Source organism: Rhynchophorus ferrugineus, unplaced genomic scaffold, assembly GCF_030347505.1.
Source record: "Rhynchophorus ferrugineus isolate W39M unplaced genomic scaffold, kcgeb_rfMv2 rfM9, whole genome shotgun sequence".
In the NCBI taxonomy this organism is placed as follows: domain Eukaryota; kingdom Metazoa; phylum Arthropoda; class Insecta; order Coleoptera; family Curculionidae; genus Rhynchophorus; species Rhynchophorus ferrugineus.
The window spans coordinates 40,204,168-40,492,525 of NW_027472588.1; the positions used below are offsets into that span (position 1 = coordinate 40,204,168).

At 32.5% G+C, this 288,358-nt stretch overlaps 11 protein-coding genes and 1 long non-coding RNA gene across 30 annotated transcripts; 5 read left to right on the forward strand and 7 right to left on the reverse strand.

The window, feature by feature from the left end:
- Positions 1-57,168: 57,168 nt before the first annotated feature.
- Positions 57,169-59,508, forward strand: mei-W68 (meiotic W68). The gene is made up of 9 exons (XM_076413130.1): positions 57,169-57,218; positions 57,286-57,532; positions 57,594-57,733; positions 57,892-58,036; positions 58,239-58,376; positions 58,481-58,671; positions 58,724-58,872; positions 58,929-59,066; positions 59,124-59,508. Exons 2-9 carry the CDS (start codon positions 57,294-57,296, stop codon positions 59,397-59,399), a joined length of 1,416 nt encoding a protein of 471 aa, XP_076269245.1. The 5' UTR covers positions 57,169-57,218; positions 57,286-57,293; the 3' UTR covers positions 59,400-59,508.
- Positions 59,509-59,883: 375 nt separating this feature from the next.
- LOC143202983 (uncharacterized) lies at positions 59,884-61,869 on the forward strand. Its single transcript, XR_013007265.1, has 4 exons — positions 59,884-60,118; positions 60,173-60,629; positions 60,693-61,572; positions 61,650-61,869. It is a non-coding gene; the product is annotated as an uncharacterized LOC143202983 (long non-coding RNA).
- Positions 61,870-61,988: 119 nt separating this feature from the next.
- LOC143202982 (uncharacterized) lies at positions 61,989-62,877 on the reverse strand. Its single transcript, XM_076415030.1, has 2 exons — positions 62,793-62,877; positions 61,989-62,725 (listed from the first exon to the last, which is right to left on the reverse strand). The coding sequence occupies exons 1-2, from the start codon at positions 62,802-62,804 to the stop codon at positions 62,033-62,035; spliced, it is 705 nt and encodes a 234-aa protein (XP_076271145.1). The 5' UTR covers positions 62,805-62,877; the 3' UTR covers positions 61,989-62,032.
- An 8,358-nt stretch (positions 62,878-71,235) lies between these two features.
- LOC143202984 (inactive dipeptidyl peptidase 10) lies at positions 71,236-165,914 on the reverse strand. Of its 2 annotated transcripts, none has more exons than XM_076415031.1 (18): positions 165,749-165,914; positions 163,168-163,249; positions 127,345-127,515; positions 125,811-125,951; positions 124,163-124,237; positions 116,367-116,419; positions 104,769-104,983; positions 84,051-84,244; positions 83,886-83,986; positions 81,592-81,721; positions 79,722-79,951; positions 76,351-76,525; positions 74,565-74,750; positions 73,933-74,033; positions 73,703-73,862; positions 73,442-73,643; positions 73,173-73,378; positions 71,236-71,768 (listed from the first exon to the last, which is right to left on the reverse strand). In XM_076415031.1, the coding sequence occupies exons 1-18, from the start codon at positions 165,772-165,774 to the stop codon at positions 71,637-71,639; spliced, it is 2,580 nt and encodes an 859-aa protein (XP_076271146.1). In that variant the 5' UTR covers positions 165,775-165,914; the 3' UTR covers positions 71,236-71,636. The 2 variants fall into 2 exon arrangements, with proteins under 2 accessions (XP_076271146.1, XP_076271147.1); XM_076415032.1 differs by having other exon boundaries at positions 163,183-163,249; positions 165,749-165,889.
- LOC143202985 (uncharacterized) lies at positions 100,948-103,476 on the forward strand. Its single transcript, XM_076415033.1, has 3 exons — positions 100,948-101,203; positions 101,261-101,428; positions 101,531-103,476. Exons 1-3 carry the CDS (start codon positions 101,014-101,016, stop codon positions 103,471-103,473), a joined length of 2,301 nt encoding a protein of 766 aa, XP_076271148.1. The 5' UTR covers positions 100,948-101,013; the 3' UTR covers positions 103,474-103,476.
- Positions 165,853-213,308, reverse strand: LOC143203182 (uncharacterized). Its single transcript, XM_076415316.1, has 3 exons — positions 213,252-213,308; positions 209,523-209,948; positions 165,853-165,991 (listed from the first exon to the last, which is right to left on the reverse strand). The coding sequence occupies exons 1-2, from the start codon at positions 213,306-213,308 to the stop codon at positions 209,589-209,591; spliced, it is 417 nt and encodes a 138-aa protein (XP_076271431.1). The 3' UTR covers positions 165,853-165,991; positions 209,523-209,588.
- Positions 213,309-219,602: 6,294 nt separating this feature from the next.
- On the reverse strand, positions 219,603-236,111 carry LOC143202986 (venom dipeptidyl peptidase 4). Its single transcript, XM_076415034.1, has 15 exons — positions 235,463-236,111; positions 234,550-234,706; positions 228,219-228,310; positions 227,535-227,609; positions 227,430-227,482; positions 227,175-227,371; positions 226,651-226,820; positions 226,371-226,595; positions 224,286-224,506; positions 224,011-224,227; positions 223,779-223,957; positions 221,993-222,187; positions 221,772-221,932; positions 220,681-220,892; positions 219,603-219,815 (listed from the first exon to the last, which is right to left on the reverse strand). Exons 1-15 carry the CDS (start codon positions 235,478-235,480, stop codon positions 219,696-219,698), a joined length of 2,292 nt encoding a protein of 763 aa, XP_076271149.1. The 5' UTR covers positions 235,481-236,111; the 3' UTR covers positions 219,603-219,695.
- A 542-nt stretch (positions 236,112-236,653) lies between these two features.
- LOC143202988 (uncharacterized) lies at positions 236,654-237,994 on the reverse strand. Its single transcript, XM_076415037.1, has one exon. The coding sequence runs from the start codon at positions 237,880-237,882 to the stop codon at positions 236,665-236,667; it is 1,218 nt and encodes a 405-aa protein (XP_076271152.1). The 5' UTR covers positions 237,883-237,994; the 3' UTR covers positions 236,654-236,664.
- An 85-nt stretch (positions 237,995-238,079) lies between these two features.
- On the forward strand, positions 238,080-241,066 carry LOC143202987 (uncharacterized). The gene is made up of 7 exons (XM_076415035.1): positions 238,080-238,287; positions 238,342-238,533; positions 238,588-238,794; positions 239,351-239,573; positions 239,631-239,804; positions 239,947-240,150; positions 240,632-241,066. Exons 1-7 carry the CDS (start codon positions 238,177-238,179, stop codon positions 240,994-240,996), a joined length of 1,476 nt encoding a protein of 491 aa, XP_076271150.1. The 5' UTR covers positions 238,080-238,176; the 3' UTR covers positions 240,997-241,066.
- A 2,657-nt stretch (positions 241,067-243,723) lies between these two features.
- On the reverse strand, positions 243,724-246,533 carry LOC143202992 (uncharacterized). The gene has a single exon (XM_076415058.1). The coding sequence runs from the start codon at positions 246,323-246,325 to the stop codon at positions 244,076-244,078; it is 2,250 nt and encodes a 749-aa protein (XP_076271173.1). The 5' UTR covers positions 246,326-246,533; the 3' UTR covers positions 243,724-244,075.
- A 197-nt stretch (positions 246,534-246,730) lies between these two features.
- Positions 246,731-263,620, forward strand: Atg17 (Autophagy-related 17). Of its 18 annotated transcripts, none has more exons than XM_076415039.1 (22): positions 247,324-247,553; positions 247,692-247,848; positions 248,260-248,380; positions 248,451-248,662; positions 248,722-248,877; positions 248,951-249,077; positions 249,159-249,375; positions 249,427-249,609; positions 249,665-249,837; positions 249,892-250,078; positions 250,134-250,451; positions 252,419-252,709; positions 254,468-255,025; positions 257,228-257,551; positions 257,627-257,835; positions 257,893-258,386; positions 258,441-258,607; positions 258,665-258,796; positions 260,366-260,482; positions 261,418-261,749; positions 262,486-262,602; positions 262,778-263,620. In XM_076415039.1, the coding sequence occupies exons 3-21, from the start codon at positions 248,310-248,312 to the stop codon at positions 262,586-262,588; spliced, it is 4,371 nt and encodes a 1,456-aa protein (XP_076271154.1). In that variant the 5' UTR covers positions 247,324-247,553; positions 247,692-247,848; positions 248,260-248,309; the 3' UTR covers positions 262,589-262,602; positions 262,778-263,620. The 18 variants fall into 18 exon arrangements, with proteins under 18 accessions (XP_076271157.1, XP_076271165.1, XP_076271169.1 ...); XM_076415041.1 differs by having other exon boundaries at positions 247,692-247,721; XM_076415040.1 differs by having other exon boundaries at positions 247,332-247,553; positions 247,661-247,721.
- A 322-nt stretch (positions 263,621-263,942) lies between these two features.
- On the reverse strand, positions 263,943-286,187 carry LOC143202991 (integrin beta-PS). The gene is made up of 12 exons (XM_076415057.1): positions 285,777-286,187; positions 283,494-283,704; positions 283,266-283,434; positions 273,564-273,758; positions 271,565-271,701; positions 270,472-270,680; positions 268,599-268,764; positions 268,287-268,553; positions 266,826-266,984; positions 265,156-265,333; positions 264,833-265,098; positions 263,943-264,268 (listed from the first exon to the last, which is right to left on the reverse strand). The coding sequence occupies exons 1-12, from the start codon at positions 285,903-285,905 to the stop codon at positions 263,997-263,999; spliced, it is 2,358 nt and encodes a 785-aa protein (XP_076271172.1). The 5' UTR covers positions 285,906-286,187; the 3' UTR covers positions 263,943-263,996.
- Between the last annotated feature and the right edge of the window lie 2,171 nt (positions 286,188-288,358).

Here is a 288,358-nt window from a genome sequence, read left to right on the forward strand (position 1 = left end):
GAACGTAAATTGCCCGCCGCTGCGAGATTGTTACTGTTCCAGCGAATAAAAATGGCCCAAGAAAAGTACTGATTAAGGACTGACGGTGAGTGAGAGTTGGACGCCAGTTTTTTCGTGTCTTCATGGGCGTGACTCTTAGTTTTCGTAGATATCTCTCTTTAATCAAAGACTAAGAAAACAAAATAGCAACTATATCATGTAAGCCTTGGACGCTCATGTTCCAACAACAGAAGAAACCGTACTTGGAGCATTTTTCGACGACACACTCATTATAGAAAAAGTACATATGGCGACAAGATCCATAAATGGGTTAGAGATACTTCTGTGTTGCGGAAAAAAGACATTCTATTATATCTATTGGAAGATACCCTATTATTCAAGCCAGAATCAGCGAAATACCTGAACATCCATCTCGATGGTAGGTTAAACTGATTGGTCGGTACCAGCTCGACCTAAGATCAAAAATATTGGTTTATAAGTCAGTTATAAAGCTTATTTCGACTCATAGCAAAAATTGGGTTGCCCTGAAACATCACATTTACTAGTAATCCAACATTGTTAAGCTAAAGTTCTTCGATAAATTACACAAGTTTACAAATTCGGGTCAACTTCTGGACCCCAGCAGGTGAGAACGATATTTGATGCCCTGAATTCAGATCTTCAGTCTACGTATCGAGATTATTTATGGTATTTGAGTTCGCCCGTGGTGGCAGCACGTGCAGGACAAATCTATGTAAGAGGTCAATTGGTGAAAATGTATACTTTTCATTTTCAGCGCAGGAATTATGAAGAGAACAGAAATATCATGTATATGATTGTTACTCGCTCGTTGAATGTCGTCTGTATAAATTAGTGTTGGGAAGTATCAACAGAAAACGACTATCGACTGTTTAGTAATTGACTACATTTTATTATTGACTGTTTCAGTCGCTATATCTGGTTCGACTGATTTTGCTACTTTTGACTAGTGACTGTTTTCAGTCGATATTTTCGGTCCGACTGATTTTGTTATTTATTACTGATTTCAGTCGTGTATTTTTAGTTACTACTTTTGGTTATAGCATTTACTTTATTTAAAAAAGCTCTAGTAGCTATTGTGCGATCATTTTAAAGTATGTCATGGATTAGTTTTTTTATGATTAGGTTTTGTTTAAGTTCTATTGTATTGTATATATTTATTATAGTATAATATTTAAAAATAGCAATTAACATACTAAAATACGATAAAACAATTATGGGGTAATATTCTATTCCATAAAAAAATCCATTCCTTTTTACAGATCCACAGAACATTCAAATATAAAAGTAATTCTACTTCGTTTAAAATGAACTTATTAATAACAAGTTAATAGTATTCAATAATTACTTCTCTCCTTTTCTATTTTAAAGTTAGTACGTGAAAAAAAATGTACATCTCCGTCTTGCTTATACTACTGTTGTGAAATATAAGCACATATAAAATTAACTGGTCCAAGCAATTATCTCCGGCCTTTCCTCTCTCACAATTTGTACAGGAAAGGGCTCGTCTGACATCAGGAATTGAAAAAAGAACAGTCGAACCGTGCATTTAGAAAATAGTAATTACTATTTCCAGTCCCTTGTTTTGTGACTATCGGCTGTTTCGACTGTTTTCAGTGTTTTATTATCTGGCCAATCTGTAAAGAAAACAGAACATGTTATAATGAAAAGTAATTACGTAAAGTATCATATTCGTACAAAATGATAGATCTTCATTATAGTTACTAGACGAAAAAAAAAGAGCACCTAACTACCAAACTACTAGGAATTACTTTGAACGTGTTAAAATGTGTTAACATTATAGTTTCTTTTTATGTATATTGGTTCAACCATCCTTGTTAATATACTATCATATTCTTAACAATATTAGGCCTATAAATTAGTTATAAAGAATTTTTTTAATTTTATTCAAAGTACTGTCCATAGATAATTGCTACATTTTCCCATCCTTCAGGTAATTTATGGATTTCATCTCGAAATAATTATTTATCTTTTGAGGTTATCGTCGAAGAAACCCCCATTATTTTCAGGACAGAGACCGGTCTCAGACAGTGTCACGACTAATATTTTCGGGCAAGTAGTAATCAGAAGGAGCAAGGTCTGGAGAATACGGCGGGTGAAGTAGCACTTCCTATTTTAATATATCCAAGTAAGTTTTTACCGGTTTTGCAATATGTGGTTGAGCGTTGTCATGCTCAAGAAGAACATTGTTGTGTGTTTTCGCGTATTCTGGCTCTTTCTGAGGCATGAATTGATGTCAGTATTGATCTCCGTTGACGGTATCATCGAGTAATGTCATGAGACATCATTTTAAGTTTAAATTGAATTTTAAAGTAACGTAACGAGTGTGAGCATAATCTACGCCACTGTGGTATATGGCATATTCATTATTACTCCCACTATAATAAAGTTTTAACTATTTCTATCTGTTACACGGCCGAAAAAAATATTTCCCATTATCCAGTCCTCTCGGTACCGCACCAATCTATGATTACGCTCAAGCTCTTGACCGGTTATAAGTTTAAATTTAATCAACCATTGTTCCGTACCAAAAAAAATCTCGGTTTAATAGAAATTTCGTCCGGAGATGTTGAGACCATTACCTATAATCGATAGCTCGCTTCCAATACCGTCATGAATGTTCCAGTCGGCGTTATCTTGGAAAAGCCATCTGAATGTCCGCACTTGACGTAGAGATGATCGGCCTGTAGAAACCTGTGACCTATAGTTTTACCATTAATTATTTATATATTATTATGATACTTTAACGGTAGGTAAATAGATTTTGTTTTCATTTATTTATTACATTTTTAGGGTATTTTATCTGGCTCGGTGAATGGAGATAAAACGAAATGAAACAGTTATTGTTACGTGATATGATCGTTATTTATTGATAAAATATAGAGATAACAACAAATAAAAGGGACCGGCGCTGGATTTACCTGTATACGAGGCTTGGGCAGTCGATGGTGACACGTCTAAACTGAACTAAGGTCAGATACTAAATGATCGGAAAGTACCCTTCGATCCTACGAAAAAATACGGTTGAAGCAAAAACTTGGCTTGATGCCGAGTTTTTGGACACTGCCTCAAAAAAACCAACTATCCAGGATTGGTATATTAAGTTTAGACCTGGTGAAATGACCACCGAAGACGGTGAACGCAGTGGACGCCCAAAAGAGATTGTTACCGACGAAAACATTTAAAAAATCCACAAAATGATTTTGAATGACCGTAAATTGAAATTGAATAAAATAGCAGACACTCTAAAGATATCAACTGAACGTATGCATCATATCATTCACGACTATTTGGGTATGAGAAAGCTCTGTGCAAAGTGGGTGCCGCGCGAGCCTACTTTTGACCAAAAACAATGACGTGTTGGTGATTCGGAGCGGTGTCCGCAGATGATCAAGCGTAATAAACCGAAGTGTTTGCGTCGATATTTGACAATGGATGAAACATGGCTCCATCATTTCACTCCGAAGTCCAATCGAGAGTCATACGAGTATACTGCACGCGATGAATCCGCCCCAAAGCATGCGAAAACACAACAGTCGGCTGGCGAGGTTATGGCATCTGTATTTTGGTATGCGTATGAAATAATTTTTATTGACTACCTTGGAAAGGGAAGGACCATTAACAGCGACTATTACATTGCGTTATTGGAACGTTTGAAGGGCGAAATCGCCGAAAAACGCCCGCATTTGGACAAAAAGAAAGTCCTGCTTCACCAAGACAATGCACCGTGTCACAAGCCATTGAAAATGATGGCGAAAATCGATGAATTGGGCTTCAAATAGCTTCCTCATCCGCCGTATTCTCAGATCTCAAAAGTATGCTCGCTGGAAAGAAATTTTAAAACGCATTAGAAATACATATTAATAAATTGTATTAGAACTTGTCAGCATTTTCGAATATATTATTTAGATTTAACTCTTTTTCATAATTATTATTTTTTACTATTATGTTAGTCGTAAGTAACTTTGTGGAAAAATTAACTAATATATTTTACGTACTATACCTTCACGTATATCTGATGATGGTCTATTTATATCATGGACTTGATCTTGAAGGACGATTGGTTGGAGTTCGTCTACGTTGTCAATTAAATTATTAACTCCTACAAGTGGTATAGGTACAGATAGTATCATAAAGGATATAATAACTCTAAAGAAAAAAATAAAAACTGGTACTGCAATATATAACTACATACTAGTTTGCATATCTCGTTAGAACACGTGTTTCCATAAATAGTTAATTAATTAGAGTAATTTTTTCATTCATACATATATATATATATATATATATATATATATATATATATATATATATATATATATATATATATATACCTATATAGATATATACCTATATAGATTTGATACACAATACGATTTTCCACAGTTATATTCAATTAATTATGTGGATAGATTATTTATGAAAGGATGTCTTACATTCCTCAAAAAGCTACATGTCCCTAACTCTCTTATGTATAGTTTCCAGACAGACAATTTTTTTTAGAGCCAATATCAAGATGGTCAAGATTCGTCATTCACTTTGTATGTAGACGGGTTTTCATGGGTGAATCTAACGTATTATTCTTCAAAATTGCATTCTTCTGAAAATTCTTTTTTAAAAGGATACGAGAGTCGATTGAATGTATGTCTTATTCGTAACAAATGAAGGTTTGAAAAGGAGTTACCTGGACCATGAGTCATCTACTCTATAGGAGTTAATGGTAGGAGAGAAGTTACAAGAGGCAATATCTAGAGAATAGAGTGTTGCATTGCTACCTGGTAAAACGATAAAACTTAATAGGTTTAACAATGGTTATTCGTTCAAAAATGAGTTACTAATATATATATATATATATATATATATATATATATATATATATATATATATATATATATATATATATATATATATTATGTGTAGATAAAATAAAGAGTTTTTGTATTTCTTAAGGGCTTTTCCTGTTCTTTGTGTTATGGATTTGGATTTTATTTATGTCTGTCATACTTTTATGCTGTTTTGTACTTTTTGAAATTGTTATATAGATAATTCTTTCTGAGTTAGTATTAAGATGTAAATATATAACTTCCTATATAACAGTCATATAACTTAACTGCTTATGTCTCATATAATTTATATCATTTATTTGTCTAGTTAATGTTATTGATACTTCTAGATATAGAAAAAAACATTATTTAGATGTTATTTGTTTTTCTTTAGCAATAACCAAAACTATTAATAATACTACATGAGTATCCTAACGAAAAAAGCACATTCACGGTCTTGACAGGACGGCACGTGTCCACTCCGATAACCCATCGCGACTTAATGTGATTTTAGTGAGTTTTAAAAGGGCGGGTCATCCCTTAAAATTAATTCTTGGTCAGCACGCGATGCCGTCTCACAGTCGTAAACTTACCTGTCGAGTGTGAGAATATCTGGCCAGGTTTTTTTGTAGAGGGTGAATCCGTGAGAAAGCCAAAACCTAATTACATCTGTTAATTAGTTATCGTGAGGTAACAGTTGATGATTAATCGAAAGTACGCGTAATAAAGGGTCGATTTATTAGGGTAGTTGTAATAAAAGCATTTCATATTCATGAATTTTTAAAATAAATATTAAACTAAAAATTAAAAAAGGAGAAACTAAAAATGTCTTATTTTTAATATGTGAATTGATAAAATTTATTTTACATAATATTTAAGTAACAATAATTAAAGCATTGTTTTTTGAACTAATTGTTTTATAGCCTTATATTTTATATAAACATATTTAGACACTGTATTCAATAATTTCCTATATCTCTTCTAGAACTAGTATGCTTATTTGATATCCATCTAGTTTAGTCACTCCTTCTCCTAATTTATATTTGTGATTGTTGACCAAGAGGCGAGAGTGTAAAATCCGACAAGGAAAATTATGTGACACCAGTAACCAGGCTGGGTAAGACCGGATGTCTTCTGGGATGATTCTAAGTTGATCACTCGCCAGTCGGTCATTTAATGCCGACAACCATGGTTCGGAGCCCCCGTTAAGGAATAGGTCCAGTCCAGATAAACCCTAGTTGGTAAAAAGAAGGCTTTAAAATATAACAAACTACTTATATTCATATAAACATATTATTAGCTATTAAGAAAGTTGGAATAAACTACTTGACTCAAGGATAAATGCAATAATTGTTGTAGTAATCGAAGTATATCAAGTTCCGTTACAAAAATTCTCGTAAACGTTTTTTATTTGTTTAATTTTCACGATATAATACGTTTTAAAGGCTTATATTAATTAAATTCTCAATTATATATTAATTACGTTTCATTAATGTAATTATTATGAAGCCTCCAATTCGTAACTAAACAGTCATTGTTAACTATAGTATTTAAATTATTAATGTTTGTCCTGTTATATTGTAATATTTAATGATAACTGTTGTGGCAATTTTGGTGAACATTTTGAATTTAGAAGTCGAAGATTTAAATTCGAGTACATTAATTTTAGATAAGTTTTTTGAATCAATTCGTTTTTATATCCATCTCAAATCTCACTTCATATCATTTTAGAGTAAAACAAGGCAATAAACATACCGAGTTACATGCAATATATTCAGGAGTTCCGCAAGGTAGTGTACTGGGTCCAGTACTATATCCTCTGTACACAGTCAATCTAGCCTCTCTTGAACATCCAGCCATAGCAGCAATTAACCTACAGACACACATAAATCAAATACAAATGTGGCTGATACAACATGGCGTATAAAAGCCAACAAAATCAAATACACTCATATAACTTTTATGCTCCGTAGAACACATATCCACCATTCTATATCAATAATTGTCAAAGAACCTAGATCGACGCCCAACTTGGAAGAAACACGTACTCGCCAAACGGAAATCACGTGGACTTAAACTCTACCAAATGTATTGGCTTATCGAGCGCAAATCCAAGTTATCATTAGATAACAAGGTATTGCTGTACGAGTCTATACTCAAGCCTATTTGGTCACATAGAATCCAACTATGGAGAACCCATAGCAACTCTAATATATCCATTATAAAACGGTTCTACAATAAAATGTTGCATACCATTGTCGATCCTGCGGACTATGTTTCAAATGAAGTGATACAACGCGATATTCCTCTAGAACCAATAAGGAGTGTAATTCAACGTGTTTGTGTGAAGTACCTCGAAAGAGTGTCAGTGCATCTCAATGTTCCCGATAATCAGCTAAATATGCGACGTGATAGTGAAGTGCGTACACTAAAACTAGGCAGATTGTGGAACTACTAAGACTAATAAAAAAATACATCTCATTAAAAAAATCATATGTGTAAATAAATAAAGGATAGAGATTATTATTCTAGAAACATTAGTTGATAAAAAGTCGTTCTCCTAGGTACTATATTAAAATATTATATGATATAAAACCAACAACTATTAAATGCTTATTGTACGAGTATGTTTTTATATTGTTTAAATTACAAGTGGAATCTAACAGCCTTTGTGTTAGAGCCTGATAAATTTCCGTCTGATATCAGATTAAAAAAGTGAATTTATGAACTTGTATTTGTCGTTCATACATAAAACAGTTAAAACGACAACAGAAATTGTATCAAAAACCTGCTCGCAATCACATACTATCGCATCCGATACATTTTATATGAAGAAACGCGTTTTGTCTCCAAACGTTTTTTACTGAGAACATGTATTTTGTGCAAAAAATATTACATGAGCTTAAGTGGAATGTGTTTCAAAATTAATGTTTCATGTTCTCAACATCTCGATACTAGAGTCTAATTCTGGAGAATCCTAGCATGCCCACAAGGATTTTAATATGCAAAGTTGCCAGTTATTTTGAATTATACGTACAGTTGAGGAATATAATATAAATAGATCAAATTATGTTGAGTTTACAACTTAACCTAATAACAAATTAACATTTTGTTTTGTTGTGATTCAAATCACAGTATAAGTAGTAGTTCCGTATTTTAGGACTCAAGTCAAAAAAATTGGTACATAAAACACGTAATATAAAGAGCATTTTATAAACGTCTTTCATTCTAAAATAATTTGGAAAGGGAAAAAGAGACCAAATTAAATTAATAAAACAAATTTATAGTTCAGTGAAATTATTCGTATATTTGAGAAGAATGAAATATAATGTTGAATGAACCTAAAATATTCCTTGAAGCTCAAGTTCAAATTCATTTTATTCTACAATTTCTGCAAAAAAAAAACTAACCCATTTTATTAATTTTTATTAATAAATAATAGTTAATTAATATATAATAAGTCCATTCTTTTCGGAGCCAATTAGAACGGTCCACAAAATTTAACTTAATTTATAATTTTTGATAAAACATACCATATCTTTTGACACATTTTCATTATGTTTCTAACTGACACGTAATATTAGTTAACCCTAATAATACAGATTCCATACAGTTATGAAGATGGATTTTAGGGTTTTAATATTTGTTTACTTTCAAATTTAAATGCTCTAGATCGATGATTCCTATTTTCGTCTAAGCTTTATCACCAACAAAAAGTATAGTACAAGTATTACCTCCACAAATCTATTAATTTTTTAAATTAATGTCTCTATTAAATTTACGGGTGTAACTTTTCCTTCTACTTGCACCAGACTTCTCAATAATAATATCTGGTAATGGTTTATATTTTCGATTAAATTCCTACTTTTCTTCGTAGGAATCTTTTAAAAAATTCATCACGTTAATTAAATTAAAGATTATCATATAGAGATAAGGGCGCTGGAGTAAATGCAGCGAAATCTCCACTTACATATCGGCCTTGTCTTAGACCGTTTGGACGGACATGGATGTAGCGGAGTGCCGCGCGGGTCTTTGAAGGAGCTCGCAGGGCACGATGGTGTGGTCCAGATAAATAATAACGATATTGTGTGTCGGTATCCTACCAGCGGTAGGTTATTCCACTGCAGCACGCTACTTCCGTGGCTAGCATTTCCATTGCAGTTTGGTTATCATTTATTACAAGAATTGGCGAAAGTTAAGTGAGATTTGCTTTTTGGTACACAATAGAAAATATTTTAATATTTTAGTGAGATGACATAACAGGTCAATTGAAAAGTCCCCGGCCAACCATAGGAAAACACATTTATTTGACAAAATTAGTTTTTATTATTCAACATAATTCCCTTCAAGGGTGATACACTGATTATAGCGATCCTCCAACTTTTCGATACCATTTTTGTAGTACGATTTGAATAGGATTCAGTTTCGGCGATCAACTTTTCGTTTAACGAACATTTCTTCTCAGCGAGTATTATCTGAGAACAGGAAATAGTCGCTGGGAGCCAGATCTGGAGAATACGGTGGATGAGGAAGCAATTCGAAGCCCAAGTCATGGATTTCGTCCTTGAAACGGCACAATAACGCTATGTAATAGTGACTGTTGATGGTCCTTCCTTTTCCAACGCAGTCAATGAAAATTATTCCATGCGCATCCCAAAATACAGACGCCATTACTTTGCCAGCCGACTGTTGCGTTTTCGTACGCTTTAGAACGAGTTCATCATATGCAGTCCACTTGGATGACTGTCGATTGGACTTCGGAGTGAAATGATGGAGCCATGTTTCATCCATTGTCACATATCGATGCAAAAACTCGGGTTTATTACGCTTGATTATCTTCAAACACTGCTCCGAATCATCAACTCGTCGTTGTTTTTGATCAAAAGTGAGCTCGCGTGGCATCCACCTTGCACAGAGCTTTCTCGCACCTAAATATTCGTTAATCATATGATGTACACGTACAGTTGATGTCTTTAGAGTATTTCATTCAATTTCAATTTACGGTCATTCAAAATCATTTTGTGGATTTTTTAAATGTTTTCGTCGATAACAACCTCTTTGGGCGTTCACCGTTTTCGGTGCTCATTTCACCATGTCTAAACTTAACATAACCAATCCTTGATGGTTGATTTTCCTGGGGCAGTGTCCGAAAACACGGCATCAAGCGAAGTTTTTGCTAGAACTGTATGTTTTCACTTCAAAAAGCAATATTTTATCAACACGCGAAATTTCTTTTTATCCATTTTTTCGCAATAACAGTAGTTGCTTCACTCAAAATGATATCATTCAAAAACTAATGACTCGACAGCTGTCAAATTTATACGCGCATCTTTTGAAGGTTAGGGTTAACTAAAAAAGCATATGGATTTAATTCTAGTAGCGCTATCTATGTGTCGGGCCGATTCAATTGACCTGTTATCGTCCTTGTTTTAGACCGTTAGGATGGACACGGGAGTAGTGGAGTGCCGCTAGGTTGCTTGAAGCAGCTCCCAGGGCACGATGGTGTGGTCCAGATAAATAATAGCGATAGCGTGAGTCGGTAACCTATCAAAGCTAGGTTATTTATAGGTGCACGTTACAAGAATTGGTGAATGCTAAGTGGGATTTGTTTTTTGGTAAGTAATAGGAAATATTTTACTATTTTAGTGAGATGACATGATTATTTTTTGGGAGCTTCTTAGGCTTTTTTTCTCTGCAGCACTGTTCATGGACAAAACTTTGCATAAAATACATTGTACCGATTGTTCGCAATGAAGCTCCAAATGTATTAAAAAAAGTTCTTCAAAGCTATTATATAGGCCGAATATAAGTCACTTAAATATAATTTTTGTCTGATGTAAACCAACGTTTATTAACTTTATAAACTGGTACAGGATGATGGATCGGCGGCAGCAGGTTTTCCTGCCCGTTCATCCGACCGTCCAATCCGTCCTCAACTTATGGCACACGTCAAAAGCCACGTCATTGCCGAACAAAAGGAATAATTTACCGAAACTCCAACATATGATAAACTTACTGAAACCGTTAATTATCTGACTGCTGTACCGAAGCGGGCCCTCTCTCCGCAACAGAATTCACCCCACCGATTCCTGCTAGTCCACTGCAACGAGTTCCGATGTCGGCCAGACAATGGGACACCGGAACATGTGTCCTGCAACGAATTTATTCGATGCGGCGTCGGGAATGGGCCCCGGTAGGCGGCAGGGCGAGGCCGGCCGGTCACAGTCTCGCCGACTAATAATAGACCTTATCGGAGAGGAGCCGTGTGTCGGAACGCGTGTACATTTCTGCAGCTGACGCGGGGACCGAAAGCGCGGCGCGCCGACTCCAGAGGATGTTCCCCCTTTTCTCGTTATCGCGGTCTTCTTTGCCGGTCGTGTTTTGATCGCGTATTAGCGTCAGGGGTGGATGCCGATGGGTCACCCTGCGATACTGACGCTCAAACAAGGGGGACCGATGAACGATAATGTAAAACTGTACTTAATACATCTATAATGATGTGTTTCGGTTAATTTTTGTTGGAAATGATTACGTTCGTGATATACAGCAGACGCTCGTTCATGTGAACTAATTAGAAACTCAGGAATCATTAATACATCTTGATGACGTCAACACGTCGCAATGCTACCGCATCAACTCTTGAGTTTTAGTTCAGTTTAGCTTTGACATTCAACAAAATTCTAATCTAAATGATATAATGAAACAAAAATATTATAAATTATAATTGATTTTATCGTTACAGTACATCTAAAACATATATCATTATCACATGCCATTTTAGGTTTAGTTACTGTTTGTTAAATATGTGGGAATGTATATTGGTCGACGTTTAACATGGAAAAAACATATAATGACAAAACGCAAACAGCTTGGGCTTGAACTGAACCAAATATATCGGCGAATGGGGCGAAAATCTACATTATCCTTAGATAACAAGGTTTTGCAGTATAAGTCATTACTTAGGCCCATTTGGACCTATGGTATTGACTGTGGGGTACTACTAGCAAATCAAACATAGCTATCCTTCAGAGGTTCCAGAATAAAATGTTACGTAATTACGTCCCCAACAAACTAATTCAGCGCGATATCTTCTTAGAACCCATAATGAGTGTGATTCGAAGTTAAATATTTGTGATGACAGTGAAGTGCGTAGGCTCAAATGCAAACTACCATACGAAGTGATTAATAGACACACATAGAGTGAGATATAATAATATCTAGAATAAGTTAGAATACTATTCCATCCCAATGCACTCGCCAAACAGTTAAATGTACGCGATGACAGTGCGTAGTCTCAAACGCAAACTACCATACGAACTGATTAATAGACACATAGAGTCAGATCTAATGATCTCTTGAATAAGCTAGAATAGTTTTTAGAATAAGTTAGGATATACTTTACAATATATTAGAATAGTATCTAGAATAAGATTTAGATTATAAGTTTGTACAGCAGATCACTTACTGAACGAATCTTCCACATGTCAGTATAGTTATATTGTATAAGGGAAATCATATTACCCACGGACAGATTGTTCAAGTTTTAAGAGGTTAATAAAAAATCCTTCGGTTCGGTGCTGTGTTTTCTTGGCAAAGAATTCTGATAGATCTGATTTTCCTTTAGTATATTTTTATTTATTTAAAAAAAGGTTGGTATTCGTTCTCTCCTCGTACTCTATTCTGAACAATAACATACATCTTTGAACATAGGTCTTCAAAACTCCATCATCTTATACTCAGCTTCAGTTATTTTCAGCCTCATCGTTCTGTCTGGGTATTGTCAGTATTGAATCATAATCATACATTCACTTACTGTCACATTCTGAGCCAATATTTAAGTCAACAGCTAAGCTGTTAATTTCCAATCTAACGCTAGTTCACATTTCCACCATTTGTCAATTACTTCTTGTGTGTCTGAATGTGACAATCCTTTCTACATATCGAAACAGTTTTTGCCTGTATATTTATCTCGACCTGCATGTCTATTGTAATAACTCTTTGCCACATCTCATAACAACTCAATTTGATTGAATATGCAGTGATAGGGAGGAAGACGTAATATTCTGTGGCCCTATTAATCAGCCGTATGATCTACTGTGAATATTTTTTCAGATATATTTCTAAAATTTCTCTTCATGGGTTATCTTTATACTATTAAAATCCTATGGTTCCTAACAGTGTTTCAAGTGATAACTTATATCCCTCAAAGAGCCATATATTCCTTAGTTTTCTATGAATACTTTCGAAATTAACAATTTCCTGTGAATAACTCTTTAATATAACTTCTCACAGTTTTATTACATTTCATATATATAATTTTGAAAAGAGCTAACAAGAATCTTCTCGGTTAATCTAAAATTATATGGGGTTTCCTTGATTTGAGATATTTTATTTATAACGTCCACACTAACATTCAGTGCAGCTACAATACAATAAAATATTTCCAATAAAACCCCAACAGCTTAATATTTAACAGTATCAATACAGGTAATTACCTCTACATAATATTTTACTGGTAAGAACGAGTCTGCATCACCTCAGTCCTAGTCGAACTAGAATTATAGACATAATCTGTTTCTGATTGACTATTTATTTGACCTCTGCATTTTCAAGTGGAGCTAATAATCTCTTATCACTAATGTTTTGAAGATTTTGACAGATATTTGACAACCGAACGACTATGACAACTTGATACTGTTACATGTTTAAACTTATCAGACAGCGTTGTATCTCTTTTTAACTTTTAACAATACATTATACATATTGATGACGTGAGTTTACTGATTCTTTGCGTAAACTATATGTCGTTTTCATAGCTTTGAGCCCGATGATAGAATAAGCATTAGCAAGACCAGACAGACGATTTTTTATTTTATTATATAATTATAACATTGTTACTAGTCGTTTCCGACTAACCTACAAATTGTCCTTATGATAACTTAAATCTAGGTATATAACTAGGAGGACCCATCGGCCCTATCTCAGTCTCTGGTGAAATAATGTTTATACATGCCACTGCTGCACCTCTTTTGACTCTGTGTCCTGCTCTGGTGGTGTCCAATAGTTGTAATATTTCAATATTCGTGTGAGAATGGAGTCTATCCTCATGCCCCCTTGCAATTCTCTTGATTTCTTGACTGACTGTGGGTATCTGAAGGTCTCGATGTAGGTAGTCAGTCCTATAGTATTTGGGTTCGCCCACACACGTTTATTTTTATTTTTCAAACTTGTGTCTAATTATTTATATTGTCATTTGCCTGTTGTAATTTTCCTGTGGCTTCTTCACTATTATGTCCGACAGCTATAATCGCAGCAAATGTAGCCATCGTAATATTCTCCATTTCTGATATATCACAAGGGTAGAGTAGATAAAGCATTGGCCCCAGTACACTTCCTTGTGGTACACCTGCTTTAACTTCTCTTATTGTGGACAGACAATTAGTAAACAAATTCCATTCAATTCATAATTCCTTTCACTATTACGAATAGAACTTATATTCTTTCATTTTAAATTTTCTATATTATTCATTTAAATAATCAAACTTATCTTTGTACGTTAATTTACTCATAGAATTCGGTAATACACAGACAGTTTTATTGAGAAATGAGAGAAAGAGAACCGGTAAATTCCTTTAATGTAAAAACTGTTTCGAAAACCGAACCCGAGAAAAAGTAGACGCTGTTAATTACGAACCGTCTAGTAATTTTTATCGAAAGAAATTAAAGCAATGAAACGAGAGACCACGTGTGCAACGCTATTTGTCGAGGGTAAAATAAATTAGAAACCCCTCGGTATGAGTCATTCAATTAAGCATATTAAGCCTTGACAGTCCGAGGCTTTACACTCTGATTGGTTGATAATAGCTTCGGAGCTAGGCGTTTCTTTTCGAGGAAGAAAAATACACGGAATTTAATTGTATTTTTACTACGCGTCATAGATCTCTTATGATAGGTCAATTTATTCTAATTGTAACGCATTGATTAAGACCGGCTGTCAAATATCAGAATATATAAAGTTACATATATATATATATATATATATATATATATATATATATATATATATATATTCTTCAATAAGTTTAACAAGTCAGGTAATTATTATTCACTAGTGGCCGTAATTCTATCACAATTTATAAAGTTAGTCATGTTTCTTTCACAATAGATTAAAGAGAATAACTTAAAAAGTATATGTTAATATTACTAAAACTTGTTTTGGCAATATTTTCAATATAATATCAGAAATATATTTGCATACATGCAAACTATCTCAAGAACTAACAGTGTCAAATATAAGTATAGTCTATTCAAAGTTTTTTCAGTAATGCATCATGGATATTTGTGACGTTAAAATATTGCAATGTTGCCGAATTAACTCAGTTTTAGTTCAGTTTGGCTTTGACATAAAAAAAATTCTAATCTAAATAAAATAATTCAACAAAAATATTATGAAATGTAATTTATTATAACATTATAGTAAATCTAATACATATATTATCGAAGGAGTTAAAACTACCATTAAGACACAGCTATAACAGTTTGTAGGTTAGATTTGTTTTATTTATATTTTTCCCTTTCCATCCCTTTTCCCCACCATCCATTAGGTAGTGTTTCTAGTCGCGTTTTTTTATGTAGTGGTATCCCCCTGGAGGCCGAATCCACCTAATTAAAAATTGTATATCTGAGAAACGTATTTTATTTTCCTTCGAGAGCATATTTACTTTTTTCGTTCAGTTCTTGCTTCATGCAATGGTGTGTTTACTTGTCAAGTCATTTTGATATCACTGTATATTTTATTTCTTCTTCTACTATCTGTGTACACCATTCTTCATAAAATTAATCACTGAATTCTGTCTAATGCATATACCATATCTACAATACAGTTAGTATTTATTCTCTTTTCATATGCTCTAACCTAATGCTCATGTTTCATTTTGAACAATTACATTCATATCTGTGCACACAAATCTTTCACGCCCTACAATACCATTTTCTACAGTTATATTCAATTAATTATGTGCATACCTTTAGTTGTTTCCACTCTCATCACTCTGTCTCAGGAATTTCTAGCATTGCACAGCAGTATCACATATCTTGAAAGATTCCTTCAGTCACTTTCACTTTCCCATTCATTGTCCAATTCAATTACTAAACTGTTAATTTCTGAACGTCTAATAATGTCTCTGAACCATTTTCACAATTCCACCATTTATCAATGACTTCCTCTGTATGTCTAATCAAATCCATTCAAACCCAAGGTGTTATGATTGACAATGCTTGCAAGATTTTGCTTTAAAATACGAAAGAAGATTACTAAATCATACTAACGTGGAAGCAATACAATTGCCAGACAGAGCGCAGGATGTCAGGAGATTGAAGCGAACCAAACCATACGAACTTATATAAAATGTATACCTTTAGTGTAAACTATAGACTAAGTAATTATAATTTTATAATTAACGAATACATTTGATGTATTTTCTCGCACTAGTCTTGCTTGTGAATGAATCTAAGTACAAATGAAATGTAGTAAACAATTAATTTATAATTAGGATTTTACTAAGCATAGCTAATAAAGAAAAAAAATTGGGACAAGATCTTGATGACATGACTTCACAGTTATTTTGAATAGAGTGTTATTTTGAAACTAGATATCATTGAGTCCAGTTAATGCGATTGTTCAAACAATTGATGTCGGACATTATGAAATAGGAGCAAACAAATTAGCATATTTGCAATGCGGGTCTTTATACTGTATATATTTCCAGTGATTCTATGAAAGCAAGAAAGAATTCCGGATTCCATATTATGTTATCGAGCCGAACAAGAAGAAAACAACCTACAAACTATTATTATTATAATCAAGGAATAACACTAGCGCGTCAGTCATACGGGCAGGGAAAATTTACGCTCAATTTCACTCAAAAATCATAAATATTCAAGGCATCAACCCCACGCGTCGTCCCAACCATATTGCACAATTTAATTTAACAGTTATCCGTGTCGACGCCGCTATCTAGATGAGAGTATAATTGGCGTCGGCAATTAGAGCGGCCCGCGCATTCGTCATCGGCATTTGTTTTTTTTTTCACCGTCGCTTATCGCATAGTTTTATCTCAAGTAGACGCGTTTTAGATCGTCACTAGATTGCGCCAGTTGTTTGGTGGCGATGCGATAATGTTATGCCGACGACACAAGCGAACAGGGGTTTTCCTTATTATCTGTTATAGCTGGGTGGTTAATTCGACTCTAGTTTATAGTCCGGTGGACTTAGGATACATTAAAACTCATCGCGGTCCGGTAGATTGGACACACCGCGCCGGCGCGCGCGTCCCTTGTGTTAGAAGTATTTGAAAGTAATTGTATTCAAGAATTGTATTCAAAATCTTTGATATTTTGAATACATTAAAAATCATCGTGGTCCGAGGATTCAGCTAATTTCGAAACCATTCGTTTATTCGTCGGCGCGATCTACTCACCACAAGCCGAAAGGCTAAAAGTCGATGATGTCATATTTACAGCTAGGCTATTTCCTTTAAGATTAAGATTCCTTAAGATTTTCTGACATTAACTTTTATATTTTATTGTGAAACAAAAAAATAGTAACACAGTAGATACGTTTTTTTAGTATTTAGTACAATATATAGTTCTTGCCTTTAGATATGGCAACACTGCATGGTATTGCAAGCCAAACGTTCCTTAAAAGAAATGGCGATCTACCGTATTGCTTTGATTAAACGTTGGGCATTTATTTATTTAACTATTAAAGCGCTTGATATGGCTTTTTATAAAGTTATATTTTGACGTTTCTTTTTACTCAAAAAGAAGGCCTTTTACTTGAACGTTTTAGCATTTTAATGGGATTACAAAGGTGGAAAGCCAAAGGTAAGTTTAGTTTCAGATGTTACAAAGTGGATAAATTAATTAAATGACTTAAATTTTGTAATGCAAATATACTAATATGTCAAATTTGTAATAAGACATACTTAGTAGCAAGAGAAAGTAACAGACATATGCATTTCACCATGAGCTTGCTGCACAACGAAAGCCTATCACAAAAAGGTTCATCTGTCTTCTCGGTGTCCTCAACTTAATGATTTTAGTGTCCATACATACTGAACTTCGGCAGCATATTTGTCGGATCCATAATATAGATGTTAAACAATCTAATCTTTATTTCAAGAATTTTAGAATTGTTAGTAGTACCCCACAGTTCAATACCATGGGTCTAAATGGGCCTAAGTATTGACTTAAATTTTGTAGTGCAAATATACTAATATGTCAAATTTGTAATAAGACATACTTAGTAGCAAGAGAATGTAACAGACATATGTATGTCAACATGAGATTGCTGCACAACTAAAGCCTATGACAAAAAGGATCATCTGTCTTCTCGGTGTCCTCAACTTAATGATTTTAATGTCCATACATACTGAATTTCGGCAGCATATTTGTCGGATCCATAATATAGATGTTTAACAATCTAATCTTTATTTCAAGAATTTTAGAATTGCTAGTAGTACCCCACAGTTCAATACCATGGGTCTAAATGGGCCTAAGTATTGACTTATATAGTAAAACTTCACATTCTTAAAATATAAATTAGATTGTTTAACACCTATATTATAGATATCCTAGATATCATGTTATAGATATCCTCCAGACATTCCAGAATTATGTGTTGCGAGTCATCGTCGATGCTCCATATTACGTTTCAAACAAACTGATTCAGCGCGATATCCCCATAGAACCCATAACGAGTGTGATTCGGAGTGTTAGTGCCAAATACTCTGAAATACTATTAGTGCATCCCAATGCACTCGCCAAACAGTTAAATGTACGCGATGACAGTGCGTAGTCTCAAACTCAAACTACCATACGAACTGATTAATAGACACATAGAGTCAGATCTAATGATCTCTTGAATAAGCTAGAATAGTTTTTAGAATAAGTTAGGATATACTTTACAATATATTAGAATAGTATCTAGAATAAGAGTTAGATTATAAGTTGTACAGTAGATCACTTACTGAAGTGATCTTCTACATGTCAGGATGGTTGTATGATATAACTGAAATCATATAATAATACTGATTGCCCGATGGGTAGATTGTTGAGGCTTTATGAGATTAATAAAAAAAAGAGAATGTGTAAGATAATTTTCTTTTCGGTGAATCCAAGAATATATTGTTTTTTTTTGTGAAATTTTAGTTATTGTGTCCACAGTGACATTCAGTGCAGCTGCAACACAATAAACATATTTCCAATAAAAACCCCAGCAGCTTAATATTTAACAGTATCAATACTTACCTCTCTAAAGTATTTTACTGGTAAGAACGGGGACCCTTACCTCCTTTCTGTTCGAAGTTATTCATTAGAGACGTAATCGACGACTGACTATTTGGCCTCGGCATTTTCAACCAGAGTAATCACAAATATTAAGCATAGATTTACTATTAACTTTACCTCTTATGTTTCATATCACGGATATTTTGAAGATTTTTCCAGACATTTGACATCAACGTATCGTTTCTGATCGAATTTAAGATACCTTGACCGGACTATTAGAGACTGATGATGAGTGTCGATCTGTGTGTGTGTGTGTGTGTGCGACTAGAATTTTTTATTATTTTGAAGCGAATTAAATTATAAGTTCCTGCGGTCATGTGGAACATTGCCACGGTAGATGACAGGGGTGCAGTATGTCATGAATATATTGAGTGATGAAATTTGTTTCTTTATTTGATTTCATGTCCAATTCCTCCATCATTTTATATTCCAGCTGGTAGTAATAATGTACCCGCAATAGTTTAATTGATTTTTTTAATCGTTTCACCATGTTTAAACGTAACAAACCGGCATGTTTGCGCCGATATGTGACAATGGATCTTTAGGATAAATTTGAATCGGTAAATGGAGGTAGGTCAAAATGAAAGAGTGCTTGTTTACACATTGTGACCGTTATTTATTGAAGTTATATAAAAAATGGAAAATAATAGCTAGAAAAAGGGGTGCCAGTGGTGTGGCCCGAAGACGAGGCTTGAGCAGCCGATGGTGGCACGTCTGAACTGGTCACTGGTAAGTGACTGAATGAATGAATGAAGGAATGTACCCTGGAACGATCTAATGAATGTGTCCAACATCTAGGATTATACTTCTGGGTATTTTGTATACCGTTATTCAACGATGTAAAATTCGACATGCCTCAAGATCATTACAGATCTAAATTTCTACATCGATATCTGAGTAGATAGCAACTAGAGACAGGCCTATTTTGAGGCAAAAGATTAATCAATCTACAAAAAAGATGGTGGAATGATTGTGTGACTCTTGATGGAGATTATGTCGATGAATAAAGCCAATTTTGAACCAAAAACAACGAATTTTCTTTGTTGCACCCAGGACTGTTCAGTACTAATTACAAAGGCAACACAGGATTATTTTCTTGAAACCAAAACTTACAATTTGTCGGCTCGATTTGCTGCCCTGTGATGAAATTCCGTTCGTCTCCAAGCCCTGACTCATTCGGCAAACACTGGAACTAAGCAAAGTGTTTTTTTGACGACTTTTTTTTCGCTGCTTTCTTCACGGTTCGGAATTACAATTCATGAACGTTTCAAAGCAGCTTGATCATGCGATCAAGTGGTTCCAATTCTGGAGGCCGCAAATCAACCCCCTGAAAACCCAGGTCATCATTTTCCATAATAAACGTTACACAGTGCGCGTTTCGTAACTTGAAATCGAATAATTCTATGACTGGATAACGTCACATACCTAGGTCTTCAGTTCGACCGATGGTTTGGTTAACATTCCCAAGTACAGAAAGCAATCAGGAAAGGTTCAGGGATATCAAACCTGCTATCTTCTCTGATCTGACCTTCTAGCAAACTTCCCATCTCCATCAAATGCTTATTTTACAAGAGGTTAATTTGGTCCGTTTTTCTCTACGGATCTAATGTATTCTTCAAGTTTGTTACACCAACCGGATGAAACGGGTTCAGGTTTTCCAAAATAAGCTCCTCAGGAGAATCTTAAACGCTCCATGTTTTGTGAGAAATAATCAAATTCATAGGGCAACCGACACTTCAGAAATCAAGCAACAACACAACAACTCAACTCAAGTTCTTCTGAAAACGCGCTTGTTCGCGAGCTGGTCGACATGCGGGGAGCTTAGTACCGCGTCACCTCTAACCTCCCTCCGCCACTGCAGTCATAACTTTTGCGTCCATACGACAGTATCCAGTCGTGTGTTAACTCAAGTTCGCGAATCAATAGAATCGCCGGTCTCAATTTTTCTCAATTCTTATCGTCCTTAAATAGGCCGAACAGGGTTTTCTTTTCGCTTCAGCTCCCGCAATTGCCACTTGTGCCTGTTTTGCAATTACTCGCGCCACCTAAAATAATAAACTTGTCCGGGACACCAGGTGTCGTGCCAGGTATCCCGCCACGAAAACGATCTTTTAAATTCCTTAGATGTTTACGAATTCCCAGTGGCACGAACTGATTTTATTCGCCTTATTTATTTTGAGGTCCTCTTTTTTCCTGTTCGGATTCTTGCATCTTACGCAGCATATGCTAAGTGGTCTTTTGTATTCAACAGAGAAAATACACACGTCGCAGAAATAAAAGAGCATGAACATCGATATCGTGTTATACTCTAATTCTTCTGTTGTTATACAATAAGAAATAATGTTTTGCTTGTTATCTATGAATTCGATGAGAAAACTACGATTTTATGGTTTGAAATGATAATGAAAAGAAATCGATTGTGTTTAAAATTGATATTTCATTAAATATGCAGCGTTTTGTTCGATTGAACTTGTTATTTTGAACGTATCTATTACCAAAAGGATGAACCAACATTAAGAAAGAGCATTCAACAATCGCTAAATATTGGTCAAGCTTTTGATATATTTTGGCATGAGGGTTTAAGGATAAGATTAAGGAAAATTCAAATTATATAGTCTATTCAAAGTTGTTTTAGTAATACGTCATGCATATTTATGACTTCGAAACATTGCAATGTTGCCGCATCAACTCCGAGTTTTAGTTCAGTTTGGCTTTGACATACAACAAAATTCTAATCTAAATAAAATAATTGAACAAAAATGTTATCAAATATAATTTATTTTAACATTATAATATATCTGAAAACTACAGTTAATTATACAGCCCCAATAATTTATAGGTATGAGTTAAAACCTCTTAACACTATTGCATTAAATAATTTTGCATACGTCTGACAAACGGACGGCCATCGAATCTTGACCATCTTGATATTCGCTTTATTCGAGACATGCAGCTTTTTGAAGGACGTAAGACATCCTTTTATACACTCTTACAGGGCATAGGATTTAAATGGTGTAAAGATAACTATATATATAAATCAACAAGTAGTCCCTGTATCAAGACGTGGATATTCAGGCCTATCAGTGTATATTACATATTTACTTTACCATCAAGCCTTTAAAACTTTGTGGGCTTATGAGATTCAACTTTGAAATTGTACCAGCCAAAACAACAGAAATATTACACAAGATTCCAAAGTTACATTCTGCGAGGTATGGTTGATGCTCCATGGTACATTCCTAATGACAATCTGTATAAGGACATAAAGGTAAAAGTTGTCGATTACCTTATCAAGGTTTATGACTAAAGACATGAATAAAGGCTCCATCACCACATCAATGTTGAGATTCTCTAGCTGCTAGAAAATGATGGTTTAGTCAGAAAATTAAAGACACACTGAAGTTATTAAAAACAGTGGCATAGATGTTATATCCAAAGTGTCCATCGTAGAAGTACTTTGAAATTTAAAAACCGTAACAAAATGAGATAAAAACAAATAGCTTATTAATGCTAATTTACTAGATTGCTATAATAAATAATAATAATAAAAATTTAGAGTACTCTCATCAGAAAGCCCTTGTATAATTGTTGTGTTTACTGTTCTCCTCCCAGTTATTCCATATTTTCTCTCCCTATACACCTTGCATGAACTTCCTCCAATATTTCAAAACCAGAATTAGCAAAATCGGTTCAGTCGTTCTCGAGTTTAAGCGAGACTAACGAGCAAAAGTTCATTTTTACATATAAAAATATGTCATAAAGTACTTTTTTGTTGAACTATGCTTATAAATATCTATAAATATGTTCTTTGATCTCTTGAAACTGCTATTGAGGTGTATCTGATCCAAATTATATTAGCGTAGCAGGGTCTGACTTGTTCAAACAGTGGGAGGCATGCACGTAAAGCGTCGAAAGTAGAAAATAGAAGAAATCCTCTCGGGCGACACAAATATGAGAACGGGCCAGATGCCAGAGCGTGACAACGGCTTCAGCAACCTTTGATTCCTTTATTTTCGACAGGCCCTTTGCGCGAGTTTTAAGTTCGCAACTGTCCTTTGATCCCCGTGTGTTTGCACTTTTCTTGTGTATCTTAAGGAAGGCTCTGCCGCGTTTTTCTCCTGGAACTCCCCGTTTTGCTCTCAAATATCCAGGTTGATGTTCAGCTACATTTTCGTTTATTGACAGCTAACAGCGTTAACGACATTTATTTTGATCAGTTCCTTGTTTGTTTTTGTGTTGTTCCGTTTACAACGCCGCACAACATTTTAATGATCAAAATTGCTTGGAGGAAACTCACATACTGTTCTGTATAACACCGAAGACAATTAACACAATATTAAGTCCATGAATTAGTGTTGAAGAATTTTTTAAATTTCGAAGCTATATTATTGTCAAAACCCTTAATAGTCTGTTCGAAACAGCACTATTTTCTATTTTGTTAACTCTATTTTGTAGACATATTTGATGTTGACATTCCTAATATTATATGATTTTTAAAACATGTTAAAAAGTATCGAAATTTTTAAGAAACCGTTAAAATTAAGTACCAAAAATTTATATCGATACTATTTCTGTATTATAAAAAATATTGATACAAAAAAGTGTCATGCAGAATCATGTTTTGATCTGTCTTTTGATCATTCACCAATAATAGTAAAACTTTATCCAAAAATTACCCTCAGAGATAAACCCCCTTCTCTGTGCAATAATAGAACTAACTCGCCTTTATTTAGAGAAAACTTAGACGGAAACATCTTCCTAAACACTTACCACTACGAACTGAAATGGATATAGAAATAGCAGCAGTAAACATAACAAAAAATATACTCTGAATAATATCATTCTTCTGAAATTCTTTCTTCTTTCTTCTATATCTGAAATATCATCTGAATACGACCGATCTGCCCACCACAAAAATAACTACTGTGGCAACATACGCAGACGATACAGCAATCTTAGCATCCCATGAAGATCCAGTCACAGCATCAATATACCTACAAACCCACCTGGAGCAAATACAATTATGGTTGAAGACATGGCATATTAAAGTCAATAAAACAAAATCCACCCATGTAACGTTTACCCTGAGTAGAAGGACATGTCCACCAATGAATATCAAACATCGTCAACTTCCCCAAGCAGAGCATGTTAAATATCTTGGTATGCACTTAGATCGACGAATAACCTGGAAGGAAGAAGCACATACTCTCTAAACGGAAACAACTTGGACTTAAATTATATCAAATGTATTGGCTCATCGGGCGCAAATCCAAGTTATCATTAGATAACAAGGTATTGCTGTATGAGTCTATACTCAAGCCCATTTGGTCATATGGAATCCAACTATGGGGTAACACTAGCAAATCTAACATATCCGTCATTCAACGGTTCCAAAATAAAGTGTTGCGTGCCATTGTTGATGCTCCGTACTCTATTTCAAATAAAGTGATACTCTTGAACCTATAACGAGTGTAATTCAACGTGTTTGTGTGAAGTACTTCGAAAAAGTGTCAGTGCATCCCAACATACTCGCTAACCAGCTAAATATGCGACGTGATAGTGAAGTGCGTAGAGTAAACCGTTTAACACCACCTGATCTGACTACTGGACATACATAGACTTTAGAATAATCTCTAGAATAGGACTAATTAGTTAAGACAATATTTTATACAGAAGATCGTTTAATGAAGTGAATTTCTACATGCTATGTAGATATAATATAGACATAAGAAATACTTACAAACTTACAATACTATATATATAGATATATATATATATATATATATATATATATATATATATATATATAACAAGACAAAAATCGTTCAGATCAAATCCAGATAACATCGTTAAAAACAAACAAAAAAGTCACCACTATATATCAAAGCAGTGAAATTGTCCTAAAAATCTCCATTGTATTATACTTTTAAGCTCAAAGAAATCTCATGTCAATACATACAATACACCTTATTCATTAATTGACTACTTGCAACACAACAAGAAATATTTTCTGTTCTTGTTATCGTTAAATTTTGGCATGCTGATACCTATTCGGTGTCGTTGAAAATGATGTGAAATAAATTTGGTAACTAACATTTCCACTATAAATAAAATAGACGCTGTTTATATTTTAGAACATTTAAAAATGTAATCTTATATTCTGCACCTACCCTTGTTCTTCCATATATTAAAACCACTGTATGTTTAATCACAATAATACAACAATTTAATTATTATTCCTCTAACACAAAATCTAAATATCTTAGATTTTCTTGTTGTTTTCACTTGATCCACGGCATATATCGACTTGAAAATACTGTACCGCCATCTATCTCTTGTTTTCTATGCAGGACATATATTTGTTAAGTAATACCTCTTATTATATTGTATTTTAAACATTTTGTACGACTAGTGGCTTTGTAAAAGTAACATCCATGCATGATTTTTATAACAATACACACTAAGAAAACAAAAGAGTACGTTAGAAACCGCACACTGGGCCTACATAACGGCTCATAAACAAAACACTCCCCATGTTTTATGGAAAGAGGAAGCCCTTCGCATCCATCCATAAACCTTCCCAGACCAGTCGAAAATTTGCATTGATCATCAATAATCAGTGATTATTTGTTTGGTTAAGCGACGCTGCCTCGGCGACAAAAGCCGCAAAACTGCCACACGCCAAACGTCAATAATCTGCCAAATTACAAGATGGATTGGATTTAGATGGACCGCCGGTAAATGAAAGTCTATTCATCGAGCAGGCGAGACTGACCAGCCTACTCCGTTTCTATCGCCTCTAACAAGCGTCTTTTGTTATGGTCGCTGTTGGGGGTTCGATGGACAAGGGAATGTTTTCATAGATAGCCATCAACGTGTATATTTGATGGTTTTCCATATTTATTATAAATGAATATCGATGCTTCGGATGGCGTGGAATTAAACGCGGTCTATAGTGATAGTCACTATTTCTACAAGGTTTAGTGGTAAGTAGATTAGCTACATATGGTTATGTTTACTATTTAGTAGTGTTGGGAACTATCGACTGAAATCGATTATCGATTCTTTAGTAATTGTCTACTTTCTACTATCGACTGTTTCGGTCGTGTTCTTTTGGTTTCTATATTTGATTTTTAACGTTCTGGCTCTGTCGTCCTAGCCAAAACCTTGACAAAAATGTACCCAATTTATGCTTCCATAGATTTATATAATAAATATTTATATGTATGTAGTATTACGATTTTTTTGGTAGTTTTTGTAGATTATAGTTATAATACATTATGTAAAAATAACAATTAACATATTAAAATAGGATAAAACATTTGTTGGGTATTTCCATTTGATAGAAAAATTTCATTCCTTTTTAGAGATCCACAGAATATTCAAATATACGCTAAAAGTTATTAATTACATGTTAATAGTATTCAGTAATTATTTTTTCCTTTGCTTTTTTAAAGTTAGTACTTGAAGGAATTTGTACATCTCCGTCTTACTTACGCTAAAGTTGAAAAATATATGCACATATAAAATTATCTGGTCCAAGCAATTATCTCCGTCCTTTCCTCTCTCACAATTTATACAGGAAAGGGTTCGTACATCTTCGTCTGACATCACGAATTGAAAAAAAACAGTCGAACCGTGCATTTGACTGAAAATAGTAATACTTTGGATGTATATTCGTTTAAAAATCAGGCGATGTTTTCCTTCTCATTTTATTCTAGCTAAAAAGAGATACAATAATATTTGATATGTTTGAACATGTATCCGAGTAACCTTACAAAGTTCGCCTGGTTGTCAAGCGTCTGCAAAATTCTTAATAATTACAGGTTATAAACCGGCCAACCTTTTTTTGGCGATTTGCTTGTGTTGATAAATTTCAATCTGCTGCTTGTTATTAGGTACTCTGATGCATTAGATCTACTATAATGTTAGTAATAGATGTATTTTCTTCTTGTTAATAGTAATAATGTTGAAACTAAATGAACTAAAACTCAAAATGGATGCGGCAACATTGCGAGGTTTTGGCGTACCTGATTTTGAATGATGTGAGTTCACTGTTTTATCGCAAGGATTATATATTAATCCCAGTCAGAATATATGTTATATATATATATATATATATATATATATATATATATATATATATATATATATATGTTACTAGTGCAACATACATTGAAAAATTAAACTAAATTTAAAAACGTTTCGTTAGTTACTACAGTCAATATAATTAACTAACTAATTAATTGGAGAAACTGAGAATAATAAATTATGAGTATAAACAAAATAAAGAACTCAAAATTGATAAATAATCAAACTTAGATTTTTAACACAAATAAACGTTTTAAAATAAAATATGTACATAATTAATCGTTGTAATAACTAAATAAATTTAGTGATTATCTGATCACGTTTTCACTTGCCTATTAATTTGTTGGATGAATTTGATGAAATTCTGAATTCTGAAAACAAAACACAGTACAACATTCATTGAAAAATGTAACGATGTAATGATGAATGTAAAATTACGATAGTCAATATAATTAACATAATTATGACAACATAGGTGTACTAAATATTTTAATATGAATATTATAATTCAAGTGTATTGAATAACTTCTTCAATTAATGAAAATATATTATTAATGTTAGATCAAATTCTCATAATTATAAAATATCAATACGTTAACGTAAATTACGTAACCAGGCTGGGTAAGATCGGATGTCTTCTGGGATGAACTTCTTCAATTAATGAGAATATAATATTAAATTTAGGTCAATTTCCCATAAATAAAATATATCAATACGTTTAAAACAATATAGCAATAAAAAGTATAACAAAAATTACAAGATTATTTTTAAAACTATGCTAACTTCAAAGCAGCAAATTTAATAAGTATATATAGATATATTTGAAGTAATATTCATAGTTAAAAATGATTTATTACAAACATTAAAAGAAGATCAGCTTTTAAACAGATATCCTTATCAAGAGAATAACTAAAATACCAATGGACAAAAAACATATTATGTTGTATAATCATTTTGAAATGTGTAAAATTAAAAAAAAAACATTTTAATTTCGATCAAAATCAATTGACGGTCGTCGTCCTACTGCGAAAATCGCGGATTAGAATTCTACTGGGGCATGGTTGTAAATGTATGTCTGTAATTATTTAACATTTGTGACTGTCCATAGGCAAGAGTGTAAATTCCGACAGGGAAAATGACTCCAGTCACGCCAGTAACCAGGCTGGGTAAGACCGGATGTCTTCTGGGATGAACTTCAAGTTGGTCACTCGCCAGTCGGTAAGATTAATGCCGATGACCGCGGTTTGGAGCCCACGTTAAACTGTAGGTCCAATTCAGATAAACATTAGTTGGTAAAAAGGAGATACATTTAAAATAAAAATAAAAAATATGACATTTAATATTTTAACTTTTTTTTATTGGATTTTACTTCGTAAGAGATTCTATTGTGGTTCAGAATTTTAAAATCAAATGCTATTAGTTTTGATTTAATACAATGTCGTAAATTCTGACTCTTATACTGCGAATTAATGTTTGTACTTCTACATATCGTTTAATTTAACTATCATTTTTATTAATTCCATCACAATGAAGATTTTCTCACCATCATTGTCATTTTTTACATACCCATATCCATTAGCGATGGCCACTTTAATAAATTCTAATTGGACAGTGTGACGAGCACGGCGGACCGACGCATATACCGGACAACGGTTCCTTGGATCGCTCACGGGAAACAAAAGAGGAACGGTCACGTGTCGTTTTAATTCGTGCCATTTAAATGTTATGCTAATCAGCCCTTTTAAAGTCCAAAACAAACCGTTCCGAAGGGATGACTTGAATGGGGTTGGCTCCCTGATAAGTTAATAACCCTTGAGTGTTTAATGTTGTTTTTATTATTTCTTTTTTATCGGCTTAACTGTATGTAATCGTTCGAAATAATACGAATGAATGGTAAAATGTCACAAGCTTGCAGATCTGATAATTTTTTCTGTTTAAATAGGTATGTATTGTGAAAAATTTGTACCGTATATCAAGAATATAAAACGATTTTAAAGGTATTAAATCGTATCACTGATAGGCTTCACTTTTCACTATGGGTAATTTCATTAGTAGTGATTATTTCTGGAGAATCATAATTTGTAATCGGTAAAATACAGTAGTTTCCTCCTGATTTCGAGACGTTACTATTTACAAGGAATCGAGATGTAGCATTCAACGAACTATGGGTGTTATTTTGGATTTGATCCTATTACTAGTATGAACTCTGTTTTGTAAGGTTACGAATTTTATTGCTTACATTTTATTTGATCTTGTACTGTTCATATTTTGATTATAAATAGTAGGCAGTATACTGTACCAAGTTCATCATGTTTTAGGCATGCGAAAGTAAAAATACAGATAAATATGACTCGATGGCCTTTATTTGACCATATCTCACCAAAAGCACAGCCCGTTTATCATATTGTCAATAGCTTAGTCGGTCAGGGTTTTATAAGAACACCAAGGGGTTAAAGATGAGGGTTAAGTACACTTATGATTGCAACCAAACTATTTCCAAATTCCACATGATGTCCAATGGATGCTAGATTGGATTACACCTCAGCTAATTCAAGGAATGACAATTTGAAAAAGCTAGATTTAATGACTCATAAAGATTTATATCATATCAAAAAAAGCAAACCAATTCTATTCCACACCAAACTAATTGAACATAAAAATACAGCATGTATGTTGTTATATAAGCCACACTTTTAGTTTTTGGATACCTACCGTACTTTAGAGGAAGAATATTTTATGTTAATCATAATAAACGAAGGAAAAAAATTAAATTTTAAAAGATTATAGTCACGAATGTTTATATGTATATTCTATACTTAGAACTAGCCTTGGGAATTATCGACTGAAAACAGTCGAAACAGTCGATAGTCGCAAATAATAGTAAAATAGTAATAATAACTATTTTCAGTCAAATCGACGATCGAAGGGTTCGACTGCCTTTTTTTCAATTCGTGATGTCAGACGAAGATGTACGAAGCCTTTTCTGTATAAATTGCGAAAGGGAAAGGACGGAGATAATTACTTGGGGCAGTTAATTTTATATGTGCTTATATTTGAATGTTCTGTGGATCTGTAAAAAGCAATGAATTTTTTCTCTGGAGTGGAATTAATCCTCACAAATGTTTTATCGTATATTAATGTGTTAATTGCTATTTTTAAATAATGCACTATAATAAATATAGATAATGTAATAGAACTTAAAAAAAAACCTATAAATTAAAGATGTAAAATAACCATAAATACTACATAAAAATTAAACATATACCTAATTATAGAAAAAAAAAACGGATCCATGACATAATTTAAAATGATCGAACAAACTTCTAGAGCTCTTTTAAATAAAATAAATGCTTTATTTATTATTGAACGGATATATATTTGAACAAAAATCGAAAGAGTAACCAAAATGTTACCTATTATTGCCATGAAAACAGTAAAAAATACTATTTATTATTCATTATTTTACTATTGATTTTTCACAATTTTAATCTTTTTACCCAATCCAAAAGCTCAATCATAGGCTTTCCATATTATATTTTTTATATTATAGGAAACTAAAAATATATAAAAACATTTTAACTTGTATCTCAACAGAAATATTAGGTTAACGTGTGAATTCAACAGAATTTATTCTATTGTTATATTCTTGCATATAACTATAATTTGCAAAAACTGGCAACGTTGCGAATTTAAACCCTGGTGCGCATGCTATGATTCTCCAGAATTGAACCATTGGTATTTTATCGAAATGTGAAAATGTTTTACAATGCTTAGAAAATTTCAAGAAAGCGACGACTGAAGATTTGTTTGTTTTAATGTTGTTTGTTTGTTTTATGGTGGTTTCGACATTTTAAAAGTGATGATTTTCAATAGTAATATCAAATTAATGATTATGTATAATTTGCAGCTGTTAGAATGATTTTACTTCAGCAACATTTATGTAAAATACAACAAAGCCTCTTCATTCCCCCAAAAAAAATCAAAAAGTCCCTTTCTGCAAAGAAAAAAAGCTGCAATACCAAATGTTCAATTGCGGTAATAAAACAGGTAAATAGGCGGGCCACAAGCTACTTCAGACTAACAAAAAAACACACAAAACTAAAACCGTAAACCTCTTTTCACGCCCCTTATCGGATACGGTGGCCTCTCCCCCGCCCCCTCGACTGATAGGAAAAAAATCGCGCAACGCCTTCTCAACAAACGTCAAATAAATCATCCTTTAGTCACAACGCAGCCAAATCGGAGTCGGATAAACGCGCGTAATTCTTCATAATACACCCCACTTATTAGAGAACAATGTTACCCGCCACCCCTCAAACGTAAAAAAATAAAAAAATACCAGTGTCATTTAAATAGACGAATACAGGACCGCATGAAGGAATTTTTCAAATTACCTATTCGCGAACATTTCCGTTTATTTTTATTAGAAGCAATAATCTTAATAATCGTTTTTATTTCATTTATTCTGCTTTTTTTAATGTTTTAAAGTCTCCTTTTTACCAACGAGGGTTTCTTTGGACTTGACTTAGAGTTTAACGTGGGCTCCGAACCACGGTCCTCGGCATTAAGCCTAGTGACCAACTTAGAAATCATCCCAGAAAACATCTGATCTTACCCAGCCTGGTCACTGGCGTGACTTGGATCACGAACATAAATTGACGAACATGCCCCAGCAGGACTATCGCTACAGTAGGTGGACTGTCCTAGGTCGCATTTACCACTACACCAACCAAGATGCCTTTTTTATTTTATTGAAATTTGATTAAAATTAACGGTGGGAACATATAAACCTACGTAAGCACAAATTGGGTACATTTTTGTCAAGGTTAAGGTTAGGACGACAGAGCCAGAACGTTAAAAATCAGTCGAGTGAAATTAGGAGAACCAAAAATAGTAACAAAAACTACATGACTGAATCAGTCGATAATAAATAGTAACAAAATCAGTCGGACCAAAACTAGCGACTGCAAACAGTCGACTGAAACAGTCACTGGTAAAAAGTAATAAAATCAGTCGAGCCAAAAATAGCGACTGAAACAGTCGATAGTAAAAAGTAGTCAATTACTAATCAGTCGATAGTACAACACTAATTAAAATATTTACTTCTGAGACATTAGCAATTGATTAAAGTGGCTATTCTAGTCCATAAATTTGAAAAAATCCATTTTCTTTTCACATTTTCAAAGCTTAACACTCTAAGAACGTATCTCTAGTTCTACAGAATCGATTCATTTAAAACATTTGGGAAATATCAAATAAATTGAAAAATCATGTCTAGTATTACCGAACCATCTATCAATTTCAATTTCTCAATTTTGTGCATTTTGATCGACGCTTGACCTTGTAAAAACATATAGTGACAAAACGCAAACAACTTATGCTTAAACTAAACCAGATGGTCAATACTTAGTCAATACAATACAGTATAGGTCAATACTTAGGCCTATTTGGACCTACCGTATTGAACTGTAGGGTATCACTAGTATATCTAATATAAATATCCTCCAGAGGTTCCAGTACTGGAAGGCGAAGTACTCTGAAAAACTATTAGTGCATCCCAATGTACTCGCCAAACAGTTAAAAGTGCGCGATGACAGTGAAGTGCATAGGCTCAAACGCAAACTACCATACGAACTGATTAATAAACACATAGAGTGAGATTTAATAATCTATAGAATAAATTAGAATAGTCTGTAGAATAAGTTGGGATAGACTTTAAAATAAGTTAGAATAGTATCTAGAATAAGATTTAGATTATAAGTTGTACAGCAGATCAGTTACTGAAATGATCTTCTATATGTCAGTGGATTTATATTGTATAACGGAAATCATATAATAATACTTATTGCCAAATAAATTCGAAGTAGGCCGGTTCAGTAGAATTAAGATGTTAAGTCAAGTCAACCGTCTTGAAAAACACAACTATATCAGTTAATAAAAACAGCTACATTTTTGAAAATAACTGAATTCACAGGTTCTCCCATTCTTCTCAAAACAAAGGGGTTAAAATTTTCGCTAGGCCGATTAATATACGAAAATTCAACCATTTTGTTCTATAAATGACTATTAAAAATAAAAAATGATCGGAATACATTCAAGGATCTAATAAAACATAAGAAAACTTAAAAATACCTACTACGTTCCTGTACTACCACCCTCTTATTAGTTTTTTTCCGCCCCAACGACAATCGACTATCTGGAGAAGCGTGTGAACGTTGCGGATTATCGAGTGGGCCCTGAATGCCAGAAGGGCGGACGGGCGATATATTTATAACAGTTGACAATTAAAATATGGTAATGGACGTCCACCGCCACCATGATTTTTTTACTCTGATTGAAGAACGGTTTATTAGTCGATTAGGGTCCATTCAGAGAAACTGGACCGTCGTAGGGGTAGATCGTGTGAAACTTTAAAATGTCAATTAGGTAATTGATATGAAAGTTTTCCGGTCACTACCGTATCACGCTTTCACCGCTGTAAAAAGCATTAGTAAGTTAATTTTAACAGTAAGCAGACTTTTTTTAAAGGGTATTTACTACATTGTTTGTTTTTTTATTTAATAACCTTTAAAAGGGTCGTCTTCTAGATTGAAAATTGTACCTGCGCTAAATTATAGAAATAGTGAAAATGATAATGATACCTAAATCAGGAAAATAAATAATCCGAAAAAATTTTCGAAAATTTGTCTTCAAGCTCATTTGTCATGGTTAAAATTGATCATTTGTTGTCGGTAGCGAACAGTATTAACTATTTCATCAGGTTTCAACAGTTATAACGTAATACACCACGACACTTAGGTCCCACCAAACACAGAGTATTGTCTTGCGACAAAACGATTTGGAATTGTAGTCGATCTTCGACCGACTTCGCCAGGTGATTTTCTTTTATTATTTAATTAATACATTGTTACTAGTCGTTTCCATCTAACCTACAATTTGTCTTTATGCTAACTTAAATCTAGGTATATAACTAGGAGGACCCATCAGCCCTAATTCAGTCTCTGGTGAAATGATGTTTATACATGTCACTGCTGAATTTTTTAATATATGCACCTCACTACACAACACTACACAAGATCAGATGGTTTGATTCTTTTGAGTCTGTGTCCTGCTCTGGTGGTATCCAAAAGTTGCAATATTTCAATATTTGTATGAGAATGGAGTCTTCCCTCATGCCCCCTTGCAATTCTCTTGATTTCTTGACTGACTGTGAGTATTTGAATGTCTGGATGTAGGTAATCAGTCCTATAGTATTTGGGTGCAATCACAATACCTCTCAGGACATTGTTCTGAAAAATTTGTATTTTATTTATGTTACTCTTTGCAGAGCATCCTCATAATTGAACTCCGTATGTCCATATTGGTTTCAATATTTGCTTATATAATAGCATTTTATTATGTACTGATAATTGTGATTTTCTTCCAATTAGCCAGTACATTTTCCTATATTTCAATTCCAGTTCTTTTCTCTTCTTCTTTATATGTTCGTTCCAGCGAAGTTTTGCATCGAGATTCATTCTGAGATATTTAGCGTTGTTGCTATATGGAATGATAGTGTTATTTAATGTTATTGGTGCTTGTACGGTCTGTTTATAGGTGAACTGCATATGTACAGATATACTTTCATTAATTCTTATTTTCCAAGCTTGTGTCCAATTATTTATATTGTCACTTGCCTGTTGTAATTTTCGTGAGGCTTCTTCACTATTGTCTCCCACTTCGTCCACTTTTCCACTCCACATCCACTTTTCACCACCTGTTACTATTCGGTGCAGAAATAACTTCCCATCATACCTTCGAAACAGCATTTTACCTACGATTATCTGGTTTTCCATTTGTCTGTCATTCAATTGATGTGGCATACATTTTCCCATCTTTTGGATTTTCTCCATTGCTCGTTATTGGCCACTAATCGTTTCTTGGGCCACATTTAACACTTCTGCCAATTGTTTTTGAGTTTGGAGGATTTGGCCTCATTTGAAGACAAAGAAAGTGCTGCTTCACCAAGACAATGTACCATGTCACAAGTCAGTGAAAATGAAGGTAAAAATCCATGAATTGGGCTTCGAATTGCTTTCTCATCCACCGTATTCTCTAGATCTGGCACCCAGCGACTATTTCCTGTTCTCAGATCTGGATGGGAAGAAATTTTCGTCGAATGAACAAGTGATCGACGAAACCGAGGTCTATTTTCAAGCAAAGGACAAATCGTACTACAAAAATGGTATCGAAAAGTTGGAAGGTCGCTATAATCAGTTTATTACCATTGAAGGGATTTATGTTGAATAAAAAAAACTAATTTTGACAAAAAAAATTGTTTTACTATGGTAGGCCGGGGGCTTAATTGACGTGTTATGGCTACTTAAAGTAATGGTAAATAATTATTTGAAATACAGGTTTTATATATTAACTTTAACACTGTTCTTTTGTTAGCGTACAATAATGATTTATTAATAATTTCGTAGCTGTACTTACTATTTGCTTCGAATGAAAGATACATACGAGCAACAAGCCTTAAGCTTTGATTCTATTCTTGTAACAATTACGTACAATGAATTTAAATTATCAGCAATTTTTTTAAATCATGTAAAAAGTCTAAACTTAAGGAACATTAAAATTAAGCATAGACGTTTTTGGATCTCAATGACTGATCTGAAATTGTAATACTATAAATTGGTATATCAAAAACAAGATGTTAATTTTCATCAGTACCAAACCTCCACCATCATGTTATTCCATCGAATTCAAAACATCAACGACATTGTCCTTGTGCAGCTGAATGCGTAGCACTCCACTCCATTGAAAATTACCATTCGAAATCAACAAACATTTGTCTTTGTTTGTTGACTTTCAGATGAAGAGGCTCGGGCTATGTATACAGCTGCCCTTAATCCTTTCCCGTCGGTCACACCTAGACGTCATTGTCGAATATAATATTTCGATTTTAGCCCTTAACTTTAACCAGCGGCTATTATATCGGGGTTAACCCTTTGCCCGTACATCCCCGTGCCCGATAATGTTGTAAACCGTTTACAGATTTCGGTAAACCAATGATATAGTGTAGCGGGTTTTATCTGGATATAATTCACAGATTGGTCAATCAAATAAACAAGAAAAAAATTGCTCGACTGTATCCCTCGATATACGTCAAGCAACAAAGCGCGGCACACTACACTACAAATTAAATTAAAAAATCGTCTGTAAATAAAATAAAAAATTATTGAAAAATGAAATAATAAAAATAATTTCTACATAGCTTTCTATTTTTTATAAAAACACCATATTGAAATAAATTTACATATTTGTACAATTAACAATAACTCCAAGAACCATATAAATAAGCATTACCATAAAAAGACCAAAATAGTTTAGATCAAACAGCCAATATAGTGAAAATCTAACAAAAAGCCACCACTATATATGAAAGTAGTAAAATGTTCTTAAAAATCTCCAAATATTATCCTTATATTATGACTACTGAATCATTATATTTACAAAACAATAATTTATTTACCTATACTCTTATATAATATAATATGTAATAATGTAATTGTATTTTCATTGTCATTAGAAAATCAGAGTGTCTTTGATAGTTTTATAATTTATTTATTTGATCCAGGTCTACTTTTCTTAGCAAATTTAATTATTTAAAAGTATCACTGTACACTGTTCCTATATCTTAGCAAAATGCTATTTAATTTATTCTTCTCTGATTCTCTGAATTTCACATTCTTTGACTTTTACTTTAAACAAATTATAGCTACACCTTAGCTGTGAAATAAAATTTAAATCATTACTAAAATATATTATGTGTAAAATAAATGTCTAATTATTACTAGTTACTACAGTTTCTTCTACTATTCTTGATAGACAGACCTCGTTAATGACTTGACTATTTCCAACACAACAAGAATCATTTTCTTCTCTGTTCTTGTTATAGTTAAATTTTGGCATATGTTGATACCTATTCCAGGTCGTTGAAAATGATGTCACTATAAACAAAATTGATGCTGTTTAGATTTTATAACTTTTAAAACAGCTGACGTACCTACCTCTAACTCCATTACTGTGGCAACAATATATACTGACGATATGACGATTTTGGCATATCAGAAGGATCCAATATCAGCTACAAGAAACCTCCAACATTATCTCAACAAAATTCATTTTTGGTTGAAATCTACTCACGTGATGTTCACTCTATGCAGAAGAACTTCTCTTCCGGTAAATCTTAGTAATCATGAACTCTCGCAAGCAGATAATATGTATAGAAATAAGCATAAACAACTTGAGCTTAAACTGAGCCAGATGTATTGGCTCATTGGGCGTGAAACTAAATTACCTTTGGATAATAAGCAACATTGTAAATTATATGGACTGAAAATAATTACTATTTCAGTAACAAAGCACACTTTGACTCTTTTTCCATTCAACGATAAGAAACGAAGAGGTACGAATTCCTTCCCGTACTAATTTTAAGAAAGGAAAGGATGGAGACAATTGTGTGATCCTCTATGCTGTACAGATCAGTTAATTTTAAATAGGTAACTGGCAGTGTGAAAAAAGGAATAGAATAATGATCCCAAATATGTTTAATCGTATTTTGATATTCGGAACGTAACAATAACATAACATATTTAAAGTAATTGGTTTATTTCTATTTAATTTCAACATGAGTATAGTATTTCTTTTCAACTATGGGTAAGACGGAGATGTACATATTTCTTTTCGAACTTTCATTGAGAAATAACACTTTCATTTTGAGCGATCTAAAATTATTTTTATATCTTATATATTTGATTTAAATGACCACTCAACACTTATACTATATAATACCATCACGCCCTTTTTAAATACATTAATAATTTTACATATCGTTAATAAAGAACATTATTATTCGTGGAAACTTGAATGAAAGAAGTTTTAGCATTCTGTAGGCTTTCAACAACATAATCCACCCATAAAATTGACAACAATACCTGGGCTAGGAATGATAAAGATAAAGCGGAAGTTTTCTATTAATATTTAGAGACAGTATTTAATCCATACGCGTTTGACAAATTTACTGTTAAGGAAGTAAAACAAACAATACATAAAGATATCAATTCTCTAAAAAAGCTCCTGGTTTTGACCTAATAACCGGAAGAATCTTAAATTAAAACTATTCCGACGCTAAGAATCTATTCTGTGAAGACTTACAGCGGTTTTGAAAGGATGTAATGGTTTAATGCATTGTAAATGAATCAATATTGTGTACATATGAGGTGTTCATATTATTTTCTCCATGTCCCATATTTTATATAGTAGTAAAGAAAGAAACCATCTCAGTAAAGTTCATTTGAAAAGTCAGTTGTTGATCGAAGCATAAATAAAATAAATAGAACCGACAATAGCACAAATTGTATTGGAATAACCCGCTCCACTAACACAAAGGCGAGCAACCCCGAATTTGGGGAGGAAAATTATAATCGCTATATTATTTTGTCGTTTTGTACGTCGATGCTATTTTGACTGGCTTACGGGGGCGGTTTCCGATCCGTACGTTGTTCATCAAATTATACAATAGTTCGATTATTATGCAAGGGTGCATCAATATGGGAAAGGCTCGAGTATCTGATAACTATTAAATATAGTGAAAAACGTTCGCAAGCTCAATCGGGACCGCATTGTGGACCGAGAAACAGCTGGAGACTGTATTAATGATAAAGGTTTGATCGTTTGTTGATGTAGAACGCGATCTTACCAAATTCGGGGAGCTTTGGTTCTATCGTTATTATTGTAGTTATAACTATGACTTGCAATTATAGGTTTTTGGGTTCGATGCAAATTCTACATATAGTTCTATTTTATTACGCATTTCACGTCGAAAGAACGATGTATCTCTTGAGGTTATCTACGAATTCCACGACCCATTTTCTGGTATCTTCATAAGTAGTGATGCGCCGCTCGGACACGTCACGACTCATATGTCGTAACAAGTAATAAACACAAGAAGCCAGCAAAAGAAAGGTTTTCAACATGTGGTCGAATGTTCTCATACTGAAGAATAACATAATTGGGTCTTTACTCGTCTGCCGATCGTTTTTCATGCAATTATTGGCTCAAACGTATCAATTGTAGATGCTAGCGATCCTCATCCTTTTGGCCCTCACAGCTCGTCATTTTCCTGTATAACATGGCGATGAATATACCAAATTACATGCAATGGTAGTGTATTGGGTCCAGTACTATATCTTTTGCACACAGTCAATTTACCTACAACAAAAACAACCAACAATAGCATCAATTAACCTACTAACACACCTAAATCAAATACAAACGTGGCTGAAAACATGGCGTATTAACTCCAAAGATACAATATCCACTCATATAACTTTTACTCTCTGTAGAAGAACATGTTCGCTAGTCTATATCAATAATTATCAACTCCCGCAAGCAGAGGATGCTAAAGATATTTTGGTACACACCTACATCAACGCCTAACTTGGAAGGAAGCTTCTTTTTTTGTTCTGGCCTAAAAACCAGGCGACCAGACGCATACCTGGCCGCGGAGACTTGCCCTGGAGTGACAAGTTGGACCGGGTTATGTGGGACTGTCTCTGGGCTTACCAATATACTAAACCGAAACCGCCTCACAGTTGACCCTTGGGGATCGCTACTCCTACTGCATTAACTTTGGGGATATGGCACCCGCCGATTGGACCGCCATTATTGGGCACGAGGACCTGGCGATTCTATTGTTCGCGAAACTGAATGAACACACAACTGGATACTGTTGTATGGGGGCAATAGTTATGACTGTAGCGACGGATGAGGTCGTTTCAGCCTGGAAAAGGGGGGGAGATTGGCGGTGACGCTGTGCTAAGCTCCCAGCATGTCGACCAGCTCGCGAACAAGCGCGTTTTCAGAAGAACTTGAGCTGAGTTGTTGTTTGTAGAATGATTGAGACATAAAGTGCTTGATTTCTGGAGTGTCAGTTTCCCTATGAATTTGATTATTTCTGACAAACCATGGAGCGTTTAATATTCTCCTGAGGAGCATATTTTGGAAAACTTGAAGCCGTTTGACCTGGTTGGGTGTAAGAAACTTGAAGTAGACATTAGATCCGTAGAGGAGTACGGACCGACTTAACATCTTGTAAAATAAGCATTTGATGGAGATGGGAAGTCTGCTAGAAGGGCAGATCAGAGAAGATAGCAGGTTTGCTATCACCGAAACTTTTTGGATTGCTTTCTGGATTTGGGAATGCCAACCGAACACGATCGAAGTGAAGACCTAGGTACGTGACGTTATCGGGCCATGGAATTATTGCGGTGTCGATCTTAAGTTGCGAACTTGGAAGAAGCACATACTCGCCAAACGGAGACAACTTTGACTTAAACTCTACCAAATGTATTAGCTTATCGGGCGAAAATCCAAGTTATCATTAGATAACAAAATACTACTGTATAAATCTATACTCAAGTCTATTTGGTCATATGGAATCGAACTATGGGGAACCGTTAGCAAGTCTAATATATCATCATACAATGGTTCCTAAATAAAATACTGCGTGTCATTGTCGATGCTCGGTACTATGTTCTAAATGAAGTGATACAACGCGATATTCCTCTAGAACCAACAACGAGTGTAACATAATTCAACGTGTTTGTGTGGCGTACTTCGAAAGAATATCATTGAATCCCAATGTACTCGCTAATATTGTAAAAGTAAATTTGTATATCTATATATTTATGTAAAAGTAATTAAAAAGTAAAAAAGTAAAAGAAAAATTGGTCCAGGGTGCTCTTTATCTTCGGTGTTAAAATAACAATTTTTAGAACGTCGATACCAGTATTCACAGATTGAAATTAATAGCGTATGGTTGTCATAACCTTGACACTACATTTGATGACTTTTAACCGCCTTTTTTAATAATAAAGTTATATATAAATTTAAAAAATCAACGGTACAAAGGAATTTTGTACTGTTTTGTAAATATCAAGTGTATACTAGATACTACTAAACACTTGGTTCTAGTATATCAATTATGAAATGATAAAGAGATTTAAATACAAAAAATATTGGTTTAACAATTTTATTTGGAGAAAGCAGAGGCGACTTATTGAACGGTGATACAAGACGACACTGACAATTTACATGGATGTAGTCGTTGTCCCGTCTATATATGTATAGCTTATAGCTCTATTAAAATTATTTTTGAATATTACATGCACCTATGTCCACCAATTTGTCTTTGAAGATCTTCGGAACTGAACTCTTTCGAATAAAAAAGGAATTTTGAAGGCCGGCCCACAATTGACGGAGAAATCGGCGAACATACATTAAAAAATATCCTAAATATAATATAATAAACCTCCTCCTTTTTCGAAATGAAAAAATCAGTATTTTACAAAATTTATATGGATATTTTCAAGAAAAAATAATAATATTTATATATTGATCCAAAAAATATCCATATTGTCCAATTGTTTTGAAAAATAGCAATATTTTTAATAGTAAATACCAAAATTATATCTAATTAAAAGGTTTTTTAATAATTTTTAAGAAATATATTTGATTTCTTCTTAAATATTGATATAATTTTAATATATATCGATATTTTTTCGACATCCCTAGTATAAACAGTGTCATGTCAAAGTTCTGAACCATAACCGCATGATCTTGCACTGTTCAATATTATGGAACCTAATCATAACGAGAGTGTGAAATAAAAATATCTTAGTCACGCTCCTGCTTGCGGATAATAATTTTGCAGGTCTATTTTTGTAAACGCTCAGGACCGTGATTCACCACAACAATTACCGAACATGTATATAATCAGAATCCCATCAGTCCATGAAATTGGGTAATATCTCGCATGTAAGCAGGTTGCTCAAAAGGTTTCACTCTGTATAAAACTAAGAAATTGTTTATGAAATTGATATTGAAAATGAACCGACTTTAAATAAATAACTAATAATAAATAGAACTCACTAAAAAGTAAAAAATAATCAAACTTAGATTTCTAACACAAAAAATAACGTTTTAAAATAAAATATATACATAATAGTGGTTGTAATAACTAAATAAAAATAAACAAAAACCGTATTTTATCTATCTACGACACCTATTTTATATTCACCACATACATACAATTTGGCTTAATACATACTTAAACATATAGTCAATTCAAAATAGCAGTGACACGAGTGTCAATATTTCTCTGTCTAAAATTGTAAATTCATTTTACAGTCAGACAATGTTATCCTTGTCATGTTATTCTATTTAAAAAGAGATAGAATGCTGTTAGAGAAGTTCGAACATGTAACGGAATGAACCTGCAAAAGTTGTCCGTTTGCCAAACGTCCGAAAATTGTTCAAAATATTATTATTACGGTTTGAAATCGGCGCGGTTTTCATTGAAAATATTTTTTTGCGCCTTGCAGCTGCACTGTATAGTTAGTACGGACCATAGCAAAAATAGAAATTTCACGGTATAGACGACCTTGGGGAAATGTTTTGTTTAGTTCAGTCAACGGTAGCGCTGCGATCGCAAATTGTGATTGGCTAGTTTAAATTCCCGGTGCCGCCACTAACATGGCACGTGATTGGTCGATAAAATTGTGTGAAGTCAGCATTTTCTATTGGCGTCCATTTTTTAAGTTTGTTGTTTGAAGGTTTTGGTTTTTGTGTTTTTGATTAGATCAAGAAATCTTCATTTTACGTTGTGCATGTTTTCTGTTTTACATTAATTATTAGGGAGTAATAATATAAAAATTGATGACAATGCGTCAGTGTAGTAAAAGATGTAGTATACCGGGGTAAAAATCTACTACGGAAATTTGACATCGTTTCCCAAAGAATGATCTCGCTCCTCTCCAAAAATGGGTTGATCAAGTAAATAGTAGTAAGTTATCTGGATAAACCAAAATGCAAATATATCAACGTCATGGTGTCTGTCACGGACATTTTAGTGAAAAATTTAGAATTAACCTTCCTTCACGAACAGGTATTGTATATCCAACATTGTTTTTATCAGGTACATATAAAATTATCTATTTACTACATGTCTGTATATATATTGTTTGTTTACAAAAAATGTTAGTAGTAATAAAATTCAATTAATCTACCTAAAGAAGTCTTACAAGAAGGTAATAATTGAGATAACTGGATAATTAGTAGTAATAAATACTATTTTTAACTGTAAACTATCCCTAAAATATTTGTAATACTTAAACTTTTTAGAACAATCGCTGTTCAATAATTTTGTAGTAGAGCTATTGTATATTTAAATTTGACCCCTTGTTAAGAAAATATGTATTACGGTGCCATCAATTAAAAATTTAATTGCTACTTTTAGGGGATTTGTTACCTTAAAGAAATCTATTTTGTCTAAATTTACAAATAACTACATTTCTTTAACAAATCCTAGCCAAGATTGTTTAAAGAATTTTGTTGGATCTATTAGAGGTCATGGAGGTAGAAACAGCATCCTTCACCGAGTATGTTGGAGAAATCTTTAAAAGAGCTCATCATTACTTCAATTTTTTCACATTATTTTCCCGGAGAAAATTGTGAAGAAGATGAACATGTTAGATAACTTATATTCTTTTTTAACGGGAGATCTAGTACCACTTGAGGTTGTTAAATCACCAGTTGAGTCTATATTTTCAGTTCCAGAAAACTTTGCTCTGAGAAGAACAAGAGTCTAATATTATATTTTAGTCTTATTTCAGGCTATTCAACACAACTTCTGAAAAAGAGACAACATACAATATTTGTCTACATTCTATATTAAGTAGTTCTACAGATTAAATACTCTAAAATATAAATATCTTTAAAAAACAAATACATTCTTAGTGCTTCAACTGTCCAATCCATAATATTTTCAAGACCAAATTTTAAAAGTTATTATGAGGTGTGATTGTATTTTTGGTTTAATGAAGTTAATGCAATATCAACAGGGAAGGATTTAAAATTTACTTTCAATATATCAAGATAAGTTAGAACTCTAATAGATCCCATATAAAATAATGGCACTAAACAAATATGGGACGGCGTTATAGAATAATTATAGATATTTTAATTTTGCCTAGAATAGAGTTCATAATTGTTTTTTTTTTGCTTTTTGTTTATATATATTTATATTATTTACACTTATGTATATTTATATAGGGTTTTATTTTCATTTAAGTACTATTGGCCAATAAATGTGACGTCACAAAGTAATCAGGCGAAATGGCAGACCAATCAAAGTCCTTTTTAAGCAAAGTTTTCGTTACAGGTTTCTACATAACTATTTTAAACTAACCAATCAAATTCACGTTGTCAGCGCCGCCAATGATTGAACTAAGCAAAACTTTGCCCCACTACTTACCATTGGAGTTGTACACCCCTGGTACGGACACAGTCACGAATATATCTCAAGAAATAAAAAACAATATAACCTTAAATTCGCCAAAAAGAAACCGTGTTTATGCGAAACAGTTGACGAATCAAGATCGGCTTGGTGTTTCAGAGATCAAATATACGAAATGTATAAAACAGTAAGTAGTTTTTTCAATCGAAACATAATTTTATACAATTATTTCAGAGAAAATTGTTATTCTGGAAAGTATCCATAAAAATTCAAAAGATATACAGTACGTATATCGTCAAAAATGTCAAACTTTACGATGGAACCGTCAGTTGGACTCACATGACAACAGTGTTGCCAATTCCCCGAAATATAAATAGTGACCCTCGTAATAATTAGTAAAAAGAATAGGAAACATCCGCTCCGAGTTTGAAACAAAATCTACGTTTTTACAGACTGAATTCGGCAGTACACCCGACGTCATCTATGACGTACGTTGTCCATTTTATTGAAGTTAAATTAGAGAAAAATTAGCCCCAGGAAAAGCAGAAAAACGCAGGTGGTCGCAGCCCTTATTTTAGCGTGAATAAATTGCAAAACTCCACGCTGATTGCATCGCAAAAAGGGTCGACATCAAATCCTAACGCATCAAATGAGACGATGAAAGAAAACAACCCAATTCATCGGTATTAAATGATAAAACGTGCGCCCATCAAAAAGATATAATAAAGAGACACCCGATATTCCGCAGACCGACTGGCTGGATGACAGACAAGGCCCTTTTTGTGTCAAGAACAAGAATAAAACAACAAGAGCGTAGGGCCCTCTATTGACCGAATGTGTGGTGCACTCGTTGAACGGTGAATGTGGCTTCGTTTATTTTTGTTTTTTTTTTGTTTCTTCGGCCACTAGACGGATCCGATTTTGTGGAGTACCAAGGCTGATGTTCGTCATCATTTATTTGTTTGTCGACAGTGTGATATATTATCCCAAGACGACAGTGAAAGACCTCGCCATCCATGCCTATACACGTTTTTATTGGCTAGGACTGCACATGCGTACTTGCTCCTGACAGTTTTCACACTAATTTTTACATTGTTATGGAACAAAATATATGTTAAATAATATAGAAACAGAACTTATTTAAAGATTATTGTAAACACATCTTCTGAAATTGGACAAAAATATTATTATTGAAAAATTGAAATCTGGTGTAACAACTGATTAATAAATATCATTAATAAAGATCATTCATCCTATTTAATAAAAAAGCACAAGATCAATTCAGTTAGAAGTCCTAATAAAAGAATCGCTGTTGATTTAAAAATAAAAGAATGGAATGCAAATGGAAAAAAATTGCATTCTTTTATTGACGAGAAGAAAATATTAATATTAGTAATGTAACATACAATCTAAATATTTTTTGACCGACTTCTATAGTTCTCTATGCAGGATAGGGCGCATTCGCCAAATCCGGAGATATTTGTTAAGTAACGTATCCTCAGTAATATCATCTGAAAATTCTCCAATCCTTACGCGCACCAGCGTAACAAACCACATGACATGTAACAATAAATAATGGGAATCGAGTATAAAACCTCATATTGTTTTGATAGGGACGTCATAAAGCCGAAAAAAATACCGAACTGACAAAAATCCAGGTGATACGATGATTCTGAACAATGATACGATGATATCTATCACGGACCTCTTGTTGCGGTAGCATCATTAACGGTGAAACCATCAAAAACGGCATATATCACTGTCAGATGGTCGATAATCATCTTTTTTCTTCCCTGGTGAATCTGTCTGGGTGTCAGTCAACTGAAACACTCACATCTCTATTATATCGGTACATTTTTAGAGTCGGACTCGTAATAATGATCGGTGGCTGACAAAAAAGGTCCCCAGAGAAAAATTTGAATATTATATCGATCAGTTCGGTGTAATTATATAACCATTAATTATTTAACAAGTAGATTTATACAGATTTTCATGTTAGTTTTGTCGGGATTATTTTTCGTGTGGAAAGGTCTTGTAATTTTGGAATCTTAAAAATATATTGAATGAAAAATTTTATTTACTGTTCGTTGGAATTATCTCGTAGCGTACTTTTAATAAAAATAATGTATTTAATTCTTAACCGAAATCGTTAAATTTTAACCAACATAACTATATTCGTGGATCTATATGGACTCTCCAGATAATAAACTACATAATTTTTATTATAATTCATTTATTACAAATCTACAATTGGTCTTTATAATAAATTAAAACTATAAATATCTAGAAGAACTCATCGGACGTATGTTCTGGTGTTACCCCAGATTTGTGTTACTTCAATATTGTCGTAAGAATAGAGTCTCTAATCATGTTTCCTTGTGAATTCTTCATTTCTTGGTGGTCTTGGTGTAATCAGACCTGTAGTATCTAGATGCACCTACAGGACTTCCCAGGTCGTTACCTACAATACTCCGTATGTCCATAGAGGTCTCAAAACATGCTTGTATAAACAACTATTTCAATATCAATTAACCAATTAATTTTCCTATATTTCAACTCAGTTCTTTCCTTTCCTTTTTTACATATTCCCTCCAGCGAAGTCTTGCATCAAGACTCATTCCGAGATACTTAGCGTTGTTGTTATATGAAATGACAGTACTATTTGTTGTTATTGGTGCTTGTGCGGTAGAATTACACTCGAAGTGCACATGCACAGATTTACATTAGTCAGTTTTTATTTTCTAACCGACTTCGAGAAAGGACGAGGTACTATGTTCGACAGTATATATTTCTTTAATATATATTCGCCGATTTCTCCGTCAATTATGAACCGATTTTCAAAATTATTTTTTATTAAAAAAGTGTAGTTCCGAGAGGGTCCCACTGGATCCAAGTCAAGGTCTGATGGGGGGATGGGAGGGGAAATCGTGGGAAATGTTCACACAATAGTTTATGTAAAATAATCAGATATTTGGGTGTTTGTGTTTGAGACTTTCAGTGCAAAATCCATTCAGTTTACTTTTTAATCACTAACTATAGCATGTAAGACCTCGTAGAAATATTGTAGACAACTGCTTCTATGGTGTAATGGTTAAGACGTTCAGCTCCCAAACCGAGGGCTCTTGTTCAATTCCTGGCGGAGACAGCGCCTTTTTATTGTTCTAATTTAGTCCGAACATTTGTAAAATCACCTAGACTATCACCTGAAGCGCTCCTTATTTTCAATCGTTGTTGCTTTATTCCTGTTTTTCCTCATACGTGCTTCACCTTTACTTGGCCTACCCATTAAATAAAGTAACCGTGTAATTTTTTGTATAAATATCTAACACTAAAAAGAAAAAAATAAAATATTTTTAACAAAATAAAGGAACCGACTTCAAAAAATAAATAAGGAACTCATTAGATATTAAAAAATAATGAAACTTGGATTTTTAACACAAAAAAGTCGTTTTAAAATAAAATATGTACATAATAATCGTTGTAATAACTAAATAAAAATAAACAAAAAACTTATATCACCTATCCACTACACATATTTTATATACTACTATATACAAACAATTTAGCTTAATACCTACCTAAACGTATTTATCTATTTACAATATTATTTTAACTACTACCAACTTGAAGTATATATATATATATATATATATATATATATATATATATATATCCTTTTAGTCTCCTTTTACCAACTACACAAACACTACCAACTACCAACTACCAACCAACAATCACAAACATAAATTTACGACCAAGCTCCACCAGGATTCGAACCCGCGACTCTATCGCAACAGTAGGAGGACCGTCCCATGGCCTTTACCACTGCGCCACGAAGCCGGCTAAATAAATAGGTTTAAATAGGTATTAAGCTAATTTATGTGTATATAGTAGAATATACGTGTAGTAAAAAAGTTTCTATTTATTTTTATTTAGTTGTTAAAACGATTATACATATTTTATTTTAAAATGTTTGATTATTTTTTAATTTTTGATGTGTTTCTTATTTATTTCTTGAAGTCGGTTCGATTTTTTTGTTAAAAATATTTTATGTGTTTTAATATATTTGTATAAAAATAAAAATTATTGTATGTTCCACGTTCACCAATACGCTCCCTTAACCCAGGTAAAGTGACGAAGAATCGTACAATAAAACCCCATAAATTATCCACATCACATTAACTTTTGAATAAGGGTAAAAACGTTTCTATACAAATAAAATACATCTAAAGACTAAAAATTAGGGGACTTTTTACTATCCACAGCATTTTTCTATGTATTATCTACATGAAAGAAGAGTCCACATGTTTAACATGCAATATTCAGTTGCTCTTTTTTATTTTTTATATAATTTTTTTTAGAAGCATTTGCTGCGAATTTCAGCCTTTACTCAAGGAAATTATTTTCTTATTACTTTCCATTAGATGAGTTTAGTACAACCTTGATCCATTACAGTTTTTCAGTTTTATTTGCACCAATACATAAACAAAACTACCAGATCAAGGTCAGGAAAACACTTTCCAGTCCAAAAACTTCCTCCAGGTTCTTCACGGCCTCCAGGTTCAAGGTTACTATTCAAGAACATTTGCAGAAGCAGCTCGATCATGCGGTAAAGTCGTTCAAATTCTGGAGGTTGCAAATCAACCCCCTGAAAGCCCGTAATAACGTCACGTATCTATGTTTCCACTTCGTTCAACAGTTCGGTTGGCATTCCCAAATCCAGAAAGGTTCGGGAATAGCAAACCTGCTAGCTTCTCTGATCAGCCCTTCTAGCAGGCTTACCATCTCCCTCAAAAGCTTATTTTACAAGATGTTAATTTGGTCCGTAGTTCTCTATGGATCTAATGTCTAGTAGACTCTTAAATGCTCCATACTTTGTCAGAAATAACCACCATTGAATTCAAATTCATAAAGGAACTGACACTCCAGAAATCAAACACGTCATATCTCAATCATTCCACAAACAACAACTCAGCTCAAGTTCTTCTAAAAACGCGCTTGTTCGCGAGGTGGTCGACATGCTGGGAGCTTAGCTCATCCGATGAAAGGACCTTATCCGTCGCTGCAGTCATAACTTTTACAAGCACAACTAGAATGCAATAAATACATCAGTATGTATATTCCAAATTAAAAAAAGGTCAAACTAGTGTGTATATATTAACCTGAATTTTTTTTTACTTTGAATGCTGACGATAGAGCGGTTTTATCATCACATGAGGATCCAATATCAGCCACAAGAAACCTCTAACTTCATCTTAAGAAAGCCTAATTGTGGCTGAAAACGTGGCGTATCAAAGCAAATGAGACAAAATCTACCCGCGTGACATTCACCCTTTGTAGGAGAACTTGTCCCTCAGCAAAAATAAATAAGTATAATCTTCCGCGAGCAAACAACGCTAAATATATGGAAATACATTTTGATCGACGTTTGACATATAGTGACAAAACGCAAACATAGATTTCCTCCAGAGTTTCCAGAATATAGTGTTGCGAGTCATCGTCGATGTCCCATATTACGTTTCCACCAAACTTATTCAGCCCGATATTCCCTTAGAACCCATAACGAGTGCGATTCGAAGTATTAGTCCAAAGTACTCTGAAAGTACTCTGACAAATATAGTGCATAAGCTCAATAGCAAACTACCATATGAACTGATTAATAGACACATAGAGTGAGATTTAATATTCTCTAGAATAAGCAAGATTAGTATCTAGAATAAGATTTAGATTATAAGTTGTACAGCAGATCACTACTTACTTCTTCTACATGTGAAGATGGTTATATTATATAATGGAAATCATATAACAATACTTATTGTTCACGAGCAGATTGTTGAAGTTCCAAGTCAATTCCCATGGTCTTTACCACTGCGCCACCAAGCCGGCTAAATAAAAGGGTTTAAATAGGTATTAAGCTAAATTATGTGTATATAGTAGAATATACGTGTAGTAGAAAGGTTTTTATTTATTTTTATTTAGTTGTTAAAACAATTATACATGTTTTATTTTAAAATGTTTGATTATTTTTTAATTTTTGATGTGATCTTTATTTATTTCTTGAGGTCGGTTCGATTTTTTTGTTAAAAATATTTTATGTGTTTGAATATATTTGTATAAAAATAAAAATTATTGTATGTTCCACGTTCACCAATACGCTCCCTTAACTCAGGTAAAGTGACGAAGAATCGTACAATAAAACCCCATAAATTACCATACTAACCAAAATTACCAAAACTACCATATGAACTGATTAATAACTAAAATAAATAAAAAAATTACTATTTGTTAACATATTAACTTTGACTATTGTAAGCACCCATCCTATTCTTCCTTAATTATAATGTGAATATGTAAGAATGTCAATATTGTATTTTGGATGGTGGGACATGATTGTAATGAAAATCTCGACGTACTACATGTTACTCAATCTGTGTACATAAAAGCGAATCTTCTCTGTATATGATACCTTAAAATGTAATCGATACAAGAGATATCATATACTACTATATACACACAATTTAGCTTAATACCTACCTAAACCTATTGATCTATTTACAATATTATTTTAACTACTACCAACTTATCACCCTGAAGTCGGTGTCGACCCCAAACTACACAAAAATATTCATAATATATATATATATATATATATATATATATATATATATATATATATATATATATATATATATATTATAAAGTCTCCTTTTACCAACTATGGGTTTATCTGGGCTAGACCTAAAGTTTAATGTGGGCTCTTGCCTAGAAAATTCACAAATTTTAAACAATCACAAGGTATTAAGCTAAATTATGTGTATATAGTAGAATATACGTGTAGTAGAAAGGTTTTTATTTATTTTTATTTAGTTTTTAAAACAATTATACATGTTTTATTTTAAAATGTTTGATTATTTTTTAATTTTTGATGTGATCTTTATTATTTCTTGAGGTCGGTTCGATTTTTTTGTTAAAAATATTTTATGTGTTTGAATATATTTGTATAAAAATAGAAATTATTGTATGTTCCACGTTCACCAATACGCTCCCTTAACTCAGGTAAAGCGACGAAGAATCCTACAATAAAACCCCATAAATTACCATACTAACCAAAATTACTAAAACTACCATATGAACTGATTAATAGACATATAGAGTGAGATTTAATATTCTCTAGAATAAGCAAGATTAGTATCTAGAACAATATTTAGATTATAAGTAATACAGCAGATCACTTACTTACTTCTTCTACATGTGAGGATAGTTATATTATATAATGGAAATCATGTAATAATACTTATTGTTCACGAGCAGATTGTTGAAGTTCCAAGAGATTAATAAACTAAAATAAATAAAAAAATTAATATTTGTTAACATATTAACTTTGACTCTCGTAAGCACACATCCTATTCTTCCTTAATTACAATGTGAATATGTAAGAATGTCAATATTGTATTTTGGATGGTGGGACATTATTGTAATGAAAAACTGAACGTACTACATGTTACTCAATTTGTGTACATAAAAGTGAATCTTCTCTGTATATGATACCTTAAAATGTAATCGATACAAGAGATATCGTCTATACATGTTTTGTGCATTAAACCAAATTCTTCTATCTGTGCGATGCGACGAAAGCTGGGGACTACAAGCGTTTTCTTTGGTATTTGTGGTATGCCGAGCAGAATTTTTAAAACAAGAAATAACAATTTATGAGCGCAACTTGCCAACCACTAATAAAATCGATTGGTTGTAAATAGTTTCGATAATGCTAAAAGGGCTCGATTTTTACGTATTATATAGTTGCTCTCTAGTTAATAAAGATTATTTGGAGGTACAGTGGAAGATGTTAGAAAGGAAGCAAGTAAATGTTCCGTTCAATAAAGCAGTGAATTCATCTGTATTAATGACGTCAAAATGTTGCAATATCGCCGAATTATCTCGGATTCTAGTTCATTTTGGATATCTAATGGATATATTTTCGAAAGAGTTAAAACTACAGTTAAGTAGACAGTTATAATAGTTTGTAGGTTAGGGTTGTGTTTGATTATATTTACATTGAGCTCTTCTCCATACCACCTATGAGTTAGGGTTAAAGGCGCGTTTGTAGTTGTATCCCTTAGATTACAATTGTCTAGCCAAGTAATATATTTTACTTCCATTAGAGAGCATATTTACCTTTTACGCTCAGTTCTCTCGTCCTTCAGTACTTGTACAGTGTTTCCTCGTAAAGACATTTTGATATCACTCCATTTCTCCTTCGTTGGTTCTGTTAATACCTCTATACATATTCCTTGATAAAACTAGATTCAATCACTGCATTCTGCTTAATGCATTTACCATATCTACAAAAGAGTTACTATTCTTTCTCTCCTGACATATTTTAACCAAATGCTCACGTATAAAGAACACTCTACAATAACAATTCCTACATTTATCATATATTAATAATATACTCACCTTTATTTGCTTCCACTCTCATCACCCTGTCTTAGGAATTGCAACATTGAATCATATTCAGAAAGTTTCACTCAATCACTTGTCAATTTCTTCCTCAAAGTGATCAAGTTCATCCAAACAGAAGGTGTTATTAAGCATTCCTGTTTCCAACATGAAGTACAATGTATCAGCAATGATTTATTAACAAATATTATGATTAATACAACCTAATCATTTGATATTCCAACTTTTACCTTTTTCCATGAACTTTTCTTGTCATAACAATATTTCTATCAAGCTATCATCTTGCCATGAGTGACCATTTGATTATATTGGTCTTATTCTGAAAATTCTATGTCTAATCTAAATACATGAATCGAAATAATAAGTCTTCCTTCATAATTTTCAGTTTCCTTTGAAATAATTGTATTAAATTATGTTTTTATTGCAGAACTACTCACTGTTTTTATATATTTCATAAATTTAATCTCTGATAGAGCTAACATGAAGCTGATCTTGATCATATTTCTCTATTTCCAGATATTTCAGTGACCGTGACATTACTAATATTCAGTGAAGCTGCAATACGCTAAAAAATATTATCAATAAAGATCGCAGGAAATTAATATTTAGCAGTAAATATGCATACCTCTCTAACGAATTTTAGTGGCAAGAAGGGGCTTCCATTATCTCGTTCAATATGATCTGTCTAGATTCAGAATTTTCAGTTTGTAAAAACTTTTGTTTCTGTAAAAACTTTATTTGATCTTTACATTTTTTGTTCGTTATGACTGAAAAACTATATCGGCTAAATGGTGACCGCGATTCGCTATACAACTTTCGGCTTTTTTGGGGCATTTTTCATGACTTCCTGCAACATCTGAGGCTGAATTTCTTCAATTTCGTGACGAATATTGTCTTTAAGATGTTGAATCGTTTGGGGCTTATTCACATAAAATTTTGATACCTTAAAAACCTTATAAGAAAAAGTCTGGTGCTGTTAAATCCGGAGATCTGGCTGGCCATGCTAAATCGTCAATTCGCGAAATTAGTCTTCGTGGAACAACGTCATTGAATAATTGAATTGTTGTTGAATGAATACCACATCATACTGTTGTTTTTATAGGATGCAATGATGTGCCAAAAAATAAGGACCAAGGATGTTTCCAGTATGAATATCACATGATAGAGTTGTTTCTCGTGGATTCGATGACGTTTCATTAATTAATGGAGAATTCTGTGTTCCCCAAAACCGACCGTTCTGTTTATTGACGTAGCCACCGAGAAGAAAATGGACTTCATCACTCATCAATTTAGACGAAAAATCTTCAATTTCACCAGACAGTCTTAGGATTGCATTACTGTACTCAACTCGTTGATCAGGATCTCTCGGTAGCAATTTTTGGACAAACTGAATGTCGTACAGGAACATTTTCAAATCAGTTTTCAAAATTCGCCTTTTTTAGTTTAACTGCGCGCAGAAATGTGTAACTGGGAAGCGTAATCGCATACCGGAGCCACATTTTCGACGCTACGAGACCTCCGTTGTCGTCCAGAACGAGGTCTGTCTGCTATCGTACGGTACAGTCGAAAATTCGCATACGCATGTTTCAATAAATATTATCACTATTTCTGCTAGTTTTTGTGGCATATATTCATCCATAATAAAATTCGGACGCCTGCATAACCCAATGGTTAAAGCGAAACTGAGCTAAACGTCACATAACCAAGATAACGCGCAATCAAAACGGTAGCGGAACTTTTGCCCCGCCTGATAATGATTCGTTGCAAGAACGCTTTCTCCGCCCAATATGTCACAACAGATTAAAGGCAACAGATTAGGTAATAAACTAAATTACGTATTCATTGCTTCCGTTATTAGCTTCAACACGACGATGGGTATTCCATCAATAGCCATCAAACGAACGTTATAGACCGACATCCGCCGAACCCAGTAACGTTAGTCCGTTGTTTTTTTTCGCCGCTCGACGTCTCCGTTTGCGCGCGATGTCCATCGCGGCACCGAAAGCAGTCGCCTCGCCGGACGGGCGTCCGTCCAGGTGGCGCGTCGCTTGCCTCCTCGGAGACCCCGGTTATTTACCTGTTGAGACACGCTTAGGCCCGAAGACCAGCACGAGCTGTCTGCGGTGCAATACCACCGACTACCTGCATGGCTTGCGTACGAACACAATTGTTTCTGTTGTGTATAAGCGTGCCCCCGGACTGGAATTAAAATAAACGGACCAAATAAAGTTAATATCGATTATATAGCCCATCCAATAAAACGGCCAATGCACATCATCAACACCGTCGAACGTATTGCCTAAGGGTGTAGGCCACCGGAAAAAATATCGATATGTCGATATATCGGAGAAAAAACATATATCGATGTTTTTTGCAATATATATATTGGAATTTTTAATAAACCCTTATACTTAAGTACCAAATATACTAAACCTTTATAATTAAAAACCGAAATTTAAAAAAAAACGATCAAATAAAGTTATAATTGATTATATAAACTATCCAATTAAACGGGCAGTGCACGTCATCAACACCGTCGAACGTATTGCCTAAGGGTGTAGGCCACCGGGAAAAATATCGATATGTCGATATATCGGAGAAAAAAACATATATCGATGTTAATAAACCCTTATAATTAAGTACCAAATGTACTAAACATTTATAATTAAAAACCGAAATTAAAAAAAAACGATCAAATAAAGTTAAAATTGATTATATAAAATGTCCAATTAAACGGCCAATGGCACATCATCAACACCGTCGAACGTATTGCCTAATGGTGTCGGCCACTGAGAAAAATATCGATATTTTAAAAAATTTCGATATATCGTTTTCTATATTTTTAAATAAAATATATCGATATATCGGAAAAAAATATCGATAATTTTTTGCAAAATATATATATATTGGTATCTTTAATAAATCCTTACAATTAAGTACCAAAATATATTAAACCTGTCAAATTAAGTAACAAAATATACTGTTTATTAAAAATAATTAAGTGGTTTTTTTATAACGTTTAAGAAATATGTTTAAGAAAAGTATCGGGTTACAAAATTATTGATATGTAAATATATCAGTCAAAAAAATATCGGCCAAAAATTTCGTTATTTTTTAACTATAAATCGATATTTTTCACCATCCCTAAGTTAATGTGTAAGTGCGGATAAACCCTCGTTGGTAAAGAGGAGACTTCAAGATATTTAAATAAATGCTAAAAAATATCATATGCTATAATAATGATAATAATAATTAGAAGTCTTTATTAGCCACGTTTCTGTTCTTTGTAAAATTCTCACACATTTTATTTATTTTTAAAAGCATCCTATCCTTCCCCGTCTCCTTTAATAACAGATGATTGTTCTTAATGCTATATCTGTCGGTAATACACTTCCTCCAGACTGCCAATGATATTCTTTCCGCTCCTAATATACATAAAACGTCCTAATTAAGCCTTATAGACTCTCAATAAGATTGATTATATATCCTGTCAGGTGCTTTCCGATATGTGTTGTTCATTTCATGCCGTGTTGGTTGCCCCAATTATGCACGTTTCAGTTTCAATAATTGTAGCCCATATTGCTTTCCGTTAGAGTCACGAGTAAACGTTATATTCTTATAATCGATATAATCAAAAACTCGATTTTCTATAATCAATCTACAGTTCGATTATTTTCGTTATATGTAACCAACAATACATAAAATATAAAATGAATACATTTTAAATAAATTTCATCCTGGAAGAGAAGGCCTATATTAAAATATTTCCATCGTTATAACTGGAATACACTTCTTATAATTTAATAGATGCCAGATATATATTTCATAATATAACAACCTTAGGTTATACTCTTTGCGTTCACAAATATTATTCTTGTTTATAGCCCCCGTTTTATTATTATTCTATATATTATATCCATGACACAAATAACATATACACTATAAAAAAAATAGATAATAAAATACCAATTTTGAAACCTCGTGGGCATTTTCAATTTTCTCAGGAAATTCGCCCCGAATGATCAGATGTGTACCCATCATAATATGGGCTATGAATAAGTAAATTTCGATAAGCAACCTGAAAAATCAAGTAACCAAGAATAGCCGTCAGATAGGTGACGTATAATGTATAAACAAATATTTTAAACATGTGGTAACTAATTGGTTAGCTGTTTTTTGTAGTTCATAAGATGGATAGGAAGGGTTTACGTAATACCATAGACAAATATTTTCAAATTAATAAAAAATCTTTCAAAAAAACTGAATCCGGCGAAAATAGTTTTATGGCAAAGAAAAATGCTTCTTTAAAAAAGTATTTCCAGTTAAACACACTGCCACTGCATAACCCTGTCGCACAAAATAATCTGGAAGATCTTACTTTGTGGCGGGAAAATTTATTCCTGTATTTTTTGCAGCACAATTTATATAGGTAAGAAATTTTAGTACTAATTTTCATATGTTTATATTATTCTAAGCGATTAATCCGACAGTATATTTTGCAGTCCCAAAACAGATGACATTAAAAAAATGCAGCAATTTATGAATATGTACTTTAATAAAAAACAAATTAATGACAAAAAGGATAAACTAACTGAATCTGGCAATAACGAAAAGCTGTCATTTAAAAGTGGTATTGTATAATTACTTTTTTATTATATGACGTCAAAATAATTTTTTACTAAATTTAATAAAATTACCTTCATATTCCATAAAATGACATAATTAGTGGAACCTTAATTTTATTTATAATTAATCTTGTTCAAATAGTTATAGCTAATAATTTCGTAGAACACGATTCTCTAATAATTATTGACAAAAAAACTACTATCAGCTCTATTAACGATATATTAACAGAGGTTGTAAGCGACTATAAGTTGGGAAAATCTCCAAGGTTTAAGGTCCCAAAATATAAAATTTCGTTCATAAACGGCAGGTAAGTGTAAATTTTGAACTAATATTACTTTCCCTTTTCATTATAGTGTAAAATCCTCATGTACTTTTTAAAACATAACTTAACATAATGTTTACAATTTCACATATTTATATTATATTTATTGTTTTTAGTTAACTTTAATTAATTCCTTTTTGTCTTAGTTGACATGTACTTAAATTTAAAATTGCATTTTTTGTTTTAGATGGCAGGTTGAAGACGGATATAATTATAAACAAGTTGTATTTAGTGCAAAAAAGAGTCAAATAAAGTTTAATTGTATGTTGTACCTGTTACACTATATTAAATGTTTACTCGAACGTAATATACTGTCAACCAAAAGGTATGCATTTTGAACATATATTAATAATCTAATGACCAAATCTGTTTATATGATGTATTCATGTATCATATCGTAAATACTTAACTTCTGTTTATTATTTTTAGAGAATGTTTTTATAATGTAAAGTCGTCTTTAATCAAAAAGGGTCAAAATTTCACTGACGGGATTTTGAATGAAATTGGTTTAATGCTAAGTGTTGGACTATGGGATCTAAATATTAAAGCACAAACAGGTTCAGTGTATGGTGATTTAATGCTGATTTTGCCCGAAGAAAAAAAACAATGGTGTGGTTTTGGTAAGTGATTTTATTTTTCAAATTTTTTTCTATACCTACCTTTTAAATATAGATAATGATATACCATACAATGCCATGGAGATATTAAACATTAAATCCCCAGCCTCGTTTATATTAGTAGTGGAAAAGGAAGCTATATTCAACAATATAATTCAGGAGAACTTTCAAAAAAATATATCGAAACCATTCATTGTTATTACGGTAGGTGTTAAATTGCCTTGTTATTTAGAGAGTACCACTATCATTAAATGCTACAGGGTAAAGGTTATCCAGACAGAAGTACCCAACTATTTATTAAAAGATTATGGATCGATTTAAAAATACCAGTTCTAATATTAGTGGATGCTGACCCCAATGGTATTGAGATCATGATGAATTACCGCTTTGGATCACAGGTAAGATGTCTAAGTTATTGCTTTGTTGTTCACATATTTATTTAACGCGTTTAATAGGCTAGTGCTTACCTTTCTGATTATTTGGCTGTACCAAAGGCTAAATGGTTGGGAATTCGACCTTCTGAAATTAGTAAATATTCCAATAATAGAGAGAGCCTAAGTGATTATGATAAGAAAAAAATAAAAGATATGTTGAAACTAGACTGTATGAAAACAGAAGAAAATATCAAAAATGAATTGGAGATTCTTTTGGAAAACGACATTAAATGTGAAATAGAAAGCTTACTTAATGTGTCTTTGGTTTCGTTAATTGAAAACAATTCCATATTTTGATTGTATTAATTGTAAAATGAATATTTACTGCTTTCGAGCAGTATTATTTCTTTTTATCTAATTATTTTATGGTAGTTTACTGTAGTTTTAAAATAAAATTTCATATGAGTGGCATTGTTTATTTAATTTTACTTACAAAACTCATCAAATGGTCACGGTTTACTTATTGTGTATATTGAGCAGTAGACTTTCACGTAATACCGATTTTCAGACATTATTTTTATTATGAGAAGTAAATATCTTTCAGACTTCTTTTTCTGTTATTCCTAATTCTTGTTATATGAGAAATCAAATTGTTGACTATTTGGCGAATGAGAATATCGTAATAAAATACAGATCACTCTCATCAAGATAGCAGTATATATATAATCGTTTTAATACCTGGAAATATTTTCCTTGTCATTTTATTCAAATTAAAAAGAGATACAATGTTATCTGATACGTTCTAACATGTATGCAAATAAACCTACAAGACTCGGTTGTCAAATGTCTGCAAAACTATTCAAAACATTAATGATAATAAGAGGTTATAAACCGGCAAACGTTTTCGTCCTTCCTATATTTTGACAAATTTTAAATCACTGTTTAATATTTTTTACCACTCTGGTTGAAAATGCCGAAGCCAAATAAATCTTCAGTTAGAAAGAAATTACGTGTCAATAATTTCGAACAGGGACGAGGTAATTGGGGCTCGTTCTTACCAGTAAAATGCGTTAGAGGCAAGTATTGATACTATTAAATATTAAGCTGCTGAGGTTTTTATTGTGTTATAGCTGCATTGAATATTGGTATGGGAACTATAACTGAAATCTCTCATATTAAAGAAAAACAATATGATTTTGAATCATGAGAACGAAGTATCTACATACTTTGATGTTCTATTCAAGATAAAATTTATGAAATGTATCAAATAGGATAGAGTTTTTTTAATATAAACATAATCTAATAATAGAATTATCTCAGGGATAACCGTTAATAGAAAACTTAGGGATATGTGGCTCTCTCAATGTGCTCTTCGATGTGAATCATCACTTTAAGTACTGTTGGGAAACATAGGGTTTCAGTAGTATAAAATAACCCACAAGGAGCTTCAATACAACTCCCAGGCATTGCCTTTAAAAAATACAATTATTTGTAATCAATTTGTATAAAGACAAAATGGAGCATTTGGTCGTCCTTGGCAAGGCACTAATAAAAAGGGTATAAAGACAACAAGAGTTAATGGAAAAGGTAAAAGTTAGAATAACATTTGATTAGGTTTTGTAAATTATATTTTCTAATAATTTGTTGCAGATATATTGTTAGTCATGCTAGAAACAGAAAGCCCAAGAGAATGAATGTTAACTTTTACATATACGGCAAATGCATTAGAGAGGATGCGGTGATTAAATATAATTTTATCAACAAAAATGTTTACAGGTCACTAAGGAGAAATACAATGATGTCAGAATGATTTGACAAAAAACACAGCAACGAAGGAACCAAGAACTAAATTTTTATTTTTTATTTTTTTTTTATTACTCCTCGTGAATCCACAATCTGCCCTATTGGCAATAAGTATTTCTTATGTCTGTATTATATATACATGGTATGTAGAAAATCACTTCATTAAACAATCTTCTGTATAAAATATTATCTTAATTAATTAGTCTTATCCTAAAGCTTATTCGTTTTAGTCTACGCACTTCACTATCACGTCGCATATTTAGCTGATTAGCGAGTACATTGGGATGCACTGACACTCCTTCGAAGTACTTCACACAAACACGTTGAATTACACTCGTTATAGGTTCTAGAGGAATATCGCGTTGTATCACTTTATTTGAAATATGGTACGGTATCAACAATGGCACGCGACACCTTATTTTAGAACAGTTGAAGGATAGATATATTAGATTTGCTAGCGGTACCCCATAGTTTGATTCCATATGCCCAAATGGGCTTGAGTATAGACTCATACAGCAATACCTTATTATCTAATGATAACTTGGATTTGCGCCCGATGAGCCAATACATTTGATATACTTTTAGTCCAACTTGTTTCCGTTTAGAGAGTATGTGCTTCTTCCAGGTTAGGCGTCGATCTAAGTGAATACCAAGATATTTAACATGCTCTGCTTGGAGGAGTTGACGATGATTGATATTCATTGATGGACATGTTCTTCTACGCAAGGTAAACGTTACATGCGTGGATTTTGTTTTATTGACCTTAATGCGCCATGTCTTCAACCATAATTGTATTTGCTCCAGGTGGGTTTGTAGGTTTATTGATGCTGTGACTGGATCTTCATTGGATGCTAAGGAACTAAATATAAAAAGGTAATTATATTCTTTAATCTAAATAAAGTACATTACTTAGATGTACAATTATTAATTAAGCTTCCAGGGTATTCCATAGGTAGTTTAGAAAATATTTAAATGTAAATATAATAAAATAACTCCAACCTAGAAACTATTGCGGCTGTTTAACTTTATTTATATTTGAATGTTGTTAGATATCGAAGCTAAAATAAACTAAAATATCAGTGTTTAATGCGACAATTGATATGATCTAGGTGTACTTGCAGTTTGGATAGACGTAGGCAAAACTATAAAACAAATTTTATTCAAAGTAATAAAGCCTACAAAACATTTCAATCGAAACCATCATCAGGGGTGACACCGTACAGCTTGCACATATTCTCGATGGGTTGTTTCGACTCCAAACTGTACAGGGGATCGTATCTTTCCTCTTTGGGCAGAATACTTTCCAGGAATAACCTGTCGGTTTCATTCAGGTCGGCTTTAGACAGGTCGTGAAACGCGTACTCGCTGCCGTCCGTGTCTTCGTCTAAGTACTCGGGTGCTATGTCAAGAACGGCCAGTTTCTGTCTGTCACATCTAATCAGATTGGAGCTGCTTTTAATAGCGGTGGCTGTGGCAAATTTTTTTTTCGCGGGGATAGTCACCAACGAGGTAGTGTTTTTTTGTGGTCGTTCAACGAAGTTAGTCGACTTGTAAATTAGTTTTAAAGAAGTAGTATTCTGGATGGTCTTAGGATGAACGGTGGCGTAGAGGATACTTTGGGAACTCTTGGTTAAATCAATCGTGGGTACGTCGCTATTGGAGTAGGTCTTCACGTATATGACGGAATTGTCGGATGGCGCGTTGGCCACGTCCATACCACTAGCCTCGTACTCATCCAAGTATCGCGTGGATATATGTTTGGTGTATCTGGCCCTCTTAATTTTTTTAGATTTATGGGGGACGGACGCGTCTTTCTCGTACTTCCTCTTTTGACCTTTGTGCGGTTTCTTGTAAGTTCTGGTAGTCATTTTTTTGGACGCCTATTTAAAATGAGAGCGCAAGACATGGTTTACGAATCATATTACAGCATTCGATTAATATACTTACCATTTTATTCATTCTTAGCGCGTTTAACTATCGACTGACACAATGATTTGTAATAAATAATAATGGTTTTCCTTTCATTATGACGGATTTGACATTTGTTATTTTTTAAAATTATTTATATGCAATAAGTCTACCTAGATGTTTGATTTGGTGAATGCGCCTTACCATGTTATAAATACCACTCTATTTATTTTTGCATTTTGGTTTATATGTATATGTATTGGTACATAGATATATCATGAAGTATAGTATAGTTGCCTGAATATAGAAAATAATGTAGAACCAGATTGGAATAGGTTTCTATGTATAAAGAAACAAAATTATATTTTCTTTATTGCTTCGGTCTCTAATGTTCTTTATTTCACAAAAAAATAGATATATATTTCTTGAGACTCTTTCGGACATCTTTAATTTCATATATATATTCGGATTTTGAATGCTTAATAATTTAATAGATGAATAATAGTAAAGTTATTATGATTCGGTTCGGATTGATTTTGTTTAAGAAGGTTTTTCTCCAGGGACCTCTGGATTATTCAGCTTTTTATTTTGTGATTATTTATATCTTTATTTTTACCAGATGGTTTTGTGCTAATGGAATGTGTCATTCGATTTCTTTTATCGTGTACTCATGTGAGAAAAATGATATGGTGAATGCTCAATTGAACATTGTTATAAATATTGCTCCAATTTGTTGGTATTTTTGTCTTATAGGTATTTGTATATAAGTAATAAATTTTAATGGGTTAACTAACGTTTTTGACTGAAAGTAAAGTATAATGCAGAAGCAGATTGGAATAGATTTTTGTTTATAAAGAATAAAATTACATATGTATTGGTATATTGATATATCATGAAGTATAGTATAGTTGCCTGAATATAGAAAATAATGTAGAACCAGATTGGAATAGGTTTCTATGTATAAAGAAACAAAATTATATTTTCTTTATTGCTTCGGTCTCTAATGTTCTTTATTTCACAAAAAAAATAGATATATATTTCTTGAGACTCTTTCGGACATCTTTAATTTCATATATATATATTCGAATTTTGAATGCTTAATAATTTAATAGATGAATAATAGTAAAGTTATTATGATTCGGTTCGGATTGATTTTGTTTAAGAAGGTTTTTCTCCAGGGACCTCTGGATTATTCAGCTTTTTATTTTGTGATTATTTATATCTTTATTTTTACCAGATGGTTTTGTGCCAATGGAATGTGTCATTCGATTTCTTTTATCGTTTACTCATGTGAGAAAAATGATTTGGTGAATGCTCAATTGAACAATGTTATAAATATTGCTCCAATTTGTTGGTATTTTTGTCTTATAGGTATTTGTATATAAGTAATAAATTTTAATGGGTTAACTAACGTTTTTGACTGAAAGTAAAGTATAATGCAGAAGCAGATTGGAATAGATTTTTGTTTATAAAGAATAAAATTATATTTTCCTTATTGCTACCCCTTCCAATATTCTTTATTTTATTAAAAATCAGATAGGTATTTCTTGAAACCTTTTCGGGCATCTTATTATCCAATTTTACTTATGTATACCGACTTTGAAATAATCTGAGACACACTACTGCGAAATAAAATACATGACGATTTGGTGAAGGCAATATACAGTATTATTACAATATAGTTATGATTTATGTTGTTAAAGAAGGCCCTTTCCAACGGATCTCTGAAGTTTTATTAGCCATTATACAGCGATCGTGAATATTTATGTATTTTACTTTTACATTTTACTAATGAGCATCACTTTAGTTAAAACAAGACAGGAATGAAGGCTGATGCGTCGGAACATGTAACCAACTCAGTTTATAAAATTCAATTTGTTTTTTACTGGTCGACATCGTTGATATATATAAATATAACAAAGCAATTTTAACCTGCAAGCTGTTGTGGCTGTTTAATTAACTATGGGTTAAGTTCTTCAATAAATATGCATTAGATGTAGCATAATCACTACATAGTATAAAACAAAGTCGCCTTTTCTGTCCCTATATCCCCATGTGCGCTTAAATCTTTAAAAATACGCAACGGATTTTGATGCGGTTTTTTTCAATAGATAGAGTGATTCAAGAGGAAGGTTTATATGTATAATACATGCATAATATACTAAGGCAACATTGCTAATTTTAGAGGTTTCTAACGTGATGTCGTAAATTAACCTATTTTTTTAGGCTTATTTAGCAATTAGCAAAAACGCTGCCTAACCCTACGAGTTAGATCAAATTAATGTACTACAGTATTGTACACCATAAAAAGGTCTACAAAAAAGTCCGCGATGGTATATGTTTATCTTTTAGGGATAACCCACATTAACCAATTTTATTGTTTACTTTTTACGTGAGAAAATGGCTTATTTACGAAGCTATTTTAAGCAATACGGCATTAATCCTTATCGAATTAAGTACCTTAAATACAGTGTGCAATTAATATAGATCAATATGGTTCCTTACAGCATGTAAATTAAACAAATATTTTCGGAGATATTACAAATTTAAAATTTGCGTTTAAAAATGTGTAATGTAATAAAAATTGTATGAATTTAGATATTCCAAAGATAGCAGGAAATCTTCATAGTAAGTATAGGGGAAGAGGAATTGTTTTACTCCAAATTTAATGCGTGCAGGCCAAGGGCAGTAATGAATGAACCAAAAATACTGAATCGATTTTAATCATGTTTTCATTGAGTGACATAGGTATATATATTTTATGCCCGTACAAAGTCGAAGCGGGCCGCTATGTTTTTATATACAACGTTCATATTTTTTCTGTAGTGTATTTAATTTAGTATCAGCATTGCACCCGTGCGAAGCCGGGGCGGGTCGCTAGTATAAAATAATAGAGCAAGAGTCCAAATCTCAACAATCATAGCACGCACACAAGGATTTCAATTTGCAGCGTTGCCAGTTGTCGCAAATTATACGTAAAATTGAATAATCTAATATACATGGACTAAATTATCTTGAAATCTTGAAAAAATACAATATGAAGGACATTTTATAAATATCTTTCATTTAAAATTAATTTTGGAATGAAAAAAAGAGGAAGTAAATACGATATATAATTATTTATCAATAAATGAACATTATATTATCTCCCTAGTTCAAATTTAATTAACTTTACGGTTTATTATTGTATGTTTATATATTATGTCCATTTTATTTAACCATTTATAAACAATGAATTTTAAAAGGAAAATGTTAAAATAAAACAATATGCAAGGTAACAAATATTATATATTTATCAATCTATAAAATGAGAAGAATTCACTTATCGTTAAAATTTTTCTATTTATCTAACACATCTTGCACAGCATCAAAAATACCTTCATTGGTTCCTCTTCAAATCTGTTCGATATACAAAAGTAATATGAAACCCTTCTCTAAATTCATTCAGAGCAAGCCAGGGATGCAATTCAAACCCATTTGCATTAAGTCCGTCTGTAGAATTTATACATTTACAATTATGATTATATTCTTATAACATTTCATGTTGTCCTTGATACATTATGATTAAAATAAAACATTGTTCCTTCAAAATGGGGTAGGTATTCAGATACTGAGATTGTTGTTTATATAGCAACACACATCCAGTATCTTTGATCTCATTTTCCCATGCTTCAGCACTTGTAGCGTCACTTTTATGTCTTGTACCTGTGGAATTCAATTCAAAATATAATGAATTTGGTATAGGATTGAATCTAATTTTCACCATAGATACTCACCTGAGTGGAATGTCTTCGTATGTCTGTTCAGATTAAAATTGTTATAAAACCTTTTCCGGCAATCACAGTTGGAAACAGTTCCTCAAAGGGGAAAAAAAGAAACCTTTCGGGTACTGAGTTTCGATCCCACAAATAAAAGTTCACAGATTCCATATTATTAACGATGTAAACTTCATTCGTTTATTTTATATTTAATAGATATTACAAAAACGAAAACACTTAACAGTTCATATCTAACATAGCTGAAGTCTTATATATTAGATCTTTAATATTAGTTGGTGTTCCATACTTTATTATTACTTAACATTGATGATATACAACAGTTATATTTTTTGTTTATTAGGCATTTATATGTTTTTTTCCTTTGATGATGGAGTGAAAATATCTAAAAATACAATACAACCAAAGCTGTTTCATCAGTTTACGTAATGTATGGTAATTTGAATTCACTTAAAACGAACATTAAATAAATCAGCTAAATACAGAGTACAGTTCTTATTTTATTTGTTTCTTTTTAAATATAATTTTATTTTCTATTATATTATATTGCAGCTCTACGCATTCAAAGTAATACAAACTTATGTTGGTACTCGTCAGAAGTTTGCTATACTCTGTATAAAGTTGAATAACGTGAAAATGAACAAATTTCAATCATATCGTTTCGTTACAGAAAAAAAAACACGTTTTAAAATCGAGGAAGACTTGTTCTTACAAAAAGACAATATCGAAAAAACATACTTAATTTAACAACATCTAAGATTCTCTTCTCTTAACACTAAGAATCAGTTAATAGATACGTATAATATGTAAAAAAAGCCTTGCTTATTTATCAAACTATTTCTTTAACACTTAATTAGATTGTCTGGTTTGCTTCATTTTTTTTTTAAATATAGCGTAGCATCTATGAAAAAATGTCTACCAAATAGGTAAGTCGTAATCTTCGTCAGTGTTGTTCATCAACACTGCGACATTTTACGAAATTATCATATTTTCGAAAGGCCAACAGAACGTTAAAAAAAAACATCGTTTGCTGTATATTTTTTTTCCTAGATTCACAACCATTTTATTGATTATTTTCATTTTTTAACAAAAGCTCAACGTAACATTGTCATAAAGCTCTTTCGCGATGCTCTTAACGACCTTACCCTCACACACAGGTCATGGCCGAGATAAGGTCCTTAATATGTCACGAAAACAAGGCCTTGAACTTCTTTTTTTTTATTTTAATTGACGTGACTCTGTACTAATACTATTTAACAAAGATTAGAGAATTGTAACAATTATATAATTTGTATATTACAAAAAATGCATCGGAAACGTCAAGCTCTCTTCGATCTATGACCTATATATTTCTTTACACTAGGAATTTAACAAATGTTCAACACTAATAGCTTGGCGTTACCCATGACGCTTGTTCGGAAGAACTGTATTTGTATCGGATAGATTTAATGTCATTTTTCGTTGATATAAGAACTAAATTATTTACAACAATTAGTATAATATCGAACATAATTAATGCCAAGGATTCTGTTGCTCAAAAATAGAATTTTTTTCACTTATGTTACCTAACAGTGCTTTTAAAAATTACTTCATCCAGGGAAGTTCATCGATGAATCTACAAGTCCTAGTAGGTGAATACAAGTCGAGATAATAACGCAATGAATTGATTGTTTATTTTGATATAGTTTGGTAAATTTTAAAATGGAAATATACAAAGGAATTTGCAGACAACGGACAGACCCAGGTATTATTAAACAGAGATAAATGTAAGACATCAGCAGCTGAAACCCTCAAAAGAATCAAGGATGTAACAGTGTTGGACAGGATATAAAGGAATTAGTGGAAGAATAGAACATAGAACGGGGACAACTGAGCACATGTACAGGTAGGGAGGACGCAAGACAGATAAAGATGGAGAGGAGAAGTAGCAGAGACGATCTAACCCTGGGACAGATATATCAGATATATACTTCAGAAGAGAGGAAAAACCAACCGAAGCAAGAAGACTGAGTAGAGACCAGAAATACATAAACAATCTGATGCAACTTAAAAGGGATTACTAGAAGACTGTTTCAGTACTATTTATATTGTTGATATTAATTTGTTGGTGGTAATTTGCAAAAACACTATAAAAAACATCATCAGCGTATAAAAGCCTGGATGTCCCGCAATATTACGTAACACAGTGACAAAAATAAACGAGTATTCTAAAAATTTTACATATTATATAGTTAAATATAAAGGTTTGAAATATATTTACCCTGTATAATACTTTTAAGGCGTTTTAAATGGTATATACAATTGTTTTTAGTTTAGGTTCCGTTCGTTTAGTGTTCAACTATGACATTAAAAGTACCATTGTTTTTAAATTATGACAAAAGTTATCTCAGGCATTATCATTTATCTCGTTTTGTGTCTTCAAAGATGGGTATTGAATCATCGGGCTGCTGTTTAACATTACACAATAATAATAATGCCTCGCGTAAACCTTTGAAATGTCTGGAATCGTTCCTTATACTTATATTTATATGTATATACAAATTAGAATATCTACCAATTTAACAATCAAACACAAAATAGATTAATTTTTAATTTCTTTCAAGCAGTTCTAGAGAAAATCGTGTTCCTCTCTAAATATTCCTTTTTGGTGAATGCGCCCCGTACCGTGTCTTCCTTAGTCTGGCTCTTGAACATTATTCAACATTCACTTACACATATGCGCACTTTGTTCGATGCCAATTCCCGTTCCAGTCTAACAGAACTTTCATATTTTATCTATTCCTAGTGTGAGTACTCAGTGCTCAAATGATATCACATTTTATAAATAAGAAACTATAGTTAATGTTTGATTTCGGATTCATTTTGATTAATCGTTTATATTGATTTGTGCTTTTATTTCAACTGACGCTGATGCCGAGAGAAACCAGCAATGTAACTTCTATATTTTCAAAAGAACATTGCTATTTATTATCTATTTTTACATAACAATGAAGCGCCTTCATCAGTTTTATGATAATATACAGAATGGCAGAAATCAAATTTTAAGTTCAATTAGAGATTCTCTACTCATATGACATTAGAATAATTTGTACCATGCTGTTATATTTTTGATCTTTTATCTGAGATTTTTATATCTGAGTTAAAAAAATTCCGTAGCAGTTCTCTGAACATATGCTACTGAAATAAACTAAATTGCAAAATGTTCTTACTATTTTGAATAATCTAATAAAGTTAGAATGATGGTACTACCAAATCTGTGTAGCAATGATAAGAATTAAATTAGTAACATGTAAGAAAGTTTATATAGTAGTTCTCTGGTCATATAATATTGAAGTAAACTAAATTGCAAAATTCTCTTATATTTTTGAATAACCTAAGACATTTAGAATGATGGTACTGCCATATCTGAGTAACAGTTTCAAAAATTCAATTAGTGCTATATCGTAAAGTATGTATAGCAGTTCTCGGATGATATGATATTGAAATAAACTAAATTGCAAAATGCCTTTATAATTTTGAATAACCTTATACATTTAGAATGATGGTACTGCCATATCTGAGTAACAGTTTCAAAAATTCAATTAGTGCTATATCGTAAAGTATGTATAGCAGTTCTCGGATGATATGATATTGAAATAAACTAAATTGCAAAATGCCCTTATAATTTTGAATAACCTAATACATTTAGAATGATGGTACTGCCATATCTGAGTAACAGTTTCAAAAATTCAATTAGTGCTATATCGTGAAGTATGTATAGCAGTTCTCGGATGATATGGTATTGAAATAAGCTAAATTGCAAAATGCCCTTATAATTTTGAATAACCTAATACATTTAGAATAATGGTACTGCCATATCTGAGTAACAGTTTCAAAAATTCAATTAGTGCTATATCGTAAAGTATGTATAGCAGTTCTCGGATGATATGATATTGAAATAAACTAAATTGCAAAATGCCCTTATAATTTTGAATAACCTAATACATTTAGAATGATGGTACTGCCATATCTGAGTAACAGTTTCAAAAATTTAATTAGTGCTATATCGTAAAGTATGTATAGCAGTTCTCGGATGATATGATATTGAAATAAACTAAATTGCAAAATGCCCTTATAATTTTGAATAACCTTATACATTTAGGATGATGGCACTGCCATATCTTAGTTGCAGTTTTAAAAATCCAATTAGTGCTATATCGTAAACTTTATGTAGTAGTACTCTGATCATATGATATTGAAATAAATTAAATTGCAAAATGCTCTTATAATATTGAATAACCTAATACATTTAGAGTGATGGTACTGCTATAAGAGTTATTATTTAAAAAAATCAATTGGTGCTATATTTTAAAGCTTGTTTGGTGAAATAAACTAATTTAATCAGAGTGTTGTAGAATCATATTTGACATGAAATTTTAAAAATAGAATTGGGTACAGCATTTCTCCGCCCTGGTGTTTTTTAAACGTTTTATATTAGGAGTACTGGTAGCTGGTTGGTATAATAACTTTTCAAGAACAACAAGAAATTAATGTTTTGATACACTTATTAAAATATTCTAAATCATATCATATCTGGTAATTTTGTGGTTATTTATATGAATATTTGAAAGAAAATACTTTTAGTGGATATATGTCAACGGAGAATGGCGGTAGTACCACAAAGTGTGATTTTTTCAACGGGGGATGTAAATAGTACTACATCATGCTTGACATTTTTGCGGCTTTTGTAATATTGTGATATGTCTAGATACTACAAAATCATATCATCAATAAATTGGATATGGACATAACGTGGACTGTCGTAAAAACAATAACATCATTTAGCACTGAGCCAGAAAAATAAAACAGTAACAACAATTAGCACCCAGATATACCAGGAAAGTATCATCCTCTTAAACTCCCTGTTCGCGCTGTCGGTTTCCCCAAGGCCATCGCGTAATTCTTAGATGCCGTCCCTCAAGTCCCGGCTTCCTTCTCTAGATTTCGATCTGGCGACTAGTACAGTCTATTTCTACGTATTAGGCTATGTGCTATCCTCACTATTGTTGAACAGTCTTCTGAAAGCTGTCACATGACTGTGGTAAGGTAGGAGGTGGTGAAGCAAATTTCAGGTATCCTCAGGTTCAGCCACTTCACGCTCGTCTGTATCGAGTTTAAGGCACTCTTCGAAGAAATTTTGCATGGAGATGTAGACGTGCTCAAGGACGCCGGTAAGGTCGTGACCTTCGTCTGGGTAACTCTAAAACACGAAGTATTCGATTAGAAACTGTTTCTTTTTAAATATTTGATATACGACCTAAGTGAGTCTAGAAATTTAAAGAAAAACTATTTCTGTTCTTATTTTCAAAGCATAGTTAATAGGTCAATTGAAAAGTCCCCGGTCGGACACATAGATGGCGCTACTAGAATTAAATACATATGTTTTTTTAATTAGCCCTAAAAGATGAGTGTATAAATTTGTCAGCTGTCGGATTATTATCTTGTGAATTATAGCATTTTGAGTGAAGCAACTTTTGATATTGTGAAAAAAATGATAAAAAGGAATTTCGCGTTGTTTGTGTTGATAAAATATTGCTTTTTGAAGGGAAAAATACAGTTGAAGCAAAAACTTGGCTTGATCCCGAGTTTCCGGATACTGCTCCAGGAAAATCAAGCATCAAGGATTGGTATGTTAAGTTTAGACGTGGTGAAATGCGCACTGAAGACGGTGAACTCAGTGGACGCAAAAGAGGTTGTTACCGACGAAAACATAAAAAAAAATCCACAAAATAATTTTGAATGACCGTAAATTGAAATTGAATGAAATAGCAGACACTCTAAAGATATCAACTGAACGTGTACATCATATCGTTCACGAATATTTGGGTATAAGAAAACTCTGTGTAAAATGGATGCCGCGCGAGCTCACTTTTGACCAAAAACAACGACGAGTTGATGATTCGGAGCAGTGTTTGAACATGATCAAGCGTAATAAACCCGAGTTTTTGGGTCGATATGTGACAATGGATAACATTTGGTTCCATCATTTCACTCCGAAGTCCAATCGACAGTCATCCGAGTAGATTGCACACGATGAACCCGCTCCAAAGCGTGGGAAAAGACAACGGTCTGCTGTCAAGATTATGGCGTCTGTATTTTGAGATGCGCATGGAATAATTTTCACTGACTACCTTGAAAAAAAAAGAATCATCAACAGCGGCTATTACATAGCGTTATTGGACCGTTTCAAGGACGAAATTGCCGAAAAACGGCCGGATGTGAAGAGAAAGAAAGTGCTGCTTCACCAAGACAGTGGATCGTGTCACAAGTTAGTGTAAACGATGGTAAAAATCCATGAATTCGGCTTCGAATTACTTCCTCATCCACCGTATTCTCCAGATCTGGCCCCCAGCGACTATTTCATGTTCTCAGATCTCAAAGAAATGCTCGCTGGGAAGAAATTTTTGTCGAATGAAGAGGTGATCGCCGAAACTGAGGCGTATTTTGAAGCAAAAGACCAATCGTGCTACAAAAATTGTATCGAAAAGTTAGGGGTCGCTATAATCAGTGTATGACGCGATTGTTTAGGTCTGTACCCACCATCAGAAATATCTATTGCCCAGTAGGTAGATTATTGAATTATTAAGGGTAGTAAAAAATTTACCTGATATCGAAATATAATTCCTGCTTGTGATAAGGCTCTGGACAATAATACACTGTGTTGATAAGGTGCAGTCAAGTCAGCCAACCCATGCAGCAGAAAGAACGACTTCTTGGGTATGTTCTTGGCTCTCTGGGTTGCGTCCGCCTCTACATAACCTTTATAATTTTCGGTGGGCAAACCCAAGATCTTTTCCGTGAATGCCGAATCTGTAATCATCAAGAGTTTTATAACGTTATCTGTTTAAATTATAATATAGCCATCAAACTTACTGTAATATAACCAATCGGTAATTGGGTTCACAGCAATTCCACATTTGAATACTTTCTGTTGGTTTCCCATACCCAGCACCATGGACGTGACGTAGCCTCCGTAACCCCATCCCCATATACCTATTCTGGTCTTATCCAGGTACTTGTGGTATTTGTGATCTTTGTTTAGGAGATATTCTATGACCGACAACTGATCTTGGACCTAAACATGTTTGAGAAACCGGCAAAGTTGACGTAGATAAGTTGTATCTTTATTTTTACCTCTACACCTCCAAGTTGATGGTACAGAGCTCGGTTCGTCTGTCCCCTGGAACCCCGGACGTCCAACTTAACGTAAACTACATCACAATGACTGGACATGAATGTAGCCCAGTCAACACGAAATTCTTCGGTAACCGCTTTGCTCCCAGGTCTCCCGTTGCTAGATTTCGACAGAGAAATACACATGATTGCTGGTAAAATTTTATTTTGATATCTGAATGTAAACTTACACTTCCACAACGACCGGATAAGCCGCATCTCTTAACTCCTCCCTCCAAGAAGGTGGTAACAACAGTTGAACCTGGGCCTGACTACCCTGAGGAAGCGGTACCTGAATACAATTTAATATTTATTTTAATATTGTAAATTCCTCAGATCACACATAACTTGTTTTTCGCCACATTTTCATTAAAATTCGACAACCACATTACCTACCCGATTTACCTCCTATTTTTAACTATTCCCTAAACTTAAGAAACCATTGTAACAACGTTATTTTAGATCCATCCAAGAGTGTTCATCAATGTTGAGGTTCTCCAGCTCCAATATAATTATACTTTAGTCAGAAAATTTTTGAGTAAAACCGTTTGATGTAGTTCAATGAAGTTAGTAGTAAACCTCAGTACACATTAAAAACAGTAACATAGAAATTAAGTCCAAATTGTCTATCATAGAATAACTACTTTGTAATTTTAAAACCATAGCAATGAGAATGAAAACAAATATATTATTAGTAGATAATAATAAAAAAATAAATAAATAAGTTCAATCTTTATACCGTAACAACATTTTAACATTAATTCAAGAAATTTAATACCAATTATTATTTATTTGATTACTATATAGACGAAGAAACGTTTACCTCAAATGACTTTTTCCTTGGCATGGCAAGGTCCTGTAGCACGTGACCATGGGTCACTCTGGTGTCGTACAATATCTTCAGTAACTTATGACTAGTTGAATTATGTAACCCAGCTAATGGAAGACCTGGCCCTTCACATTGAAGAACGTAGTATAGGGCAACAGCTGCCCCTTCTTGTGGATTAATCTATCAATGACAGACGTAAGCACATTTTCATTAATAAAGCAAACGATTTTTTTTCGACAAATAATTTATAATCTATTCAAAGTTTTTTCGTACATACGTCATCAAGATGTTTAATGTATTGCCCGCTGCAATTTATAAATTCGTTTCAGAATCAGACAATATTTTCTTTCTCATTTTATTCTAGTTAAAAATTGACACAATGCTATCTGATTAGTTCGAACACGTAAACTAATGAGTCTGTCAAAGTCGTCCAGTTCTCAGACGTACGCAAAATTCTTGAAGGCAATAGTGACAATAGTTTATAACCCTATATCTGTAAACTATTGTAGCTGTATAATTAACTCTAGTTTTTAGATGTGATATGAGATGTGTTTTTAGATTTGTGTTTATTAGGTATTTAGATTAGAATGTTGTTGTATATCAAAGCCAGACAGAACTAAAACTCAAGAGTTGATGCGGCAACACTGTGACGTGTTGACGTTACAAATTTAGATGATATATGTACAAAATAATTTTGATTAGACTATATATTATTTTTATAAATATAGATATTTATATTGTTGTAGTGTTTCTATTTTAAAATGTTAATGTTAAGTTTAGTCTTCAGTTGAAATTTGTACTTAATGATTGAAGTACATGTTTAACGTGTAAGAAGATACATTTCCTCAATTGTATTATATTCTTCCAGTAAAAAATGGTTATTGTCAACTGACAATCAAGCAACAAACGAAGAATAATATTGTGATGAAGGATTTAAACTCATAAACTCACTCAAACTGTTTTTTTTAACTTTCTAATGAGCAGCGGCTATTTCTGGAGAATTCTAAACAGTATTTTAGCACATGTTTATTTTCTCTTTTTCCTTTTAAAATAAAATATGTTTATAAATAATTAAATAATTGAGATATAATATATAATCTTAAAATAACAGACAGTAAGCTTAGTTAAATTTGAACTTGAGTTTTTAGGTTAATTTTTGAATTTCAGAATATATATTATACTCGACAAGTATATGAAATTATTCATATACTTGAAGAGTATACAAGAACTATAACTTTGGTTTGCTATTGTAGTGTTTATATATTGTTTTATTTTCTCTTTTTTCTTTTTAAATTAAAATATATTTTACAGAAGGTTCTTCATATTATATTTTTCATATTATAGGGGATGAAAAAAACATTTTAACTTGAGTGTCAACAGAAATATTACCTTAACTTGCGAAATCAAGATAATATATACTATTTATATTATATTCTTCAAATAAACGTATAATCTGCAACAACTGGCAGCGTTGCAAATTCAAATCCTTGTGGGCATGCCAGGATTCCTCAGAACTAGTCTTTTGTTATCTAATGAGTTAGGAAAGTTTTGTAATTGTATACTAACCTAAATTACTGTCATCAGTAATAACTTTTTTATATTATATAATAGATTTAATTAAAAAGAGACAAACCGTCGCCGGTTAAGCCGTCTTAAAGTTTATTAAAGATGAACTAAGTGAAAGGAAATTGGGAATATTAAAGGTTTAAAAAACACCCTAAAGACTAGTCCGTGGGATTCTTTGAATTTATGAGTAAGGCCAACAAAGTCATATACTAACCTGTGCATTAAAATGCGTACAATTGCCGTATAGAAATCTACTGCTCCACAGTACATCTTCTAGATTACACGTGATACAGTGTGATTCCAAACGCCGTGGATCATCATTGGTTGGATCTTGCGAGACGTAGAGATGTCGTTGGCCAGCTTTATGCTGTTCTGTTGCCAAATACCATCTGTCAAATAACAACAATCATTACTTTTCTATAAAGTGGCTGCATTTTTATTATTAACTTATATGTTCCGAAAAAAATAGTTTCGTAAAATAAAATAAATTTAGAGATTGTCATTAGAACAGCTATATCTCAGAAAATAATTTAAAATTTGAAAAATCCCCTTAAGGGCATATTCTTCAAAGTATATTATCAGTTATTACTCAGTAGACTAGGGGAAAGAAAAGATGCAATGACGCTGTAACTGACGAAAATAAAAAATAAGGATCGTGTTTACATCTTATTATTATTAAAATATACGTATATTTTTATATTAACTCTGTAAATTCATTTATAAAGAATATGAAAGTTAACTAAACCTCATCTAATAGCAACAAGATCATCAAGCACTTTGACTAGCTTATGATTGAGATAGTGAACTCTTTTAATAAATCATGATGAATAACTCTCATTTCCTAATAATAATTCTTTCTTGTGAGTATTTTTTATGTATTTCAATTAACTTCTTCCTTTGATTCTTCACTGTAACCTTCTGCTTTCATTTGTAAAACTGACAGTATCTTTAGGAAACTGAAAAAGTGCTAATAAAGTATGCATTAAGGTATTATCTGGTGGATTTATTCACGACATGAAATCTAACCTCAAAGCTAAACTCAATAGATCATTCATAATTTTTGAGTGTATGAAATAAAACAACAATTTAATTTTCACGCATGATTAAAGCATGATACCTGCAAGCACCTAATAGTTGGAGGGTGTGTTTTTCAGTATAAGAAAGTCAATTAGATCTCGTATTTTGTTGACGTCTATTGAAAATATATATTTGTGCCTGTTCGAGCATGCTCCGGAATGCTTTAAGGTTTCTCAAATAATTATGCTTAAAAACCTAACAAACCGGCAAAACAAGTCGGATCAAGCTGAAACTTTATAGGTGTCTTTTGCTGCTACCTGCAAAATTATCTGCGAAACTGTTGTTAAAACGTATTAAAGCATTTATAGCAATACTAAATTTCCAGGTCGGATTTCGAAATCACCACTCAACAATCCACCACGTACAAAATGGAGCAGATGATGTTGAAAAAGCATTTGAAGAAAAGGCACACTGCCTTGCAGTATTCCTGGACGTCTTACAAGATTTTGATATGACATTTGGGACTAATCTACAAGATGATCAGTGCTATTGGAGTTATATTTTTCAAAAGAAAATTCAAATTCTGACATGAGGGGGCATCCTGAACTCTTAAACCTATTCCGGCTGGAGATCCCCAGTGTAAAGTCTTGGGACCACTCCTGTATCTGCTCTATACTTCTGATATAGCAGCAACAAAAGAAACAGTACTTGAAACTTTCGCCGACGATAGATTTATCATATCAAAAATTTCTTGCTGCCTATGGCTGTAGAAAAAGTACAAGTCAATAAGATATACATGTGGATTAAACAATGGAAAATATAGTCTAATAGCTCCAACTCTGTCCAAGTTAATTTTGCGCAGCGCCAAAATAACAAGAACTAATTATATCACTTGACAGATGCCCGATTCCTCAAGCAAATCCATCAAAGTACCTCTGCATCCATATCGATGGTAGGTTAAATTTGAAACATTATGTTAGACAAAAAGCAGAGCAGATTTGATACACAATAAATCAACTGTACTGGTTAGTCGAAAGATACTCTCAATTTGACCTACAATCAAAGAGATTGGTTTATCAGTCAATGATAAAGCCAATTTGGACCTATGAGATGTATGGGGTTGCTCAGTTTTCGAAGTTATTCTTGTTTGTTTTTATTATTTCATCGAAGACTTCTGGCAAACAAATGGTTGTGTACCAATCAGAATTTACTGTTCTACGATCCATTCATTCATCGCCAAAAGTCAAACTAAGTTGATTGATACTCCACGTCGGAAATTATAAAAAATCATCGCACGAAAATGTTCACGATTCAGTTCCCATTTTTTGCCGAGACGAAACTTTCAACTAAATCACTACATAGTATAAAACAAAGTCGCCTTTTCTGTCCCTATATCCCTATGTGCGCTTAAATCTTTAAAACTACGCAACGGATTTTGATGCGGTTTTTTTCAATAGATAGAGTGATTCAAGAGGAAGGTTTATATGTATAATACATGCACAATATACTAAAGCAACATAGCTAATTTTAGAGGTTTCTAACGTGATGTCGTAAATTAACCTATTTTTTTAGGCTTATTTAGCAATTAGCAAAAACGCTGCCTAACCCTACGAGTTAGATCAAATTAATGTACTACAGTATTGTACACCATAAAAAGCTCTACAAAAAAGTCCGCGATGGTATATGTTTATCTTTTAGGGATAACCCACATTAACCATTTTTATTGTTTACTTTTTACGTGAGAAAATGGCTTATTTACGAAGCTATTTTAAGCAATACGGCATTAATCCTTATCGAATTAAGTACCTTAAATACAGTGTGCAATTAATATAGATCAATATGGTTCCTTACAGCATGTGAATTAAACAAATATTTTCGGAGATATTACAAATTTAAAATTTGCGTTTAAAAATGTGTAATGTAATAAAAATTGTATGAATTTAGATATTCCAAAGATAGCAGGAAATCTTCATAGTAAGTATAGGGGAAGAGGAATTGTTTTACTCCAAATTTAATGCGTGCAGGCCAAGGGCAGTAATGAATGAACCAAAAATACTGGATCGATTTTAATCATGTTTTCATTGAGTGACATAGGCATATATATTTTATGCCCGTGCAAAGTCGGAGCGGGCCGCTATGTTTTTATATACAACGTTCATATTTTTTCTGTAGTGTATTTAATTTAGTATCAGCATTGCACCCGCGCGAAGCCGGGGCGGGTCGCTAGTATAAAATAAACAAATAGCGTCCGTGCGACAAAATGTTCTGAGTATGTATATTGTCAAAAATGTCAAATCTTACGATGGAACCGTCAGATGGATTCACATGACATCAGTGTTGCTAATTCCCGAAATATAAATAGTGACCCTCGTACATTAACTAATTAGGATTGTTTTAAGCATATCTAATGTAAGATGTAAATAATAAAAACAATTTGCGTGTAATAAAAATATATTTGTTTATTAGTGGAATGAGATATTCATTTAAATTTGTTTGATTACATCGTTCAAGTCTTTAGTGATGATCAGTCTGATGAATATCGAGAAAAAAAGGACCTCTTATACTTACATAAGATGACTGCTGGTGTCCCAGGCCAGAATCTTGCTGACTTCGTGAGGCCCGTGACTTAGCACGGCTATATGTTGCTGGGTGACGGTGATGTGCTTGACGTGGGTGTACGTCTCCCGACTACCCTCCTGTACGTGCGCCAGCATTAGAAAACTGTCCCCATCCGGCGAAAAAATCGGATGTTCCTGGACGTCCAGCCAAGCCCTTTCCAGGGCCCTTTCCGTGTGTGTCTGCAACATCGAACAGAACGGACCCATGGTTATACAACTATTTTTAGCTGATGCATAACCGACGCCGTAGCGGGGAAAGAGGTTCACTGCCCAACACACATACATATCGTATTCGAATTTTTTCCAAGGTCGTCCGCCATTACCCCGAAGCAATTTCCTTTAAAACCTATCCGGGTGATTTATGGCCGAAATACTTAGTTTTACGTTTAAGGAATAAGAAAGGTCAGATGATTAGTCGTAAATATAAAACGGGCGCGATATAATCTTGGGGTAATCTCGCCCAATAAGGGCTATTTTAAGAGCGCGATGATTTTGTCTGGATATTAAGGCTTTTTTATAAGATTGCGGCTGTATAAGTGGTTTTCGAGTAACTGAAAAGGCGTAAAATTGCCAAAAAGTATGACTACCAGTTACCAGTACCAGTACCGGAAAGTCATTACCGGTTGATGTCGCTATACTCAAGTATGCGTATGCGATGTTATGATTTAACACATAACACACAAGTTCCCAGCCTGACACATAGATGGCGCTACTAGAATTTGATCCATATGTTTTTAGTTAACCCTAATCCTCAAAAGATGCGTGTATAAATGTGACAGCTGTCGGATCATTAGTTTGTGAATTATAACCTTTTGTGTGAAGCTACTTTTGTTATTGTGAAAAAAATGCATAAAAAGGAATTTCGCGTATTGATAAAATATTGCTTTTTGAAGGAAAAAATACAGTTGAAACAAAAACTTGGTTTGATGCCGAATTTCCGGACACTGCCCCAGGAAAATCAACCATCAAGTATTGGTATGCTAAGGTTGGACGTGGTGAAATGAGCACCGAAGACGGTGAACTCAGTGGATAAAAATGAGGTTGTTACCGACGAAAACATAAACAAAAATCCACAAAATGATTTTGAATGACCGTAAATTGAAGTTGAATGAAATAGTAGACACTCTAAAAATATCAACTGGACGTGTACATCATTCACGAATATTTGGGTATGAGAAAGCTCTGTGCAAGAGTGGGTGCCGCGCGAGCACACTTTTGACCATAAACAACGACGAGTTGATGATTCGGAGTAGTCTTTGAAGATGATCGAGTTGAATAAACCCGAGTTTTTGCGTCTATATGTGACAATGGAGGAAATATGGCTCCATCATTTCACTCTAAGTCCAATCGACAGTCATTCGAGTGTACTGCAAACGATGAACCCGTTCTAAAGCGTGGGAAAACGCAACAGTCGGCTGGCAAGGTTATGGCGTCTGTATTTTGGCATGCGCATGGAATAATTTTCATTGACTACCTTGAAAAAGGAAGGACGATCAACAGCGACTTTTACATAACGTTATCTTCAAACACGGTTATCACCTAGCGAAGCCTGCCGGTCGGCTGCAAGGCCAAATCGTTTTGGTCGTAAGACAATGCACTGTGTTCAGTGCGACCAGAATGTTTTGATGTATTATAAACAGGGATGAAAAAGTTAATAGTTAAACCGTTTTAATATTCATCAAGGCATGTAAGAAATACTATAATACTACGTTATACGAAATACTATACGATACGAAATTATAATAATTATGAATACTATACGAAATACATATATAATACGTTCTCTATAATTAATAGAATACTACAGTTCTTCTTTTTACCTCTATACAGGTCCAGTTCGGCGCTAAACAGGCTGAAACTATACTGAGGTTTTGAGATCGATTTATCCAGACTACAGATACCTGAGTGTTACGTTGACCGATCCATCCAGCTGAGGTAAGATAATAATCTCTAGAAAATAAAGAAAGCGATTTAAGGTTAGAAATGTATGTGATACATAAGTTATGATTAATACAAATAGTTTCAACATTCAAGAACTTTCATTTAGAGAATGGTGAAGCCATTTAATTTACTTTACCCCATATATATATATATATATATATATATTGAGGCAATTTTAGACAATTCAGGCCTTCGTTTACTATATTTTTTTAACAAACGTTCAACAATTGGGCATGTATATAGAACAAGAGCTGCAATTGAAAAAGCCTATGAAGTTATAAAACTATATCCAGCTATATTCTTAGATGTAACACAAGCTTAGCGATATAAGAAAATCAGTTATAAAGAAGAAGCACAACAATTTGGTCTTCTTGACATGAACATTTTCAATTTCTATTCTCATATATTCTATTATATATTACTGCTTATTAGTTTTTGATCAATATCTTTCCATATTCTTTAAGTATCGTGTTCCATTTGATTAGAAATTTAGTCTGTATAGCCTGGAATCATTAGTAAATATATCATAATATAAATAAGTCATAAATAATCAGTTGTCAATAGTAAATCATAGTTTTTTTCATATTCTTGTATCCTGTATGTAATCTATCCATAAAGATTATGAACAATGTTGAGCTTAGACTATATAACGTAGTTGCCATTAGTAAATCATAGTTTTTTTCATATTCTTGTATCCTGTATGTAATCTATCCATAAAGATTATGAACAATGTTGAGCTTAGACTATATATCGTAGTTGCCATTAGTAAATCATAGTTTTTTTCGTATCCTATATGTAATCTATCCATAAAGATTATGAACAATGTTGAGCTTAGACTATATATCGTAGTTGTCATTAGTAAATCATAGTTTTTTTCGTATCCTGTATGTAATCTATCCATAAAGATTATGAACAATGTTGAGCTTAGACTATATAACGTAGTTGTCATTAGTAAATCATAGTTTTTTTCGTATCCTGTATGTAATCTATCCATAAAGATTATGAACAATATTGAGCTTAGACTATATAACGTAGTTGTCATTAGTAAATCATAGTTATTTTCGTATTCTGTATGTAATCTATCCATAAAGATTATGAACAATGTTGAGCTTAGACTATATATCGTAGTTGTCATTAGTAAATCATAGTTTTTTTCGTATCCTGTATGTAATCTATCCATAAAGATTATGAACAATGTTAAGCTTAGACTATATATCGTAGTTGTCATTAGTAAATCATAGTTTCTTTCGTATTCTTGTATCCTATATGTAATATATCCATAAAGATTGTGAACAATGTTGAGCTTAGACTATATATCGTAGTTGTCATTGTGTTCTAATGTTGTCTGCTTTCTTATGTTCTCTAATTAGAACGTTTGTGTTTGTCCTGTATATTTCTCTTCTCTTCTCTTTTTATTATATTCTCTTCTTAGGTCCTTCCTAATCTATGAATGCTACGTATATCTGCCTTACTTATCTAATACTGAATATATGGTACTGTAAACTTAACTTACCTATTTTAATCGGCTATCTATCATCAGTTCATGAATTTTCATAGCGGTGCATAGCAGAGTAACCCCTCTATAATTATATTAGTCTGTTTTGTCGCCCTTTTTATGACCTGCTTATAATATTCAGAATACGTTTTGTACTAGACATAAATAATATAAAATCCACCGTCCTTGTTTCATTCCAATCGATCTCATACATTCTGATACCGCAGATTAATCTGTCATGGCTAGAACTTTAACAATAGCTGCTTTTGCGTGTCCAGTCGTGTGATAATATCGACGGTGGAGCGCTAATTTGTGTTCAGTGCCATACTCGATGTAATGACGATAATAATCGACTTAGTATCCACCACAAAACCATTTATCGGAAATTAACATTACATACATTTAATTGAAAACGTCAGCGTTGATCATACAGTGCATCTGGTTAGTAATAGTTAAACTATAATACGTTTTTCATCGAATTTTTCAAGTTGCTTCACCAACAATCCTAATTCAATACCTACTGGGACTAATATATGTTAATTTTGATCGTGATTTTCAGAAAGTGAATAACTTTTGGTTATTTTTGTACTTATTTTGGTCTGTCTGTATTTCTCATTGAATTACTATAGTTCAAATAAGTAAACAAAGCTAAGGGTTTGAATTAAGGTTAAGACTTACTGTCCTAATAAGGCCTTCGGTGGTAAAACTTGTTGAGGTTCATTGGTTAAATTAGTTAAGTCCAAAATCCACAGTTGTACGTGAGGAATAGGCGTACCAGGCTGAAACACGTTAAAAAAATTGTGGTGGCATCACTTTGTTAATTAATTTCTTTATCAGTCTTACCGTCGGATATCTGACACTTTTCGATGAGGGGAATGAAGCCGGCCGATTCGAGGCCTTTCCAGCCGTTAGTACCGTACTGGTTTGAAACCATGGAAAATTGAGAATACCTACATCGCTGTCGTTGAACGTGGCATATAGTAAATGGGTACCATCGTATGATGCCCATAAGGCTTCTTGGCTTTGCAATACATCTTCTGAAATTACCATAAAAAGAACATAATTGTAAAAAAGTTATAAACAATTTGTTGGACTAGTGCCCGGTGGTTGAAATTCGACCACAATTAGTTATATCCCCGGCCTGACACACAGATGGCTCTACTATAATTAAGTCCATATGATTTTTAATTAGCCTTAACCCTCAAAAGATGCGTGTATAAATTTGATAGCTATCGGGTCATTAGTTTGTGAATTATGTCATTTTGAGTGAAGCAACTTTTGTCTGAATTTCGCGTGTTGATAAAATATTGCTTTTTAAACGGAAGAAATACAGTTGAAGCAAAAACTTGGCTTGATACCGAGTTTCCGAACACTGCTCCAGGAAAATCATCCATCAACGATTGGTCTGCTAAGTTTAGATGTGGTGAAATGAGCACCGAAGACAAGCAAAGGAGATTTTTACCGACGAAAACATTTTAAAAATCCACAAAATGATATTGAATGACCGTAAATTGAAATTGAATGAAAAAACAGACACTCTAAAGATATCAACTGAACGTGTACATCATATTATTCACGAATATTTTTGCATTAGAAAGCTCTGTGCAAAGTGGGTGCCGCGCGAGCTCACTTTTGACTAAAAACAACGACGAGTTGATGATTCGGAGCAGTGTTTGAAGATGATCAAGCGTAATAAACCCGAGTTTTTGCGTCGATATGCGACAATGGATGAAACATGACTCCACCATTTCACTTTGAAGCCCAATCGACAGTCATCCGAGGGGACTGCACACGATGAACCCGCTCCAAAGCGTGAGGAAACGCAACAGTTGGCTGGCAAGGTTGACTACCTTGAAAAAGGAAGGACCATCAACAGCGACTATTACATAGCGTTATTGGACCGTTGGAAGATAAAATCGCCGAAAAACGGCCGCATTTGAAGAAAAAGATTGTGTTGCTTCACCAAGACAATGTCATAAGTGTCACAAAGCACCATGTCACATGTCAGTGAAAACGATGGCAAAAATCCATGAATTGGGCTTCGAATTGCTTCCTCATCCACTGTATGCTCCAGATCTGGCCTCCAGTGACTATTTTCTATTCTCTGATCTCAAAAGGATGCTCGCTGGGAAGCAATTATCATCGAATGAAGACATGGTCGCCGAAAATGATGCCTATTTAAAAGCAAAGGACAAATCGTACTACAAAAATGGTATCGAATAGTTGGAGGGTCGCTATAATCAGTGTATCACCCTTGAAGGGAATTATGTTGAATAAAAAAAACTAATTTTGCCAAAAAAAATGTGTTTTCCTATGGTAGGCCAGGGACTTTTCGATTGACATATTATATATGATGTTTCTGAATTTTTTAAACAGAGAATATATAAATAAAACAATAACGAACACCATAAGCTAAATTGTTTTTTACAATTTAGCTTATGGTGTTCGTTCAGCAATGTTCTAGCTATTATAAAATAAACTATGGTTTTTTAACATTAATTGGCCAATAAAGTAAATAATCAAATAACTGATACTAGGTTAAAAGAATAAAATTTCATATGGTCACACCTCTTATTGCATTAATTCTTAAAATCTAATATTTATCAATGCTTTATAACGTTAACCAAATTATTGGAAAATAGAGGAATTATAGGTATTCTCCTCATAATTCCTCAATTTTCCGATCTATGCATCTATACAAATTGCATGGTTAGTTTCATTTTAACTGCTGTATATTTTCTATTTTTTTGGGAAATACATACCGATGTATTAATTTCAAAGTCTACTTGTGTACTAATGCAAGTACAACAGAACAGTAGTAATAAATTAATTTGTAAATGAATACTATACTAAGCATATCTAATGTAATGTGTAATTAATAAAAAAATTTATGTATTCACATAGTCTTACCTTTTATCCTTATATTTCTCACCTAATATATATTGCAAAAAGAATATATATACCTGGCTTAAACGAATAATTTCTTTATCTAAATTTTTAAATAAAATTGCATTGTTCTTAGCTTATTTATTTCACTCCTCGATCTTTAAAACCGTAGCTGTAATTTTCTTCCCATCAGAAGATGTATATATTTTGGGAATAATTGAATTTATTTCTATTGAATTATCGTACATTAAATTTTATCTGTATAATCTAATGAACAGTCTACAGTTAACAAGGTCTGATTCCTATAAAGTTGGAGTACAGTAATTGGAATACTGAAGCAGTAACAAAAGAACAATTAAACAAGAAGATCGTCACAGACATACAATAGTTTATATATTTTGGTCCAAATTCACAGCTGGAGACTGCATGTGTCTATGTATGAGATGAACAAAGCTGCGTTTGGATTTTAAAAATAATTAATCTGACACTAAAATGGCAAGAAAGTGTTTATCATGATCTTTTGAATTATGCGAGAAAATATTGCTTTTGATAAAAATCTATTTCGGTTCGGCTTGAGCTTGAGGCTCCTCTTTGTACATTTTCGTTAGTGAGAAGAATCTGGAGGATCCATGAAACCTCCAAATGTAGTCTGAGATCATTGGGACGCTTCATTTTCCTTGGTATCTCTTCTCCACCCAATTAATGTTCGGGTAAAATCGTTCACCTCCGATCTGTTAAATTTTCCAGAAAGTAATCGAGGTGAGAATGAACAAAACTTATTCTTAGGCTTATTAGACAAACTAAAGCTTGAAGGGCTTCACGCTCTTTCCACCAACTTTAAGCTCTCTCAAATTCTGTCTCTGCTATTCCATAAACACAATATACGACAGGAACTACAAAAAGGCAAGAATAGACCAAAAACTGCTTTTAGGCTTCTTTCTGATGAATCAACATACACCATTATGGTATAGTATTGGATCTTAAGTGAATTTCAAATAATCCTGTGGTTCTGAAATATATTCCAATTATTTTCGTTTTCATCGTACCAAAATATACAGAAATGTTATTGAACAGTTGTCTTGGTGCAGACTTTTGTAATTTAGAGCAAGATTTTTGATAACACAAAGAGTTAAATCTGGTAAATTAACCATTCTTGCAATAAACACAGGTTTGTTAGTACTTATATACTGAATATATATTGATTGCAAACAAGAATAAACATATTGAAGCTTGATTTAAAAAATATCTTATCTTAAATAAAGCATGAACTCGTAGTTGGTTGATTAAACTGACGAATTCTCAACTCTGCCTCTGCTATTCCATAAACACAATATACGGCAGGACCTACAAAAAGGCAAAAATAGACCAAAAACTGCTTTTAGGCTTCCTTCTGATGAATCAACATACACCATTATGGTATAGTATTGGATCTTAAGTGAATTTCAAATAATCCTGAGGTTCTGAAATATATTCCTATTATTTTCGTTTTCATCGTACCAAAATATACAGAAATGTTATTGAACAGTTGTCTTGGTGCAGACTTTTGTAATTTAGAGCAAGATTTTTGATAACACAAAGAGTTAAATCTGGTAATTTAACCATTCTTGCAATAAACACAGGTTTGTTAGTACTTATATACGGAATATATATTGATTGCAAACAAGAATAAACATATTGAAGCTTGATTTAAAAAATATCTTATCTTAAATAAAGCATTATCTCGTAGTTGGTTGATTAAACTGACGAATTCTCAACTCTGTCTCTGCTATTCCATAAACACAATATACGGCAGAACCTACAAAAAGGCAAGAATAGACCAAAAACTGCTTTTAGGCTTCTTTCTGATGAATCAACATACACCATTATGGTGTAGTATTGGATCTTAAGTGAATTTCAAAAAATCCTGAGGTTCTGAAATATATTCCTATTATTTTCGTTTTCATCGTACCAAAATATACAGAAATGTTGTTGAACGGTTGTCTTGGTGCAGACTATTGTAATTTAGAGCAAGATTTTTGATAACACAAAGAGTTAAATCTGGTAAATTAACCATTCTTGCAATAAACACAGGTTTGTTAGTAGTTATATACGGAATATATATTGATTGCAAACAAGAATAAACATATTGAAGCTTGATTTAAAAAATATCTTATCTTAAATAAAGCATGAACTCGTAGTTGGTTGATTAAACTGACGAATTCTCAACTCTGTCTCTGCTATTCCATAAACACAATATACGGCAGGACCTACAAAAAGGCAAGAATAGACCAAAAACTGCTTTTAGGCTTCTTTCTGATGAATCAACATACACCATTATGGTATAGTATTGGATCTTAAGTGAATTTCAAAAAATCCTGAGGTTCTGAAATATATTCCTATTATTTTCGTTTTCATCGTACCAAAATATACAGAAATGTTGTTGAACGGTTGTCTTGGTGCAGACTATTGTAATTTAGAGCAAGATTTTTGATAACACAAAGAGTTAAATCTGGTAAATTAACCATTCTTGCAATAAACACAGGTTTGTTAGTACTTATATACTGAATATATATTGATTGCAAACAAGAATAAACATATTGAAGCTTGATTTAAAAAATATCTTATCTTAAATAAAGCATGAACTCGTAGTTGGTTGATTAAACTGACGAATTCTCAACTCTGTCTCTGCTATTCCATAAACACAATATACGGCAGAACCTACAAAAAGGCAAGAATAGACCAAAAACTGCTTTTAGGCTTCTTTCTGATGAATCAACATACACCATTATGGTATAGTATTGGATCTTAAGTGAATTTCAAATAATCCTGTGGTTCTGAAATATATTCCAATTATTTTCGTTTTCATCGTACCAAAATATACAGAAATGTTATTGAACAGTTGTCTTGGTGCAGACTTTTGTAATTTAGAGCAAGATTTTTGATAACACAAAGAGTTAAATCTGGTAATTTAACCATTCTTGCAATAAACACAGGTTTGTTAGTACTTATATACTGAATATATATTGATTGCAAACAAGAATAAACATACTGAAGCTTGATTTAAAAAATATCTTATCTTAAATAAAGCATGAACTCGTGGTTGATTAATTAAACCGACGAATTCCCGTTTGCAAAGTTACTTTGACCTTTGCAGAAACTCTTTTTTACTTTGAAGAAACTATCTTCCGAAAACAGAGCCTTTGCGTCTCGACTTGTTCAGAACTCGCAACAAGTTGTCTTGACCGAAGCACCTTAGAGTAGAAACGTGTTGCTTTCCGAATTTAAATTGAAAGCATTGTGTTAGAGGATCCGCCAGTTTCCTGTAGTGGCAGCCCTTACCTGTTGAATTTATAATAGACTTGTCAACATACCTAGCCTAGATCGGTTTTCTATTTCATTTCCTTTTTCGTTCCCTTTATACAAAATGTTTGAGATAGAAATTTAGTACGACATTTTGGCGCTTTATATTAGCCTTTTTTACATTTGTATTTTATTAAAAAACTATCTAATTTACGAGTTCCATCTCGAAAGAACGATATATCCTTTGAGGTTATCCACGAATCGGTCCATTTTTGATATTTTCATAAGAAGTGAAACACTGCTCAGACAGGTCATGGCTGATACGTCGGAACAATTACTAATCTAAAAGAGCAAAGTCTGGAGAATACGGTGGCGATTGTAGCACTTCCCATTTTAATGCTTACAAGTGTGTTTTTTCGGTTTTGCAACTTGTGGTCGAGTGTTGTCGTGCTGAAGAACAATATTGTTGCGGATATCATCAAATACACAGGATTATCGTGGAACCATGGATATTCAGCTTTGTTGATGTTGATGCCATATATGACACCAAATGGTCCCCATAATATTTTTCATTTTGGATTATTGTATGTATTTAATTTTCATCTGTATTGTCGGTATGATGCAAAAAACTTTTCGATTTTGTCGTGGAATCAGCATTTCCATTAGTTTAGAAGTTATGTTTCTAACTCAGATTTGGTTCAAACAGGCAATTTGAGAAAATTTCAGTATAGTCTCTCAGCTTTTTATCTGCTTGCAAAATAAATGCGATATTCGTTTTTAACACTAGTAAATTGTACAAATTACAGATTTGGAGCTTATTTGGAAACAAAGAATTTTTGCAATTTTTCCGTATATATACTCAGGAAAAATCGCGATTTTTGCCCATTTTCAGACTTTCTTTTCCCATTTAATTAATATTTCAGATATATTAAAGATAATACTCTCTCTTATGTAAAATTTTATAACAAATTTGCTACAGTTAATATATTTTAACTATTTCCATTAGTTTAGAAGTTATGTCTCTAATTCAGATATGGTTCAAAAAGGCAATATTGAGAAAATTTCATTATAGTCTCTTAACTATTTATCTCGTCGCAAAATAAATGCGATATTCGTTATTAGCACTATTAAATAGTACTAATTACAGATTTGGAGCTTATTTGGAGATATAAAGCATTTTTGCAATTTTTCCATATATATACTCAGGAAAAATCGCGATTTTTGCCCATTTTCAGACTTTCTTTTCCCATTTAATTAATATTTCAGATATATTAAAGAAAATATTCTCTCTTATGTAAAATTATATAACAAATTTGCTACAGTTAATATATTTCAACTATTTCCATTAGTTTAGAAGTTATGTCTCTAATTCAGAATTGGTTCAAAAAGGCAATATTGAGAAAATTTCATTATAGTCTCTTAACTATTTATCTCGTCGCAAAATAAATGCGATATTCGTTATTAGCACTATTAAATAGTACTAATTACAGATTTGGAGCTTATTTGGAGATATAAAGCATTTTTGCAATTTTTCCATATATATACTCAGGAAAAATCGCGATTTTTGCCCATTTTCAGACTTTCTTTTCCCATTTAATTAATATTTCAGATATATTAAAGAAAATATTCTCTCTTATGTAAAATTATATAACAAATTTGCTACAGTTAATATATTTCAACTATGTCCATTAGTTTAGAAATTATGTCTCTAATTCAGATTTGGTTCAAAAAGGCAATATTGAGAAAATTTCATTATAGTCTCTTAACTATTTATCTCGTCGCAAAATAAATGCGATATTCGTTATTAGCACTATTAAATAGTACTAATTACAGATTTGGAGCTTATTTGGAGATATAAAGCATTTTTGCAATTTTTCCATATATATACTCAGGAAAAATCGCGATTTTTGCCCATTTTCAGACTTTCTTTTCCCATTTAATCAATATTTCAGATATATTAAAGAAAATATTCTCTCTTATGTAAAATTATATAACAAATTTGCTACAGTTAATATATTTCAACTATGTCCATTAGTTTAGAAATTATGTCTCTAATTCAGATTTGGTTCAAAAAGGCAATATTGAGAAAATTTCATTATAGTCTCTTAACTATTTATCTCGTCGCAAAATAAATGCGATATTCGTTATTAGCACTATTAAATAGTACTAATTACAGATTTGGAGCTTATTTGGAGATATAAAGCATTTTTGCAATTTTTCCATATATATACTCAGGAAAAATCGCGATTTTTGCCCATTTTCAGACTTTCTTTTCCCATTTAATCAATATTTCAGATATATTAAAGAAAATATTCTCTCTTATGTAAAATTATATAACAAATTTGCTACAGTTAATATATTTCAACTATGTCCATTAGTTTAGAAATTATGTCTCTAATTCAGATTTGGTTCAAAAAGGCAATATTGAGAAAATTTCATTATAGTCTCTTAACTATTTATCTCGTCGCAAAATAAATGCGATATTCGTTATTAGCACTATTAAATAGTACTAATTACAGATTTGGAGCTTATTTGGAGATATAAAGCATTTTTGCAATTTTTCCATATATATACTCAGGAAAAATCGCGATTTTTGCCCATTTTCAGACTTTCTTTTCCCATTTAATTAATATTTCAGATATATTAAAGAAAATATTCTCTCTTATGTAAAATTATATAACAAATTTGCTACAGTTAATATATTTCAACTATGTCCATTAGTTTAGAAATTATGTCTCTAATTCAGATTTGGTTCAAAAAGGCAATATTGAGAAAATTTCATTATAGTCTCTTAACTATTTATCTCGTCGCAAAATAAATGCGATATTCGTTATTAGCACTATTAAATAGTACTAATTACAGATTTGGAGCTTATTTGGAGATATAAAGCATTTTTGCAATTTTTCCATATATATACTCAGGAAAAATCGCGATTTTTGCCCATTTTCAGACTTTCTTTTCCCATTTAATCAATATTTCAGATATATTAAAGAAAATATTCTCTCTTATGTAAAATTATATAACAAATTTGCTACAGTTAATATATTTCAACTATGTCCATTAGTTTAGAAATTATGTCTCTAATTCAGATTTGGTTCAAAAAGGCAATATTGAGAAAATTTCATTATAGTCTCTCAACTTTTTATCTCATCGCAAAATAAATGCGATATTCGTTATTAGCACTATTAAATAGTACTAATTACAGATTTGGAGCTTATTTGGAGATATAAAGCATTTTTGCAATTTTTCCATATATATACTCAGGAAAAATCGCGATTTTTGCCCATTTTCAGACTTTCTTTTCCCATTTAATCAATATTTCAGATATATTAAAGAAAATATTCTCTCTTATGTAAAATTATATAACAAATTTGCTACAGTTAATATATTTCAACTATGTCCATTAGTTTAGAAATTATGTCTCTAATTCAGATTTGGTTCAAAAAGGCAATATTGAGAAAATTTCATTATAGTCTCTTAACTATTTATCTCGTCGCAAAATAAATGCGATATTCGTTATTAGCACTATTAAATAGTACTAATTACAGATTTGGAGCTTATTTGGAGATATAAAGCATTTTTGCAATTTTTCCATATATATACTCAGGAAAAATCGCGATTTTTGCCCATTTTCAGACTTTCTTTTCCCATTTAATTAATATTTCAGATATATTAAAGAAAATATTCTCTCTTATGTAAAATTATATAACAAATTTGCTACAGTTAATATATTTCAACTATGTCCATTAGTTTAGAAATTATGTCTCTAATTCAGATTTGGTTCAAAAAGGCAATATTGAGAAAATTTCATTATAGTCTCTTAACTATTTATCTCGTCGCAAAATAAATGCGATATTCGTTATTAGCACTATTAAATAGTACTAATTACAGATTTGGAGCTTATTTGGAGATATAAAGCATTTTTGCAATTTTTCCATATATATACTCAGGAAAAATCGCGATTTTTGCCCATTTTCAGACTTTCTTTTCCCATTTAATCAATATTTCAGATATATTAAAGAAAATATTCTCTCTTATGTAAAATTATATAACAAATTTGCTACAGTTAATATATTTCAACTATGTCCATTAGTTTAGAAATTATGTCTCTAATTCAGATTTGGTTCAAAAAGGCAATATTGAGAAAATTTCATTATAGTCTCTTAACTATTTATCTCGTCGCAAAATAAATGCGATATTCGTTATTAGCACTATTAAATAGTACTAATTACAGATTTGGAGCTTATTTGGAGATATAAAGCATTTTTGCAATTTTTCCATATATATACTCAGGAAAAATCGCGATTTTTGCCCATTTTCAGACTTTCTTTTCCCATTTAATCAATATTTCAGATATATTAAAGAAAATATTCTCTCTTATGTAAAATTATATAACAAATTTGCTACAGTTAATATATTTCAACTATGTCCATTAGTTTAGAAATTATGTCTCTAATTCAGATTTGGTTCAAAAAGGCAATATTGAGAAAATTTCATTATAGTCTCTTAACTATTTATCTCGTCGCAAAATAAATGCGATATTCGTTATTAGCACTATTAAATAGTACTAATTACAGATTTGGAGCTTATTTGGAGATATAAAGCATTTTTGCAATTTTTCCATATATATACTCAGGAAAAATCGCGATTTTTGCCCATTTTCAGACTTTCTTTTCCCATTTAATTAATATTTCAGATATATTAAAGAAAATATTCTCTCTTATGTAAAATTATATAACAAATTTGCTACAGTTAATATATTTCAACTATGTCCATTAGTTTAGAAATTATGTCTCTAATTCAGATTTGGTTCAAAAAGGCAATATTGAGAAAATTTCATTATAGTCTCTTAACTATTTATCTCGTCGCAAAATAAATGCGATATTCGTTATTAGCACTATTAAATAGTACTAATTACAGATTTGGAGCTTATTTGGAGATATAAAGCATTTTTGCAATTTTTCCATATATATACTCAGGAAAAATCGCGATTTTTGCCCATTTTCAGACTTTCTTTTCCCATTTAATCAATATTTCAGATATATTAAAGAAAATATTCTCTCTTATGTAAAATTATATAACAAATTTGCTACAGTTAATATATTTCAACTATGTCCATTAGTTTAGAAATTATGTCTCTAATTCAGATTTGGTTCAAAAAGGCAATATTGAGAAAATTTCATTATAGTCTCTTAACTATTTATCTCGTCGCAAAATAAATGCGATATTCGTTATTAGCACTATTAAATAGTACTAATTACAGATTTGGAGCTTATTTGGAGATATAAAGCATTTTTGCAATTTTTCCATATATATACTCAGGAAAAATCGCGATTTTTGCCCATTTTCAGACTTTCTTTTCCCATTTAATCAATATTTCAGATATATTAAAGAAAATATTCTCTCTTATGTAAAATTATATAACAAATTTGCTACAGTTAATATATTTCAACTATGTCCATTAGTTTAGAAATTATGTCTCTAATTCAGATTTGGTTCAAAAAGGCAATATTGAGAAAATTTCATTATAGTCTCTTAACTATTTATCTCGTCGCAAAATAAATGCGATATTCGTTATTAGCACTATTAAATAGTACTAATTACAGATTTGGAGCTTATTTGGAGATATAAAGCATTTTTGCAATTTTTCCATATATATACTCAGGAAAAATCGCGATTTTTGCCCATTTTCAGACTTTCTTTTCCCATTTAATTAATATTTCAGATATATTAAAGAAAATATTCTCTCTTATGTAAAATTATATAACAAATTTGCTACAGTTAATATATTTCAACTATGTCCATTAGTTTAGAAATTATGTCTCTAATTCAGATTTGGTTCAAAAAGGCAATATTGAGAAAATTTCATTATAGTCTCTTAACTATTTATCTCGTCGCAAAATAAATGCGATATTCGTTATTAGCACTATTAAATAGTACTAATTACAGATTTGGAGCTTATTTGGAGATATAAAGCATTTTTGCAATTTTTCCATATATATACTCAGGAAAAATCGCGATTTTTGCCCATTTTCAGACTTTCTTTTCCCATTTAATCAATATTTCAGATATATTAAAGAAAATATTCTCTCTTATGTAAAATTATATAACAAATTTGCTACAGTTAATATATTTCAACTATGTCCATTAGTTTAGAAATTATGTCTCTAATTCAGATTTGGTTCAAAAAGGCAATATTGAGAAAATTTCATTATAGTCTCTTAACTATTTATCTCGTCGCAAAATAAATGCGATATTCGTTATTAGCACTATTAAATAGTACTAATTACAGATTTGGAGCTTATTTGGAGATATAAAGCATTTTTGCAATTTTTCCATATATATACTCAGGAAAAATCGCGATTTTTGCCCATTTTCAGACTTTCTTTTCCCATTTAATTAATATTTCAGATATATTAAAGAAAATATTCTCTCTTATGTAAAATTATATAACAAATTTGCTACAGTTAATATATTTCAACTATTTCCATTAGTTTAGAAGTTATGTCTCTAATTCAGAATTGGTTCAAAAAGGCAATATTGAGAAAATTTCATTATAGTCTCTTAACTATTTATCTCGTCGCAAAATAAATGCGATATTCGTTATTAGCACTATTAAATAGTACTAATTACAGATTTGGAGCTTATTTGGAGATATAAAGCATTTTTGCAATTTTTCCATATATATACTCAGGAAAAATCGCGATTTTTGCCCATTTTCAGACTTTCTTTTCCCATTTAATTAATATTTCAGATATATTAAAGAAAATATTCTCTCTTATGTAAAATTATATAACAAATTTGCTACAGTTAATATATTTCAACTATGTCCATTAGTTTAGAAATTATGTCTCTAATTCAGATTTGGTTCAAAAAGGCAATATTGAGAAAATTTCATTATAGTCTCTTAACTATTTATCTCGTCGCAAAATAAATGCGATATTCGTTATTAGCACTATTAAATAGTACTAATTACAGATTTGGAGCTTATTTGGAGATATAAAGCATTTTTGCAATTTTTCCATATATATACTCAGGAAAAATCGCGATTTTTGCCCATTTTCAGACTTTCTTTTCCCATTTAATTAATATTTCAGATATATTAAAGAAAATATTCTCTCTTATGTAAAATTATATAACAAATTTGCTACAGTTAATATATTTCAACTATTTCCATTAGTTTAGAAATTATGTCTCTAATTCAGATTTGGTTCAAAAAGGCAATATTGAGAAAATTTCATTATAGTCTCTTAACTATTTATCTCGTCGCAAAATAAATGCGATATTCGTTATTAGCACTATTAAATAGTACTAATTACAGATTTGGAGCTTATTTGGAGATATAAAGCATTTTTGCAATTTTTCCATATATATACTCAGGAAAAATCGCGATTTTTGCCCATTTTCAGACTTTCTTTTCCCATTTAATCAATATTTCAGATATATTAAAGATAATACTCTCTCTTATGTAAAATTTTATAACAAATTTGCTACATTTAACATATTTCAACTATTTCCATTAGTTTAGAAGTTATGTCTATAATTCAGAATTGGTTCATAAAGACAATATTGAGAAAATTTCATTATAGTCTCTTAACTTTTTATCTCGTCGCAAAATAAATGCGATATTCGTTATTAGCACTATTAAATAGTACTAATTACAGATTTGGAGCTTATTTGGAAATATAAAGCATTTTTGCAATTTTTCCATATATATGCTCAGGAAAAATCGCGATTTTTGCCCATTTTCAGACTTTCTTTTCCCATTTAATCAATATTTCAGATATATTAAAGATAATACTCTCTCTTATGTAAAATTTTATAACAAATTTGCTACAGTTAATATATTTCAACTATTTCCATTAGTTTAGAAGTTATGTCCCTAATTCAGAATTGGTTCATAAAGACAATATTGAGAAAATTTCATTATAGTCTCTTAACTTTTTATCTCGTCGCAAAATAAATGCGATATTCGTTATTAGCACTATTAAATAGTACTAATTACAGATTTGGAGCTTATTTGGAAATATAAAGCATTTTTGCAATTTTTCCATATATATGCTCAGGAAAAATCGCGATTTTTGCCCATTTTCAGACTTTCTTTTCCCATTTAATCAATATTTCAGATATATTAAAGATAATACTCTCTCTTATGTAAAATTTTATAACAAATTTGCTACATTTAACATATTTCAACTATTTCCATTAGTTTAGAAGTTATGTCTATAATTCAGAATTGGTTCATAAAGACAATATTGAGAAAATTTCATTATAGTCTCTTAACTTTTTATCTCGTCGCAAAATAAATGCGATATTCGTTATTAGCACTATTAAATAGTACTAATTACAGATTTGGAGCTTATTTGGAAATATAAAGCATTTTTGCAATTTTTCCATATATATGCTCAGGAAAAATCGCGATTTTTGCCCATTTTCAGACTTTCTTTTCCCATTTAATCAATATTTCAGATATATTAAAGATAATACTCTCTCTTATGTAAAATTTTTTAACAAATTTGCTACAGTTAATATATTTCAACTATTTCCATTAGTTTAGAAGTTATGTCCCTAATTCAGAATTGGTTCAAAAAGCCAATATTGAGAAAATTTCATTATAGTCTCTTAGCTTTTTATCTCGTCGCAAAATAAATGCGATATTCGTTATTAACACTATTAAATAGTACTAATTACAGATTTGGAGCTTATTTGGAAATATAAAGCATTTTTGCAATTTTTCCATATATATGCTCAGGAAAAATCGCGATTTTTGCCCATTTTCAGACTTTCTTTTCCCATTTAATCAATATTTCAGAATATTAAAGATAATACTCTCTCTTATGTAAAATTTTATAACAAATTTGCTACAGTTAATATATTTCAACTATTTCCATTAGTTTAGAAGTTATGTCTCTAATTCAGAATTGGTTCAAAAAGACAATATTGAGAAAATTTCATTATAGTCTCTTAACTTTTTATCTCGTTGCAAAATAAATGCGATATTCGTTATTAGCACTATTAAATAGTACTAATTGCAGACTTGGAGCTTATTTGGAGATATAAAGCATTTTTGCAATTTTTCCATATATATATATACTCAGGAAAAGTCGAGATTTTTGCCCATTTTCAGACTTTCTTTTCCCATTTAATTAATATTTCAGATATATTAAAGAAAATACTCTCTCTTATGTAAAATCCTATAACACATTTGCTAAAGTTATTATATTTCAATCAAACATAACCAAAAAAGCTTTCAGTGTGTTTCGCCTTCCTTAATTCATACGACAGAAAGAATCGAAGCTTTTGAATCATTCCCATGTCCTTCGAGCGATTGGAAATGATTTATTGTGTTATTCCCAGCAACTCTGTAAATTGTTCTTACGTTATGCACAGATTATCGTCGAGTGACGCCTTCAAATCTTGGTCTTTTTGGCTGTTCGGAAAACTCCTTGCCTTCGGTGTCAAAATTACCACTTTTAAGACATCGAAATCAGTATTCATATGTTAGAATAGCATAGAATTCGATCACATTGAGCCTCGTTTTTCTTCAAGTTGAATTAAAACCCTCAAGTGCCATTTGAGGATGGTTGTACTCTAGTATTTTGAGTAATAATAATAAGTTGTAATTCTAGTCTTCAAATTATTCCGGACATGATAATTAAGTAGTACGAAAAAAAAGATGACGGGTACAAGATTATTTGGGTGAAATAATCAAAGTCCTTATAATTATTGTGGTATCTTTTGAAATAATAGAGTGAAACATAAACTTGTTAACAAATTCGTTGGGACATATGTAGAAAGATCTCAAGGGCATGTTTGACTAAATACCTAAATACAAAACCAGTTGTTGAGTACAGTGCGGTTTATAGATAAATATATTTACATGTTGATGTGGTTGATACGTTTGGAAAGCTTATCATTGTTGTATGAATTAAATACAATTAGAGGTAATATGACATTGTATTGTTTCAACTTTTTTTTGACTGCGTTTTCAAGGATTTTCGTAACTTTCATATATGTTCCGAACAATTATATAATGAAAAATAATATTCTAAAAACCCTTGCTAATTTTAACTTTTTTTATTGTTAATAATTATTTTATATAATATTTTTGAATATCTTTTCCCTCGCCAATTGTTTTTCCATATCATTTGACAAGTCTTGTGCTACTAAGGGTATCAATATGTATAGAGGATACAAAATTACTTTTTATCTTATATATAAAAATGAATCGCAAAATATGTTCCTAAGCGCATAACTCAACAACGCCTGGACCAATTTGGCCAAATCTTTTTTTAAAATGTTCGTTGAAGTTCAGGGATGGTTTTTACGGCGAGAAAAATTAGAATTATTGCTGGAAAAACCCTAAAAATAGCCCTTTTTGTTTGAATTTGTTTCGTGTATCAGTTGACAATTCATCTGTCATCTGTCAAAAGTCATCTGTAACAGACAACTTTTTTTTTTTAAATTTGATATGACTTGAACTCAAATCCTTTTAATCCGTACGAATTGTTTTATTTATTTAAAATTTTTTATTTGTTTAAAATTTAATTCAAATTTTAAATAAATAAAACAATTCGTACGGCTTAAAAGGATTTGAGTTCAAGTCATATCAAATTTAAAAAAAAAGTTGTCTGTTACAGATGACTTTTGACAGATGACAGATGAATTGTCAAGTGATACACGAAACAAATTCGTATATCGTGTTTTGTGCAGAGTGTTTAGTTAGTTAGTGTTTGTTTAGTTCGTGATTAGTGAAAAAATAATTTATATTTGATATGCCTCCTATAAGACGAAGCAATTTAGGTAGAAGAACCAGAAATGCTATAAACCAAACTAATTACCGATCTAATCGTACTGCACAAGAACGTGACGACGGAAATGAACGTGAAAGAATTCGGATATCACAAACGCGTGAAGCGCGAGCGCGACATTCAACTAATAATCGCGCAAGTTTGAATCCAGCTGCTTTCAGTTACGATGTGTCAATTGACTACAGTAACTACCAATGTGTTGTTATTGGTTCTATGAACTTGGTTTGCTCACACTGTAAGGCATTAAAATACAAAAACGAAGCCAATGGATTGTGTTGCGCAAATGGTAAAGTGAAATTGATACAATTGGATCCACCACCAGAACCATTGTACTCATTGGTTTCAGGAATAGGAACAGATTCTATACACTTTTTGACACATATTCAACAATATAACAATTGCTTTCAAATGACTTCATTTGGGGCAACAAATGCAGTTCGGGAAAATTTTATGCCAACTTTCAAGGTATGTATTATAGCAGTTACTCATAATTATTTTAGCGAACAAAATTTTCTGTCACCAAAGTTAAGATGTGTTACTAATCTTCAATTTCTTAATCATTACGAAATATATCACTTAGTCATCATATTATATGGTGATTCAGTTTCAGTGACACTTTTATTATATTTTATATTTGATAGATATTAGTTAAAACTAAATATATACTTTTTAAGATCAAATATTATTTAAGTTTGATCATTGACAATCCATTAATTTATACCACACCATAATATTTTTTTTATTTACAGATACAAGGGCAAATATATCACAGAGCAGGTTCACTGTTACCAGTGTCAGATAGCGACAACAAATTCCTGCAAATTTATTTTATGGGCAATTCACCACAAGAAATTGATCTGCGTTGTGCACATAACAATTTAGTAAAAAGGTCTATTGTAGAACAATTACAAACTTTATTTCATCAACACAATCAATTGATTATATTGTTTAAAACTGCCCTGGATCTGATGCCATCCGATAATCACAAAATTGTAATCAGAGCTGATAAAACACCTGCAGGTCAACATACAAGACGTTTTAATGCACCAACTATTGATGAAGTTGCTATCGTTGTAGTTGGAGAAAACTTGGAATCCCGTGATATTGTTTTACATCGTCGGAATTTTCAATTACAACCTATAAAGGAAACACACCGCTCATATGATGCACTGCAATATCCCATTATATTTTGGCAAGGTGAAGATGGCTACGATTTATCAATAAAAATGATAAATCCCATTACAGGTAACTAAAATATTAGTTTAGCTATGGCGATAATATCTCAGTCACTATATTATGTATTTTAATTTTATATTTGAATGTTATTAAAACAAAATCTGTTTACAGGTTCTGAAACCAACAAAAAAGTCAGTTCAATGAACTATTATTCATACCGCCTAATGATTCGGGAAAATGCAGATAATCACATATTGAAATGTCGGCGATTATATCACAAATATGTTGATGACATGTATGTTAAAATTGAAACGGAGAGATTAACATTCATCAGGTTGAATCAAACCAAACTCCGATCTGAAGAGTATATTCACCTTCGAGATGCGATTAATACTGATGGAAATGCACAGAATGTCGGTCGGATGACTATTCTTCCAGCAACATACATCGGAAGCCCTCGGCATATGCACGAATATGCTCAAGATGCCATGTCGTATGTTCGTCATTATGGTACAGCAGATTTGTTCATCACATTTACATGCAATCCGCAATGGATAGAAATTAAGCAGGAGTTATTACCTGGGAAATCATCCATTGATCGTCATGATATTACAGCCAGAGTCTTTAGACAAAAGTTGAAATCTTTAATGAATTTCATCGTAAAACATAATGTGTTTGGTGAGACACGCTGCTGGATGTATTCTGTGGAGTGGCAGAAACGAGGATTGCCACATGCACACATTTTGATTTGGTTGGTTGAAAAGATAAGGCCAAATGAAGTTGATGCAGTGATATCAGCTGAAATCCCTAATGTACAAGTAGATCCTGGATTGCATGAGGTAGTTATCAAAAACATGATACATGGTCCCTGTGGAACTCTTAATCAAAATTCACCGTGTATGATGGATGGTAAATGTTCAAAACGATATCCACGGACATTAATATCGGAAACAATTACTGGTAATGACGGTTATCCATTGTATCGTCGCAGATCGACAGCAGACAATGGAAAATCAACAATTGTCAAATTAAATCAACAAGATATTGAAATAGATAATCGTTGGATTGTTCCATATTCACCCATTTTATCAAAGACATTCAAAGCACACATCAACGTTGAATCTTGCCATTCAGTGAAATCGATTAAATACATTTGCAAATATGTAAGCAAAGGGAGTGATATGGCTGTGATTGGAATTGGTGCAGAGAATTCTAATGATGAAGTTACCCAATACCAAATGGGCCGCTATGTCAGTAGTAATGAAGCAGTTTGGCGAATATTTTCTTTTCCTATTCATGAGAGACACCCTTCTGTTGTTCACTTAGCTGTGCATTTAGAAAATGGACAAAGAGTGTATTTTACAGCACAGAACGCATTACAAAGAGCTGCTCAGCCACCATCTACTACATTAACCAGTTTTTTTGAGACATGCCAAAACGATGATTTCGCACAAACATTGCTATATTCTGAAATGCCAAAATATTATACCTGGAATCAATCCTCAAGGAGATTTATACGACGGAAACAAGGAAAACCAGTTCCAGGATATACAGATGTATATTCCACCGATGCGATTGGCCGGATTTATTCAGTACATCCAAGCAATGATGAATGTTTTTATTTACGACTGCTATTAGTCAATGTACGTGGCCCAACATCATTCCAACAGTTACGAACTGTTGATGGTGAATTGTGTGGATCCTACAGAGAAGCCTGTCAACGTTTGCAATTGCTTGAAAATGACGCTCATTGGGATCAAACTCTCAATGATGCTGTAATATCATCACACACTCATCAAATACGAACATTGTTTTCTATAATCATATCTACATGCTTCCCATCAAACCCAATTGATTTGTGGATGAAGTACAAAGATTATATGTGTGATGATATTTTGTATCAAATACGGAATAGAATGGGAAATCCAAATATACAAATCAGTGAAGAAATTTACAATGAAGCATTGATTTCAATTGAGGACATGTGCTTGATAATGTCAAACAAACTATTAATTCAATTAGGCCTGACCGCGCCCAATCGTCCAATGCATGACGCTTTTAACCAAGAGTTGCATCGAGAAAGACTGTATGATCTCAACGCTTTGAAAGAATAAATTCAAACAAATCTTCCACTGTTAAATGAACAACAGAAGTATGTATTTGAAACTCTTATGAAAGTAACAAATGATGAAACTGGAGGGATTTATTTCTTAGATGCACCTGGTGGTACAGGAAAAACTTTTTTTATTTCATTAATATTAGCAACAATTCGCTCACAAAATAAAATTGCACTTGCACTCGCTTCGTCGGGAATCGCAGCAACTTTGCTTGAAGGTGGTCGAACAGCCCATTCAGCACTAAAATTGCCATTAAATATGCAAAGCAATGAAACTCCAACCTGCAACGTTTCGAAGAACTCTGCAATGGCAAAGGTTTTGCAGCAATGTAAATTGATTGTTTGGGATGAATGCACGATGGCACATAAAAAATCTTTGGAGGCTTTAGACAGAACCTTAAAAGATCTACGTAGCAATAATAACCGATTTGGTGGTGCAATGATTTTATTAGCAGGAGATTTTCGTCAAACATTGCCAGTGATTCCACGATCAACGCCATCTGATGAACTCAATGCATGTCTAAAGTCCTCCAATTTGTGGAAACATGTTAAAGTACTTCATTTAAGCAAGAATATGCGTGTCGAGTTGCAAAATGACCAATCTGGAAACATATTCTCTAAACAACTCATTGACATTGGTAATGGCAAATTTCCTATAGACATGTTGACGGCTTGCTTTTGCTATGACTATAAACAAGTCCCAGGGGCAATCATTAAGTGTTTGTGGTATTAATCTAGAAAACCCATGTTTCTCACATGGTCAATTGTATGTTGCCTGTTCCCGTGTTGGAAAACCATCAGATTTGTTTATCTATGCGCCAGGTAATCAAACAAAAAACATCGTATACCACAAAGCAATATAATGATAATAATAATAATAATTATGATTCACATGATTAACAATAAAGCGATTACTTACTTTTCAATCCTTATATATGTTTTATTTAATTATTTTTTATTCACAACGCCCTATCACCAGGGTGATGGTTCTGTTCAGGAGAATTTTTTAAAATACGTAGGCACAAAAACTGCCACATTACAAATCTTTTTGACAGGACGAAGTTTGTCGGGTCAGCTAGTATAAATATAATTCCCTTCAATTTAATGGAAAAAAAGGAAAACAACTCAAACACATTTTGTTGATAATTTGTAAAATAGAAATCTACTCAGTTAAATATTATTTCATATTTCAGAAGCAAGATTCTTGCAAGGAAAATATTAAATAATATTTTAATTTAATTTTTTCATGTTTTTTCATTAACATCTTCACCATTTACTTGATATAAAGATTACCTTGATAGAGCCAATCTGGTATGCCGTTATAGACGACGTCTGGCTGTCCAGTAAAGGTCAGCTGAGTGTCGGTTTCGTCTTCCGGAGAGTTTCGATGGTAAATATTGTTGTTGAAAACTATCAAAAGGGATGTAGTGTCGCCCAACCAGCTTACGTATTGTAATCGTTCTGGCTGTGCTTTTGGTGAAGACTCCAACCGTACGGGAATATGATGACTGAAACAAATGATAATTTTGGTAGATACGTATTTTTTCATATAAAACAGTTCGGAGAAAAAGTATTTTCGGGTGTAAACACTAATACAAGATGTATGTACAGTTTTGATCGATTATTTTTTGATGTTATGTCATTGTAGAACTTTATTAGCATCTCAGTACACTGGATAACTTAATCATACTAAAGAGAATATGGTTATTTTATGCAAATAACTATCAAAACCATCAATTTTAATAGTTAATGTACTGTAGACTCTTTTTTGCTACATTTGTTGATGAAAAGAGCTTATTGGCTTTATTTTGAATTTTATATCGTTATATCGATGTCATATATAAAAATTAGATGCCAAAAGTATGATGTAATAGTTGCTTAAGAACGTTACGAGGTTGGCTTGAAAGAAGTCACAAGACTAAGACATCTGCTATACCAATGATTTGAAGTTCATGAAAGTCCACAAGCAGTTGCTATTTTTTCATGAAATCAACAAGAGTATTCTTCAGAAAGTTTAGAAGGAGGACCATATCACTTAAAGTTAATTTTTGTGCTCGCTCTTAGATTTTTTTCCCGGATACTTTGGTGCTGTATCAGCGGATTTCACCAGAATATGTTCCACATTATGAGACGCTACAATGGAAAATAGTCAGAAGTAATGCTTGTCAATTTAAGTTTACTAATTCACAATGAAACTACCATTAATATAATATGTAATATATGTAATGAGATAGATTAATTGATAATGTTATGTCTTAAATTTTTTATAATTGCTGATACTCTAAAATTAGTACTTCTTTATGTAAAACTGGATCTATAATGGTTTATAACATTAGCGTAGTTATTGTTACTTTAAAAATAATGTTTTTAAATTTAAATAAAGATTATAGGCTTATAAATTAGTTTCAAAGGATTTCTTTGAAGTTTGAGGCTTTAGTGTGAAAAATCGGTACAATGAATTTTATTCCAAGAATCCAATTCCATCTAAAACAATTTCGATTCCATATCGAAAGAACGTTATATTTTTTGAGGCTGTCCATGAATTTACCCATTTCTTGGTATCTTCATAAAAACTAAAACGCCACTCAGACAGGTCACAATTCATGTGTCACAACAAATAGTAATCAGAAGGAGCAAGGTATGGAGAATACGCGAATGGAATAGCACATACCATTTTACTGTTTTCACTGGTTTTGCAACATGTGGTCGAGTTTCCGGAACGCTCTTTGTCTTCGGTGTCAACATTACCACTTTTAAAATGTCGAAACCACTACTCACATGTTGAAATCGATGTAAAATTTAAGTAAGAAGTGAAACTTCCGGCAGATGCGGTTCTCTAGGCACAAATTGAGACACAACGTATTGAGAACAATTTTTGTTCACACTTGGACGAAATTACACAAACAGAGAAATGAAGAGTGTTTTTGAGGCCTCAACATAATGTACTGATGCGTAAATGTACTTGATGCGATTTCGTACACAGTAACAGCATCTGTTGCAAATCCATTCAAATTTATTTATTAACCGACTTGTAAAATGTATGTACTATATATATTTTTATTTTCAATTTCGCTTTAAGAGCGTCTAATATAATATCACATATCAAAATTTTTGTGTTCAGTCCAGTGTTATTAATTTTTCCCCTAATTGTTTCTCCTATTAGAATAAATCCATCTGTTAACCAGCTCTATCTATTACTTCTTCCAATCTCTATCTGAAGTGAACTTTTACGTGAATATATTTATGAAAATAAAATACCAAAGCTCTATCTGAATTAATTAAAATTTCTAATACGCTGTTTCAAAAATCCGATGAAGAAACTGGAAAATACAAAGAATCATTGCATTAGCATTCATAATAATGTAGTAGATGTTGAAGAAACGTTGTACTTAATTAATTGCTGGAAAATTACGAATTAGTTTTTTTCACTGGCATCGCCTAACTACGTAAGTCACGATATCTGCCGGTAACTAAACCGAAAATAGAAAAAATGCACTGTCCAGATTAAAGGCGACCTTTTAATTGCGAGGAATAATTTCCGGCATGAACTTTATTTATGGATGAGCCCGGGAATCGAACCAAGGCCCCTTTCAAAGGATCACTTATCTGGAAAATTAATGAAGAAGGATGTACCATAGCGTGTATGCGCTATAATGCAACAACGGTGCATATTTTCCAAAATGGAAACGTCTCTTTCGGACTTTGCGTGCCAGTAAACTCTATCTGACTTTTTATACCGGGGAAACGATCATTATTTAGTGTACAGCTTATTATTTAAACTAGTGATGCCCTGTGGTCGAAATTCGACAACGATTTATTGAGTTTATCTCATGATAGAGTAAATATAATAATTTAAAAGTGATATCTTATTAAAACTTGTTTTCACAGTGCATTCAATATAAGATCAGAAATGTATTTGATATATAACATTAACTAAAACAATAAATGTCTCTTTATTAAATCATTACAAAAATAATAAATCTCAAGAACTGACACTCACTAAAATTGTTTAAATGGTATTTATTTGAATCTGATTTCCATTAAGTTCCAACAATGTTGTTGATTATTAATATTAAGAAGTATTTTCAGAACTGTAACAAATTTAGAGCATCATATATAAGTATATATGAAGTTTTTTACTTTTGGGTAATAAATATATAAATGGAATATTAAAGAAAATAATACATATACTCTATTCAAAGTTTATTTTTATATGCGTCATCGAAATTTGTGACCTCAAAACGCATCAACTCTGAGTTTTAGTTCAATTTGGCTTTGGCATACAACAAAACTTTAATCTAAATAAAATAATTGACCAAAAGTGCTACTAAATATAATTTATTTCAACATTATAGTACATCTAAAAACTACAGTTAATTATACAGCCACAATAGTTTATAGGTTAGAGTTATAACCTCTTATCTTGTTTTCAAGAATTTTGCATACGTCTGACAACTGGACCACTTGGACAGGCTCATTCGTTTACGTGTTCGAACCTATCAGACAGCATTGTGTCTCTTTTTAACTAGAATAAAATGAGAAGGAAAATATTGTCTGATTCTGAAACGAATTTACAAAATAAGGCAGGCTATACATTAAACATCTTGATGACGCATATACAAATAAACTTTGAATGGACTATTTATATGTAAATATATATGTATATTAAAACAGAGTATATGGAAATAAAACAATTTTGAAATTAATAATTTATTTTAGTAACGACAATTAAGTAATTTACTCTTTTACAATTTAGATATGTAAGTTAAAGGAATGTATTTGCAATCAGTAAATGAACTATTCAATTTTCAAAACAAAGAATATGCTTTAAAATGTGTAATAGAATGTCTTCTATTTCTCCTATGTCCATCTCTGCAAATTATGTAGTTAGTTTCATTTTAATTTCTGCATATTTTCATTTTTTCATTTATGTATTCATAGAGTCTTTATCTTTTATAATTATTTTTCACTTAAAATGTATATTCCAAAAACAGTCAATACACGAGGCTGACCAAAGGATTTCTTTATCTACATTTTGAAATATTTCTTTATCTAAATTTTCCAGCTTGCCCTTCCAGATAGGTTAGTTTTAATTTGCCTTCTATGGCTTTCATTAATGCAATATTAGTTAGAGGCAAAATATTTTCTATGCCAATTAATACACGGAAAATATCCAAAAATAATTTAAATTGTGAAAAATCATCTTAAGAGCATATCATTAAAGGGTTAAACTTTGAAAACACTCGAAAAATATTGTTAAAATATGAGAATATCCCTTAACTTATTATCTGCTCTTTTTCATTTTATAAAGATCGTTTCTTTTTCAACCATTTTTTCTTTATACTTTGATTGAATACTTTGATTTTCATTTATGATTTGCATTAAAATATCTTATTTTGTAATATTTTGACGTAACAAAAGCCATACAGTTAAATGACGAAGAAAATTTCACAAACTCTATAATAAAACTTCACGAGGAAAGGTCAGATTGCTGGAAAAAAAAACGAACCCTTTATTCAAATACTAGAATAAACTTACTTTCATTTGTTACTCATAAGATTTAAAATGAGAAATTCTTCATCAAGGAGCATATTTTAATTAGTTAATGATTAAGAGTATTTCCTAGGTAATAACTTATAAAAGAAGAAGGATATCAGCATGAGATCTTACCCAAAAACATACAAAATTACGTCCCAAAACCTCTCTCCTAGCCATTAATTTCTTGTAATGCATCGGATGCCCGAATCCTACAAACGTAACACGAAATCTAGGTTGATGCGGCAACATAGCGACGTGCTGACGTCATAAATTTTGATGACATGTATTTACTGTTTTATTAGGTGGTCTATAATAACAATATCAATATAAATCAATACAAATATTTCAATGAATGAATCAGCGTGCAATATTCCGCGGAAATATTTGAGCAGCATCGCAAATAAAAGACAACAGATAACACGTAATCCGTTAAGACGGGCGTTAAGCTGTCGTTGTACTACTTCTCCGGATGCCAAATTTATTTAAAAGGAACGATTGCGAGCGGAATAGGACGCCGACGATAACATCTTCGCGTGATAGAACACAGAGGGAGAAGTGGTTAAGAAATTAATAAGCATCATATATACCCTTCCTTTCGAGATTTATACGAAATGATTTATTATTTGGTTCACCTTTAATATCGCGGCGGGGGCCTTGAAGTTTTTCGCTGCAGATTCTTTTATCGATCGCTCGTCATGTTAGAAGAACGGCGTATCGTATGTGTCGGAATTATGAAAATGTTACAAGTCATTTAAATTACTTTATAGCAATAACAGGCTACAAAAGGATAAAAATTTCTTGAGCATTGATTTTACTTAATATATTTTGATTTATATATAAGCAATATTATGTGAAAAGTGCCAATTGAGATCGAAAATATTTGCTTTCGAAAAAGTTATAAAGATTTTAACATTTTTCATTTTCGCGCCCATTTAATATCGGTCTTTGCGCGCTGTTACTGTCGAAATAGAAGTAAGAGGGCAGGGGGTAGTATTTATAGCATCGCTAATAAGTATAACAAACGCTAATGACAATCCAAGTTGCGTTAAACCTGATCATTCGTTTTGCTATATTTGCGGCCAATATATTTTTTTAAATAAGAGAAAGAAAGTACGATATGGTACTATTCTTACATTTCCCAAATTACTATTGTGCTATTGTGTACTTTTTAAACTTATTACCTGCACTTATTCATTTTCTTTCTAAATGTTATACTGATAGTATTTTTTACTTTATTTTCTTCAATAATCTACCACATTTCATGGCTAATACGTTTGGCTAATACCCACTCATTTCAAATCAAAGTATAGTCATCATGGCAGAATCGATTCTAAGTAAATTGCTGGTTATTTTCCGTAATAAATCTGAAATAATATTCCAAATAAATTTGAAGCACGCACCCCAAGAATTTCACAAGTACTTATGCGGAAATGATGGTTAAAAGACGCGAAATGACGTCAATGTTTGGTGTCTGATTTTGAAATAGCTGTGATCCTTTATTGCATTTATCATGATTATTCCTTTGAAAAAATTGGACAAAAGGACGTTTTTCAATGGAAAATTCGTCATGAATGTCGTAACAGTCCGACTTTGTTCTATTTAAGCACGCTATCTGGTTTGGATTGTTGGTCACACCGAGATTAGAATTCCTCTCTCTATGTCTTTTGCTTTTTATTGTTGATGTTCGCCGCAGCCGATGCGGACAGATAGAACGCAAACCGCCAACAGATATGGTAAAAGTTTTATCTCGCATTTGGAGTATACAACTACGAAAAGGGCTAAAATTATGTTTAACGTTGCATGTTAAAACGAACATGTATAAATAGCCGATGGAAATTTGTAATAAATTATATCTATTCATAATACGTTGGCTGAAAACTGTTCTCCCGAGCTATATATTCCAGTTTTAGTATAATATAACATTTTAATATGTATAATAGTGGATATGTCTGTAATTTTAGGGCGGATTTATATACTGTTGATATATATAAGTTGTTAATCGGTCACTGTCAAAATTTATTCGACAAGAAAAATATGTATTATAACAATCTACTAAATTAACACTGTCTTTATCCTAATTTGCTGCAGTTTTAATATTACAAAATAGTTATTCTACGATAGACTGAGTTCTACTAATAACATCAATAAACGAAATCAAAACTCTCTATAATTATCTAAGCCATGTTTGGCTATTAGCTGGAGGACCTCAATATTGATGTGTTGATAGAGCCCTCTGGTCATGTCTTTTTGTATAGACTTTGATAACGTTATCGACAGTTTCTACCCTCAGGTCCTTATGTAGATTGTTATTGCGAATGTATCTTGGTGTATCAGCTATACCTAGCAATACCTTATTTTGGATATATAATATTTCTGGTGCTTTGGTTGGTACATGGCTGGTACAGCCCCACAGACGAATACCATAAGTAAACACTGGTTTCAAATTTCGGCAATAGTTGCTTAAGAACGATATTTTTGAAATATATTTGGCAAAAAAAACGTTGTAACCAATTGACAGAAGCAGAGCATGAGGAATTTACATTGGAATTTGTTTGAAATAAGGTATTGAGTCATGTTGCTGCATTATAATATGCTGCAAAATAAGTCAAAAATCAATAGTAATATAAAATAAAAAAGATATATAGAAAATAAGAACGGAAAGAGCAAAGGAAAAGGAAAGGAAAAAGGAAAGAAGCCTGTAAACAGGGGAACAACTGTTTTTACTATTTTTCTGGTAATTATTGCATACTGTGTCACCATATAAACCTTCTCTAGACTTCAGTCGATATTTCAAAACCGAATTGAGTCCAATCAGTCCAGTCGTTCTCGAGTTTTAGCGTGACTAACGAACATCAATTAATTTTTATACATACAGATTGACTTATTAGCGTAAGAATCCCTAATTTCTTCAGTTTCGTTATTGATATTAAAGTCTGCGTTACTCCACGTATTATCCTAGTCGTTAAGATGTGCCGACAACAGTTGCAGTCGTATTTTTCATTCCCTGGAAGACAAATGCTCCGAAATCGACCGGCGGTGATGAACGCCAACGAAAATTTATCATTCCTACTGAGAAATGGAGCACGCCCCAGCCGATAAATAAATTTCGAAGAATCATTGCCAATTTCTCTCTCACTCTTTCCCATCCGACCACCGAAACGGTACTCTCTAGGTCTTAACAGACCTCTTTCCGTCTTCTTCGATCCGAAAACTGACCTTTAAAGTGCGGGGGAACCAACACGGCCCCCCATTTGTCATCAAAAAATTTATACCGTCACATAAATGTGACTCTTCTATCTCATGCGGAATATTTCAATCCGATATGGTAAAAGGATATTCCTCGAGGAACGATATCGAGGGCTATTTTTGGCGGGGCATTCGGTTACTAACGACGCTGGTTATATTTAAGGACTACTCGAGTTAAAATTGGATATCGTTTTTGTTCATTACGACAAAATCGGACCTATATATATATATATATATATATATATTTATTTAACACGTGGCCATTGTAGCGTTACAGATAGCCCCAAAGGGTAAAATACTCTTTTCGATTTTTTCCTTGAAAACTGGTCAATAGATTTTATGTGTTTTTTGATTTAACGTGGGCTCCGAACCACGGTCCTCGGCGTTAAGCCTACCAAGTGGCCAGAGACCAACTTAGAGACCATCCCAGAATATATCCGGTCTTACCTAACCTGGTAACTGGCGTGACTGGGATGGTTATTCCTTGTCGGATTTTACACTGTTGTCTTACAATTACAATCACAAACATAAAGTGCATCCATGCCCCAACAGGATCTTAATTTAATCTACATGCGTTCAATTATAGAAACATATTTTATATATAAATTTGTAATTATATGTTTTCTTTCTTTTGGTAATTATATGTTAATAATCTCATATCACGTATCTCTCGTAATATTTATTCAAGGAAGCCATAAAAGAATGAGATCAAAAAGAAATAGTTCATGGAATATTTTGAATGTAAAATATACTATCATTATATCATTCAGGAAGCTACTGTTTAAGCTATAACAATATATTACGACACTCATGACGAATTTTTCATTGATAAAAGCTTTCTGTCCAGATTTAAAAAAAAAAATTACGCAAGCACCCCATATTTGCTAAGATAAATTAAAATTGTATCTATGGTAAACCTACTGAAAAATATTATGGACATAATTTGAAGACACAGATGCAAATATATTAGACAAAGGCATCATTTTACTTAGTTTGATAGTATAGTATAAAGAAGGTTTACATTATATACATTTGATGATTGATATTTGATGCTCGTAAACTTCTAACAGCTCTGTGGAATGATTATTGTATCTAATATTCTATCAAATTACTTAGTAATGACTAAATGAAGTGTACAAAATGTTATATTGAAGTTTATTTTAATAATAGTTACTTTACAAAATCTGTGTTTAGACACACTTTAAGCATATTAAGTCCTCCTCTAAAATCTTAAACTACATCTCTACTTAGTTTCCTTTACTTTAATTAACATTGTCTGTATGTAAGTACTCTCTGAAATATTTGAAAACTGTTTGCTATAACGTTCATGCTACAACATTGCGTCATATGCTGAAACAAATTTAAATGTTTTCAAGTTGATATTCATTACTATTACTCTATTATATCTTCCTCAGTCATGCTACTTTCGATACATTTCAGATAACAGATATCAGCACTATTAGCTAGATTGACAGAAAAGCTGAAAAGAATTTCTGCGTTCTTGTTAGACCAGTCTAGTTCTAATTTGTGTATTGCTATTTTTTGTGGTGTTTTCCTAACTCCCAAAATTTTGTAGGCCCCATTTGCTAATTAAAAATGCTCTGTCTGCTATATTACGGAAAAAAACATCAATTAAAATATGTTTGTATACAGTTTAGCCACTAATTTGACTTAGACTAATGTAAGGCATTTATATTATAATGACTTCTAAGCTATATTACCGACTGTTCTGTTTATTCATTGAAAATATCATCATAATTCTCTTTGTGGCCATTAGTTAAATGAACAATTTATCATATAACCAAAAACCTCTCTTGCCAATATTTAAAGTAATAAAAATTAGCAATCTAGATATTTATAAAATACTAATAAAATATGAAGGAATCATCAGTGATCATTAAACACGTTAATTCATTGAATTCTTATTCTAAAAGTACAAACTTACCTGTAAATATATAAAGAAAACATAATCAGAAACAAAAACCAACCGTTCCCATATATTTCCCAATGTTTTAGTATAAGGCATTATCAACGCTATCTCGATTTAGACGCTATATCGATGCTAAAATATTGCTTTCGATGTATTCAGGTTTTGTCGGTTTTGAATGGAACTGGGCCGACATTGAGCGCGAATGGACAGAGGAAAAGTTTTATCTTGGCCGGTTTCGAGTTTTCATTATCGCGAAAGTTGCTTCCACTTTTTTTCTGTTAAAGCCGTGGTGAAACTCTGTATTGAATTAATTATAATACGCAGAAACTGACGATGAAACAAATAGACGTCCCAGTAGTAATTTAAGTAAGCAAAAATATCAACTCGAAACATTATTTTTCTTTGGGAATGGCTAGATTTTTGTTCTAACTTATTAATTTAAATAATTAATAAGTTACAATTAACAATAATGTTCAACAATAAAGTTATGTTCTAATTATCCAACAGCATTGCAGCAATTGAAGCCCAATGTTCAACAAGAAATTTAATCAGTTTGAATGTAGATCTTTTTCAGACTTAACAAGATTCAAAAACGACCTTATTTTGGTGATTTCATTGTCAAAAAATATGTTCTAACAGGTCAATTGAAAAGTCAGTAAAGTATAAATTTACAGCTGTCGGATCATCAGTTTGTGAATTATAATATTTTGACTGAATCAACTTTTGTTATTGTGAAAAAAATAAATAAAAAGGAATTTTGCGTGTTGACAAAACATTGATTTTTGAAATACATCCATACCCCCAGCGACTATTTCTTGTTCTGAGATCTCAAACGAATGCTCGCTGGGAAGAAATTTCCGTCGAATGAAGAGGTGATCGCCAAAACTGAGGCTCATTTTGAAGCAAAGGACAAATCGTACTACAAAATGGGATCGAAAAGTTGGAGGGTCGCTATAGTCTGTGCATCACCTTTGACGGGGAATAAAAATAATATAGTTGAATATAGTTGAAAATAGTTGAATAAAAATAACTAATTTTGCCAATGAGATGTATTTTACTTTGATAGGCCAGGCTTTTCAATTGACCTGTTATAAATCGAATCTTTTTTCCTTTAAATTATAGAAAATGACCTGCAAAATTTCCTTCGACAGTGTCTGGCATTTGGGATTGATCTACAATATGACCAAATTATTACTGTGAAACTTGTGAATTTTTGTAGTGTATTTTATAAATACAATTTAGAGCGTTGGATGAAGGGACATCCGCAACATCCAACCCAAATACGACTGGACTACCGCGGGGTAGCGTCTTGTCTTGTATATCATAACAACAAAATAAACAGCAGTCCGATTTTTTTCCGACATAAAAAGTACAAGTTTCAGTCAAAAAGATACACATGTAGATTAGAGACAGCTTAGTAGCTCGAAATTTGTCCGGGTCGATTTTTAAGGATGATCAAAAGACAGAAACTTAATTACATTATTTAAGAGATACCCAACTCCTCTAGCAGAATCAGCAAATATACCTCGGCATTCATTTCAATGGTATATTAAGTCAGAAACAACATCTTATTCAACTTCATACTCCTAACTTGCCCAGAGATCAAAGAAATTGATTTAATAGTCATAAAGCCTATTTGAACTTTTGGATATGGGGTTGGACTTACTCGACTACTAATCCAATATTGCCAAATCAGAGATCTATTAATTGCCAATGCTTATCGTTAGGTAACCAACGAAGAACTGGACATGAAATAACTAACTAACATGAAAGACAGTAAATGGTAGTAAGTTGAGCAAAGTAGGAACAATACATCTATCGGATAGTCTGGAAAAAAATCAAGATTGAAACGGACCAAGTTACAAAAACGATTAATTTTAGATTGAATTAGTCTAATTAATGTTATCCTAAAAATGTATTAAAAATAAAACACTTCATGACGATGATCTTGAAGTAAGAAGTCATCAGTATAGTTACCTCTCTCTAAAAAAGTGATTCTGTTAATAATTCGAAACTCTGTATGTTGTACCAGTTAATGATACTATAACAGCAAATTCCTACTTTTCACGCAAGTAGTTTAATTACCCCTTTACAGCTTGGTAGTTTATTTAAAACCTTATCTCGATCGCATTATATTGGTAATAAATCAAAGTGTAATTAACAGTAAAGTTACTTACTCTTTATTGACATCATAGATTGTGTAGTGGGAAGTAAAGGATTGTCTGAAGACCTGAAAACATAAACTTTATTATTGCATGTGTTTTTCCTTCACTCGCTGTTGCCAATTAACCCAATTAGCGAATCATTGACAACAATAAATTATAAAACATATCTTTGTAAAAAATATAGTGTGAAATTAAACGTTCTGATAAAATTTACTGAAACCTTATTGGTGTGCACGTAGAATTGTTAAATTCGACGGAAAAGGTGAAGTTATGACGGTGGAATATGAAAAATTATCTTTTTAATGGTATTTATTTTTAGGCTGGTAGTTTGACATTTTAGAGCTTGTTATTTAAAAGTGTGTGTGCATTAAAAATAGTCTTCACGTAATATATTCGATTTTATTTACAAGTGGTTATGTTTTACAATTTTTTTGATAGAAAAGATATCAAGTTGTGATGCCTATTATTCCAATATACAAACAACTATTAAACTTAAAGCCCTTGCCAAATATAGTCCAAAATAATAGTAAAAAATATATTAATCTAGTTTAAAAAATATACAATGCTTTCCGATGCGCCTGAAACACTTGACAATTTCGTTGTCCAATGTTTGCAAAATTCTTCAAAACATTAGTGATAATAATTAAAGGTTACAAAAGGACATAACGGACATTAATGTTTGTGATTACTATGATTGAAGATGCCAAAACCAATACATACTCTGAGTCAGAAACAGATTGCCACCTTAATCAGTTACTTCGAAAACGTTAAACCAAAAAATATGCTAGAAAGGAAAGTGTTGAGACTATTAAATCTTATGCTGCTGTGGTTATTATTGGAACTAATTTTAAGCGTGTTACAGATGAGCAGTGTGACTAAAATATCTCCAAATGTGAAGAACGATAATAACGTCAATGATTCACCAAAGAGAAACCAAATAATATTTATTTACGTACGAAAAAAGCTTTAGTTATTTAGATATTGGTTTTCTATATGGTTATAATTCAGTAGTTGTTCAAATAAAAAAGTGAGAGTGACTGAATGACATCTTATGAATTAATATATGTATTAGATGTAGCATATTATTTTTGATAACGTTATTTTTATTTGATTATTTCATTTGCGTTAGAATTTTGTTATATGTCAAAGCCAAAATAAACTAAAATTCAAAATTTTTGTGGCAACATTGCGATATATCTATTATATAATGCAGTTTCATATTGGTATGTTTTCTAATAGAAAATATCTTTCAGTATCGCTATATATCGCTATTCAAGAAGTCGCTATAAACTATTCCAAGTAAGAAGCATTAAAGCTTTGAAAATCATCACTAGTGGAATAGTGGACTTATAAAAGTCTATTTAGTATTTTCACACATACGTCATCAAGATGTTTAATGTATTGCCTGTCACAATTTGTAAATTCGTTTCAAAATCAGACAATACAATTTTCCTTCTCATTTTATTCTAGTTAAAAAGAGACACAATGCTGTCTGAGTAGTCGGAACATGTAAACGAATGAGCCTGTCAAAGTCGTCCTGTTGTCAGACGTATGCAAAATTCTTGAAAACAATAGTGATAAGAGTTATAACGAGTTATAAGAGTTATAATATATATATGTAGCGTAAATTTGTCAATAAATTGTCAACATTTGTTGTAAATAAAGCATACAAATCATCATAAAGTCAGAGTAGGTATCTGTCAACAACATAACCTTCAAATATATGTGTACCTATGCTTTAATATCATTTCTTTCCATCCATCTCTGCCTAGGGCAATAGAAAAAGTACAAGTGGCAGTCAACAAAGTCTACAAATGGACGAAAGATTGGGAAATTCAACTTAATAGCTCCAAATCTGTCTACGTTAATTTTGCATTGCGGCGAAATAATAAGAAGAATTATATCGCTCAATGGATGCCCGATTCCTCAAGCAGAATCAGCTAGATACCTCGGAATCCATCTTGACGGTAGACTAAATTGGAAGCATCACGTTAAACAAAAAGCAAAACACGTTAGTCGGAAGATACTCTGAACTTAATCTAAAATCAAAGAGGTTGATCTATAATATAATTATAAAGCCAATTTGGACCTATGGGGTGCAAATATGGGGTTGCACTAAAAATTCAAATCAACTAGTCACACCACGCTGTCAAAACAAGGTTCTTCGATTGATTACCAATGCCTATCGCTACGTAACCAACGAAGAATCGTACGATGATCTGGAAATCAAATGGATTTGCGAAGTTATCCAAGATTTCGCCTTGAAACACGAAAGAAGATTATTAAATCATACTAACGTGGAAGCAATACAACCGCTGGAGAGGGCGCAAGTTGTCAGGAGATTGAAGCGCACAAAACCATACGAACTTATATAAAGTGTATACCTTTTGTGTAAACTATAGCTATAAGTTGTTATAATTTTATAATTGAGGAATACATATTGATGTATTTTCTCGCACTCATCTTGCTGGTGAATTAATCCAAGTGCAAATGAAAAGTAGTAATAAATTAATTGTAAATTAAGATTGTACTAAGCGTATCTAATAAAGATGTTATAAAAAAATTCTTTCCATCCGTTTCGCACTCAGTAAGTACCATTAGCGAAAAATATTTATTTTATAAAACTAAAGACAATTAATATATTAATAAAAGCACAAAGTACACAAATAATACTGATTTATGTGGAATTGCAGTTGGAAATTGTGAGTAAATTAAAAAACCTGATAATAGTGAACACCATTTTCGCGAAAGATCTAAACGGTTTCCGTTTTCTGAAACGCAAACTTTAAAGTAGACAAGGATTTGGGAGGCGCATACAAACAATAGCGGAGATGTTATTTAGATAAGGGGTGAGCGAGAGAGAGTGGCACGGGGGGGGGGGAGTACAATGAGGGCCGAGTTAAAGGTTACGCCAGTGAATTAAATACAAGAATTATGGATTTTCTCGCTAGGGCACGAACAAACTGGCCCTTGTCACGCCTTCTGCCATTCCAACTATCTCGCATTGTTGCAGTTGGAAGTCAATCCTTCCCGCACGACATTTTGAACTTTGCCACGATTAGGAAGCTCTGGGACGATAGCAGTGGGTCACACGTTCGGAATTACGATGAAAGAATGCCTCAGTTTCTTGATTTTAATCGTTAATAGCGAAATCAAACATCTTTGAGAGGAATTTTATGATTATATCATATAATCGATGGTGATGATGATATGCCCAAACAATACAAAAATAATAATATAAATTTGTGACATATGTACAAAATTAAATTACGAACGAATCAAATCTAAGCTGGCTTGGTGGGGCAGTGTTAAAGGCGACAGGACGGTCCTCCTACTGTTACGATAGCCGCGGGTTCGAATCCTGCTGGGGCATGGTCGTAAATTTATATCTGTGATTGTTTAATGTTTTTGATTGTCCTAAGCAAGAGTGCAAAATTTCGACAAAGAAAATGCTCCCAGTCATACCAGTATCCAGGCTGGGTAAGACCGGAATTCGTTTCTAATGCTGAGAACTGTGGTTTGGAGCCCATGTTAAACTGTAGGTCCAATCCAGATAAACCCCTAGTTGGTAAAAAGAGATGGTGACCACTGACTGGCACGGTGCGGCCGTTTTTCGGCGATTTCGTCCTTCAAACAGTCCAATAACGCTATGTAATATTCGCTATTAATGGCTCTTCCTTTTTCAAGGTAGTCAATGAACATTATTCCATGCGCATCCCAAAATACAGACGCCCTAACCTTGCCAGCCGACTGTTGCGTTTTCCCACGCTTTGGAGCGGGTTCATCGTGTGCAGTCCACTCGGATGACTGTCGATTGGACTTCAGAGTGAAATGATGGAGCCATGTTTCATCCATTGCTACATATCGACGCAAAAACTGAGGTTTATTACGCTTGATCATCTTCAAATACTACTCTCAGTCATCAACTCGTCGTTGTTTTTGGTCAAATGTGAGCTCGCGCGGCCCCTCTTTGCACAGAGCTTTCTCATACCCAAATATTCGTGAATGATATGATGTACACGTCCAGTTGATATCATTAGAGTGTCTGCTATTTATTCAATTTCATTTTACGGCCATTCAAAATCATTTTGTATATTTTTTTAATGTTTTCTTCGCTAACAACCTCTTTTACGTTCTCTGCGTTCACCGTCTTCGGTGCTCATTTCACCACGTCTAAACTTAGCATACCAATCCTTGATGGTTGATTTTCCTGGTACAGTGTCTGGAAACTCGGCATCAAGCTAAGTTTTTGCTTCAACTGTATTTTTCCCTTCAAAAAGCAATATTTTATTAACACTCGAAATTCATTTTTATCAATTTTTTTTCTCAATAACAAAAGTTGCTTAACTCAAAATGTAATAATTCACAAACTAATGAGCCGACAGCTGTCAAATTTATACACGCATCTTTTGAGGTTTAGTGCTAACTAAAAACATATGGATTTAATTGTAGTAGCGCCATATATGTGCCAGGCCGGGGACTTTTCGTTTGACCTTCACTGACTTGGTACTCACTAAAGTAATATTGTAAATAGGTAAATAGGTTTATGTAGGTATTAAGCTAATTTAGATAGTATATATAGTATATAGTGTATATAAGGTTGTTGTTCATTTTTATTTAGTTATTACTACGATTATTATGTACATATTTTGTTTTAAATCGTTTTTCTTTTGTATTAAAAATCTAAGTATGATTATTTTTTACTTTTTAGTGAGTTCCCGATTTAAGTTTCTCAAGTCGCTTCGATTTTTTTGTTAAACATGTTTTATTATTATTTAAACTAGTCTATGCCGTCGACAACAATATGTTTTTGTATTTATATTTCCCCCGAAGCTTAAGACAATTATCGCGGAGAAAACCCGACCGAAAAAAGCAAACAAAACCCAAACTGGCATAAAGAAACAACGGTAGTCCAATAAAATCTTTCAGCGGTGGCATGTTCAGTTGTCGTTTGTTCGAGCGAAAACTATTTATGAGAAAATCGTTCCTTTTGGCGACAATCAATGTTCATGTTCACGGCGTTAGGTTCACGCAACATAATTTTTTGCCTGCCTAAACCGTTTAACTTGATTAATGTACAACCAACGCAAAAAAAAACACGCTGTAGTGTTATAATTGTCGTTTAAGTGCACATAATATAAATAATTATAATGGCAACTTAAATGAAAGCACTCGTAATTACTATCCAATATAGCAGTGAACTCACGTCATCAATAGAGGAGAGACCAAATATGGGCTACCATTTTGCTTTTGCCTCAGCAATAAAAAACTGTTTTGAAAATTAAGCATCTATTGAACTTAATATAATCACACATACATTTTTAAAGAATTAAGTAACAGTCGTATGTTCTAAATATTACAATATAATTATGAAATTTAGCATTAAACAAAATATCAAAATAGACGCTAAATACGTAACAGGTACTCAAATATAAGCTACAAATAGACTTATAATATCTATCTTATACGAAAATAACAATTATTCTTATAAGAGATCAAATTACTTTGGTAGACGGAAGAAATCACATAATTTTCTCTAGAATCACATATCTAGCACAGTCATTATGTGCCCAGAGCTTACACATTAAACATCGAGTCCACAATTCTCCTGCTGTGTTTTCGGAAAAAAGTTCCTGACAAAACATACGCGCTGCATCGGCAGAGTCAGGAGCCTCTCTTCATATAGGAGCAACTGGTTCACTATCAGAATCACAATGGATATCTACTTCACCTTCACTTTCGTCCGTGGTCTTGACTTTCTTATTTTCTATACTTCTTTTCTTTTTCTTGGGTTTCTTATCTTTTGTTTTACTTTCTTTTTCAATTTTCTTCTTATTTGTTTCAATAAGTTCATTTTTATATGGAGACGACGAAGTTATAACCGAGGACACAAGCAGTTTTCTATCACTAATAGATGTCTTCCTGGCTTTTTTTGACACGGGACTTATGTCATATGGAGATACTAGACTTAGACTCCAACGATCAACGCATGAAGACGGTTGACAGGCAGATGTTGGTTCATGTCCAGTTCCAGAAATAGATTCTTCTGTTTGAGTCTCAGACCTAGACTTCAAGTCCGGGGATTCGTTGGAAATCAAATTCTCATCATTATGAATAAAAGTCAATGGCGTAAGGGGGAATCTTGGATTGTTAGTCGATGACTCTTCATTATTACGGGTCGATTTTTTCGGAGTAAAATCTGCACATCCATCTTTGACAGCATTTTGTTCCGTTGCAAGAAAATCTGCATCGCTGACTATGGTTTAGGACTTTATTGATAGCCCATATTCGAAATTCTTTACTAAAATCAATCTGATCATGTACTTTACCGATCATATCTAACAAGTTTAATTTTCGGACTAAATCGTCCGAAAATTAAACTTTTTATTCTACAATAAAACACATGGTTACAGTCTTTAAACATAATTTTCATTGATTAAACAACATATAACATAACGCGACTGACGATAAACGATCGCTGTTTGTTGTGTGCATCGTTTGTACGTTTTCGAGAATTGTTACTGACCTATATTAAAGCACTAGTCCACATTTACTTATGTGTGTCTATGTCGAAAACATTGCCTATCCGAGTTTATAAAATCGTTTTATTTATTTTTTATATATGTTTTCCCTCTCATTTTATTCTAGTTAGAAAGAAATACAACGTTATCTGATTTGTCCAAATATGTAACCTAATTAACCTATAAAACGGGTCAAGTTGTCAAATGTCTGCAGAATTCTTCGAAATATTAGTGATGTGCAACATAAGAGATTGTAAAACGGCACATGTTTTGGCGCTTTACTTGTTTTAATAAGTTTCAAACTCGTGCTTAATATTTGTGATTATTCTGATTGGAAATGCCTAAGCCAATAAATAGTCAGTCAGAAACAGATTACATCTCTTATCAATAACTTCGAACAGGGATGAAGTAATGAGTGCCTCTTCTTACCAGTTAGATGCGAAAGAGAGGTAAATATTGATACTATTAAATATTAAGTAGCTGGGTTTTTTTGGAAATATTTTAGTATGTAGTAATTGAATAGAATATTAGTATTAAGATATGAAAAAATATATTGCCTGAATATACAAGAAATATATAAAATAGAGGCTTTAAAAATCAAAATTGAAATATTTAATCCGCTTTAGTATATTTAAACCTTGTATTTTTAAGTATATTATGGAGATATTGTTTTTTTATGATCTCAGTAGTTATATAAATAAAATATATTGTCTTATATTGTCATATTTAAGGCAGGAACAATGTACAATCAGAGAATATGTCATCAGTTGTCAGATTAGACAGTGTTTTCTGATGTATTTTGAAAATATTTTATCGAGGGTTTCGTGAGGCCTTCCTACAGTTATCTATAGTCTATTCAAAGTTATTTTGTATATACGTCATACAAATTTGTGACGTCAAAACGTCGCAATGTTGCCGCATCAACTCTGAGTATTAGTTCAGTTGGGATTTGATATACAACAAAATTTTAATCTAAATAAAATAATTGAACAAAAATTTTATCAAATATAATTTATTTAAATATTATAGCACATCTAAGAACTATAGTTAATTACACAGTCACAATAGTTTATAGGTTAGGGTTATAACCACTTAGCACTATTGCCTTCAAGAATTTTGCCTACGTCTGACAACCGGACGACTTTGACAGCTTTTTCGTTTACATAGGCAATACATTAAACATCTTCATGACGTATGTACAAAAAAAAACTTTGCATAGACTATGGGAGATCGTATTCTATATAGTTTTATTTTGTGCGATGTACGATGACGCTCTGCAATACTTACTGTTTTTACGTTGTGTTGGAACAGGACGTACTTCAAGTTTTTCGAACATTGGTAGCCTCTTACGTTTAGTTGTCTCTGAAAATAAACATTCTCTGTTTTAAATCTGTTTAGATTCTGACATTATAAAATGACTTTTTTGTTTTTAAACGAATCTAGTAGGAATCAAATTTGAAGCAAATCGGTTATGTTAAACTAAAGATGTCATGTCACTTTAACGTCATAATAAAGTTATTTCAAGAATTAATATAAATCCAAGAATTTCGCGAAAATTATGTATGGACATTAGGTACTTGCATATATTTTGATCGGCGATACCTATTAGTGAAAATGCGAAGAAGCGTCAAGGTAAACTTGCCATGCTTTATTATTTCTCTATAATTCTCTATGTTTCAATTAGTATTATTGTGTCATTGAGTGTACACACATGCTAATCATGGAGGACTGAAAAGACTTATGTTTCACACCATCAACCGGCTTTAGACAATCATGATGATGCTGTTCATTACATCCCAAATTTCGACTTTGCTCCAACAAGTCAATTAAAAAGTCCCCGGCCTACCGTAGTAAAATATATTTTTTTGGCAAAATTAGATTTTGTTTATTCAACATAATTCCCTTCAAGGGTTATACACTGATTATAGCGACCCTCTTTCTTTTCTTCCCAGCGAGCATTCTTTTCAAATCTGCGAACAGGAAATAGTCGCTGGGGGTCAGATCTGGAGAATACGGCGGATGAGGAAGCAATTCGCGGATGAGGAAGCATCGTTTTCGTTGACTTGTGACACGGTGCATTATCTTGGTGAAGCAGCACTTTCTTCTTCTTTAAATGCAGCCGTTTTTCTGCGATTTCGTCCTTCAAACAGTCTAATAACGCTATGTAATAGTCGCTGTTGATGGTCCTTCCTTTTTCAAGGTAGTCAATGAAAATTATTCCATGCGCATCCCAAAATACAGACGCCTTAACCTTGCCAGCCGACTGTTGCGTTTTCCCACGCTTTGGAGCGGGTTCATCGTGTGCTGTCCACTCGGATGACTGTCGATTGGACTTCGGAGTGAAATGATGGAGCCATGTTTCATCCATTGTCACATATCGATGCAAAAACTCGGGTTTATTATGCTTGATCATCTTCAAACACTGCTCCGAATCATCAAGTCGTTCAGTTTCAATTTACGGTCATTTAATATCATTTTGTGGATTTTTTAATGTTTTCGTCGGTAACAACCTCTATTGGGCGTCCACTGCGTTCACCGCATTCGGTGCTCATTTCACCACGTCTAAACTTAGCATACCAATCCTTGACGGTTGATTTTCCTGAGAAAGTATCCGGAACTTCGGCATCAGGCCAAGCTTTTGATTCAACTGTATTTTGCCCTTCAAAAAGCCGTATTTTATCAACACGCGAAATTCCTTTTTATCCATTTTCACTATAACAAAAGTTGCTTCAGTCAAAATGCTATAATTCACAAACTAATGATCCGACAGCTCTCAAATTCATACACGCATCTTTTGAGGGTTAGGGCTAATTAAAAAACATATGGATTTTATTCTAGTAGCGCCATCTATATGTCAGGCCGGCGACTTTTCAATAGACCTATTATTAATAAATTTCTTGTCACTATTTTGTTATGTTGACACACAACCACTTACCAAAGTGTGATTGGTGACTAGAACCGACACCGTAAAGTTGTTACTGGTGTCCAAGACAGCCAAGCTACCATCGTCCGCTTGAAAAACAAAGTGGTTAGAAGAAATCCAGGAAGAAGGAAGTCGCCTTGGATTTAGTTCACCCTACAAAGAAAATACATCTATATAGTATAAATTACACGTTTCTTACCATATCATTTAATCAGAAGCAATCAAATTGTTTTTATAGTGATGTCAATAGATCATACATATATAAACGATAAAAACGTATTAACTTTAGTTAGTTTGTGTGCACGTTGTTCAATCCAAAACTTGTTCACTGTTATACAGTATTACGAGGATTGCTACTTATATTTTGAGCCTTAGTAGTACTGAATATTGTTAGGCTTCTTCTAAGCCAATTGGAAGTTTGACATTTATTTAATTTTTGTATAAATCAATTTTATCATTCAAATTTTTATATCAATAGAGCACAACTTGTGTTATTTACAGTGACTTGAATATTTTTTCTTAGTGAAAAAATGGTGGAGTTAACTCGGTAATATTTTCGTGAAATGATTTTTGACGACTTTCGATCAATCGACATCAATCAACTTACATTGATTTTTAACGCTGAAATCCCACCCCGACCCACTGCAAAACGTCGATATAACGAATTTAGTCATAATAGTAGTTTGCCGAGGGACCAAAATCAGTTGTTGTACCAGAAAGTATTGATGTTGTGGGCGAGATAATATTGCAAGGCCGTGACGTGATTTACGTTGCGATTGAGTCGTGCTTGGGCATTAGTATGACAAACATTAAGTAAAAAAAAATTGTTCACGTTGGACCCCATAGAGTTTAACAAAAATATAAGAAGATGGTCGTGTTAATTGATGCAATGAAATGGTCAAAGAACTCTATGGCCAAAAAGTTCATCAACATCTACACAATCCACCTTATGGGTCTTTCCAAACGAGTCAAGCAACTGGAGAAGTACCGTTAGAATGATATAGAACAATCAGTCGCTTGCAAGAAAAGATTTGTCATCAAAAAGGCTTCGAAAGAAAAGGCAACAAAGGATAATCGTTCGTCATGACTATGACATATCGGCTGAAAGAATCACATATTTGACTGGCCAAAAGTTAGAATAGGTGATCATCTCTCACACAGTCCAGATTTGGTATGAAACGACTTTTTTGTTCCATCACATCAATAATAAATTGGGTAGCCAAAGTTTTTCTATATGTTTAGTGGTATAGTAATCTAAACTTACTATACTCAGTACTCTGTGGATTATTGAAACATAATTGAAATTGGATTTAATTAAATGACATTTAAAACATGTTAGTGAATGTTAGTTATTGAAATTGCATGTATTTTAATATGTTTTTATACACAGACATTTGTTATTTTAATTAAAGTTATATATCAAATATATTTCTGATGTTATATTGAAAATACTTTGAAATCAAGTTTTGGAAGAAAACAAATTGTGGTTGAATGTCGACCACAGGGCTATCACTACTTATAACTAAAAAACAAGATATATTATTACCTGTAAAAATTGTTCTAATTTCATTCTTTCGCCGTGCCAATAGAGAAGTTCGTCGACGTATCCAACTAAGAATATGGCAGCTACGATACCGGAAATTACTAATCCTATCACTAACAGAGAGAATATTATGGACCACCAATTATGGCCCTCATCCTCGTGTAATGCTAGCTCCTGGGGAAAGAAAAACTTGATTAGTTTAATGAACACGGTACTAATTGTGATGATGTAAATCTAGTTAATACCATGCGAATTGGAAATCATTAAGACTCCGAAAGTTTCCACATTCAATCAAAAAGAAACAGCAGGTAATCTACAGAAGCTATTTATTTAATTTATGGTTAATAGCTACAGGGATATATATATTTAACTGTATAGGAAATTTTGGAGAAATATTTCGCGACGTCCAACATCTAGATGTCGCTACTTTTAACTTATAACTTGTTTTAATCGCTATGCTAAGAGTCGCGACGGAATCTGATTGATTCTCTTCGTTTCTATGGTGGGTATATAGTTTATTTGTTTCAGGCGCCATTTTCAGTGTACCTAAGGTAAGGAACAGTGCTTTTAGAATTTTATAACGTTTTTATAAGAGATTAAGATATTAGTTCATTAGTATCTATAAGTCAGTAGTACAATATGTAAAGTAAATTATTGATATAGGTGTTGTGTAAATGCAGAGTCGTTTTCGCTCGAAGAAGTATTTGATGTCTTAAAAAAATGGTTGATAATGTTAAAAATCTCAAACTAAATGGATTATTTATCAAAGAAATGTATGATCGTTACAGAATGTTCTATTGTTGTAAGTTGGGTAAGTTTATTCATATTAATAATCATACAAAATATCAAATATTTATTTTTTTATTTTATAAATTAATCCCTTTCCGAAAGAAGCTAGCTATTCTTGGAGTAATTATTTGATAGCTGCAACTCCGGTAAAATACCGAAGTTCAAGACACTATGAATTTTGAAGCAAAGCGGTTCAGGACTTGTAGTGCTTAAATTTTATTGTCCAACTAAGAACAAGTTTGAGAGGGTTCATTTTATTAGAGAAAAAAATGGTGTAATTATCGGGACAAATATGTTGGCTTAAGGCTACTTAACCAAGATAGTCTGGAATTTTTCATTAGAGCTCATGGATTCAGGAATATACATCTTTCCTTTGGTATGTTTGAGAAAACATTTAAAGCTATCGTGATGATTAATTTTTTTTCATCTCAGCCTCAGTACGGTACGACAACACACAGTTCTGGAAGATAAGGGACGTCTCGTAATGCTGAAAATGTGGCTCTGGTGAGCGATAGTGTTGCAGAGTCTTCAGAAATATCAGTTTGAGAACGTGGTTCCCAGTTACACATTTCTGCATGCAATTTACTATTTACTGTTAACATTATTGGTCAATATTTTTTTGAAAATGACCAAGGTGTTATAGTTACTGTTACTGCTGAATGGTAACAAGACATTTTCTTGTGCCTGAAATTGAAGAGCAGGGACTAGAGGACGTGATGATGTGATTGCAACAAGATGAGGCCACAGCACACACAGCTCGTTCACCAATTCAATTATTTAACAACGTTTGCCCACAAAGACTAATTCTAATAATTCGATTAATAATTCGCGAAGTGGCGATTTAGCATGGCCAGACTTTTTATTACACTTACTTGTCTTTTGTTTGAGCAAAGTTATAGGCAATCGAAATGGTAGCGTTGTGACGTCGCCCTCTGGTGATAAGACTGGCTCTCATTTTATATATTCTCTATGTTTTGTGCTCAAAAGTCATTGTAAATTATTAGGTGAATTTTTTTTACATATACATTTGGTTTGGTTTCTATTTTTATGAAATATATTAAAACTGAAACTAAATAAACGAATATAACATGATGCATGCATCCGAAACAGGTTATATCGCGCTCATCTTCAGTGGCTGTTTACCCGAATCGAATTTTATTTTCCCTTTAATGTCGGACAAGGTAAGGCCCGTTGTTCCACCGAACCTCAGAGATAAATAAATTTCTGTTTCGGTCTCATTTTCTTTCATTCCTTTACCAGTTGCTCTCGGTAAGGGGAAAATAAAACATTATTTTTACGGTTATTTTCCCGGACGCGATTCCATACGCAGATATGTTTTCCTTCTTTATAATGATGCATGTGTTTCGGTTTCGACTTCGGAACGACGTAACGAGGGATTCGTTTCTTTGGGTTTGATTTTGGATAAATAGTCGTGTGGTACGAGGGTGGTTTAAATATGATCGAGACAAACAGTCTGACACGTTTATTTAACCTTGAAAAAATTTACAGAAATGTACTGTTTTTCTAGGTATTTTCCCTTCATTAGTTACGCATTTTGTCCATCTTTCCGGAAGTTTTTTGATGCCGGTATCGAAGGATTCCTTGGGCAACTCGGACAGCCATGTGCGCACGAACTCCTCTACCCCGTCGTCGGTGTTAAATATTTGACCTTCGAGCACTTCTTTAAGTAGTCCAAACATGTGGTAGTCACAGGGTGATAAATCCGGTCTGAGGGGGGGGGGGGGGTTCAGTAACTCCCACTCTAATTCTGATATTGTATCCTGGATTGTTATCCTGGAGAAGAATCGCACTTCGTGCTGAAATACTCCTCCGTTCCGAGCGATAAGTCGGTTTCACGTGTGCTCAGAAAGTTATAGTAGTATGCTGCATTAATGGTACATTGGGTGCGCAGGAGTGCGACGTACAGCACGCCCCGCCGGTCCCAGAACACCGTACACACAACCTTACCTGCGGACCTGATTGTCTTCGCTTTGACTGACGCCCCTTCCTCCTTATTCCACCACTCTTTAGATGACATATTACTTTCGGCAGTGTAATAATGTACCCATGTCTCCTCTGTAGTGAAGATTCGCGTTAAAACTAGTATGTACTAATTTTTTGAAAATACACTTTTCATTGAATAACTTAAAAACCAGGGCATGTATAAAAATTAATATAGCATCATCCCATTCAACATAAAATTCTTCATAATTCTTGCAAATTTGATTAAATTGTCGGGACTTTTATAGAAATGACATTAAAAAAATTAAAAATGGTTTTGTACCTCCAAAACAAAGGTACAAAACTGGAAATATTTATAACATATTCTGAGGTAACAAAAATTAAAATACGCATTAGATTGTTTCATAAATTCTAATATTTGAAATATATGACATTAAGAAAAATCCACTTATTTTTCATCGAATAAATGGAAAACTAAGACTTGGTTCCATGACTAAAATGTTTTCTTTATGTTAACACCCAGTCGTACCCTTCACTTCCAACACTCTAGTAGTAAAAATACTGTCCGATTCAGCAGAAAATTATTTATAATACCAGTAATTTTCATTAATTTGTCATTACTTGTACGGAATTAGCAGCAAAATTCACGAAAATGGCAAAAAATCGCAAATATTTATATATGACAAATGTGCCAACATTTTGTGCCTCTCAAATAAAGATAAAACTATCGAAATATATGTATTGTGAGGGGAAAAGGATGAAAATCCACGTTAAATTGTTTCAAAATATGTATTTTTTAAGATATGCGACCTAAACTAATATGTACTCATTTTTTGAAAATACACTTTTCATTGAATAACTTAAAAACTAACGGATGTATAAAAATTAATATAGCACCATCCCATTCAACATAAAATTCTTCATAATTCTTGGAAATTTAATTAAATTGTCGGGGCTCTTATAGAAAAGACATCAGCCAGGAAATTATATCTTCTTCTTTAACATAGAAATATTTAATACGTTTATTCTCTAGAGGTATCTCATATAATAAAAACAAGTAAGATAAATACGTTATTCCAAATAAACTACAATAAAAATATCATACATAGAAAACCATGTTACCATTGATCAAATAAAAGCACATAGGAAGACAGCTATGTACGTAACATGAAAATATAAAATATTTTAAATCGAGAGCAACGCCCTGGATAAGACTATTTCGACATAGAAATATCGTCAACACATATGGCTCTAAATATAGTAGATGTAGGGAAATACAATATCGGCAAAATGTGATATGCCAAATTTCAATTTGCCAGACCGTCCACGTATATTTTAATAAACCAATTTCGATGTATTATAAAGGATCATACGGTTTTCTGAAATAAAAATAATGAATCTATATGTCGGTGGTCCATTCTTTGTCTAGATTATCGAATATACACTGTTAGTTGCCGATAAGACCATTAATTTGCTAACTCGAACCATCAAGTGTTCGGATACACTTTGATCAGCGGTACCTGTTGGTCAAATCGCGTAGTGTCAAAGGAAACTACATAACCTAACTATTAAGTTCAATAGTTTTGTTATTTATCTACATAACTACCAAGAAAGGGAATTATAAAACTCACCAACCAAACATACTAAGAGACCAGTTTGGGTTTATTAACAAGCATTCAACAATTGACCGAATCCATAAAATAACAGATGTTATTAAAAAAGTACGCTCAGCTGTATTCTTAGATGTAGCACAAGCCTTCGATAAGATTGGGCATTAAGATCTTGTTCATAAACTACAGAAAGTGTTGCCAAAACAACACACCGAACTATTTAAATCATACATTACAACCAGAATGTTTAGAATCGAACAAGAAGAAGCTTACTCCACAATAAAAGAAGTTAAAGCAGATGTACCACAAGGAAGTGTACTGGTACCAATGCTTTATCTACTCTACACTTCTGATATATCGCAAATGGAGAATATTACGATGGCTACATTTGCTGATGATACTGCGATTATAGCTGTCGGAGACAATAGTGAATGAACCTCACGAAAATTACAACAGGCAAGTGACAAAATAAATAATTGGACACAAGCTTGGAAAATAACAATTAATGAAAGTAAATCTGTGCATGTGCAGTTTACCTACAAACATAGCGTACAAGCTATTTTTGAAAAACGTTAAAAAAATATGGGATATAGTTTACAAAAAAGTTTGTGTTTATATCCAAAGATAATAATAGTTTTCTAAACACTTACGTAGACAGTAAGTGTTGTAATGCTACAAAGACGGCGTAAAGACTGAAGGATATTGTTTTTTTTAACAGATGTTAAATTAGAAATATGATTTCTCATTTATGTACTAATTAATGAAATATAATAATAATTATAACAATAAGACTAAATAACATTTAGCTTACATTTTTGATTTCACATGGACCTCTATGAACTATCCCACACTGAGTACAACTAATTTTGAATTTTCCTTGAGAAACCACACTTATTCTCGGCATCAATTGTCTAAAACTCAAATCCTGATCGTTGTCACTGAGGTTATGCGATCTTTCGCCGGTCTTGGTAAGCTCCATCTTGGTATATCGTTCAGAGCTTGTCCGGAACTAAAATAATACCTTTACGGTAGCCAGCATTTTAACTAATACTAATTATAACATGTCAGGTTCAACAGTGATGTGTGTAAATGAACGCCTCAGAAGCGAGCGAGATATTTCCGCCAGTGGTGTAACGGTCGCTAGTATTGGAAAAGGTAAAATCGCTGGCGGTGTTCCCTGGAGACTGATAAATCGACTTTTCAGGACTCTTTTTCTTGTATTCGTCCACTAGTTGCATTCGATGGTGAAAGAAGTATTAAAATTGGTTTTGTATTGTTGCAATTTCGATTTTTTTTTCATTTTATTGCAAGTAACGTTTCAATTGAAAAGTCCCCGGCCTACCATAGTAAAACACATTTTTTTGGCAAAATTAGTTTTTTTATTCAACATAATTCCCTTCAAGGGTAATACACTAATTATAGCGGCCGTCCAACTTTTCGATGCCATTTTTGTAGTACGCTTCCCAGAATACGGTGCATAGGAAGCAACTCGAAGCCCAATTCATGGATTTTTGCTATCGTTTTCAGTGACTTGTGAAACTGTGCATTGTCTTGGTGAAGCAGTACTTTTTCTTCCATAACGGTCCCATAACGATATGCAATAGTCGCTGTTGATGGTCCTTCCTTTATCAAGGTAGACCCAAATACAGACGACACAACCTTGCCAGCCGACAGTTTTCTCACGCTTTGGAGCGGGTTTATCGTGTACACTCCACTCGGAGGACTGTCGATTGTACTTGAAATGATGGAGCGATGATTCATTGTCACATATCTATGCAAAAACTCGGGTTTATTACGCTTGATCATCTTCAAACACTGCTCCGAATCATCAACTCGTCGTTGTTTTTGGTCAAAAGTGAGCTCTCGTGGCAGGCACTTGGAACAAACCTTCCTCATACACAAATATTCGTTAATGATATGATGTACACGTTCAGTTGATATCTTTAGAGGGTCTACTATGTCATTCAATTTCAATTTACAGTTACTCAAAATCATTTTGTGGATTTTTTAAATCTTTTCGTCGGTAACAACCTCTTTTGGGCGTCCGCTGCGTTCACCGTCTTCGGTGCTCATTTCATCACATCTAAACTTAGCAAACCAATCCTTGATGGTTGATTTTCCTGGAGCAGTGTCCGGAAACTCTACATCAAACCAAGTTTCTGCTTCAACTGTATTTTTCCCTTTAAAAAATAAGATTTTATAAACGCGCGAAATTTCCTTTTTATCCATTTTTTTCACAATAACAAAAGTTGCTTCGCTCAAAATGATATAATTCACAAACTAATGATCCGACAGCTGTCAAATTTATACACGTATCTTTTGAGGATTAGGGCTAGCTAAAAACATATGGATTTAATATTAGTAAGGCCATCTATGTGTCAGGCCGGGGACTTTCAATTGACCTGTTATTTCAAAACCATATAACTTCATATACACTTTAAACAGTTTACAGGAAAATAACAGTTCCCTCATTGTATAACTTCAAGTTTCTAGAAAACTGGTTTTGACCAAATCACTTTTGCAACTTCCTTCGGTATCCAGTTTAAAAAAAAGTGTAAATGGTGGTTCAGAACTGTTTTATGGGGAATGTTTAGTTCCATAACGATGTCTCCAGAAGGAATATATCTGTCTGCCTGTGTGATTTATTAATTTAATCAATTGGTGGATCACAGCCACGTCTAAGAGAGTCATCTTTAATATCGAAAATTCTAAACAAACAAAGTAACAAAAACAAGCTTATTTAGCTACCAAACCAAACCAAACTGAATTTCTGATAGTGGGGTTCACTTAAGCACTTATCACCGTATATATCTCGTAATTTTCATTATCAGCATTTATTTTCATTTAGCATTTCAAACCGCAATATCTTTATGTATAAAATGTTCCACGGATTGTTGTTTTTCAAAGACTTTCTAGTTTGCCTTCATTGAATAAGTATCACTAAATATAGGCGACTTTAAAACCATCTATTTCGAAACATTTAAATTATTCCATCTCTAATATTATGATGTTAAAAAAGGAATGCAGCAAGTAATGATATTCTGGAAATCTGATTGAAGTAGATTTTATTCTAAAATATGTAGTATTTTCGATCATTTACTACAACATTATCACTATACATGTTATTGCAAAGTAAATACGTAAATAAAAAAAATAATTTTTCTTATAGACTTTTTGGTGCTTTATTGGACACTTGATTAGGAAATATTTAGATTGGTAACATCAGAAATTTCAGAGAGCAACATTTTCGAACTCACTAGATAAATATGTGGATTTCTGCATAAAGTATGTAGTATTTTCGATTCACCACAAGTTTCTGTTTTCTAGCACTTCAAATGATAACAATATTCAGCTGATTAGGTGCTTAACAATACCGCTCTACATGTTATTGCACTGTATTTTCTAATACAACATTTCAGGGAATATTTTCTAAGTGAAAAATAACTCCTTCTATAACTACATACTCAAGTACTTTAAGTTAACAAGAAGTTGTTTAAAACAAATATATCTATTTTTACATCTCAAATGAACTGATGAGAACCATTAAGAAATAATGTTGAACTATAAAAGTTCAAATCCACTATTTCCAAACAATAAACAACTAATTAACAGAATTTTTGCTGAATATGATCTCATCTACGATACTGACCTGAGGCTTAAGTCACGTTAAACGGTCTAAATAAACATTTCATTATGGACGATAAACTTGAAAATTGAAGGCACTAAAAATAGTTCGAGTTGTTTGCGGTTATTCGGATGCTATACTCTTATTTAATTTGGCGTTCATTTGATTTTTTAAGATGGAAAAATCAGCAATAACATTCGGGTTGATTGGCTTAATCGAAATGTGGAATAAATGAGTTTCTAAATATATCATATGTCCGAATGACAAGTAATGTATTTAATAAAATAAAAATGAGATTTTGAGAAAGTGAGGATTGTTTCAATCCACTAGACATTTCAAGAACATTTGATAGTGTTTTTTTTTTTGTTTTTAAGTACAAACTTACGTATTTATTCTATTTTATGTTATCATTTTTCATCGTCATGTCATATTTGTTTTAAATATATTGATTCTCTTGCAACCATAGTTCGGTAATCAGTAAATGGACATATGATCCTTTCATTTTACATTTCACACATTGGCAGGTACTACTACTTCTAGTATCGGGCTTATAACAAAGGGCATATAAAAGTCTGAAAAATCAAATTTATGATTACAAAACTAACTCTATATTTTAGTAGGAGTTCCCCCGACTTCAATAGACTGACTCTAATGATCCCCAATATATGCTATCACTATAATATCTTCACTTGGTGAATGATATTTTCCAAGTTTATGTCATTAAGTTACGTGAATAGAGGGTGTTAAATATGACGAATAAGGCCAATTTTGAACCACACTGAGCTTTATCTGGTGGTGAATATTGAGATAATATATTATCTTGTTTTCGTGAATAGGATCTTTCTATATTTTTGGAGATAATCTACAAGTAAAAATGTTCTAACATCCCAGAATAGACAGTGAGAGCCTCTGGATATAATTACGAACTGGTTAATGACGAAAAGCCTTTCACTTCACGTGAACTCATTGTTAATATATTATTATGGATGTTAAGTATTTTGAAGATGTAAGAATAGTATAAAACAAATCTCTATATACGAATACAGTTTGGTTAAAATAAACTATCAGCTTCTAGCATTAAAGAAGCCAAAGAAAATATTTTCCAGTTTGTAGTCTATTTGTGGATATTGTTGTCTGTTATTTGTGATCTTTTGATAGCTATATACAGAAATATGCCTTTTGCCATGATGACTACGTCCCCGCCAAATGTTCTAAGTACTGCTTTTTTGTTGCTAGGATATCAGCAGCATTGAGCTGATACAGGAGCGTTACCAGGACACTAATTTGATGAGATTTTTTATATGACTTTTCTTCTGAAAAATACTACTCCAGCAATTGACATTTTTTCAGCGACAAAAATATTCCTATCTTTTCGGGTACTTTCAAACGTCTTTTCAATAACCTGTTTTACTCTACTCTGGTGAACTTGATGGATTGTTGAGTAATGATTTCGAAATCCGAATTAGAAATCTGCTGGTTTTATAGACGGTTTAGAATTTTGCATAGCTTACATTCTTTTATTTAACATATCTTAGTGAGTCTTTTTATACACTAATATTATTAAAATAATTAGTAAACTAAAGTGTACATTTTCAAAAAAAAACTTGTATGGAAAACTTGGAAAGGATGGCTCAGTCCTTCTTCTTTTTTTTTTTTCTTTTTTTGTTTTTCTTATTCTTATTCTTTTTATGATCTTTGGAATTTTATAGCAATAGCACATTATGATAAAAACAAATAGCTCATTAATGTTAACTTACTAGTTTGTGGTAAATAATAAAGAAAATTGTCAAATAACTGATAATTAATATTAAATTAATAACTACCAGTAAGTATAATCTGTAATTCACATTATTTTCAACGAGTATAACATTTTTAGAGAATATTTTTGCTCTTTTTGTGCATCGGAGCTAGATAACGAGAGTAAAAACTAGGAAAATATTATGGAAAGCGATTTTCCCATTCTGCTCGAGATCAAGCCCGAATAAAAAGACGCTGGTAAAGTAGCAGGAACATTTCTGTCGTACGTGATTCCTATCTTAAGCGGAAAAAATGCTCGCGCAGGGCCGCGAATGCGTCTTGAATATTAAGACGGTTTAACCGAACCTGAAAGGGGGATTCCGATTCGAACGAAAATTAGCCGACAACTGCCGTAATAGTCGGCACGTAATTTGACGATGTGAGGCGGCGTAGATGTTTTCCGTCTTTTTGTTGCGTCGACCTCTGACCAGAAGCGGAGTTAACGCGTCGACAGCGTCCTCTGAACGGTTTCCGATGCTTTTGCTCGAATTGTCTCGACACAGTGGAAAGTTCGTAAAGCGTATTAAAACTGAATACAGTCTATACAAAGTAGCAGTAAACTAACGTCAACAATATGTATAAAGTATTGTATATTGCCGTGTGTATTCGTTCCAATACCAGACAATATTTTACTTCTCATTTTATTCCAGTTGAGAAGACATACCAGTAAAATGCGTAAGTATTTTTAAGGTATTGGTACTATTGAATATTAAGCTGTTGGGGTTTTTATTGGAAATATTTTTATAGTATTGTAGCTGCACTGAATATTAGTGTGGGCACCGGAATAACGAAAATCACTGAAATGAAAGTATCTACATACCTTGATATTATCTCTAATCAAGTGTTTTCATATTTTTATAACATTTTTGTTTCATTATTATGTTAAGTTAAGTGAATTGATGTATTTATAGAGATTGGTATTTAATATTTACTTCTTTGAGGATAAAGGCTGGTTTATGTTAACACTTACTTATTTTTGCTGTTAAGCTTCACATGATTGACGTCACAAGATAAAAAAGAAACTTAAACATATGCCTCGTGCCTTCACCGTAGGTTTAAACCACTAGAGGTTCGGAGAAGAGAGATTTTTAATTTTGTAAGAGATTGTAGGTTATGTTTTTTCTCTTCATGTATACGTTCCAGGAAATTTGCTTTTACAATGTCATTTTTACAACATTAAGGTAAAAAAATGATCTGTTTAAATGGGCTCGAAACAAAATAATTATTCTCCAAGATGTAATGGTTCAAATAATTTAATAATTTAACAATTTTCCAAAAAATTCTGCTCTAGAGCAGAAACGGTTTTTGAAATTAAACAATGTTAAACGTGATAAACTGAACAATTACCAATCATAACAATGCATACTTATGACTAGTGGAATCAGTTACACAAACCGGAAAATAATTAACGACACACCAAGTAATTAAAAAAATATTAAGCATTTGTTCTTAGGAAAATATATGAAACGAAACAAGCGCTAATTGTTCGACAAAAAAACCACAAACCGTTAATTATTTTCATTAAATAACCCTCAACACAGCAAAAACCGAAAATATTGTAACATATCCAAGTACTAACATATACTAATCCTTTAAAATAAGTACAGTTATCACTTTTAAAGGCTTATATAAAAAATATATTTAATTTTTTGAAAAAATATCAAGAAAATATCCGCTGAAAATAAAATCTTGAAATTGAATATCGAAAATATCGAAAATATTGATATATCGATATATCTATATTTTTTCGGCATCCCTATTGTATACATTCAAAACATAAAGAACAGTGAATCAGCGAGCACGTTATTTAACAGAATAATTGCGTGTAAATAGAATTTCCATTTAAATAACCAGCGACCTTTAGAGAAACACTCTCCGGTAAGTTTCCTTTTAATAACCTCTAATTTTTGGTTTAGCGGTTTTACTAAATCATACAGGCTGTTAAAGTCGACCGTATAAGGAATGAATGCAGCCGAGTATAATAATGCGAAGAAATGTTCGTGTTTGGAAAAACTAGGCTAATAGATGTAATCAGTTAATTGGTACTGAATGCAAATAACACTGTTTTAATGGAGACCTTATAGGCTTAAACTCGTATCACTTAATTTTAATAAAAATACAGTAATTTATCAGAATATTTAAACATGACGACCATTTATTTTTTACAAATTATTCTCTAATATTTTAATGTATCTAAATGCGTCGAACTAGTCGATAGTCAAGAAAGTAGCAACTGAAAATAGCAACAACTGCTACTTTAAATGCAACAGGTCCATTGAAAAGTCCCCGGCATGACACATAGATGGCGCAACTAGAATTAAATACATATGTTTTTTAGTTAGCTCTAAAAGATACGTGTATAAATTTGACAGTTGTCGGAACACTAGTTTGTGAATACTAGCATTTTGAGTGAGACAACTTTTGTTTTTCTGAAAAAAATGGATAAAAAGGAATTTCGTGTGTTTGATAAAATATTACTTTTTGAAGGGTAAAATACAGTTGAAAGAAAGAACAAACTTGGCTTGATGCCGAGTTCCTGGATACGACCCCAGGAGAATCAACCACCAAGGATTGGTATGCTAAGTTTGAATGTGGTGAAATGAGCACCGAAGACGGTGAACGCAGTGGACGCCCAGAAGGGGTTGTTACCGACGAAAACATAAAAAAATCCGCACAATGATTTTGAATGACCGTAAATTGAAATGTAATGAAATAGCAGACACTCTAAAAGAGATCAACTGAACGTGTACATCATATCATTCACGAATATTTGGGTATGAGAAATCTCTGTGCAAAGTGGGTGCCGCGCAAGCTCACTTTTGACCAAAATCATCGACGAGTTGATGATTCGGAGCAGTATATGAAGATGATCCGGCGTAATAAACGCGAGTTTTTGCGTCGATATGTGACAATGGATGAAACATGGCTCCATTATTTCACTCCGAAGTCTAATCGACAGTCATCCAAGTGGACTGCACACGCTGAGTCCGCTCTAAAGCGCGGGGAAACGCAATAGTCAGCTGGCGAGGTTATGGCGTCTGTATTTTGGGATGCGCATGTAAAAATTTTCATTGACTACCTTGAAAAAGGAAGGACCATCAAGAGCGACCATTACATAGTGTTATTGGACCGTTTAATTGGAAAATATAGCCGAAAACGTCCGCATTTGAAGAAAAAGAAAATGCTGCTTCACCAAGATAATGCACCGTGTCACAAGTCAGTGAAACGATGGCAAAAATCGATGAATTGGGCTTCGAATTGCTTCCTCATCCACCGTATTCTCCAGATCGGGCCTCCAGCGACTATTTCCTGTCCTCAGATCTAGAAATTTTCGTCGAATGAAGAGGGGATCGTCGAAACTGAGGCCTATTTTGAAGCAAAGGACAAATAGTACTACAAAAATGGTATCGAAAAGTTGGAGGGTCGCTATAATCAGTGTGTCACCCTTGAAGGGAATTATGTTGAATAAAAAAAAACTAATTTTGCCAAAAAATGTGTTTTACTATGGTAGGCCGGGGTAAAAAGTCCCTAAGTAATTAACCTGTTAAATATAACAGTAATAACTTGTTTTTTTTTTATATTATCCCATTTATTGCAATAAAATATGTGCAATATTGCATATTCGAAGATGATAATGCGCTCATACACGCAGCCAAAAAAAGTTCAGTCGTGATGTGAGTGCCATCAGAATGATCAAACGTATTCCCTGATCGGACAATCGTCAGGCCTCAACAGAATTAAACAATTATGGGGAATTTTGTAGCAGAGAGTGAAGAGTAGACCCTCATCTCCAACACCATTGCAAAAATTAGCTGGTGTTTTGGTACAAGAATAGGAACATCCGTTGGAAACTATTTAAAGATTCCATGAATCGGTTCGGCCCAGAATTGTACATTTTATTCAACATTTTTTTAATAAATAAATACTGTGTATATGTCATGTGTACATATTATATTGCCTAGTTCGTTGTAAGATTTTAATAATTCTTCAAGCTGTGATTCTGTACATCTAGAAAAAGACAAAACAAATTGTTTTTTCCTCATATAACCGTTTCTTAATTTGGTTTATCTTATATAAAATTCTCATGTCACAATGTTCGTTCCCATACTCCTCCGATAATTTTTAAATTTATTTTATTATGTAACATTAAAAAATACATACAACTAATAATTCTATAATTTTTATCCCGCTCGATAACATCAATAATTATCACTTGGTAAGTTATCCCCTCCATGTGTCTACCGGTGTCACTTCTCACCCAGTAAACAGTACGGAGTAGAGATGACAACGAAGATGGTCGCCTATTTCTCTCAAACAATAAGCCTTCTTTCACTCCCTCTACAGTCTTCAACTATTATTAGTGTTTATGCGTCAAACGTAGTACTTTAACATTTTTGATATCTCAGTGTAACTCTGATATCAAATATATTCCCAAGTAACTTTAATATATATTTATTAATAACTAATATTATTGTATATAATTTATTATTAATATGTAATAAAATTATCAATTTTGAGTCTAATTCGCACGATCAGTTAATTATTTCATTTCTGCACAATCATTGAATCACAAGAAGTTCTCATTGAACAAATATTTCCCGATGTACACAAGAATTACATAAATCTCGAGTGGCTTGCAGAAAGAACAATTTAAGCTATCAAAAAATGTGGACGTTGACATTTGGAATCTGAAGATACAACAGTTATTGTCAGGGGATTTGGTATCATATAAATCTATTGATACAGTTTGCGATGCCACTGGAGCTGTTAATTTTCTAATAGAGTTTTTGAACTCAATGGATTTGCCAGGCATGTAAGGTTGGATCTCCAATTGTTTTGCTTCGTAATTTGAACCCGCCACGGGTATGGAACGGTACGCGATTAGTCATTAAAAAATTATTGAAAAACGTTATGGAAGCCACTATTTTAAATAGCAAGATTCGAGATGAAAATATATTAGTACCACGAATACCTATTATACCCACAGATGTGCCAATTCAATTTAAGCGTATTCGATTTCCTATTAGATTGGCATTTGCAATGACTGACAATGATGAATAATAAATCCCAAGGCCAAACAATGTCTGTTTGTGACTTTGATGTGAGCACACCATGTTTTTAATACAGACAATTATACGTTGCATGCTCTCGAGTAGGTAAACCTTGAAGTTCGTTTGTATTAGCTAAAGACGGGTTAACAAAAAAATATTGTTCACGCTGTAGCATTAAGAGATTGATATTATGTAATGAATTAATGATATAAATAACTATTATTTGACATAAATTATAATAAATTAATAAAATTAATGTTTGGTGTTTTGTTATTTTTATATTCCCTCATCGTTCACAGCGCTCCATGCCTTTTTCACTCATATACCACATTCTTACACACTTAAAATAAGTTAGTTTTTTTTCTATACTAGAAATTCTCTAGAAATTATTTACCTGGCAAAACAACGTTTGCCGGATCAGCTAGTATTTGATATACAATAACCGCTAGCGACAGAAATCAATAGGTGTTTCATTAATTTCGTATTAACAAATAATGTATGATGGAAAGTTAGTGAGGAGGCAATTAAATAGATATTGTCCCGGTTGAAATTCGTAATCCGAACTTATTTCGGATAACAAACATATTGTGCGATATGCGCCACGCCAGCAGCAAAACAAAACAACTTAGTTGCTGCAAAGTTTTCGCAGTTCCGAGAGACCACCTGCTGTTTCATGTATATAATTGAGGACATATGGCCAGACCAAGCCGTGGCTAATATAACGTCATGTTATTCGAAACAAGCATCGGCCGTGAATAAATCATGTGGAAACCATCGGTCCTCATCGGCATTTCCATAACTATTGTACCCCGTTGTAATGCTCGATATGCAAATGACGAGCTTCGTACTATTCATGGGTCATAATATATACTTACCACCCTAAAAAAATCACTATAACTGTTAATGTAGGTTGATGATAATTTTGGATAAAAAACTAAGAAATTTCAAATTAAAAGGGATGCAAATAATGTTATTTAGGCCTGGTTAAAAGTATTTGTAAACTTTAAGGATATTAACTCGTCTCCTTCTTGTATTATTACACTAGGTGACATTTTCTTTGTTCTACAACATTCAATCAAACAGCTTTTTTGTCAAATTATAACATCAGAACACAAAAACTTTAACGTATGCTTTGTAACACGTAGTTATGATAAACTAAAGTATTATAAATTAAAGAAAAAACAGTATGAAATTTCTATAACATATTTATTTGTATATTTATATTATTATTTTTATTAAACAACAGTAATATATATTTACAAATAGACAATGAATCAAAATAGCTCAGGTTTAAGTGGTCAATAGAACAAATGTGCCATATATTCTGAAAGAAAATGAAGAATCCTTTGTCATTACAAACCAGCAGTAATCTGCTGATATTTTAGCATTCGATCTTCCTTGACAACGTTCTTCTATTTGTCTTATATCCTGGTGAAAGCGTTTACCTTGTTCGTCACTCACCAATGCAAGATTAGAGTGGAACATCAAAATGGGAAGGACAATCAACCAGCAAGCATTGGTATGCTAAGTTTAGACGTGGTGAAATGAGCACCAAAGATGGTGAAAGGGGTTGTTACCGACGTAAACATATAAAAAATCCACAAAATGATTTTGAATGGTCGTAAACTGAAATTGAATGAAATAGCAGACACTCTAAAAATATCAACTCAACGTGTACATCATATCATTCACGAATATTTGGTTATGAGAAAGCTCTGTGCAAAGTGGGTACCGCGCGAGCTCACTTTTGACAAAAAACAACGACGAGTTAATGATTCGGAGCAGTGTTTGAAGATGATCAAGCGTAATAAACCGGAGTTTTTGCGTCGATATGTGACAAAGGATGAAATATGACTCCATCATTTCACTCCGAAGTCCAATGAACCCGCTCCATAGTGTGGGAAAACGCTACAATCAGATGGCAAGATTATGGCATCTGTATTTTGGGATGCGCATGGAATAATTTTCATTGACTACCTTGAAAAAGGAAAGACCATCAACAGCGACTATTACATAGTGTTATTGGATCATTTGGAGGACTAAATCGCCGAAAAACGGCCGCATTAGAAGAAAAAGAATGTGCTGCTTCACGAAGACAATGCACCGTGTCAAAAATCCATGAATTGGGCTTCGAATTGCCGCCTCATCTACATTATTCTTCAGATCTGGCCCGCAGCGACTATTTCCTATTCTCAGATCACAAAAGAATGCTCGCTAGGAAGAAATTGTCGTCGAATGAAGAGGTGAGCACCTGAACTGAGGCCTATTTTTAAATCGTACTACAAAAATGGTATTCGAAAAGTTGGGGTGTCACTATAATCAATGGATCACCCTTGAGGGGAATTATCTTGAATACAAAAAACTAATTTTGCCAAAAAAAAAGTATTTTTCTATGGTAGGCTGGGGACTTTTCAATTGACCTGTAAATTGTATTAATTTGTCTGTACTATTGTAATAAATTAATTTTTAATTTAAGATCGTACTAAGCATATTTAATGTAAGATATAATTCATAAAAAAATCGCTTTAACCGTTTTTCCAACATCCAGGACTTGTTTTAGTTAGAATGCTTGATTAGCCAAGGTGCTGAGTTTTGTAATTGCTTCTCTTGGTAGGCTTCTCAGCACTTGTCAGGTTATTATGTCATAGCCTGGTGCTTTCTTTAGACGGATGTCACTTTTTCCAGAGACTTCTTTTGGCATGACAAGTTTGATTTTGACAATATCATTTGGTTCGAACAATTCCTTATGACACTTTTAAGGCTTCACTAAAACTGTAATTAAGAAGAATTTGACAATTTCAGAAAAAAATACAAGAGATTGATATTCGTACCAAATATTTTAACCAGGCTCTCATAACATAAGCCTAAATACCTAAAGAACTATACCAATTGCAAACTTACTCTGAATCATATTCTAGAATCTAACTCTATCAAGAACTCGTAATACTTACTAACGTTATATTGTACGGGATTTGTCGGTGCGCACTAAACTAAACTAATAAAAATTCAACTCGATTCCATTTGGGTATTTGTAGATGAAAAAAATACATAACGCAGTTGTCGGGAAGTTCCCCGAACTTTCTTAAACTAATTACGTCGCACTCCGGATGGCCATTTTTAAAATAACATTTACATTTTACTGGTGCCCGAGCTACGGCTTCAACAGACTGATGAAAATTAGTTCGGTTCAGTTCCGAGTTTCGGATTCCGGTTAAATAAATAGGATTGTTCCCACTGTCTTCATTATTCCGTCTGTTGTTTCCGATGAGGAGATAGTCCTGGCTTGAGAGTTAAGACGGAACTTGTATCATAGTAGGCAACTATCGACTGAAATCGACTATCAACCGTTTAGTGATTAACTATTTTTACTATCGACTGTTTCAGACGCTTTTGATTTTACTTCGATTGATTTTACACTTTTTATCAGTAACTGTTTTCAGTCACTATTTTCAGTCCGATTGATTTTGTTACTATTTACTATCGACTGTTTCAGTCGTGTTTTTTTGGTTCCACTAGTTTCATTCGACTGATTTTTAACGTTCTGGCTCTGTCGTTCTAGCCGCGACCATGTACTCAATTTATGCTCACATAGATTTATATATAATACATATATAGTTTTATGTTTTTTTTTTGGTGGTTTGCTTATAAATAATAAGATATTTTATATTAATATAGCAGCATTTTGGAACGATATTTTTCAAGATTGTTAATGTAATAGGGTAAAAAGATTAAAATTGTAAATGATAAATAATAAAATACTTTTGACTGTTTTTACAGAAATAATAGGTAATATTTCGATTTTTACTTTATTTAAAATATCTCTAGTATTTATTGTGCGATTGCATTTTTAATTATGCCATGAATTAGTTTTCTTTTTATGATTAGGTATATGTTTAATTTACATTTAGTATTTATGATTATTGTACATCTTTAGTTTAAGGTTTTCTTTAAGTTCTATTGTATTGTCTATATGTATTATAGTATATTATTTGAAAATAGTAAATAGTAAGTTCAGTAATTATTATTTTTCTTTTCTTTTTTAAAGTTAGTACGTGAAGGAAGATACACAGTACATCTCCGTCTCTCTGATACTCGCGTTTGAATTTTTTACGCTGTCCTTTCCTCCTTACTATATATACAGGAAAGGGTTCGTACATCTTCGTCTGACATCATGAATTGAACAAAATAGTCGAAGCGTGCATTGGACTCAAAATAATAATTACTATTTTCAGTCGCTAGTTTTGCGATTATCGACTATTTCGACTGTTTTCAGTCGATAGTTCCCAACGCTATTGTATCATGCAGATAAAACTGAACCCTCACTCTTAAATACTATATATAGTCTATTCGAATTTCTTTTGTACATACGTCATCAAGATGTTTAATGTATTGCCTGCCGCAGTTTGTAAATACGTTTCAGTCAAACAATATTTTCCTTCTCATTTTATTCTAGGTAAAAAGAGACACAATGCTGTCTGATTAGTTAGAACACGTAAAGCAATGAGCCTGTCAAAGTCGTCCGGTTGTTAGACGTATTCAAAATTCTTGAAAGCAATAGTAATAAGAGGTTATGACTACCAATATAACCAATATACTATTGTGGCTGTATAATTAACTGTATTTTTTAGATATACTATCATGTTAAATAAATTATGTTTGATAACATTTTTGTTAAATTATTTTATTTAGATTAGGATTTTGGTGTATGTCAGAGCCAAACTGAACTAAAACGCAGAGTTGATGCAGCAACATTACGACGTTTTGACGCCACAAAACGTATGTACAAAATAACTTTGAACAGACTATACCACCAACTAGTAGGTAGAACATTTTAATAAAAATTATAGATGTTTAGTAAAGGACGCCTTTGAAAAGTCGAAGACACATTAGTCAGTACCATCTTGTACAATTCACATATTTCTTATAGTAATAATAATTATGTCTTCATCTGAAATCTGTCTTCATAAACATAAAACATGGCTATGCAAGTTCAATATTGGAATCGACAGAAACTTAGAAACACTAATTCAATCCATATTTGCGCTCGTGAGTATAATCTCTCCGAAACATCCAACAGTACCCTGATATCATTGAGACACTCAATTTTCTTTGGTATATTTTCTCTATCTCTTTAATGTTCTGGTAAAATCGTTAACGTTATTCTTCGCTCATATCTTGCCAATTTTCCGGAAAGTAGTCAAGGTGAGAATGAACAGAATATACTTTTAAACGTATTGGGCAACAAATCTTGAAATGTTTTTACCATTCATTTGACGATTTACTTATAGCTCTCTGACTAATCCAACCTCCTTTTTGAGGAACAGCCATGGGCGTGATAAAATGTAGGTTAGTCATAAGCCGGCTAATGTCTTGTCCGATGGAAACAAATCTTTGGGAAGTGATATTACAAAGTGTTTCGTCAATCTCAATTTTATGTTGCTCAATTTACCAATATTTTTGGGATGACGTTCTTTTCACCAATTTTAAGCTGACTCAGTGGCCAACTCTCTTTTGTCCAGTCATTCGCTCGCTTTTTGGTATCGCATATAATCATAATACAAGGAAAACTCAGCTTGTTGTGCGAGAAACATACACAAAATGTTAAAATCGCCGCACACCTACCAACCGTGGTCTTCATATTTTAATTCGCAAAGAACCAATTATAAGTGTTTGCTGTTTGAGATGCATGGAATGAGCTACAAGAATGGAAGAATAAAAACCACCGTTCTGAAGCAGAATTGCTTTAAAGCATCTTTTTAGTGAGTCTATGGAAAAATAAATATTGACGAAAAAATCTCCTAAATCATGACACCCAGAAAGTGCATAAAAATCGGCTGAAAATTCGTAAACAGCTTCCTTGTTACATATCTGTGCCATTTTTCTATGCTCTAAAATCAACATTAGCTATCATATGTGGGTGTATATGTGTCCTTCCTAGTTATTAATGGATTTTATATTGTGCTTCATAACTCTCAAGCCATTATTCTCGGCCATTAGTCCAAATGAACAATAGATATATATGTGACAGTTCATAAATATAGGAACTGAGATTGATCTCTCGTCGATATCGGTAACGTATCATCCACAGACTATCGTTCAAATGAAAATATATCGATTTGTCGAGCGAAAACTAAAAACCTATTTTTCTGCTCCTGCCTCGTTAAAATTAAGCCTTCGGCGCTTTTTAACCTTTTTTCTTTCTTCCGTTCCGACCGATTCAGCTTTTCGGCGCTTTTAGGATCTCGCGAAAGGTCAATGCACACTTTTTAAAATTTATTAGACGACAAAAGATCTATTTTTGGTACGTCGGATGAATTTTTAAAGAGAAAAAGAGAGATGGTCGGTTTAACGATAACGCTCTCTGTCTATATCGGTTTCGACTGTGGAACGGATTTTTTCGCCAAAACAATTTAAAAATTCATTTCTTCTCCATAGATTTTTAATGTGGATTGATAGAATCAATCATTATAGCACATCAACATGTTTGATGCCTATTAATAAGTGAATATCATTTTTTACACTAATGCGAGATGTAGTTGAAAAAGTATGTGAAGGTAAAAAGGTATGTTTAGTTATATTCTTTTGTATGTGTTATGTAAGCTTCAAAAATATGACATAATGGCCTTGTTTATTAACTAGAAAAAATTCTACCAAAACAACACATTGGACTATTAAAATATTACATTAAAGCCAGAATATTGAGAGTAAAATAAAAGGAAGCCTACTCTACAATAAAAGAAGCTAAAGCAGATGTACCGCAAGGAAGTGTAATGGGGCCAATTCCTTTGGACTTACTCTACACAAGTGACAGAACACGAACGCGATTCCTGCTATCAGAGACAACTGCGAAGAAGCCTCAATTTTCTTTGGTATATTTTCTCTATCTCTTTAATGTTCTGGTAAAATCGTTAACGTTATTCTTCGCTCATATCTTGCAAATTTTCCGGAAAGTAGTCAAGGTGAGAATGAACAGAATATACTTTTAAACGTATTGGGCAATTTAAATCTTGAAATGTTTTTACCATTCTTTTGACGATTTATTTATAGCTAGTGTCTTTATGGTGACCTAAAAATGACCTCTCTGAGAAATCCAATCTTCTTTTTGAGGAACCGTCATGGGCGTGATAAAACCCAGAAAGTGCATAAAAATCGGCTGAAAGTTCTCAAATAGTTTCCTTGTACAGATCTGTGCTATTTTTGGAACGGATTTTTTCGCCAAAACAATTTAAAAATTAATTTCTTCTCCATAGGGTTTTAATGTGGATTGATATAATCACCACATCAACATTTTTTATGCCTATTAATAAGTGAATATCATTTTTTACACTAATGTGAGTTGTAGTTGAAAAGGTATGTGAAGGTAAAAAGGTATGTTCAGCTATGTTCTTTTGTATAAATTTACATAACTTTCAAAAGGATGACATAATGGCCTTGTTTATAAACTAGAAAATATGCTACAAAAACAACACGTTGGACTATTAAAATATTACATTACAGCCAGAATATTGAGAGTAAAATAAAAGGAAGTCTACTCTACAATAAAAGAAGCTAAAGCAGATGTACCACAAGGAAGTGTAATGGGGCCAATTCCTTTGGACTTACTCTACACAAGTGACAGAACACGAACGCGATTCCTGCTATCAGAGACAACTGCGAAGAAGCCACAAGAAAATTACAACGGGCAACTCACAATATAAATATCTTGACTAAAACATGGAGAATTCAAATTAACGTACGTAAATTTGTGTATGTGCAGTTCACGTACAATCAGATCGCATAAGCAGCATTAATAATAAATAACATCATTCCATATAGCAACAACGCTGTATATCTCGGAATGAATCTTGATGCAAAACTTTGTTAAAAAGAAAATGAAAGAATTGGAGTTAAAATATAAAAAAATTAACAGCTACAAGTACCTAATAAATTGCTATTATAAAAGCAACAGTGTTAAAAATAAACATTACTACATCAGAGACTAAGATAGGGTCGATGGGTCCTCCTAGATAAATACACAGATTTAAGATAATCTTTGAGGGTTGATTGTGTTGATAGGTTTCAGTTGCAGTATATAAGATATTGAGAAAAAAGTTCAGTTTTTTCTAGTACATGATTTTAAAGTAGACATTCTAGATAAAAGATGGCGTCATTGATTTACTCATTCAAAAGATTTTGCCCTTAGCTCTGAAAAGAATCCCTCAGAAAGTTACTAAAAATGGCCACACGTTTGCGGTTCTATGCCACAACGCACAAAGTCAACTAAGCATCAAAATCTATATCCTACCAATTGTACTATTTACAACTAAAGTAGACCTTGTACCTTGTGTCAAATTCTAACCTAATATCTAATCTACCTAAAACTAAATATACTAAAATTCATAGTCAGTACTCATTCTCGTAACCACTATACCATTCCGGATGCATTGTCAAAGAAGATTAATCGATTTTAAACTAAAAATAGAACAAAAATTGAAAATAAAGTATTCTAAAAATCAAGTGTTCATATCTCGAAAAGGTGTACTTGTTAAAATAACTTTAGTTTACGAGATAATAATCTTAAATTATATGTTATATAACATGTGATATTCTTGATTAATATTGGCGCCAAATTGACATCTAACCTTTTAAATATAGGATTATAAAATACATAAAGTACTTAATAATGGTTTTCTAAAATATATAAAATTTGTTACATAGTAAGAAGACACACATTATAGGTTATATTAAGAGGTGTAAGTAATAAAATTGTTAGGTTAATTCAAGAAATATACAAGATAAAAACTATGTGGTCAATGCAGATAAAATAAAATCAAAAACGTTCAAAACCTAAACCTACATATAGGGTATAAAAAATATGGTAGAAACAGAAATATCATGAAATAATAACAACTGATACGCCGAGGAATACATCATAAACACATGGAATATGATACTAAGAGAATATGGTGAAAATGAATAAAATCAAAGTCATGATAATGGAAGTACCAAAAATAAAAATTATCCAAATTAAGGGTGTAAAAATAGAACAAGTAAATGTATTTAAGTATAGTATCTAGGTAGAGAGATCGAAATTTATGGAAGCCATGGAATTAGATACCACAATTGGAGTAACCATGAATTTGTACAACATGGGCAAAAGTTCCGCTATCATTTTGATTCTCTATAACTGTGCTCAAAGAAAAGATAAGTAAGTTTGGTTTTCATAACAATTTTATTTGGTCTTTACATTTTTTTTGCTATGAATGAAAAATTTTATCGGCTAAATAGTGACCGGGATTCGCCATGACACTTTCGGATCTTTTTAAGGCATTTTTATATATAATTTCTTGAGGAATATCGTCTTTAAGATGTTGGAATGTTTGGGGGTTATTCACATAAACTTTTGATTTTAAAAAATCCCATAATAAAACTGCTGGTACTGTTAAATCCGAAGATCTGGCTGGCCATGCTAGTCTTCCTGGAAAGACGTCACTCAATAATTGAATTGTTGAACCAGTTGTGTGTGCTGTGGCCCCATCTTGCTGAAACCACACGTCCTCTAGTCCTTACTCTTCCATTTCAGGTTCAAGAAAATTTTGGATCATTTCTTGTTATCGTTCAGCAGTAACAGTAACAGCAACACCTTGGTCATTTAAAAAAATAGGAACCAATGATGTTTCCAGCATGAATACCACCTTATACAGTCGTTTTTAGTGGATGCAATGATATTTCATGAATTAATTGAGTTCTGTGTTCCCCAAAACTGACTGTTCTGTTTACTGCCGTGGCCACTGAGAAGAAAATGGGCTTCATCGCTCACTATCAATCTAGACGAATAATCTTCAATTTCACGAGACAGCCTTAGAATTGCATTACTGTACTCGACTAGTTGATCAGGATCCCTCGGTAGCAATTTTTGGACTAATTGAATTTTGTACTGGAACATTGTCAAATCAATTGGATAAAAGATTGGATGTGGTTGATCATGATGTGATAATGATCAAGTGGTTGAATCAATGGGTACCACTTCTCCGAATTGATGTTCCTGAAGAGTCTGCAATACTATCGCGCACCAAAGCCACATTTTCAACGTTACGGGACGTTCGTTGTTTTCCAGAACGAGGCCTGTCTGCTGTCGTACCGTATTGTCGAAAATTCTAATGTAAACGATAAATTATGGTTTTGTAAGCCACTGGACAATTAGGATATTTTTGATGCAATTTCCGCTGAGTGGCTATAATGAAACGATTATTTTCAATACATATTGTCATTATTTCTGATCGTTCTTGTGGCGTATATTTATCTATAATAAAATTTTAACGTCTTCGCAACACAATGGTTAAAGTAAAACTGTAACCCACCAGTTACTTCTCTATAAAAATAGTAAATTTATAAATAAAAATGGAATATCAAACAGAGCTAAAGTGAAAGACTACAAAACAATTTACAGACCACATCTAACTTTTTATTGCGTGGGTATTGTGAACGAAAGCAAAAGCAGCATCAGGAATGAAATATCTTGACGAACTTATCTTATCAGACCCTGGTGTGTAACAAAGATGAACAGAAAGTAACACAAGATGAGAAGCAGAGAAAGAAAGTATTGTTTAGAAGTAAGTATAGAAAGGAATACATCAGTATTAAAATAGTGGGCGAATACATTTCTATGTATTCGCCCACTATACGAAGAACTCAAGTTTGGTAGGAAAGTTTGGTAACATTTAAAACATATGGAAGATACAAGACAAGTAAGGAGAATATGGGAAGAAGAGAAGAAGAACAAAAACATCAAGGTATGACTTAAACGAACATGGGATGAAAGCATCAGAGAAATATTTCAGAAAAGAGGAAAACCTCATGCCAAATTAAGAAGACTGAGCAAAGAAAAATTGTATCAAGAAAGAGTAGCCAATAAGCACAACACACTTACACCACTAAATGATAAAAAAGTGTTCTTGTATTATACTTGATTACTTACACATGAACACTACATGTAAATATAAGAAACTAGATTATATAGTCTATTCAAAGCTTTTCTTGTACATACGTTATCAAGATGTTTAATGTATTGCTTGCCTTATTTTGTAAATTCGTTTCAGAATCAGACAATATTTTCCTTCTCATTTTATTCTAGTTAAAAAGAGACACAATGCTGTCTGATTAGTTCGAACGCGTAAACCAATGAGCCTGTCAAAGTCGTTCGGTTGTCAGACGTATGCAAAATGCTTGAAAGCAATTGTAATAAGAGGTTAAAACTCTAACCTATAAACTATTGTGGCTATATAATCAACTGTAGTTTTTAGATGTACTATAATGTTAAAATAAATTATATTTGGTAACCTTTTTGGTTCAGTTATTTTATTTAGATTAGAATTTTGTTATATGTCAAAGCCAAACTGAACAAAAAGTTAGAGTTGATGCGGCAACATTGCGACGTTTTAACTAAAATAACTTTGAATAGACTTCCTTGTAAAGGGCACATAAAATAAAAAGGCGTTTTATTAATTTAATTTTATTGTATCCGCTATTTAAATGTTAAAAATCAAGTCCCGTCAAGATAATTCCTGTTCACAACTCAAAACCTTCTCTTCTGACATTATTAATAACTTTTCACAATTTTTTCATGTCAAAATTATTATTAATTAATTATATAGTCTATTTAAAGCGTTTCTTGTACATACGTTATCAAGATGTTTAATGTATTGCTTGCCTTATTTTGTAAATTCGTTTCAGAATCAGACAATATTTTCCTTCTCATTTTATTCTAGTTAAAAAGAGACACAATGCTGTCTGATTAGTTCGAACGCGTAAACCAATGAGCCTGTCAAAGTCGTTCGGTTGTCAGACGTATGCAAAATTCTTGACAACAATAGTTATAAAAGGTTAAAACTCTAACCTATAAACTATTGTGGCTGTATAATCAACTGTAGTTTTTAGATGTACTATAATGTTAAAATAAATTATATTTGGTAACCTTTTTGGTTCAGTTATTTTATTTAGATTAGAATTTTGTTAAATGTCAAAGCCAAACTGAACAGAAAGTTAGAGTTGATTCGGCAACATTGCGACATTTTAACTAAAATATCTTTGAATAGACTATATATATGTAGCTTTATAAGACTTCGTTGTAAAGGGCATATAAAATAAAAGGTGTTTTATTTATTTAATTTTATTGTATCCGTTATTTAAATGTTAAAAAGCAAATCCCGTCAAGATAATTCCTGTTGACAACCCGAAACCTTCTCTTCTGACATTATTAATAACAATTTTTTCATGTCAAAATTATTATTAATTAATATAATCAAATAAATATTGATGAAGCACTAAATTGATTTTAAAATTATGATTTTCCAAAGTAATATATTCTATTTTAATCAATTTTTCAACAAACTAGTGACTTGAGAACTATTCGTTATGAGGATTCCCGAAGGCAATATAATTAAGTATGAAGGGAGACAATATAATTCCAATAAAATCCGACTAAAATAGAACATTCTTGAGTGATCTAGATAGAACAAAAAAAACAATAAGGGATGGAATCCGGTCCATCCCTTTATTTTCGATTCCTAAGGAACTTCCGCCTTTACGTTTTGACATCGTTATCATTCAGATTTTCTAAAGGTCATGCGGTCAAAGTAATAGTATTGATTTGTATAAATTTATATTGTGGGATTGTTTTGTAAAATCGTTGTTTTTTTGTAAAAAATATTTTTATAATGCAAATAACTGGTCAATTGAAAAGTCCCCTGACTACCATAGTAAAACACATTTTTTTGGCAAAATTAGTTCTTTATATTTAACATAATTCCCTTCAAGGGTGATACACTGATTATAGCAACCCTCCAACTTTTTCTATAACATTTTTGTAGTACGATTTGTCATTTGATTCAAAATAGGCGTTAATTTCGGAAATCACCTCTTCATTCGTCGAAAATTTCTTCCCAGCGAGCATCCTTTTGAGATCTGAGAACAGGAAATTTCGGAACCCAATTCATGGATTTTTGCCATCAATTTCACTGACGTGTGGCACTTTGCATTGTCTTGGCGAAACAGCTCTTTGTTTTTCTTCAAATGCGGCCGTTTTTAAGCGATTTCGTCCTTCAAACGGTCCAATAACGCTGTCTAGTAGTCGCTGTTGATGGTCCTTCCTTTTTCACGGTGGTCAATAAAAATTATTCCGCAGTCTAGTAGGATTACTGTCGATTGGACTTCGGAGTAAAATGGTGGAGCCATATTTCATCCATTGTCACATATCGATGCAAAAACTCGGGTTTATTACGCTTGATCATCTTAAAACACTGCTCCGAATCATCAACTCGTCGTTGTTTTTGGTTAAAAGTGAGCTCGCGCGATGAACACACTTTGCACATAGCTTTCTCATATCCGAATATTCGTGAATGACATGATGAACACGTTGAGTTGATATCTTTAGAGTGTCTGCTATTTCGTTCAGTTTCAATTTACGGTCATTCAAAATCATATTGTGGATTTTTTAAATATTTTCGTAGGTAACAACATATTTTGGACGTCCACTGCGTTCACTGTATTCGGTGCTCATTTTGCCACAAACTTAGCATACCAATCCTTGATGGTTGATTTTCCTGAGGCAGTACCCGAAAACTCGACATCAAGGCAAGTTTTTGCCTCAACTGTGTTTTTACCCTTCAGAAAGCAATATTTTATCCACACGCGCTTCACTAAAAATGCTATAATTTACAAAGGAATGATCCGACAGCTGTATACACGCATCTTTTGAGGGTTCGGGCTAATTAAAAAAATATGGATTTAATTCTAGTAGCGCCATCTATGTGTCAGGCCGGAGACTTTTCAATTCACCTGTTATACGTAGTTTTGGACCTGAGCAACCTGTTTATAAAGCTGTTTATAAGTTAAATTAGAGGGCTGAACACAAATCGGAAGCCCGTTTATTAAAATTGGTTCTATTTTTCGAAATATTCCTAAAAAAGACTTCTTTTAGAATTACTCAACGATGACAGGCCCTTGCTCAAATATGATAACCAGATTGAGAGAGATTTTTTGATGATAAAACCTCATCATTTTCACTGTAATATGTTCTTATAACGAGTACACCAGTGAGTCTTCAGTATAAATCGTGAAAATTACCCAAATCAGATTTTACCCATTACAGATTAATAAAAAAAAATTAAGCAGGAAACGGATTTTATCGGACATACTATGAAAGAAAATATTGTGATACATAAACAAATCCAATAAAATATAAAACCAATGGTAATAAGGTTTAGCTTTTAAACATTAAAATGCGTCAGGAATGATGAACAAACTATAGCATGATCACATGAAAAAAACTGCTCAATATCATTAATTTTTATTTCAGTAACAGGTCGTCACATCTCCTCTATTTTTTCACAGTTTCATTCAGTCTCTTCGGCAGAGTTTCATACAAGTCTTTAACAATTTTGATCTACATTCTCCACTCATCTTTGACAACAAATTTTAATTATTAAACATGGTTAAATTTTTTAATATTTGAATACGCAGCAGGTGCTAACTTACTCCAACAATTTTCAATGGTATTGAAGTCCGAGAAGTGCTTTGTCCACTTTAAAATTTGCAGATTGTGTTCTAAGAAATAGTCTTTAACGAGTTACTGCTTTAGCAGTATGAATCCTAGCAATGTCTTGTTGAAAAATATAATCTGACCGATAATTTCTATTTCATATTTTGCTAACTGTTGGTTGATCAATTTAATACAATTCATACTATTAATTTTCACAGAAATTAAGTTTATTTATGCATTTTCTTCAAAACCTATAGCGTTCCAATATATAACACTTCCACCACCAAACATTTTGGTACTAAAAATCATCTCATCTTTTCTTAAATCATGACAGTAACACTACGTAAGTATATACAGTAGCACGTGATTCGATATATTCCTTAAACTCTTTAAATTTACAATCTAGGAACGCTCTCAACATTCAGATATAAATTCCAATAGAAAATGTGGACTTTATTAAGACCCACCCTGAAAAACCTTTGAAATATTGAATATTCATTCAAATTTTTGCAAACATATAACAATTAAATCAAATATAGTATATTTTTGAGAAACAAATTTAGTATTTGTTCCGTTTCCATTCAAATATTGTTCGAAACAATTTTAAGGCAAACTTAATTGTTTATACGGAATGTTCATATACGGTAGCTGTAGGCTGTTACGGCAGTTGTTACGGAATTATTATAATGGATATTCCGGCCTAAGGTCGAATGAAATCGCGAAAACTGCTCCCTAGCTGTGTTTGGAATGCATTATATATCTTAACCTCCGTGAAAATTATTATTCCCTTTAGAGCGTTGTAAATTATATGGTTATTCAAGTAGATATAATAATATATTCCTGCCAAAGAAATACGTAAAAACGGCTAATAGAAACATGTATGTCAATATAGAGAGTCTAACAAAAGGGTTTTCAATAACGGTAGAACAAAACAAGCTATTTTTGTGGTATTATTATGCCTATATATTAATTTTAAATTATTTATAATGTTGAAGCCCCACTGATAGGCTTCACTTTACAGTACATTCCATTTCGTTGAAGTTTTCAGTGCGTTAAGAATGTTTGAATCAATAGACGTATAGCCGCATTTGTGGGAAGTTCTAATTTCTCACTTCAGTTTGAGGAAATTGACAGCTGAGGATCATTGAACACTGTGTGAAGCTTATGGTAACTATGCTCCATCGATTACAATGTGTAAATGCTGGTTTCAATGTTTTAAGAGCAGTGATTTTGACACTGACAAAGAGCTTTCTGGACCGACAAAAAATTGAAGACATTATTCAATAATGATCCGTGTAAAATTCAAGAAAAATATACAGAATTGTTAGGAGTAACACAAGAAACCACACATTTCTAATCGCTTAAGAAATATGGGAAGAGGTTGCCAGTATGCTAACAGAGATGGAACTACCTTGTCTAGTAAAAATCATGTACATTTTGTATAGTCTTATTAGTCATTGTGTCAAGATTGAACGAAAATATAAAAAAGGGACACCAAGTGCCACACTTTCTAACAAAAACCAATGATAGGGTAAGTTTTACGATGGGCCTCCTCAAAAAAGCTAAAAAAGTCTCCGGGACTCGACATAAGCGCTAGACAAATGCTAGAAAAACTGCCTAGAAAAATCATACCGAAGCATACTAATATTTTTAGCGCACTTTTTGGACTATAATATATCCCTGCCCGTAATTGTATAAACAACCTAGTGATCTCAAATCGTATAGACCTATTTCAAAACTAACAATTGTGTCGAAATTTTTCGAGAAAATATTAATCAAGAGAATAAGTCCAATAATAAAACAAAACCATCAGTTTAGATTCCGATAAAAATATCCAACAATAGATCAGGTCTATAGAAAAACGGATATCAACGTTCTCTGGAAAAAAGACAAATATGCTCTAAAGTTTGGCACCAGGGCTTGATATATAAATTAAACGAAATGCTGACAAATCGATATGTAGATATATTAACACCATATATCTCCGAAAGACCCTTCAGAACATGATACAGCACTGTTAGCCAAAGAAGAAGAAATATCAAGAAGCATCCATAAAGAGACTACAGATAACTAGCGATAAACTAATAAAATGGACGAAGCAATGGATAATAAAATTAAATGGGCTAAAATATGTTCCTATTAATTTTACCAACAAGAAACTAAACAATCCACCAGTCTTGCAATTCAATGGTGCTATGATGTGTAAATAGTTCTAAATATTTAGGTAAAACATTACATATCAAATTAAAATGGAAGACGCAGGTCAAAAAGAAGATGAAGATGACGATGAAGATCCAAAATGCTAATTCACAATAAGATACTAATCTACAATCAAGTGTTCAAACCAATTAGCTGTGGGGCTATAGAAGGTGTTCAAAACATTACGTAATGCAATGGACGCTCCTTGGTATCTGCCCAATAAAGATTCCTATCGTAATCTGCAAATTCCTACAGTCAAGAAAGAAATTGAAAGGTTCGCTGAAAAACACGAAGCTAGGCTTCACATCCATAGAGACCCAGAGGCGTTTCAGCTACTGCATGTACTGCATTATTAAAAAAATAAGTTAATTAAAAAAAATTATAAAAGCTACCGTGGATCCACAACATTAAAAAATAAAAAATAAAACATTAAATGCATATATGCGACTGTACACCCTACAATTCATCATTCCACATTCATTAACGCAGCTATGCAAGAATAAAAATAGAATCCGTTCTTATTTTGCTTTTAAATCACATTCTCATTTCTTTTCCACGCTGATTACTTGACACGATAGCAGACAGAAATTAATGTATGCACATCCCTACTTTTCAGTATCATTCCAACAACGTCATATTCATGCAGTGGAAGTAGTTAAAACACAAATATATGCATACATAAAGGTTTCATAAAATCTACTATGATATTATATAAAAGTCAGAGAGCAGATTAATATTTATGTGGAGAGAATGTGTATAAAAATAGTTTCATGTAACAAAACCAGAATAAATAACATTTTTTCTTGTAATTTTAGGCTATGTTTTTATTTTGTAATTAATAGAGATCGTTTATTTTCGAAAACTATGTTTATAATTATTTCAACGCTGTCCAGTTTATTTTCCAGATTTAGCTCCGTCCGAAGGTACCTTCCGTAAAACTTTTTCAGTGATGGGGTCACTGAAAATCAAAAACACATCACAAAAGCAATATTTCATCAACACGCGAAATTCCTCTTCATCCATTTTTTTCACAATAACAAAAGTTGCTTCACTCAAAATGTTATAATTCACAAACTAATGATCCGAGAGCTGTCAAATTTATACACGCTTCTTTTAAGGGTTAGGGTTAACAAAAAACATATGGATTTAATTATAAACGCCATCTATGTGTCAGGCCGAGGACTTTTCAATTGACCTGTTGGTTATTTCTTTAATTTAAATTTAGAAAATTATTAAATAATATTATTAAAATAATAATTATTAAATATTATACAGTCAGTGTTTGTGCCGCTATGTCAACATTTTTAACAATTTTTTAAATATCCTTGATGATTCCAAAAAAAAAATTGATACATATTTTCCCCGATCTATCGATATATCGAGATATCGATATGTTTCTATAGTTACTATAAACGTTCTTAATAGTTTAAATAAACCTAGAATGTTGTCCATTCAAAGATAACTGATCCTATACGCCCTTCTGCCAATGAAAAAATTAAATCATGTTAACTATCCGTATTATTTCATTCTTCTGACAGGTCGGGCGATTTTCTACGCGCCCGAGCCCCTCCGAAAACTTTAAATTGTCTCGAAATAGCTTACGAAAGTGAAGATTAGGTTTTCCCATCTATGCATTCGGTTTAGTGCGATAACAAAATTTCGACAACGGAAGGCCGGGATCCTTTGGGGAAACAATAAATTCACGAAAGGATAAATTGTCGATCCCGATTTGCTTGCCGCCTTTTTGAATAACTAGGATTTTGAATTCTTTATAACTCAAATCATTGTAAAATAGTTTTTATAACAGTCCAATTGAAAAGTCCCCGACCTGACACATAGATGGCGCTACTAGAATTAAATCCATATGTTTTTTAGTTAGCCCTAACCCTCAAAAGATGCGTGTATAAATTTGACAGCTGTCGGATCATTAGTTTATGAATTATAGTATTTTGAGTGAAGCAACTCTTGTTATTGTGAAAAAAATGGACAAAAAGGAATTTCGCGTGTTGATAAAATATTGCTTTTTGAAGGCAGAAATACAGTTGAAGCAAAGACTTGGCTTGATGCCGAGTTTCCGGACACTGTCCCAGGAAAATCAACCATTAAGGATTGGTATTTTACCGATATGCACCGAAGATGGTGAACGCAGTGGACGCCCAAAAGAGGTTGTTAACATTCAACGACGAAAACATTTAAGAAATCCACAAAATGATTTTGATTGACCGTAAATTGAAATTGAATGAAATAGCAGACACTCTAAAGATATCAACTGAACGTCACTCCGAAGCCCAATCGACAGTCATCCGAGTGGACTGCACATGATGAACCCGCTCCAAAGCGTGGAAAAACGCAACAGTCGGCTTGCAAGATTATGGCGTCTGTATTTTGGGATGCGCATGGAATAGTTTTGATTGACTACCCATAAAAATGAAGGACCATCAACTGTTACATAGCGTTATTGGACCGTTTAAAGTACGAAATCGATGAAAAAAGATGGCAAAAATCCAGGAATTAAGCTTCGAATTGCTTCCTCATTCACCGTATTCTCCAGATTTGGCTCCTCAGCAACTATTTAATTATTAATAATTAATAATTAATAATTTTTTATCTAAAATAATCAGATATTTGTGTTTAATGTTATTGTTGAACTTATATGACGAAAGACACAACTCCTCTTCTGTTAGGAGTTAGAGAATATTTCTTGAAATATTATGGGGACGTACAAACACCTAATTGTATACTTTGAAGTTGTGTAGGTAAGCTGATGATGAAAACAGGGACCGGACTGCACGCACCGACATCAAACTGATCAGTTGGTAATAGTTAAAATAATATTGTAAATAGATAAATAGTATATATAGTAGAATATAATAGTATAAATAGTAGAATATAAAATAGGTGTAGTAGATAACTTAAATAAGGTTTTTGTTTATTTTTACTTAGTTATTACAACGATTGTTACGTATATAATTTATTTTGTCAAAAATCTAAGTTTCATTATTTTTTAATTTTTAGTGAGTTCGTTGTTAATTTTTGGAAGTCAGCTTAATTTTTTTAAATGTTTCATTGCATTATTGTTACTATCAACTATGTAAAATGAATATTTTTATAATCATGTCAAATACATTCGCATTTATATCTATACCAATTTTAAAAAATTTTCAGCAAGTTTACCATCAATACATTTTTATTTGCCTTATAGCTTTGTCTCTTAACTATGGCGTGATTTTTTTTGTGACTTGATTTTAATGCTATTCTCATAGTTCCGAACTTGTCAACTTCCTTCAATATTCTACCACATTTCATGGTTAGTTTGTCTGAAACACACAGTCACTTGAATTGTATAAAAGTTCTAATCTACTCTTTTCAAAATTATTATTATTTCAGTTACGGTAACACAATACAGTCATGATCAACGAACCCAACGAATAATAACTGACTAATAATAATAACATATTCTAAATATCTAAAATGGTAAAATCCTAATACAATATAAAACTATAATCTATTTAACTTTTTTTTGTACATACGTCACCAAGTTGTTTAATGTATTGCCTGACGTTATTTATCAATTCGTTTCAGAATCATACAGTGTTTTCCTTCCCATTTTATTCTAGTTAAAAAGAGACAGGATGCTGTCTGATAAGTTCGTACACAAACGAATGAGCCTGTCAAAGTCGTCCGGTTGTCAGACGTATGCAAAATTCTTGAAAACAATAGTGATAAGAGGTTATAACTCTAACCTATAAACTATTGTGGCTGTATAATTAACTGTAGTTTTTAGATGTACTAAAATGTTAAAATAAATTATATTTGGTAACATTTTTGCTCGATTATTTTATTTAGATTAGAATTTTGTTGTCATAGTCAGTTGAAAAGTCAGAGTTGATGCGGCAACATTGCTACGTTTTGATGTCACAAGTTTAAATGACGTATATACAATATAACTTTGAACAGACTATATATCGTTATATTTTCTTGAATGAGGTCTAACCCAACTATATTTTCGTAACATTATCGTTAATTTAATTTAAAAAAAAACAACGAGAAACGTATCAATGTTGTTTAATTAAATTTAGATCGCACACCTGTTCGAGATAGCTATGAGATAACTGATATCAAAAAACTACCGAACTAGAATTGGAACAAACTATTGAACACGATGAGCAAATTTCAAGAAACTAAACCAGAGAAAGATAGAAAAAAAAATCGAACAAAAACAAGGACGGTGCATCGTTAACTGGCCGATCTGTCTCGGGGCCGCGGAGTACTGACCTCTTCGTCACCTACCTCGGCCTTCTTGGCCTTGGGATCGGCGACCTGAAGCGTCTCGTCCGGAGGCAATCGCCACGAGTTTCTGGAACAAAGAAGAGGATACATTAGTTTTTTTAATTATCATCAATGTTTTAGAATATATGGTGTGTGATGGTAGAGTAAGTTTTGTGTTCGACAATAGACTACTCTATTAGTGCTCTAATAATATGTTTCATTTGATCGACAAGTAAACACGATCTTGGAACAGAGCGACCAAAAGCTATTTACAAGATATAGAATTATTATATGAAATATTATAAAGGTTTTTTTGAAATTGGAACCAATTTTCCAATGTTTTATTATTTTTGTTCATTAACGGCTATGTATTCAATTACATAGTTACACTACTAGAGATCTGTATCACGCATTTTTTATTCTGACCTGAAACCAGGCGGTAGAATATATGACGCATAGCTCATCGCGTATACTTGTCTTGGAGTGACAAGTTAGACCAGGTTACTGTTACTACATTAAATTTAGGTATATGGCACCCGCTGATCGGGCAGACGGCATAGGGCACGAGGACCCAGTGATTCTATTGATTCGCAAACTTGAGTTAACACACGACTGGAGCTTGTCGTACGGGGGCAAAAGTTATTAATGTAGCGACGGATAAATTCGTTTCAACCTGGAAACTGGAAGTTAGCGGTAATGCGGTGCTAAGCTCCCAGCATGTCGACCAGCTTGCGAACAAGCACGTTTTGAGAAGAACTTGAGCTGAGTTGTTGTTTGTGGAATGATTAAGATATGAAGTGCTTGATTTCTGGAGTGCCAGTTTCCCTATGAATTCGATTATTTCTGACAAACCATGGAGCGCTTAAAATTCTCCTGAGGAACTTATTTCGGAAAACTTGAAGCCGTTTCACCTGGCTGGATGTAACAAACGTGAAGTAGACATTAGATCCGTAGAGGCTATTCTCGAACCTTTTTGGATTGCTTTCTGGATTTGGGAATGCCAACCGAACCGACGGTCAAAGTGGAGACGTAGGTACGTGACTTTGTCCAGACATGGAATTGTTGCGGTATCAGTATTAAGTTGCGAGACGCGCAGTGAGTAACGCTTCTTATGGAAAATTATGGCCTGAGTTTTGTGGGGGTTTTTCGCTATGCTAATTCTTTGAAAAGTTACCAGAAACTTTTCCCAATAACATACAGCCTATCCAAAATTTTTTGAATATGCGCCATCAAGATGTTTAGTATATTGTCTGTCGCAATTTGTAAATTCGTTTTAGAATCAGACAATATGTTTCTTCTCATTTTAGTCGAGTTAAAAAAAAAGACGGAGAAGGCGAGAAGAGTAAACAAATGAGCCTGTCAAAGTCGTCCTGTTATCCGATGTATGCAAAATTATTGACAGTAATAGTGATAAGATGTTATAACTCTAACCTATTAACTATTGTGGCTGTTAATTAACTGTAGTTTCTAAATATAGTATAATCACTACATAGTATAAAACAAAGTCGCCTTTTCTGTCCCTATATCCCTATGTGCGCTTAAATCTTTAAAACTACGCAACGGATTTTGATGCGGTTTTTTTCAATAGATAGAGTGATTCAAGAGGAAGGTTTATATGTATAATACATGCATAATGTACTAAGGCAACATTGCTAATATTAGAGGTTTCTAACGTGATGTCGTAAATTAACCTATTTTTTAGGCTTATTTAGCAATTAGCAAAAACGCTGCCTAACCCTACGAGTTAGATCAAATTAATGTACTACAGTATTGTACACCATAAAAAGGTTTACAAAAAAGTCCGCGATGGTATATGTTTATCTTTTAGGGATAACCCACATTAACCATTTTTATTGTTTACTTTTTACGTGAGAAAATGGCTTATTTACGAAGCTATTTTAAGCAATACGGCATTAATCCTTATCGAATTAAGTACCTTAAATACAGTGTGCAATTAATATAGATCAATATGGTTCCTTACAGCATGTAAATTAAACAAATATTTTCGGAGATATTACAAATTTAAAATTTGCGTTTAAAAATGTGTAATGTAATAAAAATTGTATGAATTTAGATATTCCAAAGATAGCAGGAAATCTTCATAGTAAGTATAGGGGAAGAGGAATTATTTTACTCCAAATTTAATGCGTGCAGGCCAAGGGCAGTAATGAATGAACCAAAAATACTGGATCGATTTTAATCATGTTTTCATTGAGTGACATAGGCATATATATTTTATGCCCGTGCAAAGTCGGAGCGGGCCGCTATGTTTTTATATACAACGTTCATATTTTTTCTGTAGTGTATTTAATTTAGTATCAGCATTGCACCCGTGCGAAGCCGGGGCGTGTCGCTAGTGTATATATATATTAATGTATATTTTATTTAGATTAAAATTTTGTTGTATGTCAAAGGCCAACAGAACTAAAACTCAGAATAGATGCGGCAATATTGCGACGTTTTGATGTCATAAATTTAAATGACGTATTTACAAAATAACTTTGAACAGACTATATATATATATATATATATATATATATATATATATATATATATAGTGTGTCATTAGATGGTAGTATAAAATTACCTGTCAGCATGCACATTGGCGTGCATCCCGTCGCTGTCGGCCGAGCCGTCACTGGCGCCGCCTTACGTCGTCTTACCCCCGACGCCGCCACTGTCGCGACTTACTGCGACGCTGGCCGAAGCTAGTCGAATACGGCCGAGGCTGGATGTTGGCGGATGTGGCGGTAGGGGCGTCGATGATGAGAGGCGGGGGGGAGGATGGTCGTTCGTGTGGCGTCAAAGACTGATGCCCAACCGATCTATCCTGCAACAAAATTGACCGATTCATTTTCCGTTCGGATAATTAAAGGCGATTTTTTGACGTTTACAAATTGGGCGGCCGTCGATTTTCCACCAGGCCGGTCGCCTAATGGTTCACGCGGTTGCTTTAAAATAACTAAAATTCTGTGAGTTTCCGCAACGACAGATAAAATGTGACCTACGACTTCTACTGTATGAAGCATGGACTGAAATATCCCGGGCTCATAGATGGCGCCAGCTTTATGGCATTTTGCCGGCTTAGGCAACCGGCCATACTATATAACGAGTATTTCTTCTTCTTATGCTTTCTGCTTTATAATTTATGGCCGTTTGTCAACTGGTTTAATTGGCCAGTTGACTATTGCAGTCGGCCAGGTATAAATTCAAAATACAACCCTTGGAAATTCTCTCTATCTCTCTCTCTCTCATTTTTCCGACGGTTAGAAGAAGTACCCTCATGTCGTGTCGGACCAGATTATGCCAACAGAAAATACCACGTGGTTCTTGTTTCTACTAAGTTACTGTGTAAGTTCTCATCAAAACTCACACACTCATCGTCTTTTCACTTTGTACTAACCTTCAAAAGAAAGCTGTTAAAATTTCATGGTATTCCACTCATAATTTTCCGAGTTATTATGCTAAGATTGACACTACTTTTGTTGTTTTCAAAACAATGGATTAAAAGCAATTTCCTGTTTTAATTTTACACCATCTCTGGATGGAAAGATATCAAAAAAACGTGTTCGTTTTATATTGCATGAGCATTTGACTATAAGGAATTCTCTGTTCAAAGTGGGTGCCGCGTTTGCTTACTGTTGACCAAAGACAAAAATGTGTTGATGAATCTGAGCAGTGTATGGACATGTAATAGTAACATGGATACATCATTTCACTCCGGAATCAAAACGAACGCCCTCTGAGTGAAGAGCAACTCGTGAACCTCGTCCAAAGCGTCCAAAAGCAATACAATCGCCAGAAAGGCTCAGGCCTCGATATTTTGGGATTTGCGTTGTGTAATATTCATCAATTATCTTTAGAAAGGAAATATCGTCAACAGTGAATATTATATAGAGTTATTGGACCTTTTGAAGGCCGATACTGCAAAGAAACTACCGCATATGGCAAAGAAAAACAATTGTTTCATCAAGACAATGCATCGTGTCACAAGTCAATCGAAATAATAGCAAAATTACATGAATTGAACTTCGAATTGCTGCCTCATCCACCGTATTCGCTAGATTTGGCTCCCAGCGACCACTGGCTGTTCGCAGACTTCAAAAACCTGCTCACCCATAAGAAATGTCGCTCGAATGAAAAGGCTATCGTTGAAACTAAGGCCTATTTTGAGGCAAAAGATAAATCGTTCTACAAAAGGGGTATGTATATAACATAAAATACAATATATAACACAAAATTTAATATAAAAATATTATTTCAAAATTTTCACTTGCTTATTTTTCTTGTTTTTAACTAATTAAAACAAAAACGTAGATACAAAAAAAAACGTAAATAGCCGTTGTATTTAATTACGTTCATTTAAAGAAAAAACGCCATTAAAGTTAGAAGTTACCGTTGTTCGAGGAAGCCGGTCAAACTAAAAGTCTCCAAAAGTAATTACAAAAAAGTGTAATCAGCTTTCGACCGAAACTTCAATTAAATTATCTAGTTGAAAGGGCCATTTAAAATTTTTTAAACCGATTTAGTCGAAAGCCTGGAAGTACTACTCAATAACCAACTTTAAATGTACGATATTCGAAATAGGTCAGTAGAAAGAGGTAATTCGCACAGAAACTTTAGTTTATTCAACTAAATTAGGGTTTTGTTTTGAATTAACAGAACAATACAATTAGTGAATATAAGAATTTTTTTAGTTTAATTCACTACACCTTTGTGATTGCATAGTTTCTAAAGACTATTTTGATTAATATTTGCTGCTTACATCACAAGCAGGACTAAGACAGTGCTGAAATTGAAGCCCAACCCTATTTATACTAAATATGATATAAAAATAGGGAAAATGAAAATGTCGATGGGAGCTCTTGTAGATCATGTAATAACAACCGGTTGTTCTGAGGCCAGAACATCTATCAATAATTTTAAACAGATGGAATATGATAGAGACATACAAATAGAGAGCATGACCAACAAGACCAATTGTAAAATTTCTAGTATGGAATCACAGGAAGAATGCACAGAAAGAAGGCAACTCAGATAAACGAGCAAGGACGAAGAAAAGGGGGTAAAAGCGAATTTGAGATAAATATGTCAGAGAAATACTTTAAAAAAGAAAAACAACACTGGCTGAAGCAAGAAGACTAAGCTGAGACAAAAAAGTGGAAGGAATTTATATAATTAGAAGGAGAAAATTAACTGTACCAATAAATAAGATAAAAAGTTGGACATATGTTATATACCGACTGAATAGTGACTGTGAGATGGGTTTGGTCTGTTTTCTAATAGATAGAAACCCACAGTGTCTCTTTGTACAGCCGAGATTAAAAGGCTATTCTAATGATCGAGTGATAAGGAAAATACAATATATTATTATATAAGAGTATAGGTAAATAAATTATTGTTTTGTAAATATAATGATGTATTGATTGAGATTTCTTTCAACTTAAAAGTACAATCATCCATTTGTTTTATGCTAGTAAATGTACAATATGTTAATCAAAAGCTCTAGGTAGTCAATTCATTAATGGGGTTTGTGAATCTAGAATAGTAGCGATAATATTTGGAGATTTTTAAGAAAATTTTACTGCTTTCATATATAGTCATGGCTTTTTCGTTTGGTTTTAACTATATTGGCTGTGTTTGATCTAAACGATTTTGGTTTTTTTATAGTAATGTTTATTTTTATGGTTCTTGGAGTTCTTGTTAATTGTTCAAATCTGTTAATTTATGTGAATATAGTGTTTTTATAAAAATAGAGAGCCATTATTTTTATTATCTTGTTTTATTCAATAATTTTTTAAATGTTTATTTCTTTCCTTATACATAGTCAACATTAATTCAATTATTTATCATATTTGTGTTGATTTATTTATAAAACAGTAATGATGATGTGTAATATGATGTTTTTATAAAAATAAAATAGCCGGATATATATTAATTATATTTTTATTATCTCGTTTTATTCAATACTTTTTTAAATAAAATATATTATTTCCAAATGTTACCATTTTTATTTACTTCCTGAACCTATATATTCACCTGCTTAATATATTAGACATTAAATCTAATAATCACGATAAAAAAATAAGTAATAAAAAATTTTTGTTTACTGCTGTTTTAAACTTACTATTTTAAAATTAAATGGAATCAATATGTGCATGCGCCAAATCCGGAGATGTTGTGGAGCAGTGTATCCTCACCAAATACAATGGCTACTTAGCCCTAAACTATGGAAATCCAGAGTCACCAAATTTTGGGAAATCATTGTACAGAGGGACACCATGGAAATTTGGTCAGAAACAGTTCAATTTTGAAGATCTTCAAAGGTAAACTGGTGGACGAAGGTAAAGGAGATACAGCTCCATCGAACTTTAAGATAAGTTATGCAAGTGTTCAGACGAAGAAATGGTAACGAGAAACCTTAGTCATTTTATTTTACTAATAATTCACGTTAAATTATTACCCTCCACTATTGAACAGGAAAGGATGGAAATCACTTTGACCGAGGTTAAGATTAAAATAAAAAATGGTATTAATACAAAAAAGGCTCCTAGTTTTGACCTAACTACTTCTGGAACTTCCAAGAAAAGTACTATTTAAGATCGTCTACATAATAAATGCTTCTTTCAGAACACATTATGTACCACAACTGTGGAAGGTGGATAGTGTAATTATGAATTTGGTATCAGGAAACAACATTCCATGGCTGATAAGGTTCACATAAAAACACTAGAGGAAAATCAAGTTTGGTTTAAAGAATAAGATTTCTCCCTGGATAATGTTCAAAAACTTTAGTCATATATAAATGACTAATACTTCAGAGTCAAATAAGAAGGTGCCTACTGTGACTTGAAGAAAATACAAGCAGGTGTGCCACAAGAAAGTTTATTGGGACCAGTTTTTTATCTGATGTACAATGGAGATTTGCCTACATTCAACAAAAATGCTGTTATTACATTTTCAGGATACACTGCAATTCTAAATATTGAAGAAAACGACAGTATATGAAATACAATGCTGGACAGAAAAATGGCGCATCAGAATGACTCAAAATAAATGAGTACATATCGACTTCACCCACAAAAGAATCTAGCACAAGCCAGTATATATTAATCAACAAGTAGTCCCGTATTGAAATACAGCCAAATATCTTGGAATTAACGCTGATGTTAACATTATGTCGAAGCAACATTTTAAGAAGACCCCAAGTTGAAGTACAAATATACTGATTTTTAGGTAGATATTCAGCCCTCTCAGTATATTGCCACCTTTTGCTTTACCAGCAAGTCTTGAGACCTATGTGAATTTATGGCGTTCAATTCTGGGGTTGTACCAGCCAAAGCAATAGAATTGTCACACAAAGATTTCAGTACAAGGTACTACGAGATATTGTTGATGCTCCATGGTACAGTCCCAAAGAAAATTTGCATAAAAACCTGAAGGTAGACACTCTCGATATCGTTATCAAGGACTATGGCCAAATATATGAACAAAGGCTCCATCAATGTTGATTTTCATCAACTCCTAGATAATAGCAGTTAAGTCAGAAGATTAAAAAGAGTAGAACCATTTGATTTAGTTCAGTGAAGTTATAAATAACTTAATGCACATTAAAAACAGTGACATAGTACTTTGTAATGTTAAAACCATAGCAATGAGGATGATAAAAGTAACTTATTAATGCTAATTTGCTAGATTGGTATATGAAATAAAGGGTGTTTCCCAACAAAGGCGTGAGAGGGGGGAATTTCCAAAAACCGAATTACAAGACCCATTAATCCGCCATCGATAATTTAAATTGGTCAAATTCGTCTATACAGGCGCGACGACCCGCATTCGTAACGGAAACAGATTAAAAAACTATTAAGAACTTCTCTCATCTCCGTTGTTTATTTTTCCAATAAAGATTAAACCCAAAAGTGGATGATAAATAACTGGAAGATTACATCGGTTTTTTCCCTCTCCCCTCTCTGTCTATCTATCCGGCTCCGTCTCTCTCTCTCTCCCTCTCGGTCCGTTTTTTTCGCTTTTGGTAGTGAGAGTCGGCCTCATCCACTCCGGTTTTTCGCACACGAGTACGGGACCAGCGGAGGAAGTGAAATGTATCGATCTGCAGGAGACTGCGTATCTCGCAGTCTCACGCTCACCTTGCGGAATGAGTCCCCCGCTCTACTTCGTAAGTTGGGATCGCTTCCTGTGGATATTCGCCGCAAAACGTCTGGACCAATTCGCACGCCGATCTCTTGCCGAGATGTCTCGCATCGTTTTCGCGAAAAATACCGTTCCAGTTGGGTGTTTAGTTATATTATGAATTATATCTATAGTCTATTCAAAACAGTAGTGACGCACCTGTCGAAAGTTGTAAATTCGTTTTACAGTCAGCCAATATTTTCTTCCTCATGTTATTCTATTTAAAAAGAGATAGAATGCTGTTTGACAAGCTCGATCATGTAACCGAAAGAGCCTGCAATAGTCGTTCGTTTGTCAAACGCCAGCAAAATTCTTCAAAATATTATAATTACGGGTTATAAGCCGGCAAACCTTGTTTTAACGCTTGGTTCTAATAAATTTGAAATCGCCGCGGTTTTTATTGAAAATATTCTTTGGGCGTTGCAGCTGCCCTGAATAGTAGTACGGGCACGGTCACTAAAGTATCCCAAGTAATAAAAAACAATATAACCTAAAATTCACCAAAAATAAACCGTGTTTATGCGGAACAGATGACGATTCAAGATCAGCTTGTTGTTAGCTGTATCAGAGATCAGATATACGAAATGTGAAAAACAGTAAGTAGTTTTTCCAATCGAAACATAATTTAATACAATTATTTCAGAGAACAGTGTTAGTCTGGAAAGTATCCATAAAAAGCCAAAAGATATACAGCTCATTGAGAGATGTACAATATCCCTTCATACACTGTTGAGTAATATAGGATTTAAGTGGTGTAGAGATAACCGACGAAGGGGTTTAAAGGAACTTCCACACATTGCTTTTAAAAAAATACAATTATTAAAAATATAACATCAAGGAAGAATTATTATATCAATTTGTATATTTAGATGAGCCATGAATATTTCAGAATGGTACAGGATCACTCATGGCAATATGATAATAAATATATTGTAAAGACAACAAAAGTTGATCGAAAAAGGTAAATGTTGGAATAACTATCGATTAAATTTTATTAGTCATAACATTTATTAATAATTCACTGCAGACATATAGTTCTTCATGCTGAAAACAAATGATTTTACTCCTGGCGCAGAATTAGTGTTTTGCTCTAAATCCAAGGGTGATCCATTAGTATTATAATATTGTTTTCAAGAATTTTGCATAGGTCTGACAACCGGACGACTTTGACTTTGAACGAATTTACAAGTTGCGGCAGGCAATACATTAAACATCTTGCTGACGTATGTACAAAAACTTTGAATACACTATATGTGTCAAATAACATTGCATACTTAATCCTAGCGACATCTGTTAGTAAGCCCAGTAATTATTTTCCGGTACACCTGGCAATAACTCAGCAAATAAAGTTCTCTCAATTGTTGAGAAAATTCTTATCCTATGGGAAGAAGGACGTCATTTTTGTAATCGCCATACCCAAAAAAAAACATAAATATCACATCACAAAACGTAAACTTAAACTTCTCTAATATATATAAGCAGATAAATAAAATCGATAGCGTCAATATAAATAGTTTTTCTCTGCGCTTTATTATCCTAAGGTGATTTCTTATAGAACTTGATAACTTCCGAAAATGGAGTGACACGTTTTAGAAGAAAGTTCTCTCTCGGCTAGGAACTTTTTCTTTTCCGCGAAACTTTTCTAACTTCGACACCGGAACGATTGTTTAAAAAAGTCGATTTATTTTACTTCCCCCCAATTTTTTTGCTTTATGCTACAGATAATCCTTATGGATATCGACAAAAATTAATGGCAATAAATTAAAAGCAGAACCTACCATAATATCTAAGTATATTGTATATTATTTTGTTTATCATATCATATTAAGTTAATTTAATTTATTAGATATATACGTTATCTTTAATGGAAATGATCCACATTTCTCATCACTAAACATTTTTTTACTGCAGTTATAGAGAAAACAATTTTGATCTAATGGTTCGCGACATTCAATATCTAGATGTCACTGTGTGTACTTTGAACATATTACTTGTTTGAATAGCTATAGTAAGAGCCACGAAGGCATTTGGTTGGTTCATTGCATTCCTATGGTGTATGTTTTTATTTTGAGAACCATTTCAGTGTGCAGAGGTAAATACAGTATTTTTAGTGTTTTCTATGGTTTTATGATTAAAATATAATTAAAATTCGTTCGTTATAATGCATATTAGGTCTAAAAGTGCAACCGGGTATAAAGAAAGCAAAATAGTGAGACATCGTTTTCCTTTCAAGACATTTACGACTCTTTTTTGTATATTTGAAAGTCTCCTTTTACCAATGGGGGTTTATCTGGACTGGAATTACAGTTTACGGTCCGGTCCTACCCGGCCTGATTACTGACGTGACTGGAATCACATTCCTTGTCGAATTTTGCAGTCTTGTCAAAGAAATGCAAATGTTGAACAGTCACTCTATTTAATGATTTGTATACAATTATAAACACTTAAAAAGCTAACCTACTTCTTACCTTTTTATCAACAATAGGGCAATAATGGTGAAAATATTGACCACAGTATGTGTACAACTGAAGATTTTTGAAGTTTGATGAATGAATTTTTAAAAATTTGAAATAGTATTATTTTTTTAATGGATTAATTTATTTAAAAACTGTATTTCGGCTAAGTATATAAATTAATATAGTTTGCTATAAGGTTTTGCAAAAATTATGTTAAAAAATGTAGTTAGGTGAAGTTCTTGTTTATAATCTGTTATGTCTAACTCTGTAAAACAATATGATATAAAGTTTATAGAGGCAAGAGTATATTTCCTATCATACTTAACAACTCTGTCAATATTGGGTTGCTAGACACGCTGGAAGTTCTACACTTAACAGAGTTACCACACAAGTGCCTTCCAATTACCACTTCTTTAGAACGAAACTGTATAGCTTGATTGGCACAAAGTCTCGAAATGATGAAGAAATTTGCAAATGGATCGATGATTGAATGGGTGCCAAACCACCAAAGTTCTTCAGAGGCTGTATCACCATATTCCAAGAAAGATGGGAACAAGTTGTAGAAAATAATGGAAAATATTATGTTTAATATATATTGCACCAACTTTTGTCAGTAAATACCTTTTAAAAGCAGCAAAATCATGCCAATACCTAACATATTAGTTACAAAATAAATATGATACAACTATTAACCCATTTTATAAACAATAACTCTCACAAATTAACCTTCCAACCTCTATAATGTCGCAGCAGCCCCCCACTAGCTTACGCCAACAGTTCACCTACCAAGCAAACAGAACGTACTTTGGCCGAGAGAAAAAATAAACACACTGTGTCCTCGCATTATTTACATGGGGAGAATTTGTGCCAAGACCATCAAGATTTGTGGCCTGTAGTGTAAATAAATTTAGAAACTATCTTGTCGCAATGTCGCACTAAATGATAAACTTTCTGGAATATCCTCAGCCAGTACTTGACCGAAAACTATTTTAATCTAATGTGGTTGTCGCTAAAATTATACTGCAAAACTGTTATTAGCGTACTTTGAACGAGATTAATGTGTACATAGTATTAGGCATAGTACAGGATGTTGCAGTAAAATAGTGTTGACCGACTAGACGTTGGCTAGATATAAAGTATATGAAAAATGATGCGGAAATTTGTTGCTTTTTTTTGATGAATTTGAATAATTGTGAAGAAAACAACAAAAACAATAATTTTGTTTTCCCATGTAGTGTCACTGTCGCTGCCACTAGTGTCGTATTAGTTTCAATCTCATTCGTTCCTAGAATAAGAAACTTCTATTATACCATAAATAATCGTTGATAATATTCAAATTTGTATCAGAAATAAGATAACAGTAGTTCTGAGTTTTGGTTCAGCTTGTCTTTGACATACAACAAAATTCTAATCTAAATAAAATAATTGAACAAAAATCCAAAAAATCAAATATAATTTACCTTAACGTTATAGTACATCTAAAAACTACAATTAATTATACAGCCACAATAGTTTATAGGTTAGAGTTATGACCTCTTATCACTATTGCTTTCAAGAATTTTCATACCTCTAACAACCCCGCAAACTTGATATAATCTGTTTAAAATAACCCACTATTCCCGAAATCTATTGGTCGTTTGTGTCTAATAATAGAGAGAAAAAACCTAATAATATCAGTTGGACTTCATTAACTATTACAAATTTTACATAAATAAAAAAGCCGATGAAGATAAAGAAGTAGGTTCAAGTATATTCTTAGATGCAGCACAAGCATTTGATAAGCTATGGCATGACAGCCTTGTTCATATGTTAAGCTAGAGAATATGTTATGGACACATCACATAGCATTATTAAAATCTTACGTTACAGCAAAAACATTTAAAGTCAGACAAAAGAAAGTCTACCCTACCCTATGAAAGAAGCTAAAGTAGGGGTACTACAAGGACATGTATTAGGGCCAATTCTTAACCCACTCTACTCATGTGATATACTAGAGTTCCCACTCTACTAAAGTACTGAGAAATATTATACACCCGGATACTACAGGACTGATTACTTACACCGAGACCTTCAGATGCCGACTGTCACTCAGAAAATCAAGAGAAAGATGAGGCATGAGGACAGACGTCATTCTCATGTTAATGTAGAAGTAATACAACTGTTGGATAACACCAGAACAGGACATAAGCTCAAAATAATCAAACCATCTGATCTACTGCAGTAGGGGTACTTAATGGAAAAGCAGTAGTGTTAATACATAAGCATTATTACACCAGAGACTAAGATAGGACCGATAGGTCCTCGGAGATATATACCTAGATTTATTTTAAAGTTATTTTAAAGACAAAATTGTAGGTTAATAGGCAACAATTAGTAACAATGTAATAAATAAGTTAAAAAATAATATATAAAAGCCTTGACCATGTAAAACAAAGCTTGAGCAAAATTAGCCAAAGTGTTCTTAACATTTCTTTTTACTTTTTAAGGAAATATATCTCGTTTTAAGCCGAAACAAGTGGAAGTCTCCGCCAACTTGATGGAACGTGTTTAAAATAACCCGTTATCCTGGAAATCTAATTTTAAACGGCCGCCCGTTCGTATCTCTGCATCCTCCGTAGACGGTCCTCCTTCGATCTGGTGCATTCGATTCGAAAGGCCGACGTCGAATCAACTGTCCCGGTCGGTGATTAATTGCCCGTAAAGTTTTCTAATGACGCCGCCAACGTTATGGGTTAGACTTGGCATATTTTGATTCGCAGACAAATTTATCATGGGATAGACGAAATTTTAGGGGTGGCATTTTCGTCGATAGAACGCCAGTAATAAATGAGCGTGCGGGAATATGCAGTAAATGGAGAGAGTCTTATGAAAAATGTCAATATAAGATAGACTAGTTAATATATGTAAAAATATCATTGTTATAGTCAAAGTTAATGACTAGAGACAACTATAAAACTTATTGAAACTAATTTTAAAATATCTTCTTTTTTTTGGCTACTAAAACTGTATTGGATATAAATTTTCTTTGATCTCTCACAAGTTGTAATCCATAATGTTTTCTGGATATTTTGTTTTCTTAAAACACAGACAGTACCATTCAAGGAAATCGTATATCGTTTATCATATATCATCGTGTATCGATTTTCAAAATTCATTTTTTATTCGAAAAAGTGGTGGACTTTCGAGGCGGACCCGTTGAAGTAAAGTCAGGATCTGATGGCGGAACAAAGTTTTCATATATGCTTTCATCTAAAATAATCAAATATTTGTGTATAATGTTTTTGCTGAACTGAAGGAAAATCGGAAGTCGTTCAGTGCAAGAGCCATTCAGTTTGGATTTTTAAGCACTAACCGCATCATATAAAATGTCGTACAAATATGGTTAGAGCGTTCAGTTCAGAGGCGGAGATCGCGCATTCGTATCCCAGCGGGGGCAACGACTTCTTGTTATTGTTCTAGTTTGGTTAACATTTGTCAAATCACTTAGTGTTCTTTCTTTTCATCATTCTATAATTGTTCCTTTATTCCTATTTTTCCTCATACGGGCTGTACCTTTACTTGGCCTACCCACTGTAATACTTAATAAAATCACTGTGTAATTTATTGAGTAAATATTTAACACTACAAAAAGAAAAACAAAATATTTTTAATACAAAAAAACGTTTTAAAAGAAAATGTGTACATATTAATTATATATACATATATACAATATATATATATATATATATATATATATACGTATCTTTTAAATCAAACAATAATCTAGATATGCGATCTAACGGCGATCGATAGTTTTGTTCATTTAAAACGAAGCTAGAATTCGAAATTCGTACCAATACAGTTAAATCAAACCGGGAACATCGAGTTCCCCTGAATATCAATGACCACAGTTCGCTGGGATACACAACCCAGATTTTATCGTCGAGATTTAGCTGTTTTATGAAACCGAGCATCACCCATTAAAGTTGCAAAGCAAAATCTCGCCAAAAGAAAACGTTTCCGGGCGAATTGATGACATAATAGTTTAGATATCATATCGTTCGATGTTCAATTTTCATTATTTGGTGTTTTATAGACGATATCGCGTAAACCCATATAAATAAAATCGTTCATTTATTTGAAAATCGAAATATAGCTAGCAAAGAAAGTGAGCGACAAAACTTTAGCACACTACAAATTTCTCATTACAGCTCTTAATAAAAGAAAATCATATCTTTTAGTTTCTATGACTAAAAGTGTTTAATCAAAGCATTCATGTAAACATTACAAAGAGATCGCTATCGTGTACTTATAAGTTTCGTATAAGATTGTTTCAGATGAACCACGCGACAAACTATAGAACATGCAGTGTTCAATTATCTAGCAAATCATTAACAAAATTTTTTAAAAATATGGAACGAAATCGTTTCGCAGCTGGCGTAAAAACAATTGTTAAAAATGTTTAACGTCTCCTACATGATGCTAGATATGTAAGAAGTATGATAGTTTCTCAGAAATCGCCTTTAAATGAAAAATATAAGAAAAAACACGTATATATTGCAAAGTGTTATGTATTAGGTCGCTATAGATTTTGAAGGTATAGTCTAAGAGCTAGCAACGCTTTTGAAAGAGAATTTCAGGTAGGCTGATCTTTTGACATATCTCCTTTCACTCTCTCGGCCAGCACCCGCAGAGTGGCGGCAGGAGTTACGTTAACCAGTGCGCATCGTACCTTGCATACGTATATGGATATTTTTTAATGACTTTTATATATATCGAGATTTATAGCCGATATTTATTTAACCAATATATCGATATATTGATATATTTTTTTAATTACATATGTTTCTTTAAGTTATTACATTGTTAAGTTTATCTGAACTAGACATGCTGTTTAACATGGGCTTCGAACCACGATCCTCGGCATTAAATTTACCGACTGTCGAGTGACCAACTTAGAAATCATCCCAGAAGGCATCCGGTCTTACCCAGCTTGGTCACTGGCGTCACAGGGATCATTTTCCTTGTCGGATTTAGCACTCATGCCTAGGAAAATCGCAAATTTGCGACCATGCCCCAGCAGGATTCGAAATCGCGACTATCGCAACAGCAGTTCGACCGTCCTGTCGCATTTAACACTGCGCCAACCAAGTCGGTTTTAGTGTATTTTGGTACTTAATTGTACGGATTCAGCAAAAATATTCTTCGATATATCGATTATCGATTATCGAAATCGATTCGTTATATCGAAACAGAGATTAATTACCGTCCATAATTATATTTCAAACACAACATTCAAATTTTAGCAAGTTGCAGGCCCCACTTATTTAAATATTATTGAAAATTATTTTAGAATGACAACACAACGACATAAAAAACACCACCTATAAAGAATTAATTTAGTATAATTACCAAATATAGCACATTATAAAACGAAACACAGCGTGGAATATAACGAAAGTCAGCTTTTCCTCTTTCTCTCCTAGCCTGCTCAGCAAATATGCCAGCAGGAACATTCTCTGACGAATGTTTTCGCAGCGAAATCCTTCTTCGTTTATGGCCATTCGCTTTTTTATCACTCTGGTCGTTTTTAAGAAAGAACTTCCATAAAAGAGCCATAAAACAAGAGCCTAAGTAAATATGTGGAGACGAATGACCAAGGGCCTTGATGGAGTGAGTTTAAATTAAGACAAAAATTGGATTGAATTTTTGATATACGTTCCGGTTTTTTCGTCAATGTGACATTTCCTGATTTACTGTGAATATATTATGAAACAGCAATGGAACTGTTTTAAATCAAGATAATTTGCTTTATTCCCTGAAATTTTTCGTTAATGCAGATTTTGGATGCTCTACCTTCATCTCTATTGTTTGTTGTAGCTTAGAAAATGTTATAACTTTTCCGCAACACATTTTTTTATTCTTGTTAGATGTACTTTATCTTGACGGTAGATTAAATTGGAAACATCATGTTAGACAAAAAGCAAAACACATTAGAACCAAAGTAAATAACTATACTGGTTAGTCGGAAGATACTCTCAACTTGGTCTAAAATCAAAGAGGTTGATTTATAAGACAAATATAAAGCCAATTTGGACCTATGGAGTGCAAATATGAGGTTGCCCTATTCATCCAAACCTGTCAAAGCAAGGTTCTTCTATTGATTGCTAATGCTTATCGCTACGTAACCAACGAAGAACTACACGATAACCAGGATATCAAATGCATTTGCGAAGTTATCTAAGACTTCACCTTGAAACACGAAAAAATATTACTAAATCATACTAACGAGGAAGCAATACAATTGTTGCATAGCGCGCAGGATGTCAGGAGATTGAAGCGAACCAAACCGTACGAACTTATATAAAGTGTATACCTTTACTGTAAACTATAGCTCAAGTTTTATAATTGAGAAATACATATTGATGTATTTTCTCGCACTCGTCTTGCTTGTGAATTAATCCAAGTACAAATGAAATGTTGTAATAAATTTATTTAATTTAAGATTGTACTAAGCGTATTTAATAAAGATGTTATAAAAAAAGTTGTACTTTATAGATGCTGAATGTTATTTGTATTAACTTTTATGAGTCAAAATATATCCATCATTTTCTACAAAAAAAAACGTAAATAAGTTACGGTTTTATAAAAATAATGAAGATTTTGCCTTGAGAAAAATCTTCCGGAATTTTTTTTAAGGAATATTAGATAATATCAAGTATTGTAAAAACAGTTCATGGACTGTCTGAGAAGTTCTACCATACGCGATATATTTACCAGACTTATCCCTATTGGTTTATCATTTATCTCGGTCAATTCAATGCTACATGAATAATTCGAAATATTATGTAGTATGTGTAAATTTATTGACGATTTTACCATCTTGGCGTCTATAATTTTCATTTTCCATTATACCTGAGAAATGATTAAACGTCATAGGAAACAATGGTAAAAAATATGTCGATTTTTTATATATAAGATTGGAGAAATAGTAATTCCTGGCAATACTTTAGAAATACCGTAATTGCAATGTAAATTTCAACAACAAATTTTCAATTTTGAACAGATGACTTTTTAGAAAAGAAATACTGCCCTGCAATAATAGCCGTTTTGGGTGGAGCTTCACAGTCTACCATTTCTGTATCTGCTTTACACTGCTGATGCAATCTTTATTTCTCAGCATCTATCTCGATGGTATCCCCTGTGTGAAGAGGAGAAACTTCCAATCAGTGCATTTTTGAAGAGCATAATCTCTCCCAGAGACCTTCAACTCTCGGTAAACTGTCTGTCTTGTAAAAAAAGCTGCAAGCCTAGATTATATAACAGTAAAGCATCTGAAAACCTCACTAGCAAGCAACTATCAGAGCTTGTCAACATCATCAACTCCATCCTGAGATTAAAGCATTTCCCAAAGAACTGGAAAAATATGCTTGTCGCTGTCATTTTTAAAAAGAAAGCCAAGTCTAATTCATCTGACTACAGGTCCATCAAAAATCGCGATGGTAGATTAAATTGGAAACGTCGCATTAGACAAAAAGCAGAGCAGATTAGGCTCATATTCAAGCAACTGTACTGGTTAGTCGGAAGATACTCTCATTTTGACTCCCAAAGATAAAAGACATTGGTTTATGAATGAAGAGCTGCACGATGACCTCGAAATCAAATGGATTTACGAAGTTATCCAAGATTTCGCTTTAAAGTATGTAATAAGGTACAGGTGTTTTATTTTAATTTGGGAAATATATAGACGTGAATTTGATGCACATATAACAGAACAATACTCACAAATTGATTTTAGAAATTAAAATTGAACTAATGACAGTTCAAATCAAAAGTCCGCGGTCTGACACATAGATGGCGCTACCAGAATTAAATCCATATGTTTTTAGTTAGCCCTAAGCCTCAAAAGATACGTGTATAAATTTAACAGCTCTCGGATCATTAGTTTGTGAATTAGAGCATTTTGAGTGAAGCAACTTTTGTTATTGTGAAAAAAATGGACAAAAAAGAATTTCGCTTGTTGATACAATATTGCTTTTTGAAGGAAAACAAAATACAGTTGAACCAAAAACTTGGCTTGGTGCCGAGTTTCCGGAGACTGTCCCAGGATAATCAACCATCAAGGATTGGTATTCTAAGATTAGAAGTAGTGAAATGAGCACCGAAGACGGTGAACGCAGTGGACGCCCAAAAGAGGTTGTGTTGTTACCGACGAAAAACACTAAAAAAATCCACAAAATGATTTTGAATGACCGTAAATTCTAAAGATATCAACATATCATTCACGAATATTTGGGAATGAGAAGGCTCTGTGATGCCGCGCGAGCTCACTCTTGACCAAAAACAACGACGAGTTGATGATTCGGAGCAATGTTTGAAGATGATTAAGCGTAATAAACCCGAGTTTTTGCCGCGATATGTGACAACGGATGAAACATGGCTCCATCATTTTACTCCGAAGTGTGGGAAAACGCAACAGTCGGCTGGTAACAGTCCGAAACTGAGGCCTATTTTGAAGCAAAGTACAAATCGTACTACAAAAATGGTATCGAAAAGTTGGGTGGTCGCTAGAATCGGTGTATCACCCTTGAAGGGAATTATGTTAAATAAAAAAACTAATTTTGTCAAAAAATGTGTTTTACTGTGGTAGGCCGGGGACTTTTCAATTGACCTATTAAGAAGTATATATAAGTACTGCTAGAGATATGCAAATTTAAAATCATTCTATTAGGAAATACCGATGTATATTTTACAGTAATTGTCGTTAGTTATATGTTACATATTTGGTCATATATTTGGTATTGGTAGATTTTAGACAGATTAGCTGGATAGATAAAAACAGTTACACGTTTTCAATAGAATAAAAAAAGAACAAATGGATTTTTGAGAAGAACCTGACTGGAAACAAGCCCTGCCTCGCGGTCATACATCAACCGTATCCATTTTATTTGTAAAGATAAACCTTCCTCCGTTCGCTGTTTCCTATTTCTCCGCGTGTAGTTTTGCTATTCGGGATTTTTAAGGCTTCGGACGGAAAATAATAAAGTCGCTTGAAATACAGCCTCGACTTTCGAAAATACGAACGAGTTTCGTTCGGCTTCGGCCACCACTGCCCGTAGCGCCAGAAAGGCTTTCCCTTCCGCTTGATTTAGTGCTCGGAAGTTAGATGCGGGATAATGAACCGCGATAAATCCTTCTTACCATGGATGCTTAAGTGCAACCGAGACGGTAATTATAATTCATAGTTTTTCGCTGACGCTTATTTCTTCTTTTTAGTATTATAACTAGCGTTGGGAACTATCGACTAAAAATAGTCGAAACAGTCGATAGTTAAAAAAATACTAAGTAGTATTTTGAGTCAAATGCAAGGTTCGACTGTTTTTTTTTTTCATTCGTAATGTTAGACGAAGATGTACGAATTATTTCCTGTATAAATTGTGAGAGAGGAAAGGACGAAGATAATTGCTTGGACAAGTTTATTTTAAAAGTGTTTTTATTTTTCTACGGTATATGTAAATATATATATATATATATATATATATAATTTGAATGTTCTGTAGATCTGTAAGAAAAGGAATGGAATAATAGCCCCATAAAGGTTTTATCGTATTTTAATAATCAGTTAATTACTATTTTTAAAAAATATATTATAAAAAATATAGATATTACAATAGAACTGAAACAAAACCTAAAAACTGAAGATGTACAATAAAAATAAATACTAAATAAAGATGAAACATATTACAAGTCATAATAAAACACATTTTTTTTCTCTGGGGGGGAGGGGGGTAGATTTGGACAATGTGGTGAATGAAGAAGCAATACGAAGCCCAATTCATGGATTTTTGACACGGTACAATGTACATTGTCTTGGTGAAGCAGCACTTTTTTTTTCTTCAAAAGCGGCCGTTTTTCGCCGATTTCGTCCTTCAAACGGTCCAATAACGCTAGGTAATAGTCGCTGATGGTCCTTCCTTTTTGAAGGTAGTCAATGAAAATTATCCCATGCGCATCCCAAAATACAGACACCATAACCTTGCCGGGTCCACTCGGATGACTGTCGATTGGACTTCGGAGTGAAATGATGGAGCCATGTTTCATCCATAGTCACATATCGTTGTTTTTGGTCAAAAGTCGTCACCCACTTTGCACGGAGCTTTCTAATATCCAAATATTCGTAATTGATATGATATACACGTTCAGTTGATATCTTTAGAGTATATGCTATTTTATTAAGTTTCAATTTACACTAATTCAGAATCATATTGTGGATTTTTTAATGTTTTCGTCGCTAACAACCTCTTTTGGACGTCCACTGCGTTCACCTTCTTCGGTGCTCATTTCACCACGTCTATACTTGGCATACCAATCCTTGTTGGTTGATTTTACAGGGGCAGTGTCCGGCAACCCGACATCAAGCCAAGTTTTTGTTTGTGTGTATTTTTTTCCCTTTAAAAATCAATATTTTATCAACACGCGAAATCCCCTTTTATCATTTTTTTTCACAATAACAAAAGTGGCTTCACTCAAAATGCTATAATTCACAAACTAATGATCCGACAGCTGTCAAATTTATACACGCATCTTTTGAGAGTTAGGGCTAACTAAAAAACATATGGATTTAATTCTAGTAGCGCCATCTATATGTCAGGACGGGGACTTTTCAATTGACCTATTATATCTGCACTTTAAATCATTCCGAAGTACAATTACAGCCTAAAACTTCTAATAATATTGAATGGAACGGTGTTAGCTGACAGTCGTTATAACAGCGCAGTTCTGCCATCAAGATCTGATTTCGGTGCATCCAACAACTTTAAGAATCCTTCTCAAATGCTCGGGTCTCAATTACAGAATAACAAATTAAATAATAATCTCAGTATTATTCTATCAAATTCTTATTGAATTATACATTAGTTTCCATCACGACGCATCCAAAAATATTAAGTTTTAATAGAATATCGTCGGCAGGAAGAACTATCCGATCTAGAAAAAGTCCGGGAAAAAAACGAGAATATTAAAAGTTATTATATTAGACGATGTTCCAGGATCGCCGGTCGACTGTAAAGTAGCAGAACGTAAGGCGGGCGGGATTCATCGGAAAAATTGAAAGATTTGTAGGAGGATAGGTCCTACACATGAAATTTAAAGAGTTGCCGCGGTTCCCGTTATACGGCGCCACGTTATACTCGTAGCACGATTCGATCGGATTTATTAAGTTTTCCGACAGTTTCATCCGACCTACACGTTTGTTTATATAAAATATATTTTAGAAAACTGGGTGTTACAATCGGATCTTGAAAAACGTATAAGTTAAGGTTAGCAAACACCGCCTTGCTATTAATTATTAACGTTCATTAAATAGTTTTTGTGAATAGGAGTACCTAAGAGTTATTGTGTTCTAAGTCTGATTTTTTTTTTTAATTTTTCAGCATATTTATTTTAATAGGTTGTTGGAAAAGTTATTTTTATTTTCGTGTTTTATAAACCAAATGTATTCATATATATTTCCAACACCAATCGTTTATGTGCCCGATATAGCACTAATTAATGATATATGATCTTCCACTAATCCAATTTCAATCAATTGTGGTTGAAAACATGCCTTATCAAAGAAAATGAGGCAAAATCTAACCATGTGACATTCACCTTTTGTAAAAGGACTTGTCCTTCAGCAAAAAATGAGTAATTATGAACTCCCGCTAGCAGACAATGTTAAATATCTGGGAATGCATTTTGATCGACGTTTGACATGGAAAAAACATATAGAGACAAAACGCAAATAGCTTAACATATACATAGATTAATATAGCTATCCTTCAGAGGTTCCAGAATAAAGTGTTGCGAGTCATCGTCGATGCCCCATATTACGTGTCCCTTAAACAAATTAAGCGCGATATCCCCTTATAAACCATAACGAGTGTGATGATTGAAGTGTTAGTGCAAAGTACTCTGAAAGACTGTTAGTGCATCCCAATGTACTTGACAAACAGTTAAATGTGCGCGATGACAGTGAAGTAACAGGCTCAAACGAAAATTACCACACGAACTGATATAAATAATTATTACTTAAAATAAATTATAATAAATTTTAAAAAATAATGTTTGGTGTTTTGTTATTTTTATATTCCATCATCGTTCACAGCACTCCATGCCTTTTTCACTCATATCCCACATCCTTACACACTTCCAATAAGTTTTTTTTTTCTACACTAGAAATTTTCTAGAAATTATATACATGGCAAAACAACGTATGTCGGTTCAGCTAGTATATATATATATATATATATATATATATATATATATATATATATATATATATATATCTAAAGCGCTTGCTCATGACTACACCTTCCAATACATCAACCGATACATAAATGCAAGCCATGCCGGCGGAATGTTTTTCCATACCATCAGAATACACATAATGACCGACGATATTTCAAAATGATAGACTACAGCGATCGTCGAGGGAAAGAAGAAGAAAATTCCAAGAACGGGAGAAACGCGGCGAGAGCGGCCAACGACGCCTGGAACGATCGTTGAATGTAAGCCAAACGCGAAAGCGAACAAATTATTTTTCGATATGGAATAAGTAATTAGCTAGACGCGAACAACATCCATTTTTCACCAGCGAAGAGGAGACCGAATGCCTTACGCCCTGACAGCACGCTGGGAAATTATTTATTAGACGGTGCCGGGCGTATTGGCGAATAACAAATCGAAATGAAAGAAAAAACAATTTCAAGTAACGCGAAAAACTTATCATTATCGGGTTTTTCGAAAAAAAAAAGCTACTGTTAGGTTTCCGTGATTCGATCCCGGCCCTTTGACTGAAACCGCCTACATTTTTCATCCTTGGAACAATTATTTAACAATTTATGGATGTCTAGCGACCTTGAGGAATGGCGAATTTTACATCGTGGAATAACGGTCTACAATATACCCAGAAATATAATCCCAGATGTTGAACACGGGCGGGGTGCCAGCAGCGCCAACTAGAACCCGACAACGAATAGCTGGTGGCATCCCCGAGACGTTTATCTGGGATGTTATTGAAGGGTATTTCGGTCATTCTGTGCTCAACCCTCGTTTGGTTTAGACGTGCCACCATCGACTGCCCAAGCCTCGTCACCAGGTAACACCGCTGCCATCCTTTTTTATCATTTGTATTTTTCATATTTTTATAGAGCCAATAAATAACGGTCACATAATGTAAACACCACTGTTTCAGTTCGTTTTACCTCCATTCACCGAGCCACATCATTTACCCTAAAGATCCCAAAAAAACTATGCGTCCTTTGAGAAAACCATTCATCGAGCCATTTTCTAATCTCTTCTACACTGGCTGCTTTACAAACGCGTGTCCAATTGATGCAAATAGATGTGGATAATATGTCCCATCCAAGTGCTTCCAATGCTTCCTTGACCTTTGGGACCCATTCTAGACGTTTTTCGATCAATACATGGATCGTTTTGATCATTTTCTGACGGTGGCGATCACTATTAACTGTTTCGCCAGATTTCAACCCTGGTCCAGTCACACCAAATACAGATCAATGTCTTCCAACCAAAACGATTTGGTTTTGGTCAAATAGTTTTTGTAGATAGGAGTAGCTAAGAGCTATTGTGTTCTAAGTCTGATTTTTAAAAAAATTTTCAGCATATTTATTTTAATAGATTGCAGGAAAAGTAATTTTTATTTTTATTTTCATGTTTTATAAACCAAGTATATTCATATACAGTCCCAACACTAATCATATATGTGCCTGATATAGCACTAATTAATGATATATGACCTTCCAGTAATCCAATTTCAATCAACTGTTGGATTGGCGTATCAAGAGACGTTTTTCGATCAATACATGGATCATTTTGATCATTTTCTGTCGGTGACGATCACTATTAACTGTTTCACCAGATTTCAACCCTGGTCCAGTCCCACCAAATACAGATCAATGTCTTACAACCAAAACGATTTTGCCTTAAAGCCGAACGCCATGTGATAACCATGATTTTTTGTGCTTAGTATTTTCAAATTAAATACCCTTTTTACCATCCATAACTATCCGACACAGAAATGACTTCCGATCATAACTTGGAAGCAGCATTTCACAGTCGATTTTTCAATTTTGCCATTTGCCTGTCATTCAACTGATATAGCATCCATCTTTCCATCTTTTGGATTTAACCTATTGCTCGTAATCAGTCACTAATCGGTTCTTGGGTCAGATTTAATGTTTTAGCAAATTATTTTGGGTTGGGTCTTGACTCAGTTTTTCGGACTACCAGAACGTTCTTTGCATTGCACATCGAAATCACCACTTTTTAATTTTCGAAACCACCCCTCACATGTTTTTAAGTTTAGAGTATACTAACCGTAAGTTTCTACCAGTAAACGACGGCTTTCAACTGGTTCTTTCTTTGGATTAAATATGAAAAATAATATGTGCCGCAAAGGCACGTTTTCAGGCACGACATTAACTTAACATCTTCCAAGAGGTACAAACCTATAATGGTATTATTTTCAAAAAAATCTGATCAATATTTCGTTAATTATTGAAATTTAATAGAAACTCGATTTAATTAAATGTCATTAAACAGTTTAGTGACTCTTCAGATAGTTTACATATATTTTGATAGGTTTTAAAATATGGTCATTTGTTATTTCAATTAATGTTATATATGAAATATATCTCTGAAGTTATACAATCGAAATAAGTTTTAATGATATATAATTTTTAAATTTTTACCTTTATTATAAGAAAACATCATTAACTTAATAAATTTTAAACGAATTTCGACCACAGCGCGATCACTAGTATTGATAAATATAAAATACACAAAAAAGCAGATAGATTGATTATTTTTATTTTATATCTTAGTTAAAAAATATATTAGACTATAAGTTAGAGAATTTTTAGTAGGTTTTGTAGATAAAATAATGAAGAAAACTTAAAAATAACCACGTAATAGTTGATAGAACATAAGACGATTAAAATAAATTTTAAAGTTTTTTAACAATTAATGCAATAAAATATAACATTTTGTTATTTCAAGAGTTTATCATTTGTCATTTTATTATTTACTTGATTATTATAAACTTAATATTTGTTTATTATAAAAAATAATATTCAAAATCCACACCAAGCAATGACAATTTGTCGAAGCTTCTTTCGATATTCACATATCCTTTCTCTGTCTATGTCCCAAACTTTAGCAGTAGGCCCATAAACATATAGTATGTATAAAAGTACTAACGTGATTGACAAAACAGAATATATCAAGAAACATAAAAAGGAAACAATTCTTATCAGATCTAGAAGAAGTCTGAGCCATAAAAACGTCTTAGTTCATTCAAATTTAGAAACAAGGAAAGCTCTGATGACTAATCAGGAATATTGATTTTAGTTTAGTAACGAGAGTTAGTTGATTTTTATCTACGAGAACAGATTTTTTTGTTCAATTAAGAACAATAATATTCTCTCGTAGTTTGCTTTGTTTTTTTCTGTTGTACAGCAATTAGTTTCTATTAAACAGAAACTTATATTAATCATTTTAACAGCTTTTTAAGTCGTTTTAATCCCCACGCCCGGCAACTTTATATTTTTATGAGCTCTAAAATACGCCAGTTGTAAACTTATTTAGCGGGATAATAAAAGTATGTAAGCGTCGGAAATATTGCAACATTAAAAAACTATTTCTCCTTTATAATCGCGAATAAAACATTTTTGTTCATGTATAATAAATCTTGACCTAAATATATATATATATATATATATATATATATATATATATATATATATTATATTATAGTTGATTATAATTTGTATCAATTGGTGTTTAACGAAATGAGACATAGTTTCCCTTGCAAGTATCCAGTTCTATTTCAAAAATAAATAAATGATGAATATGTGTTGAACAATCCTCCTTTTAGTGGCCAATTTAAAGTTTCTTTACGAAGATTAGTTTAGAAGTTAGTTGTTTGTAGCATACTGTATGAAATAATATCAAACTACTTTGAAGGTAAAAGATTTGAAACTTAAAACCGCTCGATATCTAAATAGTATCAAATAATATCACCTGTATTTTAAAATTATATTTACATATATAATAGCATTATACAAATTTTAGTTATTTTATAAAGAGTTCTTCTCGTTAAAATATTACCCATTTTAGTTAAGTGTTCAAATCTATATCTTGGCGTAAAGTTACTTCATCCAGATATGAATATGGAATGAACATGGGGGCGCTTTGGTTGACTCTATGTCTTCAGTTCCAGATGACCAAGTTCCAAATTTTACCCATAAAACGTTTTTCTACGTTATATATTCGAACTACATTTGCGGCTAGTCTGCAAGACTTTATAGAACTAAAAATAAAGAAAAATATAAATAAGAAATTACACAATTTTTGTTTACATTTAGCACTGATAAAGTTTATAGAGGCAGGGCAGCATCACCATCAAGATTGTCTTCTTATGCTGTTAGTTAATCTTGGAGCTCTCTTATTTTATTCCACAATACTCGGTTTTATTTTATTCTTCAGTTCTTCAAATTTTAAACATATTTATTTTAAAATGAATAATGATTTTCACTACTCAATATTTTTTTAGGCCAAAGAAATTTATAGTGAAAAGGATTAAATTGGCTAGTAGTATTAGAAACAAAAGATTCGGTGTTCCTGATCGATAAGCATTTTATAATATTTTTAGCGAAACATAAATCTGAACTGGGTATATGTTACTCTGCAGTTCCTTATATTCATTTAAGATCACAGCGGAAGGCACAGGCGATGAAATAACGCACAAAATCTTTTTAATCATTTTTAATCACACTGATGTGTGCTCTTGTTCTATTGCTAGTGAATACAATACATACTGAGCAACGAAGTTTGCTGTATATTTCACTGAAATAGTCATAATTTGGAATTCATTTGGTCATGAAACGATATGACAAATGAACAGACAGTGCACCACGTAATTTGTCATCAAATTAATCAATGATTTTTTTATATAAAAAATAATAATCAAATTCCTATACTAACATTTATTATTATTCGAAAAAGCCTACAGAGTAAACAGTTTTCTCAGCTATATTTTTGGACCCAGCGCAGACCTTCGATGAAATCTGACATTGCTGATGACACCGCGATGGATAGCTGCTATTGAAGACAATAACGAAGAAGCAACCATACAACACTCAAGTAATAATATAACAAGAGGACCCAGATAGGGAGAAAAAAGTCATCTACAGCATATGCAGAATATAGAATTCGCCTAAAACCAAACAGTGAAGTGATTAAGCAAAATAGCAGTTTGCTCTTAAAATGGATCGAGTTTAATTTATACAACCTTGATAAAATACTAAAATAATTTAATAAAAACTAATAATAAAATTAATTTTGAAACGATTCTTTTTTTACATATTTTAAAGTCTCCTTTTACCAACTATGGGTTTATCTGGACTGGGCCTAAGCCTACCGAGGGGCGAGCCACCAACTTAGAAATCATCCCAGAAGACATCCGGTCTTACCCAGTCTGGTTACTGGCGTAACTAAGATCATTTTCCTTATCGGATTTTATACTCTTGCCTAAGACAATCACAAATATTAAACAATCACAAACATAAATTTACAAGCCTGCCTCAGCAGGATTCGAACCGGCGGCTATCGTAACTGTAGGAGGATAGTCCTGTTGCCTTTACCACTGCATCCCAAAATATAGAAAACATAGACATATGTTTTAAATTATTCACAAGTTCATGGCGCATTCGCCATATTTATTAAAATGTTAATTTGTACTAACGAATCTTTTCAATACAATATCGATTTTAAAATCTGAATATAATTGTCTCTAGAGGTTAATAGAAGTATTTCTGATAAAAGTCCTTAAAAGTAACGTGATTCCAACTGTCATAGAGGAAATTAAGAGTTTTGCAACAAGATATGAGACAAGACTACTCCTATGTTAACACCGAAGTTCTATTAACTTTTAATCGGCGAAAACTAATTTTCTAATTCATCAGTACATGAAATTCCTTTTTCCATCGTTTTCAAACGCCATAGAATTTCGTCAGAATAGAACAGAATCAGAATCAGATGAACCCGATTGAAACCTATTGAACGTAAAACCAACATCACGCCGACGAAAGGCTGCCAACGGGAGATTTAAAGATGCAAACCGTGTAGCTAAAGCGGCGCTTTCCACTCGAAAGCCCATCGAATAATCACCGGCGAATAACTGCGCCTAATGATCTCCTGCGATCTCGTGGTGGCTGCTGCATTTTCCGAACTATTAGCCGGTTATGACACGATGGCATTTAGCGCCACCTACCGAGTCGCTGATTAAGCTTCGACGCGAAACCGACCTAATCGCATTTGCCTGAATTAGTTTCGAAGAGACGGGCCTTTATAACCGCCACCAAAGAGCTGCAATTGAATCTTTCGAAGCTTAAAACGCTGACGTGGTAATGACGATGCTGTTATGGCGGTCAATTTACATTAATACACTTTATACAATCAATAGAAATGCATTACAGTATGAAACGTTGTTTTATTCATTATCTCTGGCATTTATAAGGTTGAAACATCCATTTCATTGATCAATGATAATTATTTTTTAATCACTGTAATTGTTGACAGTATTAATGTTTTCGATAGGTGAACAATTCCATTCTAATCTAACCAAACAGTCTGTAGCATCTTTCTGGGCATTAATACAGTCTTTGCAACTATTTGTCAACCTTCTCCAAACTTTTATTAAGGTATTATTATTGTATGTGATCCACTTTTTATAGTGTTCATGGTATAAAAAGTTTCAGTGTCCGTTTTGTTTATTTTCCATTGTTGGATATAGATGACTTCATTAAACAAGCATAGAATCACTTAGAGAAATGTGTTACTTTAAAGTAGTCTATTAGAAAAAATGGAAATCAAGTTACTATCCTCAAAATATTACTTTTTAATGTTTGCATAATTCCTCTATCTCTGATACCCTTTTGGTCTATAAAAATTCATATTTTTGAATAAATATCAAAGACACAGAGAAGTTCTTTAAAAGAAGTACTTTTAAAATCAATAGAATTGGACTAAATAACATCCTGTATCAATTGTCACCAAGATCAGTAATTATCACTCGACAAATTTTGAGAATCATAACTCTGATTTCAATTTTCAATTTTTGTTGTTGAGACTATGTAAATTTACCTTGAAAATTGCTAGCCCTACAATCTTAAAATTTGACAGACATGATCATTTTAATTGTCGACAGTAGAGATTCAAATTAATAGTTTCGCCAGGTTCTAACAGCTCATGCTCATCAACATAGGCTTTGTAATCGTTTGTCAAGCTTCTCCCGTCTTATTAGTATTTTATTGCCTTACGTAATACACTTTTCATGATGCGTATTTATTTGATTTTGATTTCGTTTCAAGTACTATTCACCGCTCAGACCATTAAAATTTTATGTTAATTTATGAGGAGCCCAAGTATCAAATTAATCTTTATATCCAGTATTATATAATGTTTCAAAACTGTTGTACATAATTCCTGCATCTATGATACGCTTTTTGTCTAAAAATGAAACGTTGAAAGTATGAAACGTTGTTTTATTCATTATTTCTGGCATTTATAAGGTTGAAACATCCATTTCATTGATCAATGATAATTATTTTTTAATCACTGTAATTGTTGACAGTATTAATGTTTTCGATAGGTGAACAATTCCATTCTAATCTAACCAAACAGTCTGTAGCATCTTTCTGGGCATTAATACAGTCTTTGCAACTATTTGTCAACCTTCTCCAGACTTTTATTAACGTATTATTATTGTATGTGATCCACTTTTTATAGTGTTCATGGTATAAAAAGTTTCAGTGTCCGTTTTGTTTATTTTCCACTGTTGGATATAGATGACTTCATTAAACAAGCATAGAATCACTTAGAGAAATGTGTTACTTTAAAGTAGTCTATTAGAAAAAATGGAAATCGAGTTATTATCGACAAAATATTACTTTTTAATATGTGCATAATTCCTCTATCTGTGATACCCTTTTGATCTATAAAAATTCGTATTTCTGGTTATCAAAGACACAGACAAGTTCAGTTTTAAAATCAATAGAATTGGACTAAATAACATCCTGTATCAATTGTCACCAAGATCAGTAATTATCACTCGACAAATTTTGAGAATCATAACTCTGATTTCAATTCTCAATTTTTGTTGTTGAGACTATGTAAATTTAGCTTGAAAATTGCTAGCCCTACAATCTTAAAATTTGACAGACATGATCATTTTAATTGTCGACAGTAGAGATTCAAATTAATAGTTTCGTCAGGTTCTAACAGCTCATGCTCATCAACATAGGCTTTGTAATCGTTTGTCAAGCTTCTCCCGTCTTATTAGTATTTTATTGCCTTACGTAATACACTTTTCATGATGCGTATTTATTTGATTTTGATTTCGTTTCAAGTACTATTCACCGCTCAGACCATTAAAATTTTATGTTAATTTATGAGGAGCCCAAGTATCAAATTAATCTTTATATCCAGTATTATATAAATGTTTCAAAACTGTTGTACATAATTGCTGCATCTATGATACGCTTTTTGTCTAAAAATGCATGTTTTTGGACACCAAAGACAAGTTTTTTTTTAATTAATAAAATTAGTAATCTTCTAATATTCTATATATATAACCAATTTTTGTTTTCTTTGTATTTTATTATCATGTTTGTACTTTAACTTTGTTTCTTCATCTGTTTGTTCGTTTTTGATTATTATCTTATTATATATATCAAATAGTGTTTTTATCTTTTTTATTCCTTTTTTCCAATTATTCTCTTTTTCTCTGTCTGATCTGTATAATTTTAACAATTTTCTACTTTCTCTAGTTCCTTATCAAATAATATCAATAAACATTATTGGACTCTTATTTAAGTAACTTTTAATTTTTTCTTTGCTTTTTATTATTTTTTCTATTATCTACTTCTATTAGTTATTGATTCTGCCTATTCCAAATGCTATGCCCTTAATCTTAATGTTTTACTGCTTCTGTCTCTTTAGTTCTTCTATCATTTCTTCTCCTTTGTATCACTTGTTTCATTAATATCTTCTATTTATTACTATCTACCAGGCTTTTTAATTTTCCTTTTTATTAGTATTACAGACCTGTATCCATAAATATATTAGTTCTGTTTCAAGTGGCTTTTTTGAATACTATCAATACGTTCTGACATGAAATTAATGTGTTCTTGTTCTTGTTATAATAACTGTCTTGTCTCCTTTTTCAACATAGATTTTCTTTATTCATTATATTTTCTCTCAGAAAACAATTTCTCGTCACCTTCATAAACTGAATTAATTATAATCTTTGTGAGGACACTTTCTGTCTGTACCTATAACAACAACAACAATTTTCACACATTGTTTGCAAAAAGTTATCTATTGAAGCTCATCCATCAATTGTATGGTGACAACCGAAGGCATCCAGCTTATTCGCCATATTAAGCACCCTCTAACTTCTGGCTCTTCCTTTCACTATAGTGATGATATCCATACCTAAGTACATAAATAAGAAATAGGATAATATTTAACAACTCTAAATATGTTTTCATAATTGCATTTTTAGAAATTTCGGGTTTCATTTCCACAAACTTATTGAAAACTATTACTCATATTTCAATAAAATAAAGACCAAATGCTAATACCTAATTAGTTCGTCTATTTAATATATTTTCTGATAGAATAGATGGATTACCAATAACATTAGAGGCTGATACCATCAATTAGGGTAGATATAGTGTGAAGTTGATTTATGTTGCAAATTTCATCGCACAGTGGCTAAAGTACGGATGAAAGTAATCATAAAATAAGAAAATAAATCAAGTTAAATATAAAGATAAACATAAACCGGTTATTAATCTATCGGAATCGATCTTTATACTGCGTTTGATATTCGTCGAAAGGAAACACAGCACTTACGCGATAAATTACGATAAAATTGATGGTTATGTGAGTTTTATGCGACGAAACTTTATGGAAATCAGCCGGCGGTTAGTTGGAAACTGCAGTTGTAGTTCGACTTTAGGTAAACAGGCTTTGAAGCTGCAAGAAAGATAATTGGATTAGGGGATATTTGGCGGTAATGTCGCGACGAAACAGCCATTTAATTTCGGGATTTACTTAACCGTATAATTGAAATTTTGTCCCGTTTGCATTTCGATTGAAAGGAAAGGGTCGAATGTGGTTTGAAAGTAAAGAAGTAAGTAAAGAAGTTTTAACAAGTTTTAGAAGGTCAATGTGTTTAATTATGTATTAACATTTGTAACCACGTGAAAGCCTCACTTTTCTCTGTCTGAAGTCTGAATTTGTGCCAACTAAATCGCATTTGCTGGTAAAAAAGAAAATTTTACTTTTTTACTTCGTTCTTAGTGTCGACGTTCTAAACATGGTAATCTTGACACTTAAACACATGATTTAAATCACAAGTAATTCAAATATTGCCCAACTTTGCACACAGTCGCAGAGTACTTTTATAATTGTTAGCAATGGAGAAGGGCTAAGAAACTTTTACAAAGAATGTTTAAACAGCTAGCAACAAAATAATAACCGAACCTTACAATTCAAGATAAAACTCAATAACCTTAGATCTACGTCCAACAAGTTCCTCAACAGAAAAAATCCACCTATTAAGATGGTACTGATATACAAAACATCTTAAATTGCAAAAGGAGCCTTTTGCAATTTGCAATTTGAATATGACTTTAAAATAATTAAAATAAAGTTTTGTTATCATTGTGGATGAGATGAGATGTGTAAATTACTATGTAATGGTAATTATTTTGCTGTGTACTGAAGCTAACTCGTGATATTCAGTCTGCTCACGAATTTGCCATAGTCAAAATTGCCCCACAACCCCAAAAGTGGGGAAACAACCTTCCCGCTTCTTTTAAACATGAAATTCGCATCAAAAATAATCTATGAAGATTGAGTTCGATTCACCCTCAATGCTGTAGACAAAAGGGTGGCAAATAAAGCATGCAAGAGGGCCAGCGAGCCCGTCTCGACCTGGCGAACGACGAGATGGAACTTAGTTCTCGCGGACCAAAGACTGAACGGTCCCCCTTCTTTCTGGCGTATACCCAGATACCTCGTGGGGAAGACGCACGATGTCATCCCACCCCCTGAAGTTAGAAGTTATAGAAAATCTCACACAGTCACTGACCAAGAAAAAGTCGAGCTCCTCGCAGAGACCTACGAGGCTCAGATTAAATGCCTCTTTTCCGCAGAAAACACCAACCCTAAAGACAATGACGCTGTCATTAAATGAATAAAATGAATAATTATAAAGTTACTTTGGTGCAAATGTCTTTATCCTTATTTAAACAGAAACATCTATTATATCTTTTTTTTTTCTATTGAAAAATTCAATTTACTTAATCAGGTTGTAGTATATTGTTATTGGGTGTTTACACTAATTATTAATATTTCCGCCAACGGTAATATGCAAATTTTCTATAAAAATTGACCAATTAAATATATATAGAGTCTCCTCAAAGTTATTTTGTACATACGTCATCTAAATTTGAGATATGAAAACGTCGCAATGTTGCCGCATCAACTCTGAGTTTCAGTTCAGTTTGGCTTTGACGTACAACAAAATTCTAATCTAAATAAAATAATTTTAAAAAAATTATCAAATATAATTTATTTTAACATTATAGTACATCTAAAAACTACAGTTAATTATACAGCTACAATAGTTCACAGGTTATAATTATTACCTCTTATTACTATTGTTCAAGAATTTTGCATACGTCTGACAACCGGGCGACTTTGGTCACCTGTTCGAACTTATCAGACAGCATTGTGTCATTTTCTAACTCGAATAAAACGAGAATGAAAATATTGTCTGATTCTGAAACGAATGCACAAATGGCGGCAGGTAATACATTAAACATCTTGATGACGTATGTACAAAAAAACTTTGAATAGACTATACCAATATTTAATGCTTCGAATTTATGGCAAGTTCAGAAAATAATCCTACTCATGATATTTTTGTTATAATGTTCAGTGATGTAATAATTTAAACTTATTAAAACATTGTTGATTATTAAAACTTAACGAAAATTAGACTTAGTTAAAGGCAATTTTCAAAAAAGCTAGTGAGTGTTAGTTTTAGATATACAGACACTGGAATAAATGTTATATATCCAACATATTTCGGATCTTATATTGAATCTTATATCCTATATCACATTCAAGTCACTCTCTATTCGTACTGAGTTATACCGAAGTGTTTTATCGCCATTTTATTATAGTTTTAATTAACGAGTAGGCGTAACGAGTATCCACAACGAGCACGTTATAATAATCCGATTTAAGCGCTGATAAAACTAATCAAGCGACACCGTTATATTGCAGCGGCAGCGACAAATGATGAATAACCCTCGAGTAATTACGACAACCTGGAAAACGAAGCAAATTAATTACGATACGGGCGGGCCTTAACGCGGAGACCAAGATTTCTCCACGTCATAACTCCCGTAATTAGTCCAGACCTTACCCCATACATAATTTACGAGGAGAGGACTGACATCTAATATGTGTATCCGAAACCGGCAGTTTTAAGATGCAACCGTGAAACGATCTCGGAGCCTTTCAAGGTTCCCGAAAAGGTCGAGATGCCTTAAAACTAATTTAATTTCAAGAATGACGTGGGCGGCCCCTCTCCGTGTAATTAATGACCTGAACGGTACACGCCTGCTCCGAATGGTCCAGTTTAAATTGGACATTAGGTGTACCATTCATCTTTAGCCCTCACGTGAGAAATGTATGCAACATTGTATACTCAACGGGAATAATTGCGTTTTATTGTGGCAGTAAAAGCCTAACCCTTGTTCGATTTCACGAGCCCAAACAGCTTTTTATTCACTATTAGTTGAAATAGGTTATTCCGAAATAATACTTTACAACAGGACTCCCTCGAACATAAACTGTTTTTGAAACTGTTTTAATCAGCTGTATGAATTGAAAACCATCATGATTTTACAAAATTTAATAAAGACTGTCCAAACACATAACATAGAGTGATATATAGTAATTTCTAGAATAAGTTAGAATAGTCTTTAGAATAAGATTTAGATAATCAGTTTGTACAGCAGACCACCTACTGAATCGATCTTCTCCATGTCAGTAGAGTTATATTGTATAACGGAAATCATATTATAATACTTATTAACATTCATATTTTATGCCATGTTAAGACTTAATTACTTTCTTAGCACTTACAAAGTGGCTCAAACCATTATGATTCTTAAACCCGGGAAAAAATCAGAATACGTCTCCTCTTATTGTCATATAACCCAGTTACCTGGGATCTTTAAACTTTTCGAAAAACTATACATTAAGAGAGTCAAAATAATAACAGAAGATCATCAATTAGGCTTCCGTAATAAACACAAAACAACAGATAAATCAGGCCTTAACAGATATCTCAGGCCTTCGACAAGCTCTGGTGCTCTGGGCTGTATGATAAATTGAAAGAGCTTTTGCCCTATACGCACTTTCAAGTGCTGAAATCGTACCTCACAGACAGACATTTTATTGTCAAACAGGGTGACGAATACACTGACCTAACCCCAATATATTTGGGTGTTCCGCAGGCAGTGTTCCTGGTCCATTGTTATATCTATTGTAGCTGACCCACCAACCTCAAGAAAAACTACTGTTGCAACATATGCGACGATACAGCGATTTTATCATCACACGAGAATCCAATATCAGTCACAAGAGACCTCCAACTTCATTCACCCTTTGTAGAAGAAGTAAAATTGAATAATCATGAACTTTCGTAATCAGACAACGTTAAATATCTGGGAATGCATTTTGATCGACGTTTGACATGGAAAAAACATGTAGTGAGAAAACGCAAACAGCTTGGCCTTAAACTAATCCAAATGTATTGGCTGATAGGGCGTAAATCTAAATTATCAATAGATAACAAAATTTTGCTGTATAAGTCAATACTTAGGCCCATTTGGACCTATGGTATTGAACTGTGGGGTACAACTACCAAATCTAACATAGCTATCCTATCCAGGGGTCCTAGAACAAAGTATTGCGAATCATCGTTGATGTCCCATATTACATTCCCAACAAAATGATTCAGCACGATATCCACGATATAATAAGTTAGGATAGACTTTAGAATAAGAATGGTATCTAGAATAAGATTTAGATTATAAGTTGTACAGCAGATCACTTACTGAAGCGATCTTCTTCATGTCAAGGTAATTATATTATATGACGGAAATCATATAATAATACTTATTTCCCACAGACAGATTGTTGAAATTTAAAACACGTGGATAAACACAAATATTTATGTGTACTAGTAAACGGACTAAAAAGAATCACTTTAACCCGTTACTTATTTTTAAATTTCTACATCACTGAACATTATAACAAAAGTATCATGAGTAAAATTATTGAAATGCAACAACTTCAGGGCATGAAATATGAGTATATATGATTTTTACATAAACATGGAATATTAAAAGAAGTAATACATAGCTGTGTATGGATTTATTTCCACAAATTTATTGAATAACCTAATATATGAGTAGAATAGTAGAATATTTCATAAAATTTGAAAAAACATCAAAAATATACCTCTCCAATTAAAATATTTCTAAATAATTTGAAGTAGTTTAATCATAGTAGGCGAAAGAATGCTCCATTATAGAAACAAATGAAAAATATAAACAACAATAACGAAAATCACGTTAGATCTTACACCATTTCTAAAATTATTTTATTTTATTGATATAAGTAGAAAAACTTTAATAAAATATCGTCTCCATTTTATTCTCCAACTTACTTGTATTGTCCAATTTGTGTTTCGCATCGTCCTGACTAGTAAGAACACATATATATACATAAAAAAACAATAGTGCAGCTCAAACAAAACCAGTAGATGCGAGGGGATTAAGTTCTGGATACTGGAAACTTTTTAATTCTTGTCCGTGGAAGAAGTCGACCCGTTATTTTGCGAAACAGAACAATAAGATGACAATTAAAAGAAAACAGAAACATTGTTCCCTCGTTACAGTTTTATATTGTTCCGAACTTTTCATAGAGTCGCAAGACGTCTCGATGTACTCAGATATATTTTTTGATCAAAACAACTGATATGAAGAAGATACACTGAAGTTTATTTTGACGTATTCAACGTTCAAACAGTTGTTAATTCTGACGGAAGCTCTGATACTCAGATTCTATCAATCGCTTTACATTATTTAGGCAAGTTCAAGTCATCATTGATTGAAAAACGGAAAGATTATTCAGAGATTGTTTAGTTGCTTATAAATCTCAAATCCCTCTCGTAGTTTTTTTCTCAAAATAACGGAGTGACTGAAACCTCAACATTACTCGGTCTTTCGGGGAATTCATCTATCGGGGAATGTTACCGGTCAGTGTCCATCTAGTGTTTAGTCAAGGCTGCGTCCATATCTCATACATTATTGATATAATTTGTCTTTGTACATACATACATATATTATCTTCATAAGATCCCTTTTAGCTTTGTGGTTAAGTGACTTAAGTAAACAACAGTTGGTATCCAGTTTTTAAGTCAATATATCCATAATCTCCCCAATATGCATGTATCCAAGAATAATTCCGCCTTCTATTATATACAAGTCTGCTGTAATAGACCAATTTGGTATATTTAACTGATAATATCATTTTTATTAAGAGAAAAAGACTTATTTGTGCGATTATAACATACTTAATGTACCAAACAAAACCACAGCAGGAAAATCAAATATTTGATGATAAAAAATCATCAACTGTTGACCAAATAGATAAAGCTAAGCAAAGTTAAATAAACTATAGTTACATATATATACTTGTTTAAGTCACAGTCTCTATTTCGTATATTACTTTTAATTCGTTTTCCATCAGAACTTTTACAGAAAACCTTTAAAATTACCATTCTATACAACTAAAGTACCATAGTAAACGGTCTAGGGTAAACGAAATTTAACGATAGGAAATAAATTAATCAAGAAGGGTCTCGAACGTTAACTTAATTTCACTTAGCACTCGATAAGGTTCCTTGATTGAATTAATTTGTAATTTTTTCCTAATCGGAGAGACTAATTGATGTATTGGCACAAGTTAAGCTAACTTCAAAGGGCCCTATTAAATATAAAGAAGAAAAGCAGAACTTATACGTACAATTCATATAATTCAGTTAAATAATAAACACTAATTGGCCAAAATAGATCATTGATCAATCATTTGATCCATATATTATAATCAGTATAAATAATATATACATATGCCAACATATATACATAAACAAAATAATAACATAAATGAAAAATAAACAAAAAGCCAATATTCGGGCAAGACAATGTTTGTCGGATACTGTAATTATAATGATATTATTTCGGACATAAAAATGGAACAAATTAAAAGATATTAACAATGAAATAATTACATACAAACAGATAAAATAATGGAATTGAATACTATAGACACTGAAAGCATTAGCAACAGGGGTTATCAAAAAATCAACACTCGACCATTGGTTCCCCAGGTAATAATGGTAATGAATTGTGAGATGATGATGATATATGAAAACGTAAATTTAGCTGCAATATCATAGCGCAATATTGAGTTACTAATGAAATTTAATGGCATAATAAATTGTTTAAACTTCCTCAAAGTTTAAAGAAATTTTTTATAGTTGTGTTGATTTTATTAAATTACAACATTTTGAAAAATGTAAGCACACATTTTTTATTGACACTTTAATTACAATGATGATTGTTGAAAAGAAAATATACTAAAAAAGTAACCAATTCGCAATGCGAAAAAATAATTATTCTATTCTATTGACTATTCCTTTGACTGTCGCCTGTTCGGGTCTATGATATATTTTCTGAACATTGTTCAGTAGTTGTACTGCTTCTCCATAGCTGTGATTTACTAACTTTCTTTCATGTTTTACAGCGAAAACTTTGTGGATCTATTTCATCTCGAAGTCATCGTACTATTCTTCATTGGCTACGTAGCGATGAGCATTGATAAGTAATCCAGTCAGAGGATTACTAATCAGTTTGATGTCTTGGTCAACCCCAGATGTGAACCCATAAGTCTTGGGCTCTTTAATCTTAGGTCAAGTGAGTATATTCCAACTAATAAGTACAGTCATTTAATGTTGAGCCTGATCGGTATAGCTTTCTGTTGTTCAATGTTATGTTTCCAGTTTAATCCGTCGTCCATCCATGATTGAGAATGAGTATTCCATGAGGGCAGAAGATCACCTCTTACGAAAATGTGATACATGATGAAAATTTGAAACTTAGAGTTCGAATATTAACTGGAACATGAGAAAAAATAGTTGCTAGCAAAATCCAGTAATATTTTGTAATAAAAAATTATTCAGTTTAACTATATATAAACTATTTCATGAAAAAAAACGCTACGAATGAATTCAAAACCTAACACTTCAGTTCTAGAGGTATTCGCCAATTTAATTATATTTCAGACACATGTACGTAATTAAAAACGATTATATTTCCTTAAATCATTGACGAAATTTTCGGATTCAAAACAAACTCGCAAAACATTTCAAAAACTATTCGGTTTTTCAGCATAAAACTGCCCACATCCACATAATCTCGACGATTTTCGGACAATTTAACTTGAACTGTAACAGATGTCTCGACGCCGTATACCCATCCAATGCCAAACGAATCTCCAATATACGTGTGACATATTTTAAGAATACAAAAATAAAACCCCGACTATTTTCGATTCGAATTTTATTAATTTTCTGGATAATCCCACCGATTTAGAAACGTCCGTTCCAGACCTTAAAATTATGTTGTTTTACTTGCGACTAATGATACAGTTCAGATAATTATCGATGCTATTTAATGTTAGTTTCGGGTGATAAGATAACTTAATTTTTATCATCAGTATCCGTCTGATTTTGCTTGTCTACCAAACTCTTTTTTGAACACTCCGTAGATATATTAACCCAAAGGGTTTCACATGATTTGTGATAATAACGAATATAAAGATTAGTCATCGTTGTATAGTTCTTTTCCAGCCTTCATCCCTCATCTTCAACACATCATCCTCATCCAATAATATAAACACTGTCAAGCCATTTACGTTAGAGTACTTTAGAAGTATTTAAGTAGGTAACTTAAATTTTATCATTGGTGTCTTTTTGAACACTCTGTAGATAAAACTATTACCTTTTTGTTCAAAATTGGCTTTTTTATCAACGTAATCTCCATCAAGAGCCAAACAATCATTCCAGCGCCGCTCTAACATTTCAATGCCACTTTTATAGAACGATTTATCTTTTGCCTCAGATGACGATGGTTCTGATTCCAGAGTGAATTTATGGATTCATCCATTGTCACATATTGACGCAAAAATTCTGGTTTGTTACTTTTTAAACATATCCAAACACTGTTTCTTCTTCTGTTCTTGTTTTTGGTCAACAGTGAGCAAACGCGACACCCATTTTGAACAAATATTTATCATAGTCAAATACTCACGCAATATAAAACCAACACGTTCTTTTGATATCTTTGCTATGCTAGCTAACGCACGCAACTTCACTTTTCGATCGTTCAAAACGATAATGTGGATTTTTTTAATGTTTTCTGCTGTTACCACCTCATTTGGACTTCCACTGCGTTCTGCATAATCTGTGTCTCTACGACCACGTTTGAAGTCAGCAAACCAACGTTTCATTGTTGTTTATGATGGAGCGGAGTCCTTATAACACCTTTCAAGCCATCGCTTCGCTTGAACGGTATTTTTTTCCATCAAGATGCAATGTAAAATTAAAACACGAAATTGTTATTGATCATTTTTTTTAAATAACAAAAGTAGTGTTACTGTTAGTAGTACCAAGAGATCCTTATTAACGAGTTCAGTACAGTAATGCAATCCTAAGGCTGTCTGGTGAAAATGAAGATGTTTCGCCTAAATGGATAATGAGTGATGAAACCCATTTTCTTCTCAGTGGCCACGTCAATAAAGAGAAGAGTCGGTTTGGAACGCAGAATCATCAATTAATTCACGAAACATCATTGCATCCACTAAAAACAACTGTATGGTGTAGTATTCATGCTGAAAACATTATTGGGCCCTTTTTTAAATGACCTAGGTGTTGCTGTTACTGTTACTGCTGAACGGTACCAAGACCAAGATGATCCGAAATTTAATTGTGCCTGAAATGGAAGAGGGGACATGTAGTTTCAGCAAGATGGGGTAACAGCACACACAGCTCGTTCAACAATTTAATTATTGAATGACGTTTTTCCACGATGACTAATTTAGAGAAGTGGCGATTTAACATGGCCAGCCACGGACTTTTTCTTATAGGGTTTTTTAAAATAAAAAGTTTATGTGAATAAGCCCCAAATGATTCAACATCTTAAAGACAATATTCGTCACGGAAATGAAGAAATTCAGCCTCAGATGTTGCAGGATGTCATCAAAAATGCCTTAATAGGAGCCGAAAGCTGCATAGTGAATCGCGATCATCACTTAGCCGATTATAATTTTTCAATCGTAAAGAAAAGAAAACGTAAAGACCAAATAAACTTTTTACGAAAACCAAACTTACTTTTCTCTGAGCAAAGTTATAGGCAATCAAAATGGTAGCGGGACTTTTGCCCCAACTTGTACTTTTTGAGTTCGGAAAACATGTAACTAAAACAAAAACTTTTATACCAAATATATTTCTTAGTGTAAAATCATTTGAAACCATGCGATATAATAACGCTTTCTATAGTTTATGGTTCTATATATATCTAGTCCTGAGTATTGACACGACAATAAAAACGACATTTTCAGTGATATTATGGGTCTTTTATCAGTGTATCTTTACAGAAAATACATCATTTACGTGGTACAAATTGCTGTCAAGGCATCAAAGCTTGTCAAACGTTATATCTCCGATATAAAAGTTAAAAAGCCTTGTTAACATATAGAATGAATAAACATATACCTATAGCGCATTTATTTTTTATTTTTAAATCAAAACCAGTACATTTTGGTTATTACTAAACCATATGATAAAAAAGTTTTGCAAATATGGTCTGTATATTCCTGTCCATAATCCGTATAATGATTACTTTCAAAGATGCCTTTGATACTAAAACTAGCACCAGCTGGCTGATGTCCAAACTATACATTCATCTATATCCAAATATTCAGACTCACATTTTGAATATATTGATCATAAAAATAATTATTCTTGAAATATAAGCTGACTGATGATAAAAAAATTCTACCACTACCAGTAAAATTCGTATCAAAAGTAGAAAAAATAGAGAAATAATTCATATAAAATGATTGAAAAGTAATTCAAAAATTTCTTATGAAATCATAATAATGAATTTAAAATTGTTTTACTGTTTCCGGTGTTAAAAAATATTAAAAATTAATTAATTATATGGCATTTAATGTTATGAAGCAATTTTGTTTTATGTTTATAAATTTATCTCTTGTGTGTATTAAATAATTATACCTATATTATAAAGGAAATAAAAGAAAATTGTTAGTCTTTATACACTGCTATATAAAAATATAGTATATTTACGCAGAAACACTTATAAAATTGCTATTTTTTTTAACTTTACTTGTATTTTAATATATGTGTATGATTTTAATAACAAGATTAATATTCTATATATATATATATATATATATATATATATATATATATATATATATATATATATATATATATATATATATATGACTTAACGTGTTTGTTTAAATAATATATATAAGCAATTAACTTGAATATATATAGTTATATATTTTGTTCAATTAGCTGGAATAATTTATTTAAGAATTATTAGCTACAATCATAATAACAATGTCCATACTGGGTTAGTCTTACCATCATAATAAATAAGTAAATTAAAACAAAATTAAATCATTAAATATCATCAAATTGTCATCAATATTATCATTAAATTGTGTTAACATTTATAATTAGCTTGAGCTGAAAAATACACAACATAACTTTTGAACATTGTTATTATTATAATTGTATACTTACTGATAATTAATGATATTAATTGTATACATTTATTTTAATGAAATCGTAGCCTTAATGTAATAGATTTTTTAAAAGTTGAATTAAAATTAGTGAATTATAAAAAGTGTAGGGTTTGATCATAGATAATTTTTGAGTAGTTTTCATTTAATAGTTGCTAGTAGTACCAAAAAAATATTAGTATTCTTTTATTAAGTATTATTATATATAAAAGAAAAATGTGCATTGCTCATTCTGTGATACATATATGTAATTTCAAGATAACTCGGGCAAAACAGATTTTGTCTATTATTTAATCTCAAGCTGCATTAACTTAGTAATAGAGAAATTATAGTATCTATGACAAAACACTACTCTTAATTGTTTATATATTTATTATTTGTAATGTTTACGTTTATATTATTTGTAATCAGTTTAAAAATTTAGTTTAATAATTTTTAAGTTTAAATTAAATAAAATCTTGTACAGATAACCTAATTTATACTTCAAGAGTTATAATTTCAACATCTTTTGAGAAGTTTTCGTTTAATAGTACCAACAAAATACTACCAAAAACCATTAGTATATTTTATAAGTATCATTATGTATAGCGAAAAGAAATTGCATTGTTTATTTTATTAAGTATATTTTATTTCAAGATAACTTAGGGAAAACAGATTTTGCCTATTAAAACAGATTCTTTAATATGTATGATCTGATTTGTAATGTTTATGTTTGTATTATTAGCAACCAACTTAAAAATGTAATTGTTTAAATAAAATTTAATAAAATTTTACACAAAAAAACTAACATATACTTCGAAAGTTATAACTATTGAGAAGTTCTTGTTTAAAAGTTAGCTAATACTACCAAAGATCTATTAGTATATTTTATAAACATCATTACATATAGTAAAGAAGAATTACATTGTTTATTTCATATTAAACATATTTCATTTCAAGATAACTTAGGGAAAACAGATTTTGCCTATTAAAACAGATTCTTTAATATGTATGATCTGATTTCTAATGTTTATATTTATATTATTAGCAACTAACTTAAAAATGTAATTGTTTAAATAAAATTTAATAAAATTTTACAAAAAAAACTAACATATACTTCGAAAGTTTTAACTATTGAGAAGTTCTCGTTTAAAAGTTAGCTAATACTACCAAAGATCTATTAGTATATTTTATAAACATCATTACATATAGTAAAGAAGAATTACATTGTTTATTTCATATTAAACATATTTCATTTCAAGATAACTTAGGGAAAACAGATTTTGCCTATTAAAACAGATTCTTTAATATGTATGATCTGATTTGTAATGTTTATATTTGTATTATTAGCAACCAATTTAAAAATGTAATTGTTTAAATAAAATTTAATAAAATTTTACACAAAAAAACTTACATATACTTGGAATGTTATAACTATTGAGAAGTTCTTGTTTAAAAGTTAGCTGATACTACCAAAGATCTATTAGTATATTTTATAAACATCATTGCATATAGTAAAGAAGAATTACATTGTTTATTTCATATTAAACATATTTTATTTAAATATAACTTAGGGAAAACAGATCTTGCCTATTAAAACAGATTCTTTAATATGTATGATCTGATTTCTAATGTTTATATTTATATTATTAGCAACTAACTTAAAAATGTAATTGTTTAAATAAAATTTAATAACATTTTACACAAAAGATCTAACATATACTTCGAAAGTTATAACTATTGAGAAGTTCTTGTTTAAAAGTTAGCTAATACTACCAAAGATCTATTAGTGCATTTTATAAACATCATTGCATATAGTAAAGAAGAATTACATTGTTCACTTTATATTAAACATATTTTATTTAAAGATAACTTAGGGAAAACAGATTTTGTCTATTATTTATTCTCAAGCTCTATTAAATTCATAATAGAGGAACTATAGTGTCTATGATAAAGTAGTACGTTTATTTTTGATATATTAAATGTCAATGATCTGGTTTGTGAAGTTTATATTTATATTATTTGCAACCAAATTAAAAATTCTATAATTCTAAAATTATAACTTTCAAGATATACTCATTTAAAAGCTTGCTAATACTACCAAAGGATTATAAGTATATTTTATCAAGTATCATTACGTATTGAAAAAATTGCATTTTATATTAAATATATTTCATTTCAAGATAACTTAGGGAAAACAGATTTTGTCTATTCTTAATTTCAAGCTCCATTAACTTAGTAATAGAGAAATTATAGTATCTATGACAAAATACTATTCTTAATTGTTTATGTATTTATTATTTGTGATGTTTACGTTTGTATTATTTGCAATCAGTTGAAAATTTTGATTTTTGAAGAAGAATTTAATAAAAACTCGTACGGATAACCTAATTTACACTTAAGAAATTGTAATTTCAACGTTTTTCGAGTGGTTTTCGTTTAATAGCTACATAATATTGTGTATAGCGTAACGCTCGATTTGAACGTACAACGGCCACTGCGTCAAACAACGGCCCGACTCTACCATCATCACCATGGACCGGGAAGAGGAAGGCCAAGAATAATCGAAATTGTTGACTGAAAGACGATCGCGTTACGCCACCATCGCCGCTCGCGGGCCGCGAACCACCCATAACCACGTACCTTTTCCTCTCGAGATCACCGGTCGACGGGTTCGACTGTTGCGTACCATCCGAGTGAGCGAACGAACTAAACACCAAACCCGGCGGCTCGTCCCGATTGCAGCACCCTGTCGTCCGACGACACTCCCGTTCGTGCGGCCCTGGTCAGCACCACCATGTCCACGCCGGTCGCCTTCCGGTCGGTCTCATTCGGAGGTGACGGTGGCTGGCAGACTTGGGGGACTGTGATCTTGACGTGTGTCGCGGTGGCGTCGTGCGGCGTCACGCACGAAACTCGGCCGAATACTGCATCAGCAGGGCTAGCCTGGACGCCAGCAGGATGCCTGCTGTGCCAGCGCCCCCTAGCGGTATCCTGCGAGTCCTGTCGCGTTCCCACAGGACGACGATTGGGAGCCGACGGCGTATCTCGACCGGTATCGTAATCTTTCTAATTATCCGTATGCGCAACAATACGCGATTTTCTTCCAGATGAATCGCAATTGTTCGAAACTACTCTTTTTTTAAAGTTATTTACTATAAGAAACTAGCAAACTAACACTAACAATCTATTTGTTCTTATCCTAACTAGCTCCGGTTCTAGAATTACAAAGTACTCATTTTACGATAGATACTTTGGGATCAACATCTAACAGGTCAATTGAAAAGTCCCCGGCCATAAATTTAGTTTTTTTATTCCACATAATTTCCTTCAAGGGTGATACACTGATCATAGCGACCCTCCAACTTTTCGATACCTTTTTTGTAGTACGATTTATCCCTTGCTTCAAAAGAAGCCTCAGTTTCGGCGATCACCTTTTCATTCGACGATAATTTCTTCCCAGCGGGTATCCCTTTGAAATCTGAGAACCTATAGAGGAAATAGTCGCTGGAGGCCAGATCTGGAGAATACGGTGGATGAGGAAGCAATTCGAAGCCCAATTCATGGATTTTTGCCATCGTTTTCACTGACTCGTGATATGGTGCATTGTCTTGATGAAGCCGCACATTCTTTTACTTCAAATGCGGTCGTTTTTCGGCAATTTCGTCCTTCAAACGGTTCAATAACTCTATAAAATAATCGCTACTGATTGTCCTTCTTTTTTCAAGGTAGTCAAAGAGAATTATTCCATGCGCATCCCATAATACAGACGCCATAACCTTGCCAACCGACTGTTGCGTTTTCCCACACTTTGGAGCGTGTTCATCGTGTGCAGTCCACTGGGATGACTGTCGATTGGACTTCGGAGTGAAATGATGGAGCCATGTTTCATCTGTTGTCACATATCGACGAAAAAACTCGGGTTTATTACGCTTGATCATCTTCAAACATTGCTCCGAATCATCAACTTTCCAAATATTTATGAATGATATGGTGTTCACATTCAGTTGATATCTTTAGAGTGTCTGCTATTTCATTCAATTTCAATTTACGGCCATTCAAAATCAGTTTGTGGATTTTTTAATGTTTTCGTCGGTAACAAACTCTTTTGAGCTTTCACTGCGTTCACCATCTTCAGTGCTCATTTTACCACGTTTACACTTAGCATACCAGTCCTTGATCGTTGATTTTCCTGGGGCAGTATCCGAAAATTCTGCATCAAGCCAAGTTTTTGCTTCAAATCTATTTTTTCTCATCAAAAAACAATATTTTGTCAACACGCGAAATTCCTTTTTATCCATTTTTTTCACAATAACAAAAGATGCACTCAAAATGCTATAATTCACAAACTAACGATCCGACAACTGTCAAATTTATACAAGCACCTTCTGAGGGTTAGGGCTAACTATAAAACGTATGGATATAATTCTAGTATCTATGTGTCAGGCCGGGGAATTTTCATTAAACAAAACCTAAAATAACCTAATACATGACATAATTAAAAATGATCTGAATGAAATGATATAAATGCTTTATTTGTTATTGAACGGAAATATTTTTTGACAAAAATCGAGAGAGTAATCGAAATATTATCTATTATTGCCATAAAAACAGAAAATATTTTACTATTTATCATTCCCAATTTCAATCTTTTTACCCTATTGCATTAACAATCTTGAAAAATATTGTACTAAAATGCTATAATACTAATATACAATACATTATTATTTGCAAGTAAACTATCAAAAAATTATAAAACTACATATGTTACATATAAATCTATGTAAACATTAATTGGGTACATTTTTGTCAAGGTCGCGGCTAGGACGACAGAGCCAGAACGTTAAAAATCACTCGAATGAAACAAGTAGGACCAAAAATAGTAACTAAAAGTACACGACTGAAACAGTCGATAGTAAATAGTAACAAAATCAGTCGGACCGAAAATAGCGACTGAAAACAGTCACTGGTAAAAAGTAGTAAAATCAGTCGAACCAAAAATAGCGACTGAAACAGTCGATAGTAAAAAGTAGTCAATTACTGAACTGAGTAGACGATAAGATTTTAACGTAAGAGTAAACGTTAAAGATTATTACGACCACCCATTCATTTCTAAGCCACACAGTTTCCATTATAACCTTGTTTAAATCAGATTTTAATAATCGAGCTACATACCAGAAAATGAAAAATTTTCAATTTTCAAACCCAAATTCGAAACAAATGGTGAAAGGAATCCTTGACTTAATAAAAATGCCGATTGGTCACCGAATAAACTAAAATTAAATCAAGGGCCTCCAAATAAAATGTCAATTTATCATTTAGGGAAGAAAGTCACGCAACTGCTCAAAGCAAAAGGGACAGTGCGACTAAATTTAGCCAGTTTATTCTTTGATACAACATAGTAGTTTTGATTTTATAGTTTATAATAAAATTATATAAAATAGTTAATTTGAGATAAGGAAGTAAAAAATATAATATTGTTTAAAAGTTTTTCATTCCTAATTTTCTGCTTTCTGATCCTGACAGAGAATGCAAGTATTCTTTGGATGTTTGTTAGTTCCAAGATGTGATAACTCGGTATAGGTATGCAGACTTTTCTTAGATTACATTTACACATTACGATAGCAGAAAGAGTTATTATGGCTGAATTTCCTTTTGTAATTTCTCAATGATTAGATTTGCCATCAGGATGCCATCAGACTCTGATGTCAGAGTCTGATGGCATCCCTGTTTCATACATGAGTCATCCCAGATCGTTTTGAATATCTTATATTGAAGAAAAACATAATTTATATAAACATTTAGAAGTCTATTTTATTATCTTATTTCAAACAACTGATTAAATAAACACAAGAACAAAACAAGATGTAACACATGGCGAAAAACTCGTAGGTTTCAGCTCTCAATCAAGCGGGTACTTTAGACGAGAAGAAACATTAACAGGTCAATTGAAAAGTCCCTGGCCTACCATAGCAAAACACATTTATTTGGCGAAAATCCATGAATTGGAGTTCGAATTGCTTCCTCGTCCACCGTATTCTCCAGTTCTGGTCCCCAGCGACTATTTCCTGTTCTCAGATCTCAAAAGAATGGTTTGTGGGAAGAAATTTTCGACGAATGAATAGGTGATCGCCGAAACAGAGGCCTATTTGAAGCAAAGGAAAAGTTGGAGGGTTGCTATAATCAGTGTATCACTCTTGAAGGTAATTATGTTGAATAAAAAAGCTAATTTTACCAAGAAATATGTTTTCTTATGGTAGGCCGGATACTTTTCAATTGACCTGTTATTGTCCAAACGCCAGTAAACCGTATTAAGAGAAGCTTGGCTCAATTGTAAAATTTCTAAGTTTGAATAGCTTTTGGTAGCCTTACAGCTTGAGCTGCGGTACATCTGCCCCAGATGGATACTTCATAACTCCGACAGTCCATGGCTAGGGGAAATTTCAGTAACAGTAGAACGACTGCCGATTCCAGCTCAATTTGTCTTATGCTTCCCTAAAACTACTAGTCTTTTATTCACACTTCATCGCTCATCAAGGGAATGCTGAAAAATTAAACTATCCCTTGAATTATAAGCAATTAAAAACTAATACTGACACTTACTAAATATATAATAATAAATAATAAATAATAATATTTATTAGATGAAGATATTATGACCAAAATCGAATGGATCAAAATAGTTTTATGACCGGCTTGGTGGCGCAGTGGTAAAGGCGATGGGACGGTCCTCCTACTGTTGTGATAGCCGCGGGTTCGAATCCTGCTGGGGCAGGGTCGTAAATTTATGTTTGTGATTGTTTAACATTTGTGAATGTTCCAGACAAGAGTGTAAAATCCGACAAGGAATATGATCCCAGCTGGGTAAGACCGGATGTCTTAGTCGGTAGGCTTAATCCGTGGTTCGGAGCTCACGTTAAACTTTAGGCCCAGTCCAGATAAACCCATAGTTGGTAAAAGGAGACTTTAAAATATATTTTTAAAAAATAAGAAAATAAGAAATAACATAGATATAATTAACACACAAAGACAACAAACTAGACAAGTTCTCTCAAGTAAAACTTTGCACAAATCAAAAGCCGCAAATAAAAACGCTAATTTATCATTTAGGACAGATAGTCACGCAATGGCTCAATAATAACCAAACGACTATCTGCACCTAAATTTAGAAAGAAACTCAACACTGATACTGATTGACTGATATAAATAACAACTTAATTTTCATAAAGATCCTTAGTTTTCGATGCTTGAAGGGATATTAAGCCACATTATTAGGTGTTATATTATTTGGTTTATAATTTTTTCAGTTTAAAATGAATTTAGTGATGAAAATTGGTATAATACGTATTAATTAAAATATTTTCCATAATTTCTACCACTTTTTGCAATCTTTCTGACAACATTCCTTTATTTTTGACGCTAAAAGGAATATTAGGTCATATTATTAGGTGTTATATTATTTGGTTTATCATTTTTTCAGTTTAAAATGAATTTACTGACGAAAATTGGTACAATATGTATTAATTGAAATATTTTCCATAATTTCTACCACTTTTTGCAATCTTTCTGACAACATTCCTTTATTTTTGACGCTAAAAGGAATATTAGGTCATATTATTAGGTGTTATATTATTTGGTTTATCATTTTTTCAGTTTAAAATGAATTTACTGACGAAAATTGGTACAATATGTATTAATTAAAATATTTTCCTTAATTTCTACCACTTTTTGCAATCTTTCTGACAACATTCCTTTATTTTTGACGCTAAAAGGAATATTAAGTCATATTATTAGGTGTTATATTATTTGGTTTATCATTTTTTCAGTTTAAAATGAATTTACTGACGAAAATTGGTACAATATGTATTAATTAAAATATTTTCCATAATTTCTACCACTTTTTGCAATCTTTCTGACAACATTCCTTTATTTTTGACGCTAAAAGGAATATTAAGTCATATTATTAGGTGTTTGCCGATAGATGACGCCAAAAAAGCGTCTGTAAGGGCCAAAAAGGCGCATTTACAGACAAGGCAATGGCGTCACATACGTCAGAGCCGACGTCGCCACCTGACCACTATCCCAGCTTTCCTAATTCCGATGGATCATCTTCCGAAGACAGCTGAGAATTGCTCATAGAAGATTTAAGAAAACAGAATGGAGACCTGCGAAAGCAGGTAGCCGAAGTGAAAATGTTCGCTCAAGCACAGACAGACGCCCTGAGCAAACAGACGGAAAAGCTGGAAAAGAGCGAAAAGGCTTCCGAAGAATTCCCACCGCTACAATTACAGATTTCATAAAACATCAAAAAGATGCCATGAAAATAAAGACTACCCCTGCCACAGAAACCCAGACACCAGCTAAATCGGCACAACGGTCAGACCAAACTGAAGACCCAGATGACGGTTTCACCTTAGTGGGAAAAAAGAAGAGAGGCCCCATCACTCCACCTCAGGAAAGCCATTTTTCACATTAAAAAGGAATTTACTGAAGAAAATTAGTACAATATGTGTTATTTAAATTTTTTCCATAATTTCTACCACTTTTTGCAATCTTTCTGACAACATTCCTTTATTTTTGACGCTAGAAGAAATATTAAGTCATATTATTAGATGTTTGCCGATAGATGACGCCAAAAAAGCGTCTGTAAGGGCCAAAAAGGCGCATTTACAGACAAGGCAATGGCGTCACATACATCAGAGCCGACGTCGCCACCTGACCACCATCCCAGCTTTCCTAATTCCGATGGATCATCTTCCGAAGACAGCCGAGAATTGCTCATAGAAGATTTAAGAAAACAGAATGAAGACCTGCGAAAGCAGGTAGCCGAATTGAAAATGTTGGCTCAAGCACAGACAGATGCCCTGAACAAACAGACGGAAAAGCTGGAAAAGAACGAAAATGCTTCCCCAGAATTCTCACCGCTACAATTACAGATTTCATGAATTATCAAAAAGATGCCATGAAAATAAAGACTCCCCCTGCTATAGAAACCCAGACCCAGACACCAGCTAAACCGGCACAACGGTCACACCAAACTGAAGACCCAGATGACGGTTTCGGACGGACCTTGGTGGGAAAAAAGAAAGCCCCATCACTGCACCTCAGGAAAGCCATTTTTCACATTAAAAAGGAATTTACTGAAGAAAATTAGTACAATATGTGTTAATTAAAATATTTTCCATAATTTCTACCACTTTTTGCAATCTTTCTGACAACATTCCTTTGTTTTTGACCCTAGAAGAAATATTAAGTCATATTATTAGATGTTTGCCGATAGATGACGCCAAAAAAGCGTCTGTAAGGGCCAAAAAGGCGCATTTACAGACAAGGCAATGGCGTCACATACGTCAGAGCCGACGTCGCCTCCTGACCACTATCCGAGCTTTTCTAATTTCGATGGATCATCTTCCGAAGACAGCCGAGAATTACTCATAGAAGATTTAAGAAAACAGAATGAAGACCTGCGAAAGCAGGTAGCCGAAGTAAACATGTTCGCTCAAGCACAGACAGACGCCCTGAGCAAACAGACGGAAAAGCTGGAAAAGAGCGAAAAGGCTTCCGAAGAATTCCCACCGCTACAATTACAGTTTTCATGAAATATCAAAAAGATGCCATGAAAATAAAGACTCCCCCTGCCACAGAAACCCAGACAGCAGCTAAATCGGCACAACGGTCAGACCAAACTGAAGACCCAGATGACGGTTTCACCTTGGTGGAAAGAAAAAGAGAGGGCCCATCACTCCACCTCAGGAAAGCCATTTTTCGCATTAAAAAGAAATTTACTGAAGAAAATTGGTACAATATCTACTAATTAAAATATTTTCCATAATTTCTACCACTTTTTGCAATATTTCTGACAAAATTCCTTTGTTTTTGGCGCTAGAATGAATATTAAATCCTATTATTAGATGTTTGCATGTATATTAAACATTTTATCATATTAAAAAGGAACGTATTGAAGAAAAATGATACAATATATATTGTACATCAATTTATATCATTTTACAATCTCTATAGGAACAACAATATCTTGTCAATAGAACCTAGGTGAGAATTTAAAAACAAAGTTTTATACTCCTTTTTTTAACTATCAATATATTTTTAATATCGGAAAATATCCTATATCGATATAAAAATATCGATATATCGGCCAAGAAATTCGATATTTTCCGATATCCCTAACATATTTTACAGCTGATATCACCCTTTTCGATTAAAATAAAATATTTCTCAAGCAATTTCAAAGTGTTTATCCCTTTCAATTTCACAACTCGTATTTTGAATGTAAATAAAATGTTTCTAGTAACTGTATACTAGGGTAAATAAACCAACAAATAAGGCAAAAAATAACTTACCTATAACTTATATAAAAACTTATATAACTTTACTTAATTATAACTTATAACTTCTTAATTTCATTATTAACACTACACCATAAAATCACAGCTAACTTCACGCCACAACCAATAATATAAATCAAAATAAAGCTACAAAATAATATCTACACTATATCAAATCCAAAAACACTTAATTTTAAACTACAAGTAGTTCCAAAACACTTGTAATTTATTATTCTAAATATAAAATCATAATTTCCCTTTAGTTTTAAAAATCCCCTTCTTCATTCAACATATCGTCAACGCTTGTTTTATTACCCCATTCTAGAAAATTGGTTTCCTTATAAATGCGCATAACTTTGTACCAGTTATGTTTTGTTAATATAATGAACGATAATATATAAATCCCATGCTACGGAAGTTTGTAACATCTCGTTCTAGATGGCTGTTAGTTTTATTAATTGAAAACGAACTTGAAACTTCGAAAGTAACAATGACATTTGTCCGATATCTTAATATACGTCAGCTTTAGGGCATCTAAATTCGTTTAAACTTTTAACAATGTTAGGTCTTATATTAAGAAGTTATATTAAGAATTAAAAAAACTTATTTTATGATTATTTAAACAATATAGTTCATACACATTACTAAAGTATTTTAAAGTTCAAAAAATTACTGTAAAATAATCATAAATTGTAAAAATTATGACATTGACAGTGACATTTGTCCGGTATAAAAAGTAAAACATTGATTATTTAAACGGCAAACATCTCTATTTCCATCAATGTTGGCTATTCAGATTTCGTCGACATTCCCTATTTATACGAGAGACAAAATCGTTGGGTTTATCATTTTAAATCATAAATATTCATTTCGCGTGCACCCATCGTCCTTTATTTAAAAACCCTTTTTTCGAATTGCATTTCAATTTTGTAAATATGCCGGCTTAAATCGTTGCCGATCTAAATTGGTTCCGGCTCTTCCCTTATATTTCGCTTTTTGGTCCGCATCAGCTTTATTCGTACTAATAATAAATCATTTGTTAATATTTATTGTTCGAAACTATTTCCATTTGTTTTATTGCCGACCAGATTTGCCAAATCATAAAAAATAATATTTATTGAAAACAATATATTCGTACATATATATTGATAGTATAAAAAATTCTTGTACGTTTTACAAAAAAAAAGGAACACATACCACTAATAGGGCTAATTGTTAAAATTATGACAGTGACATTTATCCCATTTCTTAATATACATTAACTTTAGGGCATCTATATTCGATTAATATTTTTATAATGTTGGGATTTATTTCAGTTAAAATTAAAAAGATTTATTTTGTTATTATTTCTACTATATAGTCTATATACATCACTAAAGTATTTCCAAATTAAAAAAGAACTATAAATAACCATAAAATGTAAGAATTATGATATTGACAGTGACATTTGTCCAATATTTTTATATATAGGTTAACTTCGGAGTGTCTAAATTTCTTTAATATTTTAGTAATGTTCTTATTAAGTAATAGGAAACATATTTTGTTGGTATTTTAAAAATATAGCCTATTAATTAAAATTTAGTGGTACAAATGATTAAATACAGATAAGTAAATATTGTGACATTGATAGTGACATTTATTCAGTATCTTTATATATAGATTAACTTCAGAGTACCTAAATTCCTTTAACAATTTGCTAATATTCTAATTAAGTATTATAAAACTTATTTTTAGGATATTTTAACGATAGGGCCTATATAGAGCATTATATTATTTTAAAAATTAAAATTTACTGGAGAATCATAACTAACTGTAAAAACTGTGACACTGACAGTGACATTTGTCCGGAAGTTTTATATAGTTTAACTTTAAGGCATCTAAGATTTTATATAAACCTTAATTTCCTGCAAAATTAATATATTTTCAGGGAATAGAAATGTATTAACCTAATATAAAGTGATTTCCCAAAATTACCCATCATCCCAATTTAAAAAAATAACTATCTTTGTTATCAGAAACATGATCAACGTTCATTTCATTCGATTATTTTTCTATAAGACATTTACAGGCATAGCCTTCTTTGATTACTGACAGTCTGAGAAACATCTCATATCATATAAAGAAATAAAAAATTGTATCCATTGTTAAATAGTATCATCAGATTCTTTAGAGTGTTCTTCCAACAAAGTAACCATATGCTACTAGAAAAATAGGGAAAATGGTAACTAGCAATTGACAATATTTTAAATAAAACAAAAGGTTTCGTTATTTTACAATAAATTGATAAAAGTCCGGACACTTTTACATCCAGTATATCAAAGAGTTTGCTTTCGATTTTCTCTTTTATATTTCCCCAGGTTAATAAATAAATAAACAACGATTAGTAACAATAATTTATTGATTAACAAGACTTAATAATAAAATACTGACACTCTTTTCACACTGGTTTTTTTTTGCTTTGTACACAGGTTCATCATTTCCTCCAGGCACTAGAGGTGGTATCCAGACCGAAAGCTCGAGCAAAGAAACTGTCAATGGTATGGTACAGGTGGCGCGATACACCACCGAGACTGTGGTTCTCATCAGGGTAACTCTATAATTAAAAAAAAAATATATGATATAAGTAATATGACATAAAACTGTATAAGCAAATATATATAATAATTGCCGGCTTGGTGGCGCAGTGGTAAAAACGACAGGACGGTTCTCCTACTGTTGCGATAGCCGCCGGTTCAAATCCTGCTGGGGCCTGGTCGTAAATTTATATTTGTGCCTGTTTAAAATTTGTGATTGTTCTAGGCAAGAGTGTAAAATCCGACAAGGAAAATGATCACAGTCACGCCAGTAACCAGGCTGGGTAAGACCGGATGTCTTCTGAAATGATTTCTAAAGTTAGTCACTCGCCAGTCGGTAGGCTTAATGCTGAGGACCGTGGTTCAGAGCCCATGTTAAACTTTAGGCCCAGTCCAGATAAACCCATAGTTGGTAAAAGGAGACTTTAAAAAAAAAAGAAAAAAAAAATAAATATATATATATATATATATAACTGTGTATTTTTTATGTTTTTAATAATATTTCAATATATATTGGAAAAAAGACACACAGGAAAAAAGTTTTGTTCCTATAAATCATATCCATCCATGAAAATAGCATCCACTGACTATCACTTGTTTCTATATCTGTAAAACTCGAAAAACAAAGAAGAACAAGAAGATCAAGTCGAAATGACTAACTACAAAGGATCTAAAAGAAATTCTTTAGAAGAGGCGGTGTTGAGTTATTCCTTTGTACTTCATATTCTATTATCATATAAAATTTTAAAAATGATGAAAGGAGCATATGCATTCCCATTTTTGTTTATTTAATCATGTCGAGCCACAATACTACATAATAATGCAGAAGAAAATGAAACATGTATTACAACTAGTGTTAAAGTAATTATGGAAAAGAATCTATACCTGCTGTCTAAAACTAATATCAGCTGCTTCTAGTGCCTTAACTAGTAACATTGTCTGTTGATAGTGAACATTGTCATCGGCATTGCCATGAATGACAAAATACAGTCTCTTCCTCAAAGCTTCCACGTTTCTTGTTATATCCGTGTTATTGTATCCCTCTAAATTATCATTGTCAGTAGGTAGACCCATGTATCTTTCCGTGTATATTGTATCTGAAATTATTTAAATTATTACCAACATCAACACCATGTAGTAAAATGTTCAAGAAGTTCCCTAAACGGAAATAAATACAGATCTCATCATTGTAGTGGTTTTCTAGGTCTGAAAAATACTCCTATGTTAGCTTAACAAACACTGTTTCCAAAAAAGCATATTGTTTGGTATGAAAAAAGCCAGAAGTCAGAGAAAGCTAAGTTAGTTGGCTGTGGAAACATTTCAGATTTTAAATAGTTGTTTTTGGCAATGGTCACTAGTTTTTAACAAATTTTTGCACTCATATTAATTAATATGTTGACATAGTTTATATAGTCACCATTTTACAGCCCTGTATAAAGTCAATACAGTGACCATTATGATTTTTATTGGTAGCTTGTGTTTTATTTACGAAGAACCCCGTTCATATATAGCAGAAGATAGTTTGGAAATGTTGGGCATAGTGACTGGGATTAAAATTGAATCATTTAAACCTTATTGTTTTGTTTTTTTTTTTCCTTTTTAGATCATAGATTTCCTTGTCCTTATTGTTTTGTATCTGGTACTTGTGTAATGATTCTCCCTCTGATGATGTCTCTATTTTGCCTTATATTTGTTGCTTGTTTTAGCTATCATATATCTCTTGATTCTTTAAAGCACAGCTAATAATTCCTTACGTAGATATAGATAGTATACATAGATAATATATTCAGGATGTAGGAAATGATACCGATTGTTTAACCATTTCCTTGGAATGATTCTAAAGGTTTAAACGTTTTGTATTCATTTTGATTTTGAATGGAAATGGAATTTTGGATATATTCTTGTGGACGATGAGATGTATTAAAATGACGTTAAATCTCGCGAACTTAATGAAGAACTTGGTTAATATATTTTACCATAATATATGAAGCTGGTGACCGGAGCAACTGATAGGGCAAACTTGAAAACGTGCCCTTTATCTTTCACCAAGGCCCAGGTCGAGGCGAATCCACCATAACTCCAACCCCATATCCCGGTATTGTCCTTATCAATAAATGGATAATGATCTTGGAGATACCTGAAACGTTCAGATTATATATTAATACGACAAATATAATTAATTCGGTCGTAAGCTCACTTAGTAACTGTTATTTGATCTTCTATCTCAACGGTTCCCAATTTCCGATAGATCTGGAACATCTTGTTCTGTCCATCACGTCCGCTTCCCCTGCTGTCAATCAATATATAGATGTACTCCCTACTCGTTACCAGGTAATTTTGAAGACGTACGGAAAAAGCGTCGTTTATTTGATTGGAATTGGGGCCGGCGTATCTACAAACAATCAAAATTAACTAACTCATACTATATCCTCGACTTTTTCCTTTATTTTTATCGATTCAAAAACACTACTCAGATGATGTTCAGAAGCTTTATCGATAAAAAAATTGATGAAGGTCTGATTTTTCCAGTTATCTTTGAGTGTTACTCTTGACAGTTCGTTATAATGGGTTGGCCAAAAAGTTACTTCGTTTTTTTTAGTTCATGTTTTCCAAAACGAATTTATTCACAAAAATTTATTTATAAACACCAAACCATAATATATATTTTGATCGATGACTATAACTGTATCATTGCAGAAAGATGTGTCTGAACCAAGGTCCATTTAAGGTCAGCTTTGCACCATGAGAAACATTTTCAGAGACTCCACCAAATGGAGCAAAATGCGGGCTATACGGTGAATGGATCAAACATTGGATCGATTTTGTCGGGCCCCTAAACATGGGTGTGGTTTAACGTTATCGTGATGAATCTTTAGTCTTACTTATCCGGATCTTTAGTCTTATTTAAGTGATTAAAAAGAGTTTTATAATGAAATATCTCAGCCTACCTTGATATTTTTAAACGTTTTACATGGAAATTTTCAGAGAGAAGACGAGCAACGTTATATACAGTTCATAATTCTGCGCTCTATGAAACACTTTTTGTCTTCAAAAAATAAGTGTTAACGGTAATAAATGTCAGAGAAATCAAAGGATTCATATTCCGGGAATATTTGTATTAAAGCTTCAACATTCAATTCAACTTAATTAAGTAGTTTTTTCAAGAACAAGGATTAAGAATAATTTGCTACAAGTTAGGTTAGGTCCGAATTATAATGATGCTGAATATTTCACAGGAAATATAATGAAACAATTGTATTATCCATATTCGCAATCCTTTGGCGTTTCAAAAGCAGGCTTGGAGATAGGCATTAACCTAAACGAGTGTTAGTCGAGAGACGCTAAGTTTGATGAGTATACTGGGTGTGCGTAAACTTCTGATCCAAAATTACAAAAGTGTATCTTCCACAGAACTTACAATATTGCATACTTCTATACAAGCGTTTAAAGGAAATTTTAAAGGACAAATATTATAAACCTTTAAAATTAAATATTAAATCCACCCGAGCCTTAAAAATTAATTTTATGGCACTTAATGTTTATTAAACAACACATTTCTATATATTTTATTATTTATATTATATTTTTGAAGAAATATCGAAAAATATTGGTCAAAAAAATATATCGATATATCTAAATATCGATATTTTTCGACATCCCTAATTAAATTGAGCATCAACATTGAATTTGCAAATAATTTACATACTTGATACTGATAAAAATTAATTCACGGTCCTAAAATCATCTATATATGTATAAATGAATTGTTCTTCGTTAGTCCCGCTAAAACTGGAGAACTGTAGGACCGATTTGGCTAATTTTGGTTTTAAAATCTATGTGGAAGCCTAGAGAAGGTTTATATGATACGAGGATATTGAATAATTGCGAGGAAAACCGTGAAAACAACAATTTTGTTTTGCCTCGCGAAGTGTCATCGATAGTTTGGATGTCACAACATACAGTCGAATAAAAATATAACTTACACGTTAACTACGGCAGGATATTTTTTCTTCTCATCGAAAGCGGGAGGCAACAGCAACCTGACCCTGGCGGTGAACTGATTGCTAACCGGAACTAGCAGGTCTCTTTGGACAAACTTCAATTTGTACTTCAGCTTCTCCCTGATCAGCTCGTTATCTATCCATAATAGGGCATCGCTTTCCTAGAGGAAAAAATCGCAGAACTAACAGATAATAGATTGAAACCGTTACTTACATCCTTTAGGTTCTGAATCACGACGTATGTTGGATTAGGTCCGGTGCATATTTTGGCAAAATAACTGTACGACAAACTGAACTCGGCTGATGCGTATTTGCAGTATTCCCCATCGACTTCGAACGTGCAGGTTAAGCAAGTCTCCTCGTCTGTGACCGTGTTCACCGCGTAAATATGTTGCTGCGACGGGGTGTTATTAACAGAGGCACCAAAGTAACTGGAAACATGGTTATATCAGGTGATGGAAGACGATAAACAGCGGGTGGAGATTTTACACTAGATTATTGACTTGGTCCCATCCATAAACGGTACTGACTACACGTCTTCCGTTGGTGAGACGTTTCTGGGTACCAGTGGCAACATCGCTTAGTACGAGGTGATCGAAATAATCATCGCCAACAGGTTGCGGCAATATCTCGATTCTTTTCTTGCCATCGGAGTTATAGACTGGTAGTTTTGGAGAGAGCCATCCTCCTTCTTGCTTGTAGGAGATTTCCTTCAATATATATTAATTGTGCATACAAATTGACTGATGACTTATAAAATCAGAATATACACATTTTAACATAACCAAACACGTATGGCCTGTCCAAGAAAACAACCAACGCGTCGCAGTTTTGAAACCTCTAATTGATATCACTAATACTTTCAAGAATTTTGAAGATATTTGGCAACATGGCCCATCAATAGTATATTCAAAGTAACAGTGAACTCATGTTATCAAGATGTATAATATATCGCCTATTGCCGATTGCAAATTCGTTTTAATATCAAACAATATTTTCCTTCTCATTTTATTCCAGTTAAAAAGAGATAAAATGCTGTCTGGTGCGTTCGAACATGTAGCCGAATCAACCTGCAAAGGTCGTTCGATTTTCAATGTCTGTAAAATTATTCAAAACCTTAGTGATAATAGTTTACAAACCGGCAGATGTTTTAGCCCTTTGCTTGCTTTGATAAATTTCAAATAGCTGCTTAACATTTTTGATTACTCTGGTTGGAAATGTCCAAAATGGTAATTAAGAACTTCGACCAGGACCGTTCTTACCAGTAAAATGGGTTTCTTATTAAAAGGTTCTTGATGTTTCTTCAAATATATTATAGATGCCATTTGTACCATTAAACTTATTAAAATTCGAACTTGAATTTTAAAGGGATATTTTAGGTTAATGTATGAATCCACGAAAATATATTTTCAATATAATATATTCTTGAGATATACATACAATTTGCAAGAACTGGCAACGTGACAAAATCAAATTTTAGTACGCAAGCCGGGCGTCCCTATAAGTACAATTCTGGAAAATTGAATTCATTACATCAGTTATTTACAGTGATGCAGAATAGTTATCATCGTATAAAGAATTAAGCTCGATACACTGTCCAAACAGTAAATTATGAAAAATAATGGCACGAAATTTAAATTGTTATTTGGCATAAATTCTTCAAGTTTCTGGAAACAAGTGTTCAGATTACAAAATGTTCCGAAGAAGGTTATTATGTTCAGCAATTGCAAGTTTCCAATAAAAACATCAGATGGTTGTGACAACACTTAGTGTCGACATCTATAACTCCATAGGCCACCACATATACACCCACGCGGAAATCTACAATTGGCAATGCGCGAGGATTGCCGCACAATCAAATGCGTCAGATTCTGGAGATCAATCAAGATCCATCCAACCAAAACCCAAACAATAGTTTTCTATTCGAGGACGATTTCCAACGATTCCAACGGACCAGTAACGGTGCTCATCACACCAATCGCGTAATTTGTAGGCAAAATCACCACTCCGCTACACCCAAAACGTCGCTATACAAAACTATTATCAGTCCTAAGGTCATCTCAGCAGGATAGCTAATTTCTTTGCGGCAGGTAAGACAAAATGTCACACTGCGCATGATCCTGAAGACCCCCTAGTTCAACAAAAACACGCTAATCTATAGGGAAGCCTCCTGCAAGATTTATTCCAAAACAAGACACCTAAAAGGACACTTGTATGTGTGAGCGTCCATATAATTTGCTTCCAAGGAATAGTAATGAGTGTTTAAACATAATAGAACAAAATATATCCCTACATTAGTAATGCTAAGACCAAAACTATAAGCAGAAACCCTTGTATCAGGATCTATTAATTCTTATTAATGGGAAACATCTAAAATTAAAGAATTTTTTCAACTCATTATTTACTTATTATCCGAAATTAGCAACGAAAAATATTTTTAATATCTTATCGTTTCAATTTCATTCTAAATAGAGGACTTTTTATCAAGAAGGCGTTTCAATTTTTTTGTCTAAATATTTTATATAAAAACAAAATATGCAACCTATTTAAGATAGTAATAACGTCAAGTCATACCTCTACACAGGCAGATCCTAATCTACATCTCGAAACAAAGGACTTGTTCTGAATGCGATTTGTCGAAATTGTGACCACTTCAGATTCGGACACCCATGATAAGTCGTACAAGATATAGTCGTTCTCGTACGGATTCTTCACGGAGATGGGGAAGCTCAATAAGGTTGTGATTCCCGTCTCAATATTGTAAACATAAACGTCCACTAGAGGATTAGGTGTTCCAACCTGTCAGAACAATAAAATCAGCAACAAATAAAAAACATAACAACTATCCGGTTACCTTGGGATAAGATATTTGCGCAAGAGTCGGATACTGATCGACCAAATCGCCTGGCGATCCGTATAAAAAGTAGAAGAATTTTTCAACACTGGTGTCATTAAATTTGGCGTAGGCCAAGTTTTTTCCGTCTGGAGAAAACCACAATGCTGTACCAGAACCTAATACCTCCTCTACAAAAAAAAAGAGTTACAAAAATACAAGGAATAAAATATCAAATTAAATCCAACCAAAGAATGATTTATGTTATTAATAATTTAAAACTCTATTTATACAAAACAACAAAACTAAAAAAGTATTAAAGGTATACAATACGTATTTTTCCAAACATTTCTTACTCTACTGATGGTTTGTGGCAATTTATATTCATTATACTTTCTAAAAACATGTATAGGTGGCACTAGTACATGTTAGAGAAGTCATAAGATGCCATAATGACCGTTAAATTGACAATTCTAAGTACTACTCTAAGTTTACACACTATTAAATTAACTATAATATATTTTAAAATATTTCATCTCACCTACCTTCGTAAACCCAATCGGGTACACCATTATATATAACACCAGGGATGCCGTCAGCGGTAATAACTACAGGTAAAGCTCCATCCGCTATACTTTTTAAATAATATATATTATTGTCGCAGACGTAAATGATGCCATGACCCGTATTATCAAACTGTGCGAGTTGAACGGGCCGTTTCGCGTTCAGGTCAAAGTACACCCTATAAAAGGATAGAAAATTTCTGGAAAACTCATCAGCAATTTGCGCGGACGTCTTACCCGGCCGCTATATCATAAACACTGCAAATAACTGTGGTAGAGTGACGGAACACCTAGAACCCAACGTTAGACAACCAGTAAAACAGTTAGCTTAAGGGGTCTTACCGAAGAAGCGTTATATTTAATTAAGACATAATTCTGGTCGGGCGAAAACGAAACCGTACCTCCTGGATAAGGATCCTATAAAATAAAATTAACGAATTTAACATGTATCAGGGCACTGATGTCAGTTAACAGTTAACTTTTAATGGGCTGTCTCAAAAATTTGACAATTTACTGCCGATAAATGTATACACGCTTAAAAAGTAGATTTCTCTTTATCTGATTTAGGTTAGTGGACGTTTTTGATTAATTTATATTATTTTTATTGAGAAATTATTCTTTTTAAGGCATTGTAAATATATTAGGAAGCTATTATTTTAGAAATATAATGTTTGTTTCAGAACTATTTGTAGGAAGTCATTTTGTTGTAGTTGTGGTCGGAAGTTCCAGTCTGTGAAGGTTATAAAAGATTTGTTTCTCCAAGGAACTGGTAACATAGCAAAACAAAATTTTAGTGCGCAGGCCAGGCGTCCCTATGAATGAACTCTTTTCAGTGTTTGCGCGAATGTAAATCTTAAAATAGAAAGTGGAAACTTTTGCGACAGACCCCGTATATTAACTCCAGCTTAATTACGTATTAAATTAAGAGGTACGAGTCGAGAACTGTAATGAGTGAATCGATCCGTGGTAATTAAGTCGGCCAGCAATCCGCCGAAACCGGTAAAAACCTTTTTTTGCTTTACTCACCAGAAAAGAGCCGTCCAAAAAAAGTTGCGAAGATTTCCTGGTGACGTCAAACGTGTAAAAATCACCGGATTTTTTGTAGATGAACGTCGTGTCTGAAACAGAAATATAAACATATGTTGTTTGTTAACGTAAACACCAATCGCTGGTTTTAATTGAGCGTAATACAAAACGAGTTATCGGGAATTAAAAGTCTGATATGTTAGGGATGCCGAAAAAATATCGATATTTTTTAGCTGGTATTTTTTTCAAAAAGACATCGATAATATCGAACTAAGTGGAATTGAAATATCAATGTTAAAAATTCAGGGTTTTTGGAGTAGAGTATCGAACTTTTATTTTGAGGTTTCTCTCCTCTGGTCATCAACTTTTTGGTGAATTATATATCGATATTAGGAAAAATGGTTCTTAATATCGATATTTTAATTTGAAGCTCAAAGTTTAACATTTTTTTTAGAAATAACGATAGTGTTAAAAAAAGTATGAATATTATTTAAAATATCGATATATCGATATTTTTCTCCGCGGTCGACATCCCTAATATCGATATTTTTCGATATTTCTTTAGAAGAAAATATCGATAGTTGAAAAGAAGAATATCGAACTTTTTTGGTCGATATTTTTAGATTCTTTTTAAATATCGATAGCTGTAAAAGAGAGTATCGAACTTTGAATTTAAAAACAAAAATATATATTGATATTTAAAAAGATATATTGATATTTTTTTGGTCAATATTTTTCGATAATTTTTTGAAAAAAAAAATTGATAGTAGTAAAAGTGTATCGCACTTTCTGGTTGAAATGAAAATATCGATATTAAAAATATAAGGTTCTTGAAATAGAGCACCGAACTTAAATTTTGAGATATATCTCTGGTCATTAACACTTTTATAATGAAAAGTATATATCGATATTAAAAAAAATGGTTCTTTATATCGATATTTTAATTTGAAGCTCAAATTTTGATACTTTATTTTACAACTGGCCATACAAATAATTTTGAGTAGAAAGTTAGGGTTGGTATGAAGAAATATCGATAGTGTTAAAAAGAAGTATGAATATTATTTAAAATATCGATATATCGATATTTTTCTCCGCGGTCGACATCCCTAATATCGATATTTTTCGATATTTCTTTACAGAAAATATCGATAGTTGAAAAGAAGAATATCGAACTTCGATATTTCTTTTTAAATTAAAAGAGAGTATCGAACTTTGAATTTAAATATTGATATTTTTTTGATCAATATTTTTCGATAATTTTTTGAAAAAAAATATTGATAGTAGTAAAAGAGCATCGAACTTTCGGATTCATATGAAAATATCGATATTAAAAATATAAGGTTTTTGAAATAAGAGTATCGAACTTAAATTTTGAGATATATCTCTGGTCATTAACACTTTTTATAATGAAAAGTATATATCGATATTAAAAAAAATGGTTCTTTATATCGATGAAAATTCAAATGAAAATTTGAAGCTCAAATTTTGACACTTTCTTTTCCAACTGGCCATACAAATAATTTTGAGTAGAAAGTTAGGGTTAATATGAAGAAATATCGATAGTGTTAAAAAAAAGTATGAATATTATTTAAAATATCGATATTTTTCTCCGCGGTCGACATCCCTAATATCGATATTTTTCAATATTTCTTTAGAAGTATCGATAGTTGAAAAGAAGAATATCGAACTTTGAATTTCAAATTAAAAGTATATATCGATATTTAAAACATAAATCTATATTTTTTGGTTGATATTTTTAGATTTTATTTAAATATCGATAGCTCTAAAAGAGAGTATCGAACTTTAAATTTAATAATATCGATATTTAATAGTATCTTTAAATTACTAATATCGATATTTTCCAATATTTCTTTAGAAGAAAATATCGATAGTTATAAAGGAGAAAAGTTATAAAGATTAAGAGTACATATTGATATTTAAAAATATATATCAATATTTTCCTAGTCAATATTTTTCTGTTTTTTTTTTGTATATCGATTATTGTAAAAGAAAGTATCGTTATTTGTGTTTCAAATCAAATATCGATACTAAAAATCAACGATTCTGTTGTGAAAATTATGTAACGATTTTATCAAAAATGTTGATATATTTTTGGGCTAATATTTTTGTTATCGTAAAAGTTGAGAGATTATCGAACTTTGAGTTTGAAATGAAAATATCGATATTAAAAAGATAGGGTTTTTGAAGTATATTACCATACTTTTGTTTTGAGACTTCCTCCCTCTGGCCATCAAAGATATGTCGATATTCTATATATACAAAAAGGTTAAAGAATACATCGATAGTTGTAAAAGAGTATCGAAATTTCTGGTTGAAATTATAATATCGATATTAAAAATATAAGGTTTCTGAAATAGAGTATAGAATTTTTGTTTCGAAATTTCTCCCCTCTGGTCATCAAACATTTTTCTGGTGAAAAGTTATAAAAGGGAGTATCGATCTTTGAGTCTTAATTAAAATATCTATATTAATAACCTAGAGTTTTTGAAAAGTATCAACCTTTCATTATGACATTTCTCCCTCTGGCCATAAAAATAGAGTGAAAAAATAGAAGAGCGAAATGAAGGAGTGAAAAAAATATCGATAATGCTAAAAAGAGGTATCGATAATTCTTAAAATATCGATATATCCGCGGCCAACATCCCTAATTAATTCGTTTGTTTTTAAATCGACAGTTTAATGATCTCGCGACGTTTAATTCTATTTATGGTTTCGAGTCAGAATCAAGAATATCATCCAATCAATCGACAGAAATTAGAGAAAACTGATTCATAATGGATAATGAGGAATATGGGTTTTCATATTTCTTTTTAATTGTGTTCTCTCTCAGAAATTCCGTCACGGCCATACTGATAATTGACGCAATATGTAAATAATATTTTTTAAATTTTATAAAATATATTTTATTATCATTTTGCAACGAGTGCTATATGAGAATAAATAACTGTGTTTTCCAATAACTAACCTAGAGAATGATTCAACATAAAAAAAACAAGGAAATAATTATGTATTAATACAAACAATATTTTTTTGTTATACGTGAGTGTAGACATATATCAGATCACGCGTCAACAATTTAACAAATGAAATTAATACAAATCTGTTAACCTTTTAAAAGTTGACATTTTTTTCTTATGGTCGTTGCTTATAGCCGGTTTTCTGTGTTTCGTGTTGTTGACATTTGTTTGGTAACTATGTCCTTGAGAGTAAAGCACAAACAGTCGTATAATTTTGCCATCCGTATCTGAACTATTACAAAATACGCGATTTCAATAGAAACTTATCATCGGCCGGTGAATTAGTTGTGACATATATATCGTTCTTTAATCGGAAGACTTGAACAAGATCTTTTTTATATCGCCATTTATGTGTTAAGACCAGGAATTAATTGAATCAATGCCATCTGTTTTGTAGATCATAAGACATATGTCAAATTTGATCATTTACATGCTTATCTGTCCTAATTTACATTTAAGCCGAAGTACTAACCAAGGAAATACGAATAAATCTAAACCCAAATCATGTACCTACACAATGGAGATTTCCAGTAAACCATAACTAGAACTTTTGTTCAGAAATGTTGGAAGGAATCAGGATACCGCAGCCTAGCAAATTGATGATGAAGTCAGATTATGCAGACCCATAGAAATAGTAACACTTACACGATAAATTATAATAAAACTTATTATAAAAAACCAAAATGTACTCATTTTTTGAAAATACACGTTTCATTGAATAACTTAAAATTTAAATGTTGCATAAAAATTATAATACTACCATCGGATTCAACATAAAATTCCTTATAATGCCTGTGAATTTCATTAACTTGTCACTACTTGTATGGAAATTATATCAAAAATATTGAAAATGGCAAAAAATCACGAATTTTCATGACTATATATATGGAAAAAGTGCCAAAATTTTTTACCTCTCAGGTAAAAATAAAACTCTCGAAATATATGTATTTTTCAGTGATAAAAACGAAAATCCACGTTAAATTGCTTTAGAGTTTATATTTTTTAAGTTATTGGACATAAACCAAAATGTACTAATTTTTTGAAAATACACTTTTCATTGAATAACTTAAAAATTAAATGTTGCATAAAAATTATAATACTACCATCGGATTCAACATAAAATTCCTTATAATGCCTGTGAATTTCATTAACTTGTCACTACTTGTACGGAAATTACATCAAAAATATTGAAAATGGCAAAAAATCACGAATTTTCATGACTATATATATGGAAAAAATGCCAAATTTTTTTACCTCTCAGATAAAAATAAAACTCTCGAAATATATGTATTTTTCAGTGATAAAAACGAAAATCCACGTTAAATTGCTTTAGACTTTATAATTTTTAAGTTATTGGACATAAACGAAAATGTACACATTTTTTGAAAATACACTTTTCATTGAATAACTTAAAAATTAAATGACGCATAAAAATTATAATACTACCATCGGATTCAACATAAAATTCCTTATAATGCCTGTGAATTTCATTAACTTGTCACTACTTGTATGGAAATTATATCAAAAATATTGAAAATGGCAAAAAATCGCGAATTTTCTTGACTATATATATGGAAAAAGTGCCAACATTTTTTACCTCTCAGATAAACATAAAACTCTCGAAATATATGTATTTTTCAGTGATAAAAACGAAAATCCACGTCAAATTGCTTTAGAGTTTATAATTTTTAAGTTATTGGACATAAACCAAAATGTACTCATTTTTTGAAAATACACTTTTCATTGAATAACTTAAAAATTAAATGTTGCATAAAAATTATAATACTACCATCGGATTCAACATACAATTCATTATAATGCCTGTGAATTTCATTAACTTGTCACTACTTGTATGGAAATTACATCAAAAATATTGAAAATGGCAAAAAATCGCGAATTTTCTTGACTATATATATGGAAAAAGTGCCAACATTTTTTACCTCTCAGATAAAAATAAAACTCTGGAAATATATGTATTTTACGGTAATAAAAACGAAAATCCATGTTAAATTGCTTTAAAATTTATAATTTTTAAGATATTGGACATAAACCAAAAGTTACTAATTTTTTGAAAATACACTTTTCATTGAATAACTTAAAAACTAAATGTTGCATAAAAATTGCAATACTGCCATCGGATTCAACATAAAATTCTTTATAATTCGTGTGAATTTCATTAACTTGTCATTACTTGCATGGATGCCATGATTATTTTATGGCTGCCAGAAAAAATATATTTAAAAAAGTGTTCCATGTTTTATTTTAAATGACAATGACAGTTCAAAATAAAACAATTATGGCTAGTGACCAATGGCAACCAACATATATTTTATTATATATATTATATTTAATAACTATTTAATAATATTTAATATATTAACGAACTAAACCCCAAATTGTCATGAAATTCTGACAGTTGACATTTGAAGATTAGGATGTGTTGTCATTTATATGACAGGAGTGTTAATTTTAAGTCATGTGTTAATATCAATATTTATAAAGGTAAAAAATATAAAATTACATACATTTTCTTAATGAACAGTAAATAAATCTAAATAAGGTTTGTTTGGTTAGCCTTTCATTAATATTATAAGAAAAATGTACCTCAGTCATATTTAGGCCCCAATCAGGAACTAATTATTCGACAGTTGTTTCTAATGGCACACTCAAAAGTATATTATCAATTTTACCAATACCAGGTAGGTTTTGTGGGTGAACATGATATCCGAACATTTATTTTTTAAAAAATGAATCACAGTAATATGCACCAAATACAGTTACAAGGAAAGGTATTCAACAATGAAACCAGGCCTCACCCATCGTAGTTGGCGACCTTGCCACTACTTGTATTCGTATTTTAATGATATATCTGCATATAACGATCATTTAAAAAATCCAGCTAGGATTATCAGATCGACCGCTTTGGGCGAAATAAAACTACACGAAATACCAGATCCGTATAATCGATAAGTGGAAATGTGAAGGGCATTCGAAAACGCGGTGGGTGGATTTCACACAATCCGAATTCGGCGCCCTCCGTCTTCGTCATTAATTTGAGCAAATTTTCAACAAGTGATGACGTTATCAAAGGACCAGATTCGTAATGGCTATTTATAAAACAAACAGCAGTTGTAACTGTTATTTTTTTAATTTAACATATATGCGTCTATCATCTCAGCAACACATTCTGATCACCATTAATTTGATAATGATGATAACCCATATCCTCACATAACTCTTAGCTATAAACTCTCATTTTTAAATCATATACGTATATGTTTGTATACACGTACCTGTCAACCAAGAACCGTTCCAACCCCTGCTACCAAAGGTACCGTTTAAAAACTCATCCAATGTAAAAGGACTTTTATCCTCGGCATTTCCCGGTACCATGTCCTCTTTCAAGACAGTTCTAGCAGTAATACAAGTACAAAGTAATCCTGTTAAAAACTAAAAATAACAGCATAATAACAACATGCTTAAAAAACCTATTAAATAAGAACAGCAACAGCATACATTCAAAAAATCTATAAATATCAATAATTATATCTTTTAATATCCTTTAAGACTATAAATACATAATCCTATAATAAATTATCACTTAAATTATGGGGATAATCACAATTAATTTATCAAAATCTAGTATTAACAAGTATAAAAATAATTCATAATCCTACAATAAATTATCACTTAAATTATGGGGATAATCACAATAAAATTATCAAATTCCAATATTAACATGTATTAAAATACTGATGGACTTAAATGACTTGGACATGACAAGGAAAAGGTTGAATAAAGTCATTAACTTGCTTCTTTACTATATAAAAAAACAGTTTCATTCATAACTAAAGCAGTATAATCGAAATATGATTAAAAATTACTACAAACTATTATTTCAATAATAACCATTAGCGTTATTTTATTGGAAATGAAATTAATAAATAGTAACATTTCAAAAAATCAGTTTGTAAGCTTTTAGAACGTTCAATTAGAGCGCTATTTAAGAAAAAAATTACCCTAAGTGCCTACTTATGTTGAAAAAAAAAACGTAATTCTATTTTTTCCAATTTCAATAAAATATTTCTTGAAGTGCATTTACGCAACTGATTGTGTTTCAATATTAAGACTGTTCCTACCATAAATACGTCAATGGAAATTTCATTCATAACTAAACAAAACAATTGGGGAAAAAATCACACTTACCAAGTGTACAGACCACATCTTGTTTATATATTTACACAGTAATTTATTCACGATTTCCTAGTAAAGTTAGCGCACCAGAAAAAAAATTTAACTATCGCAAACTTTTTCAAATATACATTAACCGTTTATCGAACACTACTTCACTTAATTCACAGTAGGAACCACTATCACTGATACAATATCTTCCTAATAATTCAAAGTTAAACCGACCGATATCTTTATGTGATTTTCATGAATTAAGATAAACTTTTATTTAAGCATCCTCAGTTTCGGCTGTGTGTCAATAAACAGCTCAATGTAAAATCGCAGAGCAAATAGAAAACGTCGAGATTAGGAAGATAAAAATTAGAACGTATTTTATTTTAAAACTTTAGTTGATCCTAAATCGATCCCGTTATTATATTTTTTTCAGAATATTATGAAACTTTATCGGAAACAATATTGGTAGTCTTAATATGTAAAAAGCGTTACTACACTATTAGGAAAAAGAGAAAAACCTATTTGGTACATGGTCGAGACAACTGGATCATAAAGCAAACGGTTTACTGTCTTTAAAATACTCAAAGATTATAATTCACAGTGCGCGCAGTCCAACCACAAATTTACAAAATATACATGTCTGGGTCTTTTTAAGATCAAGGTTGTCATAAATCGTGTGACCATGTAAAAAAAATTTTGCAATTAGCCTTTTCACAGATGCATAACTTGTAAAAATAACTCAAAATTCCAATACTGATACCATTCGAAATGCCAATTTCAAATAAATATTAAACATTTTAAATTATTAAAATGCAAAATAATCTACTGTGAATAAAGGCAACGTTAATAAATCCAGAATTTTATCATTAAGGGATAATATTTTAATTTGGACAAAAAATTACACGTCAGGAAAAGAAGAAAGGCAATACATAACCTATGGTCATTCTAAGTTTTGTAGGAATATTAATTTTCTTTAAAAATTATGATGATTAAAAGAATTATTGAATATTTTAATTGGCATAATCAATATTACTTTGTAATAAATAAAGTTATAATTAAAATACAAGTTATAAAGTTAATTAATAAATTTATTATAGTTAAAATATCCTGAACTAAATTGAATGTATATGATTTCTATATATATATCACCTACTAGATAGTGTTAACTTAAACCAAAAACTGTGGAAATCAAAAAAATAGAAAAAACATCTGTTAAAATAACATCACACTTTATTTAAGTTTTCTGTACACTCTGATATCTGACAGGTTTTTTGATGCTCCTTTAAGGCTGCATAAGAGATAAACAGATTCTTGCATGTCGAACAATATACCTTAAAATGTCTTTTCAGATGGGTCTTTAGTGCTGATCCCTGAACAAAACCTTTTTGACAAAACTGACAAACAAAAGGTTTTTCACCAGTGTGTATACGTTGATGTGCTGTGAGGTCACCTGATTGGGCAAAACTTTTGCAACATGTATTGCACTGGTAAGGTTTTTCCCCTGTATGAGTTCTCATATGCACTGTCAAATGGCTGGAACGCCTAAAAGGTTTATCACAAATTGGACACGTATATGGTTTCGCCCCAGTGTGAACTCTCATGTGAATATTTAGATCACAGGTTGTATAAAATGTACTTGGACATAATGAACATTCAAATGGTTTTTTTCCTGAATGACATATCATGTGTCGATTTAACAGAAATTTTGTAGTACACTCCTTTCCACAAACTGAACAAATAAATATATTAGATTTTAACTGTTTTTCCTGGTTTGACTTTAAATTTAAATGGTTTTTAACATGTTGTTTTAGTAAAATTAATTGCATGAAAGCCTTTCCACATTTACTACATGTAAAATTATTTTGCTCTTCATTTACCACAGTTTCAGGTTTATCTGCTTGTTCACTATGACTTGTAGTTATGTGAAGCTGTAGCTGAAGTATATCACTAAATGTTTCTGGACATGTTTCACAAACTATAGGTTTACTTGTAGATAAAGTATCTTCTTGCTCATTGTTTGTGGTAACATCCCCTGGTAGGTCGACTACACTATCTGCACTGATATCCCTACAACTGCCTTCTAGGTTGTAATTTTGTTCAGATAGAATGACTAAATCACTGTTAAGTTCATTTTTATCATCATAGTTGCTTTCAGGACTGTGTGCTGATTTTTTAACATTATTTTCTTCATATAAAGAGTGAACTACTTTATATGATTCAATACACATTTCCCGAAATTGATTACTTTCATTCAGTCTGGTAACACAGGCTTCACAGATTACTATAACATTTTCCTTTATTTCTATTGAGGTAAACATGTAGAACATTTTAACAAATTCATTATACTCCTCATGATTACCCGGTACACAAATAAGATTGTTATTAGATAAACAAGTGAAACAAACTTCATGTACGTTTAGTACAATATTATTGCCTTCCATTATTAGATTGTTGTTTTACTTAAACATGGCTATTATAATTTTTAAGTTTGTCCACAAAATATTGAGAATTCCTCTGTGTTTATGAGTTTGTCATTTAACCTATAAAAGAATGAAACATAAACATTATCTTCTTTTTAAAAATGATCCCAAAAATACGTGACATTTATGATATAAAAAAAGAAGAGTGTTGACATCTGCCCGCATTTGTCAATTAATAGGGTTAATTTAAGTAGATTTAGTAAATAAACATTATAAAAATCGGTTACTTATGCTCAAATAAGGTAATATTTTGAAATGGATTTAGATTTCTCCAAAATTTGCAGGGTTTGTATGAATAAAGGTAATATGATGTCTTTATTCAAAGTTAACATGTTCAAAAAGATGATGGCTTGTGCATCAGTACAGGTAAATATATTAAAGATTCATATATGTTTTGATAATTTCTTATTTTGCATATAGGTTTGGCCAAATGATAATTTACCTGGACAGATTTGCAGCAAATGTGCATCAAAGCTACATATCTCGTTTCAATTTAAAAAACAATGTGAAAAATCTGATTTAAAATTAAGACAGTGTTTATCAGGTATAGATAATGAAAAGAAAATAAGCCCCATCCAACAATCTAACATTGATCAGAACCAACCGCATCAGGTTAATGACTTTTGCTTGCTTTATTTCCACTCCTTCACCAACTAATATTTATAGGTAGATTCCCAACCAATCAATCAATGTGTTTATGTTAGAGATAATAATAAAATGATGGAAGGATTAGTACCTGAGCAAGCTAGTTATGATCATTTTATGACGGTTCAACAAAATGACCAACAGATGACTCAATTATCATATGATGGTATGGCCAGTCATCAGATACCAACACAAGCCTATACTCTGCAAACACCTTTAATTAGGGAGGTACGAGGTAAAAATACGGCATTTGCTAGATAGATAGTGGTAATTTGCATCATATAGATCAACTTAATATTTGAATTAATTCAAGATTTCATATTAGGGTCAAATTACCATTATTTATTTTTATATGCTGAAATAAAACTTGAACTCTGAATTTATTTTAAGTGTTTATAAACAGATCATATTGGGTACTGATTTAACAATATACATATCAAAATTCTGTGCTTGGTCTGTATATGTTGTGCAATTTCTCATCTCCAGATATATATAATTGAAAGTCAATAAAACACACTTTTAAGATGTTTTTTCTGTCTGTCAATATATGAATGCAGTATTGAACAATGTGCAGTTACATTACAAATGTCTTGGAAAGGTATATAAAAGCGCATAAACGCGTCCTTCACCACCTATCGCATTCACCATAAACTGCCCGAATAACCTTCATTTCTTTTAATTGATGTCACATGATCCTAGTAGTATTATTTTATTGGATCAAAATTGACAGTACTTGTGTAATCTACAAATAAGCGGCCAGATTATTATAAAAGATGTTTTTAAGGTTTACAGTACGCCATATCCAACTCCAATTCAACAGATACAGCCTATAAATATTCCACCACCTATACAGACACACAGTTTACCTCCACCGCCTAATTTGAATGATAAAACTTGTGATAAAGATACGAAAAAGGATGCGGAAGATGGAAAAGTTTGTCCGACCTGTAGTAAAGTGTTCAAAACCAATGTTAAATTAAACAGGCATATGAAAATACATACAACTGGTATTTAGATTTGAAATATATGATAATTGCTTTTGTGTTTCATTAATTCGTGATCAGTTCCAGCTGACTTACCTCACAAATGTAAAGTGTGTAATAAGGGTTTCTCTCACAGTGGTAATTTTAAAATTCACATGCGAATACATAATAACGAGAGGCCTTTCAAATGTCCAGTTTGTGACAGAGGTTGTAGGCAAGCTCAAGATTTAGAAAAGCATATGAGAACACATACTGGTGAGTGATCTTAAATTTGAAACATCTAATCCTAACGGGCTTCAAAATTCAAAAGACCACCTGGCTAACATCGAATGAGGATAATATAAATGAATTAAAGGGAAAAAGGCACCTAAACAATTTTGATGTGGATAATTTTTAGGAGAAAGACCCCACAAATGCCATATATGTCCAAAAGCTTTTGCTACTAGTTCAAATCTTATAGCTCATATAAGGACCCATACTGGCGAGCGACCATATGTTTGCTGCGTGTGCCAAAAAGCTTTTTGTCAGTCAAATGAACTTACCAAGCATATGAGGACCCATACCGGTGAAAAAAGTCATATATGTGATATATGTCATAAAGGTAAAATTTTATATAATGGAGTGTTCAATACGTTTTGTGTTATTGAGTATTACAAAATAAAACAGCAGAGATGCACAATTGTCTTCTATTTTTCTATTATCATTCAACCTGTTATTATATTTGTAATTTATTTCTTCTCCATAGCCTGCTATTCTTTTTTGTTGTTTTATTTTGCTTTCTATGGTTTATAGTTAATTTTTATTCCCTATTTATGTTAGATTGGTCTGTCCCTTGGTTTTCTAGTTTTCCTATTCTTACTACATGTCTGTCTATTGCTCCCATTATTTTGTTGATTCTTAATCCCAGTTTTTTTCTTACACTCACTTGGGGAACATGTGTATTAACAGTTGGGCATTTTATATCAAATAATAAAATCGATCATGAACTCGTAACATTTTGGTTTTCTTTTTGAACCACAAAGTTTGTTGAACACCCTAGTATGCAACTTCGTTTTCGTTACAATTGTCATTTATTTTTACAGGATTTAATGGATCGAGTTCCCTCTCTACCCATCGTCGATCCCACACCGGTGAAAGACCATATACGTGTCAATTCTGCCAAAGAGGTTTCTCATCGTCAAACTGCCTGGCCACGCACGTGAAAAAACACCAACAAAACACGTTGTGCTGCAATCATTGTGATTTAAACTTTTCTTCTGTTTCGGACTTCAAAGGACACGTATTAGCGCAACACAACATATCGGATCCGGTGATTTTTGATACTTCCCAAACGAATTTAACCAACAAGCTGCAGGAACTGAAATGCAACATGTGTAATCAAACATTCGACAAAGTGAACGATTATAAAAATCATCTGAAAACCCACTCGCAACTGCAGGAGAGCTAGCAATTGCCATTCTTATTGTGCTAAGTCATAGGTTAAGTTAAATTATCTTTCAATAAATATTTAAGAATTATACGTGCCTTTCATTATTATATTATTAAAATCTCTTTCATTATCATTTAAACATATACTCTAGCCGGCTTGGTGGCGCAGTGATAAAGGCGATAGGACGGTCCTCCTACTGCTGCGGTAGCCGCGGGTTCGAATCCTACTGGGGCACGGTTCTAAATTTGTTTGTGATTGTCCTAGGCAAGAGTGTAAAATCCGACAAGGAAAATGATCCCGGTCACGCCAATAACCAGGCTGGGTAAGACCGGATGTCTTTTGGGATGATTTCTAAACTTGGTCACTGGCCAGTCGGTAGGCCTAACGCCGAGGAGCCCACGTTAAACTGTAGGGCCAGTCCAGATAAACTCATAATTGGTAAAAGGAGACTTTAAAATATATTTCAAAAAATTACTCTCTTATTTATTTCAACTATTCTTTCAATATTTATCTTATTGATTCATTTGTTTTGAATCGCTCACTTGAAAAGGTTGAACAATTGGGATTCTTATTGTGCTAAGTCAGAAATTAAATTACATTGTCTTTCAATAAATATTTAAGAATTATATATGCCTTTCATTATTATATTATTAAAATCCCTTTCATTATTATTTAAACATATACGACATAGGTTTTCAATATTTACCTGTTGAATTCATTTGTTTTGAATAGCTTACTTGGAACAGCTCCAATTAGCTAGCGTCTGACAGCAGTATTTATAAATATGAATTAGTAATTTCTTAATTGCTTTGATTCAAACATCCAAGGTTTTCTTTGTTTACGGTCCCGCAATCCTCGACGTTTTGCTGCAAAATTTTTAGCAAACAATAGTTTTTCTAATCAGGTCTTTACAAAAAGCTTCATAATATTACAGTAATTAGACTAAAGTTTGCCTCTTAAGAGTTAAACTGATGGCTTTTGAAATTTAAATCATAAAATTCATTCAATCGTCAATCATGGAATCATAACACGTGAATATCTTTATATTTAACAGTATAATATCGCATAATGAATCCAGCTTATAACTAATTCCATTTCTACATTGTCCTGAATTGTGTCAAGTTAATCAGGTTTTTGCTTAGACCTACTTTCGATGTCTTGAAAATTAAATTGTGTTACCATCGTTGAAAGATTTAGGAAGACCACACCCAGCAACTAACAAAGGTGGGATTATTTCTCCTATTAATCACATATATCGAGACATTATTAAGTCAAACTGTCTAGAGAATAATGAAGAGATAATTTTATATCTAATTAGGTCCAGTATTTATTGTGTTCATCAGGTTTTCTTTATGCGTTTAAATAAACATTGAAAAGCAAAGAAAACTGAATAAAAAGTTGAAAAAGCATTTATGTAAAATTTTGTGAGTTAATATGACGAGATTATATTTTAGTTCCGTTGCTAATTATCCAATACTTTTACTAATTATTAAAGTTCCTATGCTAATGGTTCTATAGATTGACCTGACTGCCTCACTTTGTTAAATAGACAAAAGGGTACTAAAAAAAGTGTTACGGTTATGAATTATTTGATTATTTAACATCAACTTGACCCATTTACCGATATAATCGTTACATACGATAAAAATTATTGCGATTTAAAAAAAAAGCCTAAAATTAGCCTCCTTTAAAAAAATAGTTTAAGATTATTGTTGACAGTTGACACTGCAAACATCATTTAATTATTCTTATTCACACACAAAATTCATTCTTAGTAAGCATCTCTTTTAGTTTATTATACGATTCAACGTTTGTAAGTTTTCTTGTGGTATATTCAATTCCCATTTTGGTCTTAGCGTTTTTTCAATTTTACTAATTATCTTTATAAATCATAATAACCAGATCAAGCATAATATATTATTGTTTTTCTGTTGAAAGTTACAAAAACCAAATTTAATTTGTTACAGAATTTTCAACGAAATTGTTACAACTTGTACTACCTGTTATTTTATGACTATTTCTTCTAATGCTAGTACAAAAATGTAGGTATACTTTTGTCATTCCTTGTTATAGGATTAACACGGATTAAACTGTGGAGAAATCCTAAATCGTTAGGAGAGTATGTCTCAGAAAAACCCTTGCTTGCTTCAAGGAAAATCTTTTCAATAAACATAAAGTCTTAAAAGAGAACCTATTATTATTTACGACCGATTTTGGGAAATTTTACAATCCTCGTTATTTCGGGTGATATTTTAATAGTCTGGTTGGGGTCAGTTTCCGTGAATTTTGCGCAGGTCAGAATATTTTTACATGGAAACATGGTAGTAATTATTTTCGCTTATTGAAAATCTTTTTAAATATTATATACTTAAACTAAATATTTTAGGAATATGCTAAAATTCTATTTAAATATGAAAAGTATGGTTTTAATTGCATTTTAATGAAATATATTTTTAATAAATTTTCTTGTTTTTTGAGCTGGTAGTATTGGTGACGAAAATAATACACCAAAAATGTGGGTCTAATGACTACAAAACTTGCACTATTTAAAATACATAAGACAAACATTAAAAGAAATATATTTTATGCAAAAACAAATGAATAGTGGACAAAAAATGACGCATGACAGGTAATTTAAAAACTCAAATATTTATCAAAGCAACTTGGCCTTAATAACCGAATGTTTGGGCTTTAAAACAAGTCAATTTACACAATAAAAAAACTGGGACTAATAAAACACAATGATTGTATTTAAATATTTATGTAAAATATTCAAACAATTAAAGTACAAGCTATTCATATTAATAATAAAATATAAACTTATGTAAACAAGAATTAATAAATTAATATATTTCCTACAATCACTGTATCAATCCAGTCTCAACTAGGTATAAATATATGTATATATAAACAGTTTAGCATTCTTATCACTATATTCTCTGATGTGATTTTTTCATTATATTGTCATTACTATATCTTTATTAATACATTTAGGGTATTAATTTATAGAATTAATGGAATAGTTTACCTGAACGACAATATAGGAAAAAAAGATCCATTTAAAGCTATATCTTTAATCACATTTTCGAAGTGTTTTTTAATAGTTCTTTTCTTTACAATAAAAAAAGGCACAAGCTGAACCCCTTATACTATCCCAGTCTTTTTCGAATTTCTTTATTCTCTCATCGTTGAATTCCACCCAAACATTATCCTGTACGATACCATGTCCGTAATAATGTCCGTGATCCATTGTACCTCTGTGCTGCGCCACAGAGTATAATTTATAACGACTACCACCGAATTTAAAGCTTAAATCAAAGTTCACACATATATTGTTTTTCCTTGTTTCTTGATATTCATCTTGGTAGTACCGCTTGAGAACAATAACCAAAATTTCGGGTTCCACTACAACACTTCTTCTATTGGTGACTTTCATCTGGTGACATCTTGAACACTTGTAGTCAAGTATTTGGTTATCTTCCATATATTCGTCGATCAATTGCTTCAAATTTACCGAACGAAGTCCTGGTCTATAAGGAACAGACAACATCAGCGTGTTATCTGTTTCATACGAATCAGCTTTTAAATCACACACTTGACACACTTTAGTACACTGAAACTGATGATAAAACAAATCCACCCAAAAGGAAGTCCTACCTTGTAAATGCCCATACCAAGATTTTTCCCTTTCAATCATAATACTCTTTTTCTTTAAATCACACGCACAATCATCATTTAGATGGTTAAAAAGAAAAAGGAAAAATTCCATACAATCTTCATGATGTCCTTTTTTATAAATGGGATCCAGCTTGCAAATTTTATCATAAAAACTGTTTGGTCTAAATATTTTCTTATCATATTCTGAACCATCACTGAGGGCTCGAATTACAACAGCAAATTCATTAATAACTTGGGGGGGCCTTCTCGTAATATAGTGGGCAAAATTTGAGTGCAATATGTTTCTAATGATAGGGATACATTTTAAACATTGCAGTACTGTGTTCATATAACATGTATTCTTAAGGTTTACTAAGCCACACCATCCTCCAAAAGCAACAATTTGTCTTCTAGGTTTGGTTTCTCTTCTAACAGGCGGAGGTTCAAAGGCATCTCCCTGTGATCCTTTCTTAAAATCTTCTTTCCCACCCAGAATCTTGTTCTTCTTGTTCCTAGCTTCATTTAGTAATTTTATTCTTTCTTCTTCAATTTTGTTTTTTATCTGACTCAGAGATTCCTCCTTTGATACATTCAATGAAGGTTTATCAATAGTACTACCTTTGTTTGTCACTTTTGGTAATATCATATCAGAGTCATTTTCGGATGTATTTGCTGATTCATTTGTTTCTGAACTGTCAGACTCCTTTGAAGTTACTTCCATATCTTCATCAGAATCAGGGATATTTACAGAGTCCTCTAATTCCTGAATGGTAAACTGTTTCAGTTGCATAACCTGTGCATTCTCTGCAGGGTAAGTTATGTCTTCTAATTCTAATAATTCATCTATGTCTTCATTGTGCCTTATAAAATTAACATGCACATTGGTAACTAAACTTGGATAGCTATCTAAAAATTCTTTAAAGCCACCATTTAATATTACAGGTGGTTGTTTATAGTTACGTAATATATCCCACTCAGTTACAGATGCTCTCACTAAGTTTAGTTTTGAACATGGTACATTCTCTGAACTAGAATTCCAATCCAAAAATACCAAAATCAGATAACTATCCCTCTTATGCCAAATTGTTTGTGCATCACCTTCTAGCTTTTTTTCTATAACATTTGCAGATAGACCTGGTACCAGTATATCTTCAGGAACATTGATGATATTTTTAAACACGATTTTTGACTGTGAATATTCCCCTGTTGGTCTAATATCAATAATAAGCACATTTAGGTTTTCATTTATTGCTTTATATAATTGCTTGACTGATATATACTCTCCAGCAAATAATGAATAGTTTTCAGTTATTGGTGTAGGAACTGTTGGTCGAGTAGGAATTATATGTTCTTTTTGTTTCTTATGCCTATCTTGTTCATATCTTTGTTCTAAGATAGGTTTCAGAGTTTTGACCTTGTCCTGAATCCTAGACACCTCATGGGAATACTTTATAGTGACAAAGTTTCTATCTCCAAGTTTACAGAGTCTTTCAATTACATCAAGATATCTAAGGCAAAGTATGAAACACTTTTCCTGATCCATTGTTGCTTTTGATATTTCAGTATAAAGAGTTTTGATTCCATTCTCTAAAAGTTGTGGATTTTTCACTTTCATAATATTTTCTCGTTGAGCTAAAAGTTCTAAATCCTTGATATCACCTGCTAGGTGTAAGTTTATTACTTCCTGCATTTTGCTACCGTAACGTGAAACTATACGACCTTAATGTAATACATTAAATTACAAACAAAACTTCAAAAATATAAAGAATATAATCGATTTCCCATTAAATGACATTTCTCATATTCTAAAACAAATACATCACGTGATTTTAAATGCTTTGAAACTGAATAATCACCATCTTTTTGTATTTTGAACAGCTGTGTGACATTAAAAAACTGTCACTGTGTTTATTGTTTATATTTTGATTGTGTATATTTCTCTGCATAAACTCAATCTTATAGTTAAAATAAAAAAGATTTAAAAAGTAAAGATAAGGTTTGCTTTTCAGTTATTTTTAATTTAAAAATGTATTTCTCAGTCGTAAATTTTTCATGTCAATAAGAGGCCCTCTATGAAGCAAACTTCAAATTAATTATACATAATTTAGAAATATCCTAAAGATACGTTTTAAGTCAAGGTCTTTTCAAATCAAATAAAAATAATATGTTGATTAACTCGATCTAAATAATTTTATACAAAAATACTGTTTACGATAATTTATATATTCTCTAGTTTTATCGAAATTTCATACTGTCATGGTTTGACTAAGAGTATTCCTTGTAGTATTTAGGTAAGTAATTTTAATTTTAACTTTTTATTAATATATTACTAATTCATATCTCAAACGGCATATTTTTATAAATATACAAATAAAATGAGAAAAATAGAATATGAATTTTATACTGAATAATTAAATTAATTATCAATATTGTTAATATTGTTAACTGTGCTTATTATAAATACTTTTTTGAACAGGATTAAACCAACTCTTTCCCACAGTTTAATACCTAAAAACTAAAAACATTAAAATATTTAAATTATCTCCTACGCGCCATCTAGGAATTGACGACACAAACTTAGTGTTCCAAAGTTGTACGCCAGGAAATCAACAGAAATCGTCCAAGTTTGGTTCAAACTTTTGCTGTATATAAACGTCCTTAATTTTTATAAATTTCAGTTTGCAAAACATTTCCTTGTCAGCTGATGGATCGTGTTGAACTACGCTTTGGTTATAAATGCCTAATTTTAGCCTAATGGCTAGTTGCGTTATAACTTTATAAACCATCGATATACTTTATTTAATTTAATATTAGTTTGGAAAATATTCGTACAGTGTTGTGATAATGCTGGTGCTTCTGATTTTTGTCAGCTGTATTCAACAATCTTGAGAACTCACAGTGCAAAAGAAGCTGAACTCGTATGTGTCATTTACTTTAGTTTTGTTTGTAGCTTTATTTTGTAGTTAGTTTGCACGAGTATTACATTTTGTGTATATCAAATGATTTCTGAAGTTTATTGACGTAGATTTTTAGTTCATTTTCTTTGTTGTGGGTAGGAAGATTAGACAAGGATAGAGGAGAAGCAGGTAATATTTCTATAGATTTGGGTATTTTTGTGCAGCATTACAAAGTCATTGTTTACCTGAGATGATTTTTTGAGTTGGTCATTTTAAAAGACATTTTGGATTTAACGCCATTATTTAAGATTTTTTCGTAAGTTCGTCTGTTTCCTTTTTTATTTTCATTTTCATCATTTCCTTTATATTAAAAAAATGTAAACAGTAATCTACTAACTTTCCATCTTTTTATAAAAGTTAATTTTTCCTTTAATTGTAAATTTACTTTCTTATGTTTACATTTGGATATCTAGGCCATAATACATTTATTGAGTCTTTGTTGACCAAGTATTGGTAAATTGTGTTTTAATGTACAAAAAGTACTTTAAGAATAATTAACATGTTATTAATATAATTTTAAAATGCATGTTGATTCATTGCTTTTAAAGGTTGTGAAATAGATTTTATAACTTGTTTAATCTTGCTTATTTTAATTTTTCATGCATCCATTAAATTTTCTTTGTAGTTTTATTAGATAAAATATATTGTATTTTAAACTTTTTTTCAGCTCCAGTTCTAGATTGTATTCTTATAAAATTATAAAACTAAAGTAGCAAGATGGTGTATATATTTTTTGTACAGTCTGGGGACATGACTACTTTTGATAAGGAGATCTCAATAATGCAAAGGTCAGTAATTATTTTTCATAATCTTGTGAACCTGAGCTTAAAGTAAAAATACTTTTAATATCAATTTTAGTGTTGAAGATCTCAAAGATAAAATTGCAGAGAATATTGGTATTCCGAAGGAACAGCAAGTCCTTCTTGTTAGCGGAGGTGAATCTTTGGATTCTAAAAAAAATCTCTGTTCTTATATGGCTGGCACTGATACAAACCCCATCTATCTTTTTAGTACTAATTATGATGTTTGTAACTTAGGGATTTTAAAAAATCTCAATTATTGTGATAAGGGTATAGTACTAATTTAGTATTTTTTGTGCTATAAGTTCAAAATACATATTTATTTATAGACTTAAAGCAAAAATTGATTGATTCAATGAAATTGCCAGTATCCTTAGAAACTGTTACTCTAAGAACACAATTAGCCATTGAATACCACGAGGTTGCTAAAAAACAGTTGGAATTTTGTGAAACTATGGTGCATGAGCAGCATCTACAACAGCAAGGTAATTTATATATCATCTGTTCTCATATCTTTTTTTATTTGGCTTTTATATTTATTGTTTTATATTATTTTAGGATGGTCAGCTGTAATAGCTAACTTGGATGATATTATCAGTGAATTTAGAAAACGCTGGGATTTATTTCTAAAATTTTATGATGAATTTATGACTGAAAGAAAGACTTATTATGATATTTTGGCCCAGTAAGCATGTTTTTAATCTGTGTTAACAATTTTTTGAAAGGAATTTTTTTTACAAATTCATATCAATGTTAAATGTTGTAGTTTTCAAGAAGACAAAGATATACTCATGAGAGTGCCCGTTATTGATATTTTGTTAGAAATGCAAAGGGAGCCTATGGATAGTTCAAAGTTATCTGAGGTAACAAATGCTTCACAGGAAAATGATTCAAAGGAGACGACACTTTATGAGTGGATTTCTTCAGATAGTAAAAATTCACTTGAAAAACTACATGAAGAATGTTTATCCAAATTAGAAAAGGTAGTCTTGGTTGTTGTCAGTATCAGTTCAATAATTGTGAGTTATTTTTAGTTCGAAATGAATATAATGCCAATACTGCAAAAGAATGTGTGTGACACTTTAAAATCTGCAGAGGCACCAGAGAGGAAAGAAATAGAAGGTCTTGGTAAAAGATTGTTCGATCTCGAAGAATTATTGAGTAAAATTAAGAAATATGTCGAGCATCAGTCGGATATGGCTCAGGCTTTTCAACAGGTAAGGTTTTCAAGCAGCTTCAACAAGTAATTTAAACACCTTAATTTCTTTATAGAATAGAAATAGCGCTTCGCAAGCGAAGGATTTAAGTATCCTGCCGGATTTATGTACGACTCACGAAAGACAGCTGGAATATATAAAGAAATACCATCAAAAGTTGATGGATGACAGGGATAGAGTGATTAAAGCTAAACATGAACTCAGTAAGAGCTTGTGTGTCAGGATTGGGTATGTTTCAAAGATAACGTTGAATCAACATTTTATCGTTTGGCCATTTTGCAGGTGGGTTCAGAGTATTGAAAATAAACTGTGGGAATTGGATTCCCACCTGGTTTATTTCCACGAATGCTTGCAGAGATTACGAAAGCACATCGAGGTCTTCCAACAGGTGCATCTTGCGCCTTCGACTTACGTAAATTCAATTGTAGAAGTTGTCCGACGTAGGTCGTTCTCTCAACTGTTCTTATTGGTGAGTTTTCGTGAACAAAGCTAAGCTTGCCGACCATAACGTGGGTATTTTGCAGTGGGCTTCAAATTTGGCCTGTCAGCAGCTGACAATCTACAATGAGGAGTTGACGAGGCGAAAGGAATTCAACGCCCAGTTCGAGGGTCATTTTCTGAACGCCCTCTTCCCCGGAATGGGCGACGTGCCGCCGGCTTTCGCCACCGAGGCTCCGGCCATGTTTGACGCCAAACTACCGGACATCACGCAAGAAGATATAGAGAAATTGAAGAAGGATCTGCCGGATTTTGCCGATAGCCTAACACTGCCAGACATGGAGCATGTCACCAATTTTTTCCTTGGGAAAAACCCTTTAACGAAGGAGTCCGACAAGGAAAAGGTACGTATTTGATTTTGAATTTGTTTCAGTGGTCCATTAAATCTGCGTTTCAATACATATTATTTTTATCTATCACATATAAAATTGAATTTACATCTTCATGAAGACGCATCGCTGTCTCTAAATCCATAGAAACATTAACGATAGCTATACAGTTATAGTTGCCGATGTGAATTACTTGTTGACGCACTCCTTTGGCTTTATCTCTAATTTCAGCTTGGCCTATTCTTATCTCTAACAAATAATATCTCATTTCTTTCAATCGTCTCGATCCTGATCGTTCTTTATCGTGCTGGCATCCACTTTATTATATTTGCAATTTCCGTCTCTCTTATGACGTCGTTTTTCAGTTGCTGGTACGGTTACCGATGAAAGTGTTAATCAAAATATTTGATTATGTATTTATAACTGACTCTTAACAGTTACAGAATAGGTGAAAATAGAGGAAATAACTTATATATTCCTTCCAATAAAACAGCCAATGCACGTCATCAAAATTTATAATGCGACGTTGCCACATCATATTTAAGTTTTTTGACTCTGACAACAAAATACTAATATCAATAAAATAATGAAACAAAAGTAACGTTGCAAAATATAAGTTATTTTAATATTATAGTATATCTAATGTATATTTACTGAAGGACTTAAACTACAGTTAATTAAACCATAATAGTTGGTAGGTTACAGTTGTATTATATTTACCGATTTGGTTACATGTTAGGACGCATCAGACTTCATTATGTTTCTTTTTAACTATAGTAATTGTAATTAGTTAAATGAGAAAGAAAAATGCTTAGAGTTTAAAAGAGATTTTATGTTATATATTTTATATTATGTGGGTTGGCTGTTTTATTGGATGGACTATAGTCTATCTAATAAAATAGCCAATGCATGCCATCAACATTTATGACGTCAGCACATTACCACAATAACTTACAGTTTTGGTTGTTACTAATAGTTCGAAGAAATTTTGTATTTGGCAACGGGGTCGATCAGTACCAACATAAATCGAATTGTATAGACATTAATGATAATAATTAGAGTTATAAACCGGCAAGCGTTGTAAACCAAAATTCGTAAGTTAAAGCGACTTAAGGTTTGATGATGTGCATTAAAGAGGTTTCGAAGTTCGTTTCTTTGAATTTATTCCTTATTGTTTTCGCCTATTTCCATCTACATGAAATCACGTTTTACTTCATCCAACTGTCTCTATTTTGGTATTTTCCCATTTTTATGATTGGTGCCCATCCTGTTACTATATTCTCAGTTCTTCTTTGGTTACTTCTTTCTCATCACAGATCCCAAACGCCATGTTTTTTCAGATATGTTTACTTTTTTAAAATGTTTTGTGCAGTAGGTGCTGTTTTTGTTATGTTTCGATCTCTGTTTCTTGATACTATAATTTTCAGATATTTAAATGTGTTTCCAACTCTCATTTTTTTGTTATCACTTTGTTCATTCATGTCCAGTTTTTTATCTGGTATTAATTTTTCTGGAGTATTGCCCTGACTTTACTTTTTTTTTCTGCCTTATAATTTGTTTTAGTGTATGTGCTCTATCAATTGTTAATATTCCTTTTGCAAATTCACATCGCCAACTTCCTATATTATCTTATTTAGTATAGACTCGCTCGTTCGTTGAATTTCAATATTTTGTTTTTTATTTTTGAATTTTTGCACCTTACTATATATTTTCTATTTATTATCAAATATTGTCCTTCTTCTGTACTTTTCTATGTGTTGTGTGTTCTATTCCTTCTGAACCATGTTTTTTTTATATTCTTTGCTAAGCCAAGCATTGGCTGAACCACCCCGTTACCAAATCACATTTTTTTTATCATATTTTGGTCAATCAATCAATTGAATTTTACTATAAAAATGCTCAAATTAGCTATTGTTAATATTCCCAACTCTTATATATTTGGTCTTCTGAATATGGTCTTAACAATTCAATATTTTGTACAGGTGGATGATACAAAAGCTGTTGAGGAGAAACTTATACAGGCTGTATCAGACGTAGGATTAGCAAGTAACTTAGATAAGAATTTACTTAAAGCTACAGGCAGTGAAACGTGCCTGGTCACTGCTCACGCGTTGCAAAACATAAGAAGCGGCTGTGAATCTGAAACGGATACTGAAGAATTCGAAAAAGTGGTTCAAAGCCCACTTGAATTAACATTCCCCCAGGAGGCGGCTTCAGGTGTCAGTCCCGCGTCGCAAATGAAGGAGAAACAGGAACTTTTCAGGAGCATAGAGGTACGTTTGTTCCCCGTGGCCTTGATTGAATTATAGTAGGCCTAGGAGTATCTTTTGATTGGATTGGATATATTTGAGTGTCTTTTATTTTCTTCAAAATTTTAAATTGCCCCAATTTAAACGTGGTTTTGCGTTTCTTTAATAGAATGTTGATATCATTTATGTTTTGCATTAAATCGTTTCTCAGTAAGAATATGTTTGTGCTCTACTGGTGAAGAACAGGTATTGAGGAAGACTTTTTAATTGACGGAACTATTTTATATTGCTAAATTTGAAATCAGTGTTTTAGACCAGTGGTGTGCAAATTTTTTTCGACTATGATCCCTTCAGTAGAGAGAACATTTTTGGGGATTCATAGACATATACCCATAATATAAATGGCCCTTTAATGACATGTAACGCTTGGGCCGAAAACTCCCGTTCGTAACAAAGAAAATACGTTTTTTTTTATTAAAATTGGTTTTATTCATCAACGTAATCTCGATCAAGAGCTATACAATTATTCCAACGCCGCTCTAACCTTTCAATATAACTTTTGTAGAACAATTTATCTCTTGCTTTAAAATAGGCCTGTCACCAGTTGCTGCCCCACTCAGATGACGATCGTTTTGATTCCAGAGTGAATTGATGGATCCAAGTTAAATGCATTGTCACATATCGACGCAAAAATTCCGGTTTGTTACGTTTAAACATGACCAAACACTGCTCAGAATCATGAACACGTTTTTGTTTTTGGTTAACAGTGAGCAAACGCCGGACCCACTTTCAACAGAGCTTTCTCATAGTCAAATGCTCATGCAATATAAAACCAACACATTCTTTTGATAAATTTACGATGTGAGCTAAGTCACTCAAAACGGTTTTGTGATTTTTTTTATGTTTTCTGGTGTTATAACCTCATTTGGACCCCCACTGTGTTCTGCATCATTGGATGTTTCTACGACCACGTTTAAAGTCGGCAAACAAACGTTTTGTTGTTGTTTCTGATGGAGCGGAGTCCCTTTTCAAGCCACTACTTCGTTTGATCGGCATTTTTCCCATCAAGAAGCGGTGTAAAATTAAAACACGAAATTGTTTTTGATTCATTGTTTTGAAAATAACAAAAGTAGTGTCGCTATTAACACAATAACTCACAAATGTATGAGTCGAATATCATGAAGTTTTAATAGTTTTCCTTTGAAAGTTACTACTAAGTTTTAAAACAGGGAATGCAATAAAACTAGCGCCATCAATGTGTTAGGCCCGGGAGTTTTCAGCCCATGTGTTATGAAGCTGCATATTTCTAATTAATTCGTTGATGTTGGTAATTGCAATTTGCATATCATCTTCATAGTTTAAGGGCTAGCGGTATTTAATTTTTATTGCAATTGGTTTGCTAAATCCAGTTGCTCGTCAGTTGCTCTTTCTCACTAATTTGAATAGTGGAACTGCATATGTAGTAGGGAAATGATCCACGAATCCAACTAAGATCGTTTTCAAGAAAAACTCCAAATCTAATCGTCGAAGCATTTTCCTTTAAGTTTTTTATGTGATTGGAAATTATGGTTTTACAAATACCGTAGATGGAGAACTGTTCGCCGAAAGTTCGCGCAGATCCCGAACCATTCGCTTCATTCATGGTTGCATCAGGAAACTGCAAATAAACAACGACCCCCCAACAATCTTCTAGCGGCCCCTAGTTTGCACACCACTGCGAATAGTTTTATCAACTGTGAAGTTCATTATTTTTATGCAATTTTGACTACTTATTACTTGCAGGTTAGAAATCAAGTTTTGCCACCTAAAAAACCACCCCGTTCCTTCCATAGAGCCGCCCAATCCTTCGATATCGACCCTTTACAGCGAACACTGAGCATTAGCACGAACGAAAGTTTCACCAACATCAAAAACATGTCTCTCGACTCGATAGACGAGCTGTCGAGCATCAAAAACTTTAGCAACACGTCAGAAAGTTATTTCAACTCGCACTGCAATCAGACCACGTCGCGGGACCACCCGAACTTCCCGACGAGCACCAGCTCCCTACATTTGTCCGAGGCCGCTAGCCTATCGAATCTATTGAAAAGTACCGTCACGTCTCATTATGGAAACTCCAGTCTAATGCTCGGTCGTTCGAAGTCAGTATCGCCTCAAAGTCCTAGAGAAGGGATCTTTCAGGACAATGCCTCTCCCCAAATGGGTCACCAACCAGATTTCGTCAATGACGAGTTTTACATTGACGAAAGCTTGCCCTCGAGCGTTGGCACGGGGAATAGTCAAGGATCGGAATTCGTTAGACAGTTGGATACTGCCAATATTGTTGTTGCTATGTTACAGGTATCTCTCTTGATTCTGTCGGTTATTTTCCGTTTTTGTTGCTCTCCGCTCTCCGTTTTGTTGCCCTCTCTGGTTTAATTTTATTTTAGTTGTCTGTAGTCATACCCGCATTTTTATTTTGTGCTAACTGATTGATAGGTGTATCTAATAGCGGGCCACGTTTTTCTTCTGTTATTGCTTGATTTGTACACCACATTCTTTTGTTTGTTTGCTTGCCCCCGTTGCTTTTTTTTTCAGTTAACTCACCTTTCATATAGTAAATCTTCAAACAAACGAAAACCGTCCTGTTAAAAACAACAAGACACACTTGAGAAAATTCATAATAAATATTGATTAACTTTTTTTTATAAGTTTATTTGTAGACATCATGGTATTATCTAATGTTATAATGTTGTATACAAGGCCGGAATGCAATAAACAAATCATTTTTCAGTGCATAAATACAAGTACATAATTCATTCTGGAATTAGTTGAAATATTAACGAAACGGAATGTTCAATTTGTTTTTGAATTCTTTAAATATCCGTTGTAATATCATTGTTTTTAGAGTAACAGAGATCGTTGTTTGTATACAAAAACAACATATTTTTACTTCGCAATAACTTCAATGATTAATCCTGATTTATTTAGATAAGGTGTTTTGTTTATAGAATGTGACGTAATTTAAAAATATTCCTGTGTCCCTTGGTATACAAGGTCTATATGCAGTTGCAGGCTTGCTTCTTCTTGGGAGAAGTATTTTTTATTCCGAAGTTTGATTTTTCAGGCAAAGCCCCCTTATACCTTGTGGGTTACATCTTTTGGGTCTTGTGTTTGTTGGTTTCTGTACTTTTTCCACATCAAGAGCAAGAATCCTGCGGATTAAAACAAGAATTTCTCAAGACATTTCTTTAATTGGAATTCTCAAGCAGAATTCTGTTTCTTGTTATATATAGTGTTTTTATAAAGTTTCTCTGAAGATTCTTGCGAAAGTGTCTGATAATAATAATCTCATTGCAGTTCAGCTCGTTTCTACAACTAAATAAAAATATAGGTTGTCTACCAACATAATCGATTTTCAGTGAATCGGTGGTAGCTCAACAAAAGCTTAAAAATAGAAAACACCTTATTTGAATTGAGTGAATTATCTTTTCAATATTCAATAATCTTTTCACAGTTCTTTATATGTTTCCAAAAATTGTATAATTTTTATAATATTTTCGTGGGTTTCGAATAAAATTCACTAGGTGCCGAATCCGGTAAATACTGTGGATTTTGTAACAAATTGAACTAACTCGGGCTGGAACCAAGATTTTCATAATTTAGGGCTTTAATTTTTTTTTAGAGTTAAAAGTTTTAACTGTTTTTATCAGTAATGATCTTCAACTAACTCACTTTTAATTTTTTTTAAAAAGATAAACCCTTTAAATATAAATTGTCTGATTAGTGCTAGATCTTTTCTGCGTTTTTCTAAATAAAAGTACAACACTTTCGATTCTAATCTAACTTCAATTGGTTATGAATGGAAGATGGAATGCAGTAACAATCGAATCAAAAGAACTGTAGTAATTTCCCACAGAGTAGATGACAAGTTTTGTGGACCTGTATATTGGAAATCGGGAAATATTCGTATAAAATTGAGGAATATTGTTATGTTACTTAAATTGAATTGACGTTATTATAAGATTATTTCGTTTTACTTACATAATTAAAGATGGCCTTGAAACTGATTTTTAAAAATCAACCCATTCAATGGGAAGGGGAAGGAATTATAGAAAAAAAGATTGTATACAGAATCCCGTGGTAAGACTAGTAATTCTTTATTGCTTTATTAATGATATTTTATGAAATTCTTGTGATTTTTTTCGTAAAATTTCTTTAAAATGAAATAAAATGTAACATCACGACATTTATTGTTTTTAAATTTTGTTTGAGATAAAAGATTTACTGTATATTATTTTGCTTTCAGATATATTTTTTTAAATTTTCTGAGATAGATACCTGGTAGTATTAGCGAATTATGTTTTAGCTCGAGAACCACAAAAATACAAACATGTTAGTTGGTGACCTTATGACTCCCTTTTCGTTTTCTTCCAGCAGCTTGAAACTGCATGCCTAGTTTCTCTTATTCGAGTACAAAGCATCATTTCTATTTTTTACATTATGACATTTTAAGTTGATTGTAAATTCAGAGTGCATACGTTACAGTTTTGCTCGTTTTAGGATAACCTACAAATATCTCGTAGCGAGTATGAAAAGGTCAAGGCCGTCCTGATGAAAGTCGACGTGTTGGCGAGACAGGACATGGAACGCTTACGAGATGATCTCAAAAACTTAACCGCATACTTCTTGGCTCAGTCTGAGGAGTTTAGCAATTTGCATGATAATCTCGGCGGTTCTTGGAGGAGTTTAGTCGATGAGGTTGCCAAGAACGAGAAAGATATAGCGGATGTTCTGTTGAAGGAGCACGAGGCCGAAAAAGAGAGTTACCGTTACAATTTGTTAGAGAAGGATGAAATTATAGCCAAACTGGAAAAAGAAAAAAAGGTTAGTATATATAATATATTATATATTGTTGCTATTTGCATACCGTGGATATTTAAATATATTATAATTTTGCAGGTAATTGAGGAAAGAAATGAAGAGCTATCTAGGGAACTGAAGAATCTAGAGGAAAAATTTGACGAAGAGATGTCAATTAATCAGAAAATTATTGATAATTTGGACGATGAGTTGAAATTAAAGGATTTCATATCGCAGAAATCTATTAAAGCACTATCCGAGAGAATTGGGTCACCATACATATATAATGCCTTCGGTTCACAGGCGACGTAATATTTCAACGTTTTTTACTTATTATTAGCTAAGCTTACTATAATTTATTCTAGGCGTAAACTTGAGGCCATAGGAAAGTGGATATCTTTGCCAAACATGCACAAGGATGAATCCGGCGAATTACTGTGCTGTTTGCCGAGTCACGACATTCTTACTCAGCGTGAGCATGATAACGAGCTGGCGAGAAATTATTTCGACCAAAAGGCACGCTACGAAGAGTTAATGACGGCGAAATGCGAGCAAGTCTATGAACGGGCCGAGAGAGACTTCGAAATCCGCTTGCAAACGATGACGAAACGGATAGTCGATGAGAAGGAGAAACAGATCGACCTCTTGCGAGAGCGCGACAGGAATCTCAATCTGGAGGTGACCAAGCTGAAAATTACTCTTCAGCAGTTGGCCGAGAACCAACAACAACCCGTCGATATGAACGTGCGCATTGCGATCGACGATCTCAACAAAGAGAAGGAGCGTTTGCAAGAGGAAGTGCGGAAGATCAAAGCCGAGAGGGAACATCTGATGACCGCCTCCGTATCGGTCTGTGAAGGTATGTCGTCCGTGTCACTTGGATTGGTGGATTTATCCCGTTTTGTACCTTTAGAAAAACTCGATGCCAGTACCAGCCCGCCCGAAACTGCCATGCCTTACGACCTTTCCAGGAGCGAAATCTCTCCACGCCAGCGTAGGTTGAATATCGATACCTGTAGGGCGGGAGACATTGTTTTGGTCCTGTGGGATGCGAAACACCATAATTATAAAATCCTTCAGGTACACTGCAGGGTTCATGCAATATTATCGGCGTTTAATTGAGCTCTTCGTTTCCAGGAGTCTAAACATATCTATTTTCTGCATTCAGATTCTTTAGAGGTGTTAGGTTTAACCATCGTTGATAATAATCCAAATAAGGCGCACTGCATCGGAGAAGTGATTGATAAGGAATATTGTCACGCCAGAAAGGTGAGTTATACTCTCTTTAAATACAATGCACACGAATTCAGTACAAGAGTCTGGTACTGGAGAATCCCCGCATGAGCACAATGATTTGAGTTTGCAGCGTTGCCACTTGTTGAAAATTATACGTGTATTTGAAGAAAATAATATAAATAGTGTAAATTATCTTGAATTCTTAAGTTAACCAAATATTTTTTGTCCCCTATAACATAAAAAAATGTAATATGAAGAGCCTTTTATAAAGATTTTTCATTTTAAAAAGGAAAAAGAGAAAAGAATTAACAAACCAAAGTTATAGTTCCTGTAAATTATTCATATATTTGAAAAGAATAATATATTATAGCGGAATTCACAAATTAACCTAAAATCTCACTTGAAACTCGAGTTCAAATTTAACTAAGTTTACTGTCTATTATATTAAGCTTATATATTATGTCTATTATTGGTTATTAACCTTTTATCAACACAGTTGATTTTAAAAGGAAAAAGAGAAAATTAATCCATTTATCTTTGAAATTTCTCAATAATATATCTTGCACAGCACTAAAAATACGTTCAATGGTTCCTCATCGAATCTCTTCGATATTTGAAAGCAGCAGGAAACTCTCAGTTTATTCAGTAAAAGCAATGAATGCAATTCAAATCGATATGCATTAAGGCCATATGTAGAATATACACGTATAAATTCATGGCATATTGTTTTAACATTTCACATTGTCCTTCATCTGTTATGATTAACGTAAAATCTTCTTTCTTTAAAGTAGTGTAGATACTCAGAAACTAAGATTGTGGCTTATATAAAACATTCTGTATTTTTGATCTCATTCACCCATCCTTCAACACTCGTAGCGTCACTGCTTGCTGAATATTATGTAAACCTTTGAGTCAATAAATCTAGTTTTTTCAAATTGCCACTGTATAAATTAGCTCGTTTTTCATCCAATATAGTATCCATTTGAATTTTATCAGCTAGTTTTGCAGCAATCAATTTATCTGATTTTATTAACTTTCACCTCTCACCCTTTCATACACTTACAAATAAAGGACATTGAGTCATATTATCTGTACTTTTACTTAAAATATAAGAATTCGCGTTGGAATTGAATCAAATTTGCAAAATTAAAATAAAATTTTAATAGATATACACCTGGATGGAATATCCTCAGATGTCTGTTCATATTAAAAGTATTGTAATAGCTTTTTTGACGTGAAATTGATGATTTATTCATGGCTGCCTACCATCTCTAATCAAAATATGAACAGTTCAAGAACAAATAGATTATAAACACTTCTTAACCTCGCAAAACGGAGCTGCTGTCAGTTCCAGGCTCAGATCCAAAATGCCTGTTGCAGTACGTCGTTGAAACTACCGAAGTTTACCGAATACTGTCGGGATTCTCCAGAAATAACCACTACTGAATTCACTTTCGTAATCACCTTATGTGCAAAAATATTTGTTTTCGGTATTCCCAGTTTCTTCAAAAATTCTGTCTCTAGTAGTAGCTATTCCTAATTCTTTGGCAGTAAGGCAGCTGGTTAACTTTTTCAACTAGTCGAGTCCGTTTATTCTTTCAGAACCGTCGGTTAGGTGAATACACAGAATTCATTAGTGAAAAGGATGGTTCAGTTAAGGCACGGGATGAAGTAATATACCGGGAATATGTTGCTTTTGTTACCTTTTATGATACAAGTGTAAGAAGTGTAATTTTTGCCAATCTTGTAGGAATTTATGTAGAAGGTAGTTTCTTTCTAAGGGACGATTCTCTCTCTAAGGGTTGCAAGGCGTTGAGAAAGAAAATGTATATTAAGGGGATTAAAAAAAAGTAAGCAATGTGTCGGAAATAGTTATTATAGCACACAATTTGTGAATATATTTTCTATAAATCCGTCGATAATTCCACATAGCAGCACCTCTGGTCAAGGGAGTGAATTTCTTAAATAGTCTATTCAAAGTTATTTTATACATACGTCATCTAAATTCGTGAAGTCAAAAAGTCGCAATGTTGCCGCATCAACTCGTTTTAGTTTATTTTGTCTTTGACATTAAACAATGTACCCTTTCTGTAATAATTTTACATTCAGTATAATCACTTTTTATATTGATTAATAATTTAGTAACAATGTAACACAGAAAATATTTTATTGCGTCCAAAATGAGTTCAAATACTTAAAACAAAACCACTCCAAACAGCAGAGTTAAAAATAATAGCGTTTCTATAATTTAAACGAACCAATCGGATCCATTTGGTCCAAGGATTTAAACTAACAAATCGCCATCTTTTTTGAGGTTAAGCCCGTTTAATATAAAAGCTTTTCGGCTTTTTGTTACTTACAAAAATGCATTTTCGATTAATTGCGGTCACTTTAAACCAACGATGTAGCTTTTTGATGCTTCTATTTAGAATTCATTCCAGCCATTTTTTTTCAGTGTCGTACCAGTACTTTTTTAACCCCGTCCCTCTTGTCTCTTTCTTTGATTCGTTTGATTCAACAGAAAGCTTTCTTTTGCGACACCCTGTGCTAGTAGAGATCAATCCCGTAATCTATGACCTCGTTAACTTTAATTTAGCTTACTAACACGACAAAACATTGTTGTATTGAATGATAACACTCGTTACTTTCTACAGAATGGGAACAGATACAAGGTCCCGAAAGGAACCAAATTTTTCCGGGTAAAAGTCAAACCGATCGATGTTGCGCATCACGGCCGCAGTATGTCAGCTAGTCACTCCACCATGTCGACGTTCGAACCTGTCCAAGAAGAAAGTCCGAACGTTGCGACGGATCCTTCAAAGCAAGAGCAAGTCAAGATCGCCTCGGATCGAATCGTCGTGGAACATCCTGAAGAAATAAAACCAGCAAGCGTAGAAAAAAACTTCGCTGAAGACAGTGGTATAGTCGAGAACGTAGAGCAAGCCATGGCTGCTGTCGAGGACATCGATAAGCTTAGAGATGATCGGTAGGTTTAGGTTTTATTTTAGTTAGTACTAGCTTTGTATTTTTGCCTCTAGGTTTTAAGTGAGTTTTAGTCATTAGATTAAGTTGTTTTGAAAGCATGCGATTGTGTGTTTTTGTTTCAGTTTGATTATTGATTATTGGTCGTTTAATAAAGAGTAACAATCTTCAATTATAACTTTCTAGTTTTTTTGTACCTAAGTACGTTTTAATAATCACTTTAAAATCAATAAACAAACCTCTGTCCATTAGAGTGATTCTTTGATATTTTTCGAGGTGATAATAAACGTTAATAATTCAAAAGTTAATCTTACACAATATATCAAAATAATGACAATATTATCGGTTGATTGAATGAGTTTTAACTTTTTTCAATTTACGTAGGCATATTTATTACACAAATATTTTCACGTAATTGATTTTGACTGTTTCTTTCAGTTGTAATTGAATGTGTTCATGTTTATTATACGTAGTTCCAACTTTTTCATATTTTTTACTTGTGGAGAATATCAAATACTGTAATTTTAACTAGTTTGAAATAAAACTTTTGATGAATTTGAATTAGTTTTTGTATGGTGTACTTTAAATAGTTTTTGTTACGATAGACTTCAAGGGGGTCATGGGTGGTTTCCATGTGACCGCCGGTAATGTAGATTGTATTAAAGTAAAGTAAATGGTAATACTCGAAATGTGTTTTATTAGTTACGATTTAAAGTGTGTCTCTTTTTTTCCTTTGTTAGGTCCGTGGCTTGTAACGCTGTGGCGGTGCGAAAAGCGAGTGCTCGCTCGACGAATTGGCTAGACGCAATGTTTAGAGGCATGTTTAGCAAAAATTCGAACTGAATTTTGTTCATAGAGTACGTAACTTTTTCAAATTTTTTGTTGCGATTTTACACAGTTCCTAACTTGGCTTTGTTTCTTTTGTGTGTGACGGTTTCATTCTCGCCCTAACACCAACACCAGCCCATTACTGCAGTCGACTGTGTCGTATTTTCTTTTTTTTTGTGTACATGGCTTTTTTAATCGTTTCAGGGTGTTACCACTTACTTTCGACCTCGGATGTTAGGATTAATTACATATAGACAGTTGGAGAGCAGTTGATTTTGTGATATTCATTGCCTTTTTTGACAAAGTGTATCAAAACTTAGATGGTTGTGTTTGTCCTGTATCAGCTATTTAATTGATTATGTCGGATGATATCGCCATGGATATAAACAGGTAGTAATGTGACACGGACGTTGTGTAAATTAATTGATTATCTATCTTGCGATCTAACTGTTTATTTCTCCTCCGAAATAACTAGTTAGATATCGGCAAACAGTCTACATTAGGATAATTTAATTTGGATGACGCGAAACTACGGGCCAATTCTAGAAATACAAACTATAAGATATATTCAGTAGCGATTAATTACCAATTAAATTGCTTTGCATTAACATTAGGATTGTCTGATTGTAATAACTGTTTAAGATAAAATATAATGATGCTGTATGGAATTACTTATGGATGTAAATTCAACAATAGTCCGTTTTTTTTGTAACACCGTTTGAAGAGATAATCATAGTTGCGACATGTTAACTGTATCTCGAAAATAAACTATATAATTTTCCAATGAATGGCCTTAAATTGTAGTAATTAAAATCCAAAATTAAGGGAATTTGTTTATGTTTAGTTGTGTTTTACTCGTCGATTTAGTGGAAAAAAACTATTATATCTAAAATTATATTAGGAATTTTAAAATTAAGATCGATAATTATATAATATGACCGGCTTATAATAATATTTTTGACTATAATTTTAAATACTAGTACCTGTAAATAGGCGTGAAAATTTTTTATATGTTGCCGATGCGCATTTAATAAACTTAAAAAACCACCTGTATGTTTTTTTTTATCGTTAGCCTACTTTGATATCCAATTAACCTACTCCCTCTTTTTACTGTTTTTGTTTCAGCTTAATAACGTCAGTGCGAAGATAATTTTGCATCTTCAAACAAACTCCCGATTATTACTTACCTTATAACTTGATGGCTAGATGCGTATTTATAACTCTTCGGATCTGGTATATGTAATACAACTAAAAAATCCGTCGTGATTGGACATTGCGTGAAGTTATGTAGAAGAATACATTTTATATTGTTTTTTCTGCGAATCTTTAATATATTGGCAAAACTATTTATTATTAAAAGATAAAAAAGTAATAGAAATAAATTTATTAATACAAATATACAGATTGTAACACTTTAGATTATTTAACATTTCCCATTATCTTTGCTGGGTCCATCTTCGCCTTTGGTAAATCGAACTGACACTCTCTTGTTACCCTTGGTATACTGGGGGTTCGAAAACGTGGTGGTGGCCGGATTATACAAGGGATTCTCGTGCCTGTGCCATTGTAGTTTCTGCCGTTCTTGTTCAAACTTCGCGTACTCTCGTTTGTCGTGTAAAGTGGTCAACACTTTCCATATAATGAGGGTCAGTATTCCAGCCAGGATTGTCGATGTTACAATACCAATTATCCATCCTAAATAATATAGGTTCTCATTATAGGTCACATTATAGTCTATTCAAAATAACGGTGAACTCACGTCATCAAGATGTTTAATGTTTTACCTATCGCAATTCGTTTTAGAATATTTTCCTTCTCATCTTATTCTTATTCTAGTTAAAAAGAGACACAATGCTGTCTGATTAGTTCGAACATGAAACCGGACAAGCCTGCAAAAGTCGTTCTGTTGTCAAACGTCTGCAAAATTCTTTAAAATATTAATTATAATAGCTACAGGTCAACTGAAAAGTACTCGGCCTGACACATAGATGGCGCTATTAAAGTTAAATCCATATGTTTTTTAGTTAGTCCATCGATAATGTGTGCATTAGATGTACTATAATTTTAAAATAAATTAAATTTGTTAACAGTATTTCTCTTTAATTATTTTATTTAGATTAGAATTTTCTTGCATGTTAGAGCCAAAATGAACTAAAACCCAGGGTTGATGCGGCAACGTTGTGACGTTTTGACGTCATCAATTCAGATGACGTGAGTTCACTGTTTTATTGAGCGGATTATAGTAATAAAACTGCTTACCGAGAATATTTGGTGGTTCCGGACAAGTCTTCTTATTTTCTGCTTTTAATACCAGCGATTTACCGACGTAACTGTATTCGAATTGAATCGTGCAATCGTCCTCAACGACGAACGTGCATCTCTTCACGTCGTCTTGCCATTTTTCGTTGATTTCCGCCACCGCTGTGATGTTGAGATCGCCGCATTCCTCCAGCTTCTCTGTCGAGTTACCGTATACGTTTCGGCCATGTACCCGATATAATATGCAGTCCTTAAATTCGTCGCATCTGGAAACCCATCGGGTGTTCGCTATATTAGGTCGACAAGTATTGATTTTCGATTACCTCTGAGCCGGACAACTTGTACACGATTCACAGTAGGTGCCGGAATGTTTTTCGGTGTCATCCTTGCACTGACACTGTCCACAAACGCATTCGCCGTAGCCGGAGCATATTTTGTCCGATCCCGGCTCGATACAATGGCTGACATCCGTCGAACACTCGCATCCGGGACCAGTCCAACCTATAATGAGATTAAAAAATTATATATAGTCTATTAAACGTTTTTTTGTGCATACATCATAAAGATGTTTAATGTATTGCCTATCACAATTTGTAAATTCATTTCAGAATCAGACAATATTTACCTTGTCATTTTATTCTAGTTAAAAAGAGACACAATGCTGTCTGATTAGTTCGCGCGCAAACGAATGAGCCTGTCAAAGTCGTGCGGTTGTCAGATGTATGCACAATTCTTGAAAGCAATAGTGATAAGAGGTTATAACTCTAACCTATAAACTATTGTGGCTGTATAATTAACTGTAGTTTTTAGATGCACTATAATGACGTATGCAACATACAAAATAACTTTGAATAGACTATACATGTCGTGTACAAGTGTAGTGGCTATTTTTGGAGAATCCTATTCGTATTCGGCAAATTACGATAGTTTCCGAATGATTATGTGACATTGCCATTTACATATTGTAAAACATTCCATTCAGATGCATATCCAATCAATTTTTATATTAATTATGCAAATTGGATTCAATTTTATATCGAATTCTTGATATTTTAGGCATAGTCGACCTTGCGAAAGTAAAAGTACAGATAAATCTGACTCGATGTCCTTTATGTGAGTATATCTAATCAGAATCACAGCTCGTTAACCATATAAACAATCCACAAAATTGAATAAAAAACATTTACGTTTCGCTCGTTTGAAGATATATAAGGTTGGGGTTCCTTTTTGGTAAAAATATGACAACTCCTATATTCGAGCATAATCGATCAGCAATTCATAAGAGTGTATCAAAGAGTGAGAGGTGAAATCAGATAAAACAGTTAAACTAGCCACTAAAATTTAATGGATACTATATTGGATGAAACACGAGCTTCTTCAAATATACGTATAATTTTTGATAACTGGCAACGTTGCAAACTCAAACCTTGCCGGGACTTTCCAGAACTAGATATTGATAATTGTAATAGCGTTGTGGTGAATTATTTTTCAAATAGAAACGTCTAAAGCTGACGTTAAGCTTTAATTATATAGAGTATATTTTAAATTGTATGACGTTCATATACAATGAAAATGTCATACATAACGACACCAAACTGATATGTTATTAATTTTATTTAAGTGCGCGTGCGTAGGACGAACCTATGATACACTAGATTTTATTCACTTCCCTGTAGTCTATATTTTCTAGATCTAGAGTTACAAAGTAATTTGCTCTGAATGGTGTCCAATTATGGTTGAGAACTTTGGAAAGAAAACGATTACCGACTGGGTGGTAATTGACTACTTCTTATTATAGAACGAAACAGTCAAATATTTCATTCAATATTAGTTTTTCTGCCATTTTAGTTCACCTTGAAAATAATGTTCGAATTACTCATGTCTAAATATGTGGTTTTATATTTTGTAATATGATTCTAAATAATAATGTACATTACGTGTTTAACGTAATAAACGAATAGCACCTTACTAACGTATTTGTTTAATATATTACCTGAGTCACAACTGCATTTCCCGCATTCGCATTTCCCTCTCCCTGAACACTTCAGTGGGCAGGAATAGTCGTCGCAGTCGCAGTATTTACCAGTGATGTGTTCGTTCTCATTTGGTCTCGCTTTACACTTACATTTACCACATATACATTTGCCTTGTCCTGTTAAAGTACATGATTATTAGAAAAAAGGGAAATAATTTATACAGCGTTGCCAACTTGTAGGGAATTCCTTAATCTGCTGTGAATCTAATGTCGATTGGGGATTTATTGAACCGTACAGATATCACGTATATGATCATGTATATAGAATCACAGACATAATTGAAAAAGCATAGTGAGGTATGTTCTTGGACGTAGCATAAGCCTTTGATAAAGTCCGGCATAAAACACTGAGTATACAAGACAGTGCTTTGGGTCCTATTTTTTACCTACCTATACATGTGACATACCAAAAACAGAAAATGTATATCTTCATTTGCTGCTGACACTGCGATACTTGTTATTATTTTGTGTATGTAACCAGAAATAAGTGGAACTAGACATGGTGAATAAAGGTTAACGAGAGTAAATCAGTGCACATTTATTTCATTCTCAATCAAACTGTTCATATACCAATATATATGGATAATACTGTTATCCCATACAGTAACAAGTATCTTGGGGTGAATCTTGACGTAAAACTTATTTTAAACGTTATGGGGATGTTTTGCGAGAGGTAACATCAATATGATACAAGTATTTCAGAATAAAGTGCTGAGCAGATTTGAGACCTTGTAATTCCAACTGTTATAGTAGGAAATTCAGATATCGCAATAAGACATGAGTAAAGAATAAGCATCTGATGGAGATGGTAAGTCTGCTAAAAGGGCAGATCAGAGAAGATAGCAGGTTTGCTACCTGGTTTCAGTTATAAACATCCCTTCTTTATAAATTGAAACCGGATGTAGAAAATCTTTTGAAAATGCTGTCTGCTAACTTCATGGAAATGAACTACGTCAAATGATTTGCTAATATTTTAACCTTACTTTAGCAATTCAAAACACTTTCTAGGTTTACACAAAACCATCTGATCTTGTGTAGTGAGGTGCATATAATAAAAATACAGCAGTGGCATGTACAAACATTATTTCACCAGATACTGAGATTGGGCCGATGGGTCCTCCTAGTTATATACCTAGATTTAAGTTATCATAAAGAAAAATTGTAGGTTACTTGAAAACGACTAGTAACAATAATAAAAAAAATAAGAAAACTAATGTGCGTCGCAAATGCACGTCTTCAGGCACGAAACTTGACATTTTCAAAGAGCTACATCTGTTAGAAAGATCTGTAATAACTCTCCGGTATAACTGGTAATTTTAAAGGAAACTTGTAAGAGGTTAGCACATTTTCTCACAATTTAGGGAATTTGATTAATTGGCGTTGGCAACCCTGAATCTATATAAACGAATAGTGACTTACCCGAACATATTTCGTTTCTTCCATCAGGTTTGATACACAAAGACATATCTTCCGTCCCATCCGCGGTCCTACCGCATTGGCAATTTTCTCCGAACCAATCCTCCTGGCAGATACAGACGCCACACTCCAAATCTCCGTGTTGATCGCAGTTCGAAGACGAAATATTCCGGAACTGTGCGCAGTCGCAATCGCAAATAACCTCCAGCTCGATCGCCAGACTGTCCTCTAAACCCTCCGGTTTGACGTAGATTGTCTTCTTGTTATTTCCTATAAATAATCGTTATTTTCGCTAGAAACTATGAGTATCTTTACCTTTGATGTTGCATTCTCGTGGTTGTATGGTAACAGTGAAGTCTATTATTTGTCCTGGCTTGATGTTCGAGCAACTTCCGTCGATGAAACCCGGACAGGTGGATGTTAGCTTCACGTCGATATCTTTGGTCGCGTGTGAGGTTATTTTAACACCATCTCGAATTTTCTGTAATGAAAAGTGAACTTTGTTGTGTATTACTGTAAGAGGTCACTTGAAAAGTCCCCGGCCTACCATAGTAAAACACGTTTTTTTTTTGGCAAAATTAGTTTTTTTATTCAACATAATAACTTTTAATACATAATAAACTTTTCGATACCATTTTTGTAGTACGATTTATCCATTGCTTCAAAATAGTCCTCAGTTTCGGCGATCATCTCTTCATCGTTCATCGTGTGCAGTCCACACGGATGACTGTCGATTGGACTTCGGAGTGAAGTGAGGAGCCATGTTTCATCCATTGTCACATATCGACGCAAAAACTCGGGTTTATTACGCTTGATCATCTTCAAACACTGCTCCTAATGATCAACTCGTCGTTGTTTTTGGTAAAAAGTAAGCTCGCGCGGCACCCACTTTGTACAGAGCTTTCTCATACCCAAATATTCGTGAACGATATGATGTAAACGTTCAGTTGACATCTTTAGTCTTATCTTTAGAGTGTCTGATATCTTTAAATTGACATCATGAGTGAATTTCGGCACGGAAAAATTCTGCTAATAATGCTAGTGCTGAGTATTCGGTGTGGAGATCTACCAGAAAATTAAAAAGGGCGCTTGGCCGGAGATAATCAGGAGAAGGCTACAAGATTTGCAGACCACCTCGAGGGATGTTTCAATCCCGAACCAGGGATTACGTTAAATCATCATTCTGCCCCATTGGACAGGATATAATAGCATCTGTCACTTTGACCAAAGTTAAAGAAGTAATCAAAAATAATATAAACGCAAAAAAGACTCCTGGTTTTGACCTGATCACTAGGAAAATATTAAAGAAAGATCGTCAACCTAATAAATACTTCATTCAGACTACAATACTTGCCACAACCGTGGAAGGTGGCTGAACTAACTCTGAATCCTAAACCAGAAAAGTCCTGATCATCAATTTGGTTTCTGGAAAATAAAGTTTGTTCTGCAATATTTTTAGGTGCATAAGCTTAAAACTGCTTTAAAGTGCTTTAAAAAAGCTTTACACTGATACTTCAGAGTCATACAAGATGTCCATTCAGACTTGGTGAAAATACAAGCAGTTACACCAAAGGAAAATGTGTTGGAACCTTGCCTGTCTCGCAATGTATTGCCTGCCGCAATTTGTAAATTCATTTTAGAATCAGACAATATTTTTCTTCTCATTTTATTCTAGTTAAAAAGAGATACAACGCTGTCCGATTAGTTCGAACACTTAAACGAATGAGCCTGTCAAAGTCGTCCGGTTGTCAGATGTATGCAAAATTTTTGAAAGCAATAGTGATAAGAGCTATAACTCTAACCTATGAACTACTGTGTCTGTATAATTAACTGTAGATTTTAGATATATTATAAGGTTAAAATAAATTATATTTCATACTATTTTTGTTCAATTATTTCATTTAGATTAGAATTTTATTGTATGTCAAAGTCAAACTGAACCCATAGTTGATGCGGCAACATTGCGACGTTTTGATGTCACAAATTTAGATGGCGTATGTACGAAATAACTTTGAACAGACTATATATTATATTCGTCAAATATACGTATAATTTTCAACAACTGGCAACGTTGCACATTTAAATGCTTGCGCGCATGCCACGATTGTCCAGAATTAGACTCTTGTTTGACTGCTGCGCTAGCCAGCCTTGGCTTAAGTATAATATTAATGCAATTTTATGAACTCACATCATATATTTCCGAGATGAATTTAACTACGTTTTTGGAATTGTCAGATAGCGTTCCCATTTTGGAGTTTTCTATGGCTGCCGATATGGACCTGTAATGATTCTCGATTTCTATCTTTTCCTTTGATTCGATCGCGAAAATGATGTTGATGTTGTTCTGTCTGGCGACATAGTTGATTTGTGATATAGATGGGTAATCGTAGACCAAATCTGAAACAAAAATAATATGAGCGCGTTCATCGGAACTGGAAAATTGTCATTTTATTGAGGTTATGTTAAATATTAAATTTTACAAAGCCGTGGAAATGAAGCCGAGTCAAAAGATTGCTGCCAAATCAAATAGAGCTTTTCTTCCTTAACAATTATTTTCATGAAATTATTTCGTCAACATTTTGCTATGAAGGCAAATATTTTTCAATATATATACGAAGGATGGACAAAATAATATGAACACCTGACATAAACATAATATTTATGTATTAATGAGCTCAACAGCCATAATTTGGTGGTCGATAACGTGCCGTCTCATAAAGCAAAACCAGTCAAAGAAGCGTTAAAAGCACTTGGATGGGATATATTATCGTACCTGCCGTACTCTCCAGACCTTGCCCCGTCCAATTATCAATTTTTCCCATTAATTTCCCAAATTCAAAGAAATTAGATAATGGCTCGGTGAATGGTTTTGCCCAAAGAACAAACAGTGTTTTTGGGATGGGATGATCGGCATAAATTGCCGGAAAGATGGGCAAGATGTCTAGAACCAAATGGTCAATACTTTGAATACATACATTTTTCTGTTTTATTGAGAATTATGTAGATTTAAAAAGAAACAGATTTTGGGGTATACCTTTTATTTACTGTGTAACAGCTATCATCGCGGTTCATACACAGAATACTTCTAGTAGTTGTGAACATTCAAGAAATATTCATAATGAAACTTCAAGCAGCTAGCACGACAATAGTTAGAATAGCTTAGAAAGTTGTTTCTCGCAATTGCAATTCGTAAAAGTTATTTTGAAAAAAAAAACAGGTTGTTTAAATAGTTGGTAAGGATTCAAAAAAGCGGGAACTATAAGTTTTAAGGGTTCAATTACCTTTCGTGTAGGTATCATTTTCCATGTGACACTGAGCGTCATTGGGTTCAATAACCCCTCCCAATTTTCCATCGCCTGCTATGTGAGACACTGCATCAGTTGACAAGACAAGTAAATGACGGGCGTTGGGTCTCCAGCTACAAGATCCTGCTATTAATATTTAGTAGTCGCAAGTTATAGATTATTTATTTGAGATACACATAATACTTTAATATTTTTCTTTTGTAACAGTAAAGCAAGGGCTTTGTTCTTTTGATAGATCCTTCAAGACCTTTATTTATAATAGCCAGAAAGTATTTTTCGGTTTTGTAGCTTAAAATAAAACTTAACCGAGGATTTCTATTCATATTTCTGTTAAAATATTAATCCAATTTATTGTTTTTTTAAATATTTTCTGTAAAAGTAAATGGACCGGTAAATGGCACAACCAGCACCGAGCGGTGAATGTCTCATTAACTCCATCTTTTTACTCCATTAACTCGGCATCAAGTCAAGGTTTTGCTTCAACTGTATTTTTTCCCTTCAAAAAGCAGTATTTTATCAACACGCGAAATAGCCTTTTATCCATTTTATTCACGATAACAAAAGTTACTTCACTCGATATGCTATAATTCACAATCTAATGATCCGAGAGCAGTCCAATTTATACACGCATCTTTTGAGGATTAGGGCTAACTAAATATATATGGATTTAGTTCTAGTAGCGCCATCTACGTGTCAGTCCGGGGACTTTTCAATTGACCTCCTATTAATCTGCACTCGCCTTGCTTGCAGAACAGTACTGATATATTAATTTGTAAATTGAGACTGTAGTAAGCATATCTAATATAAAATGTAATTAGTTTTTAAAAAACCGCCATTGAAAAATTGTGTCAGTGTTTCAAGATTAAGCGAAGCGTCAAAAACCTTTCTTCAGATTTAAATATAAACTTTTTCTACCTTTTAGTGATTTAATTTAAAATTCAATTCTATTTTAACCATCTACACTATATATATTTACTTATTTTAGAAACATAAAATATAATTTTTAATTATCATTATTACAATTGAAATACTGATACTTCATTACATAGTATAAAACAAAGTCGCCTTTTTTGTCCCTATATCCCTATGTGCGCTTAAATCTTTAAAACTACGCAACGGATTTTGATGCGGTTTTTTTCAATAGATAGAGTGATCCAAGAGGAAGGTTTATATGTATAATACATGCATAATATACTAAGGCAACATTGCTAATTTTAGAGGTTTCTAACGTGATATCGTAAATTAACCTATTTTTTTAGGCTTATTTAGCAATTAGCAAAAACGCTGCCTAACCCTACGAGTTAGATCAAATTAATGTACTACAGTATTGTACACCATAAAAAGGTCTACAAAAAAGTCCGCGATGGTATATGTTTATCTTTTAGGGATAACCCACATTAACCATTTTTATTGTTTACTTTTTACGTGAGAAAATGGCTTATTTACGAAGCTATTTTAAGCAATACGGCATTAATCCTTATCGAATTAAGTACCTTAAATACAGTGTGCAATTAATTTAGATCAATATGGTTCCTTACAGCATGTCAATTAAACAAATATTTTCGGAGATATTACAAATTTAAAATTTGCGTTTAAAAATGTGTAATGTAATAAAAATTGTATGAATTTAGATATTCCAAAGATAGCAGGAAATCTTCATAGTAAGTATAGGGGAAGAGGAATTGTTTTACTCCAAATTTAATGCGTGCAGGCCAAGGGCAGTAATGAATGAACCAAAAATACTGGATCGATTTTAATCATGTTTTCATTGAGTGACATAGGCATATATATTTTATGCCCGTGCAAAGTCGGAGCGGGTCGCTATGTTTTTATATACAACGTTCATATTTTTTCTGTAGTGTATTTAATTTAGTATCAGCATTGCACCCGTGCGAAGCCGGGGCGGGTCGCTAGTAAAAAATAAAAAAAACTTTCTTGATACTTAATGATCTTAAGAGCAAACAGTACGTCTTACCCAATAACTTTGTTGCACACCATGGCTTGCATGAGGGCGTCGAAACCTCCCTCGGGAGTGTCCATGTTCGCGGAAATGCGAGTTTCATTTACCCTTCTGGAGAAGCTCTTGGCGTCGTTGGTCAGGGAGAGGTGATTTTTGAAACTGTAGGGCGGTGCACAGTTTGCGGAAATATCTGCACAGGGCTGATTCAGTCTAAACAAATAATATATAATAATATAATTAACCACAATTTTTTTAAAAAGAAATACATGTAAAAAATCATTAAAATACCCGACGTAATCACAACTTGACTGGATATATCTGTATATTATGAGTTTAAAAGTGTTATATAGAAACTTTAGAAAATAGAAAATACTATTTTATTTATTTTTTAAATAAAATATTTTTTAAATCTCCCGCTTAGACATATTTCCGCTTGTCGCGCTCTCTGCTGTTTCTAAAGCGCATAACTTTTATAGCAGATCAATCACCTCCTACAGTCTGTCCAAAATAGCAGTGAACTCACGTCATTAAAAAGTATAATGTATTGTTTATTACAGTTTGTAAATTCGTTTTAATAATGCAAAATTCTTCAGAATATTAGTTAAAATTACAGGTTATAAATCGGCAAGCGTTGTTTTGGTAATTTGGTTGTTTTTATAAATTTCAAATCGTTTCTTATTATTATTCTGATTGAAAATGCCGAAGCCAATAAATAATCAGTCAGAAACAGATTTCAGAGAGTTGTTTAAACAAATAGAAACAGAGGCCCTTTCTTTTCAGTAAAATGCATTAGAGAGACAATTTTTGATACTATTTACTATTAAGATACTGGTTTTTTTATTGGAAATATTTTTATTGTCTTGCAGCTGCAATGAATGTTAACACTAACATCTCTAAAAGCAAACAATATAATGTTAGAATGACGAAAAAGAAAGGGTCTACATACCTTGATGTTAATTCGATATGAGAATAAATTTTAATTGCGTTTTATGTAATTAACGTTTTTAGAAATATGCCTAAAAGAAGATACACAGTAGATTAGATGGCTGACTAATAAGGCCACAGAATGTAACGTTTTCCTCCCTATCATTTTATGGAATATGATAACGAATTTATACAATAGACATGCAGCCCTAGAAAGATATACGAGCAGAAACTGTTTGAATATATGGAAAGAAGAAATGTCTGTAATAACACCCCTTAGTTGAAGGTTCCTTGAAATTGACAAATAGTGTTAGATTAGATATTAACGGTGCAGTTATTGACTCGAATAACGACTCAGAAAGTAACAGTGATTAAATGAAGTGCTTTCTGTATGTGCGATTATGGTTCAATTGTGGAAATTATCAAAGCAGGACGATGAGAGTGGATTCTTTGAGTCTGTGTCCTGCTCTGGTGGTATCCAAAAGTTTCAATACTTCAATATTCTCATGAGAATGGAGCCTTTCCTCATGCCCCCTTGCAATTCTCTTGATTTCTTGACTGACTGTGGGTATCTGAAGGTCTCGATGTAGGTAATGTAGTATTTGGGTGCGCCCACAATACTTCTCAGGACTTTGTCCTGAAAAATTTGTATTGTTACTCCTTGCAGAACATCTACATAATCGAACTCCTTATATCCATATATATTTCAGTGTTTGCTTATATAATAGTAATTTTGTTATGTACTGATAATTGTGATACTGCAACTAGCCAATGCATTTTCCTTTATTTCAATTTAGGTTCTCTTCTTTATATGTTCCTTCCAGCAAAGTTTTGCATCAAGATTTAGTCCGAGTTATTTAGCGTTGTTGCTATATGGAATGATAGTATTATTTATGTTATTGGTGCTTCTACGGCACATGCATATATATAGATAATATATATATATATATATATATATATATATATATATATATATATATATATATATATATATATATATATATGTATATATATATTATTGAAATATGCGTATAATTTATAAGAACTGGCAACGTGGTAAAATCAAACTGCGCATGCCACGCGTCCTTACGAGTAAAAATCGTTTTCCGTGAAATATTTTTTGACGTATGAAAGGAGTTAAGAAGTTAAACGAAGCTAAATCTGATGAATAAGCGGGTTGTTGAAACAATTCGTACATTTATTTGCTGGTTTCAGTTAAGATGTTTTATGTTGATAATTTAAATTATTATTTTAAATTTTCTAGCACAATATAATCCTGAATGAACTATTCTCTGCAGCACAAATAATCCAACAATTATTTCTTTCTTTTTCTCTCTCAAAATTAGTACGAGAAAGAACACGTATCTCCTTATTTTATGTTAGGAAAATATCTTCGTTTATTTGTTTGTTTACATTTATTTTAGTATCCTTACTTTTCAAATATCATGAAAATTTGATAACAAATATTTTGGATCATTATTTAGTTGTTTTTTTACAAATCCAAAGTAACTCTAAAGGATAGAGTTTACGCTTCTGTTTGACATTTAAAATCATTTTAAAAGGACTGTCCTTTTTCAAATTCTTTTAAAAATGTTTTACAACAGAAAGTAATCAACAATTATGTCTTTCCTTTTTTCTTCCAAAATTAGCATGAGAAGGAATTCGCCCATCTCTGTCTTATTTAGGTATATGACTATTTTCCTTCGATTACTTTTTGCCATTTACATGATTCTAATGTTTTGGGGCTATCGACTGTCTTCATTCGATAGTTTCCAATGCCACTCTATAACATTGGCACCGATTTCCAAGATTCATTGCAAGTGAAATTAAATTAAACTTTCTTTTGAGACACATTGTATATTTAACATAGATTTATAAATTCAGCCATGTCAGCTTTCGCGATACATTAAAAATATGGTTTTTTTTATCGGGAATGTTTTAATTAACTAATTTTTCGTACATGTTTATAGCAACATATTTATAAAAGTGATGATTTCAGAGCTTACTCATTTAATTTTTTAAATCATATTAACAAATGAGCGTGTTGCATTTACTATGCAGTAAAATTAATCGTAGATATGAGACATACGAGGTGACTTACATTTGAACTGAATGGAGCCGTGTTTATTGAGTAAAATTTAGCCCGTTTCAAGCATTTTCAAGGTAGTAGTATTGAAATAACATTTTAAACAGATAAATAGGTTTAGGTAGGTATTAAGCTAAACTGTGTGTATATAGTAGAATATAAAATACATATAGTAGAGCTTTTGTTTATTTTTGTTTAGTTATTACAACGCTTATTATGTATATATTTTATTTTAAAACGTTTTTTTTTGCGTTAAAAATCTAGGTTTGACAGTTTTTTACTTCTCATTTATTTTTTCAAGTTGGTTCAATTAGTTTGTTAAAAATGTTTTATATGCCCTGTTAATTAGTCAAAAAAACTGAGAGGATGGTTCTTCATGTTTTCCCTGAGCTCTCTCATCCAGTGTTCAGTCAATTTTGGATGGACCGTATGTTCATATCACATCCACGTTTCTCCGTATACGTAAAAAGTATAGCTTTTTATATTCACAAGAGCCTTTGTGCACTTTTGTTAGCTTTTGCGGATTTATTTTAACTTTATGCTTAAGAAAAGTATGACATATCTTCTTGAGGGGTTTGAGATCAACTTTTATATGCAACGGGTTTTTTTTATATAGTATAATCTGAGTGATGAATGGGGAGGATCTTTAGGAACATTTTTTTGATATTACCTTATTCTGTTTTTGATTGATTTGATAGATTTCTTTACATTATTTCATTCATTATGTGTGTATATTATGTAATAAGGTTCATATTATACGGCATCTGTTTTTTTTTGATTACCTGTGAATGAGTGAGACGGGTTGGTCTGTTTTTACCCTTAATGTTGCTTTATATCGCCGTTCAACAAGCATCTTTTTTCAACTAAATAAAATAATAATTTCAAGTGGTTTTCTAGTTTTAAATGCAAACTGGCGGACGAACATAATTTTACAATAAATAAAAGATAAAATTGTGGCCGTTTTTTTTTTACAGGCGATACTCAAACATAATTTTACTTAAACTACCTGCATGGTGAACGAGTCAGACGAAGGGGTCTGTTCTCTAATAAATAAGAACCCCCAGGGTCATTTCGTTACATAGTCGCCTCTTCTTTCCGTTAAATAAAATAATATTTTCCAGTAAATTAATAGTGTAGGATTAGTTTTATAGTTAATTAATTATATTTATTTCTAGAAAAACCGAGCCTGTAATTAGATAAAATAAAAGTTCAGAGGCATATCATTTGATGTGTATTGCCTGTATAAAAAAATTAAACAAGAAACGACTTGAAGTTGAATTTAAAAGGATATTTTAGGTTAATTTTCGAATACAGAAAAATATATTCTAAATATATCGTATTCTTGAAGTATACATATAATTTACAAGAACTGGCAACGTGGAAGAACTCGGAACAACGTCATCGTCTCGTTCTTTTGTCGAAAATCGTTTTCCACGAAATATTTTTTTACGTATGAGAGGTGTTAGAAGTTAAAGGAAACTAAATATGGCGAAGAAGCGGGTTAATGAAACAGTTTGCACTTTTATTAGTTGATTTTTGCTAATGTGATTTTATCCGGTTTGTTATCTTGATAGAAAATTATTTTTTCTTTGGTGAACTATAGTCTTTTTTCGCAAAATTTTGCATATAAATGGCTTAAGAGGCTACAACAATAATATGAGTTGGTCATTTAAAAACAACATTATTCTAAAAACTAATCCTATTACTTTCTTGGTTGTTTTCTCCCTTCAAAGTCGAAAACTCAGGTTCATAGCACTCTTTTTTTTGCATCAGACATCAGGATCGTGCTCAGCATCTTTAACATCGTATGATATTCAAATTATGACCCATAGATTGCACTGATGCAATACTAATTTCTGGTTCTTTATAGGGTTGTCGAAAAAATATCGATATTAAAAAATGTATCGATATTTTTTATATCGATTTTTTTTAGATCGTTATTTTTTCGACAATCCTACAGAGAACCTCTATTATCTTATTATTAAAAAAACTAGGCTACCGTAGAAAATTTTGTACCTTCTAACAGTTCACATTTTTGCTATACTTACTATGTGTACAAGAAGGTCATTATTGGTTTTATAAAAAAAAACATATACTTTTCATTAAAATGGAATCATTTATTTACTCAAAGTATTGGCCATTTGATTCTATATATCTTGTCCATCTTTCTGGCAATTTATGGATGCCGTTCCAAAAAAATTGTTTGTCCTTTGAGCGAAATCATTCGTCGAGCCATTTTCTAACTTTTTCGAAATTTGTGAACTGCTGCTCTGCAAGCGCGTATCCCATTGATGCGAGAACATCCAAGAACTTCAAACGCTTCTTTGACCGGTTTTGCCTTATGAGACAGTGTGTTATAGTGCTGTAAAATCATTTTACTCTATCTTCCGGCCCATTCTGAACGTTTTTCGATCAATGCTTGGTTCAAATTGAACATTTGTTGTTGGTAGCGATCCCTATTAATTGTTTCATCTGGTCTCTGGACTTTATTCCCACCAAATATAGAGCACTGTCTTGCGATCAAAACAATTTCGCCTTGGAATCGATAGGCCGGCTTCGCTAGGTGATAACCATTATTCTTTTTTGCTTAGGCTTTTCAAAATAAATCTACTTTTGCTCACACGTCACTATTCGATGCAGAAAAACCTCTGAAGCAGCATTTCATAGACGATTTCTCGATTTTCCATTGTTCTGTCGTTTAATTGATGTGGCACCAATCTTCCCATCTTTTTAATTTTCTCCATTGCTCGTAATCGGTCGCTAATTGTTTCTTTGGCCACATTGGTCTTCATCCAATAACTCTTGCAGTGTCGCGGCTTCACACTTTTTCGTTCTACCAGAACCTTCTTTGTTTTGCACATCGAAATCGCCACTTTTGGTTTTTCAACATCATGCCTCACAAGTTGTTAAGGTTAGAGTTTACCATAAGTTTCTACCAACAAATAATGACTTTCATTGGTTTTTTTCTTTTTCAGACACAAATCTTGATTTTATCAAAGAGGTATAAATCTATGACATTAATTAATGACATTGAATACTGTACATTTAAACCTAGTGACATCTGTTACAAAAAACCGGCACTGACTGTCCGGTACTCCTGGTAATTTAGGATATTGGATTCAATAAAAACGGATGCCAGCTTTTATAAATTGTACAATCCCATAGGAACACTGGTGGATTTAAATGAACACGTTGTTCCGAATCTTAGTTGTGTTACGATTTTATTGAGAACGATAAGGTCTTCTCGGTCGCGACATTGTTGATAATTACTTGCATAAAATGTATTAATAGCATTCCCTCGAAACAAACAATTCGATCTTTATATGCTTCTTGTTTTTTAAACAATTTTTACTTTATTTTCTTAACATGGCTTTTGACACTTCATCAATTTGTGAATATTGTAAAAAAGCTATTGTAACACCTCTAATCTGAAGAGATATATGAAGACATTCCATCCAGGTGCGTAACTAATCAATTTTAATTTTAATTTTGCAAATTGGATTTAATTTTCTGCCTAATTCATTAAATTTTGGGCATAGTTGACCCTGCGAAAGTTAAGGCACAGTTAAATATGACTCGGTATCCTTTATGTGAGCATATCTCAACAGAATCACATATTTTCAATGTAATCCAAGGGTGGATAGGCATGTAAAACTCCAGAAAAGTGTTAAAATAAATTATTATTTTCTGGCTGGTATAATACTGGCAGAAAAGGGACAGGAATGTGAAATAGAATACATTAAAACTAGCGTTGAGAACTATCGACTGAAGTCGACTATCGACTGTTTAGTAATTAACTACATTTTACTATCGACTCCTTCAGTCGCTAGTTTTGGTTCGACTGATTTTACTACTTTTTACCAGTGACTGTTTTCGGTCTCTATTTTCGGTCCGACTGATTTTGTTACTATTTACTGTTGACTATCTCAGTCGTGTACTTTTAGTTACTATTTTTGGTTCTACTAGTTTCATTCGACTGATTTTTAACGTTTTGACTCTGTCGTCCTAGCCGCGACCTTGACAAAAATGTACCCAATTTATTTTTACATCGATTTATATGTAATATATATAGTTTTATGTTTTTTTTTTGGTAGTTTGCTGGTAAATAACAATATATTGTATATTAATATAGCAGCATTTTGGAACGATATAACGATAAGAAAAACAGTCGAATCGCTAGTTTTTTGACTATCGACTGTTTCGGCTGTTTTCAGTCGATAGTTCCCAATGCTAGTTCTACTGACCTAACGTATTTGGACCTGAATTGCACTTCTTGCTTGTATTAAATGAATTGAGAGAGGAATTTACATACTGTTTGGTTGGGACCATCTAGAATTTTCCACTGCTTAGATATACCATTGAGTAGAAGCAGAAATAATTGATAAATGAATTATATTTGTATAATAAATTGAATGTGTTTATACAAGGCTCTTGACATAATTTTTATTATATTATAGATGATGAACATTGTATCAATAAATTTAATTAAATTTGAATTCGGGTTTTAAGACAAATTTTAGGTTAGTTCGAGAACTATAACTTTGGTTTGTTGTTATAATGTTTATATATTGATAAATAATTACATATTATCTTATTTTCTCATATTATTCATTCATAGATTCTTATAGATTCTTCATATTAAATTTTTTCTGTAGTAGGAGACAAAAAATGTACCAAAAAATTAGGTTAAGTTTAACAGAAATACTAGGTTAGTTTATGAAAATTATTTGTTCCATTTATTCTGCAAATATTCGCATAATTTGCAAGGACTGTCAACATTTTAACTTCAGATCCTCGTGGGCATGTTATGACAGGCTTATACATTCTGTATCGCCCATTTTGATTGAGACTAATTGACTAGACATTTGTTGTCATTTGTTCTGTATATTTTTGTTATGCATTCTTTTGTTTCAAGTGCCTCATTGAAAATTGGATTGCTATCTGTTTATTTCAACATATTTCTGGATTTAAATATGCCTCATTCTATCTACTTTCCATGTGATTTTTATTCTATAATGGGTATTATGTCAGCGACTTGAGCTATCAACTGTGGGAAATGGTATAGATAGAACCCAACCCAATTTATTTAAAAATTATTTTTTTTTCTGATATTTTTTTTGGATAATTCAGTATTATAAAGCGACAAAAAATATTAAAAGCGATATATCGATAATTTGGTACATCCCTAATCCTCTCTCTTTGGTCAATTGCCCATTTATCATTTAAAAATATCTTTTGTATTCTCAAGATATTTTTACTCATGACTTTTATCGCATATATTAAAGAATATTTGTCGTCTTAATTTTAGATATGTGATTTTATCGGTTTGTTATCTGACGGATGTGTTACCACAAAATTGGGTTTTCTGGTTTTAAATTTCATATTAAAATGAAAGCGTGCAGATAAAAATGTTAATAGATAGAAGAGGATTAATTATTTATAATAGATTATGTTATATCGAAAGTAAATCATATAGGATTTTTGCATTATTGAATTCAAATATTGGGTAAATTTTTAAGGGGCTATAACGTATTATGACCTAAAACATTGTGCAGGGCGCCATATAAGTCAAATATTTGTCCTTAGATTTACTTTTGATTTACAATTACTATATCTTAGCTGTTATTTTGTAGTAGTAAGATGACAAGTGTATAATTCGTAGCATTCAGCTTTATTTACCAATTTTTTGTCCACTCAGTAATGTTATTGACAGGTGCTGTACTCTATTTACAATTGTTTTAATGTTGTTTCTTTTAAGCAGTAGTAGAGTATCATTAGCAAGTATTGTAGTGTGTAGTTCTTCACATTTCGGGTATCATTAGTATAAAATAAATACAATATTGATATTGCTGAACTGTCATAATGTTTTTTCAGCTCTGAAGGTGTAGAATAACTCATTTATTTGTTAACTTTAAGGGTTTCTATTTCCTTCTATTTAAACGTACCAGTTTTTTAGATGAATTCTGACGATTTCGCCAAATGAAAAAATACTCTGGCTGATAATTTGTGAAGTTTCAAAATATATATAATGATTAAACCGCAATATACTTAAGATAGAAAAATAAAGTAAATCAATCAATTTGTTGGTCTAGCCGGTGTACATAGTTCGCTATAGTGCACTATTACTATTTCTGGAAAAAATGCGTGTTCTAGTTACCTAGTGATATGTTATCGTGTTTTATCTTAAATATATTTAAGAAATATATAATATTAAATAGTTATTAGAAGACTTGTACATTAGAGCATCACAATTTCAATTAAATATATTAGTTTTTTGAGAAAAAACATTTTATGTTTAAAAATTAATTGATTTTTGGAAAACCTCAATAGATAACATCATTCATATTCATCATTTATATTCATTGACTTTTTATTAATGTAAAAAACTGGAATTGGGTTAAGATATAATGGCTTGGGGAAATATATTTAGATTTTCATAATAGATTGTTTTTGTATTATATTCTTCAAATATACATATAATTTGCAAGAACTGGCACCGTTGCAAATTGAAATAGAAAATATGGAGATTTGGAACATGTATTATTGTAGCTGAGGATTCATTTTTGTAGTTGTTTTCCAAAAATCTTGTTGTCAGGCATTAGTGACTTAGTTTTAGACTAGACTATGACTTAGTTTTAGACTAGACTAGGCATTAGTCAGACATCCCCTACCGTCCAGTGATACTTAATAAATCAACTTCTACTTACTTTAGAGTATTGACGTAAGGCAGGGCCAGTTTATCCACGTAACTGCCGAAACCGATTCGGAAATCGTTGGTTTTCTTTATCATCTCGGCCGCCAACTCTTGTCCCAGCCTGGCAAGCTGTTGCTTCGACTTTATCATCGAGTATGACAAATCCATTATATAATACAAATCTGAAACGAAACATCAAGGCGATATCATCAGAGATATTATGAAGGTTGGCGAATATTACCTATAGGATAGTTCTCGGTTTGTTGGTACTTAAATCTGATGGTGCTCTTCTCGTTTTTGCGAAGCTTGAGGCGTATATGTTGAGGTTTGATCTGTTTCGACTCCGATAGACTGACATCGCTGACAATTTCGAAAAACCCCGCGGGTTTTTGCTTATTTTTGGTCGCGCATTGGCTTTCCTGGTTAGTCGGTAGACAATGTGACGTATTTACCTGCAACAACATGGAAAATATGAAATCTGGTTAAGGAACGATTTGGTCCTGAAAAAATAAAACTCTTAGGACTAGAAAAATTAATAAAAGAACCTACCATTCAGGTGGATGCTGTTTTTTGTAACAATGTGAGTTTAGAGCATGTTTGTGCCTATTAAATACTATTATTTCTTTGTTCTTTGTCCAGTTTGCTTATTTGTTAGTTGTAACGTTTACAATGATAATCTGACTAGTTTCACAAAAGAGTTCGCAATAAAGCACTGATTTCCGATGCCAATCAATGAAGACACTTGAAAGATATTGCATTTGGTTAATACATATATGTTTTATAATACATAAATGTTAATACATGGATTTGGAGTAGCGTTTGAGTGGAGCTTAAGGCACTTTTAATTAAAACGATTGTATCAATTTTTATAACTCGCAGAATCAGTTCAATAAGTATAATCATGATCTCTAAAAATTGAATCTTGAGAGACATGTTTTATTTTTGAAACGACAAGAGTCATTTAAGTAGTCACTGTAAGTAAAATTGCTAGCCTGATAGGTTACGTAACACATGCAGACACCTCCTGTTCTAAATTATTATCTTATGCCTTTTAAAAAATCGAATAGATTGAGAAAACATTTCTATTTTTAACCGACTTCAAAAAAGGAGGAGGTTCTATGTTCGACTACCGAGTCCAAACGATACAAATATAATAACATGTAGCGTATACACAAAATTAAATTACGAATAATACAAATCTAATTTGTTGCTCGTACCGACTTCAAACTGATGAGTCGGTAGTAGTTAAAACAATATTGCAAATAGATAAATAGGTTTAGGTAGGTATTAAGCTAAATTGTGTGTATATAGCAGAATAAAAAATACGTGTAGTAGATAGGTTAAATAAGCTTTTTGTTAATTTTTATTCAGATATATTACGATTATAATGTACATATATTATTTAAGAACGTTTTTTTTGCGTTAAAAATCTAAGTTTATTTTTTACCTTTTACTGAGTTCCTCATTTATTTTTTGAAGTCGGTTCATTTTGTGGTTTACAATATTTTGTTAGTATAATTTTAAGCCAGAAATAACATAAATGGTACTGATAACGTTTCGGGAACCCCAACATTGAAGGCCTCGGCATTTAAGGATAAAATTGAAGTAGTATGTTATATAGAAACAGATTCCAACTCGAGATTAAGTGATTTATGATTGAATCATGAAAGATCATCAAGTCAAGAGATTATCTGTGAAGGTAATTAAATATTTTTTAATAGAAATTGGTTATTTAACTCTGTTAAGTAGTTTTTCACGAAGACACTCTCTCTGAAACATCCCGTCTTACTCAGCCTGGTTACCGGCGTGACTGGGATCATTTTCCTTGTCGGATTTTTGAAATATTGCCTAAGGACAATCACATATGTTAAACATGAATGAAATCACAAACATGAATTTACGTCGATGCCCCAGCAGGATTCGAACCCGCGATTATAGCAACAGTACAACAGTAGTAGTAATATTACCACAATTCTTCAGTTCTATTGTAGAGCTTTGTACATATCTATCGTAGAAACTATTCTTGTAAAGGATTTATGTGCTGTAGATACACCACCGTACATACAATACAGGGATATTAAGGGATAACGACCCCATATTCCCAGTGACTAAGACGTTCAGTTTGTTTAGTTTGGTGGTCATGACTCATAAAAAGCAAACAAAGGGAGTCGGATCATTTCTTTGAAAGGAATTCGTATGGCTCCCGTTAAAACTGATAAAGAACATCAGAATTCTTGAAAAATAAATGGTAGACGAGGTTAATTCATCGATTGTAACGTTGTTGTGGAATCTTTTGCTATAAATATCAAGTCGATTGTGGTTAATTATCAGAAGGCGATATGTATCTTCCAGTAATCAAACGATATAAATAAGGTTTATTGTAATAAGTGTTGTTCGTTTGTTTATTATCGACTGTACCTGACAATCGTTATTGGTTACCTTGTTAAGATATACCGCTACGTTCATGTTTATTGATATAGAAATATTGGTTCTTAGTTAACGCTTTTAAAAATGAAATACTCACTGCGGCATTACACCAAAAACACCCTAGTTCTTGAATACACTGACCGCAAGTTTGTTTCGATTCACAATTTTGACCGAAAACATCCTCAACCCCAGTACATGTTAACACTATCAATAAAAACAACAACATACTGCCGTTTACGGGTTAATAACTTAGAACTGAGCCAGAGCTCGTTTAGTCTGCATCGTATGTACGACGGAACAAAAGTAATGACGAAAAGGAAGCGGACTTTCCTATTGCTTGTAGCTTGCCGGCGCATTCGTTATTCGTCTAGCGCTGTGACTGAGCGGAAACAAGTGAATGATAAGTAAACCGACCATGAATCACTTTACTTTTCGTCGCCAAATTTACTGGCGTATTCCAGTGGATTTAATTATTTTCGTCGATTGATTCTTGCGATCGAAAGCTTTCGTTTCATTTAAATACATTCCCGAAGATAATTGAAAAACTGATTATAGATGGGTGTGGTTTTATTTTTAGAGTGTTATCTCTTGGGGTGATAATCGCATATGTGTGCATTTTTTAACAAAAAATTGAACCGACTTCAAAAAATAAATAAAGAACTCTCTAAAAATTGAAGAAATGTTCAAACTTAGATTTTTAGTATGAAAAAGATGTTTTAAAATAATATATGTACATAATAATCGTTGTATTAACTAAATAAAACTAAACAAAAACCTTGTTTAACCTATCTACTACACGTATTTTATATTCTACTATATACACACAATTTAGCTTAATACCTACCTAATATACGTGTAGTAAATAGGTTAAATAAGGTTTTTATTTATTTTTATTTAGTTATTACAACGATTATTATGTACGTATTTTATTTTAAAACACTTTTTTTGTGTTAAAATATTTTCTTTTTCTCTTTTTAGTGTTGGATATTTGCTCAATAAATTATGCAGTTGTTTTACTAAGTATTACAATGGGTAGGCCAAGTAAAGGCATGAGGAAAAATAGGAATAAAGAAACAATTATTGAAAATAACGAACGCTTCAGGCCCCGGGGTCCGCTATCTAGTCTAGGTGATTTGACAAATGTCCTAACCAAACTAGAACAATAAAAAGACGTTGCCCCCGTCGGTAGTCGAACCCGCGACCTCCGCGTGTGAGCTGAACCCTGTAACCATTACACCACATAAGCAGTTGCCTGCAGTATATCTACGGCGTCTCATATGATATGGTTAGTGTTTAAAAAGCAAACTGAACGGCTTCTGCACTGAACGACTTCCGCTCTTCTCTTACAATCAGCTCAGCAATAACATTATACACCAATATTCGATTATTGGATGGATATGGATATTTTTTCGACAGCCCTACGGTCCATAAAAATTATCGAGACAATAAAAGTCTCAAAACAAAAGATAGTCTTCTTCAAAGTCACTAGATTTTTCATAGCGATATTTTATATTGAAAGTAAAAGTAAGAAACTAATTTAGCTATGAATTTGATGGGCAAACATCACCAATTGATAACCATGATTTATTTTAGTTTGGGTTTTCAAAATATATCCATTTTTAATTACCCGTTATTGTTCGATGATTAAATGACTTTGACTGAGCATTATTCGTTAATTTTTTTGAGCATGTGGCACCCATCTTTCTAATGTTTATAAATGTTCATAAATTGGGTTTCGTCAACTTTTCCGTCAAATATTTTTGAATTTGGGTAGGGGCTTCATTCAATAAATCTTGCAATTGCGCGTTTACAAATGTGTTTCCACCCATCGCAACCCACATTTCAATTTAAAAGGAAACTTTCGGTTGATTTGAAAATACAAGATTCCCCATACATCATATTCTTGAAATACACTTAAAATTTACAACAACTGGCAACGTGGCAAAATAAAAATTTAGTGCGAATGTCATGCATCCCTATAACTAGACCCTTGCGAAAATGTCAACGGCTCAACAGCGTGTATTCCAACTTTTTTTGTACTACTTATATTAATTAATTGATCATTGACTGACTAATTAATTTTAGAGTACTTTTCCATGAAATTTTAATTCGATGAATGAAAGAATTACACTTATATTCTATAATGTTTATTTTGTGATAACACCTTTGTTCAATTTTTAATAATCAATTAGTTAAAATTCTTGATATGTCGTAAAATACCGTGAGACATGAACGTTGTTTTTAGAATAGCTTATTGAAATTTAATCGAATCGCTAAGTTGTCAGGAAGTTACTCAAGGATGAATAATATTAATTAGACGAAAAAGTACCTTGACAATATGGTGGATGCACCGGAAAAGAGGTGTAATTGTTGAACGGTATAATAATAATTACGGGTTGCATATATAGAAAAAATGGGTTTAAATTTAAATTTAAATGTAATTTCTAATAAAGATTAAATATAATTTTTTATATATACAATATATAATATAATTTTTTTTAATAATGGCAACGTTGTACGGTAGCACGGAGACTGCCGAAGTTAACCGATTACTGGCATTGATTTGTAGGATCTAACCACTTCAATTATTTTAGTCTTTTTATCATTCTCCTTCCGGTATTTGTGCAATACAGTCAGATTTTACAGAATTTTTGAAATTTTCAAACCTATAATGGCTTC

Bases quoted from the DNA above. Each gene is read 5' to 3' on its own strand.
- LOC143203182 (XM_076415316.1), bottom strand. From the start codon at position 213,308: ATGGACTGTCGGAGTTATGAAGTATCCATCTGGGGCAGATGTACCGCA. The intron at 209,949-213,251 runs GTAAGGCTACCA...ACGGATAATTAG, and splicing joins GATGTACCGCAGCTCAAGCT to AAAGATTACGATACCGGTCG.
- Atg17 (XM_076415042.1), top strand. From the start codon at position 248,310: ATGGTGTATATATTTTTTGTACAGTCTGGGGACATGACTACTTTTGAT. The intron at 250,452-252,418 runs GTACGTATTTGA...TATTTTGTACAG, and splicing joins AGGAGTCCGACAAGGAAAAG to GTGGATGATACAAAAGCTGT. The intron at 258,387-258,440 runs GTATGTCGTCCG...TTGTACCTTTAG, and splicing joins CTCCGTATCGGTCTGTGAAG to AAAAACTCGATGCCAGTACC.
- LOC143202985 (XM_076415033.1), top strand. From the start codon at position 101,014: ATGGGCAATTCACCACAAGAAATTGATCTGCGTTGTGCACATAACAAT. The intron at 101,204-101,260 runs GTCAACATACAA...CTATCGTTGTAG, and splicing joins AGCTGATAAAACACCTGCAG to TTGGAGAAAACTTGGAATCC. The intron at 101,429-101,530 runs GTAACTAAAATA...ATCTGTTTACAG, and splicing joins AATGATAAATCCCATTACAG to GTTCTGAAACCAACAAAAAA.
- mei-W68 (XM_076413130.1), top strand. From the start codon at position 57,294: ATGGATAGGAAGGGTTTACGTAATACCATAGACAAATATTTTCAAATT. The intron at 57,734-57,891 runs GTATTGTATAAT...ATAATTTCGTAG, and splicing joins AAAGCTGTCATTTAAAAGTG to AACACGATTCTCTAATAATT. The intron at 58,873-58,928 runs GTAGGTGTTAAA...TAAATGCTACAG, and splicing joins AACCATTCATTGTTATTACG to GGTAAAGGTTATCCAGACAG.
- LOC143202992 (XM_076415058.1), bottom strand. From the start codon at position 246,325: ATGCAGGAAGTAATAAACTTACACCTAGCAGGTGATATCAAGGATTTA.
- LOC143202986 (XM_076415034.1), bottom strand. The intron at 224,507-226,370 runs GTATGACTTGAC...TATATATTGAAG, and splicing joins TAGGATCTGCCTGTGTAGAG to GAAATCTCCTACAAGCAAGA. The intron at 219,816-220,680 runs GTATAGATTCTT...TTTTAATTATAG, and splicing joins ATATTAGTTTTAGACAGCAG to AGTTACCCTGATGAGAACCA.
- LOC143202984 (XM_076415031.1), bottom strand. From the start codon at position 165,774: ATGCACGCCAATGTGCATGCTGACAG. The intron at 81,722-83,885 runs GTAAGTCTTAAC...TTTATTTTCTAG, and splicing joins CCGAAGGCCTTATTAGGACA to AGATTATTATCTTACCTCAG. The intron at 73,863-73,932 runs GTAAGTTTACAT...GTCGAAATCTAG, and splicing joins TATCCGGTCGTTGTGGAAGT to CAACGGGAGACCTGGGAGCA.
- LOC143202987 (XM_076415035.1), top strand. From the start codon at position 238,177: ATGGATTTAGATTTCTCCAAAATTTGCAGGGTTTGTATGAATAAAGGT. The intron at 238,288-238,341 runs GTAAATATATTA...TTTTGCATATAG, and splicing joins TGGCTTGTGCATCAGTACAG to GTTTGGCCAAATGATAATTT. The intron at 239,805-239,946 runs GTGAGTGATCTT...GATAATTTTTAG, and splicing joins GCATATGAGAACACATACTG to GAGAAAGACCCCACAAATGC.
- LOC143202991 (XM_076415057.1), bottom strand. From the start codon at position 285,905: ATGTTGTTGTTTTTATTGATAGTGTTAACATGTACTGGGGTTGAGGAT. The intron at 273,759-283,265 runs GTAAGTAGAAGT...TTATTTGTTTAG, and splicing joins CCTTACGTCAATACTCTAAA to ACTGAATCAGCCCTGTGCAG. The intron at 270,681-271,564 runs GTAATTGAACCC...TTTTTGTTTCAG, and splicing joins AAATGATACCTACACGAAAG to ATTTGGTCTACGATTACCCA.
- LOC143202988 (XM_076415037.1), bottom strand. From the start codon at position 237,882: ATGGAAGGCAATAATATTGTACTAAACGTACATGAAGTTTGTTTCACT.